General features: G+C 35.6%; 4 protein-coding genes and 2 pseudogenes across 7 annotated transcripts; 2 read left to right on the top strand and 4 right to left on the bottom strand.

Moving 5' to 3' along the window:
* The first annotated feature begins 45,403 nt into the window (after positions 1-45,403).
* Irag2 (inositol 1,4,5-triphosphate receptor associated 2) lies at positions 45,404-157,045 on the top strand. Its single transcript, XM_026392360.2, has 39 exons — positions 45,404-45,974; positions 46,944-47,054; positions 75,956-76,136; positions 78,399-78,472; positions 78,572-78,650; positions 79,748-79,906; positions 83,385-83,502; positions 85,495-85,545; positions 88,369-88,446; positions 90,723-90,779; positions 91,376-91,435; positions 91,527-91,591; positions 92,583-92,682; positions 95,096-95,230; positions 96,179-96,280; positions 97,352-97,515; positions 107,241-107,355; positions 107,785-107,947; positions 114,904-114,965; positions 116,078-116,158; positions 116,714-116,810; positions 118,994-119,141; positions 120,201-120,276; positions 129,613-129,659; positions 129,766-129,830; positions 129,983-130,090; positions 132,299-132,369; positions 135,153-135,210; positions 136,630-136,693; positions 136,778-136,805; positions 137,073-137,213; positions 141,513-141,647; positions 150,732-150,879; positions 151,739-151,782; positions 153,610-153,672; positions 153,767-153,816; positions 154,105-154,206; positions 155,857-155,964; positions 156,751-157,045. The coding sequence occupies exons 1-39, from the start codon at positions 45,404-45,406 to the stop codon at positions 156,992-156,994; spliced, it is 4,323 nt and encodes a 1,440-aa protein (XP_026248145.2). The 3' UTR covers positions 156,995-157,045.
* On the bottom strand, positions 56,027-56,480 carry LOC113185279 (mediator of RNA polymerase II transcription subunit 21 pseudogene; annotated as a pseudogene).
* On the bottom strand, positions 59,307-72,944 carry LOC113185278 (BRCA2 and CDKN1A-interacting protein pseudogene; annotated as a pseudogene).
* Positions 157,046-157,479: 434 nt separating the features above from the next.
* Dnai7 (dynein axonemal intermediate chain 7) lies at positions 157,480-230,970 on the bottom strand. Its single transcript, XM_026392375.2, has 16 exons — positions 230,890-230,970; positions 228,044-228,061; positions 218,932-219,019; positions 217,486-217,577; positions 214,932-215,033; positions 210,097-210,234; positions 204,604-204,750; positions 201,532-201,635; positions 199,530-199,899; positions 172,115-172,190; positions 169,390-169,550; positions 166,943-167,099; positions 162,493-162,707; positions 160,496-160,663; positions 158,883-158,996; positions 157,480-157,755 (listed from the first exon to the last, which is right to left on the bottom strand). The coding sequence occupies exons 1-16, from the start codon at positions 230,890-230,892 to the stop codon at positions 157,480-157,482; spliced, it is 2,229 nt and encodes a 742-aa protein (XP_026248160.2). The 5' UTR covers positions 230,893-230,970.
* Positions 230,971-231,047: 77 nt separating this feature from the next.
* Etfrf1 (electron transfer flavoprotein regulatory factor 1) lies at positions 231,048-240,016 on the top strand. Its single transcript, XM_026392376.2, has 3 exons — positions 231,048-231,236; positions 239,016-239,104; positions 239,186-240,016. Exons 2-3 carry the CDS (start codon positions 239,060-239,062, stop codon positions 239,405-239,407), a joined length of 267 nt encoding a protein of 88 aa, XP_026248161.1. The 5' UTR covers positions 231,048-231,236; positions 239,016-239,059; the 3' UTR covers positions 239,408-240,016.
* Positions 240,017-240,044: 28 nt separating this feature from the next.
* Kras (KRAS proto-oncogene, GTPase) lies at positions 240,045-278,666 on the bottom strand. 4 transcript variants are annotated; one of them, XM_026392342.2, is made up of 6 exons: positions 278,518-278,666; positions 274,706-274,827; positions 258,233-258,411; positions 256,388-256,547; positions 244,372-244,484; positions 240,045-240,345 (listed from the first exon to the last, which is right to left on the bottom strand). In XM_026392342.2, the coding sequence occupies exons 2-6, from the start codon at positions 274,814-274,816 to the stop codon at positions 240,291-240,293; spliced, it is 618 nt and encodes a 205-aa protein (XP_026248127.2). In that variant the 5' UTR covers positions 274,817-274,827; positions 278,518-278,666; the 3' UTR covers positions 240,045-240,290. The 4 variants fall into 4 exon arrangements, with proteins under 4 accessions (XP_026248127.2, XP_026248128.2, XP_077654434.1 ...); XM_026392343.2 differs by lacking the exon at positions 278,518-278,666 and adding an exon at positions 277,967-278,055; XM_077798308.1 differs by having other exon boundaries at positions 240,046-240,345; positions 278,531-278,616.
* Positions 278,667-288,358: the final 9,692 nt, after the last annotated feature.

The raw sequence follows: 288,358 nt of genomic DNA, 5'->3' as shown, positions 1-288,358 counted from the left end.
TGGTGGAAAATACTGTAAGTGTTACTATATGAGAAAATATCACTATATAAGAGAAAATCGTCATGATTTTAGCTAATATTGCTGTGGTCCTTATTTTGGACCACACATTCTTCTAAGTTTATTTGATCCTCACACTATCTATGTGAGGTAGGTACTATTATTACCACCCTTTCTTCAATCAGAAAACTAAGCCACAGTTAAATGACTGGCTAGGTCACTCCCGAGCAGTCGGATTCACATGCCTGACTCTGGCCTGCTAACTTCCGTGTCACCTGGTCTTTCTCTGCCACTTCTATGGGAGCAGCAATTTGTCTACTCTTCACTCTCCTGGCCTCAAGAGCTTGAGCAAGCCCAAAGCTTATTAAAGGGAACTCTTCACATTTCTTCAATAAATGGATTACAGTATTCTGAGATAATCAATCATCTGGAGGCAAAACAAAAGCAAAGGGCACATATTTTTTTCCTTCATGAACCACATCTCAGTTTTGTGTACCTTTTGGCTCTAGCTGTTCTGGTTCTCTGAGTTTCAAAACAAAAAAAAATTATTTTAATTTTTATTTATTTATTTATTTATTTATTGCATTGGGAATTGAATCCAGGCACCACATCCCCAGCCCTTTTCTAAATTTTTTTTTTTTTTAATTTTGAGACAGAGTCTCACTAAGTTGCTCAGAGCCTCACCAAATTGCTGAGGGTGGCTTTGAACTTTCGATCCTGCTGCCTCTGCCTCCCTAGCTGCTGGAATTACAAGCATGTACTACTGTGCCCAGCTAGTTTTCAGATCTCTTGATCCAGGTATTTCTGTATTTTCTTTAGGCTTCAGGGTACATTCTTTCCCTCTGTAAGCATCCTGCCCCTGCTCCTGTGTTACAGCTGTATGGGCTCTTGTGTACTACCCAGTGTTTGGAGGATATGAGGGTCCAACCTTTGGTCTGTGCCCGAGGTCAAGTGGGTATGGTGGCTATTGTTCTATGGACCAAGTGGATCCAGCGTGTCTGCTGCCTACAAACTTCCAGGGACTTCCAGAAGATTCTGTAACAGAGTAGTGTAGGGTTAGAGACTACTCCTTGCTGGATGTTATAGTCTAGGGAGGAGTCCAGAGTTCACACATGCAGAAAAAGATCAATTGTTCCCAAATAGACAAGAAAACAGAGCATTCCAGAGAGGGTTTATTTTAGATGGTCAGCTAGCTTAGACAGCCTGAAAAGACAGCTCTGCAAGACCCAAATAAAGGCCCCGCAAAATCAACACATTCCTCAATATTTTTCTATATCTCTGTGATGCTACTCATTTAGGTCACCATCATCTCCCTCCTACCTCTCACCACAAGGAGCTCCATCCTCTCCAGAGTATACTTTATTGACAGTAAATCTCTTAATTTTAGCATCTCTTATAATCTGGGTAATCTGAGAACTTCCCATATCATCAAGTCCCAGTTCTTCTTCCCTCAATTTATCTCTTTCCTTTCATTTTGACATGATCAGCAACAAGATGCAAGACTGGTTGGGGATGTAGCTCAGTGATAGAGTGCTTGCCTAGCAAGTGCAAGGCCCTGGGTTCAATTCCTCAGACCCAAAAATCTCAGCTGAATAACTAACTTCATCACCAGCAAGTTCTGCTTTCCATACAAATGCAATACAATTCTACTGAGGATCCTTTTTCCCTCAGTTTCCCTGAACCTGCTCCTCATTTCTTCCTCAGCCCTCATGGAAGTTTTGTTTGTTTGTTTGTTTGTTTGGTACCAGGAATTGAACTTAGGGGCACTTAACCACTGAGCCGCATCCCTAGACCTTTTTGTATTTTATTCAGAGACAGAGTCTCACTGAGTTCTTTAGGGCCCTGCTAAGTTCCTGAGTCTGGCTTTGAACTCACAATTCTCCTGCTTCAGCCTTCTGAGTCATTAGGATTACAGGTATGGGCTACCTATCATACCCAGCCAAATGCCCTTATTTCTACCAGCGTCTTTTTAAGACCAGCCAAGTTTTTCCTATCAAGCTTCTCAAAATTTTTCCATCCCCTATTTAATGCCCGAATCCAGTTACTTCTATACTTTTAGGTCTTTGTTACAGCAGATCCCCATTTCCAAATCTATATTCCTTTCCTACTACCATTGTAAAAAACCACCACATACTTTGTGACTTAAACATATCACACGTTATTTCTGGATGTCAGAGTCTAAGTCAATGTGTTAGCAGGGCTGCATTCCTCCCAGACAGAATCTCCCCTGCCTTTTCCAGCTTCTAGATGCCACCTGCTTTTCTTGGTTCATGGCCTCTTCCTCCATCTTCAAAGAAGCAGTGTAGCACTTTAAATCTTAACCCCTCCCTCTCCACACACATATCCCTCCAATGTCACATCTTTCGGATTCTGACCTTCCTGCTTCCCTCTTGCAAAAACCCTTGTGGTTACATTGAGCACACCTAAATAATCAATGACAATCTCCCCATCTCAAGACCCATGGCTTACTCACATCTACAAAATCCCTCATGCATAGTAGTCCCATGGATTAGGCTCTGCACATCTTTGTGGGGGATTATTTAGCCAACTACACTTGACAACTACCTACCATGGGCCATGCATTGGATTACATATGGTTGCACAGTGGTTAAAAACTGGATATGCATCCTGCCCTCAAAAACATATGGTCTCTGGGGCTGGGGATGTGGCTCAAGCGGTAGCGCGCTTGCCTGGCATGCATGCGGCCTGGGTTCGATCCTCAGCACCACATACCAACAAAGATGTTGTGTCTGCCGAAAACTAAAAAATAAATTTTAAAATTCTCTCTCTCTCTCTCTCTCTCTCTCTTTCTCTCTGTCTCTCTCGTTAAAAAAAAAAAAAAAAAAACCATATGTTCTAGTGAGAGAGTCAGACATCAACCCCAAATTCACACAATTAAGGACAACCAGTGAATAATTGAAATCTGAGGTAAGTACTCTGAAGAACTAGGAATGATAGGGGCCAAAGGATCTCTGAGAAAGCATCCAATCTGAGGTTGGCAGAGTCACTAAATGAGGATTGGAAGAAGGCCTTCCAAGCAGAAGCATCAGGAGTACAAAGACCCTGAAGAAAATGATCTGGGGGCAAAAGGGATGTAGAACAATGGCATGAAGACGAGCCTGCAAAGATGAGAAGGACCAGATTCCTCAGGTACTTCTAGAACGTGTCAGGGACTTGGAGTTTTAATCAAAAAAAAAAAAAAAAATACAAACCACAGAAAGGGGTTGAGGACTTTTTAGTCTGTGGAAAACAGATAGGGGCTGGGGATGAGGGTGAGCAAATGTGGCTACACAAAAACCCAGCAAAAAGAAGACGGTTGCCTGAACTGCCGTTAAAATAGAACTGAGGAGATGTAAAACATATCTTGAATCAAAAGTAATCCACAGGTTTGTGGTGCCTTGTTGTGACTTAGGTCTGGGGTATGGCCCCAGGTGTAGAATGTATATGGGGAATGTAGGGAGTTAAAAGAAATAATAAGTTAAAGGAAGTGAGATGCCAAGAAGGAGAATGGGTCACCTTGAGATACAGAAAAGGGGACTTGGGATGGAAGAGAGATTCAGGAGACAAATGCTGAAGGAGTCTTGGGTGGAGGAAGGCTGAGCGACCAGGATGTCAATGGTGGTCATAAGGCAAAAAGAGCATGCACTGTGGCAGGAGTAGCAGTGAGGGCCAGGGCGCTTCTCAGGAGGAATGCAAGGTGGACACAGCACTGGCCAGGGCGACGGGAGGGCCAGAGAGAACCGGCAACCTCCACCGTGGAGGGAAAAGCAGGGACACTTAGGGAAGGCGGAGGGGAGTCTGTTAATATTGCGTTGCAAAGAGCATCACAGACAAATTTGAGTGGAAAGTTCTAGAGAAGAAAACTAGAGCAGTAACAGAAATTGAAGGTGATGGGGGAGTGTGAGGATAGCAAGGGATGGTGAATTTAATTGGTTGCTGGGCTGCCTGTGTCGAGTCTCGACCATGCATTTTGTAGACTGGAACCCTGACCTCTCTGTGTTGACCACTGGGCTGGGAGGCTCTCCAGTTTTTCCTCCTGTCTTTTATGGTAAGTGAAGGAGTAGTTGAGTCTGGATCCAGGCATCTCAAGGAGGATGCAAGCACACTGGCTCTTACTTCCCTGTTCATCTGTTCTTTCACGGTTCTGCTCGAACATCCTGTTCCTATAAAGGCTTTCCTAACTTCTCTGACTAATCTTTTTCACACATAACTGTACCTTCCAGAGATTTCCATTCCAGCACCTATTATATTTTACTATGTTTGTTTTTCATATATTTTTCTTCCTGAATAAAGTGTTTCTCAAGAGTAAGAATGATCTTAAATTATTTCTGTTTCCTAACTACTTAGTACAAAATCTGGTAGCTTTAGAGCCACATAAGGGTTTAATTAAACAAAACTTAAGAATGGTTTGCAGGTTATTATTGAATCATGAACAGTAGAATTAAAGGAATTTATATACAACACAATAATTTACTATAAAGTTTGCTATACACATGAATTTAATTTACTTTCTTAATGATTTTCAGTTAGTTGTAATTAAATACATGGTAAGTACTGTCAAGTAATATGTCCTTGGTATATGTCATTTACCCAGTATTTCATATATTAGGTATTAAACTCAGGGGCACTCTACCACTGAGCTACATCCCCAGTACTTCCTATTTTTTATTTTGAGATGGGGTCTCAATAGTTGCTTAGAGCCTAAGTTGTTGAGGCTGACTTTGAATTTGTGATCCTCCTGTCTCAGCCTCCTGAGCCACCGGGATTACAGATGTGTGCCAATCCTACCCAGCTTCGGATATTCTTAATAATAGTTCTTACTTCCACTACAAAGTATTTTCAAGTTTTAAAAATTTTAATGTTGAATATAATAAACTCACATGTATCCAAAATTAAACAGAAACATCCAACACAAAGGCTCATGGTGATTCTCCACTTTTCTATACATGACAAGTTCACTTGTTTTTCCCCCCACCTCCTCTCACATACACTCTTTTCTACACCTGATGATTGTGGTGGTGACTGACCGATCTTTTGTTATTACAATCAAAGCTGCAATAAATACTCTTGTTCATACATCACTTCACACATATGCAAGTAAATGCAGTGTGTTTCTAATTAAGCTACGCTTTAAAAATGATGCTGAATCATTAAATCTACCTCAAACTATGCAGTTCTGCTCATGTAATTGCAAGTAATCCCTCAGTCCCAACTGTGAAGCGTTGTCCTTCAGAGTCAAGATAGACTGATGTGCTACTGCACATACTGTTAAGAGGAAGGAAGGTACCAGTTAGCCAGCAGATGTATTAATGTGCGAGAGGCCTACATTGAATGATTAAGAAACATAAACCTTGCTGACATCCTGTATGTATATACTTACTGAAATACTACATCACTAGTAAAATATTTGCTCTAGAATTATTGAATTTTAAAGTGCCAGTTTAATTAATAATATCATGCTTTATAACCAACTAATGAAAGCATACGTAGTATTAGATATTTTAAAAATAAGCCTAAAGACTCATGGCCAAGCATAAATGGTTGATCCATATAACAAAAAGACAAAGGAAATAAGTTAATTATCAGGAGGCTTTAGAAAATGAATATAGCAGGTAATAGAATAGTTCACAGGGAATCTGAGAAGTCTTGTTTCTTGAGGTATTTACTTGGAATCAAACTAAAAGCTAGAAAAATAAACTCGAAAGAACAAACCCTTCTTTGGTAAAAGTAAAGGCCCCAAATGACCTCTTAGATATTTCTTTGGAAATTCTAGGATTCAATGAACACTGTTTCTAAGTGCCTCTTTTGTTGAATTTGTTTGTCAGTGTCTGCATTCATTAGTTTGTTTAAAAAACGCATTGTTTGCAACAAAGAAAAACATGTTAAACAGTATTGGAATTGATTAACACATGACTTTGTTGTATATTCTAAATCCATTCCAGGGTGTTTCCCTTTATAGATCGTCTAAATCCCAAAACAGCAGTGATTGACTTGATTGGCATCACTGATGTTCATGGGTTCAATTCATACTGTTATGCAGCACCTGGTTTGAATGACTTTTCCCAGAATCATTTACCATCTTGTACACTTAATATCTATTCACCACCTATATGCAGTATCCACACTGACAGGCTGTAAAAAACCCAACCAGAAAATAGTGGCTGTATGAGTCTGTCAATAAGCGCTAAGACATGTAAATACTGTTCTCTGTCTTTATAACCCTCTGTCAATGCTTGACTCCAGAGAAATCCAGATGTGAAAAAGTATGTGCTGTTCAAAGGCAAAGAATTATAAAACGGAATCAAGCTGGATCTTGGGAATCTAAAAATAAGTATGTGATTTAATGCATATATTTAATATACCTTTGAAGTACCAAGTGTGGTGCTAGGTTCATACTCAAGTGGACAGATTGAAGTGTACAATCAGTATCTTTTCTGACTTCAAAACATAACTTTACTCTTACCTTTTCACCTTCCACCCACATTCATTCTACCGTAAAAGCCTGGTCATTGTCTGTGAGGAGTGAGGGGCATTGTGAGCCATGGAAGTGATGGGAAGACAGGTGGAGGGAATTAGAGACCAGTAAATGGCAACAAGAAAGCTCACTTCAAAGACCAACTCCTCAGTGATGCTGAGAGAAATACATGTAACGGAGAGTTGTGGAAGTAAACATCAGAAAGAGTCTCATGCGCAAAACTAAATTCAGTAGACAATAGGGAAGTCAAACATATTGGGCTGGTCAGTGACATTAGCAAAACAGTACTTTAGGAAAATTAAGCTTGAGATCAGTTTACAGAACAATTCAAGTAAAAAGTCATCACAGGCCACATGGTGGTACATGCCTGTAATCTCAGCAGCTTGGGAGGCTGAGACAGGAGGATCCAGAGTTCAAAGCCAGCCTCAGCAATGGTGAGGCGCTAAGCCACTTAGTGACACCTCTCTCTAGTAAAATACAAAATTGGGCTGGGGATGTGGCTCAGTGGTTGAGTGTTCCTGAGTTCAAACCCTGGTATAGATCCCCCTCCCCCCACAAAAATAGTCATCTCAACATAAACCAGTACACTGGCAATAAGAAAGATCCAGAGAAGGTAGATACAGAGAAGGTAGGCACCACAGCCTAATGACTATGAGAGATAAGAGAATAAGGAAGAAGTAAAAGATGGCTGAACTTACTATTGCTACACTCAGGTGTGGCTGAGGGGTGATCACCTGGTAACATTATGGCCATCTATGTCTGCCCCTTTGACGTGCACTACAGGTAAGGGGAGTTATCTAAACAGGAAGGCTAGGAACCCCAAACTACTACACTCCAGTAAGAAATTGCTTCTTAACTCTAATAAAACACATAAACTCACTTCAAAACTAGATTAAGGTCAAAGAAATGTGGGTACAGATTCTGAGAATCCAGTTTTACACTATAATTATGGACCTTCCATCTTTATGAAAAAAAAACATGAAGCTGATGACTCGTGTGCTGTAAAAACCAAACTACGGTTGCCTTCTCTTTAGAATAGAGGATTTCGTCCAATGCTTTGACTTTTTCAACTTTCAGCAGCAGTGTAGAGTTCTTGTTTATGAATTGTTGTATCTCTCCTAATTGCAGAGGCCAGAACTGGTAGCTCTCCACAACTGTGAATAATTAGATCAGTTCAATATTTTCCATAACTCTTCCATGCTTGATGGACTCGAGTTTCCTGGTTTTAATAACAGATGATTTAGGTATAAAATTTTGTACTTATATGTGTTTGCTCATTTTGCTGGAAAGATTGACCATACTCTCAAAAGATTTGCCAAGTGGTATGAAACCCAAGAAAGGCTAGAACACAGAAGGGTAGACAGCACCCTGCAGAGCACATCAGAAGTAAATAGAAGTAACCCAAGAAAGGCTAACCCAAGGATATTCAGGGCACCCTGGACATTCAGACATGGCTCGGAGTATCTAGTTTCCCATCATGCTCTGCCATTTGTGCTCTTAAGTAATTGTGGTAACCTTCCTGATCTTTAATTTCCTCATCTGGAAAACCAGGTTAATAATCTCTGCAATGATTGCCTCCTATGAATGTTTTGAGGTTAGAATTCCATGTTAAGTAGTTTGATGGTATTTAAGAAATTATAAAGCATTGCTTTCTTTGTTAAGCAAAGGAGTCCTTCCTCAAGCCTGAGTGACCTTCCTCTATAAGCATCAGCACAAAACCTTGTAAGGAGAAAACATTCACTAACACTAAAAACCAGGGGATCCTTGAGTAATATATTGTGCCTCCTTAAGCGAAAATTGCAGGTCCATTTTTACTCTGCCTTCTAGCTTTAAAGTTCACAGATACATTTATTATGATTTCAAATTCCTGAACTAACATCCAGTACTAAAATCAAAACACTATAACATTGTATCTCAATCAGTTAAAAATGAGATGAAATGCACTTAGCAAAGTCACCCTTCTATGGAGTGGTGGAATGTTAAAACTTCCCTGTGTTCCTCCTGTGCAAAGCTACCCTTGGCCTCATTCCAAGTGCATCTCAGCCCTATCTCTTTGTCAGTCAAGCATAAGACAGCTGTGACATGCTTGGTCTAGAACATCGCAACAGGTGTTCTCCTTCCGTCTAGACTTATAAGGAGTTAGAATCTGAACTCTAACCCTATGCCTGAAACTTCTTAATACTTTCTGAGTAGATAACCATCTATAGTCAAAATAGCAAAAGCATATCTTTACATGATAGACTATAAATGCAACTGATAAAATATTTAGATCTACACTTCAAAATGAAGAACTAACAAATCTAGCTCATTTCAGATAGATTATAGGACAATTTTTAATGACACTACGCTGAGTTTTACAAGAATTTCACAATTCTTCAATTTCAAAGCACCATATGGCTTTTTTAGTTCAAATTATTGCTATCAAAATGTCATTTCCTCTTCTTCTTCTTTTTTTTTAACTTGTCTTCTTTTCTTTCATTCTTCTTGACCATTCTGTATTTTTGGAATCTTTTTTCTTTAAGATTTTTTTCTTTCCTATTAATTGGTGAATAAAAAAAAAAAATGCTTTGGAAAAAAAAATGTAGTGGCCTATATGGTAATAGAAAAATGTTTGTGTGATATGCTTTGCTGTTATTAATAAGGTGATCTAATTTCTAAGTAACTTTAAGGATAGAGTATGCAATTTCTAGAGATAATATAATTTAGCTTTGTGGATTTAAGAGAACTAATTATATGCCGTAGATAAAATTAGTACTTGCACCTTGGTGTTATAGAAGACTGCTTCTGCTTTGATTTTACATTCACCATTGACATTGTGAATCACTGACCAGGTGTTACAATGAAAATGACTGAAAACATTTGCTAAGTTATGTTTCTGATCCAAAGTATCCCAAGTGCTTAATCCAAAGTATCCCAAGCGCTGCATTTTGAAACATTTTAAAATCTGAACTACACCTCACATGTATGACTCAGTTGATTTACAGAGAATGAATTTCAGTGGCTGTGGTTGAATGGACACTGGCATGCTTTACCAAATGGCTACAGAGGGTCAGTAAAGCTCAGCAGCAGGAACATTTGTTAAGTGAAATGGTTAGAGCATTTGGACAGCTGTTCAGGGTATAAGTTACACACAAAGGGGGCACATATTTACAACTGTCAAATGAACAGATCAGCTACAATTTCCTCCCATGCTCAAAAAGAATAAGAGAATTATATAGAAAGTAGAAGACTGCTGAACAATGATGTCTACCACAGAAGGTCTCAGATTCTCACCCCCTTCAGCATAGGCTGAACATTCCAATGGATTCCCTGGGGTCGTATCTGTTATTGAAAACAACTGTAGTTACCAAACCTAAAGAGAAACAGAGAAAGATCTGCATCTTTCTATACCAATTAAGAAAAGTGCATTTAAAGAAGCCCACAACCTGAAATCCCCAAATAGATAACCAACCTAAACAACTTCAGATGATTACAGTTTAGAATTAAATATTCATTTATGTACTGAAATAATTTACTTATAAGCTCAACTCTCTGGGGCTAATAATACTACCATTAGCTTTCCAGCCACTCGCTTCCCTACTTTTATTTATAGATGTGACAAATGAGAAACAAAATCTGTAATTATGGAAAACTGGGAGAGTCGTGGCGCTGTAGAAAACCATCACTTAGTTCTTAGCACACACATCTTTTAGGGTCAAATGAAGTTTTCAAATTCCTTTAAAAAGATTTTCAAACCATTTCAAATAATTAGACCTTCTCAGGTCTAATGAACTGATGAGCATGATAATTTCTTGCATTCACATGAAAAATCTTTAAAATTTGCCTTTGTTTCTACAGTTCTAAAATCAGATGAAGTTACTCATTATTAAAACTTACCAGATGAAATGTTGGCTGAGATTACATTTTTGTCTGCTCCCCCAAACCCACTCTCACAATTTTCCTATCCTCCCCAGATTCCATCCTTTTGTTAGGCCTGCTTAACTAGCTTTGCAGCTCTGAGCCCTGCCTCAGGGGCCACATGGAAATGTAAAGATCTCTGCCCAGCAGGCCTCCAACCAACCCCCCCAACACACAGAGACAGCTTGGCATCAAGATTAAGATTCCCCCTTCTCTCTGTTAACCATACATCACTCACCCCTACCCCAACACGTGACTTCCCTGTCTCCATCCATTTCAGATATGGGTATCTCTTACATCTCCACTTTCATTCCTTAAATCATAAAATTTTTATACACATTATTCAACTTATATGCTATGTTTCTTATTCAGTTGCTTATTCTGTATGTGCTCCTCTTCTTAAAATACAAGCTCCCAAACTTCATGGCTGGAGAATTTGCAAAGGTCAATCAATCATAGTGCTGTACGCAAACATTTTTTTTACGCAAACATTTTTTAAAAACACAGACTATTATAGCCATGTATAAGTAAGAAATAACTAGAAAAGTTCTTAAAAATATTTTTATTAACACATATTAATGGGCTCATGAGAGTTCCATGCATGCATACAGTATGCACTGATTGAACCCAACTTCTCTTTTCTACCTCCTCCCTGCCACCTTTCCCAACCTCTAGTAATCAATAGTAAGTAGAAAGATCTTGAAGTAATAAAACAAAGGAACCTCATATATTCCTTAGATCATACTAGAATAAAACTAGTTCTTTCCTAATCTTAGCAAGCATCAGGAAACAGATGAGACTATTTGAAGATACCTTCTAGTTTCCCATGTTACAAAAGTGCCTGGTAAAAGGGATAAGGGCTTTTAGATCATGTTAAAGGACCCAGAAACTTAAAAAATACATAACCAACTACAGCTTCACACAGAACAGGGAAATGCTGGAAAAGCAAGACTGAATCTCATAAACTTCTCCTTTTATCACTAAAGCCATACTGAATCTGAGTTGTTTTTTCTGCTAAACTTAAGCAGGCATGAGCAAGCCACAAACAGCATATGTATAGGAAAATAAGAATGCTAGACTTTTCACTGAGGTTCATTTCCATAATCTTTTTAATACAACACTTAGTAGAGTTTCCACTTGTTTACTGCTCAGCTGTGGTGGGGATTGTTATCTGATGAAAAAAGCACCATTTGTCTATGACTTCTTCTGAATGAAATGCACTTCATCTCCCTGCTTCAAAAATGAAACGTGGCTTATTTCTTCCAAGAATTCTGGTTGCATTAAAGAAATTTCTTAATTTTAAGATGCTAGATGGCAGCACTACTTGCCCCGACTTCGTTTTCCTTTGAAAAACCAGCTGCTTTTTTTGGTGTTCACCTTATTGCAGCTTTTCCAGTGTGTGAGACCAGGAAACAGAACATTTAGCTGTGTACATCTCTACACTGAAAACTTCAGAAGTAATTAAGGCTAGGCTAATTATCTTAGATTAGCATAAGAATACAAGCCATTAGGGTGCTCAATCCTTTAATAAATGTACCTTAGGCTTATATGATTTGAAACTCATAGAAGCTTCCACAGGAAACATTTTTAAAACAGTCTTCTGCATTTAGCACCTAAGCGAGAGGGTTTTTCCTCCCACAAACTTTCTCTTTCATTACACACACCCAACAGAAAAGCCCGTTTGCAGCCAGGGACACCCCCTCTAAACACCCTCTTCAAATCCCCCATCCCCAGCACATCTTAAAAATTTAAGAACAGTTTCCTCTTTCTTTCCAAACTTCGAAACAAGCAGAAGAGGGAGCTGCGAGAAGAAAGAGCTCTGAGCCGCCTGGTATCCCGGTTCACAAATGCAGCTTTGAGAAAGCCCCCAAGAAGGCACGTCTTGCAAGCGGAGGTTAAAAAGTCTAAGCAGAATGGAAGGTCCCAACAAACTGTGACTGACAAAAAAAGATAACACAAAGTCCTTCTTTCCTCCCTCTTCTGTCAACAGTGTCCTTTGAAAAATCGATGGATGGTTCGATTCTTAGGACACATTTTTGTCAAATACAGACAAAATCATGAGTCGTTACCTTCATTGTTCTGTTGGCTGTGAGCGGAGCTCGAGTTGGGCGGAGGGCGAATCCCACGTGTCCCAGCCCCTGGCTGCGTGGTCCAGGTGGGCGACTGCACCGAGCGGTCCGGCTGCTGCGCGACTAGGGGAGCGTTTGGGGCGGCGGCGGTCACACGTGGCGGGCGGGATGGCAGACTGGCCTGACGGCAGCGGAGATGGAGCCCTCCAGCCCTCTCTGCGCTGATTGCATCAGCAGGAAGACTGTTTCCCCCAGACCGCCCCCAGATGGTGGAGTCTCTCCCAGCACCAAGGTCCTAGCCGGAGCCCTGCCCAGAACCAGCTCAAGGCTCACTCTCTCACCAGGATCCCATCACTCAGAAGTGAGGCTCGTGAGTGTGTATGCCAGTGTGGAGATGGGCACCTCAGAAAGAAAGAGGAGAGAAACCGATCAGAGATCGAATTTAATTGCCATTCCCTCCATCCCCCTCCCCCTTAGAGCCTCTAAACCTCTGCCCACCTACTTTCTTACTTTCCCCCAAAGAAACTGTCCTGCATGTTGATAGGGTCACAGCACCCCCCTGCTCAAAATTACACAGTGATAAGCCGCTGTGTAAAGCAAAAAGTTTTAAATGTATTCTGAATAGTAAAGAACATGTGCCTTGTTTAAGTTTGCCAATGTCTTTCCCCCACCTCCTACTCCAGTCCCCCACTCTACCCTCAGATAAAACTATTTTTGCCAGTTCCTTCTGTACCTAGGAAGCAATTTTTAAATCCTGTTATTTATACACAGTTTTTTTTTGTTGTTGTTGTTGTTTTCTGATATGAAAGTGCCTGCCAGTCCAGGCCATTCCCCTAAGTTCTTGCCCAACCTGGACTCCCCAAATGCTGCTTTTCTGTGTCCCCGCCTGTGGCCAGGCTCCCTGATTTTTGCTTAAGGGCCCTTTGCAGTTGCCTCCAACTTCCTCTCTGTCAATTGGCAAGTTCCCACTTTTACAAATCTGAACTGAAGTCTTTGAAGCTGTTGCTAACTCCCTCAAACAGAATTGGGCTCTTTGTATATGCACTACATTTTGTTCCATTTTTTCTTTCTTTCATTCTTTGTTTTGCAATGCTGGAGATGAAACCCAGAGAATTGTGCTGGTGAGGCAAGAGTTCTACCACTGACCTAGAGAATTGTGCCCGTGAGGCAAGAGTTCTACCACTGGCCTACATCCTCAGCCCCAAACCCATGTTCTTCATACTGCTTCAATTATTTGTTTGCAGAGATGTTATTTCAGTAGATCATGAGGGTTTTTTTTTCTTTTCTTTTCTTTTTTTTTTGTATTAGGAGTTGAACCCAGAGACATTTAATCACTGAGCCATGTCCCCAGCCCTTTTTATATTTTATTTTTAGACAGAGTCTCACTAAGTTACTTAGGGCCTCCTTAAGTTGCTGAGGCTGGCTTTGAACTCATGATCCTCCTCCCTCGGCCTCCTGAGTTGCTGTGATTATAGGCATGTGCCACTGCACCCAACTAATCATGAAATTCTTAAGAGCAGGTCCTGTGTCGTGGTCATCTTCCACGCCTTAGAAACACATGAATGTTGAATACAAATGTATGGGTGCATAACAGCTGCTGGTTACATAAACGAATGATTGCATTATGTATTTGAAAAATATATTAAGTTATTTCTATGTGCCAGACACTATGCAATCTGTTAGGGACAGAGTGGTATACAACAACAACAACAAAAATTCTTACCCTCAAGGAACTTATAGCATGGGAAATAGAAAATAAACTTTAAATCAGGTAGCAAAATGTACATCAACTAATGAGTAGATTTTTTAAAAGTGTGGTATATGTTATTATTTAGATATGAGGTATCCCCCAAAGCTCCTATGTGAGACAATGCAATAAAGTTTAGAAGTGAGTCAGGTATGGTGACGCAGGCCTATAATCCCAGTGACTATAGGGAGGATTGCAAGTTCAAAAGCAGCCTGAGGCAGGAGGATTGCAAGTTCAAAAGCAGCCTCAGCAATTTAGGGAGGCCCTAAGCAACTTGGCAAGACCCTGTCTCAAAATAAAAAATAAAATGGGCTGGGGATGTGGCTCAGTGGCTAAATGCACGTTGTGTACCAATTCCTGGAAGAAGAAGAAGGAGGAGGAGGAGGAGGAGGAGGAAGAGGAGGAAGAGGAGGAGGAGGAGGAGACCACCACTTAGAGGTGAAATGATTGGGCTATAAGAGCCTTAACCTAATCAGTGCTTTAATCCACTTAAATATATTAACTTGGTGGTAACTGCAGGCAGGCAGGTAGGGTGTGGCCAAATCGGGTATGTCTCAGGGGGCATGCTGTTGGGATTTATATTTTTGTCCCTAGTGAGCTAAATTCTCTCTCTGCCTCCTGGTGACCATGTCCTGAGCTGCTTTCCTCTACCTCACTCTTCCACTGTAATGTTCTCCTTTACCTAGGGTCATCTATGGACTGAGACCTCTGCAACTATGAGCCCCAAATAAACTTTTCTTCCTCTATGTTGTATTTATCTGAACTTTGATCACAAAAGACAGAAAAGCTGGCCAAAACAGTGTACTTCACATGATGGAATATTATGTCACAATAAAGAGAAATGAAGGAGGCAGAGTGGTACTCACCTGTAATCTTGTATACTCAGAAGGCTGAGGTGGAAGGATCATTTGAGTTCAGGAGTTTGAGGCCAGCTGGGATCATAATGAGACTCTATCCCATAAAAATGAAGCAAAACAACAACAACAAAACCACATGTGTTTTATTCCTGTAAGAGAATCACAAGTTCATAGGTTCAAGGTTCAAAGCTAGCCTCAGCAATTTAGCAAGGCTCTCTCAAAAATAAAATTAAAAAAGGACTAGAGGCTGGGCACAGTGGCGCAGGCCTGTGATCCCAGAGGCTCCGGATGCTGAGGCAGGAAGATCACTAGTTGAAAAACAGCCTCAGCAAAAGCCAGGCACTAATAAGAAATACAGTTAGGGATGTCGCTTAGTGGTCTAGTGCCCCTGAATTCAATCCCTTTTACCACCACCACCCCCGCCCCCCAAAAAAAGGATTAGAGATGTAGCTCAGAGGTAGAGCACTTGCCTAGCATGCATAAGACCCTGGGTTCAATCTCCAGTACTACAGGTGGGGAAAAAAGTATTTATGTGTGTTATAATATGGTTAAACCTTGAACACTTTACATAAATTGAAAGAATAAGAAAGCGTAAGGAATCATATACTGAGTTACTCCATTTATCTGAAATGATGGAAACAGAGACAAAATAGATGGTATGGCCCATCTGATGAAAGGTGGAGTAAGGAGTTTATGTTCATGGGTACGGAATTTCCTTGGGGGGGGGTGGGCGGCGCGTGATTAAAGTGTTCTAAGCTGGTGACTCAAGTGGTAGAGTACATGTCTTGTATCCTCAAGGCCATAAGTTTGAGCCCTGGCACTGCAAAAAAAAAAAAAAAAAAAAAAAAAAAAAAAATGGTGGAGGGGGCACATAGATAAAATGTTCTAAAATTAGGTTGTGGCAAATTATATAGTATATGGATTATGTCTCAATATAGATGTTGTTTTAAAATCAGGTAACACATAGTAAATGTTATTTTATTTATTTATTTTATTTATTTATTTTACAGTGCTGGAGCTCAAACTCAGGGCCTCATGCATGTTGGGCAAATTCTCTACCACTGAGCCACATCCCTAGCCCAGCACACAGTAAATTTTATGAGGAGAGATAGAACATGGCCATGGGATAAAGAGCAATAGGGTTATAAACCTAAATGGAGCAATGATTATGCCTGGCAATGACTTCCAGATCCAATGACCTTGTTGTGCAAGGGTTCACTGATGTTAGCAAAGAAGAGAAAAAGTGATGTCAAAACAAAGAGCTCGAGGATAAGTAAAGTGCAACATGTAATGTGGGGAGTTCACATCTACAGAAGAATGAGACAATCTGGCTCAATAGGGTCCTCCCTTCCCCCTAATGCTTATAAGAGTTCCCACAGGTCTCCCCAGTGGTCACATGTGAGCTCCCAGAGCTGCTCTCTCAGATAACAAAAACCATTCTTCCCAAGTTTTAAGATTCCTCCTCATTCACCATGTGGTGTCTCTGTCACAGGTGGTTAGATGTGACTTGCTTGAAATGTGGTTTGTGAAGCAAGAGACTTTAGGCAAGTCACAGCTGAAAAACATTTAAGGAAGTAGAGGCATCCAAACTTGATTATGCCACAGCTGAATGATATTTAAGGAAGTAGAATTCTCCAGACTTGATTATTATGCCATAGTGTTTGTTATCTGTCAGCAGTGGTGTGTGTGTGTGTGTGTGTGTGTGTGTGTGTACCCGCATGCACGCTAGGGAGTACACCCAGGGGCACTTCACCACTAAGCCACATTCCCCTATTCTTTTTATTTTTTATTTTGAAATAGGGTCTTGCAAAGTTGCTGAGGCTGGCCTGGAATATGGGATCTTCCTGTCTCATATTTCAGAGTATTGAGATTATAGGTGTGTGCCACTGTGCCTGCAGCACTGTTTTTTACTGAACTTGAAGAAAAGACAGAATTTTTACTAACTTTGAGATGACTTCAAAGTCACACATAGCCTAGTTCCATTAAATCGACACTGTTACCACGAAGTCCTTTATTGTAATCATTATGAAAAAAAAATATATGCAGAATCTCTTTCCTGTCACTTGGTATATTTTCTCTAGGGGAAGGAAATTCACAAACCTCCTTGAGCTATGATCATCCCCTGGGCCTCAGGTAGGAGAATTTGCAGAAAGCAATGATATGCTCTTACATAAAGAGCAAAATGTGCTATAAAATTCAACTATACAAGCCTCAGAAAAAAAGTTACTTTTTTTTCAATTTTTCACAATCAAAAATACTACCAAATTTTATCTTTTTTTGTATCTCCTATAATTGCACACATTACCCATTACAGATACGTGTACACACACCAAGTTCAGTTCTCAAATATCATTTATGCTATATGGAAATTTTAAGACATTTTCCAGGACAATTTAGACTTACTGGATTTATTCTTAGCCTTGCTTTTCATATTCTAGTACCTAATCTCCATGAAAAATGGGACTCATATCAGAGAGGTTGGCCACCCATCAAAATTGGGGGAACACCAAGTTGGATGATCTCTCAAGCCCAAGGCTGGTGACATCCAAAGAGGGGAAGGGAAGCTACCCAAGAACTTCCCATTGAATAAGGGAAGTTCCCATTGTAATCTTTACATCCAATTCTTCCTATATAACTTGATAAGCTTTGGGTAAACTATCTCTGGATAAGGTGGGGAAAGATTAGGGTTTTTGCCATACTTAGCACTCTCAGTTTGATTCTTAACTCCTTTGAAGAACACACTTGAGTCTAATCCTATTGAGTCTAATCCTTGGTCTATAAACTAAGACCAAGGGGGCTGTTTAATAAATGATCATCAAGTAAAGGGGAGGCATGGAGTTAGGGAAAACATTAGCTTTCGGGTCAGACCAGAATTTGTATACCCAGTTTCACTATTTTGTAAGTATGACCTTTCACAAGTTATTTAATAGCTCTGAAACTCAGTTTGATTTTTTCTTTATCACTGAGATAAGGAAGGGGGTACCTGATTTGGAGGTATGTTACAGGAGACAAACAAGGCAATATATGTATGCTGAGGGCCATTACCAAGTAGGTATGACGCATCAAAATCTCCTTGCCAGCGTACCCCATGCTGCTTAGAGGACATTCGATGGGACATTGCATGTATGCTTTAGTAAAATGACCCTGCTCAAGGTGATCGAGGGTGGATCCAGGTTTGAGGAAGTATCCTGCAGGTTTGAGGAAGTATCCCCGGTCCTTGGGTTTAGGGTGTTCCCGGTTTAAGGCGTTTCCTGGTTTAAGAATATGGGTTTTAGGGAAGTTGAGGTTGAAGATTATGGCTGCTGGGATTAGGGTGTTCCTGCTGCTTGTTCCCGTTGAGTTCTCCTGAGATTCAAATGGGATTTGGAAATAGCCTTGTGGAGTAGGTGAATTGTGAGGGCAGACTGAGACTGCCCCTGAACCTGTGTGGAGGCGGCGTGAGATCAGGAATAAAGAATTGCTGTTTGACCCTACAAAGCTGTGTGGTGGCTCGTGATTCTGTGCCAAGCTGAGACATTGGCATTCGGCATATGTACAGTGCCTCGCACTAGAGGTCCACTCTATATGCCCCACCTAGGTTACCTGTGTGTCCTCTCAACAATGACCAAGTGAAGGGCATGGACTGAAGCTTCATCAAAAGCAATTTTAGAATATTACAGGCACTCCACTTATTAATTAAGACTTCTGGAGTGGGATACAGACTCTTCTGTACTCTCTCACCGTACAATTAATTCCCATCCATCTTGAAAAGATGTTGTAAATCTTTCCACCGGTTCTCTGTAACTTCTCAGGGTACTTCCTACACTGATCCATAGAATTGATCATCTTTCTTGAAACCCCTGCCTTCCACCTCTATTCTGGACCTTCTCTGGTCTCTCCAGAAGGTTCTTTTTCCTTACTTATGATCATCTCTTTCTTTTCCTGCTCTGTTGAGAGCCACAGCCAAGTCGGAATTGGCCCCTGGCATTTTGCCAGAAGTAATGGTTGAGAGGCGAGCCATTAAGATGATGATAATTAAGTTAAGCTGTGTCAATAGGGCGGCCCCTGCTGCCTTGGGCGCCTGCTACTTTGGAGCTCTGGCGGGGATTCCTGGAAAGTTCGAGTTGGTTGGTGAAGTTCCCGGGGAGTTCTGGTTGGTGTGGTGTTGGAGAGAGGAGCCGTGTGGATGGCGTTCAGGAGAGTTCCTGGGGAGTGTGCGTGGAGTGCTGGTGGAGTTCAGGCAATAAAATTTCCTGTTTGAAGATACAAGTGCTTTGTGGCAGCTTGGTGATTTGTGCCCAGCCAGACTGCGGCAATGCTCTCTAAATGCAGGCTAGATTTTCATTTCACCAGTGTTTGATCTTGGATTTCCTGTTGTGCATTCTGCCCCTACGTGTCTCAACTATGACCTAAGTCTGATAATTTCCCGAAACTATACTAGATATCTGGTTCATCAATATCATTTCAATTTAATTATTTAAAATCCAAAGCCTAAAAATCTTTCTCTTAAGCCTGCTTGTCCTTCTGACTTCCTTCTCTCTGCTGATATCATCAACAGCCTCCAGGTTGTCCAAACTCCTAACTTTAAAAAAGCTCATATCTTTAGAGATAGTGTTTAAACCCGGAGGGAAAGAACTAGTCTTCCTCTTATCACCAGGCTTTCCCAGTTCTATCTCCATAAGATCTCTCATAGTTATCTGCCTTCTGTTCCTATACCCACTGCCCTAGTTTAGTCAGTCCTTATACCTCCCCCCCTCCCCCATTATTGCTATTCCTGCCTTTAATCTCTCCTTGCTCCAATCCACCCAACCGGATGGCAAGTAATCTTCCTAGACTTCTGTTCTGATTAGATTGTTTTTCCTGCTCAAACACATGTAAATGGTGCTCATAAGCTCTTGTGTAAGCCAGACATGAATACACACTATGTACCTAACCACAACCAAATCTTCCATCATGCCTTCTGAATGATATGACTTGGAACTTCTTTCGCTCCAAACTTGCCACCTACATGATGTCCAGTTGACAAGATCCACTGTAATTACCACTGCCCCTTTGCAGATTTTCCTGAAGCCTATCCTTGCTACAGATCAGACAGGTAGGGAACTGTTATCTTTGCATTGAGCGCTGCTGCACTCACTAACCACACTTCAGACTGTGCCTGTTCCACTCCTCCCTCCTCCACTCCTCTTCATCATTTAATCTCTTCATATATTCTGCTCCTTCAGGGCTTCATCCTCTGCCTTGATTTTTTTCCTCATTCATTTTGGATAATCTTCATAGGAGAATTCATCTGCTTTTTGGCTGATGCGGGTACTTTTCTATTAAAGGGCATTTGCTTCCTTGCTTCCTGCTTTTTTCTTCTAATGGAGCCATGACTATTTTTTTCCCCCTGAGGAACAGATGTAGAATATTCCTAGTTCTGAGGAGGAATAATTAATCTAAGGCAATAATGACAATTTCATTTTATTTTACAGTCTACATATCCTCCCATACTCTCTTGGACTAGGAAGGACCCAATGGATCAAGTTCCGGTCAATGAGAGTGAGAGACTCTGATCAAGGGTTTTATGTTCTGATTAGTGCAATAGTAAGTCAGGCAAAGAGTCCTTGCTGGTGCTCCACCATCTTCTCCCCACTCCCCTTTCTCTTCTCTCCTTCCCTCCTTTTAATTTTATTCTGGTAAGAACATTTGACGTGAAACCTACCCTATTAACAGATTTTTAAAATGTCCAATACATGGTTATTATCTCCAGGCACAATATTGATAGCAGATCTCCAGAATGTATTCATCTTGCATAACTGAAATTTTATACCTGTTGATCAGTACCTCCCCATGTCCCCTCACCTCAGCTCCGGGATATCACCATGGAATCCCTTGCTTTTCACCCTATCTCTTCTTATTTTTAAATATATATATATAGAAACCTGTTTCAGGGGGCTGCCTGCAGCCATCCTACAACCATGAATGGCAGGCCCAAGATCAAAGACCAATATATTGAGAAGGACAAAGTAGAAAGAGAAAAAGGGTATGGGCTGCTGATAACATCACCAAGCCACCTTGTTGAACCTGGAATTGCCCACCTTCAAAATTCTGTTACATGATTTAACTAAGTACCTTTATTGTGTTGCCACTCTTGGTAGAGTTTTTAAATTACTACCATCAAAAGCATTTCCTGGCTACAATGACTTGCATACTCCCCTGCCACCTGCTTCAAGGGGTCTTACTCCTAATTCCTACTGATGTCTGTTTCCACATTTTGGACCCAAAGCCATGCAACTCAGTCGAATATATTTACTGTTTGCATGATAACTTATGTTTACTCTCAAATCCTTCTCTCTCTCTCTCTCTCTCTCTCTCTCTCTCTCTCTCTCTCTTCATCTTATATACACGCCTCATACACATCCTACTATGTGCTACAGCCTTGATAGAATTTTTCAAAATTTTCTTTCTTATTAATTGCTAACTCAAATAATAGTCAACTTCAGATCCTATCATTTCTGCTTTCTCTTTCAGTCTCATCATTTCCGAGTTCTATAAACTTTTCTCTTTATTACTTCTCAAATCTGTCTTTTGCTCTTTGAAATAATTAGGATATCTTATTTTAAACTCTCAGTATGTCTTAGTTGGACAATAACCTTTAAACTATTATCTGTGTGACATTTTGATATATTAATCTGTCTTCATCTTTTTTTTAACCTGTAATATAAGGACAATAAATCATGTGGTTTCTAAGAGGATTAAAAGACTAAATATCCATAAAGTAACTAGAATAGTGCTTAGCACATAGTAAATGGTCAATGAATATTAGCTGTAATTATTGTCATTGGTACTAATTTAATTTTTAAAAGTTGTTCTGTGAGGGGCTGGGGTTGTGGCTCAGTAGTACAGCATTTGCCTAGCATGTGTGAGGCACTGGGTTTGATCCTCAGCACCACATAAAAATAAATAAGTAAAATTAAAGTCCATCAACAACTAAAAAAAATTAAAAAAAAATCATTCTGTGAGTTAATTTTCTATACCATACAACACTTTCTGTCAAATCACCACTGCCCAAATACTTTCTATTTTGGTCTAACTAATTGACTGGAAGTTCTGAAGATCATGCTTAGAGAATAATATGTTATGTTCAAGCCATTCTCTCCTATGCCTTCAGAACACTATCACTTATCACCTATGTAGCCCTTTCATTTAAAAAAAAAATTGAAAGTTTCCTTATTTGGTTCACAAGTTTCTTTCCCATATAAAACCTGGCCATGATCTTATATCTCCAAATGAGGACTAACACTTAAAGACTACATAATCTTTATTTCTACTCTTTGTAGGCCATTTGCTTCCAAAGTTGTACTCTTGACTTCCCCTAAAGCTTCTCACTCCCAGGGCCCATCCTTGAGCTACAGAATCATAACCACGGGGCAGGAAAGTATATGGGTAAGACTCAAATATCTGTATTTTAACTACCTCCTGAGACACTGAGATATTATGTATACTGAAGTTTAACACAATTAATCTAGGCCTGATATAGTTTGGATCTGAAATATCCTCCAAAGGCTCAAGCATTAAAAGCTGGTCACCAATTTATGGTGCTATAGGGAGGTAGGAAAACATTGGGAGGTGTGGCCTAGTGAGAGGAAGTTAGATCATTGGAGGCGTGCCCCTGAAGGACATATTGACACCCCTGGCCCCTTCCTGTTATTCTTTTGCTTCCTGGCCACCATAGTGAGCAGTTTCTTTGGCCTCATACTCCTCACTATGATGTACTGTGCTGCCAAGACCCAAAGCAGTAGGGCCAAGTGAACCTGGACTGAAACCTCTGAACCATAAGTCCATTTATCTCAACTCTTTGTTACAGCAACAGAAAGCTGACTAACACAGGACCTGTCTCAGAACTGCTATGTCTCTAAACTTTTTATTAAAACATTATCCTCCAAGCAAAACCTCCTATTCTTCCAAGTTTCTGGTTTATAGTTAATACTGTATCTTTAACCTCATCCATCCCTTTAGCTCCCTGATGTCTCTGCTAAAAGAATGACTAAGCTAAAAGAATGACTAATGTTTAGTACATCCTCAATAAATATTTGTTAATAAATACTTTATTCTGACCTATGGTTTCTTCCTTGTCTTTGTGTCTTTCCAAATCTAGGTTTTTATACTTTAATTCATCATTTGAATATTCTTCTTTATCCAATAAGATCATCTCTGCTCTTTAATTGAGGTAATAGAATATTTGCCTATTGTAAATATTGAGATGGTATATTTACATTGATCATCTTGCTACTTATTTTCTATTTATCACATCTATTATTTGTTTATTTTTTCCTAATTTTGTGTTTTTGGGGAGATTAAACTCATATTTACAGTGATTCCATTTCATACTCCATGTTAGCTTATTATATAACATATTTGTTATTTTTGTTGGTTGGTTTTGTGTTTATGTCATACACCTTTAATCACAGTCTATATGTCATATAAGAATCTTACCAAAGTATGCTATAATTTCCAATTTCTTGGCCTTTGTACTATATATATTTTTCTTATTATTATTATTTTTACTTCAATCAATTCTCTTAATGTGATTTTTAAAATAAGAAAACAAAACATATACTTACCAATCTATTCACAGTTCTGGTGGTATTCATTTCTCTGTGTGTTCTTTTCTTTCTGCCTGAAGAGTTTTTTATTTTTTAATATTTTTAAAAATACCTTTTTGGTTGTTGATAGACCTTTAATTATTTATATGTGGTGCTGAGAATTGAACCCAGTGCCTCATACATGCCAGGCAAGCTCACTACCGCTGAGGCCCAGCCCCAGCCCCAGCCCCAGTCCCAGCCCCTGAAGATTTTTTTTAATATTATTTATTATGGAGGTCTGCTGGTGGTGGATTCTTTTTATATGTCTGAAACAACATTTTTCTTTTGCTTTTGAAAGATAGTTTCACTGGTATAGAATTCTACATTTTGGTTTTCTTTTCATACCTTATAATAGACTTTGTTCTACTGTCTGACTTGCATTATTCCCAGCGAGAATCTGCGGTCAATCTTATCTTGGCCCTCTGTTCATAATATGTCTTTTTTCCTCTTGTTGCTTTTAACATTTCCTCCTTGTCACTTATTTTAAGAAACTTATGAGGTGCCTTGTTGTTGGGAGCAATGACTGAATAATGGTTTTTGAGCTGTCCTGTGACAGAGGCAATGCCTTTTCTGGGAACTCTCGGTGTGAAGGTGTCAATTAAGATTTCCCAGTTGCTATGATGATGCCCTGTTCAAAAGAAGCTTCCATGCCAGCCATGGGACTATCAGTTTTTGACCTTGAATTTCAGATACAACCTGTCCTGGGGTTAGAAAATTGTGGGCATAAGCCAATAATCATAATTAGTCTGTTCATACCTATAACCTTGGTTCTGCTTGTTTTGAAGAAACTTACAATAATCCTTTTGATGTTAAAACTTGTGTAATAAGCATCCTGAGCTGTCTCTGGGTCACTCTCTCCCTACCAGAGTTTAGTGATTCATTGAGCCTCACCTTTTTCTTTATTTGTGTGTCTGTTTGTCTTTTCATCATCCCTTCATTGTCCCTCTGGTTTCCTAAATTAACAACTGTTCAGGTAGCAGCATCTTGTATTAGTTTTCTTATTTTAAAATTTTTTGTTTTGTTTTGTTTGGGATTCAGTGAGCCTCTTAGGTTAATAGGTTTATAGTTTCCATCAGATTTGGAAAGGTTTTTGTTTGTTTTGTACCATGGATTGAACCCAAGAATACTTAAACACCAAGTCACATCCCCAGACTTTAAAAAAATTTTCATTTAGAGACAGGGCCTCACTAAGTTGCTGAGGCTGAATTTAAACTTGCAATCCTCCTGCCTCAGCCTCCTAAGTTGCTGGGATTACAGTCGTGCACCTCTAAGCCTGACCAGATTTGGAAAGTTTTGAACAATCATTTCTTCAAACTTATTTTCCTGTTCCTTCTCTCTCTTCTCTCTTGAATCCTTCAAAGGCTGTAATTATATATATATATATATATATATATATATATATATATATATATATATATATAATGTATATATAATTATATATCATATATATCACTTAAAGTTGTTTCATGGGTGATTAGTACTCTATTTTCCAGTTTTTTTCTTTGTCACATTTTCAGTACTTTCTATGTCTCTAAGTTTACTAGTCTGTTTGCTTTTATCTGTGAGACATTTTGATGTATTAATCTGTCTTCACCTTTTTTCCTTACCTGCAATATGAGGATAATAAATCATGTGGTTTCTAAGAGGATTAAAAAACTGAATGAATATCTATAAAGTAACTAGAGTAGACAGTAGTGTCTAGCACGTAAATGGCCAATGAATATTAGCTGCAATCACTGTCATCAATACTAATTTATTTAAAAATAATATTTTGTGAGATTATTTTCTAGACCATACTGCACTTTCCACCAAATCACCACTGCCCAGATACTTTCTACTTTAGTCTAACTAATTGACTGGAAGTTCTGAAGATCATGCTTAGAGAATAATATGTTATGTTCAAGCCATTCTCTCCTATGCCTTCAGAACACTATCATTTATCACCTACTTAGACCCTTCATTTAAAAAAAGAAATTGAAGGTCTCTAACTTTATGTTAATGCAATCTAAATTTCACTTAGGATATTATACTTTTAATTTCTTATCTTTTGCTTTTTTATACATTCCATATTTGGACATGCTATTAAATGTAATTTATAATATATATGTAACTTAATTCATATATATGTCCCTATATTTTCATAAACATATACATAATATGTAATGAATGTTTTAATATATTTGGCTATAAACTTTACCTTCTGTCTTATTTCTGGCTAGGTGAGCACTCTACCGCTAGTTTCAATTACTGACAATTTTCCTCATTATGGGTCATATCCAGGCTTATTTTCATCACTGGTAATATTTACAGGATGCCAGACAGTATGAGTTTTGTCTTGTGAATGACACGTATTCTTTTACTGTTTTTGTTTCAATATCCTTGTGCCTTATTCTGGGGCACAGTTGTTAGTTGGAACCAGTTTTCTCTCTCTGGGTGTTGCTTTAAAACTTTGTTAGATGGGACCAAGGCAGTCATTAGTCAAAGGTGATTTTGTTCCATATCTGAGAATGAGCATACTCTCTGAGTACTATGCCCATTACCCAATGTATTGCAAAGAATTCCAGCGTTGGTTGGTGAGAACATCAACACTTCCAACTCTTCTGTGTAGGGTCCTAGGTTTGTTCCTGCTTCTCATTTCAGGTGTTTCTTCCCCAGCCTTGTTAGCTTCCTCACACATATGCATGGACCAGTACATGCCTGGAGTGGGGACCCACTGCAAAGCCACAGAGCTCTTTGTCTTAAAAATCATATGATCAATGCAACTAAAGAATTTTTAATATTCTTTAATATTGTATGAGGATGTAATGTTAACTTATCTCTTCTATCTTTTTTTTGCAGTACTGAGGATCAAATCCATACCTCTTTTATAAGGACCCCAATCCCAACTGAAGGGAGGAGCCTTCATGACCTAGCACCTCCCAGATGCTATCATACTCTCATTGCTATTGTACTAATCACCAAATTTCAATAGTTGAATTTTGGAGAGGACATATTTGAACTAGCTATCTATTTATCTACACACACACACACACATTTTTAAAATCAAAATCTCAAAATCTAAAATTGTGTATATGAAACTATAGTGTTTCTTGAAAACACCCATGCCCTGGGTGGAGACAGTGAACTAAACTAACCAACAGCTCTGTGGGGATGGCCTCTTAATGTGGTAGTGTTCACTTACAAGTAAGTGAATATCTCCAAAGATAAACAGCATACTTGGAATGGTTGATCTGAGAACCAGCAAAGCCAGCAGACCTTCAAACCTAATATACACTTTTTGTTGCAAATATTAGACAGTGCCCCCTTAGCAATACCACCAGATAAGATGATCTTCCTACATGCAAATTTCAAACATGAATATTATAAGGGAAAGCCAAGCTGAGTGCAGTGGCACCCATCTATAATCCCCACAGATTGGAAGCCTGAGGCAGGAGGATTGCAAGTTCAAAGCCAGCCTCAACAATTTAGCAAGGTCCTAAGCAACTAAGCGAGATCCTACCTCTAAATAAAATATAAAAAGGGCTGGCGATGTTAGTGTTTAAGCACCTCTGGGTTCAATCCCTGGTACCAATAAGAAAGAAAGAAAGAAAGAGAGAAAGAGAGAAAGAGAGAGAGAGAGAGAGAGAGAGAGAGAGAGAGAGAGAGAGAGAGAGAGAAAACTAATTTGTAATAAAAGAATTTTATTTAATTATGTAAATGCATCAAGGTAACTCTCCAAAAAGGCACAAATGGAGCTAAATATTGTTATCTACATGTGGAATTAGCATAAATGAGAAAGCCTCAAATACAGACTGATGCTGGTCAGTGTGTAGTCCAACTTCTTAGTTTTCTAGAATGGATTTTAATTTGACACTGGCAGTCTAATATGGAAAAATCCTTTGTAAAGCTTGTGTATACACACACACACACACACACACACACACACACACATATGCATGCACGCACATACATACACCACAAATGCTTTGTTTCAGAAATATTGAAAAAGGAAAAAAAGTTAAGTGCCATCGACAATTTCACTACTTAGAACTCCCATCATTAATAATTTGGATATTACTTTTCTAGCTTTTTTTTTTTTTTTTTACTATTCCCTCTCTATATTTGAGAACATAGTGTATGTAGTTTTCTTTTCTTTTTTTTTTTTTTTGTTTCCCCCACTACAAATCGCCATCTTTAGAGATTATTTCTGTATCATCCGCATTTTGCCATTTCTGGCTGCCTCCCTTTCTTTTGGTTTTATTTGAGTGCTGACAGAAGATCCAGTGCCCCAAATCCTGTGAAGCAGAAATGCCACCACAATCTTTTGAGCGGCCAGAGAGCTTTATTAAGTCAACAAAATCCCTTCTCAGTTTGGAGCTACCATGCAGTGGGATTCAACACAGACATTCCATTTGTCTGGATTTTCCATTCTGAGATCCATGTAAGTTAGAAAAATAAAAATGTAAGTTTCATCATATTCTTTTTTAATTATTTATTTTATTTATTCTTTTATTTGTAGCCATATATTTTCAAAACGAGGGCAGGTTTTCACAGAGTTGGTAGGGTTTGTAAAAAGTCTTAGAGCAAAACATTATGAAGTCTGAAATTTTAAAACTATAGTGTGGTCAGCATCATTTTATGTACATGCCAGTTCCTTTAGGCAGTAACTCTTGGGACAGCAGGTGACCTGCCCTTAGGCATGTGTTACAGGATGGTCTTATACCATGTCATAGGTTCTCTGCCTCTTAGCTCCTCTGCCAACCCAGCCTGGGCTAATCAAGCTTATGGGATGTCAAAAATGGGTTCTTACTGGCAAAACTAGTGTCTCTATAATTATTAGGAGGGCAAAAGTTAGAAATATGTGGTTGTTAGTAGAAATAATATTTTCTACATCTGTGTAGACCCAATAATTTAGGGAGACTCCCCAAATCAGGCCACAGTCTATGGAAAGGCGGTCTGCCCAGATGATGCTTGCCTTTGTGGAATCTCTTCTTCTAAGTATGGGCTGGATTCAGGGACTTGATTGTAATGAATACAACAGGGCAGAAGTGATAGGATGGTACTTTCAAACGTTTAAAAAGACTTGCTCTTCTTTCTCTTTTCTCCTCTCTCTCTCTCTTTCTTTCTGTCTCTTTCTCTTGGTTTGCTCATGCTGCAGGAATCCAACTGCCAAATTTTGAGGCAGTCCCACAGAGAGGCCCATGAGGAGCGGGATTGAGGCCTGCCAGCAATCATGTGAATGATCTCGGAAGCAGAGCCATCTAACTCAGCAGTGCCAGATTCCTAACCCACAGAAACTGGGAGAAAGTAAATGTTTATTGATCTAGCCTACTAAACTCTGGAGTGATTTGCTTCAGAGTCCTAAATAACTAATCAAGAGAGATAAGACATGGAGAAGCTGGGAGAAATGACTCAGGGCCTGACATATTTTTGACAGTAACAGAGCTAACACTTCAGAGTACCCGGGATGCATTAGGCTGTGTTCCATGTATTTTACATTTAGCAGTTCATTCAGTCTTCACATTGACACTATCGTTATCCCCATTTTACAGAAAAGGAAACTGCTATAGAGAGGTGGAGTCACTTGTCCAAAGGGAGAGTTTGGAGGGAGGAAGACTGATAAATCCGGAGTGTAATCCATGCTGTCAGTGAAAGTAAATCTTGTTCTGTTAGATGGCCAACTTGCAGGCAGAGATGGTAGGGTGCAGGAGCAGAACAGTGACCTGAAAAGCTTACTCAAGACTAACTTTGAGATCCAGCAGTGGCCCTTGCCTATTAATTCCAGTGGAGCCTGACACACAAGTATCATGAGTTCAAAGCCAGCCTCAATAACTTTAGTGAGGCCTTAAACAACTCAGTGTAGACCCTGTCTCTAAATAAAATTAAAAAAAAAAAAAAAAAAGGACTGGGGATGTGGTTTAGTGGGTAAGCCTCTATCAGTTCAATCCCTGGTAGAAAAAAAAAGAGACTAACTTTAATTTTATTCAGCATGACCTATACAAATTAAATTGCCCATATAATTATGATTATGAGGAAATTTGCCTATTTTGGCAGGGAGGGGCATTTTCCAAAGGAGGCAGAAAGCTCAGAGGTGGATACAATAAACATGACCATGAGTGCTCTTGTGTGGTGCTATCTTTTTAACATTTCCATCTCAATGAATTTACTCAGAAATAAATTCATTAACAGTTTGATCCATTTAGTCTTCCTCCAAGACAAAATAAAATATATTATTGCAATTTTTCACAAGCAAATAATGAAAGTCATAGGCTATTTTGTTCTCTTTGTTTTCTCCATAGTGACCTCCATGTACTTCTTCTGGAATTTAGAATTTCTCAAAGGGAGCAGGTGCCCAGGGATTTCAGCGGAGCCTGAAATACTTCACTTTGGTTTTGTCCTTGCAGATGACATCAAACTCTTCTCTATGTCATTACTCAGAGCACTGTCTGACCTGATTGGTAAAAAAACAGAAATCATCAGCAACTTTTGTTTGTTGGTAATAAAAATGCCTGTTAGATATCAGGAAGTTAAGTCCAGGTTTATTGTCCCAATAATATTACTAGACAATAAGAATATAGTTGACAGGGGATAAGCAAACTTGAAGGAAGCATATTAGTGAAGTTCTAAGAACTAATAACTTATTAGGCTCATTCCATCGTATACCATCTTATTATAACCTTGTAACTTGGCATCTGATTCCAAATCCCGACATCAGGACTAGAACTTCTCTAAGAAACTTCCTCTCCCATCACAAGGATAAAACCAAGTCTGTTGATTTTGATTTTACCCAGGGTGGTTGATTTATTATTTAATTGTGTGTGAGAGTTAGGGTTGTGATATGGGGGAAAAGTCATGGTGAAGAAGTGATTGTATTTTGTATATCATAAAAACAAGAAAGTGAATGCAATATTTGTGTAACATTAATTCTTACCTGCCTGGCAGAAAAAAAATATGTGTGTCTTGCAAACTAAATAAAGGTTCACTTTAAATATTTACATATTTAAAATGAAGATCTCTTTCATTTAAAAAAATCCTGGCATATATTTGGTTTGGTATTCTAGGGTATGATACAGAAATGAGATCCACTCAAGGGATTATTATCAAAAGTACAACCAAGACACATTCATAAACACTGTATCTAATTCAAATAGTTCAGTTGCTACATGCCATGAGGCTATCTTTTGGGAAGAACATACACTGCAGACTTATATACTTATTAAAGCATACTTGCAAAGCCACTCCATGGCTATAGCCTTGATCTTATCACTATCAATAGCTGCAGCCCTGTTGTATCTCAAATTCTGTATTTCACTCTTTGGTTGCCACCTTCTAACTTCTGGATCTTGCCTCATCTTCTTCAGCAAGTACAGGGTAACCATACCCTGAGCCCAGAGAGCTTCATGCCAGCTGCTGTGTATTCTTCAAGCCACTCGGCTCCCCTAACAATCCACAACCCTGTAAAATACCTGCATCCTCTATTTCCTTTTCCCTTATAAAGAAGTGATTGTACCTTTCTGAATCTCTTTGGGTTCTTGGGTTCTCACCTTCCCGTGATGCCCCCATGCATCTAAGTACATTTATATGCATTTTCTGCGACCGATCTATCTGTTCCAGTTTATTTCAGTAGAGAAGACCCCTCAGAAGGTCGAGGGAGAAATTTGCACATCCCTACAGCAAGATCTTCTAGCCACGGATCCTGTTACAATTGCACTGTCCCTCACTCTCATGATTCTGTCTGTATTTTCTCCCTTCCTAGCTTAAATGGCTATCAGTAGGGTCACTACTTTGCATATACTCTCAACTCTACCAATTCCTTATTTTCACATTATATTTGCATGGACAAATCACAAGCCTGGTGAACTTCAATCCTCCAACTTTGCTGTGCCTATACTCACGTAGCCAAAAAACACATTTATTAAAGCTATTCCATAGCCACCATGCTAGCTGGTTAAATGTGGAACCATGAATTTTCATGCTGCCTTTGATGCTGACCCCAAATCATACTGAGTTTCCCTAATTCATTCTCTCTTGCATTCTCTCCTAGATTATTTTATACTTTCTCTTCTCCCTTCAATGCCTAACACTTCTTCTCTGTGGCTTTGCCAATGTTATTGAAACAATGAGAATATATCATTTACGGCTCTCTAACCCACCTCTCTGTGTGTTCCCCACTCTGTCCCCTGTGCTGCTGGCTGAACCTGAGTTCTTCCTGTGCAACTGGCATCAGGCTATTATTTCTTCCAACTAAAAGAAACAAGCAAAACTTCCTTAATTACATTTCTTTCTCTCTGAGTGTCGATTTCTTTCCCCCCTTTCACAGCACACTCTTAAAAAGCTTTCTCTATGTTCACAGATTCTCCTCCCATTCACTTTTTTAATGAAAATTTAAAAAAAATTTATGTATGACAGCAGAATGCATTACAATTCTTATTACACATATAGAGCACAATTTTTCATATCTCTGGTTGTATATACAGTATATTCACACCAATTCATGTCTTTATACATGTACTTTGGATAGTAATGATCATTACATTCCATCATCATTAATTACCCCATACCCCCTCCCTTCCCCTCCAACCCCTCTGCCCTATCTAGAGTTCAACTATTCCTCCCATGCTCCCACTCCCTATCCCACTATGAATCAGCCTCCTTATATCAAAGAAAACATTTGGCATTTGTTTTTTGGGGGGATTGGCTAACTTCACTTAGCATTATCTTCTCTAACTCCATCCATTTACCTGAAAATGCCATGATTTTATTATCTTTTATTGCTGAGTAATATTCCATTGTGTATATATGCCACCTTTTGTTTTTATCCATTCATCTATTGAAGGGCATCTAGGTTGGTTCCACAGTTTAGCTATTGTGAATTGTGCTGCTATAAACATTGATGTGGCTGTGTCCCTGAAGAATGCTGTTTTTAAGTCCTTTGGGTATAGACCGAGGAAAATTGGTATAGCCAATATGGAAAGCAGTATGGAGGTTTTTTGGAAAATTGGGAATGGAACCACCATTTGATCCATCTGTCCCATTTACTTTTGAACACATCATAAAGAACTTGCTCTCATCAAGATTATCTGCTCTCTCATGGCTAATCCAGGGCCATTTCCTAATCCTCATTTCCTTGTCCTATCAGTGGTTGATCACTTTTTCCTCCTGAAAGCCTTCTCCACTTGGCTCCAGGACACTGTGCTCACCTGATTTTCCACATACCTCTCTGCTGTTCCTTTTCAGTCTCTCTTGTTGGTTCTTCCCAGGCTGGTTTATGTAGAGGCTTCTTTTCTACCTGCCTCCATTCGGTGAGGGGGTGGGGGTGGGAGTGGGGGTCTCAGTGACTCCACAGTCTTACAAGTCACCTTCATGCTGAGGATGCCCAGAGTTCCACCTCTAACTTGAACCCCTGCGTTCAATCTAGACCATATATTCAACTATCTGATACCTCTTCCTCCAAACTCAACTCTTCATATTTTCTTTCTTTAGTATTTATTTATACTACACTTTTGGTCAATTATTTTAATTTTTTTGTTTTTTTCTCTAGGAAAACAAAAAAACTCTGTGAGTACAGGAAGTTGCCCATTTTGTTTTCTATGTACCCTGAATATGCCTGAAAACACACCAAATAGTCAGTATTTGCTAAATGAATGAATCACAATGGTGGTGAAAACGATGACTACATACAGACTGACAAGGCACACATATACAAAGGTGCTGACTTTTATACAAATTTTAAAGATAACTATTGTTTAAAAAAGTTATGATTTTATCTTCAGTGTTCCCGAATTATCAAAAGTAGAGTTATGCATGCAGTTAAAACATTAGAATGATGGACTGTTATCAAAATATGTGAATTTTATAATTTTAGAAAATTACCACAGTGGCATTTTAAAATTATGATATAAACTCTTATCATTCTTACAGTACAGTATTTGAGCACATGATAGTAATCACAAAATAGAGCCAAAGATTTATTGACTGTGGGATCATTGAATTTCAGCCATCTACCAGCAGAGGGTGTTACTGATCCACATTTTCTTTTCACAGTGTATGTGTATTTCCTGAACTAAAGGACAGGTTTCAATACTTTAAATGACATTACCTTACAAATCTATGTTATAGAAGGTTCTCATTGTCGTTGATTTATTCTGCATTTATGTGTATGTCCATTTGTTTTGTGTTTTCATGTTTGTTTAAATCAGAAATGATACAGCACTGTTCTTCAACTCAAGGTTAAACACATAACTTTGGAATTCAAAATTGGGTCCTACAGAATCTCTCTCTCTCTCTCTCTCTTTTTTAACAGCTACATTGTATCTGGAAGTGTAAATGAATTGTGCTTTTTTATGTAACCATCCCCCTCTTAAAAGATGCTAAGTTTGTTTTCAATATTTTGCCATTCAAAATTCTATTACAATAAATGTATTTTTACACTTATCTCTATAAATGTGTGCATGTCTCCCTGTGGCATAGTTTCCTAGAGAAAATTTGGCAGCCATCTGAAAAGGAAGGTGGAACCCCATCTCGCTATATGCCCAAATACCTTCCAAATGTACCGAATCATAAATGTACCAGAAAAAAACATGGGCGAATATTTTCAGAATTTAGAGTCAGGAAGATCTTTTTAAGACCAACAAACTCAGAAACCCCATGAAAGATTGAACTGTAACTATATTTTAAGAAAATCTGGGCTGGAGAGGTAGCTTAGTGATAGAGTGCTTGCTTAGCATTGCAAAGTCCTGGATTTGATCCCTAGTACCTCAAAAAAAAAAAAAAAAAAGCGAATCCCTGCCTCCTCCTGCTCTGGTAACTACTGTTCTATCTTCAACACCTATGAGATCAATTTTTTTAGATACTATATATGAATGAGATCATGCAGTTTTTCTTTTCCTGTGTCTGGTTTATTTTACTTAATAATAAAAAAAAAACTGTGACAAAAAAAATCTTAAACAAAAATATAAATGACACAATGTGAAATGTATTTATAACATATGCTATGCAGAACTAAATCCCATAATAAATAGCTTTTGTAAGCTGATAAAGTCTAGCTTGCATGGAAAAAATGTTTGAAGAATACAAGCAAATAGGACATAGAAATGGAAACACAAATGGCTTTAAATACATGGAAGCATATTCATAATGGAAGAAATGTAAATTAAAATGATGACATGCCATATTTCACTTATCAGATTGGCAAAGCTCAAACCATTGTGTTCATGAGGGCGTGGGGTCCTAGGTAGGATCACAGATTGTTGGTGAGACTATGTTGGTACAACCTCTATGGAAACCGATTTGGCAACTGCCATTAAAAATTGAAAATGAAAGTGTGTAATTAAGTTCTGCTTTTTTTAAAAGTCAAATCTCCTTATTTGAATTAGCTGTATGTACTTACCCAGAGGAAAGGCTACACACAGTTTATAAATAAAGCAAGATACAAAAATTTAAGAGAGGTGTTTATCCTTTGTGTAGTGTGAGTGACAACTATATTGAACAATGGAAATTAATGTGACAATAAAAGAAGCCTGAGTGTATTAGCTGAGTCCTGGGGAGAACCTTCCTGAAGACACAGGCAGGGTTAAGGGAAATAACAAGGGAAGCCCAGTGGTTCTAGCTTATGACTTTAGGAAGTAATGCCATCCCTAGCAAGGGACCAGGGAAGAAACAGTTAAAGCCTGCAAGGAACTGTCACCTTAGGGGAGGGCTGCCTAACAGGAACTATGGAGAGGTATGCACCACTGTTAGGCCTAGCAAGCGTGGAGCCAGAAAAAAATGTCCAGGTAACTCCTCCTCCTGCCCAAGTATCTTCTGCTGGTGGCTCTGACTGGACAAATGCAATGGTGGATCAGAGGACAAGAAGCCAGACATGTCCCAGTTTCTGGGATGGGACCAAGGAGGAGTAGATCTTGCTTTGTATTCACAAATACAGATCTGGAAGGCCAAGGGTTGATTTTCATTCAGTAAAAAATATATTTGGCTAGAGGATAGGAAAGGTAGCAGAATACAACAGTCACTAGTATGGCAATATGTAAAAACGTGGATGTGTAACAGATGTGATTCTGCAATCTGTATACGCGGTAAAAATGGGAGTTCATAACCCACTTGAATCTAATGTATGAAATGTGATATGTCAAGAGCTTTGTAATGTTTTGAACAACCAATAAAAAAATAAAATAAAATGATAATGATAATCCAATATATATATATATATATATATATATATGTTGGATTTGGTTATATATATATATATATTTGGTAATATATTCAGGGCCTTACTTTGTTTCTACCTTCCTCCCCCCAAAATTGCCATTTTTTTTTTCAAATTTGTGTGTGTGTGTGTGTGTGTGTTTCTCCTTTTCAGAATGGAACCCATAGATCAGATCACTAAGATTCCTAATTCTTTTCTTTCTGGGGCAGTATCTTTACAAAGATTTTCTTTATGAAGACATTGCATTTTCTAATTAGAGCTTCATTAAAAGCAAAGTTAAAAGCGAATGACAGTATAATATAAGCACATTGAAGAATAAATTATAAAAAATAGTGCATTTTATATGGAGTGGGTTTTGACAAAAAGCGCATTATGTTAAGTCACATGTATATTGGAGGAGGAGGATTCTAGAATGTTTTTGTTTTTGTTTTTCCTTGTTCTTTCTTCCTTCTAATACCACCTCGTTTAACATATACTCCCTTCCCCCATCTGTATTTGGCTAAACAGAATGGATCAATCATATATTAATCCTGGAGATTCCACATATAGTTAAAGTCACTGTCTTGATAGAAAACATTGAAGACTGCAAAATGGAGAAGGGAATATATGTTACTTATGTATAGGACACCTATAAAAACCTATATAGAACTCTATATAGAGTGCATGTAAATCTCTATATAAATCTATATAGGTTTTTATATGAGATGAGGCATAATAGGTTAAATAGTTTTTTTGTTTTGTTTTTTACTTATTTATAAGACAAGACTTGATTTCTTTAAAACGCCATTTTGAAGACTGGGATTGGCAACCATTAGAGATTCTCTCATTTTAACTCCTCAGTTGCTTTCAGGTCTGGTAATATCAGGGATCCTGACAGGTCCAGGCATCCAAAGGGGGAAATGACTTGGCAAGAAAGTGTGTTTTATCAACTCTACTTACGCTATTTCCAAAACACGAACCACCATCTTGTTTTTTTTTTCAACATTTGACCCCTTTGCACTTTTTCCTGTGGAACCAAGCATACATGCAGGATGGGGAAAGCCGTTTTGGTTGACATGTACGTTTTTGGTTGCCTTTGGGAGTGGGTTCAGGAGTGACCAAAATGATGTCCAGGATATGTCCTCTCCCTTGACCTAGTGTTGTGGGTGTTCTACTAGGACTCACCATGAAGTAAGTATTAAATAAATAATGAAATCACCTCTTCATTCAATTCATTGCAGATCCACGGGGATGTATTGTTCAGGTTTTCCCTTTCACTGTTCTGACAAACATCAGCTACGATACACTCATTTGAAGTGGGAAGTCAGAGTTCAATTTCTCAGACAGGTGATGTGGTCTAGTGGATTTGGAATTTGAATATTATTTCTGGCTCCACCACTGGCTTCCTTTATGACTAGGAGAGAATCTCTCTGGGTGTTGCTGGTTTCGGTATCTGTGGATTGATAAGCAGTTCAAAAGTGTGGATGTTATGCTGGTTCATTTCATGGGAAGTTAAACAGAGCAAGTTCCGAGAGGAAGAGCCAACTGGTCATTTCTTTCTAGGCATTGTATGGTGCTTTCAGAAGACATCCAATATCTTAACATATTAAAGGAGTTCAGTGGCTAGGGTTGTGGCTCAGAGGTAAAGTGCTTGCCTAGCATGCATGAGGCACTGGGTTTGATCCTCAGCACCACATGAAAATAAAACAAAGATATTGTGTCCACCTATAACTAAAAAAAAAAATAAATAAATAAATAAAAATAAAAAATAAAAACTCCTTTTCTTTCTTTTTTAAGACGAGTTCAGAAAGATCATCTCTCTCTCTTTTTGTACTTGGGGTTGAACACAGGGGTGCTGTACCACTGAGGTATACCCCCAGCTCTTTTTATCTTTTTTTAAATTTTGAGACAGTGTCTCCCTAAGTTGTTGAGGCTAGTCTCAACTTACAGTCTTCCTGCCTTAGCCTCCCACATCACTGGGATCACAGGCATACACCACTGTTCTCAGAAAGATCATCTTAACACCAAACATTACTGTGTGCACACAATGTGCAGTACATTTCTGAGGGCTTCACATACATGATCTCATTCAATCCCTGCAGTAAACCCAGGACCTCATTGTATGATATTGACACAGTTTTACAGATGAAGAAACAGGTACAGAAACAAAATTTGTCTTTGATCACAAAGCTAATAAGAGGCTGAGTTGGGATTTGAACTCAGGTTATTTGAACCCAGAGCCTCAACTTGTAACTACTATACACCCTTCCCTCTTATCTGGAGATCAAAATGCTGACCACAGAATGAGACCATATATACAAATCTAGATATTTGAAAAAGGGATTTTCAGAGAGCCCCAGGTGGAGAAAGGGAGGGAAAGAATAGGGGAAGAAGTGAGAAATCACTAGTGTTAAAATCTATGAGACATATGAATAAATACCCTAAGGGATTTGGCTAGAGCAGCCCCCAGGGTATTATGCAAAACTGCCAGTTTGAGAACAAAATGTTCCAAGTACTTCAGTCTGTGTGCTTAGAACTCTGATTTTGGTTTGCTTTTTATTTGCTTTATGTTAGGTTTAGTTTTGTGTCTTTTGTAGGATCTCTGTTCCAGCTGAACATTATTTCCTCTGATGGGAAATGACATTGGTTCTGAATCTGGCTGAACTCTACCTATTCAATCTCACTTTTTTTTTTTTCTTCACTGCTCCACACCACACACCTGTCTCACTGTTCCTTCAGACTGCTTGCCCAGAATGCCCAAACTTAGTCTCCCCACCACACAGCTTTTGCCCTAGTCCCCATCTATGCAAAATCATTAGTTATTTAAAGAGAAACTTGTCTTACCTTCTCTACAAATCTTCTGAACCCTCATTGAATTACCCTATCCTGATCTTCCAAGGAGCTTAATTTATGCACCACTCTATACTTCTTTGCTTAGCTACTGTATTTTGCAAAATTTAAACACTGCATCTCCTAAACCTGTTTTGGATGGGTAAAATGTAGAGACAACGCCATTAATTTTTTTTTTTAATTTTCATTTTTTTTTTTTTTTGCTGTACAGGGGATTGAACCCAGGGTTGCTCTACCACTCAGCTACATTCCCAGCCCTTGTAAAACAAAACTTTTATTTTGAGACAGGGTCTCACCAAGTCTCCAAGGCTGGCCCTAGAACTTGAAATCCTCCTGCAAGTTTTCCAGTCCTCAGCTTCCCAAATCGCTTGGAGTGCAGGTGGCTGCCACTACACCTGGCAATGTCATTTCAGTGCTTCAAAAACCAGATAGAGTTTGGTTCAAGAGAAACTGATGAATTTAACTTAAAAATGACTTTTATGTCATCCTGATGAGACACTAAAATCCAGGTGATTTTCATCGTGTGGTTTTGCTTGAGGAGTAGAGCGCACCAATATGGCACCTGCTGCCCACCACCTCATGTTCACCCTTCCTACTCGCCCAGCTTCACCCTCCTGCTTGCACCCTCTGCTAGAACCCAGGCAGGTGCAGCTGATCAGTGGCCTCCTGCTCCTACAGCTTGTGCCTTTCACTTCACCCCACGCTGCCTGCCTCTATAAATTAGCTCCACCCACACATCTGATCTGTTGGTTTCCCTCCTGCCTTCCGGGTTCTCAGAAGGTGGTTCTTGGTGCACTGGCAAAGTCAAGTGAAAATCAGTTGGTGAGTTTTCCTTAGGTAACTAGCTGAATTTCAGGCCCTGCTTGTACTTAGTTATCTGAGGTCAAGAAAGTGCTTCCCCTAAATGGGGAAGAGCAGGCCCAGATATAAAGTGCCTGGTGCCTCCTCACCCCAAACTCAACCTCAAACGATTGTGAACAAAGACCAACTTCCAGTACCAGACTATAGCAGAGGTTCTACAGAATAAGGGGAAAATGTGATATGAGTCTAGAAAGGAAAGACACTGAAAAAATAGGGAGGGGGGATAATTAGACAAGCCTGATAAAGTGAGGCTCCTTAGGAACCTTGACTTCTCCACATTCTCTAGGTGAATACTAGATTTGTTTTCCAATTGGCTTTCAGAGAGATCCACAATTGTCTTCAATGGCCATTTCCATGCTGGTCATTTGGAATGTGTTTTAGTTGAGTGTGAGAAGAACATGGGAGGGGAACGCTTGAATTGTTGGAATTAGAAGAGAATTTTTCTTCTCTGAAAAGAAAATCAGACTTCACAAAACAAGAAGTGAAACAGACCAGCGCAGGCAGTTTTCAGAAGCATATGTGTGACTGCTATTTCAGGAATTGTTCCAAAAAGATAGTTATAATAAGGTCTGTGTGACCCAATCTAGAAGCTTAATGTAACAAGGTTAAGTGAATGGTGGGTGGGTTCTGGTCTATTCCAGTTTGCATTCATTACTAATCAGAAAAGTTTACAGATGACAGGTATGCTGAGTGTTTACTAAATCTGGGACTTGTGGTTTGCAAGTCCTTGTGATTAACAGCTGCTATCATCTATCCTAGAAAAGGCAGGTAAAAGTTACTATTTTATCACATAAGATACTAGTCACACTGAAACTGAAAATAGCTTAATCAGACAAATATAAAAATCATAGGTTAAGTAGAAAAGCAGGCTCTGCCTACCCACTGGGTTCACTAAAGATGGGTTTGCTGGGGCATCTCGGTGAACAGGTGTTTCTTAATGTTTTTTTGTTTTGTTTTGTTTTGCTTTAGTTGTAAGTGGACATAATACCTTTATTTTTATTATATGTGGTTCTGAGGATCGAACCCAGTGCCCCACACGTGCTAAGTGATCACTCCACTGCTGAGCCGTAACCCCAGTCCTTTTGAAGAGTTCAGTGGCATTTAATCATTAGTGAAGGTCTGTTGTGGCAAAAGGAATCCTTTGTTTATCATTGATCTACACACACATATTCAATATTTTTGCATTCATCCATTATGTGTTTTGTTTTTAATTAAACCACTAAGTGGATTTCGCTTAGGTGAGTCATGAAAGATTTGCCTGGATTTCATAATCAAGTATTGAATGATTTTTAAAATAAGCCTATCTGATCTAAAGTTTGAAAGTTCAATGTTTAAGAAGTAACCTTTGTAAAGGAAGAAAAATATTAGGTGGTTGATAAAGGAAAAATAATTGTCTACATAATCTTTCTCTGAGTTAGATGCAGAGGCTTTCTAAAGAGCTTTTTTTTTAAAAGAGAATTTTTTTTAATATTTATTTTTCAGTTTTCAGTGGACACACATTTTTTATTTTATTTTTTTTAATGTGGTGCTGAGGATCGAACCCAGTGCCCCCCGCTTGCCAGGTGAGCATGTTATCACTTTAGCCACATCCCCAGCCCCTCTGAAGAGCTTTTTGAATCATTGTGACATCTGCCAGCTTTTTTCAATGATTCTACTTTCTAAACATTATGACTTTTTTTTGGTAATGAAATTCAACTGTTTCTTAGTAATTGAAGAAAATGAATATTGATGAACACAAAATATGTCTTTTCGAATATTAATGTGTGATATTGCCTTTATTGTACATCGTGGTAGATTTTACTCAGCCTGTGGAGAACTCGTTTATGAAGTTGGAACAAATATTCATTTCTGTAAGTCTCAAAGAGCACAAATGTCTTAGAGATTAATGTTGAACTCTGCAGTTACTCATTGGTGAAAAGTGGATATCCTATAACAAATAGCCTAACATTAAGTAAGAAACAAATCAGATTTATTTTATAGATGTGGCTGGGCATCACAGACTTTATTGCTTGACAATTTTAGATCAGGCTGATAGTTGAAAATTGAAGATTCAAGAATTTGTACTATATATCAGACAATTCAGTCATTAAGAATAGAAGTCTATTATGCAAGCAAGAACAATGAAACAGTTCAATCAGTAGAAAGAATAAAATAACATTAGTAAAATCAGAGGTTTAATTTAAAACATTATTTTACATTACATTTAGCTCACATGAATCCAACGATGAATTCCTATAGCACATTTATAGTTCCACTTTTAAATTCTCTGTTCTAACCCTGGATTTAACAAACAATATATAGCAATATGCTCCATATATTACACAATAGATGTCCTTAATTGTTTCCCTGTTCTTCCCAAGCAAGAATAAACACATATTATATGCTCTCATAGACCATAGCTATGTAATTTATCTGTAGTCTTTAATTGCTATATTTAGCTAGTAACAAAAAATACCTAGTGACGTTTGAATTTCAAATCAATTTTTAATTAATTTTTTTTTTGGTACCAAGAGTTGAACCCAGGGGCACTTAACCACTGAGCCACATTTCCAGCCCTTTTTATGTTTTATTTTGAAACAGAATCTTGCTGAGTTGCTTAGGGCCTTGCTAAGTTGCCAAGGCAGGCTTTGAACTTCTGTTCCTCTTGCCTCAGCCTCCTGAGTCATGGGGATTACAGGCGTGTGCTCCCACACCCAGCTTATTTTAATTTTTTTTCCCATTGTATCTTTTAAATATTTTTGTTTTTTATTTTTAAATACATTTAAAATTTTTCAGTGTACATATGACCCATGCAGTGTTTGGGATATACTAAACATTGTCATTGTTTTTCTAAAATTAAAATTGGATTGTGCATCTTAGATTTAATCTGGCAGGTTTTGTAGTTTACTCTTCATACCTGTATCTTCCACAGTTTTAGTAGAGCAGATTTCTGTTTTGCTCATGCTTATATCTCCAGTGTTTACACAGGGCTTAGCCCTTAGTAGGTATTTAATACTGATTGTCTTCCTAAAAGGAAGGTTATTAAAATATTTTAATTATAAATGTATAGAATGCAGGTGAAGTTCAGAAAAGCAGTTCTTGTCATTGGAACTTTTCCAAGTGTACCATCCTTTCATGGCAAATTTAAGTCAGCTAAAGCAGATAAATAAAGGGGGGAAATTTATTTTTTGAGATGGGGTCTCACTGGCCTCCAACATTCCAATCCTTTTATCTCAGCTTCTAGAATAGCTGGGATTATAGGTGAGTGCCACTGTGCCTGGCTCAGAGAAAAATCCTTTTTAAAGAGAGATTCTGAGCAACTACTTCTAGTTAAATTTACTTTCAAGCTTTTAATTCTCAGTTAATGTTTTTTGTTTTTTTTTTTCCAAAGGCAATTATCGTACAAAGCAAGTTAGTCTTGTATTTGCATTATGGAAGACTGCAGCTAATCTTTTCTACTGGGATCTAAAACTAAAAATGTCTGGACAGAAAAGGCAGGAGATATTTCCAAGCCATATATGGTGACAGTGGCACAAACCTGGAAATCTTTATCATCCCATCTTATTGAACTTCCACAAATATTCTGCTGTATATTAGAAAGAGCAAAACAAGTTAATCTTGGGAAGCTTTGTCAGGAGTCAGTGTCTTAAGTGTACTCATTGTAACATTTGGCAAATCAACTGCCAAGCAGGGCTCACATAAGTGAGTTGTGGAAGTTTAGAAAACAGGGGGAAAAATGGCTTGAAAAATAAAATCAACCTGTGTGTTTTATATGCTGAGGATGTTAATCTGGGTCAGTTACCAGTACCTGCAAAGCAGGGCCTCTCATCTTGGCTTGGACAGCACCCCACAGCAGTGTTTTATGGTGTGAGTAGACAAGGCTCGGTAGTCCAAGGTTTCAGTCTAGGGTCTATTGTGACAATCTGCACCTCAACACTCTGGCTCTAAAAGGGAGAAATGGTCAATACACACTGAGAGCATTGATAAATAAGTAGCCAATCTTTAAGGCTCTTTGCTTGACATGGGGAAGTCGAATGCCTTCCTGTGAAGTCACCATCGTAGCACAGATGAATTGTGCTGGGTTCACAGGTGAATTCTCCTCTGTCGTTACCACTGCTTCACGTCCACCCTCCCAGGTGAACAGTTCCTGTTGGGATAAGAGGGAGTCCTCCAGGAGAGGAGGTAGCTGGAAGCAGTTGGGAGCTAACTATCATAGCAGCTAGGGAAAAAGGGTTCAAGCCTCATAATTACATGTATTATATATAATTGGAGGTTATCAATTGTGCCACTAATAATGTATGAAGAATCACATCATGACTTGATTTCAAGATTTAGAAATATTTTTTTTAGAAAACAGCATGCAGATTCATTTGAAACGATCCAGTAATAGAAGACAAAATTTAATTACATGACAGAATTTATGATACAATTTTAAATTTTGGGAGACTTCAGAGAGTGTTAAGTCCAGTGAGAATTCAGAATTTCAGGGGAAGAATGTGTTTTGGTTTGGTATTGAAAGATAAGCCTTGAATACATAGTATAGTCAGATCACAAAATAAGACTTTGGAGGTGGTCATTACCCTAAATGGTGAATTCTGTTGATAGAAACTTCATTGGCTGGAGCTCATAGCCATTATTTTAAAATAAGATAAAGCCAGAATGGGAGTGCTTTAAGTATCTTCTTTCCAAACACCCTTTCCAATTACAACTGTTTCAGTTTTTTTTCTTTGCTGCTCATATGTTCTCTATTAAATTTTTATAAAGATCCATAAATGTAAATTTTTGTTTGATTTTTTTTTAAACCATAATTTTCAAACTCTACATAACTATTCAACTATTTGTACTAATTAGGTAAACTTTTGGATTTCTTTCCAAATTCCCTAATTATTCTAAGAGTCAACTCATGCTTGTTATTTAAGTCCATATATCCTGCCAAAAAACAAAACTGGGGGTGTAGCATGCTCAGCATGACTGAGGCCCTGGATCCAATCCCTGGCCCCAAACCAAACCTATGCGGGAGGCAGAGATACTTCAGCTCACATCTTGGAGATATGACCATTTGCAAGTTACTTCACTTCTTTGTGTCTTATCTGAAAGAGAGCATGTCCATCATGGAATGATGGGGCATGCCTGGAATCCCAGCAACTTGGGAGGCTGAAGCAGGAGGATTGCAAGTTCAAGATCAACCTCAGCGGCTTAGACTCTTTCTCAAAATAAAAAGTTAAAAGGGATAGGGATGTGGCCGGGTGGCAAAGTATCCCTGGGTTAAATCCCCAGTCTCCTCTCCCCAAAAGGCATGTCCATATATTTGACAGGGTTTCTGTGATATTTATACACAATACTTGTAAAATGCAGTAAGTTCTCAATAAATAAGTGAGAACAGGACAGAGCCAATGGTTGGCATTCAAATGAGAGTTGTTAGCATCATTGACATATTTGACATAGCATAAGTGAAAAGCAATACAGTTAAGAGTTCAATTTCTGAAATTGTACTTCCTGTGTTCAAATCTGGGCTCTGGCACTTATCTCAGTGATTTTGAATGTGTACCTTATTCTCTTCTTGCACAAAAATGGAGATAGTTTTAATGTTCACCTCAGCATTGTTTTAAGGACAAGTTGATAAGTATAAAGAGCTTACTGCCGTGCCTGCATGTGGTAAGTACTTTATAGACATTATCTGTTGTTTTCTGGACAATTGAGCCTCAAAGTTAAATGCACAGGAAGTTATTTAGAACAGTGTACCATTTTGTCATGATGTCCTCCCAAGTCCACTTGAGAATAAGTAGCCTATTGCTGAATAATAGTTAAGACAATGCTAACTTTTATGTGTTAGCATTGTCTTAACTAATGTGTCTACTTTTGCCCATACTTTAGGCACTCCTATCCAATTGCTAGAGAGCCAAGGATGACTTCTGCAAAGAAGGTAACCGAGAAGCGGCATAACCCAGTAGAAAGCATTTGCAGAAAAATCAGAGCCATTCAAAAAGGAGACGCAATTTCAAATCCGATTCGACAAATTATCAAATACCAGTCTAGCAGTTTTGATAGTCCACAAACTAATGCCAAGAAAAACTTTGAGGAGGTGCTGAGGAAGATGACTGCTGCTCACATTCCTGTGCGGGACTCTCCTTTTTCAAGTTCTGAGAAAGTGGCTGCCTTCATTTCATCCCCTGAAATAGCATCTGCAAGAACCCCATCCATCTCTCACCTGTACTCTCCCAAGAATGCCACATACACTGTTGGTCTCACTAGTTCTGAAAACATTGCAAGGCTGAGATCACAGAACAACCAGTGTGATACATCCTTGATACCACAGATCCTAGCAGGGGATTTCTTCTCTACCAAGGATTGGAATAACTACTGTAGTGGAAATAACAATTGTACCTTAATGCTTGACCATGATTCTGCCTCTGCTCAAAGCTCTCAGTTTTTTACTAAGGATTCAGTGGTGAGAAAATTATCTCTGAATGATGATGGTAAATAATCATTTTTTAGTGTGTGTTTTTCCAGTGAAACAAAAACTACTTCTGCTTTTAGAATATCTGAACTTAAAACCAATATACATTATTAAAGTTTAAATGGATGCATCTATCTTTTTCTAAGTATGTTTGTGTCTATCCCCCACCTTAAAAGAAAGTCTTATGTGTGAAATCTATTTTACATGCTTCTGATTAAAATCTGAATAGAAATTCTGGATTGCATTTATAATCATATCATTTGGTATTTCTCTACTGACCTGGAAATCAACTTGAATGCCAAATTAGAATGTCATGAATATACAGATATATTGGACTTAAAATTCATATAATCCCTAGATATCTTGCTGAAAGAACTCTTCACATTTGTTTGCATAACAGTAAAACAACTATGTAAGAATATGTGGGTTCTATTTCAGGAGCAAAGGAGGTAGGCCAGGGAAGATGTTAATTTTTTTCAGGCCAATGGAGATTTAGAAAACTACTTAAGAGATTGTTTAAAACAGTTTCTTATATAATAAGATCTGAAAAACAAAATGTAAAATTGTACGTAATCTGTATAGTTTCTTCTTTCCCTTTATTTTTCTTATAAATCTATGTCCTACTAGTTGCTTTTTATAAGGTACTTTCATTGTAAAGCAAAAGAACTCCATTTCCCTCTCCATATCTCTTATTCCTCCTTTTAAAAATTTATAAATAAAAAGATAAAAATAGAGGGAGACCTTTGAAGACCACTTTATTGACTTACTTATGATGCTGTCTTGGAACTTGGGGAGTTGTGCATCTTGGGCTACATCCCCAGCCCTCAAGACCACTTTTTTGATGGGTTCATTCAAGATAAGTAATCAGTATTATGGGCTTCTGTTTATTAAAATAAGCTTTCTTTTGCTAAAATTAAACACCCCAAATGAGAAATGAATAACTTGTAGCACAGATAAGCACCTGTATTTGTACTTTTTCTTCTGATAGGATGGAAACCAGGAGCTGATGATGGCCAAGATGTAATGCACAGCACCACTAGGGACTGGGAGGAACAGTTGCTCACTGGAATCTTCCATGCATGTGACACCAAATGCAGAGGTAAGTTGAAAACTATCTGCTTAAATGTTCAGGAGTACTCGTCGTCATGTCACCTGTGCTTTATTTCGTAAGAGAAAGGGAAATGGTTTGCCTGGGGGGTGGGGGCTCTGTCTCCATGTCCACACACATGGTGGATGCTGCCTAACTTGGGAGTAAGATTGGTTGTTCAGGTCTTGATTATTTCTTTATAATTTCTTTAGTACCTCTTTTGCTTATTTTTTAAAAATAGATCTTTATTTTATTTATGTGGTGCTGAGGATCCGACCCAGTGCCTCACACATGCCAAGGCAAAAAGCTCTACTGCTGAGCCATGACCCCAGCCCCTCTTTCGCATATTTTAACAGTGACTTAGATAATTTTATTGAGTTTACCAGCTGAATTATCAACTCTAAGCATTGCTTGGAACTATTTACATGTCATAGGAATTGCCTCACAAGAAATCCTGTACTTCAGTATGTAAAACCACTATGTAAGTTTAGTTCAAAACTTAGCTTTATATTTTTGTTTCATTTTGAGATGTGTTCTTTTAAAAATTCTGCAACTGATTTTTTAGCATGTAAATATTCATGAGCATTGTAATGAAATTAAATTGATATTGTATTGATAAATAAATAGGGGGAAGTAATCAGTAATCACTTTCCCCTGAGTAACCATTTAATGATTTTTTTATACGTCTTTCCACAATTTCCTCTGTTGAAGACTTCGAATTAATTTTTAAAAATTATGGAACACTTCAAATATATATAGGAGTGAAGAGAATAGTCTAAAGACTGTTTATATATGTGTCTACCAGTTATGTTTCATTCCTAATCCCACCTGTTTTCTTCTCTTCTGGATTATTTTGAGGCAAATATCAGACATTACATTATTTTATTTGCAAATATTAAAGTAACTAAAATGTAACTGATTCTAAATAGAACTACAATGCCATTATTATGATTAACATAACTTTCTTATCAAATATTTTGTCAGTATTCAAAACTTCTCATTTGTGTGAAATGTATCTTTTTAAACAAAAGTTTTATTGTTCAATATCAAGAAAGGTCTCTTTTTTGTCTGCCTTATATGGGCATTCCCTCTTTTTGCTTTTTAAGTTATTAAACAAAATGACTATTCTGTTTGGTAGAGTTTTCTACAACCTAAAATTTGGTGATCGTATATCTATAGGAACACTTAATTTATTTCTTCCATCCTATAGTTAGAGGTTTGAGCAGATAAAAGTTCAAGGTTTTTCGTTTTGATTTTTTGGGAGGCAACAACTGAAGACAAAGACCTAGATCGATTTTTTCATTAGGTGTTGCAAATGGTGATGCTCTTTCATTCCATCCTAATTTATCAGGTGCAATGCATTTATAATGAGAAACTCTGCCCTGTTTCATCAACTTTTTAGCCAGCCTCATCTGTGTCCTGAAGAAGCAGGATAAACCTACCAGTTTTCAAAATGCAAATGGTGACTGCTAAAGGTCACTCATAATGTTGTTGTTGTTGTTTAATTCATCATTTCAGCATATTTGATGTTTTATCCATTGTAAGTTTTGTTACTGATGCTCATTTCATGACTGAAGAGTGTATTTTGACATATTAAAACATGGAGTCTATCTTATTCTCATTGGGATCCCAGTCTTGTGGTTGTACATGATGTGGAGATTCATTGAGTTATATTCATATATGTACATAGGAAAGTTGTATCATATTCATTTCACTGCCTTTACTTTTCCTATCCCTCTAATCTTCTTATTAATGTCCATCATTGGACAATAGAAATCTCCTCATGTTGATTACAGTGTCATTTGTGGGGGTAACTTTTCATTTTGATATAATTTCAAACTACAGAAAAGAATGAATAATTTGCACATGCTCTCTATCCAGATTCACCAATCATTTTCATTTTGTCTCATTTGCCTTATTACTGTATTTCTATTTTCTGAACCCTTTGGGTGCAATTTGCAGATATGTATATTTTTTACCCCCGTACATCAATATGTGTTTTCTATAGATGAGGGCATTTGCTTAGATGACCACAGTAAAATTATCAAAGTCAGGATGTATATTTAACAGTACTATTAGCTAATTCACAATTCTATATTCAAATGCCATCAGTTGTCTCAATAGAATAAGCCATAGTCCTGGGTCCAATCCAGAATCACACCTTGTATTTAGTTATCCTGTCTCTTTAGTGTCCTTTAATCTGGGATAGTTCCTTAGATTGTCTTTTATGACCTTAAAATGAAGAGTGTGGGCCAGTGACTGTAGAATGTCTGGTATTGGTATGTTTTCTTTAATCAAGAATTTGAGTCAAGTTATTCATTTTGTCAGGAATTCTAGAAGTGATGTTGTGTTCTTCTCAGTACAATATATCAGGATTTTGAAAACTTTGATTTCTTAGTTATTGCGTTGTCTGTCTCGTTTCTCTGTTGTATAAAGTTATTTGTCCTTTGTACTTAATAAGTATTATATTGGAAGATACACTGAGTCTTTATAAATATTCTGTTCCTCATCAAACTTATACTCAGTAATTTTAACACTGATATTTCTTGCCTGAATCAATTATTATTATGATGGTTACAAAACAAATTTTTCTTTCTCCATAATTTTTTGTTTATTATTTCTCAATCTACCACAAGAGTTTTACCTTCTCACTAATTAATTGGTATCATTAGGAATTCCTGGATTCTTATATGGAGTTATTTGTAAAGCTACTGTCATTATGTGTCTTGATGCTCAAATTGTCCCAGAGTGGGCCAGCAAAATACTCTTCAAGCTGGCTCCTGTGTCTGACAGGTCCCCATCTTTTTAAGAGAATCTTTTTAGCTGTCCCAGGTAGAAATACTTTGACATGTGCCCTTCCTCATTTTTCTTGGCCTTATAAAATTCTCAGGCTTATCTTGTACATTTCCTGCTCCAGCCTTGGAATCAATTATTTCTTCAAGGATCATGACACCTTTTCATGGGAAATGTTCTGTATAGACCACACTCTAGGGAAAAGGTATAGTGGTTGTTTCTAGGCCTTCACAATGATTAGAAGTAGGATGCATTTAAATTTTTAAAAGATGATATATGTTGCATTCATGGTCTTTCTTCCAATGCAAATTCAGGATAACAGAATTTTACTCATCTCTTCTATCTCTGTATCTCCTTTCTTAGAGGGGAATCTTGATTCTCAATGTCACTAATGAAACTCAATGTAAATGTTCATTTGCTTTATTTAATCACATGCATATTCCTTACCATATTCTATGCAGTAGTTTCAAAATAATACCCCAAACAATACCCAAACTATTATAATTCTCATAACTGACTATTGTACTAGTTCTTCAGAGCCGACTTTCCACGGAATGATGCAATTCATTTCTTCACAGCTTCTGTGGCTCACTCTAGGCACAGCCTAACTGACTCCTTTGTGACAGAGCTCCCAGGGCAATCAGGTGCTGCTTGGGGCACTTATCTCATCTGTGCCTTACTTTGGGAAGACTGGGGGCTTCCGTTACTTGCTGCTGTCAGCTGGAAGCCTCCCTCAGTTCCTGGCCACTTCTGTCTTTCAACATACTGGACCATAATATGGCAAGGGAGTGAGTGACTCCAGCCAGACAGTCACTGCAGTCTTGGAACATAATCATGCAATTCCATGCTTGTATGTTCTATCACCCTTGCCATATTCTATGGATTAGAAGCAATCCACAGGCCACTCCCACACTCCAAAGAGGAATTGAACAGTCACAAACATCAGAAGGTGGGATCATGAGGGTGCTCCAGAATTTTTTCATCTTACTACCACAGTTGAAAATTATCTAAGATTTTTTTTCTTTTTAATTAAGATATACTATGGGGTCGGGGTGTGGCTAGTAGAGTAGTAGAGGTTGTGCTTAGCATGCTTGAAGGCCTGAGTTCAATCTCCAGGCCTCTCTCAAAAAGAAACAGACTACCACATTGCCTAAGTATGTTTGGGAATGTCTCCAGACTTGTTTGATAATCTGATATTTCTCACTTAACATTTTTGAGTGCTTGCTGGCATCAACAGTTTCTTCTTTTTCCATATAGTATAAGATATCTGGGTAAATAACTGAATTTTATTGATGTTTTATTAAAGTATAGTAATTATGCACATTGGTAGGGTTTGGTGTGGTGTTTCCATTCATGCATACAACATGCACTGATCAAATCCAACTCTTTTTCTACCCCCCAATCACTCTTCCCAAACCAAATAATCACTATTTTCAGGTCAACTCTTTTTAGTTTCCACCTGTAAGACAAAACATGTTCTACTTGTCTTTCTATGTCTGGCTTATTTGACTTAACATAGTCTACTCCAGTTCTATTCAACTTGCTATAAAAGTCAGGATTTTGTTGCTCTTTATAACAATAATACTCCATTATGTATATATACCACATTTTCTTTATTCATGCATCTGTTGATGCGCATCTAGACTGATTCCTTACTTTGGCTATTGTGAATAGTGCTACACTAAACACGAGCTTCAGGTAGTCTTTGGTAGGCTAATTTATAGCTGGCTCATATGGTAGATCTATGTTTAGGCTTTTGAGGAACTTTCATACTGTTTTCTAAAATGATTATACTAGTTTACCTTACCACCAACAGTGTATGAGTTCCTTTTTGTTTACATCCTTGCCAGCAATTTTCTTCTTCATGATAGGCATTTTAACTGGGGTGAGATAATATCTCATTGTAGTTTTGATTTGCATCTCTCTCATAGCTAATCTTTGGAGCATATTTTCTTGGCCATATGTATTTCTTCTTTTGAGAAGTGTCTGTTCAGATTATTTGCACATTTTTTTAAAACTTGGATTACTTGTTGAAGCTTTTTGAGTTCCTTATATATTCTGAATGTTAACCCTGTGTCAGATGAATAATTGGCAAGTATTTTCACCCATTTTATAGGTCATCTCTTCATTGGATTGATTGGTTGCTGGGCAGGAACTTTTTAGTTTGAAGTAATCTCATTTGTCAATTTTTGCTTTTGTTTCCTATGCTTTTGGGGTCGTATCCAGAAATCATTGCATGTACCAATGTCTTGGAAGTATTTCCCCTTTGTATTCTTCCAGTAGTTTCCAAGTTTCAGGTCTTACTTTTATTAGGTCTTTGATTCAGTTTGAGTTGGTATGGCTTAGAGTGAGAGATAGAAGTCAAGTTCCAGTCTTTTGCATGTGGAGATCCAGTTTTCCCAGCATCATTTGAAGAGGCTGTACTTCTTCTGTGTATGTTTGTGCTAGTCACTGTGACGGAAAGACCTGATGAGCAACTTAGAGGAGGGAAAGTTTATTTTTGGCTCCGTTTCAGAGATTTAGGCCAATGTGGGCTGACTGCGTTGTTCTGGGCCTGAGGTGAGGCAGCACATCATAGTGGAAGGTCAAGGTGGAGGGAAGCTACTCAGGACATTGGCAGAAAGAAGAGAGAGGGAAGAGGAACCCTCCCAGGACACACTGCCAGTGACCCACCTCCTCCAGCCATGCTCCACTTGCCCTCACTTACTACCCAGTCTGTCTATTCACACTAGGGTGGACTGATTAGATTGCAGCACTCATAAACTAATCATTTTAATTCTGAATATTCCCATGAGAACACAGGGACACCATACATCCAAATTATATCAGTGTTTTTGGGAGACTTTCTGTAGAATAAGTTATCTCTGGAATCTCTATTCAATTTCATCGTTCTATGTGTCTGTATTTTATGTCAATAGCATGGTGTTTTGGTTATATTGACTCTGTTCTCTGTTGTATCATACTTTGTGTGTGTGTGTGTGTGTGTGTGTGTGTGTGTGTGTGTGTGCTGGGGATTGAACCCTGGGCCTTGTGCATGCAAGGCAAGCATTCTACCAACCAAGCTATACCCCCAGCCCTCTGTCATGTATGTCTTGAAATTAGGTATTGCAATGCCTCTAGCTTTGTTTTATTTTATTTTATTTTTTTTCACCTAATATTGCTTTGGCTATGATCTTTGTGCTTCCACGTGAATATTAGGATTGCTTTTCCTAGTCTGTGAAGAATATTATTGAATGTGTAGATTACTTTGGGTAATTACTTGAAAAATATTACTTTGGGTAATTACTTGAAAAATATCCTTCTAATCCATGAAGATAGAAAGTCTTCCCATCTTTTTCAATTTATTTCAGGAATATTTTTGTAATTTTCATTACAGAGATCTTTCCTTAGTGTACTCCCAGATATTTTTGTAGCTATTGTGAAGAGGATTGCTGTCATATTTCTATCTTAGCAAATTCATTATGGGTGCATAGAAACTCTAATGATTTTTGTATATTAATTTGGCACTCTGGTACTTAACTGAATTTGTTTCAGTTTTTTTCTTTTTTTTTTTTTTTTTAAAGAGAGAGTGAGAGAGAGAGAATTTTTATTATTTATTTTTTAGTTCTCGGCGGACACAACATCTTTGTTGGTATGTGGTGCTGAGGATCGAACCCGGGCCGCACGCATGCCAGGCGAGCGCGCTACCGCTTGAGCCACATCCCCAGCCCTTGTTTCAGTTTTAATAATTTAGTTTTTTGGAATCTTTAGGTTTTTCTATACATAGAATCATATCATTCACAAATATGGATAGTTTTAATCATCTCCTATTTGAATGTATTTCACTTATCTTGCTTAACTGTTCTATCTACAGCTTGTAGTATTATGTTGATTAAGAGTGGTGAGTGACATCCTTACCCTGTTCCTGATTTTAAAAGAAATGCTTTCAGGGGCTGGGGATGTGGCTCAAGCAGGTAGCGCGCTCGCCTGGTATGCGTGCGGCCCGGGTTCGATCCTCCAGCACCACATACAAACAAGGATGTTGTGTCCGCCAATAACTAATAAATAAATAAATATTTAAAAAAAAAAAAAAAAGAAATGCTTTCAGTTTTTTAGTATTCAGTATGGTGTTGGCTGTGGCTTTATTATATATAGCCTTTAGTATGTTGAGGTATAATCCTTTTCTACCTATTTTTTCAGGATTTGAAGAGATGTTGAATTTTATAGAATGCTTTTTTCCCCCCATCTGTTGATTTTTTAAAAAGCTTTTTTTATTCTATTGAATTGACGTACTGTTCTTATTGATTTGTGTTGAACTATCCCTGTTATATCTGGGATGAAACAAACTTGATTGTGACATGAGCTTTTTGTTACAGGTACAGGGTAATGCTACACTTATAGAATAAGTTTAGAAGAGTTCCCTTACTTTCAATTTTATGGAATAATTTGAGAAAAATTGATGTTAGCTTTTGCTTAAAAGTTTGGGAAAATTCAGTAGTGAAGACATCCAGGGGTAGAGTTTTTGTTTTTCATTTTTATTTTTTTTTTTTTGGTTGGGAGACGTTTATTGCTGATTAAATCTTATTACTGCTTGATTCAAGTTACTTTTGTCCTCATGGTTCAGTCTTGATTTTCTTTTAAGCTTTTCAACTGTAACCACATTAGTTTTCATAATAAACCCTAATGATTCTTAGTATTTCTATGGTGTCAGTTGTAATGTCCATTTTTATGTCCAACTTTATTTGGGTTGTCTCTTTGTTTCTTTTGGTTAGTCTAGCTAAAATTTTATTAATTTTGTCCTTTCAGTGAACCAACACTTGGTTTCATCAATCATTTTTTAATTTCTTTTATTTTTTGAATACATGATAGCAGAATGCATCACAATTCTTATTACACATATAGAACACAATTTTTCATATCTCTGGTTTATGTAAAGTATGTCCACACCAATTCATGTCTTCATACATGTACTTTGGATAATGATGTCCATCACATTCCACCATCCTTGCTAACTCCCTGCCTGCTCTCCCCTTCCACCCCTCCACCCCATATAGAATTCATCTATTTCTCTCATGCTCCCTCTCCTTACTCCACTATGAGTCAGTCACCTTATATGAGAGAAAACATTCAGCATTTGTTTTTTGGGATTGGCTAACTTCACTTAGCATTATCTTCTCTAATACCATCCATTTACCTGCAAATGCCATGATTTTATTCTCTTTTATTGCTGAGTAATATTCCATTTGCATATATGCCACATTTTTAAATCCATTCATCAATCATTTGAATTGTTGTTTGGTGTCTATTTACTTTATCTGCTCTGATTTTTTTTGTTTCTTCTGATTTTGGGTTTGGTTGGTTTGTACTTTTCCAAGTGTTAGAGATACTGCTATGTCATACTTGAAATATTTCTAATTTTTTTAGTTAGACACTTGTTACCAAAAATTTCTTCCTGGGTACCCCTTCGCTGTAGCCCACAGGTTTTGGTATATTGTACTTCATTAGTCTTGATATTTTAAAAAATTTCTCACTTCCTCAAAAATCCACTGTTTTTTTTTTAAAACTGTCGTTCAGTCTTCATGCATTTGTATATTTCTATTTTGTTGACTTCTAGTTTTATCCTATTGTGATTTAAAAAAATACAGCATATAATTTCAATGTTTTGGGGCTTCATTTAAGACTTGTTTGGGGGCCTCATATGTGCATATTCTAGAGAAGTTTCATGTGCATATGAAAAGAATGTATATTCTGCAGCCTTTTGATAAAAATGTTCTGTAAATTCTGTGACATCCATTTAATCTGTAGCTTGGTTTAACTCTGTATCTTTGTTGATCTTTTGTCTGGATGATCTGTCAACTGATAAAAGTGGGGTGGTGAACTTCCCACTATTATTATATTAAGCCTCTCTCTTAGGTGTTTTTTTTTAAATTTTTTTTTAACTTGTAGCATGTGTTTAATTGTATTATGAGCATCAATTCAATATGATTTAATAATTTCATTCAAATAAATGATGCATAATGATGGTTTAACATTGGTTCAATCATAAATTTATAAGTGTATTTACCAAGAGCAAAAACAGAAGAAGACTACTAAAAATACCTACAAAGGTAAAACCTCCCAAAGTTTTTCTGTAACTGTTGGAAAAGCTTATATCTAAATCTGATGCAGAATTCTTAGTGTCATTTGAGAGTTCTTTTCTTAGCCACATGGTGCTATGAGTCTAGAAGAGACTAGTTGTGGGTACCACTTCTTGTCTTTAGTTGTGATTGAGGGATGTCAGCAAGTATACTTTGTATCTTTTCCCAAAGCATGTCCCTTCGATAAACAACATCCTCCAGACATGAAGCCGACTCATGATTTTCTTCTAACTAGCAGCCTGTAAAGCAGCTGTAGGTTCTTCACTGGGTAAGGAATCTATCAAAACATCAATGTCTTTTGCTGTTCATGCAATCAGTGCTGCAAAAAGCTGGGTATATTCTTCTGTAAGATTAGCTAGTTGTCTTTGTTAATTACTGTCTGTATATTATTAAGAAAGGCAGGAGGACCACATTTTTGCAACACTCCAGTGGCATTACAAAACTGATCTGCAAGCAAGTTCAGAGTCTTGCATCTGCATAAACTGATCCACCTCCCTTTAGTTTTAAGTGTTTTAAAAATTGGGTGCATATAGATTTCTAACCAATATATTGATTTATTGAATTGATCCTCTGATCATTATATACTGATCTTTTTTGTTACTTCTCACTGTTTTTGTATTAAAGTCTGTTTTGTCAGATATTAGTATAGCTATTCGTCCTTGCCTTAGTTTTCCATTTACTTACAATATCATTTTCTGTCTTTCACTTTCAGTCTGTATGTGTCTTTACTGGTGACATGAGTTTCTTATTGACAGCATATTATTGGGTCTTATATTTTTTATATTCAATCAGAGAGTCTGCATTTACTAATTAGAAAGTGTAGCCCTTGTGAGACAAGGACTTATTCTTGTTGTCTTGTAGATTTTCTTAGAGTTTTTAATATTCTTTGTTTCTTGTTCATATTTCTGTTTTGATATTGACAGAATTGATTCTTTTATATTTCTCTTATGTATTTATTCTTATAGTGGGATTTATATTTTCACATGATATTATGATAGTAGTTATCTATCTTCTGGATGTAGGACTCTTCGAAGCATGTTTTGTGAGGCGCCTGGTGGTCATGGGCTCTCTCAGTTTTTGCTTGTCTTGGAGATTCTTCATATTTCTTTCATTTCTAAAGGATCAACTTGCATAGTATAGTTGTCTTGGTCAGCTGTTATTTTCTTTCAGGACTTAGAATCTATCCTTCTATTTCTTCCTGGCTTGTAGAGTTTCTGTTTGAGAAATATTCTGTTAGTCTGATGGGGACATCTTTAAGTGTTTCTATGTATATTAAAGTTCTTTCTTGCCGCAGTCTTGGCTGGGCACAGAATCACGAGCCACTCACACCTTGTAGATTCAAACAGCAATTCTTTATTCCCGAACTCACACCGGCCCTGTACAAACACTTTCTGGGGAAATCCAAGTTCTGCCCACAAATTCACGTACTCCACCAGGCTTAGAATCCCAAATACCTTCTCAATCCCACGAGAACTCAACGGGAACTCAGGCCGCAGGATACGCCCTATTCCCAGCAGGGATAACCTTCAACCTGGAACCGCCTTAAACCCAGATTGTCTTAAACCGGGAACGCCCTAAAGCCAAATTGTCTTAAACCGGGATACTTCCTAAAACCTGCAGGATACACCCTAAACCTGGATCCACCCTCGTCCTTGAGCAGGGTCACCTTTCTCAAACACACATGCAATGTCACAGCGAATTTCCAAGGCAAGTCCATTTAACATGGGGTACGCTGGCAAGGAAATTTCGATGCGGCATTCCTACTTGGCAATGGCCCTCAGCACTTTCTGTCTTAGACAGTTTGACTATAGTACACTGTGTGGGGAAGATTTTTTTCTGGTCATGTCTATAAGCCTCGTGGACATGGATATCCATGTCTTTCCAATGATTAGGGAAGTTTTCTGCTATTATTTCATTGACTAGGTTTCTTATGCTTGTAACTTCTTTCTCTTTACCATCATGTAATCTGCAAATGCAAATGTTTATTCATTTAATGGTGTTGCAAAGATCTTAATGCTTTCTTCTTATTTTTTCTTCTTTTGTCTGAATGGAATATTTCAAAAGGCCTATATTCAAGTTCAGATATTCTTTCTTTCCCCCTGTTCTATTTTGTTGCTGGAATTTTCAACTGTACTTTCTCTTCATTTTCTAAGTTTTTTGTTTCCAAGATTTCTGTTTGGTTCTTTTTCAAATCTCTATCCCTTTGAATTTCTCATTCATATCTTGTAGTGTTTTCCTAATTTTACCTGATTATCTATATTCTCATGAGTCTCACTGAATTTTTTAATAATCATTTAAAGTTTTCTTTGAAGATATTATTTTATTATGTTTAAATAGAGAAGCACTATATGAATATTCTACCCACAAAATAAAAATACATAATGCAAATTTAATGATTTTTGCTCCAGCATCTCCTTTACTTCCTTCTCCTGAAGTTACACCTTTCACCCTGTTTTGTTTATAGAAACATACATATACATATATTAAAAAAAAATGGTTGGTACTGTGTTTTTATTTTGCTTTGCCTTTTTCTATATAGAATAATGGGTTTCATTGTGGTATAGTCATACATACATATAACATAATTTGATCAGTTTTACTCCCAAACTTCTCTTAATCCTCTGTTTCTCCACCCACCACAATCCCTTTTTTTCTACCCTGATGACTTCCATTCTGCTTTCATGACATCCTTTTTTTCTTGTTCTTTTTTTCCCCCTCTGGCTTCTACAATGAGCAAGAACATTTGGTACTTGTCTTTCTGAGACTGGTTTCTTTTTCTTAACATGAAACACTCTGGATCCGTTGATTTCCGCCACCCCCCCACCCCGAGCAAATGATGTAATTTCATTGTTCTTTTTGACTGAACAAAACTTCTTTATGGGGGCTGGAGATGTTACTCAGTGATAGAACACTTTACTAGACTGTGAGACCCTCAGTTCAATTCCCAATACTGTATACACACACACACACACACCCAAAGCAAAACAAAAACCTCCATTGTGTAGATTCTATAACTTGGGAATTGTGAATTGTGTTGGATAAACATGGGATGGGTATGCATGTATCTCTAAAATATGCTGATTTTTAATTCTTTTGAATAAATATTGAGGAGTGTTCTAGATGGGTCCTGTGGTAGGTCTATTTTTAGTTGTTGTTTTTTTAAATAAAAAAATAGGAGTTTTATTGAATTCCTCAAATTACTACTCCATGTTTTTCTTCTTCGTGGAAGTTTTTAATTAACCATTCACAATTTGACCCCCCCCTCAAAAGATATTTTGTGAATGTGTCATAGACACATGGAAAAGAACCCTACTTTTTGTAGAGGACTTAAATTCTGAATAAAGTCATAAGTTTTTCAGTAAATCTCCACTGGGTTTTCTGGTAATTTTACAAAAATAAGCCCATCAATGTCCATGACAAATGGGCTAGATAGATGATGTTTCAGTTTATCCATAATTTCACTCCTCTTGCTGTCTGGAGTTAACATCACAGTTTGAAAGGGCTTCATTGGTATATCATCAAAAGACCACCTGCCTCCCAGGCAAGTTGCTCTCCTCTTGCACTGAGTAGTTGAACTTTAGGACTGCCTTCTCATAGAAAAACTCTTCCTCTGCATTTATAAACATTAATTCATCCTTCTGGTTGCTCCACCTCTTTTTAGAATTGGATTTTCCTGCTTCCACAAATGTCTTACTAATCAGAAGGTAGAAGGAGCACTTCCCACCTGGCTTATTAGTTTTGTGTGTCTCTGCTAGTTCTTTCTGAAGCTGCTGGTGCATGGGCAGAGCAATTTGAGGAGGGACATTAGTGAATCTTTCATTTAGGAGAAAGCCCACAGGCTTGCTGAGATCCTTTAAAAGCTTGTCCGCTGTTCAACCACACTCTTTTCACAGTTCTTCTCACAGAAGCTTAGAACCAACTCTTTAATTTGTTCAGAACACTGGGTACCCTTTCTTTCAAGTCAAATTTAAAAGGCTTATGAAACCAAAAATTTCATCTTCATCCACATCATCATCATTGCTGTCTTCTGAAACGTTTGTTTGCTTAATCACACTTCCAATATGCTTCTGTTGAATTAAGAGATCTGTTAGTTCTGCAGCGTTCACAGGAGCCTTTAGGAAAAGCTGCTGCAGTCATTTCTTAATTCAGTCATAATCATGATCTGTGATGGAATAAGCTTCAAATTCAACATTCACCTCCTGGTCAAGGACCTCCTCATCTTCGTCCTCTTCTTTGTCACTATCCTCATCTTCTTCATCTTCATCCTCGACTTCATCCTCCTTGAGCCAGATGGGGTCTCAGGCAGACCGCTGAGCTCCATTCCCCATGGCCTGTCGTTTGGGCCTCCGGATGCCACGCTGCCATCCACACTGCGCCTGCGCAGTTTCTATTTTTAGTTTTTCTAGAAACCTCCATACTGATCTTCATAGTTATTGTACTAATTTATATTCCTACCAACAGTGTAAAAGAGTTTGTTTTTCCCACATTCCTGCTAATATTTCATCTTATTTGTATTCTTGATGGTTGCCATTCAGACTGCAATTAGTTGGAACCTCAATGAAGTTTTGATTTGCATTCCCTGATAGCTAAAGACATTGAACATTTTTTCATATAATTTTTGGCCTTGTATACTTCTAGTGTCTGTTAACTCATTTGCCCACTTATTGAATATTTTGTGTTTTGGGGTTTTAAGTTTTAAAAAGTCCTTTATATATTCTAGATATAAATCCTCCATTGTAAGAGTAGGTGGCAAAAATTTCTTTCCATTCTGTAGACTCTGTATTCATTTGCACTGCTAATTGCTGTGCAAAAGCTTTTTAATTGGATACCATCCTATTTATTGACTCTTGATTTCCTGAGCTTTAGAAGTCTTATTTAGGAATTTGTTGCCTATGCTTATTTGTTGGAGTGTTTCCTATATATTTCCTTCTAGCACTTGCAAAGTCTCAAGTCTTATACCTAGGTTTTTGACCTATTTTGACTTTACTTTTTGTATAGGATGAGAGATAGGGATCTAATTCTATTCTTCCAGTGTGGTGTTACGTTTACATATGAGGTGTTGCCCCCCAAAACTCATGTGTTATTGCAGGAATGTTCAGAGGTAAAATAACTAGTAACCTAATCAATAGATTAACCCACTTGATGGGTTAATAATTTGAAAGGGCTACTGAACTGGATGATAGCTCTTGGCATGTTTCCTAGCCACCATATCCTGAGCATCTTTCCTTTACCATACCTTTCTGCCATGATGTGTTGCTTTCTCTAAGGCCAGAGCAGTGGAGATGACTAACCATGGACTGAACCTCTGAAACTAAGCCCAAAATAAACTCTTCCTCCTCTAAGTAGTCCTTTATTTTGGTCACAGTGACAAAAAGTGAACTAATATACTTGGATATCTAGTTTTCCCAGCATATTTGTTAAAGAGGCTGTCTTTTCTCCAGTGTATATTTTTGGCACTTTTGTCAAGAACCAGATGTCTGTAGTTATGTGGGTTTGTGTCTGTATCTTCTGTTCCATTGGTGTACATGTCTGTTTCTATGCCATTACCATTTGTTTTTGTTACTATGACTCTGTAGCATAATTTGAAATTGGGTACTGTGTTTCCCCCAACATTGTTCTTTTTACTCAGGATTGTTTCAGCTAACATGGGTTTTTCTTCCATATGAATTTCAGGATTTTTTCCTAGTTCTGTGAAGAATGCCATTGGTAGTTTGATGGGGATTGCATTGAATGTACAGAATGCTATTGGTGACATGGTTATTTTAACAATGTCAATTCTGCCTATCTATGAACACAGGAGATCTTTCCATTTTCTAGTGTCATTTAAAATTTTTTTTTTCCAGCATTCTGTAATTTTCCTTATAGAGGTCCTCAGCTCCTTGGTTAGACTACTCTTAGGTATTTTTTTTTTAACTATTATCAATGGAATTGTTTTTCTTATTTCCTTTTTGATGGGTTTAGTATTAGTGTATAGAAAACTTAATTGATTTTTTTTGTGTGTGTGTGTTGATTTGTGTATTCTACTTTGCTGAATTTGTTTTTCAGATGTAGAAGTCTTTTAGTGTAGCCTTTATGGTCTTCTTCTAATTATAGAATTGTATCATTTGCAAACCATGAAATTTGACTTTTCTGTTTGTGTCCCCTTTATTTTCTTCTCTTACTAATTGCTCTAAAATTTCAAGTGTTATAGTAAATAGGAGTGGTGAAAGTGGGCATACCTGCTGTGTTCCTAATTTTAAAGAAAATTCATTCAGTTTTTCCTCATTCACTATGATGTTGGCTTTTGGTTAGTCATAAGGTAGCCTTTATAATGTTGAGGTGAGTTCCTTCTGTCCCTAGTTTCTTTAGGGTTTTTTAAATTATTATTTTTATGAACAGGTGTTGAAGTTTGTTTAAGGCTTTTTCTATATCTGTTGAGATGATAATGTGGTTTCTGTCACTGATTCCATTTATGTGGTAAATTACATTTGCTAATTTGCATATATTGCACCATCCTTGCATTCCTGGAATGAAATAAACTTAATTGTAATGTATAATCTTTGTCATATGTTGTTGAATATGCTTTACATGTTTTTTGTTTGTTTGTTTGTTTTTTTGGTCTGGGGATTGAACCTGAGGAATGCTTAACCACTGAGCAACATCCCCAACCCTTTTTTATATTTAGAGACAGGGTCTTGCTGAGTTGCTTAGATCTTGCCAACTTGTTGAGCCTGGCTTTGAACTTTCCTCAGCCTCCTGAGCCACTGGGTTTACAGGTGTGCACCACTGAGCCCAGCACTTTACATGTATTTTATTGAGGATTTTTACATCTATATTCATCAAGCATATTGGTCTGTAGTGTTCTTTCCTTGACATCTATTTATCTGATTTTGGAATCAGATTGATACTGGCTTTGTACTATTTTTTTTATTTTTTTTAAATTTTTATCATTGGTTGTTCAAAACATTACATAGCTCTTGACATATCATATTTCATACATTTGATTCAAGTGGGTTATGAACTCCCATTTTTACCCTGAATACAGATTGCAGAATCACATCGGTTGCACATCCACTGTTTTATATATTGCCATACTAGTGTCTGATGTATTCTGTTGCCTTTGCTATCCGCTAGGGATGTGGCTCAAGCGGTAGCGTGCTCGCCTGGCATGCGTGCGGTCCGGGTCCCATCCTCAGCACCACATACAAACAAAAATGTTGTGTCTGCTTTGTAGTATTTTTGAAAGCATGGTCCTTGTCCCCAGTGCCAATTCAACACTGAGGACAAGGTTTTTAGAAAAGGAAAAAGTTTTATTTGCTAGCAAAAGAGAAACACAGGGGACTTCTGTCCCAGAAATCATGATTCTAACTGTCAGGGGGAGTAGAGAACTTTTAAAGAGGTAATTCAAAGGCTACATTTCAGCTGTACCTTGCCAGGGGCCTTATTTCACTGGTAGCTTTGAGAGACAGACCTTTCTTGGGTCTTGTGATCTTAAAGTCTGAATTTACTTAATTCCTGTAGTGTGTGTACTTAATGACAAACATCTCATCCTGGGAAGGAAAGAAAGGTAATCATTGTCAAAGATAAGATGACCATATCTATGTGAACTTCTCTGTATCTTCTATTCCTTTGATTTTCATATTTTTTAAGTGATTACCATGTGCTTTTGTTACTGTAGTTCTGTTGTATAATTTGAAGCTGGGCATTATATTTCTAGCCTTGTTCTTATTATTTAGGGTTGCATCAGCTATTTTGGGCATTTTAATAGGTGTTACATTGAATCTTGTATATCGCTTCTGGTAATATAGCCATTTTAACAATGTTCTGTCTATTTCAGAATATGGGAGGTTTTTTTTCATTTTTAAGATTTCTTTAATGTTCTATAAATTTTATTGCACTGATCTCTCATGTCCTTAGATTTATTCCCAAGTTTTTTTTTTTTTTGAGGTTATTTTGAATGGAATTGTTTTCTTGATTTTTTTTTCAGATTTATTATCAGAACATAAGAAAGCTATTTTTGTATGTCAGTCATATATGCTGATACTTTGCTTAATTTATCAGTTCTAGAAGTCCTCTAGTGGAGATTTTTAGGTCTTCTAAGTATAGATCATGTCATCAGGAAACAGATAATTTGATTTCTTTTTTTTCCTGTTTATATCAGTTTCTTTTACTTTTCTTGCCTAATTGCTTTACATAGAGTTTCAAAAACTATTGACTAGGATTGGTGAGAGTGGACATCCTTGTTTTGTTTCTGATTTTAGAAGAATTGCTTTTAGTTTTTTTCAGTATGATTTTGGCTTTGGGTTTGTTGTATGTATCCTCAATGATGTTGAGTTAAATTCTTTCTATCCCTAACTGTTCCAAAGCTTTTAGCATGAATGGATGTTAAATTTTGTTGAAGGCTCTTTCTGCATCTATTGAGAGGAACATGTTATTTTTGTCCTTAAAAATATTTATGTGATAAATAACATTTATTGATCTGCATATCTTTAATCACTCTTGCATCTCTGGGATGACAAAACTTGACATAGTATACAATCTTCTCAATGTGTTTTTTAATGTGGATTGCTTATTTGTAAAGGATTTTGGCATCTGTGTTCATCAAGAATATTAGTCTATACTTTTCCTTCCTTGATATGTTTATCTGGTTTTGTTATCAGTATAATACTAGCTTCATAAGATAAATTTGGAAGTGTTCCCTCCCTTTCTGTTCCATGAAATAATTTTGTGGAGGATTGGCATTAGTTCTTCTTTAAAGGTTTGGTGGAACTCCCCTGAGAATACAGCATGTCTTAGATTTTTCTTTATTTGAAGGGTTTTAAAAATAACTACATTAATCTATTGTTTGATATTTGATTGTTTAGATTTTCTAATTTCCTTTTCTTGATTCAATCTGAGTAAAACATATATATCTAGAAATTTGAACATATCTTCTAGATTTTTTTCCATTCAAAATACTCCCTAATGAGCCTCTGGATTTCTGAAATGGTGATATCTCCCCTCTCATCTCTAATTTTATAAATTTGGTTCTCTTGCTCTTGCTTGCTCTCTGTTAGTTTGGCTAAGGGTTTATTGATCATCTTTATTGTTTCAAAGTACTAACTCTTTGTTGCATTGGCCCTTTGAATATTTTCTTATCTATTTCATTAATTTCTGGTCTGATCTTAATTATCTCCTATCTTCTGATTTTGAAATTACTTTGCTCCTCCTCATGTAGGGCTTTGAGATGTAGTATTACGTTGTTTGGAATCTATTTTTTTAAAAAGTATTTTATTTATGTGGGCACTAAATACTATAACTTTCAAACTACCTTCATAGTATCATTTATTTTGTATTTGATGACTTTCTTTATGACATAAATTATGGTCTATTTTGGAAAAGGTTGATGAGCTGCTGAGAAGAAAGTGAATTCATCTGTTGGATGAAATATTCTATAGATGTCCATTAGGTCCATTGGATTTATTATTTATATCAGAAATTTCTTTATTGATATTTTATGTCTGATCTGTGTATTAGAGGTGTGTGCTGAAATCATCCAGTATTATTGCATTGGGGTTTATTGGAGACTTAAGAGGAATTTGTTTTATATAATTAGGTGTACTGACATTTGGGGCATAAATATCATATACTATTGTTATATATATTTATATTTTTGTGTGTGTGATTGCTCCCTTTACCAGTATGTACTGACCCTGCTTGTCTCTTCTGATTAGTTTTTGCTTGAAATCTATTTTGTTGGATATAAGAATAGCTACTCCTATTGTTTTTGGACTTCATTTTCATGAAATAAATATATATGTATAAATAAAATAATCTATCCTTATTACTGTCACCTTGTGGATATCTTTGCCTATAAGGCGAGTCTCATGCAAATAGCATTTACCTGGGTCCTACTTTTTAATTGACTCTGCCAGTCTGTCTTGTAATGAAGAAGTTGAGACCTTTTACATTCAGAGTTATTATGCAAAAATATTTACTTTTTCCTGCCATTTTGGTTCATTTCATATATTTAATTGTCTTAATTTAAATTTGCTTAACTGCTCTGCTAGTGTGCTTTATTCATTCAAGAACTTTGGCTTTTTTAAAATCTTTTTTTAAATATATTTATTTTTTAAATATTTTTTTAGTTATAAATTGATACAATATCTTTATTTTTATGTGGTACTGAGGATTGAACCCAGTGCCTTACACATGCAAAGCAGGTGCTGTACCTCTGAGCTACAGCCCCAACCCTAAATTCTTTTGTATTTACTATTTCCTTACGTATTTTCTGGATTTTAGATAAGTCAGAAGTTGAAAAATCACAAGTTACTGGTTTATCTTTAAATGTGACCCATGTTTTTCTCTTCATGCTTGGTACAGTCTACCCATATTCTCTGTTAGTCATTTTGATTGTGATGTGTCTTATATAGGTTCTTTTTTTATCTTGTCCATTTGGAGTTCTATATGTGTCCAATAAGTGGATGTCCATATCATTCTTAAGTTTTGGAAATTTTTCTGCTGTTATTTCACTGAAAATTTTCTTGATGCCTTTCAACTGTTTCCATGCTTCCTTCAATACCAATGAATCTTAAATTTGATTTCTAAATGTTGTCTCAGAGTTCTTGTATATTCTGACTATGGGCTTTTATTTATTTATTTTTTTACTGCTTGCTGAGAATTCAAGCTCATGTACTCTGTTTCGGAGGCCTGAAATTCTGTTTTCTACATAATCTAATCTGTTGGTAAAACTTTCAACTGAATTTTTATTTGATTTATTGTTTTATTTCTAGGAGTTCTGATTGGTTTCTTTTCAGAATTTCCTACAATTTTCTTTCATCTCTTGCATTTACTTTCTTAACTAAATCCTTAGATATTCTTTTAGCTCCTTAGTCATTTTAATAATCAATTTTTATTTTCTTTCTCTGAAATTTCATTCCCTTCGTTAACTGTGGGTTATTTCATTGGAGGATTGTAAATTTGGGGATACTTATTTTCCTGTTTCCTTTTGTTTTCAGAGTTCTTAGACTTGTGTATCAACCAGACCTTTGGGGAGTAGTTATCTCTTTTGTAATAAGTCTTGTGTTGTTGGCATATCTTAGCTTCACCACATAGGCTCAGCATAATGCAAGTGTTAATTTGCTCTCCAATATCTCTGTTTATCATTTCTTTAGTGCTGATTTAATTCACTCTTAGAGAGCCGCTACAACATTGTGCATTGTTCTGAGTCATTGTCTTAGAACCTCTGTTTTTGCTCTAGGAGCAGATGTCTATGATTGGAAATAGAGGGACCCCCCATCCCAGCCATTCCTGCTTGAGGTCTGGTTGTTGTTTGAGATTTTTCTCTCCCCTACTGTGTTAAAGTATTGATGAAGCTTGAGCAGAGTTAGTTTGTGTTGGTTGTGTTGTGGATGTAGCTCAGCATCAGATTTTCTACCTTGTGAGTTTGTAGTGACCCAGTCACTTCCCAGTACCCCTCAGAAAAGGAGGAAATAAACAATAGCAACAACAGCAGCAAACAATAATATAGCATTAAAATAAGTGCTCAGTGCCTACTATGATATCTGCAACACTAATTACCACAGAAGGAATGGTGGGGTCAGCAATTAATAATTGCAGCAACAATAAGTAGCCACAAACTAGATCCAGCAAGAAAGTAGACATCAGCTGTCAACTACACCATCATCAGTACTAATAACTGCAACAATATAAATGGTAGGGACAGGGATTACATAAACTACTTACAGTTTATTAAGAGAAAAGGAAGTGGGGAGGGAGGCAAAAGAAAGTTTAAAATATTCAAAAAGTAGAACAGGGCAAGTAGAAGAGAGATAACAAATAACTATAAACATAGAGTAAAAACAAATAAGATAAACCAAATAGAGAACAAGAAAATTTGGCTATTATAGAGGGAAGAAAGAAAGTAACAAGAGACTCAAAAAGAGAAAACAAAACCAACTAATCAATCAAACCCAAAATAACAACAACAACAACAAAAAAAACCTAACCCTAAAAGATAAAGTAAAATAAAAAATGAGTGAAAAAAATTTTTTAAAAAAATTACCTATGAACCAGTCATCCCAGTAATCACTCACATAAATACACACCCAGTGGAAAAAGAGAAAAAGGAAAAAAAAGTCCTAAATAAAGGGCTTGTCTCTGCAGAGGTGGTCAGAACTGTTGACAAGGGTGGATGTTCACAGCCTTTACCAGACTGCCCTTTTCATTTCTTCTTGGGCTGTATACTCATCAGAAAAAAAGGGGCTGAGGGTTGTTCTGTCCTCCCTCTTTTTGTTCACAAAGCTGCCAGCTAAAGTAGCCTGGAACTAAATCTGGTTGTAAAGACTCTCAGCCTCTCTTCTCACCAGTAGAAAGTAGGACAGATGGGAAATATTGTCAATTGGACTTTGTCCAGACAGACTAGATTAATGCAGTCCTAGGGTTGGGCTGATGCAGGGTTCTACATGGGAAGTTCTAGCAACTGAGATTTATCTCTGATCAGACCTTTGGAACTTTTTCAGATAATATGTGCTCCAGATAAATCAACACACCCTAGGGCCATGCAGATAACCAATCTCTGCTGGGCATCCAGATTTCAGGGGCCTCCTGAGAACTTCACTCATAGGGTGGGGTAACCAACCCTCCCCAGATCATGTACACTCCACTGCTCATGAATGTTGTCTTTCCAGGATCAGACCCCCCAAGTGTATTTGTGCGTGCCTATCTATCATCGGGACCTTCCTTGGCTGGTGCTGTGAGTCACCAGACCCAGAAGGAAAGTGAGCTAGCTGCACTTCCTTCCCTATTCCCAGCCTGAATCCTCCTGGGTACAGTCCTCTCTGTTTTCATTTCAATCAGGCCGTGCCAGGCACATTCTAGACCCATATGGCAGCTGCTTTCCAGGACTGTGTGGCAATGCTTGCTCTGATCTGCCAGGCTCCCACAGCAGCAAGCCACAGCCTGGCCACTTTGAGATGATCTCCTGTCTCGGCTAGCTCTGCTGTCACCAGCTGGGAAATGGTACCTTTTAAACACCAGCTTCCTGTGCAACCTCCAGTTCAGTGCAGTCTACACTTCTGTATGCCACAGGTTTTTCCATGCCAAATTTTTTCACTGTGTTTCTTCTTCTTCCTGTCTGTGTCACCCTTCCTTCTGTGGTGAACTGTTACCATCAGCCTTGCCCCAGAGAGTTTGTTCTTGTTCTCTATTTGAAGCTCTCAAATTTGTCTCTATGATCCTCTGACTGTCTAATACTGAATTTCAATGAACTCCCTCCTTCAAAGCAGTACTCCTGCTCCTGGAATCCCAAGCCACAGAGCAACTAGAAAGTGCACTCTTCCTCTAATCTATGTTTGAGCTCCCTATGTCTTATGACATATTTGTTTTTTAAATAAATCTGCCAGTCTCTGTCTAAAATGCAGAATTAAGACCATTTGTATCCAGTGTTATTTTAGAGAGGTGTGTATCATTTCCTCTCATTTTGTTTATTTCTAATGTTTGATTCATTGCTTGTCTTTATTTGCTTATCTACTCTTTTTATTTTTATTTTTTAGGTGCTGGGGATTTAACTCAGGGCCTTGTGCATGCAAGGCAAGCACTCTATCAAGTGAACTATATCCCCAGCCTGCTTATTTACTCTTAATAAAATTTATTCTTTGCCAAGCTCTTAGTTATTTTTTATCTTCTTGTGTGTGTACTACTCCTTTAAGTATCTTCTGCAGTGCTGGCTTAGTGGTCATGAATCGCTCTAAGTTCTATTTTTCTTGAAAGGGTTTTATTTCTCCTTTGATTCTGAGGTACATCTTTGCCAGATATAATAATCTAGATTTGCTAGGTATTTTCTTTCAAGATTTGGAGTAGCATACCTTCCTGGGCTGTAGAATTTCTGCTGAGAAATCTGTTTCTGATGGGTTTCCCTTTGTAAGTGACTTGACTTATTATTATGTCATGGAGGGGTTCTTTTCTGATGGTTTCTATTTGGAGTTCTGAAAGTCTCCTGTAGTACTTTCTCATTACCATGGGAAATTTTCTGCTGTTGTCTCACGAATAAGTTTTATTTGTCAATAGCCTGAATCTCTTTTCCCTCAATATTTGAATCTTAAATTTGGTCTTTTAATGTTGTCCCAGAGCAATTGTATGTTATGTTCATAATTGCTTATTTTTTTCCTTACATTGTCTGGAAGTTGTAGTTTATCCACTTTGTCTTTGAGCCCTGATAATCTTTCCTTCTGCTTGATCGAGTCAAGACTATTGGCAAGACTCTTGACTGACTTAATTTGACTTATTCAGTTTTTCATTTCCAGATTCTGTTTGGTTCTTTTTCAGAATACCTATCTCCTTATCAAAATTCTCGTTCATATCTTGTATTGTTTCCCTTTGATCTTTCTTTATTCTTTTGATTCTCTGATCATCTTAACAATCAACATTTAAGATCATTTGGCATTTTTCCCACTTTAGCATGTATGGATTTGGTTATTAGGGAGTTATAAATTTTTAGAGGTGTCTTATTACCTCATCGTCTCATGTTTCCTATATTTCTATATTGATGATGCATCTCTGTTGGTATGGGTGTCTCTTTCACTGTCATGTGGAGGTCTTTCTAATGAGTTGCTTTCTCTTTACTGTGTGTCCCAGGCTGGGGATATCTCCCATGTTAAAGCACATGGCATGCTCAAGTTGTTATGTTCAATCTCCAGAACCACTTTTAGAGGCGAAAAATCATGACTAGTAACAGTTACAGCTTGAAAGCAAACAATATCCTAACACATAATAACAACTTATTTAAAATGTTCTCTATAATTCTAGTAACTAAAGAAGAAAGAACAGAATAAGCTGAAAATTTGGCAATAAGGAATATTAAATTAATCTGAACTACATAGAACATATAAATAAATGGGAAGGAAGGAAAAGCCAAAGAAGAGAAAGGCAGGAGAGAGAGAAGGATAACAAATGAGACAAAATACAAAGAGTATATAGATAACAAAGAATTTTTAAAAACCCAATTAACACATTTAAGAAAAGGGGAGAGATAAGTAAAAATGAGGAGAGGAAGAAAGACAAAAGAGGGAATATAAAATGGGAAAGAAGAAAAAGGAAGAGCAAATGCAACTAATGAATTAATTTATAAAGAAATTTTATGAGCATAAAATTTCATAAAAGAATATAATAACAAAAAGAATCAGAACAACTCAATGCAGACAAGATTAAAAAAATGGGTAAGAAATACTAAAATTCCTCTATGTCAAGGTTTTTAAGGTGGAAGGATTTATTTCAGGGACTTGCAGATTCAAAATGTGCCAGGTGTTGGGAGTGCTGCGTGTTTACTCTTTCCCCCATCTAGATCAGCATCCTGGTCACAAAACCACATGCAACTCCGGCTCCAGAGTTTATCTTGGTTTCCAACCTGCTATGTTAGTGCTGATTTCTATCCCAGCTCATTATGTTCTCTGGTGGCACAGGGGAAATATACCCTCTCTAGCATGTATGGCTGTTTGGGGGGGGGGTTGTCAGCCACGTCCAGGAGGCTATTACCACAGTCCAACTCCACCCTTCTCTCATGCTGCTCATGTGACTTTGTGAGCTCCTCCAGGAGCCCAGGCAACTTGGGGCCTCCTGCTTGAACAGAGGTGACAGTGTTGGAGAGTTCTTGGCCTGGCGATTGGAGGCCTCCCTGGTGGGGGTGACAGGTATGTGTGTGTGTGTGTGTGTGTGTGTGTGTATGCTCACATCTCGGGAGATCTTGGTGTGCAGGGAAGAGAGTCCTGTTCCAGGCACCTGAAGGCATCTTGCCCTACTTCCATCTCCAGTTGGGAATAGATTCCCCACTTCCTTCAAAGGCAGTCTCCATGGCAAAATGTGCTGCTATCTCCAAAGAAGAACATGGGGGAATTTTCTTCTCAATTCTGTAACTTTCACAAAAATGGCTTTCTACCACAGCTCTCCATTCACTAGCTAAGAGGGACAGGTATCTCACTTTTTAGCTTTCTATGCAGTGTCTGTATCAGCTAAGTTTAGCGTAATTTTCTCTTACTCTGAAGCAATTTTCCCCCCCAACTTTGCTTCTCTTTCTCTCCTTTTGTGTCCCCTCTCTCCTGGCTCTGAGGGGTGAGGTTCAGAGTGATGCCATCCCTCTTGCTCTCTGTTCCAGTGATCAGAATCTCTCCGAGTCTCTGTTTAATATGAAACCTTAATGTAGTCCCTTATTTCTCCCCCTTGCCACATAGCTGTTCCCAGCTATTTCCAATTCTGAACTGTAGAGGGTTTTTTTTGAACTTTCAGACTGTTTCTACTCTGCCATCTTGATCTCCCCTGTCATTAACTCTTCACAAATAGTTGTGTGTGGGGTGCTGCACCTGTAGTTCCAGCTCCTCAGGGGAATCACTTGAACCCAGGGAGTTCAAAAGCCAGCCTGGGCAATATTAGTGAGACTCTGTTTAAAATGTCTTCAAAATTCCTTTAAACTTATTAAGAGAGATTTAATCCATTTCAATTTCTTTGGGCTTTGTTGTTAGAGAGTTGTTATGTTCTTTTGGAGGCATCATATTACCTTATATTTTTTTTCTTTTCATATCTATTGGGCTCCTTTGTTGAGATTTGTACATAATCTACCACTTGAGCTGGCCTTCTTAGTGGCTTTTTCCTGAAAATGTATCTTGGGGTATTAGTTTGGTAGGCAGTATTGGTTTTTATTCTACCTGGGCACTTTAGTGTAGTCTTTTTGTAGCTGCTTTGGCTGTGATTAGTGACTTTGAGTGCAGTGCATACTGGGGCAGAGTTGAAACCCACTCTGTGGGCCATGTCCAAGTGGGGACATACTAGTGTTGAGGCAGGTATGGTGTAGTCAGCAGAATGTGTGCGGTGTTCCTTCCAAGCTTGATCCTACAATGGGAATAGTGACCCCTGTTGAATGACAGGGTTTCCTTGGGTACTGTTGATGCATTATGCTGCTAGCAAGGGCCTCTGGCACTGGCAGCACCAGCAGTGTTGTGGGGCTTGAAGCTCTTGTCTTCTGATCAACAGTGGTGTGGGCCCCCATGCCACATGGGGAGAGGTGGTGGTGGGAACAACAGCACCTCCTCTGTGGGGCTCACATGGAGTCCTGACAGAACTGTGTGATCAGAAAGGATGCGGGGTGGGGGTGGCAGCAGGAATCATGGTGGTGTTCTCTGCTGCTTTGGAGGTAATACCTGCCTGGGAGCAGGACCTTGGATGGTGCTGGTTACAGTTGCTCTCTGTGCTTCCTTTGGCTGTGCATGCTTGGACCCTGGGAGTTGCTCAAAGCCCCCTCAGCACACCCTTGAGTTAGCCAGCAGCAGGAACCATGGTGTTCCATCCTTGCCTGTCAGTCATAGGCACCTGGGAGGACAAACACCCTGATATCCCCTCCATTCCTTTCCATGTCTCAACACCCATTCCTTATGGTGCAGGGCACCCAACAGACTTGGGACAGAGTCACTCTGCTGGGCCCATTTGGTACATGAGGCAGCTATCTGATGAGCCAGTGCAGTGGAATGTTTGTGGGAGTCCCAGAGATGGGAATATGGAGAGGTTTCTGACCCCTAATGCTGTTCAAATTCAGACAATAGGTCCTTTCTCATATGGCTCCTGCCTATAGCACCCTGAGGGTTCTCTGGGATTTGATAAAAAATCCTTTTCCAAAGCAAGGCTACTCTGCAGATTTCAGATTACTTATCTAAGTGGGTTGCAAGTCTATGGGTGTTGTGAAACTTTCAAGCAGCTTAGATTGCCAGCATCCATACTGTCAGACTTGCTAGAACTCTTTTTGACTCTTACCCCTGCAGAGAGGAAATTTCCCTCTCTTCCTACCACAGACCTGAGATGATCTGTGGAGCTAGTATGGTATTTTTGTTCTTCTTTCTATGCTGTTGTCCCAGGTTTCTGAATTTTGCAAGATTCCAGTTTCTTCTGGTTTCCAGCACTCTTGCATGGTTACCTCCTCTCAAAATGCAGCTATGCCCCTGTTAATTTGTAGGAGAGGTGAATGCTGGGCACCTCTGTTTGTCCATCTGATTCTCCTAATCACGAATGTCTTGTACTTTTACAACGCATTTAACCAATCCACTTTAATTGGATATTATTTTTTTCTCTTCTATAAACATACCACATGAACATTTCTTGCAGCAAATAATTTGCATGTATACTTAATTATAGTGGGGTTTATATGTACCCAGAAAGCCTCTCTGCTTGGATATATGTTTAAGGAATTATTTCTCTGAAGAAAATAAGGAATCATCTCTACTTATTAGGAATTGAGTCATGCAGTTATGGAGACTGGCAAGACCCCAAATCTGAAGGGTGAATCACAAATCTGAGGAGTCAAGAGAGACAGTTTAGTTCATAATAGCTAGGTTCAAGTTTGAAGGCCTGAGAAGTAGGAGAGCTGAGGGTATAGCTCTAATCTAACAGTTGGCAGGTTTAAGAGGAAGGAAGAGCCAGTATTTTAGATTGAGCCCAAATGCAGAAAAAAGAAACCAGTTTGTTTCCCAATTTGAAGGCATTTTCTCCTACTGTGGGGAGAGTCAAGTCTTTTGTTTTATGAAGGCCCTCGAGGGATTGGATAGAACCGGCCTTCATTAGGGAGAACTATCTGTTTCCCTTAGTCTATAGGTTTAAATGTTAACCTTGTCTAAAAAATCCTCACATAAATGCCAACATTTGACTAAATGTTTAACACCTTTTCAGCTTTGACAGTATGTGATAGAAGGTTTAGAGTTTTAGTGAAGAAAAGGATGAAAAGGTATTTTTGTTGGCCTTTCGGGTTTTTACCCCCCAATTCTACTACAAATAAGGAATCGGATCATCTCTCTAATTTGCATAAACAGTTGTTAGTCAATATGACTAACAAGAAAAACTAGAGGAGAAAACGTTTACTTGGGCTCATGGTTTTAGAGACTCGGTCTGTGACCAGCCGACTCCACTGCCCTGGGCAGAAGAAAGCTGCTCAGCTCATGGCAGTTTGGAAGCAGAGGGGTGGGGAGCCACAAATAGGATATAACCCCCAAGAGCATACCAATGACCTACTTCCTCTAGCCTACAGTTGCCACCCAGAAGTCCCTTCAAATTCAAGTTGATTAATCCGATGATTAGGTTACAGCTTCCATAGCATAATTGGAATTCCATCATCTCATCTGTGAACATTGCTGTATTTGGAGTCATGTTTCCAACACATGAGCTTATTAGGACAGGTCATATTCCAAGTGACAGCAATTTTATTTCAGTTTCAAATCTTCCTGTCATATCTAAATAACCTATTGCATTAAATTAATATTTTCATTAAATGTATTCAGTTTCCTTTAAAATTTTCTCCTCCTCCTAATTATAAGACATTTTTTCTGTAGGCCACCATTTATACTTCCTCAAGGGAAGAATCTTCAATCCTGCAGCTCTCATCAACCTTCTACTTATTTTTCCCCTTCTTGCCAACATCCAGCCAAAGGCAAGCCTTAGGTTGGAATAAAAGAGAAGTCTTATGTTTAAAGAAGATTGGTGTATCGATTAATAACAATTGGATGACTTCAATCTCTAATGTGATGGTAGGATTCATTTAAGAATAATTCGACCCCACCAAAGTCAAAGTTTTTACTTTAAACTGAAATCTCAGGCAGAGGAAATTTTCCTTCACTAAATGCTTTCTCGGGAAAAACAAACAAAACAAAAAACAAACAAGAGAATTAGCATTTTTCTCACTTCCATAATTGTTAACTACATATATTATCAATATTTAAACCTCACAATAACTCTATGATCAGTGTCTTCATCCTAATTTCATAGGTGACTGAGGCCCTGAGAGAGAGGGAATTTTTCAGAGTCACATGGCTAGTAATCTATGGAACCAAGATTTGACTCCAGGTCCATTACACTCCAACTGAAGGCCAGTGGTCTTTCCACTGTGCTGTGCCTGCTTGACAGAAGTCCAGGGTTATATGTTGTATTTCTAAGGTCCAAAGGGCCTAACAAAGTTTAGCATCCAATTCATTAAAATGTGTCTTTTTCCATCTTTCAAAATTTGCCTTTGTTCTTCCTAAGGCTCAGTAGAAGTGAGCAAAATAATAGATTACCTGCGACAAACAGCTAGCCAAGATTCTGAAGACACTAGCCTTGAAGAGTTGTGGAACATGCTTGATCCTGAAAGGAGAGACCCACATGTGGATCTGGAAACCTTCCAAACCATCGTGAAAGAATGGATGGCTTTCAGTGCAAACAAATGGTAATCAGAGTCCCAGCAGAGTGTGTTTAAAGATTCTGTTTTAACAATCCATTATAATTGGTGGCTAATCATTGTTTTATGTGTCAATGGAAATACTATAATCCAATGCTGAAAGACTTTATTTAAGCTGATGGTTTGGTCCCATCACCAGGATTCAGTACATTTGTGCCAAAGTCTGATGATTTGTGTTCTAGCAAATTTCCAGGTAAAATTGCTGCTGCTTCTGGGATGGGCAGCCTTTGAGGACCATTGTCCTAATATGCTAATTCTGATAATGTTCCTTTTTGTGATTGATGGGAAGCACATAATACATTCTCACTAAGAATTGAGCTGGCATGGAAGCCAAGTGAATTATTGATATCATCAAATCTCCAGGACATGCAAGAGTGAATTCTTTTAGGGCAGTAGGGCTATAGATGCAGGAAGGCTAAAGGGAAAAGGAAAGGACTGTGGGTAGGAGAAAAAGATGAACAAAAGAGAATGGTGTCCATGACTAAGATGCGTTGGCAGATACTAGAGAAGTGCATTTCCTTTTTCAGGAAGCCAAGCTGCTGTGCCTGCTAGCCACCAATCTCCAGCTGATACATATGAGGGATGTGCTTTAACCAAAACAAACGAAAGAACCCTTCAAAACCAAAAAGTAGCAATACTTGCTAGATTTCTGGCACAGAAATCTAAGGATAGATAACTTAACGGAATCATCTAAGGATAGATGACTTAGGTCATCTTTCCTTAAGATGGATGATTTCCTTAAGAAAATATAGCTAGAATGTTGTATGCCATACATAGATTAATAATAACCAATATAAGTATACAAAAATATATAATTTTGCCCATCAATTTAACAGATTTAAAAGAATGACTTTGTTTCATGGTGTGGGTAGGTAGAATAAACCCTCTCATACATTATTGGGAGAAGTGCAAGTTGGAACAGTTTTTTAAAAAGCATTTGAAAAGTTGTATATCAAACTTTTAAAGTATGCAATCTCTGTGAGTTGGTAATGAAATGTGATGAAATATATAACCAAATGCTGTAATACATGTTTACAAGTTGTTTATGATAATGATAAATAGAATCAACCTAAATATTTAAAAATTGAGTAGTAGATAAATATATTAAAGTTCCATACACTGAAATCCTAAATAATTATTCAAAATTATAGTTTGATTAATATTTGTCAAGAGAAATAGCCATATGGATCTATTTCAAATAATAGGATATAGATCTGTATATGTAGTATAATTGCATTTTTCTTAAATAAAAATATTCACAGAAAATGATGGGGAGAATATTAAGAAATGATTATTTCTGCATTAACTTTAAGTTTTTCTTAAGAATTTTTTAATGTTTCTAAAATACGTAGGTTTGATTATATGATGAAAATATCAGTAACTTTGTATAAAACAGATGATGGAAAAGTAAAAACTCTTATAACCAATTTTAAAAGAAAGAAAACCATGGAGGGTATTAATACAAAATATAGGAGTGGAAATTCATAAATGATGATGGCTGTGCACATGGGAATAGTTAGCTATGTTTTGCTTATTATTCTATCAGACATCTCACCTGAAAAATAAGGAAATGTAAGTACAAATTTAGAAAATGTTGTGGCTTCTTCAGAGATAGAGGTGAAAGATCTGGTGCTTAGAAAGATTTAGTAATAAACCATAAGGCTTCTTTGAAAGGAAATGTTTGAAAATTTGATGTTTATTGGGATGGGGGTTAGAGCTAGAGCTTATGTACTAGACAGAGGGCTTGGGTAGAGGGTTCCCCAGTTTTCAAGAACAATGTTTGAAATACTCTAAGTGTAGGGTCTACCTGATTCTGTGATAAAGAGTCTAAATGACAGCACCAAAGTACTACTTGTCCATGCTTTTCCTGCTGAATCTATTAAGGCCCATGAGCTTGCTGTCCCCACCAGTCTCCATTTATCACTTCAGGCTTTGCCAACATCCTCCTTCATCAACACCCTCATTCCCGAACCATATGCTGCTGCTGTCACCTGCCTATGTCTGTGTGCATGGTGTTTTTTATTTTTCCACATCTGATTAAAAGTTTATGGATGTTGGAGGCAATGCCTTCTGCTTCTTTTCTATCACCCTGACACAATATTGGGCACTAAGTAATTGAATGAATAGATGATTTTAAAACATAGGAAAAAATAGCTGCTTAGGAAGGTACGGAGCACATCCTTAAAAAAAAAAACAAAACTTTGGTCTGACAAAGGATCCTAGCTCACTGGTTTTGTGTTTTGGATACAGGGGAGAAGTGAAAAGCAGATTGAGTAGCATCATGGATGACTCTGTTTTTGAACAACAGGGCAGCACAAAATCAGGTGAGCGAGTAGTATGGGTGTGTTTCTTCAGGATCATTCTGCTACTTTCTTGTGGTTTGGAGAAAATGGACTTTTTGTTAACCCTCTTGTATGTTTCAGTTAAGACGACCAGTGATACAATAGATTCCACACCTGGAAGCTTTGAGGCTCTGGGTGGAGACTTGTCTAATGGAGTTTTGTAAGTGTTCTTATGATGCCTTTTCAAGTGCCTCAACTTTACTTATTTTCTTGTTAATTTATAGATCCACATTCTTACTTAAAGTCACTCAACTCTTATTTTTTTCAGTAGAGCTAACATAATTGACTTAAAAAATTTTAAACTATGCTATACCATCTTCTTTAGAACCAATTTCACTAGGAACATGAATTCTTGTAAGATTAGTAATCTAGAGTTACCATTTGCCCACTCACGAAACCCTACTCCATTAACTTCATATGTTTGCCATAAAAAACAAGTCCCATTTCAAGCATGGTAATGATATTAACCTCAAGATCTTTGGGGGATTATTTTTAAGCATTTCTTTAATAGAACATTTTAGACATGAGTGGGCAATTTTCTTTTCCACTGAATATGTGAAACACCACTTTATACATTGAAGAGGTGTTTCTGTCTCTCCCTTATTTTATCCAGCAACAATGTGGAGTAGGAACCATTTGTCCAACCTAAGAACTGAGAAAAGATGATAGCAAAGAGAAAGAGGAGGCCTGACATTCCATGAAACATGCAGTCCAGAGTTTCTAGGTTTAGGAGCTGATGTTGGGGGCAAGAGTCAAACATATATTAATGAGCTATACGAAATAATAGGAAAGACAAGTACTACGTTGTGGTTACAGGCCACATGTAAGATCTAGGAGTTGTTTCCTAGTTAAAGGCCTGCTGAAACCTGCTGAGATCCTTCAAATGAATATGCATTATATTTTAAAAGTTCAGGATTTTCCATATCCCATGTGGAAACAGAAAACACTTTGATGTAGAAAGAGGCAAATGCTGGCAGGGAGGTGGAAAGAAAGAAATCAAGCTGTGGAAAGTTGATTTCACAAATGGCAAATACTGAATGCCTGATAATTGTGGAAAAATCTTTGCTATTGGAGTATAGATGTTTGAGTAAATACTTATTGTATGAGTAACTACTTTTGTGATGACGGTGATGAGGGTAAAGTAGAATACTTCATAAGCACATTGAAGCCTGTTTGGGCTTAACTGTATGCCTTTTTTTCTGATTGGAAAAGAGCAGAGATGTTGAAGATTATTCTCATTAATTCTTTCACCTGCAGAGAGATGTCTGATTTCATCACCTACGTAGCAGACCTACATTTCAACAAACAGAAATTGGAAGAGGAAAATCACAGGGTTAAGTTGGCATTAGAAACCTTGGAAGAAGCTAACAACCAGTTAGCAGATGATTGCTCTGAATTGCGCCTTCAGATAAAAAGGTGGGCCACAGCGGGGCGTTGCACACTGGTGGCTTTTAGTTTTATTTTTCAAACTTTTATTGATATAAAAGTCAAGGTCCTAAAATTCATCTATTAAAAGTGTGAAATTCTGTGTTTTCAGCATATTCAGAAGATTGTGCAGTCATTACTATTATCTAATTCAAGACTATTTTCAACATTCAGAAAAGAAACCAAATGTTCATTAACAGTCACTCCTATTTACTTGCTCCTGGCCACTTCTAATCTACTTTGTGTTTTTGTCCTATTCTGGACATTTCACATAAATGGAACCTTCATTTTTGGCTTCCTTGACTTGGCATGTGCTTTCCAGATTCATTCTTCTGGTGGTGGTATCACTGTTTCATGGCTTTTCTTGGCAGAGTGTTCTTCTATATAGATATACCACATTTTTTTCCATTCTTCAGATGATGGACTTATTTATACTTTTTGGTTATTTTGACTAAGATAGCCTTGAACATCTGTGTACAGATTTTTGTGTATACGTATGTTTTCCGTTCTCTTTGGTATATGTGTAGGAGTGGAACTGCTGTGGCATGTAGTCACCTATGTTTAGCATTTCGAGAAAACACCAAACTATTTTGCATAAAAAGTATTCCATTTTACATTCCCACCAGAGATATTTGTCAGTTCATTTCTAGCAATGATGTTCTATTATTGATATCATCAGATACAGAAGACTTATGGACCAAGGATGCATTTGTCCAAACCATTCTATGGGTCAGTTATCATCTTATTCTATGCAAAGTCCCATGCTATATACCATCAGAGATTCATGGGTGATCCAGATTTAAAATGTGCCCTTGAGGTTCCTACAGCCTATAAGGATGATAAGACATGAAAACTTGTGGCTTAACTTAAGATAAAAAGGGACAAAGTACATAAGAGACATACCAGGAAAAAGTGTTCAACACTGTGACATGGGTTGGGGGTGATGCTTGATGGTCAAGAAAAAAGCAACAGATCTTATAAAGACTGTTTACAGTTTTAAGTGCTAAAGTCTTGAACAGTGAACTTCTAGGTTAACTTGGAATGACAATAAAGTACTGTAGCCATAGTTATTCTCACCCTCAAAAACTTTGGCTGGACTAGACTAGATCAGGTCAAAAGTTTTGAGGATGAGAATACCAATGTATGTGTTATGCATGTATACATGTGTACATACTCTGTGTATGTATGGACATACTTGTTTTCTCCACAATTAGCTTACTTATTATTTATTAACATATAATTCAAATTTGTTTTTTGAAAGGAAAAACCTATGCCTTGAAGGAGTGTGCCAGTCAGAGTTTTGGTTGCAAGCACTAGAAACTGTCTGCATTTAACTTGCATAGTCGAGAAACATGTTAGGAAAAGATTTGAATAACTCAGAATGAACAGGAAGACCAGAGAATCTGGTGGCAGTCAGTCATTGTTAAATTGAGCCAGGCATCACCCCTTTTCTCCTACCTCTAATCCTTTACAAACAGCTTGGTTCCTTTGGGCTTTCACTGCTTAATTTTGATATTGTGCATTGCTTATAACCAGAAATCATTCTTTAATTTTTTTCCTCCCTCATTCTTCCTTTTTACATCAATAACAAACTCGATTAATTTTATCAACTTTGTATCTAAATGATAAATACAATGCCTTTTTTAAATTTTATTTTTATTTGTTCTAATTAGTTATACATGACAGTAGAATGTATCTCTTCAATAGATTGACTTCTGCCTACTTTTGCATCTGCCATGTAATTCAAGCCAGCATTGTCTTTCACCTGGGTCACCACAACAGTCTTCTGGCTAGGTTTCCTGTTTTCTCAAAGACATGTGCCATGCTGGCAGGAATTCTCTTTGCAGATGCCAGTTTAACCACATCATGCCTCTGCTTTAAACACTTGGACGGATCCATGTTGCAATTAGGATAAAGATCTAAATTCCTTTGCCAGTTTACAAAGCCTTTCGTGATGGGGCTCTGCTACCTAGCCTCTGCTTCCCATTTTCTACCTTATACTGTAACAATATCTAACTGCCTGTAGACCCTTGATGAATTTTTACTTGTGCAAAACATACACTCTTTCACTGCCTAAGTTATCTGCCTTTTATGCGGTGCTCACAGAAATTGGATCTACCCTAGCCTTGGTTCTTATTGCATTGTATGGTAACTATAACTGTTTACCATAGTAGACTATAAACTCAGTGAATGGTACATTCACACAACGGAGTATAATTTTTCCTTCTTTAGTGTCCGTGCAACATCTGGCACAGATTTAGAGCTCAAAAATTTGCTAAATGATCAATGCAATTCCTTTTTTTAAATTTTAATTTTTATTTGTTCTAATTAGTTATACTATGACAGTAGAATGCATTTTGACACATCATAAGTAAATGCAGTGTAACTTCTCATTTGTCTGGTTGTATATGATGTGGAGTTACACGGGTCATGTAATCATATATGCACATACAGTAATAATGTCTGACTCATTCTACTATCATTCCTACCCCCATACTCCCTCCCCTCCCTTCATTCCCCTCTGTGTAATCCAAAGTACCTCTATTCTCCCCCACCCTGCTCTTATGAATTAGCATCCACATATCAGTGAAAACATTTGGCTTTGGTTCTTTGGGAATGGCTTATTTCACTTAGCATGATATTCTCCAGTTCCATCCATTTACCAGCAAATTCAATAATTTTACTCTTCTTTAAAGCTGAGTAATATTCCATTGAGTATATATACCACATTTTCTTTATCCATTCATCTGTTGAAGGTCATCTAGGTTGGTTCCATAGTTTAGCTATCAATGCAATTCCTTAGTAAGAAAAATATACCTCCCTCAGAGACAGTTTATAATCAAATGAGAGATGCAAATAGGTGATTCCATGGCATGGATTACCAACATTCCTTTAAATCTGTTTCCTGGTGGTGGTCATCTAGGTTGTTTCCAATTTTTTCTATTATGACAAATACTGCAATAGATTTCCCTGTGGAATATAGTGTGTAGAGACTTGTGGCGATTATTTGTTTGGCTGTTCACCTCCACCACAGTATGTAAGGTCTCTAAGGACAAAGACCACATATCTCTTGTCTTCCATTATAGCCCTCATACAGGGTACAACACCTGGAATGTAGTAGTATTCAGTAAATACTTGCAAAATTTGCATTAACTAATATTACATCTATTTAGGAGGAGGAAAGAACCATGTTGTTTAGCCAATGATGGGTTTCAAAGGAATTTTCTAAATCTTTAGTTTTAGGAATATATTTGTATTTCTTTTATTCCCCCTCTCCCATTATACTCTTGTTAATTTTGTTGCTTTTCCAAGGACTGAACAATCAGAAGGTGTATTTTTATTATTATTGGTATCTGATTTAAGTCTTTAGTGGTTTTTAGCTTGGGTCCAAAATTAGTTCTTGACTTTCCTTTGTGTCTTTGACAGTTATATTTGAGGTTTTGCTCTTGTCTTTCCCCCACCCCCACAGTGCCCACCAAGCTATTATGAGAACAAGTCGGTTAAAAGAAGAACTGGAGGAACTGAAAATTAGTATGAATGCTTCAGAAGAGGAGAAGGCCTTAATTTTAGCCCAGAAAAAACAATTAGTAAGTCATCAAGTACTGTGAGATTGGTACATAGTTTACATAACTAAAGTTTAAGAGGGTTTGTTTTGGGGCAAAAAAAAAAGACAATAATTTGATAAATGAATTGGTGAAAACTTAGAAAAGTTATAGGCAAGTAGGATTAAAAATTACTTTTCAATCAAGATTAAATTTTATAAGTGTTTATTATATTCATATGGGTTATAAAGATCCAGATAATCTCTAGAATGTCTCCCAAGGCTGATGGGGAGTTCATAAAACAAAATGAAGTGATGCAAAAACAAAACAAAACAAAAAACAGTTGAATTAAAAAAAAATTCTGCCAAACTTTCAGCTTTTTCTTAGTTCTCTCAGGACTTCCAGGCTAATGAGAAACTTCGTAGGTCCTTCCTTCCACTAAATAAGCACAGTCCTGAAATTTCAGAGCAAGAAATCATTCCAACCAAGCTTTAGCTCAGATACCAGAGAAATGATCATTTTTACTGAGGATTTTAGCATTGGTAATAATCTTCAAAATCCTGATAAATTCTAGCATTACTGATGATGGTGAAGGCAGCTGAAAGTCACTCACACTAATTGGTTCTTTAGATATTTGTCAAAAAGCAGTTTTTAGAGTCTGTAAGTCTTTGGGAGGCTTGGTTTCCAGCCTGGGTCAACACTTTGACCTCTCACAACATGCACTGCTTCATTTAGCTTAGCTCTGGTCCTGGTAGGAAGATGTGAGGACCAGACTCACTGGGTATTATTTCCTTTGTGACTGAGAGTCTGAGTGCCTTATAGGGAAGACTCAGTATGGGACCACTGGGGGTCTCCAAACTAGAGGCAACAAGGGGAAATGATTAAGAGCGCCCTGGGGAGTGAGACTGCCTGTGTTCAAGCCCCAACTCCGTGTGACTCTAGACAAGCCATTGAACTACTCTAAGCCTCAGGGTCCCCCTAGATACACAGAGATGACTGTCCTACCTACACTAGGACTAGGAGGGATAGATAAGCTTAACACATGTATCATAATATCCTTTTCTTCTTAGGTCTCATTAACGTTAACTACTATTGGTAAAAGTGCAGAGTCCTAGATATATAATCCTAATTCTTTGCATTCTGTAGTGTTTTGTAATTTTGACAGGAGTTTTACTATTTTACCTCATTGGTAATCATAGAAATTCTGTGGGATAGAAAAAGAAGTTGCTATATCTTCATATCTTTTAAAAATGAACTAAATTGATAAAGTCCAGGTATGTCTCGATGCCTCAGTTAATTGTGTAATAAATGGTATAAAATTGAACTCCAGTCTTCTGATGCCAAGAACATGGTGTGTGTGCTTGTGTGTTCCTATATTCTTTTATCAGTGAAATTCTAGCCTGAGATGTTTTTCTCTTGTTATAAAAGCAATTCTTGTTCATTTTATTTTTATAAACAAAGAAATGCATATTAACAAGGAATAAAATTCCACAAAGTCCTTACCTTAACCCACCCACAAGATTTACTGTTAACATTTTATAAATATCCCATCCTGGAATAGTCTTTCTTCTGATACTTCTGAATTTGAGACTGTTAATTATAGAAGTTTCTGATGTTCACATGTTGTGGTAACATTGAATCTGGGAATATCTATAGCTTCAGAGAGAAAGCTGAAACTCGTTGTGGTTTCAAGGAACAGTTTAACTAGTTGTGTTGGCAGCTATCTATCATAAAAGAATGGTGCTAATGTAGAAAGGAAAGAAGCCAGGTTGTTCCTTTTTTAGTTTTTTTATCTTTTTCTCCTTAACTACTATTCCTGTGAATTAGGGAGAAGACTAACTACTTTCAGTTCCTCAAGAAACTGCAAGCCAAGGCTTGACCCCCATATTGAAAATATTTTTAGACTGTACTCAATTGTGACATATGAATGCCACATTTAAATTTAAAGTTGATAAAGGAAAAGAGTGTTAATGCCCTTAGAGGTAAATATGTGGAACTTTCATAAAATTCTTAAATAATTCTAATTTTTCTTTTCAGGAGACAGAAAACCAGGCTCTGATTCTTAAGATTAAGATTCTACAGGAAGAGGTGTGTTGAAATCATTAAACACAGGCTTAGGTAAACATATGGAAATCATATGATCATGGGTTAACACCATGAGTTAAATAAAGAATCATGTGGCTTCAGGTCCCTCTGGGCCCAAAAGTAGGTGATGTGTCATGTTATAAGTCGAGAAAAGTAGAAGGATTTTCATGTCAGGGCAGAGGTGTCTTATTACATTTGCAAATGTCCATGGAAAAGTGGGATTTAAGAAATTCAGATTTAAGGTAGAATTAAATGAGCTCATCTTAAAAACCCAAATCAAGAAGGAAAGCATGAAGTTTTCTGAAAATATTCTATTACCTTGAATGAGGTAGAAAGATTCTTGAGTCTTACATCAAGATCTTAAATTCATTGAAAACACCACCTTGGGAAAACTGGTTTTTTTTCCTGGACTAAAAATATTTATTCCACAGTGTTGTTTTGGAGATTAAGATAATTGATATGAAGCAATTTTTTTAATCATGCATATTATATAATCTCTGGAAAAAAGTATAATTCTTTGTATTTTTAAGTAAAGAGTTAAAGCATTGAAAGAACAAAACACTAGTGAATTTCTATTTTAGAGGGAAAAGTTCCCTGTATATATCTTTTGAATATCAAGTATTATGTAAAATTTTGTTTGTTTCAGTTTTATATGAGGTTATCAAGCATTTATTAAGCCATGATGACTGGCCTAGAGAGTGAAAATACAAGTCATGCGGATATTAAACAAATTCATAATAGATTATAAAAGAATAATTAAACTGTAAAGAATCCTACATCACACTCAGAATTGTTACACCTGTGAGACCAGACATTTCTGAAACTAGTCCTTTCCAATTAACTCCTAATGTAAGAGTTTTATCTTCTTGTACCTAAATGAGTGACAACATTGAAGAATTGTTCGAAACTAGTTTAGAATTGAGGTGGAAGATTTAAACCTCTTCATCATGAGGTAGTCTTGCAAATGTTGATGTATAGTAGCATAGTCATACAAATAACCCTGCCAATCAAGATTCCTTTAGGAGGCAAAAATTTGTGACCATGTGAAGTATAATGGCAAAAATGGTTTGAATAGTGGCCCAGATTCTTTCACCATATATGTTGGGAGTCTTCTATGTGTAGGTTTCATTCAAAATGCTGAGTATGCAGACTTAGCAAAAAAGCTCATGTAGAACTTGTGTCTTTAATGGCAATGATTGCTATGGAGAAAAGAAAGGCAAACAGAATTGAGAGAAAGGGGAGTACAATTTAAATTACGTGTTCCAGAAAAGCAGCATTGCAAAATTAAGGCTTTGGTTAAAAACTGGAAAGGAGGCTTACCTGTGAAAGCATTCCAGGCAGAGGAAGCAGCACACTTTCCAGGTTCTGCAGCTGCAGCCTGCCTGCTGTTTTGGAGGGCATCAAGGTCAGTGTGTTTGGAGCAGAGTGAACGAGTGGCAAGAGATGTGGGCCGAGAGCTGCAGGTAGCCAGATGCACAGGGCCTTACGCAGGTACTGTAAGGACTCTGGTGTTTAATTTTATTACATTTTTTAAAACACAGAGATGGCAGCTATTGGAGGGTTTTGAGTAAATGAATAATATAATCTAGTTTGTTTTTAAGAAGATAATTCTCATTGCTGGGTCTATAACCTACTGTAGTGGAGCCAATAAAAAAGCCAGCAAACTAATTAGAAGCTTGAAGTGATCCAGTCAAGACTAGTGGGGGCTTTGATTGAAGCAGTAATAGTGGTGTGGGACACAATTGTTCAAATCAGGAAATGCTATATAATGCAGCCAAATATATTTATTGTATGTTCAGGAAATATGGAAACTGTCTCCTGATTATTTATAATGTCTCAGTGAAATACAAAACAAAATCATTCCCTGAGAGGAAGGTTGCTGGGGGAGGTATTGGAAGTTTTAGGAAAGGGAAGGGATAAAATAGCCTGGGGGTTGGATTTTTTTTTTTTTAATAGAGGACCATATAGTAATATCTTTAGGTTTTGCCATCTTTGGGCCTTTATGCAAATCTTACCTCTGCCTGTGTACTGTGAAAGCAGCTATAGTGAATGTGTGAACAAATGGGGATAGTTGGGCTCAAATTTACAGAGAAGTGATCATCCAGGTTTGGCCTTTGGACCATGAGAGGTGGCCATCATTTGCCAACCCTTGATTTTGGCAATGGCAGTGTGAATATACCAGGATTATATGATTTTATCACAGAAGACATGGAGGCTAAAGGTCATGAACTTGTGACCAGCCTATTGACTCATTCTTTCACCATAGTTACTGGAAAGCAGTTGACCTGGGGTGAATGGCAAGCTCTTTTAATGCTGAGACCCAAGGGGTGGGCAAGGGAACTGAGCATGTGGAAAGTAGGGATTATAATGATTGAGTGTAAAAGAATTTAAATTGGGTAAAGAGGTTCTAAGTTCATGGAAAGTTTTAAGGATAATGAAAAGGCCGTAAGATCCATGGATAGCAAGTTCCATGGGGAAGGTTTGTTAGTGCTGGAGGAGGTAATCTGGAAAGCCAAGAGGTGGTGATTGAAAAGTGAGATGCTTGCAGTCAAACATCACAAGGTCATGGTTAACTGGCAATAACAAATTTGAAGCTATGACTGTGAGAGCAAGTGGCTGAGGTAGAGTGGGGGATAGAAATGCATATATCCACGATGGTTGTGTTCAAAGGATCATGCTGTCTCTAGAGCATATCAACTTTTGTGTCTCAGTTTAAGATGGATTACAATGCTAATGGTGAAAATACCACTTGCTAAAAGTCACTGACTGTGAGATTTTTATTTTCCTTGGTGCCAAATCTAAGAATACCCTCTTCTTTTATATTAGAATATTAAGAACATGATAGATATGGATAAACTGGAAAAGAAGATTGAGGAATTATCTAAAATTGAGACAGAGCATCAAGTAAGCACTTCTCAAATACTGGTAAAAATTTTCTTCTGTCAAATCAATATTATTCTATGCCAGTGTATTTGACTCAATGACACAATAACCTGTGGTTATAATTCTGAAATTTGCACTCCTTGGAATGTCTGAATTATTTATATAAAAGGCGGTTTCTTTTTCTCATTTTTTGGTAACAGCTGTTACATAATTCATCTGCCACAAAAGTCATCCACTTGAAGTATACATATCAGTGGTTTTTAGTATATTCAGAATTGTATAACCATAAGCAAAATTAAGCTTAAAGCATTTCATCACCCCAAAATAAACCTTTTTTTTTACAGTTATTTCGGTCCTAGGCAACCACTAAATCTATTTTCTGTCTCTCTAGATTTGTCTGCTCTGGACATTTCATATATAAATGGAATCATACAATGTATGTTCTATTATGATTGGCTTCTTTCACTTAGTATAATGTTTTCAGAGTTCATCCATGTTATCAGTATTCCATATGTCAAGTACTCTATTTTTATTGTTGAATAATACTTTATTGTATGGATATACCATATTTTGTTTGTATGTTCATCAGTTGATGGACATTTGAGCCATTTCTATTTTGGTACTATTATGAAAATTTGTGTATATATTTATTGACCTATATTTTCACTTCTCTTTATTATTTACCTGGGAGTGGAATTAATGGATCATGTGGTGATTCTTTAACTTTTTTTTTTTTTTTTGTACTGGGGATTGAACTCGGGGGCATTCAACCACTGAGCAACTTCCCCAGCCTTATTTTATATTTTATTTAGAGCCAGGGTCTCACTGAGTTGCTTTAACATCTCACTTTTGCTAAGGCTGGCTTTGAATTCAACATCCTCCTGCCTCAGCCTCCTGAGCTGCTGAGATTAAGGTGTGCACCACCACAACCAGCTATGTTTAGCCTTTGTAGTAGCTGCCAGACCATTTTCCAAAGTGTCTTCACCATTATACATTTCACCAGCAGTGTATAAGGATGCACACTTCTCTGCCTTCTTGCCAACACTTGCTATTTATCTTTTTAAGTATAGTGCAATTTCTAATTTAATAGCTTCTGATTTTTAAAATCCTTAAGTCAGGGAAAATTTCAGATATTATATATTCTTAACGCAGAAAATGAGAAATAGGAAAAATTGCTCCCTGATTAAGAAACTGTACCTTACAAAAATATCTTATGTCTGTAAAGTCTGTTTAGTACATACTTTTGTTATCTACCATATATTCTTATCAGGAAATGGAAGGAACCTGTCAACAAATTCATTAATATATGTCATCATCATCTCAGTGGTTTATTTGAACATTATTTTTCATTGTTTGAAATGATATACTTATTTCTTATCTATGTGTCATTTTCAAGTTTTCTCTGTGTGTGTACATGCAGAGGCATATATTATAGCTGTTATAATTTAGACATTAAAATTAATTCTACACTAGGAACGGCTACTTTGAAATTGCAACTGTGATAAACAGTAGAAAGAGCCAAAGACATGGGTTCAGATCCTGTCTTTTCTACTTAAAAGCTTTATAATGTTAAGCAAATCGTTGACTTCCTTGTCTTAAGTTGTCACCTGTTAAATGGATATGAAATCTCTACTTATTTTACAAGTTTTGTTTTTGTTTTAATTTGGAGGATTTTGTGAAAATACTGTTAGAACTATAGCGAGAAATCCAACGTGTATAATTAGGATGGTGATGCTGCTTCTGGCTTTGCCAGTTATTTTTCCAGGCTCTTAATTTAGTTTATATGTATTTGTCAATTCCATTATATTTAGAAGTGTATGCTGGCAAGTTTGCTTTTGGTTTTAAGAAATTGATGTATTCTTGATATTCACTTTGCTAAAAGGAATCTTGGAACATTTTAAAATTGTTTTTAAAAGAAGACTTTTCTATATGTTCTCATGAAATCTGTTCTGTTCTAGATTTTCATTTTCACAAAAAAAGTCAAAACTTTTTACATCCTCTCGTGTGGAACAGAGGGAAGGGCACGTCTCTGAAGCTTGAACTCACATTCTAGGCTCAGCTCTGCCACTGATGGTGGCCTTGGGCGAGTCTGAATAGTGCTGAACTTTGGCTTCCTCACTGTTGAAGTGAGGACAGTGACCTCTGCCTTTAGGGTTATAAGGCTGGATATGAAACTTTGTTATAAAGTGAAAAATACATGCTTCAGAAACATGTCTGCCTTACTGTAATGATTTTATGGCACGGTCCTTTCACAAAACAATGTCCCAATGACCTTCCTTAAATTTGTTTCTTTTCAGATGCAATTGCACACATACGAAAATATGTTGCTTAATAAAGATGCAACTATGCAGAAGGTTGGTATTATCCCTTCCTTTTGAGAATCCTGTGCGATTGACTAGCTTTCTCCAAATTGTGAGGAAAATGGTCATTTTTGTAACTTCACCCCTAGGAAAAATCTGATTTTGTTATTATGGTCCTAAGATTTTTCTGAAGATACTTCACAAAAATGTGTTTGTGAGGGAGGAATGCTGGCTTTTTATCTTGCAATATCAGTGATGTTAATTGAGGTATTATTTGAACTGGAGCAAGTTGGATGACTTAGTAATTCATTGGTCACTTTCACATAAAGATTTTCTTTTCTTTAATGGCATCATCATCATTACAGTTAAGAATCAACTTTTGAGATTTGATTTCACTGAACCAGACAAACAGAACATAATGACACTTATTAGATAAAGTTGCCTTATTGTCCCTCCACTTATATGTTTTTTAATCCCAAACATTGATTGGTTCTGTTTTCAAATAGCAAGATTGATAGAAAATATCATGATGATTGGGTCTTTACTATTTTTTGGCTTGCATTGATGATGCAAGTGGACTGGTGGACTCACTGCCCCACTCCCACGCTTTTTTTTTTTGTTTTGCTATTAATTCACTTTCTATTTCTCAGAAGAATTTAAGCATAGAAGAGCTGAAGTTGACCATCACAGAGTATAGAAGTGTGATAGAGGTATGCCATAATTACACAACTTGCAAAGCAGAGCTGTTAAATATAAGTTCCCACTAGAGCAACATAAACAGCCTAACATTTCTGCTTCCAGAATTTACAAGGTGATAAAAATAAACTGGCTCAAGAGTTAGAGCACTTGCAGCAAGAACTTGTCCTGTAAGTAGGATCCACCCTCGCCAGCCTTCTATCTTGTGCCATGGTCCCCTGACCTGCATGCAGTGCTTTGTGACGCCCCACTTTGTTCTTTGGCACCTGTGTATGCTCTCTCTTTCCCTTTCTCCAGGGGAGCTTCTTCACCAGTTTTCTGTGACCCTTCCTGACTTCAGTCAATTTGGATTGCTATAAGAAAACACCACGGACTGGGTGTCTTCAGCAGCAAACACTCATTTCTCATGGTTCTGGAGGCTGGAAGTCGAAGATTAGGGTGCCATCAGGGTTGGTTCTAGTGAGGGCTTTTCATTCTTCTATCTTCATGTGGAGAAAAGAGAGCTAACTAATTCTCTGGCATCTTACAAGGGCACTGATCCCATTCATAAATACTTTACCCCTACGATGCTAGTACCTCCCAAAGGCTCCACCTCCAAATACCAGGGGGCAAGCACGGCAAATTGTTCTTACCTCTTTCCTGACACACATTATTCCCTGTGATAACCATTGTTTCTGAAGTGTGTAATATGCTGCTCCAGAATGCACAGGCACTCAGATTACAAACACCAGTAAAGCCAGTGGGTGAGTGCACACGCCTATGGTATGTGAATGGCAGTGAGAAAGGGGCATTGCCAACACAAAAGGCAAAGGCAGCAACTCTGCCTAGCTCCAGCTAATTGTTTTATCAAGGCTCTATGAACCCTGTGTGCCCACATCTTCCGATTGTGGAAGGAAAGCCAGAAATCTAGATGTTTTAGTGACATTTTATGTTTTAAGTGCTGGTTTCAGTACTTAACTGTGGCCCACTTGTTTGGGACCTCTTGGAGTCACTAGCCTTCAGTTCCTGGAGTATAGATCTCTCTTCTCTCTCCACCTTGAGCCCCTTGTACAGTCCTTGACTACCATGGGCACTTATTGGTGATAAATGAGCCCTGTTTTGATGACTGCAAACATAATGTTGGAGGCACCTGACTGGACCACTTGTTTTTTTTTTTCTAAGAAATGGGATCCAGCTGAATGTCAGTGGAGAGCACAATGAGGTGGTCTCTGAAGGACAAAAATCTTTACATTATGAGCTCATTCTAGCTCAGTCTGCAGAGGTAAGTCATTCTAATCAGAGGGAGATTATGTAAGCTATGTAGCTACTATTAAGTGACTGTCCAAGAATATTTGGAACATATCTGCTGAGAGTTTATAGAATTCAAGTCTAAAACCTTTTAGCCTGGGGGGGGGGAAACCATTTCTAAGTAATGGCCTAAGTCTAGCAAGGCTAGCCCAGGTTTTTGGATGTGTGTGTTCAGTGAAATCTTTATATTCTCAGTCTTTTCAAGATCATCTACCTGCCCTGATCTCTAGCCTAGGATCATAAATGTAGCAGTAGAATCCATGAAGTAATCTTTTTTTTTCACATTTTCTAAAGCCCTTAAAGTATGTGTATATACCAAACACTAAGATGTCCAGAAGTGATACCAATTTCTTTGCTTTAATTGAACCAATCACTTTTTTTTAAATTAAAGCTTTATAGTTGTACATGGTAGTTAGGTTTGTTTTGACAAAATCCTACAGTCATAGAATTTGATTTTAATCACTATCCCTACCACTCCCTCTCCCATTCTCCTCCTCCTCCTCCTCCTCCTCCTGATCTTCCTTTAGCTCATTTATTTATATTGGATAGGTACTTTCTACATATACCACAGGGAATTTTTCCTTTATATATATTTATAAATGCACATAGCATGATTTTGTTAATTTTATTTCATATTTTTTCCTCTTTCCTGTCTCCTCTTCTCCCCCTCAGTATCCTATTCCACTGGTCTTCCCTCTATCCTTAATGATAACTTATCCACCCCCAACACCGCCTCATACATACACTTTTCCCTTACTTTGCTCTAGCTTCCACACATGAGAGAAGATGTTTAACCCTTGATTTTTCTGAGTCTATGGCTTATTTCATTTAGTTGGATATATTCTCCATTTCCATCCATTTACTGGCAAATGCCATACATACACCACATTTTCTTAATCCATTCATCTATTGACAGGCATCTGGTATGATTGTATAACTTGGTTATGGAGAATTGAGCTGCTATAAACATTGATGTAGCTATATCACTGTAGTGCTGATCATAGTTCTTTTGGATAAATACCAAGGATTGGGATAGGTGGGTCATATGGTGGTTCCAATCCTAGGTTTTTGAGGAAGCTCTATGATGCTTTCCAGAGTATACCAGCTCAATTTTATGGTATCAGTTATTACATTATGAACAGGAACTAAAATTTTTATGTGTTCTAGTTAATTTAAAATGGCAAAATGAATTATTTAAAAAAAATTCTTTGTTAGACCCAGTTCTTTACAACATGGGAAGAAAACACTCAAAAGCCTTCTTGGATCTGAAAGTAGTGTTGCTCTCCTAGATGTTTAGTCCTTTTATTTTCCAATTCTGTGCTTGTTATGTTAGGAAATGCTTTATTTAGCCAATTGCTTTCTTTTCTCTGCTTTAGTCTCTCCCCGTCTGGATAATGGCTGTGTCAGAATGTCCTTCTGTTGACAGCTGTGATATGACCTTGAAAGCAGAGGGAGAATGTCTTTGGGGCAAATGCTGTTTGAATTGTTCCTGCCAAGGATGCAAGGGCAACATATGCTGCCTTCATCCAAAGCCGTCTCAACAGCCCTGCAGGTTCTGCTGAGAGCTGTGTTTTTGTGACATTCTGTTTCAAATACTCATCATTCCACTGTACTTTTGAAACCAAGCCAAACTGCCAGACTGAATGAAACTGTGGCAAATCTGCCATGGCTGTGTGTTTCTTATCCCTAGTCCTCTGAGATAATAATGATGTCAAGATGCCAGCCCATAAAGTTCTATACTTCCCAACAGGAGGTTGTCAGCTGGCAAAATCCTGGCTGAGGTTTACTCCCTGATGAGTTAGGAAGCTTGCCTTCTTACTGGAATCTGGAAATTAGAGTCCTTGACACTTTCCAACAGACAGCAAAAAGAAAGCTAAATATGTTGTTGTCATATATCTTAAATGTGGCTGAGATGGGCTTTGGGAGCATGGGGAACATGCGTGCTTTGTGAAACACCATCTGAGCATGCCTGCTATGAATGGGGGGGAGACAAAAGGAACAAACCTAATTTTAAACGGGTTAATTGCACATTCTTCCCGCTTTGACCCTATAAATTATTTACCTTTCTCTATTTCTGTATTAAAATCGGTGCCATAAGTTTCAACCACCAACATGTAAATGTTATAAGAACACAGCTCTCAGCAGAACATCTAGGCTGTTTTCCTTTCAAAAAATAAATTGCTTTCCTTTCAAAAAACTAAATATTCAGGTACAGGTATTTTAGAAAGAAGATGTCCACATTCTTTTTTAGGATGCAGGAGGATCCCATAAGACTGTTTAGAACTAATTTATGACAATTACATTGACCTTTAAGTATCATTTTCATAAAATAAAAATAATATTTTTTATTAGGATAACAGTTGTGGGTATTTTGCTAATTGTTTCAGAATAATGACACTGAGTGGCAGTGCAGTGTGCCCAGCTTGTCGGCTCTGGACACAGTGATAGACCAAGGAATGCTGCTGGTCCTAACAGAGGCTGAACAAAAGGGAGTGGAGTTCACAGCTGCACTTCAGAAGCTGGTATTTGTGACATACATGTGTCATGACGTTTCCCTCTGGCTAGGAATATCTGCAGATTAGTGACCTATAGTGCATTTGCTGGATCCACATGTACAGTTGTTTCAGAACAATCGTGTGCTGTTGAGACCCAGCTTAACCCTATGATGAGAAGATACTCAAACTATTCTGAAGTTGATCTTTTAATTCTGGGTCAGTCAAGACTAACAAAGTGATCTTGGGTATGATGTCATGAGCTTGTTTTTCCTGCGGGTTCATTTTTAACACTGAAGGGCTGAAGACAAGGCACCTATTGGACAGTTTCCTTCTCTTCATTTCCTTTTCATTAATGGCCCATATATCTCCAATTTGATCCCCCCTCTCCCTGCTGGGAATTCTAAATGATTGGAAAAATCAAATAACATCTTTATCTTTGTATTTCTAGTCCTTTTCAACAAAGCCTGCCTATTAGAGGTAGTGTATAGTTTGATGGAGGATAAAAATCAACAAAAATGATTGACTCTGTTTGAAAGGAGAAAGAAAATGAACAGGATTTGTTCTGGAAAATGATCTGCTCGTACTTACTCAGTATATACAGTGCACCAAAAGAGTTAGTATGTACCCATAGCCACCTCTTCAGAAAAAGGGAACTCACTGGGGAATGTTCCCTAAGAAGGTTACTTTAACTAGTGTCTTCCTGAATTACCTATATGGTAGAACTTTGGTCTAAATTAATTCTTTTTGTTAGTATTTTTTTTTTTTTTTTAGTAATTTTAGATGGACACAATACCTTTATTTATTTATTTTGGTGTGGTGCTGAGGAACAAACCCAGTGCCTCATACTTACGAGGCAAGGGCTCTGCCACTGAGCCACGATCGCAGCCCTAAATTAATTCTTACTATGTGATAGACGTACGTGCCTTTGACCTTAATTTCTAGTTGAAGATGTGGAATTCTTTTTCTGCCCCCAAGCAAGAAGAAGTCTCTGACATTGGAACCTTCCTTCACAGCTCCCTGCTGTGGGTAACTAATCCAGAAATTACTGCAAAAGAAAAGTGGGCAAAGCAGCTTGCTGTAAGTGTTCTGTGATTTTTTTTTCCTGGTTTTTCTTCCACTATGGAAATTCAGGTAATACTTATGTACAGTAACAACAGTACTATTTTCTAAGACTCTATTGTGGACTTCTGCCATCTTAGTTTAATGAGTGTGAATATGTGGTTGAGCGGGAGGGTTAAGGTGAATGTGTGAGCAGGAGTGTAAGGAAAGAGAAGGAATAAATAAGACAACTTAATGAAAAAAAATGTTTTATTTGTTTCTTCCAGAGAACTGGTTAGTCTAAGCCTGGCTTTTACCTTGGCCTATGAAAATTCTCTAGCTTTGGTAGAATGATTATTGTATAAAAAGAATCTTCTTCCTGATTCTCCAACTACTTTATTTTCTCAGGAAGTAGCAGAATAGTTGAAAAATGGGAACATCTTAGTTAGCTATTCCCAGCTTTATTAGAAAGGAAGCACATAAGAAATCTCTGTATCTCCACTTCTTTCTTTATTTATTTAGTTGTAGATGAACACAATACCTTTATTTTGTTTATTAATTTGTTTATGTGTGCTGGGGATCAAACCCTGTGCCTCACACATGCTAGGCAAGCGCTCTTTCACTGAGTTACAACCCCAGCCCCTGTAGCTCTACTTCTTGATACCAGACTACTTCCTAGCATTCATCAACCCCCTACTAAGTTACGTTTAAAAAAGTAAACTCTGGAATATTATTTTCAAATCCTTTTCCAATCTAACCTTTTTAAAAAGTTGCTTCTGAATATAATAATCAGCAAATATTGATTTTTTTATTGCATTACTTTATCCAACTATGTTCTAGAACAATCATGATGATTGGTGGAATGGTCAAAAAAATCTACTTAAGAAAAATAAAGTAAAACTTGGGTTTTAACCACCGGACAGGCACTTTATACATATTGTTAAATCAAGATAATCAACTAATAAATCACCTCTGAGCAATTGAGAATTGAGTTGTACTTTTGGGGTCCAATAGCTGTGAATGGCATAGAGATGGGAATGTCCATAGAATTTTATATTTCATTTGTTTAATAGTAGAATATTGGAGTTTGTTTTGTGACTTTTCTTATAGGAATTCAAACACATTATGGAAGAGAAGCTAAATCTTTGCATATTTATGCTGAAAAGCTTGAGAAATCACAAAGAATATCTTGATAAAGTATTTGTCAAATTAATAGAGACTTTGAAGAAATTCAGGCTGGACTATTTTTATTTCAGAAAAGAATTTCTTTCCAGGTGATGATCATTTTTATATAAGAAACCCATGCTTTATGTACATGACATGATGATGATTTGGATTTAGCCCTTTGCAAAGTTGTATTCCTTGATTTCAAACAACACTTTTTCAGACATTCTGTTTGATCTTGAGTTGGGAAGTAGTATGAAATTGACCAGTAGTTTTCAATTGCAAATGATAAACTTGAAATCTATAGAAAACCAGTATGATAAATTATTTTTCTGTAGAGAAAGAATTTGGAATTATGGAGTATAGAAATTTGTTAACTAGAAGGAGTCATGGACAGCCTTTAATAATCTTATTTTTACAGAAGACTGGGGCATAAAGAGGTAAGGTGAACTGATCAAATCCTGGGTTACTAACAGAAAGTTAGAACTTGAAGGCAGCCTGTGGACTCCTTCCTTATTGGGCTGCGTTCCACTCTGGTTTACAATGCGTTGCATTGGGTACTACTCAACAAAATTTCAGTTACATGAAGTCATAGGGAATAGAGAATAATAAATGAAAATAACTTGCTTTCTTATCCTTCCTCTAATCTCAACAGTTATGATTATGGGGGAAATTCTTGACATTTTACACCCTGTAAACCACATACGAAACAAAGACAGTGATTATATCTTTTGTTGACCACGATACAGTTGCTAAGACCTAGCACACTTAGCATTCACTTGACAAATGTTTTCTGAAAGTACAAAAGGACATGGGTTTATGTTGCACTTGAGCAAAGTAAAAAGCGTAGGTAGAGGTTAAAATAAGCTTAAAGAAAATAATGCCAGAAAGTGGCAAACAGAGGAAAGTAGATACCAGAGAGGTTACTAGCAGGAGGAACTCTTGTGAAAAAGATCTGCTTTTCCCCAAAGAGCAGGGAGCCCAGACTTCCCCATGGTGGTAAGAGGTGTGGGTTAAGTGGACAAGCAGCTTCCTTCCCAGATGCCATCTCCATTAAAAAGAGGAGCATTAAAATTCCACTTGGCAACAAAGAGCTATTTGGAAAGAGGCCTGTACTGTGGTCTTCTCTGAGTGAGTGCATCTCTATGCCATCCTCTATACACATAACAGTCTGGTTTCATCATGGTAGATTCATCTGTCTAGACATGACTGGACTGGACATAGTGCTAAAATTTGACAGCTATTTATCTCTAGAGATTATTAACTTGCCCCAAGTCACTCAGCTGGGATTTAAGCAAGGGCTGGCATTCAGACCTGAGTATCTGACTTCAAAACCTATGTTCTTTCAACTGTTAATCCTCTACTGTTGCCTTCTTAAAATCTGCTACAATATTCATTAAACATATTCTGGGAATTTAGCAGTTCAGAGAATACTCCCTACCTGCACAAAGGTAGTTGCAGCCCATCCCATGCCTTCTGGACACAATTGTAAACAGAACTGCATAGAGCCCTACTTGAAATAATTTGGCTGAATTTTAATTATGGATAAGAAACATGAAGTACTTTGTGGGGATGAGAGAGAAGTCTTTTTAAATGAGCGAGGGAATATTGATTAAAGGTTGATTTCCACCCCCCACCCCACCAAGGGCTATTGAGAAAGAGAAAACTTCCATTTTGCTGTGAGACACATAGGTTCCAATGTTGAGGGATGGAGGGAATTGAGTGAATCCTGAGAGGCAGTGGGAGGAAAACCTGCTCTCAGAGGGCTTGGTGAGGAAAGCAAGTTGTAATCCGTACAGCAGCCATCTGAATGTGTGCTGGAAGCCTGCCCTTTGCTAGGCTGCTGCTTCTGCCCCCACTCTCCTCCCCTAGGTGCCAGAAAAATGTAGGAAATAAGACAGAAATTTCTGCCTCCATGAAACTAACATGTAGTAGGGGAACACAAATAATAAACATATAATTATAATAATGCCAGAAAGCAGCAAATGATGTGAAGACAATTAAAGCAAGATAAGACAGAATGTTGGGGCAGGAAGACCTATCTTTAGAAGGAATGGCTGGTAATGTTCTGTCAGAGAGCTGAGTGATATGCGCACGAGAGCTGTGGGACGATCCAGTAGTGTCCTCAGCCTGGAGACAGCTGGTGCAGAGACCCTAAGGCTGGAAGAGCTTGGTGTGCTTGAGCAGCAGCCAGAAGTTTGCACTGCAAGGTAGTGGCAGGAGATGGGCTCAGAGATTTAATCAGGGGTCAGGGCACACGCAGAATTGTAGTTCATGTTTATGAATCGGGAATTTATTCTGAATGTGGTAGGAAGCCATTTATGAGTGGACAAGACAACTGTTTTCTGAAAGATCTGCCAGGTGGAGAATTGTCTTTAGAGTACAGAGGGAGAGCAGGAAGAAGTTGTTTTGTTTTTCAATAAAACATCACCATTTAGAGATCCTGAAAAATCAGTATGCTTGATTGTGACCCATTTTTTTCTCTTTGTGGTTAAAAAAAAATGTAAAGTTTCAGAATGCATTGCATCCAGTAAGAGAAAGTAGAGTTGAATAAAATTCTTATTTCAGCAATGTATGTATATGTGTTGAAAGGTAAGATACTTACTGAGTCATGATCAAAAACAGCCACAGAGTTAGAAAAGAAAAAAGCCACAGAATGAACCATAGAGTCATTGTAATAGCCCAGATGAGGTGTGTAGTGTGGGCCAGGGCAATATTGTGAAGGTAGTAAGAGATCACTGGATGAAAACTATATCTGAGGGCAGGTCAGATCTAATGTACTGGTAGAATAGATGTGAGGGAATAAAAGAAATAGCAGAGTCATCCTGGACTTAGATGTTTGGGGTCTGAAAACTGCATACATGGTATGCTATTTAGATGGCAAAGTCTGGGATGAACAGAATTGGCAGAGGTTGGTATAGAAATCAAGATTTAGCTTAGTACATGTTATTAAGGAGAGATGTTAGATTTAAAAACATGCTCAAAGCTAATATACATACCTCTTAACACGATAATGAAAATTTCTTTGGGAGAAAAAAATTTCAAAGATTCGACATCTGTTGAATATCTTTAACAGATGGTACCATCTAATTTTTTTTGAAAAGCTATTTCAAATACTGTTATGGTTCATAAAACCCATTATGTCATTGTCTTATAGGTTGAAATATTAGAGATTGAAAATATTAATATTATTAAATATGCATTTCTGATGGTTCATAAAGTCCTTCTGCTTTATCTTGCAACATGAAGGACTTTAGGCTATTCCTGGAAAAGAAAAAAGTACATAAAACTGACATCTTAAACAAACCAACCCAGAGAGGTGATGAAATCAGCAAGATGATGAAATAGGAAGCCATAGACCCTCCTCTTCCTCAAGGACATACTGATTCATAACCATAATACATGGACAAATTCCCTTTCTAAGAAACCCAGAAATGAATGAGAGTCTCCGGCACCCTGGGCTAGAATGAAACCAGCCACATCAAAACCGGTAGGAAAGTTCTAGACAGCCTCACCATAATACCATTGCCACACAGAATCATGATTGGAAGGAAACCTCCAAGCTCTCGGCTTCTCTCGGGGGAAGGAGAGAGTAAGACCACATGTTCAATACTCCACTATCCAGGGCTTCTGTCTCACCTGTCTCAGAGTACTGATGGGACCTGGAATACTTGAGATGCCTGGGGAATGGGGCACTGAAATTAAATAGGCTGTTAAAACTAGCCTTGTGGGTACTTTCCAGAGTCCCTTGTCCCCAGCTCAATGCAGAGCAATCAGGCAAAATGTCCCCAGATCCCAAATACTCCCTGAAAGTAGAAGGATGAGAGAGTCGGACCACCCATCCAGTATTTTGGGGTTTGGGGAAGCTAGAACAGAAGACTGTCTTTTGTCTTGTCTGCCTCAGAGTACTGAAGGAATCCATTATATTCTAAATGTCTGGGGACTGCCAAGAACTGAAACAGTGGTCTGGACTAGTTATGAATGTTTAAGATGCCCCAGGACCTTTACCTGCACCGACTAAGAGTTTTCTCTTGTAGAGAGCTGGTTATTCTAAGCTATAGATAGATAAAAACATGATTTATCAGACAGAATATAATGAAGATGCTAAATGAGGACAGGAGAATAAGGCATGAACAAAGTGAGAATTATAATGAAAGATAGAGAATATAAAAAAGTACAGAGATCTTAGCATTAAAAAATACAATAAGTGAGCTGAAAAAAATTGCTAGAGGTTTTCAACAGCATACTAGATCAAGTCAAAAGATTGGTAAACTAGAATACAGGTTATTGAAAATTATACAGTCAGAGGAGTAAAAAGTAAAAAGAATACAGAGTGAACAAAGCTTATGGAATGCCAGCAAACGGAATGATATGTGCATTTTGGAATCCCAGAGGAAATGAGAGAAACACTCCCTTGTTTTTTATCTATACCTTAGAGTGTAGGCCTCATATAAGATAAAGCAAAGATTATTCAAAGAAATAATATCCAGAACACTTCCTAGACATGAGGAAGGAAGTGGACATCCAGATCCAAGGGGCCTTATGGACAGCCAATAAGATAAACCCAAATAAGTCCATATCCATACACATGATCAGATTGCTAAAAGTCAAAGATAGAATGTTAAAAACATCAAGATAAAAAAGGACTCATCACATAAGCCTATTAGATTTTGCAGCAGAAATCCTGCCAGAAAGGTCTAGGATGATATATTCAGAGTGCTGAAAGTGCAAGAAAACTATACCCAGCAAATCTGTCCTTAAAAATGAAGAAGAGGCAGACTTTCCCAGGCAGACAAAAGCTGAGGCTGAGGCAGGAGTATCACAGGATTGAGATCAGCCTTGGCAACTTAGTGAGACCCTGTCTCAAAAGGAAGGGGCGTGCTGGGATATGGTCAGTGGTTAAGCAATCCTCAGTATCAAAAAAAAAAAAAAGTATAAGTAACTTAACTATAAAATATTAATGAATACATAATATAAAAAGATATAACTTGTGATCAGTTATGAAAATGTGTAGAGAAGTAAAAGTCTAGTGAATGTGATTGAAAATACTGTGTAGCGGTAAGATTTTATGTAAGACTCATAACAACAAAAAATACTTATAGAAGATATTCACAAAAAAAGGAGAAAGCAATCTAACAGAATTCAAAGGAAGACAATAAGAGGAAGAGAGGGTCAAAAGAATTGTAAGACATGTTGAAAATAAATAACAAAGTGGTGACATGGTAATAAGTCCTTTCCTATCAATAATTAAATGCAAGTGAATATCCACAAAAAATGTGACAGAATTTTTTAAAAATGTGACTTGGATGTTATCTTATCAGACTCAATTTAGATTTAAGGGCACCCATAGGCTGAGAGTGCAAGGGTAAAAAATATTGCATGCAAATGGTAAAAGAACAGGGATGATTCTATTTACATTAGGCAAAATAGATTAAGTAAAAAATTGTCATTGGAGACAAGGATGTTATATAATGATAAAAGGTCAATTCATCAGGAAGGTATAATCATAAATGTCTATGCACCCAACATCAGAGCACCTAAAAATAAAGCAATCACTGGCAGAACTGCCGGGAGAAATCAAATAGACAGCAATACAATAACAGTAGGAGACTTCAGTCCTCCACTTTCAATAATAAGTAGAACACTCACAGAAACAATCAGGAAATGTCACACTTGAACAATGCTACAGATCAAATGGACCTAACAGAGAAAATTCCACTCAATTGCCACAGAATATCCTTTCTTCTCATGTGCACATTGAATGTTCTCCACGATGGATCATGCAGTAGACTACTAAACAAGTACTAGCAAATTTAAGAAGTTTTGAAATTGTACTATTTCTTTTTCAAAAATAGAATGAGATTAGAAATCTAAAGCAGAAGGAGACCTAGAATATTCACAAACGTGGAAATTTAACAACATAGTCCTGAACAACCAATGGGTGAATGAAGAAATCAAAAGAGAAGTTAGAAAACATCTTCAGACAAATGAAAACAAAGAGTATGCAAAAACCTTCGGGTTGCAGCTAAAGCAATGTTAAGGGAAATTTATAGAAATAAGCACATGAAAAAAGGTCTCAAGTAACCTAAATTTATACCTCAGTAAATTAGAAAAAGATCAACTTAAGTGCAAAGTTAGAAGTAAGGGATTAATAAAGATTATAGCAGAAATAAGAAAGCAACAAAACCAAGAATTGGATTTTTGAAAAGAGAAAAAAGCCTGTCAAATCTTAGTAAGAAAAAAAATTCAGGTGCAGAAATAGGAGAGATATAACTTAAGCCATGGGAATACAAAGAATCATTAAAAAATTCTATGCCAACACACTGGATAAGTTAAAAGAAAACTAATAAATTCATAAAACATGCCATCTACTGAGACAGAATTAGATAAGTGTGAATAGACCTATAACTAGTAAGAAGAATGAACTGGAGATACAGCTCAGTGGCAGAGCACTGCCTTTAGCCATCACGCCCTGGGCTCAATCTCCAGTACCATTAAAAAAAAAAAAAAAAAAAAAAAGTTCAGTAATCAAACACCTCAAGAGAGAAAAGCCCAGGTAGAGATTTTACCAAACATTAATGATTGAATGCTAGTGTTTCTGAAACTCTTAACAAATGTTGCCTTTAAGAAAAAAAAAAAAGAAGCAGCAGCAGCATTTTATGAGGCCAGCATTACCCTGATACCAAAGCCAAACACACACATGTTAAGATCACCCCTGACCAATATTCCTTTTTTTTTTTAAGTTGTTGATGGATCTTTATTTTATTAAATGTGGTGCTGAGAATCGAACCCAATGCCTCACACATGCTAGGCAAGCACTCTACCACTAAACAACAACCCCAGCCCTCAGTCCAATATTCTTGATGAATTATGAGCAAACCAAATTCAACACTATCAAGCGGGCTTTATTCCTGGGGTGTAAGGATGGTTCAACACATACAAATCAATCCATGTGGCATACTGTGTTGACCAATGAAACATGTTGCACAATCATCTCTATAGGTGCAGAAAAAGCATTTAACAAAATTGTCTTTCATGCAAACACAGCAAATTAGGAATTGAAGGAAACTAACCCAACATAAAAGTCAGGTATACAAAACCCACAGCTAAGATTTAACAGTGAAAAACATTTTCTCTAATATCAGAAACAAGGCAATGATGCCCACTTTCATCACTTCTATTCAGCATTGTACTAGAAGTTTGAGAACATTTAAAACAAAAGGCATCAAAATCAAAAAGGAAGACTGAGATTATCTGTAGTTGACCTGATCTTATATGTAGAAAACTCTAATGATTCCACAAAAAATCCTGCTAGAGTAAAATCAATAAAATTTCAGGATATAAAGTCAACATACAAAAATCAAATTCTATATGTTAATAGTGACTATCTGAAAGAAAACTAAACTTACAATTACATCAGAAAGAATAAAATACTTAGGAATAAATTTAAATAAGGAGGTGGAAGACTTTCGTATGGAAAACCGAAAACATTGACGAAAGAAATTAAAGACAAATCAATGGAAATATGTTTATGGATTGGAAGACTTCACATTTCTAAAATTCCAAATAGCCAAAGAAATTTATAGACTTAGTGCAATTACCAGCAAAAATCCCAATAATACTTTTTATAGAAATGGAAAAAAACAATTCTAAAATTCATATGGAACTGCAAAGGACCCTGAATTGCCTAAAAAATCTTGAGAAGAGGAACAAAGATAGAAGCATGATCCTTCCCCATTTCAAAATCGATTTCAAAGTTACAGTGGTTAGACTAGTATGGTACTGGCATGAAGATGCAGAGACCAGAGAATAAAACGGCCTAGAAATAAATCCAGATATATTTGAGTGCAAAGAATACACAACAGGGAAAGGATATTTTCTTCAACAAATAACGTTGGGAATATTGTATATCTGCAGGAAGAATGAAATCAGACAGTCAATTTAGACCTGTGATCTGGAGCTGAAAGATTCTATGAGAAAATGGGGTGGGGGGGAAGCTTCATAAATCATTGATCATGACAAAATTTCTTGGATAGGACACCAGAAGCCTAGGCAACAACAGACAAAATGAACATGTGGGATTTCAGCAGATGGAAACTTTTCTGTAAAGAGACAGTCTACAGTTAACAAACTGTATATCTCATGAGGGCTTAATATCCAAAATATATAAGAAACTCAACTATATAGCAAAAATAATTTTTAAAACATTGATTTTTTAAAAAATGAGCTTGAGTAGACATTTCTCCAAAGAAGACATACAAACAGCCAACAGGTATGTGAAGAGATAGTCAACGTTACTAATCATTCAAGAAATGCAAATAAAATCCACAATTGGATATCATCTCACACCCATAGATGGCTATTATAAACAAAAAAGTTGCCTTTTGAAGATGTAGAGAAACCCTTGTACTCTCTTGTGAATGTAAAATGACATAGGCACTATGAAAAAAGTGCCTCAAAATATTAAAAACAGAACCAGCATATGATCCAACAGCCCCACTCCTTGATATTTACCCAAAAGAACTAAAGTAAGGATGTTGGAGAGAGATTTGCATTTGCATGCTCATTGCAGCCCTACTTATGACAACCTAGGCGTCTTTTAGTGGATGAATGCATGAAGAATATACCAAGGAATATTATCCAACCTTGTCAAAGAAGAGAATTATGCCACATCTGTCAATAACTGTGAACCTGGAAAACTTTTGCTAAGTGAAATAAATTACTCACAGGACAAACATTGCACTATTCCACTTACACCAGCTATCAGAAATAGTTAAACCTGTAGAAACAGAGAAGAATGGTAGTTGCCAGAGCTTGGAGGGAGGGAATAGGGGAGTTGCTATTCAACAAGTATAAAATTTCAGCTATGCAAAATGAATATGGTTTAGAGACCTGTACAACATTAGGCCTACTTAATGATATTGTGTATTTGCTGTGTATTTATTGAGTGTTCTTACTACAAAACCACCACTGCCTATAAGCTATTGGAGAATGCTTAGTAGAAAGTGTGTGGCAATTTAAATCATTTTAGTTGTTGTTGTTTAGGTGTTTGTGTGCCATAATGGCAAATGATTTTGTGAGACCTTTCTTGTCTTTGGTGTGGTCCTTCTTGTAACCACGGCTGGGTTCTTACCAATGTAGAATGGGAATAAGGTCCTTATTCAAGTCACTTTGTTTCCAGATAAGCATCAATGTGTTGCCATGTGGTACAGATTAAACAATCACTAATAGAGAACAGATGCATTAGTATATATTTTGGGGATTAGTATTGGATCCAAATGAGGGGTGAGAATAATCCCAAGATTTGTAATAGGGTAGAAGTGGCGAAGGGCTACAGAAGGGATAACTGCAGCAGAAATGTTCACAGCCAGCTTCATCCCCATTTGGGGTGGACTTCCTGTGCCAGTGGCACCTGTGTATACCACGATTGTCAGCCCTTAAGGAGAAAGCATAGTGTCATGAGACAAAGCTCTCTTTGGTTTCCTTTCCCTCCCTCACTTCTTTCTTCCCTTTTCTGTAAAGGCTAAAGTCTAACTGTGAAGTATAAGTATTGCACCTGTCACCCTGACCTCATTGTAGAGCCATCTTCTCAGCAGGCCACAAAGGCTAAGTGCTCTGAACATTGTCCTCAGCTGTAAAGTCAAGGCTAGGTGATCAATACACTAGGCTTGAACTTCTGTATTTGTGAAGGACTGCTATGTATGTAAAAACCGTCATTTTTTCCTCTGATCTCTGAGGAGTTATGAGTTTGAATTTGTTGGTTTCCCAGAGTGACTCTCAGTTGAAATGTCACTGACAGCTTGTGGTTTGGACTTTTTTTTTCTTTAAACTCCAGTCAGAAACAACTAGGAGCCATCAAACAGCTGCAAGAAGATGCTGTCAACCAGGAAGTCATCCTCAGGCAGAAGCTCCTGGAAGCTAGCCAACGTCTGGAGGATGCAGAGGAGCAGGTAGGGTGGACCTGACTACATTAGATTCAGGGGGTGAGTCTCCTCAGATGTCCTTAAGACCATGAAGTAAAAATGAAGGCGGAACAAAGAAAAAAAAAATAAAGAGGAACTGTGAAGTTAAGTCCCTAGTGACTGGCAGCAAGCGGAGGAAGTAAGGGGGGAGTTGTAAAAGAGGCGGTGTCAACAGCCTGATGATGAAAGAGGGGACTTTGCAGAAGGAGGCAACCTGACATATCAGGACTTCTACCACTGTAGAAATAGCTCGGGCACACCAAGCCCAGGCAAACAGCAACAGCAGAAGTGGAGAGGACGCTTATCACTTCCCTGAGAAGAAAAGCACATTTTCAGTTTCATGCATGTGAGTGAGCGCTCAATTGCTGTCTTCCCTGGCTACCCTGCTAAAACCCAGTGTTCACTGTGCATATCCAGGTTAAGGCTCGCGATCAGGCCGCCTCTTCTGCCAGTGAAAAAACTAAGTCTTTACTGCATAAATTAGAGGAAGCAATTTCAGAACAACGGAACCTCCAAACTATAAATAGTGAGTTATCGAACACTTGCCAGAAGCTTCAGGAGAAGACAAGAAAACTGAAAAGTAAGTAGCAAATATTCATTTATGTCCCCAGTGTATTTCACCCTAAGGCAGGGGCAAAGGGACTACAGCCATTGATCTAGATTACAGTCGCTGTGTTATTGCTGACTCTATGCCTGGGGAAGGGTTGGTGGGGGGCAGGATTGTGGGGCTCTTAGAGAAGTCTGCCTAGTGGTTAGGTACAGGGATTTAACGTTAGCTTTCCGTTTGGGTTATTTGTTGTGAGTTAGATTTGTTCATGATGGTTTCTTTTTTTTTTTTCCTTTTAAAATTAAACTTTCAAATCTTTGAAAGTAAACAAGAAGTCTTATGTGTATTGAAATATTTGAACTTGAAAATTGTTTGCAAATTCTACCATGAATTTATTAATCAGGTTTTGTCCATCATATGGTAGAAATGGCTCTACTCCTTCATTTTATTCTAAGTAGGAGATTGGGCAAAGTAATTATGAATTCATTATGTACCCAAATATTAAGTTTGTGTGAAAATATTTAAAAATGTTAATGGTAGTTTACATACATACTTTACATTTTAAAACTTGGAATATTTGTCATTTCTTTCTGTGTTATCTACTAGTGCATAAGCATTTACTAAGAATATATGTGAGAAGACAATTGTCAAATTACAAATGTCAAGTTATTTATAAACCTGTTTTATTCTAGAAACAAGTACAGTAAACATAAATCTTATTTAGCCATTTATCAGCCAACTGCTTCTTGTTCTAGCAGTGTGAGTGTTCTTTTTATAGAAAGTTACTTGGTTTGAGTAATAAACAACTAAATATAAGCTTAAGGTTAGCTAGAAATGAAAAATTTCAGGCTTGTGTTTGTTTTGGATTTATTGGACCCTTTCTACTGTTATCTAAGAGAACTGCCTAAGAATTGAAGAAATTATCTACTTTTGAAATAGCAGTGGCTATTCAGCATTTTATTATTATTTTTAAACCTTTATGAACTTGCTAGCTTTCAATAATTTTAGGTGTGGGTTTATTTTGATTCACTTGTCAGCAATATGAGGCATGCTTTCAGTCAGTATTATTTTATTATTGCTCAGAGGGCACTGGAGAAGGTTCCCTGGTGATTAGAACTGTTCATGTTGCATTAAAAATAAGGCATTTCAAATTTGGTTTAAGGCATGTCTGCTTTAGATACTAGGAGGACTAGTCTTGTGGCCCAGTTATATTTATCTTTTGATTAAATATTATACTCCATAATTTTATAGGTTGCTAAGAATGTGTCCCCTCACTCTATGATTTCCTTGTAGCACTTTCTTGGGAGAGTCAAATTTTGTAACTTATCCCAAAGTGAATCCTCTTGTTTTTCCAGTTTGTCCTCAGGGGGATAATTAGATCAAATATTAAAAGCAACATATGAAGGTTGTCCTGGGTTGAATGCATGATTTTTTTTCTGCCTGGATTAAGAAGGGTGGACACTTCCTTTCTAGCTCAAGTTGATCATAAACTGCCTGGATTTTTGAAATCCCTTACTTGTTTGGATTTTTTCCTGTCCAAAGAAGGCATACACATCAGGAGTTTGCTCCTAAGATCATTTCCTTACATGAAGTTTTTTTCTAATCCCTTAAAAGTCATCCTTTGGGAGAAGAGGGAAATTTAGATAGCACATGCTTTCAAACTGCTCTGTATGGCACATATTCTCAATAGACTAGGGACAGCAGAGGTGGGACAGTTATCACAAATGCATCCAAGTGCAGTTCACCACAACCACTGCCACCCCATGCTACTTCAGTTCTGAATCAGACATTTTAATTCTGAGTCAGAAAAGAAAAATATTTCAACCTACTTAGCTTTTCTGAAACTCTCTGGCTAGTTTTAAAAAACAAAGTGTTTATAACCATTGCTTTCTGATCCATGAATCTTCTTCAGCAAATTGTGGATCAAGTTCATTTGTCCAAATGTTCAGGCCAATCACAAGGTGTACAAACTAGAAGTGAGATGGTGTTTATGACATTGGATTAAAAATTCTGAACTGAGGGTTGACTAAATAGTACTGTATAAGTTTTTCACTGTCACGAGGACTGATCTGAGTTTTGAAGTGGTCAGCGTGCTTGCTCACCTCCATGAAGTGTGTGTGTGCCATTCGAATGATTAAATGTCTTGAGTGGTTACTTTTATGTTTTCTTTCTTCATACCTAAGTTATCTTGTTAATGTAGGCTATACTGGATTATAATGGCAGGTTTCCTTTAAAAAGGGAATCTAAAAAGTTTCTCGATCTAGGGTATGCATACAACACATTGAGGCACTTCTTATCTACAGGAAACAGACTAGTTGATCTAATCCAAGCCATCATCCCTTTACTATTTGCCATCTCTTGTTGTATCTAACATGAAGTCTTCATTGAGTCACTCATTTAATAGAAGATGAGGGAATTACCTTTAGGAACCATAAATATTTCCTTGTGGAGAGATCCCAAGATGCTTATATGTTTCATAATTTTTCATTTGAACATATGATTTGCACATGAACTTTACTGTTTAGAGGATAGATGCAAGATGACAGTCATGTGTCCTGAGCAAACAAAGAAGAGGGAATTGAGACAAAGGGGGACCTGGGTGACTGACACAGTTAAAGACAGCAGGTGTCAGGATAAGTCTGAGGAGGACACCAGAGCCAATTATAGCTGTTTCAACTGCTTTGATGAGATAGGGGCCCAAATTTTCCCAATGAAAAAGGTAGGTATGCATGAAATAATCCAGGAAGTGTGGTGTAATAGTTTAAGAGCCTGGGATTTGAAGTTAAACCAACCTTTGTCCTGACTCAAACTCTACATAGAGCGTTGCCAGGTGAAGTTGGGCCAGTCACTTTACCTCTCTGTGTCTCAGCGTCCTTTTCCACCAATGTAGTTGAGAACTGCAAGTTCAGTATGGTGGCTAGCACTTGCCCAGAGTTGGTATACGCTATGCAGAGCATTACCTCTTCTGTGATTATTGGTTAATGCTGAATATCATGTTAGTGTAAGAGGGGATTTCTATTGTTTCATTCACTGTCTTCTTGGAAATAGGATCTGGGTTGGAAGGCACAGAATGATCAATCACCTCTGCAAGAAAGGAAAATACCCCTTAGCTTGGCTGCCAAATGGGCACCAGGAGCACTTTCAGCTTTATTTTGTGAAAATTCAAAACAAGTGTTTGCACCTGGGCCTCCCCCACCCCCTAGAGAGGCTCAACCCCAGCCTTGCAGAGCTCTGTGCATGGCAGATGGCTTGTTCTCCTTGTTCTCCCTGCTGTGTGAGAGTTCCACTTCCACCTGCGGTTTTCTTAGCACCCAACCAGCGTTGTGCCATTTAAAGGTTCCTGCTCTGTTGTATTTGTGCATTTCTAATCTCTGTGAGGCCTTCTGAGATGCATGTCTGGGTGATCCATGTACTCTTCCTGGGTACTAATAATTTAATGATTGTATTTACTAGACTCTGGTGACAATGTTGCTTATGTTTTTTAGTGGTTTCTTCCTAACCCTGTTTACCTTATAAACCCTGTTATTTTTGTTGTAATTTTCAAGTGTTTTCAGACGTTAAGTTCACTGTCCCACCAGCCTCAGGAAAGCACATCAAAACACAGAACTTCTGTCAGAAATCTCCCTTGAGCTACTTCCCAGTTGAATGCTCCTCCCCCACCTCCACCACAAGGAGCAGCCACTGATATGGTTAGGGTTGTTGGCATGTTCTAGAATTGAGTTATACCATATGTACTCTTTGGTGTCTCTTCCTCAGCATAATATTTTGAGATTCACTTGTTTTATTTCCCAGTAATTTTTTTATTGAGGTAATTTTTTTATTGAGATAAAAGGTAATTTGATTCTTTTCTCCTATTACTGGACCTCTGAAGTATCTCCCATTTTAAGTTATAATGGATAAAGCTGCCTTGAACATCTGTGCACAGATCTGTGTGTGGACATAAGTTCCTATTTCATCTAGAATAAATACCGAGGAACAGAATTGTTACGTCATAGCACGGTTGTGGCTCTAAATTTCAAAGACACTACCACTTTTCCATGGTGTTGGGCATTCTACACTCCCCCAGCACCGAATGGAAGTTCCACATCTTCAGTATTTGATAGTGTCAATTTTTATTTTGGCGACTCTGCTGACATCTCATTGTAATTTTAATCTTTTAGAGGACTAATGATGTCGAGCACATTTTTGTGTACTGAATGGCCATTATGTATCTTCTTTGTGAAGTGCCTATGTTTTTTGCCCGTTTTAAAATCAGGTTCATTGTCCTTGTAGTTTCTCATAGTCTGTGGTTAATGAATCCTGACATTTTTAATGCACAATTTTACAGAACATGAGGTTTTTTTTCAGTAAGCTATATACTGTGTTATAGAAGTCCATATTCCATAAATGTGAAGCATCATTGATAACTAACATTATTATAGCTCTAACAATGTTACAGCTTTAATTTTCAACAGTCAATTAATTGTAGGGCCTTTGCCTAAAAGCTCCATTGCATAGTCATTTAGAAAGTTGCTTTATCTCAGCTTCCTTCAGAAGCAACTCACCAGGACACCTGGTCCCATCTTATAATCACAGGTGGCAGCTGCAGGGGATGCAGTGGTCATTGCTTTATTTGTTCTTATGTGCAGCCTAAATGTCCTAGAGACATGGCGAGTCGCACTTCAAACAGAGGAATGCAAAGGTGAATGCAAATTGGGGTCATAAACCAGCTTGTTTTGCCATATGGAAAATATGGAAATAGTTGCTACTTATTGCACAAAACATCTGTTGAAAAAAGGTTTTTAATTTGAATGCTTTGAGATAGACTCTTTCTAAAACCCAAGATTGCCTGGTGGGAAAGCAGATGGGTAATTTAGACAGTGCTGTACTAACTCATTATTTCTTCTGAAGCACAAACTTAGTTTGATAATTCTAAGACAGAATTCTGAATTTGTGTTTTAGTGATACACAACCCTCAAAAACATGATGGCCACTTCTGCAAGCTTTGTTGCTCTTTTGAATATAGGTCAGGAGGAACACAGGGTCTTATTTCTTAGACATTGATTTTTTTAAAAAAAAATAACTCATGAGTTCTAAGTATTAAAGAGAAAAAATTTTAATCCTTTTATAAGTTTGAAATAGTTTTAATTTTATTCTTTTGAGTACTGGTGATCAAACTCAGGGACACTCAATCCCTGAGTCACATCTCCAGCTATATTTTTGTATTTTATTTAGAGACAGCTTCTCACTGAGTTGCTTAGTGCCTCATCATTGCTGAGGCTGGCTTTGAACTTATGATCTTCCTGTCTCAGCCTCCCAAGCCTCTGGGATTATAGGTATGTGCCACTGCGCTTGGCTTGAAATTAAAAAAAAAAAAAATGGTATTGTGGGCTGGGGTTGTGGCTCAGTGGTAGAGTGCTGTCCTAGCACATGTGAGGCCCTGGGTTCAATCCTCAGCAACATATAAAAATAAATAAAATAAAGGTATTGTGTCCAACTACAATTAAAAAAAAATAAATATTAAAAATCTTACTGGCCGAGGAGATACTTGGTACTATGCAGTTTAGTTGAAAAATAAACTATTTTTACAAAAAAGTTTGCATAAAATATATTTTTTACATAGGTAATATTCTATATAATTGAAGATTTTATATAGAATTTTTATACATATTACTAATATTTTCATTGCTCAGAATTTTTTCAGGTTTTTGAGATATAAAACTGTGGGTCTATAAAACAAGCAGTACCAGATTGCTGTGTGTTTTGGACACCAGAAGATTTGCTGTTAATAATTTTCCTGACTCTTAGGGATTTTTTAAAAAAATAGTGGTAGCTATTAATATGCTTCCATCTAGCAGAGCTCCATCCCCTTGTTTAATTTTTGCTTTGAATCTTCTGTGGGCTGAGAAAGCAGCCGAGCTTGTGAGAATAATGTATAAATTCAGAGCCCAGTGTTGGTGATGTGTGAGATTTTCCACGTGAGTAAAGGGCATGAATATCAGTGTCTATTTTGGTTGTTGAAAGATGTGGTCTATTTTCTCATTCTTAGCTATATTTTAGAGTATGGATTGTCAAATAAGTATGTTACTATTTTTTTTTTAAAGAGAGAGTGAGAGGAGAGAGAGAGAGAAAGAGAGAGAGAGAGAATTTTTAATATTTATTTTTTAGTTCTCGGCGGACACAACATCTTTGTTGGTATGTGGTGCTGAGGATCGAACCCGGGCCGCACGCATGCCAGGCGAGCGCGCTACCGCTTGAGCCACATCCCCAGCCCAGTATGTTACTATTAACTTAAATAGCTATATCCACCACCACCCACCCCCATTTCCATGATTTGAGAGATAAGACTTTGAAAACTTACTGGGCAGCAGATTTTAGTTAAAGCACATGTTTCTAACGTCATGGGATAGCACACTGAATCCACTGTTGTCCTGTGGATCTGAACTTGGGTCCATTGCTTGTCACTCATCTCAATCCTCTGGATGTCAGTGTTCTCGTGCTCTCAGTTTAATTTATAAAATTCTGAGGTTGTAGGGCCCTAATTCTAGGGTTCAAACAGAGGCTTTAATGGACACCAGATTCCTGTATGGTGGGAGGTTGGCCTGAATGACTCACTAAGGTGTTTTTCTTGTTTTGTGGTGTTGGGGACTGAATCCAGGGCCTGGCACCTGCTAGTCAAGAGCTCTACCACTGACCTGACCTACATCCCCAGCCCTTGTATTCTTGTTTTAAGATTGAATAAATTCTGTGACTCACTTCAAGGAGGCAGATCACTTGTGTCTATCAAGGTTAGTTTTAAATACCTAAGGGGGAGAATGGTGGAGCTGCCACAGCCTATTTCTCTGTCCCTAAGTCTTAAGGGGCCAATGCCATTCTCAGAAGTCAGTTGTCGTCTTCTTTCCTTCAGATTCCAAATGCAAAGCCATTACAATTTTATAAAGCGATGAAATAAATGATGGGAAGGGGATTTAAAATGGTCATATTGAACTGGTTGTAAATTCTCTTCATAGCAACTATTGAGGTACTTCGAAAGCAGTTAACTGAAGGACAACACCATGGCTTTCTGTTTCAGGTAAAAATCAAACAAACAAACAAACAAAACCTGTGTGATATGTGGGGAAGATTTATAACTTGTATTAGGTTTTGAAATTAATGTAGAATATGGAGTGGTTTTAACCATTAAATTAAATAACCAACTTAAAAGAAAAGACTTTGGTAGACTTTGTTCTCTTGTTCACAGAAAGTGTTTAGGAAAACGAGGGGAGAACTCACATCAGTGAGTGGCTCCTGATAGCATCTCCCAAAGAGGAAGCATTTCAGAATTTGCCCAGCCACTGCATCTGTTAGCAGAGAGCCAGTTTTGTAGGCACCTCCTATCTGATAGGAAGGGTGTATTTTTCAATTTAAAACCATATGCTAAAAGTTTTGAGTACCAAAACTTATAATATTATAAGTATTAAGTACCAAAGTATTGAGTACCAAAACTTATAATATTATAAGTATTAAGCTTTCAATACCTTTCTGTCTGGATATCTCAAGAAATCCATGGTAGAGCTGAATATATTTATTTCCCTTATGATGCTTGGTGAATCTCCTTTTTGGTTCATAAATGAAGAACATAAGGGAACAGAGAGATTGGCACTGGAGCAAGGAGATGAAAGAGGGAAGAAGAGTGATATTTGCTGGTATCTCTTTCCAGGGCATAATGTAGACAACATCTGTTTAAGCAGAAAAAAAAAAAAATTCACATAGAAAGTCTAGGCAGAGTGCCTGAAAAGCCCCTGTTTAGCAGGAAAAAAAAAATCTCCATATCTAAAGAATTCTTAATCATCTCAAGAACACCAATAAAATTGTCTATTGTAATGTCACTCCCATAAATATGCATCTGCCTCTTGGATTAAGACCACAATTTTATTACTATAAAATTTTCCTAACACCATTTTACTACTCCAAGTTATGTCTAAAAAGCTTCCTTGGCTTCTGCCTAATTTCAGTGACAAAGCCATTCAATTCCTGGTTTCTGATCTTTGAGTTTTACTCCTAGATCAATGAATGGGTAAAATACCCATTTGCAGTGACAAATAGGTTCCCTGAAGTAGAGGGCACCCACCTCTGCTGGGCTTTGCATCTTGGACCCTTTCTACATTTCATCTTTCAATACACTTTGCCATTTTCTGATTACAGAGGTTTTTAGATGAGGAATTTTCTCACGATGATCCCCCGTCCTGCCCAGAGAAAATTCAACCATCTCTTCAAGAAAAATTGGTAAGCGTAAGCTTTCTGAAATTATTTAGGTAGCAAACATGGATCAGTTGCTATGGTAAAATAAAAAGTTGAGTTCAGTATATATGCATAGCCCAAGGATTCCAAACACAATACTTTTCTTTAAAATATATTTTTTTTCCCCCTCTCATACACATAGTATCTTTTGGTTGGTCCAAGAAGTACTAATATTTTAAATTTTTTGACTGTGGTATTACAAGGAGTTACTTTGGCTTGTCCCTCATGCTTAACTCTTCCCTCAGAGGCTTTATTTATATCAAAGTGTAAACTATTTATTTGGAGTTGCTGATGCAAGTATTATGTTAGATTACTGAACTGTGATTTTTGAATGAGTGTTCTAATTTACTCATAATGTATATCTTTTGATCAAAAAGCATAAAAGCTTTTCACTTGACATCATTCATTTTCTTTCTGACTTCTCTCACAGGACCATTTGAGACCAGTGATATTCTTTCTGCTTTGGAAGATAAAGTATATTAGAAAATGTTTTATGTTATATTCCGTTAGACAGCTAATAATACTTGGTTTTCCATTCAGAAGCAGTGTTACCACAAACCACACAGTAGTCAAGAGGCAAGAATTCATCACATACCCCTGACCTTGAAAAACACATGCTGGTATACGCCTCTTCTGGGTGAGCTTGGGTTGCCCCTCCTCCAGTACCAGCTGAGATATGCTTGGGTGGGGGGAGGGATTGTATTGAGAGAGGAATTCTTTTTCAAAGGGCAAATAATTCATTACAATTTTATTTGTATAGGAAGAATTGTTGAACATTTGGGTATTTATTTCTGGGTTCAGTCAGTCAATCAGTATGTATTTGAGTACCTATTCTGTGCAAGGCAACATATTATGTATAATAAAGAATAAGTGCTGGGTTTGGTGTTTCATGCCTATAAACCCAGCAGCTTGGGAGGCTGAGGCAGGAGGATCACAAATTCAAATTCAAACTCAGCAACTTAGCAAGGCCTAAGCAACTCCATGAGACCCTGTCTCTAACAAAATACAAAAGGGGAATGGGGATGTGGCTCAGTAGTTAAGTGCCCCTGAGTTCCATTCCCAGTCCTCAAATAGCCTACAGATTAGTGGGAGACAAGACCTAGACTCAGAGATGAGAAGTAAGAGAGTATCCCACAGAAGAGGGGAGTGTTGAACCAGGCTTTGAGGGATGGGTTGGGTTTGGTGAAAAGTGTGAAAAAAAGTATTTTGATGGATGAGAATGACATGGACAGATGAAACAGAATAAAAAGAGAAGAACACAAAAGCCTTGTGTTTGAAGAAGAGGCAAAGCTCATTGTGGAAACAAGAGGGTTTTGGTGGAGATGCAGAAGGAAGTTTGAAGCAAAAGCAAGTTGAGGATCCAGTTGTGAACTGTTACTGAATGCCAGGACGAGGAGAAAGAGCCCTAACCTCGGAGATGCTCCACAAAACCCAGATGCAGTCAAAAGCAGAAGTTCATGCTGGTTCTGGAATGATAATAAAAATGGGATGCTCATCAAATAAATTTAAGAAAGATGGTGGTTTGTGGATCATTGAACTACAAAAGGAGAAACTGCTACCACCACGGATGGAATTTTCATTTTCAAAATTTTACAAAATTTTCATTTTCAAAATTTACAAAATTTTCATTTTGTGTCAGGCACTAGAATTTTATAGATTATTTCATTCTTGATAACTCAGAGATAACCACACCCAACAATAAGTCAGCACTTAAAGAATACTTGCTGTGGGTAACATATCTGTAAACTCATTTAGTCCTCACCACAGCCTAAGAGTGCAGATGCTAATGTGATTCCCATTTTGTTTTATTTATTTTTGCTGTGCTGGGGAGGAATCCAGGTCCTGGTGCATACTAGGCCAGCACTCTACTACTGTACCCACCCCTCTGTAACTCCCAATTTTAAAGACCAGGAAACAGATACCCAAGGCCAAGTATCATTCTATAGAAACATAAACTAAGCCTCAGAGTGACAGAGATATTTACCCAAGGTGACACAACTGGCATTTAGCAGATCCAAAATCAGAACTAAAAAATTGTGCTTGACTCCATAGCCTTTGTGTTTTCCTTTAAACTGCTGCATCCTATACCCACCTAAAAAGATGGTTTCCCCAAAAGACTGGTGTGTCATTCTTTGAGGGATGTTTTGATGAAATCTAATCACAATGTTTGATATTTTTCTGCAAAGTTGTTCAGGAAAGGGTCAGATAGTAAATATTTTAGGACTTTCAGGCCGTACAATTTTTGTTACAACTATTCAACTTTATTCTTGTAGCACACAAGCAGTCATGGAGATGTATGTGGATAGGTGTGGCTATATTCTAGTAAAACTTTATTTACAAAAACAGGCAGCTGGGGCTAGGGGGGTGGCTCAGTGGTAGAGTACCTCCTAGCATGTGAAGGCACTGGGTTCATTTCTCAGCACCACATATAAATAAATAAAATAAAGGTCCATTAACAACTAAATATATATATTATATTTATATAAATAAATATATATAATATATATATAAAACAGGCAGCTGGCTGGATTTTGCCTGCTGGCTGAAGAATATTGGCCCTCTAGTTGTTTAGGAGACCAAGATTATCTGTCTTCCACGCCTCACCTTTTTTTTTTCTCTTTTTAAATAAACATTTGGTATTTCCACCCCCATGTAACCCAGCATCTTGGGCATTTGTTAAAGTGCTAATAGAATTGGGTTGGCTTTTGCTTTCACATAAATAGTTCTGCCAATCAAGTCTTTAGGGAGGATAGTTTATTCTTTAATGTGGTATGAACCAGAAGTTAATCTCTATTTTTATTCCTTTCTGTTCTACTACAGATGCCTTGTCTCTGGATAGTCTTACAGTGATTCCAAGGCCACAGTTGACATCTTCCTTATGTGTAGCCAACCCAACTGAGGCTTCAAGTGAAAGATCCAAATATGGAGAAATAAAGGATGGTGCTTTGGATGTGACGAGACAACACAAGTAAGTTAAAAGAGGACAATTTACTTTGTTATGAAAAAATAAGGAAAATTATGGCAATGGAAAGAGAGAGGCAGCAATAGGAGATTCAGAAGAGCAAGGTTTATTCAGCACTGATGTGGGCTCAGCAGTCTTCTCCAAAGGCTGAGCACAGCCCTTTGTTCTCAGTATCAACACAGACCTCCAGGTTTCAAGACTTCTCATATAAGTAGCCTGGGTCCCTTTTTCTCTCTCCAGGCAGATTTGATTCCTGCCACAGCTGCTGAGCAAGCATGACTGCAGAAGCAGAAACTAGTAGGTTGCAGCTACTAACAGGAAAAAGGAAAAAGAAACATCTCAGGAAGGACTTGCTGCTTCAATTAGCCTACTCTTTATGGGTAGCCTATTCCCACTGCCTAACATTTTAATTGGTTAGATTTTCATACCCTGAGATTATAACATCTTTATTGTGGAACTCTCTAACTTTCTGAAAATTTACAGTTGTAAAATAAAGACACTGCTTTTGAATTTTATGATAGTCATTCTAAAATCTTAAGAGACCAATTCAGTTACCCTAGTTTGGGGGCATATACTAAGTACATACTACTAGGTTAATTTAGATGAGTTTGGATTTTAATTCTATTCCTTTCACACTTAAGGTTAACAAGCCTTTGGAAACCTGTCTCTGCTCGCCCCTCCCCCCATTCTCTTTTGATGCTTATTTATGCTCATCTATCTTTTTAAGTATGCAAACTGATCTTCTTTAGGAAAAATGCAGACATGTTAGTGGAGTTTGTGAGGACTCTCTACCCTGGTGAAATTTCCTTTCTGTATTAAGGGTAAGGAAGCCAGACTTTGAATTGCAAATTCTTTATTTTCATTTTTGGCTGGCTTTTCTGTTGTCTGTAACTTCTCTCTGATGAAGGTGGAAGCTATCTTTCATTATGTCTTAATGAAGCCAGGAATTTAATTAGAAATTTGATAGACTGGGTGTGGGGTCGTGGGAACTGTGTCATAATTGGGTATCTGCTAAAATTTTCAGTTTTTCTACTTGTAGTAAATGGCTCTACTTTCCACTGCCAGGTATCCTGTAGGTGGTCCAGACCCAGGAGCAGATCTTTCGGGTTACATCGAGATGAATGACAACCTAAGTATGGAAGTGAGTGCTGTGGCAGTTTACAATTTCATCTTCAGTATTGTCATATGCTGGTCCTGTTCTTTGAGTATTCTTTCTTCTTTCCTTTTAAAAATGTCATGGCTCCTAGTACAGCAAGTATGAATCTGATAATACAGACCTCAGATGAATTAGAAATATCAACTTCTGAAGTGATAAAATTAAAGCTCAGGGACTGGGGCTGTAGCTCAGTGGTAGAGTGCCTGCCTTACACGCGTGAGGACTGGGTTTGATCCTCAGCACCACATGAAAATAAATAAATAAAGATATTGTGTCCATCAACAACCAAAAAATATTTTAAAAAAATAAAGCTCAGTATTTGTGGACTTTCTACTCCCCATGTAGTATGAAATTTGGGTTATATAACCAGAGGGAGATTTTGACAAAGTACAATGAAATTTGTGTTTAGGAGGCAGGCTGGTTTGGGACTTAAACTCACTATTGACTGTAAGTATTATCAGATCACATTGATTCTCTAAGAACTGAAATCAAAGCTAGGCAATCTTTGAGGAATTGGCTCTTTATTAAAGACCACAGAGTAAGGCCATGATCTTAGCATATTCACAACCAATGTCAGGCAGTAATGCTGCTTTTTTACCCAAGAAGAGGATAACGTGAAACAACTTGAGAAGGACTATGGAGGTGGTTAGAGTTCCTTCCTAGTCTGTAGCCTGAGCGTGGGCCCAGTGAGTTCAGTCAAATGGAGCAGACAGTTCATCTTTAGGATCTGGCCATTCATCGCGCGCACACACACACACACACACACACACTTTATGTGTGTGTATATATATATATATATAATTTTATATATATAAATATATAATTATATATATACATATAAAATTCATACATCATATAATTCATTAATTTAAATTGTTCAATTAACTGGCTTTAACTATCACCATCACCTATTTTAAAACATTGGAATCACCTCCAAGAGAAACCCCAATACCCTTTTGCAATTTCCCCTTCCTCTAAACACTCAGCTCTAGGCATTAATCTACATTCTGCATAGATTTGCCTATTCTGGATATCTTATCTTAAGTTGAATAAAACCATATATATACCCTCCTGTGCCTGTCTTCTTTCAATTATCGTTAAGGTTTTCAAGGTTCATCCATATTGTAGTATGTATTTTATTAGTAGTACTTCCATTTATGGTGGAATAATATTGTGTTGGATATCCCATTTTGTTTATCTAACAGTTTATGGGCATTTGAGTTTTTTGACTGGCTGCTGCAAACAATGTCACAATGAACATTAGTGTATAAGTTTTAGTGTAAATGTAGGTTTTTAATTATTTTGGTATATTTCTATCAGTAGAAATTACTGCCTCAGATGGTCACTCTGTTTAATATTTTGAGGGACTAACGGATGGGTTTCTACAGTGGTGGCACCATTTTATATTCCCACAGTGATATCTGGCAGATTCTAATTTCTCTGCACTTCACCAAAACTCCCTTTTTGTTTACAGCCATCACTGAATGCAAAGAGGTATCTCAATGGATTTGGTTTGTATTTTTCTAGTGATTAATGATGTTGAGCATGTTTGCATATGTTTGTTGGTCATTTGTATAATTTGGAGATACTTCCATTCCGATCCCGTGCCCATTTAAAAGATTTTTACCACTAAGTTGTGCGAGTCATTCTTACTCCTTAGAAGTGTATGCATCTGACATTTTTCCCCTGATCATTAGTACCTGCCTTATTGAGCAACTAAGAAGAAAACAAATCTATTTTGCTATTACTTGGTAGTTCTTATGAAGCTTTAATAACGGAAGTTGAGTTTAGGAGCTTACAGGATGTTCAGTTATTAGTAATTTCCCTTTTATCTGGCACCAATTTCACTAAGAAGGGAGAAGAAACAAATATCAGTTGTGTACCAGGCACTTTGTAGGAAAGCATTTCTGTGTGCCATATTATTAATGTTCCTCACAACCTTGAGTGGCAGGTATTCTCTGTTTTTTTTACAAAGGAGACACCTGACTTTGAGGGAGTTATCTAACTTGCCCAACATCACTTGACTAATAAGCAGCAAACCTAGATTTCAAGTTCAGGTTTGTCTAGCTTCAAAAGGACTTGTCCTTTTCACAACCCCTCTGAATTTAGACATTTGAGACATAATAATCACTGTAGTTACCTTGAAAGTGGGTTTTTTGTTTATTTGTTTTGGTTTTTTGGCTAAGAAATGTGCTGCCTTATGAATCTAAAAGGACCTCCTAATCCACTCATTGGGAGAGGTGATGAAGTTGTTTTGTGTATGGTCTTGACACCCATTAAGAATTAGGAAAGATCTGGATCACAAAGAAACTCCTGTCAAATGCACTCAGGGTGATAAATAGATTCCCTGAAAGTTCTTGCTTTCCTGTGATCTTTCTATAGTCTCAAGAATGAGTCTGTTGGTTTTACTTTGTGGCTGAAACCACTGATTCTCCATAGTCCCATTCCAGGTTTCTGCCCCCTGCAGGATCTGTGCAGCCTCATGACTGTGCTCTCCAACCCTCACTGGTCTCCTTCAGCCCCCACCCCATCTCTAAACAAATAATAAGCTTTGTTTCTAAGCATTTTTAATAGAATGTAGAGGGAATTAGAATAATATAAAACATCAAAATACCATAAACCATGCTCATTCCAGCATATACAAACTGATGGCTTGTTGTTGTTGTTGTTGTTTTAAACACCTTGGCTTTAAATGATGATCTTTGCCAGTCCCTACATCCTCATGACAGCAGCTTGACCTTGTGTTCAAATCCTTCTTTGGCCTGGTCACAGCCTAGCTTTCTGCCTTCATTTCCATGGCACTGTCCTGCTATTGTCCCTATTTCAGCCAAACAGGTAGTATCTACTGTCAGAATAAATCACTCCAAACCTGCTTGGGGTGTTTTCTTTGCTCAGAACGTTGTACACTTCTCCATTTGTCAAAATTTTATTTAACTATCAAGGTCCATTTCAAAAATCTACTGTTTCATAAATCCTTTTATGGTAGTATAAAATGTTGGCAGTCAAGTATCTCCAGTTCTTTTTTTTTTAATATATTTTTTTTAGTTGTCAATGGACTTTTATTTTATTTATATGTGGTACTCAGAATCAAACCCAGTGTCTTCCAGTTCTTTTTGAGGTGAAAATCATAATAGATTGGAGTTTGAGAAATCAGGTTTCCCCCCCAATCAGCTTGTATGTGGTTCTGGAAATATCATGTTTTGATGCTTCAGCTTCCTCATTCCTTAACTATTTAACTTCCTTCTTTGAGACCCCAGGAACTCTCTGCCTTCCCTTTTTGCTACCTGTCTCCTGGTTGCATTGTGGGTATTCATTTTTTACATCCTACCCTGTGTTAGCTGATAAGCCTGGTGGAGAATGCCCTTACCTGATCACTAGCCAAAATGTTTCTAGTACTCTGCATGGATGGGTGCACAGTAGCCGCCCATTAATATTTGTTGAATTCTTATTTGTTTTGCAGTCACTTCAGGTTCTACTTAGAACACTGAGGATGATACTCAGAAGCTTCTTTCTTTGGACTGGTGTTCCTAAGGGCTTGAGATTTATTTTCTGCCCCCCCCCATTCATTTTCTCCATGAATTGGGGGGGGGGCAGAAAATAAATATAGCATCTTTCTCACAGGGAATGTAAGAAAAAGTGAACATTGATTGGTATTTATGAGAGGGTCTTTGAGCAAAGGACTCTATCAAGATTAATGTCTCAAAAAAATATCTCATAGGAAAATAATTTGGAGACCTGTTTGGAATGTTCTTAAGAAGAATGAATCTTCTTTATTGACCCAGTAAATTATTTTATTGGTGGCATGTTGGTGTACCTAGGAGAGAAGGAAATAAATTACTTACTGTCTTCATCTTTTAGGATTCATACTTAAATACTTTCAGATGACATGTGATGATATCTAGGATTGCTTCTAAAAACATAGGTTTAGAGGGTAAAAGAATGGATGAAACAACATCCATTCCAGGTGATCATTGTTGAAGCCACATCCCAAGCATATAAAAGTTAGTTCTACTGTCTACTTTTGTATTTATTTGAAACTTATTTTAGTAATGCCTTGCAAATTTTGTCCCCATAGTATAGGCTTTGGAATCAGGCAGGCCATATTTAAGATGGGCTGCAATACTTACTATGTGAACTTAGATAAGTGGCCTAACCTGTCTAAAATTGCTGTGACCCCTGTGGAACAGAGAGATTACTTTGCTTTTGAGTAGTTCAGTACACATGGATATAACACACATACACACATAAACACATGCTATATATACATCAACACATATGCATTTTCACAGCCAAGTTTTAGCCTAATCAGTTGGAAACAAACCAAGTAGGTCATGTTTACAGGAAGATAGTGCCTTTTAATGACCTATTTTCCCACTTGCTGATAAATAGAAAAGCCTTTCCTTTTTCACTGGGTGCCTTCCCAGCATTCAAACATTTCTAAGAATCACCAGAGATGTATTCTAGTATATATTCATGTTCTTTAGGCCTCATCCACTAGTGGGTTCCAGGTGGATGTTTAGCTTCTCGAGAAGTTGTGGGGCAGTGAAGTTGGTCTCATCATCTTGGTGTCTGCTGCCCTTTTTGTTCTCTGCCCAGAGCCCTGCCTGCAACACCGTAGACCTCCATGGAGCTCTGCATCTGGACCTCTGGTGATCCCACCTTCTTTCCTTGGTCAGTGCAGAGGCAACTCTGCCTTCTTGTTCCAGTGCTTTCAGAGAGGGCTCCCAGGGTGGTGTGGTGTTGGTAGGATCCTATTGGGGTAGTTGTGAAAACTATCCTCTACATTTCAAGACACAGTCTAGCAGGGCTGGGAGACAGGGTGGCCAGTACCACAGTTTCCTACTGAGTCTAGTGTTACTGCTTCTTTCAGTAGCTAGATACACTTCCTTGATTCTTCCCCACTCTGGGTCATTTCCCTCTAGGTCCTTAGCCTGTCTACCTTCTCTTAGTGGTTGCTCTTATCTTTACATCTGAAGAGCTACCAAAGGCTTTCTGGCCCTTTGCAAAACAGGTAGTTACCTACTTGTATGTTTCCCTAAATACTCTAAGAATTAAGTTCTACAAAAATTCTATGGCATCAAAACTGATTCTTCTGTCTGATCTGCCTCCACCAAAATATTTTGTGAAATCCTGCTTCATAGTACATACTCAAAATAGTAACGGTAGTATTACCTAGAGTGAGAATTATCAGCAGTGTGGAACTGCTGATAATCAGAGGATGCCTTATAACAGGTCAGGGATCTCGAGATGAATTTCTCTATGTTTCCTTGTGGCTGTTCAAACTTTAAAAAAAAGATCACATATTAAGTGTCTTCCCTCCTTTTAAGGTTCTTCTTCATGTCATTGCATGTTTTTGTGTAAGATACACTATCACTGGGAGAAGATGATTTATTGAGTCAAACCTCAGGATCAATTTAAAAATAACCTCTGAAGACTTTCTGGCCATTGTCCTGTTCTTTCAAGCTATGTGTAGGTGCTGCATTAATAACCTTGGAGAATAAATACCATTGCCAGTTGCAAAATTGGGACGGGAGATATTGACTGATAACTGATTATAAATGAGCCTCACCATGGTAGGTGTGTCCTGTAGATCTTAGGGTGTGGTGTTCTTTTACTTAGAAATTGCGAGGAAAAAAAAACTATGAGGAAATTTAGTTTTGTTTATGTTCCAGGGTTTCTAATAATTTATTTTTATTTTTATTATTTTTTAAACATTTTTAGTTGTTGATGGACCTTTATTTATTTATTAATTTATATGTGGTGCTGAGAATCGAACCCAGTGCCTCACACATGCTGGGCAAGCACTCTAGCACTGAGCCACAACCTCAGCCTCAGGGGTTCTAATCTTTTAAAGTTCTATTTAACATTCTTCCTCTTTTCAGAACATTTAAATGTACATAAGTACAGTTTGGAGTAAGTCTAAATAGATTCTTGTTTCATTTTTTGTTGTTGTTGTTCCCATGTTAATCTATTTGACCAGCATCAACTGTCCAAAGAGACCCAATAGTAAAAATTATATGGGTAACATAAATTTTTATTAGCACAAAGATTTCTGATCATAAAATCTATAAAGCAGCATTTAATGTAGTAGTCCTGGAAGATTATCTAGGCTTATTAATTGTTATTACAAATCTCTTATTTCTTAGTATTTCTTTGTATTTTTCTATTAAAGTAATCGTGTGTGTGTGTGTGTGTGTGTGTGTGTATGCAAATGTGTGTGTATGAATGAAAGAGGCTTGTGTTTGCTGACCCAGCCCATGGGAGAATCTATCTCACTTTGTTCCATGAGTGCTTGGCTACTCCACCCTATATTAAGCTCTTGTTGTCAAGAGCAGATGGGCTGGACTGTGAGTTTCCATGTAAATGTTATTCAGGTTAATATTTGAATGGCTTGGATGGGAAGGGCATTCTTCCTGCTGTGCTGTCAGCATGTGTTAGATTCATTGACTTGAGCCAACCTTCCACATGTAAGTCTCTCATCTGAGCTGTCTTCATCAATTTCTTGGATTTCTGTGGGTTTTACAGACTATCTCTTTCAATCTCTGCAGGTCTCAAAGTTGGTGTGTGTGAATAGATGCTTCAGCAGGCTTGGTTGGGATGCTGGTTTGAAGAGGGTAACTTTTGATGCTAGAAGAAGAGATCCCACTGTGGAAAGTTTTTGTTGATTAGCCTACCCCCAACCCCATGCAAGAAACTTTGAGTATTATATCTACAACTTTCACTAACTAGATCCTAAGTTTGAAACAAAATTTGAAACTTCCTTTTCGCTAGTTATTCTTGAAAGAAGAAAATAGTGTTGTTAGAACGAATTTATGAAGTTAGAATTAAGATATGTTGTCTGTGGGGTTGTTTTCTGATCACTAAGACTTACAAAGTTTCATGAATTGGGAGTAATATCCACCTGCTTACCTTGTAACTACTCCAGGGAAATGAAGAGATATATGTATGAGGTGTCTTCAGAATCATATTATTATTTGTTTAGTCAGTAAATATTTCACATTTATCAAACCTCTTCTCCATAAAATGCTTCATTGTAAGATATAGAAAAAAGAGGCCATAAGAATGGCATGATGGCAAATGAGACTCACTTGTAACATAATGGAGGCCCACTAGGTTTTTGCTATGGTTATTGTTTTGACCTTAAATAGGATAATATTAAGCTCATTTTATAAAAGTTTTACAAAAAATTATGTTTCATTTTCCTCTATTTTGGAAACCAGCTTAGTGAAATGACAATGATAACTGAATTCTCTTTCCCACTTCTTAAGTTCAAATATGACTATCCATGAACCTGGTAAGTACAAGATGAAATCTTTTCTGATAGCTTTTAGTTATAGTGTAATAATAGTATTTCAGTCCATGCATAGTAACCATGTTTTATATTTTGTGGAATGTTCAATGGACTTGATTTTTTATTAAGAAATGCAATTGATTTTTTATGAAGTTCAATACCCAATGAAACTTAAAGATATTTAATTTTATCCAGTTTTTATAGCTTTATTTCAGATATATTGAAGTTTAGGTAAATAAGCATATAATAATTACTACTATAATGTATTTTAAAAATATAAAGACAAGGCAGTTTCCTACCTACAGGTAATAAGATACAATTTCTCTTCAAAATTTAATTCCAATATCACTCCACTTTATGAATTCTGTTCTTTGCATATGGCCTTCCTCTGTGAAGTACTGCTTATCAGTTATAAGGTATTTGTTTTATAGATTCATCTCCTTGACTGACCTATGAGCCCCTTCAGGAAAAGGCCTATATTTCCATGTGTCTCTGCTCCTGGTACACACTGGATATCTTTTTTAAAAAATTAATTAATTAATTAATTATTTCTTACATATATCACAACATACTGGATTTTTGATGAAAGTTCATGAAATTAAATTAAACTGATGTCATAGGGGCTTTGGTAATATATGATCTGAACCAAAGGGTTGACAAATATGCTAATCAGCCTGATTTAATTATTCCACAATGTATACCTGTATCAAAGCATCACATTGTGCATCTTAAACATATTTATGAATAAAATTTTTTAAAGTTAAAAAATGGTAATGGAACTAAATAAAACAAAAGATTGAATGTCATTAAGATATAAATTCTTGTTTTAAGTTTGTAAATTTTTCTAAGCATTTAAGGTGAACACTTTAAAAGTTTAAATTTAAATCATTTACAAGTCTAAGACAATAGTTGGAAATTGTTAGGTTAGTGTATGCTTGGAGTGGTTTATTTACAATGGAGAGAACACTGCATTTAGTTCCATCTGAGTTTGATGATTGGCTCTACCATTCTGATATTCTTGGGAAATTGCTTTAACCACTGGTATTGATTTCCTTACATGCAAAAACTTGTTGCATATAGTTTTGGGGAGAATTAGATAAGATGATATAAAAAGGGGACTTTTGTAAACTTTAATGTGCTCAACAGGTGTAGGCTGCTGTTTATTATACTGGGAAATTACAAATTCAGCAAGCTCTTTCTAAATCTTTACCTTTCTGTGGTTATGGTAAATATGTTCATGAATAGATTCTAAATACCGCATATGATATGCAGCATATCTCTCTAGAAATCTGCTGTTGGTTGTGGTAGTTAATGAGTTCTGTGATTGATTATGAAATGGATGTGTATCTTCATTTTTCCATCACCTGTACAAGTTTCTGATATGCCTAAATTATATCAGTTTTAATTTATTATAAGCTTTCCAAATACATAAAAATGAAAATAAACTTAAATTACCTCACTATTAAAAAGAAAGCCATGTTACCACCATATATCTTTTTGAAACAGAACAAATATACTAACAAACCCTAATGTCCTAAAATGCCCTCCAATTTGGGAATTCTTGATAGAATTTAGAGGTTCAAATGAGACTTGCAAATATTTGCTATGGCAGCATAGGACCACAGTTCTGTGAAGCTCTTTTAAAATACCAGGTAACTGGTGTTGTCTAAGATATAATCCCTCAGATCTTTGAGATATGATTAAATTTAAAATGTATGGTTTATCTAGCTGGAAACATTAGAACTATTCCTATCACCTGGCCAAGAATTTTAGCTTGAGTAATAGTCCCATAAATAGAAATGTTTTATATGCTCATGTAGAATGTTCTGTTTAAAGAAAATTTAAGTTCATTAAATAAACTCTATCTACTTTTGAATTTAAAGTTTGTTTGCCCCCAGATTTGTTTAGATTTTCCTAAATATCAGATGCATAAATATAGTTTAAGTTAGGGGGAAAAAATTTAGTATTATACTTTTTGAAATGGCAACTGTTGAATCATTGAACTGTGTCTCTGTGTTTTCTCCCTCCAGGAGAATGGTGTTGAACACTTGGGTTCTGAGGACCTGCCACAGTCCAGGTTTGCTTTTGGTGTTGGGTGTGTGAATTTATGTGCGTATTCTGCTCATTTAAAAGAGAATTCTTTGAATCTGATGTACTGAAATATTTTTCTACCCTTTTATTAGGGAATATCTCACACTACCATCGCCTGGACACACTTCCTCCTCAGAGAGTACTGTAACTTCAAGTGGTGAGTGGATTTGGAAGAGACACTGAAACAAACAAAAAAAAAGGATTATAATTTTATGTTCTGAAACCTGCTGAGATGTGAGCAAATGAGAAGAGCCTAGGCAAATTCTCCTTTGCATAGGAGTCACACTGTTAGTTTCTTCCTATTGGTAGATTCTGGATCAGACGTTTTGAATATGGCTTCTGGTGGCCTTGACTGTAAATCACTCTGTGAGAAAGAGGAGGCAACAAGACCAGTGTCTTCCATGACAGAGATCCAAGGTAAGCTGGGTTCAATTGTAGCTTCATTCTAGGCTCAGTGGTGCAGTGCTCGCCTAGCATGTGTGGGGCACTGGGTTCAATCCTCAGCACCACAAAATAAAAAATAAACAAAACAAAGGCATTGTGTTCATCTACAAGTAAAAAATATATTTTAAAAAAAGAGTAGCTTCATTCTAATAGTCAAGGCAAACCTGTAAGCTAGTGAAGTCACTGTCCTTAATAGCTCGGCAATATTATATTAATTCTTACAAAATAATTCCTATAAAGGAATTTTGAAGACATTTTTTCACTCAATTTTGTAGATAGAACAAAACCAATATATTGTGTTGGGGCTTGAATATTTCCTTCTGATAGACTGACTGGACACTGCTGGGTTTCAAATATGACACAGATGTGACATCACTTAGACTAATTCAAATTCTAAAAATTTCCTATCAGCTCAGAAGGATGGACCAATTTGTAGTGGTAAACTCAGGAGGTAAACTCATCAAGAGCTAGATGATTTTAGATCCTTCCTGCTTCTATACTCTGAAAACAAATAGTTCTTAATCATTTTCAGAGAGACATCACTACAGTTGAGCCCCAAGGGAGATGTAGGTTCCCATTTCTACTATAAAAAGGAAAAAGTCAAGGAAAATCCATTCTGTTCTTTGAACTCAACATTTAAATTTGAGGTGCAAGTCCTAAGTTAGAGTAGTTATAAAATTTCAGAAATGGAATCTGATCCGTGTGTTAAGAATATAACTTATACTTAGTAAGGAAATGTTTTAATCAAAACTGCACCAAGATACCATTCTTTACCTGTCAAATAGACAAAGATGCAAAAAATTGATTATATTCTGTTGGTAAGGTTGTAAAAGGAAAAAGGAATTCCTATATAGTGCTGTAGGAAATGTAAACTTTTGTAACAAAAATGGCTACAGTATCTATCAAAATGCAACACTGATGCAACAATTCAGTTTCTGGGAATTTAGCCTATAAATACATTCACGCACATACAAAATGACATATGTAAGCTTCTTTGATACAACATTGTTCCTAATAAAATTTTGGCAACAAGTTAACTATTAACAGAAGTCTATATTATGGCATATCTATGTAATGGAATTTTAATATGCATACATAAAACATGTATGATGAGAATTTTTCATGTAATACTATGAGAGGACTACTGTTCCTTGAGAAAAGTATAGAAAATATGTATCATATGTAAAATTTGAAAAAAAACACCAGTTTTTATGTCTGCAAAAGTATTTCTGGAAGGCTAGACAAAAATTAATATCATGTTCTACAGGCAAGAACATCAGGTTTCTGGCAGGTATTGATGAAATTTTTTACTGTAAAACATTGTTTTTACTTATGGGCCATAAGAACTTACTCTCTGTCTTAAAATATAAGGAAAACTAAAACAAAACATCTCTGGGGAGAAATGTGCATCTCTAAGGAATCTGGTGATCATTTTGTTTTCATTTGCATATAAAATTTTAAAATACAACACCTGCTTTAAATATATTTTTCTTAAAAAGAAAGAAAGGAAACTGTGTCTCGCTGCTCACTTCTGTGTCTGCATTAAACTAATTGCAGGACAAAGGATCCTGTGAAGAGGAGAAAATCACCCACAGTAATGATAGTATAGACGTCCACAAAAAATGTGGAAGTTACAAAAAGGCATGATACAAATTTAAAGTGTACCTTTTCTTTTGATGTCATATTCAGAAAGGTTCATGTTAGTAGGATATCACATGGTTATCAGCTTTGCATATGTAAATTTTAAAAAACTGTTTGCCATACTATTAAAAAGCTTAGTTATGGGCTGGGGCTGAGGCTCGGGCTCAGTGGTAAAACACTTGCCTAACGTGTGGAGCACTGGGTTCTATTCTGGGCACATGTAAATAAATGAATAAGATAGAGGTCCATCAACAACCAAAAAAAAAAAAAAAGATTAAAGAAAAACCAGCCTACTTTGAAAGGGCGTTCATGGAGATGTTCCTTTGATTGGGCAGTTTTATGTGGTTCAACTTCCCCATGGGCCTCCTCCATCCCTGACTCTGAGTCATGCGCCTCGTGCATTTTGCAGTACCTACGTTTGTCTCACATGCTAAGGTTCTTGTCTTCCCTGGTCTGTCCACATTGCTACCCTCACAATTTCTTCCTCTTTTACTTGTTACTGCACCCCCAACGGTTGACTGTATTTCCTTTTTCTCATAGGCACCAGTCCAGATCCTGAGAACATTGTATGTCAAGACACTATGAGTAAGGATAAAGCCATACCAAATCTGGTAAGGAAGTACGCACATGTGAACAATAAAATGGATGTTACTGTGGTAGAGCTGCCTCTTTAATTTGCAAAGGACTCTTAGAAGTATTCCCCATTTATTCTTTGAAAATTATGAGGTTAATCGAATTAGCCATCTTGAATATAGTCACTCTCTAAGCTCTCTAAGACATAAGGATAGCTATAAATGTTTATAGAAAAAAAATGTTAGTTCCTTTTGTGAAGGATGTCTTATTTCTACTTATATGAATTAATAATTGAAGGGTAACTTGTAGGCTATGGATCCAACTTCATGATTCTTCAGGGGTCTTACTTATGTATTAGTCCCACTGTTGGATGTGTGGAGTTCGTGTGTGTGTGTGTGTGTGTGTGTGTGTGTTTTGTTGCAGTCTTCCTCTCAGTATATAAGCATTGTTGCATTTAGATCCATTTGTTTGCAAGAAACAGATTCATGCAAACTAATCAAGTGAAGAGGAGTCTCTGATATGGGTGCATATGGGTGATAAATAAGGTAGAATAAAATGTTATGGCCTCCCAGTCTACAGGAAATGGGACGGTGAGGTATGTGATCCGAAACTATCCTTTGACTGGTGTGAAGTATACATAGGGTGTAGCGCTGGCTATCTCATATGCTGAAAATCATTCCCCCTGTAACTTCTTTAGTTATCCATAGTAGAGTGTTCTGAGGAAAAAAAAAATCCTTCCCATCTCAAAAAAAAAAATTACACTTTAAGACATAATCTATTAGGAAAATGTAGTAATTGTGGTAGTAGGACTGATTATAATGCAGTTGTAATAAATCAGATAAGAGATGGAGGTAGTTTAAACTTGGTGAAGATGGAGAAAAGGAGATGAATTTGAGATTTATTTAGAGGTGGAAATTCTCAGCAGTAGTGACTTCCATCAGGGATGTAGGAAAAGAGGTACCCAGGTTTTATGGATTAACCTACAAGAATGAATAGAATAACGTGAGAGGATGGGAAAAGGAAGAACTGAATTTGTGAGATTAAATAAGATCATTTTGAAGTAAGTTTTGGATTGATATGAGACATCTGTAGTCTCTAAGGAGATTTTATACATAACTATGCACCTATGTTCATAATCTCACTCATGTGACTCTTTTAGAAACAGAAACATGTTCATGAGTTATCAGCAAAGAACTCTGCAAATATGTGGATGAGATTTTCCAATGACTCGGGCCAGCAGGAAGGGAGCACTCAGGGTAATGATAGTATTTAGGAGAGAAGGCAACAGCCAAGAGACTGGGAAGGGAGGGAGACCCTCAGGAGAGGGAAAATCATCTTCAAGAAGATTTTGTTTGTTTGTTTTATATGCTAAATGAGTTCAAGTGAGATTAAGAGTGAGGATGGTCATTGGATATGGCACTAAGGAGGTCATTGATGAGAGCAGTTTCCCTGGAGTGTTGGGCATAAGCTAGAGAAGTGCTGTATGTATACACGTGGCCGTATAACCAATGTGATTCCGCAACCTGTACACTTGGAAAAATGAGAAATTATACACCATTTGATTCAAATGTATGATATTTCAAGATCATTGTATTGTCATGAACAACTAATAATAAAAAAAAAGAAGTGCATTTGATCATGAGTGGAAGATAGACTGGATTCAGCCATGGTCAGGCCCTCCTGGAGCAAGGCTGAGGAGGACCGCAGGAGCGCTGTGACTGGGAGAGGTCATGGGATTGAAAAAGATTCAAAAAACTCAAAAGTGTTCACCTGTTGATGACAGTGAGCCAGCACTTTACCTGTATTATTACATTTGTTGTAGTCTATTGAAACCTTCATTTCATGGCATGGTATCAATGGCTCTACCAAGGAAATTTGTTTTCTTAGACTTATTTTTTTGATGGGGAACTTTGGTTTTCTAAATTTCTCCATTCTTTTGAAAATGTCTAATAATACCATAAAAATAATTGCATACTTAAATTCTCCCATGAGATTTTCCCAGACAGTACAGTACAATCCTGTTGTTATGGTAACCCTTGTATACAAGTGCATTTATTATGTATAGAACAGTTGGTCAGTGACCTAAAAATATATTATGTGAAATTAAAACCTCACACAACACAATCTTTTTTTTTTTTTTTTTTTTTTTTTTTTGGTACTGGGGATTGAACTCAGGGGCACTCAACCACTGAGCCACATCCCCAGCCCTATTTTGTGTTTCATTTAGAGACAGTGTCTCACTGAGTTGCTTAGCACCTCGCTTTTGCTGAGGCTGGCTTTGGACTTGTGATCCTCCTGTTTCAGCCTCCCAAGCTGCTGGGATTACAGTTGTGCACCTCCACACCTGGCACAATCTTAACAGCTATCTTTGCCACAATTTCTCTCAAAAACCAACATAGGAAGCCACATTATATGGCTCTAGATCACCTCTACTTTATCTCTCATCCATCCATCCATCCATCCCAGTTCTACCTCTCCTGTTGCTGCTGTCACACTCCTGGCCTGCAGATGTCCTATTCGGCTCTGCCTCCTTCCCATTCAGAACACTGACTTACCTAAGCCTCATTTACTTGGCAATTAATCCAAGTTTGCTTTGTGATAAATTGTGTCATGTTCACAGCTTTTCATGTTTATGTTCTGTTTGCCTCAACTAGATTGAGAAGGCCCTTACAAGTAGACTTGTTTTTGTTTTTCCTTAACCCTTATTACAATTCCCTGAGCACTGTAGAGTTGGGTTAGTAGAGAACAGGAAGTGAAGAAACGCTTGGTTATGAAGAACTTCCACTCTATGTACAACAATAAAATTTCCTTATGATTTTAGGAAGCCAAAGAGGAACCCAAAACAATAGAAGAGCATAGAAAAGAATGTGCTTCAGGAGGTAAGAAATGTGTTCTTTCAACCTCATATGTACTTTTGTCCCTGTGGCTATTTTTGTAGCTGTAGTCTGAGTAAAGATAGGCCACCTACAAATTCTGCATCCCTGGATAAGGTCAGCCAATAGAACCCAGTCCTGATTCCATTTGTATCATTGTCAAAAAGCCACATTGACATTTCATTGACTGTTCAATGCCAGAGGACTTGTAATAATTAGTGCTCTATTGTTAACTAAGAAGCAAGCCCGTGCATGTTGGTAGTAATTCTCTGCTCTACTTAGTTTTTTCAGCATCACATCTAAAAGTAAAAAAAAACCCAATGTTTTAAAAATGAGACCTAATATGCTTCCCTCCCTTCACTAGGATGGAACAGTGGCCAGAGTTCAGGCTGTCAGGTCACTCAGGCTCCAGTTTGGGTCCAGCTCTGACCATTATGTGGTATTAGATAGTTATTCAATGTTGAGTCTCAGTTTCTCATCTGCAAAATGGTAATTATGTATTTAAAAAGTAAGTATAGTTTATAGAAAGTTGACAATATACTAAGTCCTAGGCTAAATTCCTTATGTGCATAGTTTTAGTCAATCCTGCAAATATGAGGTAAGGTAAGGTTCATTTTCCTAGCCTGTGAAAAGCAGAAAACAGTGTCTGCCACAGAAAACTTGCTGTGAGGATTGATTGATTGATTTAATATGTATGAAGCACACAGAAAAGGGCCTGGCACAGCAGTTCTCATAAAAGTTATCTATTATATCAAAATAATATTCTTATTTTGTAGATGATTTAATAAGGTTGTTTTATTCATGATCACATATCTGTAAGAGCCAAAGCTTAGCTTTAAATCAAGTGTTATCAGTTTCAAATCTAATGCTCTTTATTAGATATATTGTCCTTTGCAAAGTTGTCATAAAGAAAATCCTAATAAATGTAAAGAGCTTTGTTCTGGGACTGGCATATTGTAAACCTGAGTTTGATGCTATGTTTATTGTTACTGTTACTACCAGGATTATTATTATTTATTGTTACTGCTACTACTGTTAGTATAACTATTATTCCTGCCAGTGCTGCTTTTAAAGTTTTAATCCAAGGAAGAACCAGAATACCAGAGGAAGGTATGCATGTAGCATGAGATCTAGTAAAACAAATATTCAAATGCAAAGAGGACAGATGGGCCCATCTCTTGACTCTGTTACATCTTCCGGTTTCAAAGACTGCTTGAGATGTGAATCCGTGATCTTAATGCTCTGATCCCAATGGCTTCGCAAACATTATCTTACAATTTAAGCGCACACATTAGCTGGCTATCATCTCAGATGTATTTAAATGAAATGCCTTCATTTAGTAAATATGGGACATAACAGTATTTAATGAAAATGCACTTTTAGGTGTTGAGCCATCTTAACCAAATATTTATTCTCTTTTGATAGAATCTGGGATTTCCCCTATTCCAGTAACTACCGCGAAATCGGTTAACTTCAGACAAAGTGAAAAGTAAGTTCTTCTTTATATTTTAATTTCACTTTTTATTTTTCTGTTGGATTATATTCTGAGCAAGTCCTTTGTCTTATCCTACAGCACGTCTGCTAATGAGAAGGAAGTGGAGGTGAGTTTAAACCCATTTTTTTCCTTTTTTTAAAAAAAAATTTCAGACTCACCTGCTTCATTGGCTTTATGCTTAGCATAACACACACACTCAGGTATGTCTGGTGTCTGTTTGGCCTAAAAGTGACAAAGCACAGGTCCAGCCCATGCATGACAGTGTTCTACTGCTGGGATGAGAAAAAAATGTCTCAGGATAATACTGTGTAAAGTTGAAATGTTCGACCACATTAAACTTTCTCTCTTTACCCTCGTGTTATTTTGACAACAGGCGGAATTTCTCAGATTATCTTTGGGATTTAAATGTGACTGGTTTACATTAGAGAAAAGAGTGAAGCTTGAAGAGAGATCCCGGGACTTGGCAGAAGACAATTTGAAGAAAGAAATCACTAACTGTTTAAAGCTCTTGGAGGTATGAACCAGATTATTCGGAAGCTATACATTTGGTTGTATTTTAATGATGTTCATAATTGCATTTGAGTTTACTTGGATGACTAAAACCAACACTATATGCTAAACCCTGCCAAACAAAATGTGGATAAATAGAATTAAAGATCAGGCCAAAATAAAAGATTCACTAATGGGAGAATATTGGGAATAATATTTAAAAAATACCTTTTTAAATAATATTTAAAAAAATACCTCTTAAAGTAGATTGTACAACTCATCTGCCTTCTCAGGATTTTCAGACAGAAAATAAAATGGGAGATAATATTTTAAGCTTCATAATGGGAAAATCTATTTCCATTTATGATTAACTGAAGAAAAAGTGTCACTTGAGTCTTGTCAGTCAAGTTGCTGTAAAGTACTGAGAGAAGAACGAGGGTATGAGGAAGGATACAATTGTTATCCTTCCATCTCATGAAATTTCCACTAATTTAGAGACAGTTCAGAAATTGAGGAGTTTCATTTTGGGTGAAGAAACTAAAAATTGGGTAATCATAGTAAAAAATTTTTTGTGATAAAAAGTATAAAACATGAAATTTACCATCTTAATTTTAACAGTATATATGTTCAGTAGTGTTGAGTATATTTAAATTGTTACAAAATGGATTGCCAGAAGTTTTTCAGCTTTCAAAACTGAAACCCTACATCCACTGATTCCCATTTTTCTCCTTAACCCACCTCCTTGAAACCACATTTCTACTGTGTCTATGAATTTGACTGTTAGACACCTCATGTAAGTGGACTCATACAATATAAGTATCTGTTAAACTGGTTTATTTTACTTAGCATGATGTCTTGAAGGTTTATCTGTGTTATAACATATGACAGTGTTTCCTTCCTTTAGAAAGCTGAATAATATTCCATTTTATGTATATAACACATTTTGTTTATCCATCCATTCGTGGACATTTGGGTTGCTTCTACCTCTTGCCTATTGCAAAGAGTGCTGTTAGAAACATGGGTGTTCAAATATCTCTTCAATTCTTTCGAGTAATCATCCAAAAGTGGAATTTGCTGGATCATATAGTAATTCTATTTTAACCTTTTGAAACCCCCCCCATACTGTTTGCATAGTGGCTGCTGGTTTTTATATTGTCACCAACTGTATTTTGTCCAAGTCTTCACCAACACTTGTCATTTTCTGATTTTATAATAGGCATCCTCATGGGTGCAAGGTGGTAAATTGTGGGTTTGATTTGCATTTCACTGATGACTAATTATATTGGGCATCTTTTCATATAGCTTGTTGGACATTTGAAAATACTCTGTCCATTTTTAAATCAAGTTATTTAAAGTTATATGAATTCCTTTACAGTTATATCCCTTTAAGTTGCATTCTTAAAATGCCTTTTTACTCTATTAATCTGGTCCTTTTATGCACAAAAGCTTTTAACATAGTTCCATTTGTTTCTCTCTCTTATATATATATATATATATATATATATATATATATATATATATATATATATATATATATACCTTTATTGTCTGTTCTTTTGTTATCCTATCCAAAAAATTGTAGCTCAATTCTATGCTATGAAGCTTTTCCTCTGTGTTTTTTTCCAGAAGTTTTCTAAATTGGATTCTTACTTTTAAGTCTTTTATCAATTTTGAGTTAATTTTTCTATATGGTACAGAGGATGGGTCCAATTTCATACTTTTGCATATGAACAGCCACTTTTCTCAACACTGTTTGTTGAACAGATTTTTTCCCCTTGTGCATTCTTGGTACTTTCTCAAAGACCAATTGACCATATACACAAGAGTTTATTTTCCAGGCTCTCCTGTTTCATTAGTCTTGTATCTGCTCTTTTGGTGATGTACTGAGTCAAGGGTCTCATAAATGTTAGGCATAAGCTCTACCACTGAGATATAAGATATAAGATACTATCAGGCCCACATGTTCCTATTTCTGTGGAAAAAAATGGGATTTTTACTAGAGAAGGTCTTGAATCTGTAGATTGCTCTGGGTAGTATGGATACTTCAAATTAGATCTACTTATCTATGAACACAGGATATCTTTTCATTTATTTGTGTATTTAACTTTTTCAGCCATGTTCTATAGTTTTCAATATACAAGACAAGACTTCTCTCTCCTTGGTTAGGTTTATTCCAAAGTATTATTCCTTTATCATGCTATTGTAAATGGAATTCTTTTTCTTTCTTTTTTTTTTTTTAGTTGTAGATGGACACAATACCTTTATTTTGTGTGGTGCTGAGGATCAAATCCTATAATTTTGCTGAATTTGTTTATTCTAACAGTTTTTTTTGTGTGTGGAATCATTAGTGTTTTCTACACAAAAGATCATGCCATCTTTGAACAGATATTTTTGCTTTTTCCTTCCTTATTCGGATTTTTTAAAATTTCTTTTTCTTTTTTCTTTCTTTCTTTCTTCCCCCTAGTTGTTCTGGTTATAGCACTGATGTTCTAATATGTTGAATAGAAGTGGTAAGGGTGGGAATCCTTGCCTTATTCCTGATCTGAGAGGAATAGTTTTGTCTTTCTCCACTGAGAATGATGTTCATTGTGGGTTTTTCATGTATGACTTATATTATGTTGAGGTAATTTCCTGTTCCTAGTTTTTTCAATGTGTTTTCTTTAAATCATGAAAGTGTTGAGTCTTATCAAATGCCTTTTCTACATCAATTGAACAAAGCATGATTTTTGTGTTCCTTTCTGTTAGCATGTGGTATGCTATGATTGATGTTCATATGTCGTTCATGTTTGCATTCCAAAACTAAATCCCACTGGAGCAGGCTGTATAATATCTTCTATATGCTCTTGAATTCAGATTGCTGGCATTTTTAAATGATTTTTTTGCATCAATATTTGTCAGGTTTATTTATCTAGTTTCCTTTCTTGTCCAGCTTTGGTATTAAGATAATGGGGTCCTCAAAGAGTAAGTGTGGTAGTATTCCCCATTGTTGGAATTTTAAAAGTGTTTTTAAGTAATTGGCATTATTTCTTCTTTTAACGTTTGTTAGAATTCTCCAGTAAAGCTATTTGGTCCTGGACCTTTATTTGTTGGGATGTTTTTGATTATTGACTCATTCTCCTAATTGTTGGTTTGTTTAGATTCTTTATTTCTTCGTGATTCAATCTAGGTTAACCATATCTGTTCTGTTTACAACTAATATCTGTCCTTCCCTTCCCAACTGGAGGTAGTTAATCATTTATTTTTATAATTCCTTTTTTGTGGTACTAGGGATTGAACTCAGAGCCTCACACGTGATAGGCAAGTGCTCTATCACTAAGCCACATTTCCAGCTCCTGGAGATTGTCATTTTAACAACTATAGGGAATTACATGTCTGATAGAGTCATTCTAGATGTTTAACAACTCTCTGGTTACAACTTAGATCTAACCATCTGTTTCAGAAGTGGCTGCAATTCATTGAGCACCTACTGTGTGAAAAGCATTTGGCATCCATTACTTTTCATATTGCTATATTCTTGGAAAGGAGATGTCTGATATCATCGGACTGATAGGGAAATAGGAAATAAAAACAACTGACATCTTAACATCTTCAGAGTTATGTAATTTATAATTAATGGTGCCTCAGTTTTATTGGCAACACTTTTACTTAATGATATACAAAATAATGGCACCTGTATAATTCATAGTGTTTTTGATTTGGTCATGTTTTAGAAATTTGATGATAATTGTAGGCTAAATATGCTCTTCTCTAAAGTTTGTCTTTACCCTAGTGAAAAGGATGGTCCTTCATCAGGGAGGACATCGTCTTAGATAAAGTTCACAGGTTTTTAGGGAAATATATTCATGAGGTAATAAAGACATACCCACCTAGCTAGCCCAATATCATGTGATCATCAACAGAAGAGCAGGCATAGTAGTCAGAGCCAGTTCTAATTCCACTGTTATGCTGCTTTTCTCAAAATTCTATCCTTTGCTGTTCATATGATACATTCAGCTCATTTCTAAGCAAACTCTCTTTACTATTGCCAATTAATGATATCCCATCCTATTAACCATAGAAGAAAATATGAATGTTCAGGAAGAAATAGCACATTTGGGAATTATAAAAAGAATAGCTTACGGAGACATCTAAAAGATTTTGTGAACATTTGCATATGCCTACCTGTTAGCCAGCAAAGATAAAATATTTTGATATCATTCATTATTGGTCATTGCTGTTTCTTTTCAACTTTCCACCAAGATAATTGAGATTAGACTTAGTGTAAGACTCTCTTGTTTAATGCTTATGTTCTGTATCTTTTAATTAAACATTACTTTCTATGCAGTCTTTAACACCTCTGTGTGAAGAGGACAACCAGGCCCAGGAAGTCATTAAGAAGCTGGAGAAGAGTATAACGTTCTTCAGCCAATGTGCAACTCGAGTAGCCAGTAGGGCCGAGATGTTGGGAGCCATTAATCAGGTAACTTTTGTCTATTCCTTTAGTTCAGCAAAAAATTAAAGGACTTATTTTCTCTGAGGCTATGGATTATACTTTCTTGGAAAAAGCTTTTAAAATACTTTGTTATATTAAGATAAGCATTTTTAATATATAAGAAATAGGAATACACAAATAAAAATGTAAAGAAATATTTATGCTAATATTAGGGGCAGTGACCATCATTATAAAAATTTTGTGATATATTCTTCTAGACACTCCCTTCATACTAGCTTATAATCTACCTCCATACAGTGTTATAATTTGTTTCCTTTTCATTCAACATATAGCACAGATAACTTTCCATGTGATATAAATATATACACACCTCTCCCCATTTTATGGTATTCTGTTGGTTAAATAGTTATGACTCATTTAACCAATTCCTTATATTTAATCATTTCTGGATGTTCTCAATATTTTGTTGTTACAAACAATGCTATAACAAATGTCCTTATACATGCATTTTTGTATACTTGCACATAGAGAAGTAGAATTTCAAAATTTTTTTGTGGGAAAATCTGAGAAGACTAAAATATATATACTAAACAGACTTGTTAAATATATTTTCTTAAGGCACTATTTAATTTTGGTGGTAGTTTTAGTTTGATCATTTGCTTTCCATTTGTATGTGTTAATTCCTTTTAACCCCTCACTGAGGATAATATTTTGTCTTATTTTTATTGAGGTTATGCATGCACATAGTTTTAAAAAAATGAAGTAGCTCTCTAAATCTTATCCAATTTTCCATACCTTAGTGCAACAACTTTAAACTCCTTGGGTCTATTTTATATTTCTAAATAACATGTTTATGCTGCAATTTCAGGATTTCTTTCTTTCTTTTTTCTTTTTTTTTGTCTGTTTGTTTGTTTTGTATTTGATTTGGATTTTTTGTTTTTGGTATTGGGGATTGAATCCAGGGTGCTCCACCACTGAGCTACAACCCTGCCCTTTGTATTTCTTATTTTGAGACAAGGCGTTACTAAATTGCAGAGGCTGGCCTGTAATTTGTAATCTTCCTGCCTCAGCCTCCCAACTCACTGGGATTATAGGTGTGCACCACCTCATCTGGCTAGTGATCTAGTTTCAGTTTTAGGTATTATCTGTTGCTTTCCTACTGTGAAGATGAATATGTAGTTCCTTTGTGAATCTCTGCCTCCTCACATACATCTTTTGCTGTGCCTCAGTCTATCATCAACCCCTCTTCTTTTGTGACCAACTTAAAACTCCATGGTCAAACACAGTTTTCACTACCTTACATGAACCTTCAACACTTTTCCCTTTCTTGTTTTGTTTTTCTTGTTTACAAACCCAACCTGTTTAAGTCCACTTCTTCATCTGCTCAGGGCAACATGGCTGGGAAATAGCACAAGCCCTGTGCTGACCAAGCCCTTGAATTTCATCATCACAAGCATCAATTGGGTCCTAGGGCTTCTCATCCTCACCCTCCCTCTCTCTTAAGTACTATCAATTTTCCACTGTCTCCTCTAACCCCCATTATGTCCTCCCCCATCATCTCTGTCAAATGATGATTTTGCATCCTACCTCACTGAGAAAACAGACAATAGAAAAAATTGCCACATACCCCAAACCACTAGTGTCTGAACCCATATATGCTGCTTTCTTTCCTGTTTCGAAGACACCAAGTTGTCTCCCATCTTATATATACAGGATCCCATCTCCTCTAATTAGGGGTACATAGGTCTCAGTTCTCCCAACTTGCTTCTGTTGTAGGAATCAGACTGGTCAAGAAGCAGCAAATGATGGGCCCAGAGGAGATCAGACTCCAAATTCTGAGCCCCGCCCCTCCAGTTTTTTACATTCATAAGCTATCTGGTGCCATAGCATTCCTAGTCTACAAGATAATGGTCCTGCATAGGGTTTCTAAAGGGAAACCGAGTGTGATAAGGGGAAAAACTGGCCCCTCTCACAAGGCCTTTGATACATCTCTAGCCTTGGGCCAGAAGCCTCCACAGGGAGGCTTACACTTCAAAGGGGAATAATGAGATTCTTAGAGGTAGTTATTTACAATCCAAAGGTAGGGGCCTAAGGTGTTAATTAGGTTTCCTGAAAAAGGGCTGAATGAAAGGGGAGGGAACTCTCCCTTTCCCAGGCCCTAGCTTTCAGGACAGTGTTCTAATAGTTTATTTTACATCCAGGCCTGGTTTTGTCAGCCATCCTCCCTCCATCTGCAGTTTTTCCCTTTTTATGGAATCATTCTCCTCAGCACACATGTGTGTTGTTGTTAAGATGGAGAGGTGCTAGGGTTTATCTGTGGTGGAGTGCTTGCTTAGCATAGGGGAGGTTCTGGGTTCCACTCCCAGGACCCCCAAAATAAATAAGTAAATAAAATTGTTTTAAAAAATAGAGAAGATACAAACTAAATATAAACAGAAAGACCTTTTTGGTCCTTTCTCCTTTGACTACCACCCCGTTTCTCTGTTCCCATTTATAGCAAATCTCTTCCATGGAACAATACTCATTGTGCCAGGTCTCTTTCCTCCCATTCTCTTCTAAATCTCTAATCAACTTTATGCCTCCATCAAATGGTATTACCAAGGTCACCAAAGACCTGCAGGTTAATAAATTCAGTTTCTTAGCCCTCAGCTTCCTGAACCTATCAATACTCTTCTTTCTGTGGACACGCTCTTCTCATTTAGCTTTCAGATACTACATTATTCTGGCTTTTCTCTTTGTATCATGGGCTGCTTTATTCTGGGCTGGTTTGTGGGTCCACACCTTCTCACAGGCATCTTGATGCTGAAGAACTGCACAACTCCATTCTTGCTGCTGACCTCCACCTATACTGTAGCCTCTTATGGTCCCAGGCAGCCAACTCATGACTCCCAGATTCCTGTTTGCCTAAACCTTTTTCCTGAGTTCCAGATCAGAATACACTATTATGACTCAATACTTCCACTTGGACATTAGATAAACAGCTCACACTTAACATATCCAAAACTAAGATCCAAACTCTGCCCCGCCCATCATATCCTGGCCTCAGACATGAGCACAGGACTAAACTCCCCTTGGGGGTAATTCTAGACACCTTTCTTGCTTTATTCTACATTCAATTTGATAGAACTTTGACTCTACCATCAGAACATACGTAGAATTCAAGCACTTATTTCCCTCTCATGACAACCACCTGGTTCTAAGCCACTGTTCTCTTCCTTCCAGAAGGACACAGTAACTTCCAAAATGGTCGTCTTAGTTTTCGCAAATCCCAGTACTTCCTCCCAACAGTCTATTTTTTAAAAATATTTTTTATTTGTTCTAATTGGTTATACATGACAGTAGAATGCATTTTGACACATCATATATAAATGGAGTATAACTTTTCATTTATCTGGTTGTACATGATGTAGAGTTACACAGGTCATGTAATCATATATGCACATAGGATAATATTGTTCAATCCATTCTACTCTCATTCCTACCCCCAGACTCCCTTCACCTCCCTGCATTCCCCTCTGTCTAATCCAAAGTACCTCTATTTTCCTCCCCACCTTATTGCAAATTAGCATCCAAAAATCAGAGATAACATTTGGCCTTTGGGTTTGGGGATAGGCTTATTTTGCTTAGCATAATATTCTTCAGTTCCATCCATTTACCAGCAACTGCCATAGTTTCATTCTTCTTTAAGTAACATTCCACTGTGTATATATACCACAGTTTCTTTATCCATTAATCTGTTGAAGGGCACCTAGATTGGTTCTATAGTTTAGCTATTGGAAATTGAGCTCCTATAAACATTGATGTGGCTGCATCATTATGGTATACTGATTTTAAATCCTTTGGATTTATGCCAAGGAGTGAGATAACTGGGTCAAATTTTCTGAGGAATCTCCATACTGCTTTCCAGAGTGGTGACTGATTTGCAGTCCCACAATGAATGTATGAGTGTATCTTTTCCCCCACATCCTCACCAACATTTATTGTTACTTGTATTCTTGATAATTGCCATCCTGACTGGAGTGAGATAAAATCTCAGTGTAGTTTTGGTTTTCATTTCCTTAATTGCTAGAGTTGTTAAACATTTTTACATGTATTTGTTGATCAGTTGTATTTCTTCTTCTGTGAAGTGTCTGTTCAGATCCTTAGCCCATTTATTGATTGGGTTATTTGTATTTTTGCTGTTAAGTTTTTTTGAGTTCTTTATATATCCTGGAGATTAATGCTCTATCTGAAGTGCAGCTAGCAAAGATTTTTCTCCCATTCTCTAGGCTCTCTCATCACATTCTTGATTTTTTTCCTTTGCTATGAAGAAGCTTTTTAGTTTGATACTATCCTGTTTATTGATTCATTTTACTTCTTGCGCTTTAGGAGTCTTGTTGAGGAATTTGGTTCCTAAGCTGACAAAAATGGAGATATGAGCCTACTTTTTCTTCTAGTAGGTGAAGGGTCTCTGGTCTAATGCCAAGGTCCTTGATCCACTTTGAGTTGAGTTTTGTGCAGGATGAGAGTTAGTTTCATTTTGCTACATTGGGATTTCCAGTTTTCCTAGCACCATTTTCTCTAATGTATGTTTTTGGTGACTTTGTCTATTATGAGATAACTGTATTTATGTGGGTTTGTCTCTGTCTATTCTGAACCAGTGGTCTTTATGTCTGTTTTGTTGCAATACCATGTCAGTTTTGTTACTCTAGCTCTGTAGTATAATTTAAGGTCTGGTATTGTGAAGCCTCCTACTTTACTTTTCTTGCTAAAGATTGCTTTTCCTATTCTGGGACTCTTAGATTTCCAAATGAATTTCATGACTACTTTTTCTATTTCTATGAAGAGCATCATTGAAATTTTAATAGAAATTGTCTTAAATATATATAGCACTTAAGGTAATATGTACATTTTGACAATATTAATGCTGCCTATCCAAGAACATGGGAAATCTTTCCATCTTCTAAGGTCTTCTTCAATTTTTCCTTTAGTGATTTTTAGTTTTTATTGTAAAAGTCTTTCACCTCTCTTGTTAGATTTTTTTCCAAGGATTTATTAATTTTTTGAGGCTATTGTAAATGGGATAATTTTTCTAATTTCTCTTTCAGTTGATTCATCACTGATGTATAGGAATGCAATTGATTTATGGATGTTAATTTCTATTCTCTATTTTGCTGAATTCAATATGAGTTATAGAAGTTTTCTGGTGGAGATTTTGGGTCTCTAAGTATAGAATAATGTCATCTGCAAATAGGGATAGTTTGAGCTCTTCTTTTCCTATTCACATCCCTTTACTTTCTTTCTTTTGTCTAATTGCTCTGGCTAGAGTTTCAAGGACTATGTTGAATAAAAGTGGTAAAAGAGGGCATCCCTGTCTTGTTTCAGTTTTTAGAGGGAATTCTTTCAATTTTTCTCCATTTAAAATGATGTTGGCCTTGGGCTTAACATAGATAACTTTTATAACCTTTAGGTAAATTCCTACTATTCCTAGTTTTTCTGATGTTTTGAACATAAATGAACTATAGCACTATACTTTATCAAATGCCTTTTCTGATTTTGTTGAGAAAATCATGTGATTCTTGTCTTTAAGCCTATTGTTGTGATGAATTATGTTTATTGATTTCCACACGTTGAACCAACCTTGCATCCCTGGGATGAACTATACTTAATCATGGTACACTGTCTTTTTAATATGTTTTGTATGCAATTTGCCAGAATCAAGAATTGAGAATGAGAATTTTTGCTTCTGTGTTCGTCAGGGATATTGATCTGAAGTTTTCTTTCCTTGATGTATCTTTATCTGATTTGGGTATCAAGGTGATGCTAGCTTCAGAGAATGAGTTTGGAAGGGTTCCCTCCTTTTCTGTTTCATAGAATAATTTGAAGAAGATTGGTGATAGTTCTTCTTTGAAAGTTTAGCAGAACTTAGCTGACAATCTGTCTGGTCCTGAGCTTTTCTTTGTTGGTAGGCTTTTGATGGCATCTTCAATTTCATTGCTTAAATTGATGTGTTTGAATTTTTACTACGTCCTCCTGATTCAATTTGTATAGGTCATATGTCTCTAGAAATTTTTCAATGTCAAGATTTTCTATTTTATTAGACTATAAATTTTCAAAATAGTTTCTGGTTATTTTGATTATTTTAGTAGTGTTCATTTTGACACCTCATTTTTTATCACAAATTTTATTAATTTGAGTTTTCTCTATTTCTCTTCATTAGCTTGACTAAGGGTTTATCAATTTTATTGATTTTTTTTCAAAGAACTGACTTTTTGTTTTGTCTTTTTTTGGATTTTTTGTTTCAATTTCATTGATTTTGGTTCTGATTTTATTTGGTGTTGATTTGTTCTTCTTTTTCTAGGGCTTTGGGATGCAATGTTGGTTATTTATTTGGTGACTTTCTAGTCTTCTAATTAGTGAGCTCAATGCAGTGAACTTTCCTCTTAGCACTTACTTCATAGCTTCCCAGAGATTTTGGTAAGCTGTATCTCTATTTTCATTTACCTCTAAGTATTTTTTATTTCATCACTGATTTATTCTGTTATCAAGGTCATTCAATTGCATATTGTTTAGTCTTCATGTGATAGTGTAGCTTCTACTTTTTATTTTATCATTGATTTCTAATTCCATTCCATTATGACATAATCCAAAGCAAAGTATTCTTTTTCTTTGTATTTGCTAAGAGTTGCTTTGTGGCCTATGATATGATCTATTTTAAAGAAAGATCCATGTGCTTCTGAGAAGAAAGTGTATTCAGTCCTATATGGTTCAAACATTATATGTCTAAATAATATTTTTTAGTTCTATAATGTCTTTGTTAACTTTTGTTTGGAGGATCAATACAGGGTGAGAGAGGTTTGTTGAAGTCACCCATCATTATTGTGTTGTAGTCTATTTGATTCCTGAAATTGAGAAGGGATTGTTTTGGTGTACATCAATGCTGCATTTGGGGGGCATAAATATTTATGATTGCTATGTCTTGTTGATATATAATTCTCTTAAGCAGCATTAAATGTACTTCTTTGTCCCTTCAAGTCCACTTTAAGTGGCTTCAAGTCCACTTTATCTGATATGAAGATAGAGACTCCTACTGGTTTAGAGTTCCTTATGAATGATATGGGTTTTTTCCCTCATTCTTTTAACCTTAAGTATATTTTTGCCTATGAAGTGAGTCTTTCAGAGACAGCATATTGTTGGGTCTTATTTTTTCAATCCAATCTGCTAGTCTATGTCTTTTGATGGATGAGTTTAGGCCATTTGTATTCAATGTTATTATTGAGAAATTTTTATTCCCTGTCATTTTGATTTCTTTCTGGTTTTTAATTTGAATTAGCTTCTGCTTTGATTGCCTGTTCTTCTAGTGTAGTTCTTCTCTCTGCTGGTTTTCACATTTATTTTTCATTTCTTCTTCATGACATATTTTATTGAGTATGCTTTGTAGTATATGTTTTCTAGTTGTGGATTCTTTTAACTTTTGTTTATCATGGAAGATTTTTATTTCATAATCCATTCTGAAGCTTAATTTTGCTGGACATAGTATTCTTGGGTGGCATCCATTTTCTTTCAGAGCTTGATATATATTATTCCAAGCACTCCTAGCTTTGAGGGTCTGGGTTGAGAAATCATCTGAGATCGAGATTGGTTTACCTCAAAATGTTACTTGTCATTTTTCTCTGGCAGATTTTAAAATTATATCCTTATTCTGTATGTTAGGCATTTTCCTAATAATGTGCTTTGGTGTGGGTCTGTTGCAATTTTTTTTTAAATATTTGGAGTCCTGCAAGCCTCTGTATTTGAATTTCCATTTCATTCTTTAGGTTTAGGAAATTTTGTGATATTATTTTATTGAAAATATTGTGTATTCCTTTGGTTTGTATCTCTGAGACTTCAACTATCCCTGTAAATCTTAAATGCTTTTTTGGTTTCATGCCACTGAGCTACCAGGAAAACAACCTTCTTTATCCTGCCATCTGGAAACCTCCCTCAGAAATTTTTTCTAATTGACTTTTCTACATTGTTGAATTTTCCCCCCATACTCTTAATTCTTCCCTGTTCTTTGTTGGATCTCCTGAACTGGTCCTCTCTAAGCTAACTCAGTCTTTTTTCTCTAGTTTTAGAGAGACTTCAACTTTATCTTGAAACATTTTTTTTTACGTATTTTTAATTTCCAGAAACACTAATGTCCCAAATGTTCCTTTTAAATATCTTGTTCTTATTCTGTGGATGCAACAATTATTCTTAACTCTTTGAAGATATTGATGGTTTCCTTGATGCTTTAGTTTCTTGCAGAAGAAGAAACTAAACAACATCCTCTGTTGTGTGTTTTGGCCCATATCTTGTGCTCCACTGTGGAGCTAATTGGAAGCTCTATGTTGAATGGGGCAAAATTCTTGATTTTGAGCTTTACAGAAACTAGAATGCTTCATTGGGGTACCAATGTCTGTACTTAAGAACTTTCATGTTGGGAAGTTGGGTTCTCCAGAAAAAAATCTACCAGCTCCCTGCCTGAGGGTAGAACCCTGGGTGCCAGTGTTAGGAACTAGTAAGAGGAATAAGGTTGAGAGAACTCAGAACCTACATGTACCCAGACTTTTGTGTATATCCATGTGATAGTCTTCACCAACTCTCTGTATAATCCCAATTCACAGAACCTTTGTTTACCTCTCTCTAGATATTCAACCTGATTATCTTTCACCACAGTGGTTATAGGGAAGGTGCTCTGCTGGCCAGAGGGGATTGAATCTATGGCTCTGTCATGTTTTCAGATTCCAACTATCTTCATGCTCACATGTCTATCTTCAGCTCTACTTCTAGAGGCACCAGTCTTAAGCCTTTGAGACTTTGTGGCACAACCTAGGTTGCTTCTAGCTCCTTTTTATATCCTGTTTCAGGGTCCAGCTTTCTCAGGTCTTAGTCATTTAGCATGAATCCTTTTACTTTCCTGCTTTCAAAATGTTGCTATTATAACCTCTTCTGTTTGCCCTTGTAGACTCATCTCTTCTTAAAAAATACCTTTGACATTTTAGTTGGATTTAGAGATGGAGTGAAGGTAAATGCATGTGTTTAATCCCCATCTTTTAATTGAGTGTTAAGAAAAGTATTTTCAATGTAAATTTGCTCTTTTCCTACTAGGAAAGCCGGGTTAGTAAAGCAGTTGAAGTGATGATTCAGCATGTAGAAAACTTGAAGAGAATGTATGCCAAAGAGCATGCTGAATTAGAAGAACTGAAACAGGTTCTCTTGCAGAATGAAAGGTCTTTTAACCCTCTTGAAGATGAAGGTAATAAAACTTGAAGATCACAGTGTTAGTTACATTTTTCTATCATTCTCTTCTTTCATACTCTTACTGTATTGTGTGTTTAGAGTAAGATCCTTAGGTAAGACTATATTGGAAAAATAACTTACTCCTATTATTTATATAGACAAAAGTAAAGTGTCAGAAAATAGATTAGAAGCCACAAAGGATTTCATTGATAATGACACAAAAAATTTACTAAATCAATTTAGATTGCTGAGATGAGAGAATATATTTAATCTACTATATTGACAGTAGTTGTCTTTTCAGGATATGTAAGAATTGGCTCTTTTTCCACACATAAGTAAGATACAATAGCTTAAATGAGCCACTCTCATCAATAATGATTTTGAATTCCTCAGAGGAGGAAAGATCTTGGTTTTCAAAAAGCCAACTGATTGGAAAATGGACAGATGAGGCCATGGGAAATATTTTAACATATAGTTTTTATAAATCTTATAATGATTTTTTCATTAAACAGTGTGAACATTTCTAAGTAGAATTCTTATTTTACTGATGTTCCTTCTGGAAATGTAATCATATTTGATGCTCTTCTAATCTGCACTCATGGATTCCTTTATTCAGCAGACAGTCCTTTTGTGGCTGCCATGTGCTTGTAGGCTTTGTGAACATGTACAGTGACATGGAAGACTGTTTTCCATTGGTGAAGATGGCAATTGTTGTGAATCGCCAAATAAATGATAAACGGTTTTTATATTGCTCAATAGTCTCTAGAGTCTTAAATATTTTCTGACCTTTGCTTTACTTGTAAAAAATGAAAACAACTGTTTTAACATTAATCGCATGTGTGATTTCTAACATGTGCAAATATTTTTCCTTGTAGATGACTGCCAGATTAAAAAACGTTCAGCTTCTCTGAACTCCAAGGTAATCACTAATTCACTTGATAAATCATTTAATGAATATATTATAACCAAAATGGCTTTAAAATATTCTTTGAAGTTATGTGCCTTTAAGTGTAAACCACAAATCAGTGATTATATTCATATGCATGTTTTATGTGTGACTTTATTTAGATATAGTTTAGAAAGTATGTTTTTATACTTCCTGCTTTATTTGGATATCAATCAAGTTTGTCTGGCAATATGAGAAAAGCCAGTTTTGCAATATTTTCTGTCATATGAACCAAATTTGGAAATAGGCAATGTGATAGTAGTAAGGCATACTGACAAAATCCTCCTTTCTTGCTGCTTTGCTACCTTCAGCCCTTGGCTTCATCCTCATGTAAATTTGCTACTTTAGATCCAGTCACCAACGCCTCACCATTATGTCGAGTCATTGCAAGGAAATAAAAGAATCAAAGACCAGCATTTCCTCTACCTGAAAAGACCCTTTTTAAAGTCCACCATGGCATTTCTCTTTCCATCCATGGTGAAAAAGTAAACTAGAAAATATGGTTTTTCCTCTGGAAGTTATATGCCTTGTTAAAAAATCAGTCTTATAATAAGGAGAGGAGAATAGGATATTGAAGATCAGTTAGTGGTTTTTACCACAGCTTCAATATTTTGAGCAAGTGACTTTAAATTTTTCCATTTAAATATTTTTCAGAGAAACACAGAAAGTGATGAGAAACCAGATTGCTCAAACTGGAATTTGATAATCTTGGGGTGCTCAACTAACCAGTGAAATTCAATTACAGATGACAGTTTAAGAACTCACAAGAAACCTCTTAGTTTATTTACTGCATTTAAAATATTTTTACATCTTTTAAGTTGCATTTAATTAAACCACATAATACTAAATATTATTTCCAGCACAAGTCTCAAGGCAGATATATAAACACATCTATTCTTTAAAATATCATGAAAACTTACTCTTGTAGAATCAAAAAAACTGTGATCTCACAAAAGTTGAAAGTGGAATGTGGTTACCAGAGACTGTGGAGAATGGGTGAGGGGTGTTGATCAATAGGCACTAAGCTACAGTTAGATAGGAGCAAGAAGTTCCAGTGTGTGGTTGCACAGTAGGGAGACTATAGCTAACAGAAAAGTACAGTGCATTTCAAAAACTAAAGGATTTTTGAAAATTTTCACCATCAAGGAAGGATGTTTAAGGAGACAGTTTAACCTGATTTAAAAATTACATAATACGTACAAGCATCAAAACATTGCTTTTTCTTGTGTATATGTATAATCTTTATGTAACAGTTAAATTTAATTAAAAAATCATGAAATCCTAAGTATATTTTAAAAAATGAAATTAAAGAAACCATAACTGTAGATGCCTATTTATCTCCTCTTGAATTAGGAAACTATTTTTAAGCATAAAAACAAAGATAACAAAACAGAAGAATGCATTTGGCTGGACTAACAATGAAAACATTTTCTTCCATAGAAATAAAACATGAGCAAAGGTCACAGGCATAAACAAGCCATTCTCAGAACAAATATGTACTTCCAACATAGGAAAACAACACTCCATGTTACTAGGAGCCAAATAAATGAAAACTCAAGAAGTTTTATATCCCTTGTCTTATTGGCAAGGATTATAATCAGTATTGGAGAAAGTAGAATATAAATTGGCAAAATATTTCTGAAATGCAATTTGCCCATAAAAAATCTTTTAGAATGTCTCCTGTTCAACTCAGTAGTGGTTAAGGGTATAGATGTGTATATTACATGCATATGTATCAGTGTTGTATGTAGGAACAAATATTGAGAATTTTCTAAATGTACACTTATCCCCTTTGGGTAGCCATCTTCTCTACGAAGAGTGACTATTGCTTCTTTACCCAGAAATATTGGAAATGCAGCAATGGTAAGTGTTCTTAATCAAAAGCACATTCATTTTTATGTAACAAAATATAACTTCACTAAATACATATTATTGTTTAACATCTGAAATTCTAAAGGTTGCTGGGATGGAAAATAATGACAGATTCAGCAGGAGGTCCAGCAGTTGGTGAGTGTGATTTTTGTGGTTTCACTTTTGGAACCTCACTGTTTTATAATGGGGTAAAGTAAATAAGCACTTGAAATAGTAGTGCAACTTCTAATTTGTCCAGAGCATAAATAAATATAAAAAAACTGGCATATGTTGATTTTTATTAAGAAATAAAAGAGTTTTGTGAATGTGCCAAGGAAAAAATTAGAAAATGTAATTTTTGTTTTGATTTAAACTGTAGGAAATAATTTACAATGGCTACAGATATGTTTATTTTGATATGTGGCTATTGTCTTCTTTGTTTAGGCGTATTTTGGGGTCAAAGCAGAGTGAACACCGTCCCTCATTACATCGATTTATTAGCACCTATTCCTGGGCAGATGCTGAAGATGAAAAATGTGAACTGAAGTAAGTCCATTTACTAACATGACATAAGCTGGGGCATAACAATGGGGACCATAGTAGTTCCATGGAAATGAGATTGATGCTGCCTCAAAAATATAGTTAATTGTGGAAGATTTTTATCACCCCTAAAGCACTCTATGAAAATTATCTGTGAATACATTCACTCTTTTAGCATCACAATGGGAAGGCTTGTGGTTAGAAAAATCCTTAAAATTTGTCCAATTGGCAAAGATCATTTTTTTTTCCTGTTTAGGTGTTTGTCCTTGGGGAAAAGTCAATAAAGAGCCACAGAAGTAAAATCTTCATCTAATTAGATTTTTAAAAAATTATACTGTATGCTGTTTAAATACATAAAATGAATCCCACTATCCTGCATAATTACAATGTACCAATTAAATTTTTAGAACATGAAGTGTGTGTGTGTGTGTGTGTGTGTGTGTGTATGTTCATGAAAGATAGGAATATATGTGCCTCCATCCATTTATATAAATGAAGAGGAGGGAAATTAAACTATACTATTGTCTCTATATCCAGCAAATTAAACAAAATATACTGTTTACTTCTATAGTGAAGGTAGAGGACAAGGAGGAGGAAAGTGAAGAAATGCTGCCTCTGTCCTTGGAAGGCAGCAAACTGCTTAAGATTACTTGTTCTTAGTTTTCTCATTTATTAGTTGAGAGATCTTAATGAAATATTTTATGGTCATTTTGAAATACCTCCCATGGGATTATCCTCAATCCTAAACAATATAAAGACAATCTGACATTGTTGCCTACCCTCAGATTCTTTTTATTTTTCTAACTCCTGGGAGCCTGTTACAAACAGGGTGGGGAAAAAAGAGGTTCCTTCAAAAGATTGAAAACTAAGTCTTTATAAACAAAATATTGGTTCATGGAGAAAATTATAATTGATTTTGCCTTTGGGGCCTTGTTTCCTTTATATTTCCTGTAGATGTGTGACTGGAAAAAAATTTTTAAAAATTAAAACAGTTTCCTTTGGCAATTGTGAGGGCATAACATATTTAGGATTTAAAAGTTCAAATCCAGCTAGGAACCTTTAGTGAACATTATAATCATAAAACAATTAGGTTTCATTCAGGTGCAGGAAATATAATCAAGTCATATGCTATTCTCCAGTACATTGAATATTAGTTTAATTAGCTTAGCATTGAAAATGTTTTCATGAACATTTTAAGATTTTCAGATAAGGAGAAGAAATGACACTTCATTTTACTCCAAGCAATGAGAAATTTTTTCACCATATTTCAAATGAAAAAAATTATAGGTCATTTATCCTCTTTGTAAAGTATGATTAAAGATAATATCTATATCTATATATCTATCTACATATATATGATGTAAGTTAAGAAAGAAATTGCAGTGATAACATTAGTTAATTATATGTTTTTGTCTATTTCTTTGTTTTGTGTGCCTTGGTTATTATCTCTGCTTTTTATATGAGCATTTACTATTTTTTTATATAGAAGTTATTTTATCACCAAATTTATAGAAATTTAATTTTTGGATATCAAATCTTCATTAAGCAAGACAAATATTCATGCACCCCTTGAGTTACACAGCAAATCAGCAATATTTTATAGGTTATAGCATATTATAATTAGTTTCAATATTTAAAAACAATATTTATTCACAGAACTAAAGATGACTCAGAACCTCCTGAAGAAGAAATAGTAGAAAGAACAAGGAAGACAAGCCTTTCTGAAAAGAAAACTAATCCATCAAAGTGGGACATCTCTTCCATGTAAGTTGCCTGCTTGCTAAATGATACCACATGAGGGGGAAAGGGAAAGGCAGGATCAATAGTCCTAATCCAATTCCTTTACTAAAAGACATGCCAAATTGTTCAATATAAGATGAATAACAAACTTAACAAACTTTATATGATCTACTACAATAGTTATCCCTGAACATATTTTACAAGAGGCAGAAGAGTTGACAATGTTAGGAACTTAATTCTGAAACCAGATAGCCTAGGCTCAAATTTCAGCTCTCTCACTAGCTGTTTGACCTGGGCAAGTACATCCATTTGTAAGCACTGATGTCTTCATTTGGGAAATTGAGATGACAGCAGTACCTATGTCACTGTGTTGTCCTAATTAAATGAACTGTCACCTCTAAGATGCTTAGTTTCTTGTATTTCTAAAAAATAATTTTAGTGAGAAATGAGATGTATATATACACATATATAAGACCATAAACATACAACCTGTTCTACCAAGTAAATATTTTGGTTCTACTGCAGGAGTAAAAGTTGCTTTACCTGATTGAAAGAATAAGTTGAATATGTGTATGTACTTTTTAGGAGTTAATACCTAAACCACATAATTTCCAGGTTCTCAGCAGAGCATGTGTAATTCTAAGGGGCAATGGGGGGGGCACATTGTGCCCCAAACCAAGAGGATACATCATAGGGCAGCATTGTAGTGTGGAGGTCAGATCAATGACTTAATTAGTGCTGTTAGCAAAACGAGTGTTTCTAATAACAAATAATTATGCTTACCCATGTCTTTTTGTGTTTTCCTCATAGTTATGACACAATAGCTTCCTGGGCAACAAATCTCAAGACTTCCATCAGGAAGGCTAACAAGGCCTTCTGGATTTCTGTGGTGTTCATTGTACTGTTTGCAGCTCTGATGAGCTTCCTCACAGGCCGATTTTTCCAAAAATCTGTGGATGCTGCCCCCACACAGGAAGGGGACTCCTGGCTATCTCTAGAACATATCTTGTGGCCATTTACCAGCCTCTGCCACAATGGGCCACCACCAGTGTGACCAGTGATCCAGTGACCAGTGAATCACCAGTGTGATGTAGTGCATCCTGATATCTTGATTTTTAATGTTTCAGTATCTGAACTTAATAAATTAGTAACTTTTAGTTGGGAAAGTATAGTACAAAACCAGAGGTTCTTAGAACAACTGTAAAATGTTTTACATTCCCATTTTTTGCAATCACCCTCCCAACTAAACTAAAGGGAGGAGAATTTGCCTATATTTTAATGAGCTCTTTGAGAAAGAAATATATATTGTTTTGCTAAAACTTATCTAAATAAAGATCCATTTAAATCTTCATACAGTGAAAGCTGAAATTCTCAATAGCCCAAAGAAAAAAGCCTACTTTGTTTAAAATAAAATTTGAATATAAAATACTATTCAATAATTTTAATAGCCTATTTTAAAATTATTCACTTTGAAAAATACCTGATTGTTTTCCCCAAACTTGTTTGATTCTTCACATTGAATAGTTTGCAAGTAGAGATTTAAGAATAACTGAGAAATCTAATAGAGAGTAGCATATGACAAACAGAGTCAATAAACAGGCAGTTGGAATTATTGATTTTCTCCATTGCTTCCCTGGAAGCAACATCCTTCAACATGTGATATAGAGTGGAATGAAACTCAGTTCCTTCTTTAAGTGCTTCTGAGTATGAATCACTGTTTTCATCCATCTTGAGTCTTTGTGCTCTGTCACCACTAAACATTAAAAGGACCCACTTAGGATTCTCAATAAGCTCTTCAGTTGGTTGTTCCCTTGCCTAAAGAAAATTAGCAAAATCTGTTAGCAGTTCTTCTATATTTATGGAGCTTATTCACATTAATTGAGGCAAAAATATTGAGTGCCTATCATGTTCCAGGTACTGTTCTAGGTGGTGGGGATGTAACAGTGAAATGCAGGGGGGAGATAACCTACATATATTAATAACTGGAGCAACAAAACTCTGCCCTCAAGGAGCTTATATTTGAGTGAAGGAAATAAGAATAATAATTTGTGCTAAAATATTCATCAGGGACTGGGAGTGTAGCTCAATGGTAGAATTTACTTGCCTAGTATGCATGAGGCCCTGAATTTGATCCCCAGGACTTTTAACTTTTAGGATTTGATATACTGTATCTGTCAGACAATAGTAAATGTGTCAGTAGAAAGTTAAATTGGAAGCTTAATCCTCTCGGGAGCCTGTGAAATATATATATAATTTATTTCCCCAGATTCGTTTTTAGCTAAATTCTTCACTTTCAAGCTTTATTTATGTCTGACCTCCTGAGTCCTCCTTCCCAGCACCCTCCTCGATACTATACACTGCCCAACCCCACTATTCCTGTTTTTTTCTTTTTACATAACACTTTTCACCTTTTGAATGTGTGTGTGTGTGTGTGTGTATACACACACACACACACACATATATATATTATATATATATAATGTTATATATATATTATATATAATATATATAATATATATATATATATATTATATATATAATGTTAAAGGCTTTCATTTGTTTTTAAATCAATGTAAAGAGCACTCGCTTAGCACACTCGAGGCCCTGGGTTCGATCCTCAGCACTGCATAAAAACAAATAAACAAAATAAACATATTGTGTACAACTAAAAAATAAATATATGAAGTCATAATAAGTATATGAAGTCATGAACATTTGATACCATAATGGACCACAAAGTCATTACCTTTAAATAGGTAGGTCTTATATTTTTGAAGGTTGATTTTATTAACCTTTGTAAGAGGAGAAGTGCTAAAATATTCATCAGGGACTGGGAGTGTAGCTCAATGGTAGAATTTACTTGCCTAGTATGAGTACCTAGTTACCTAGTTTTTGAGTACCTATTTTGGAAAACAAAGTTTTATGGGCTTTGCATACTATACCTTAAATATAACTTTTGTAGTATTACATACTATATTCCACTTGCTCCAACCAAATGCAAAAGCAGAACTTAGCAGGGCCATTTGTCGATAAGCTCTCATTTCTACTGATGGATTCTGTAAATACAAACAGAACTGACCTTGGAGCCTCCCAACAAATCTCCCTTCCATCCTTAACACATAAGGATTCATTTAAAGATTTAAGTCAGATTATATGACTTCTCTATTAAAATTTAACAGTGGATTTCTTCCCTTTCTGAGTAGAATCCAAAGTTGTTGATGTCTACACAGGTCCTCTGTGATCTGCCTCTACCACTACATATACCCCCCCCATCAGCTATCTGGCCTTATCTCCTCCTCTTCCTTTGCTCTCTCAGTTCCAGGCTCCTTGCTGCTGGTCCAGTCCTGGCTATTCCTTCAGGGTTATTGCTCCAGCTGTTCTCTCTGCCTGGAAGCTGTTTCCCCAGATCCATTTTTAGCTAAATTCCACACCGTCAAGCTTTACTCATGTCTGACCTCCTGAGTCTTCCTTCCCAGCACCCTCCTTGATACTGTACACTGCCCAACCCTACTATTCCTTATCTGTTTTTTTTTTCCTTTTTACATAACACTTTTCACCTTTTTAATTTACATGACCATCCTATTTTCCTTTCCCTCTAAAGAATATAAGCTTTAAAGGGGCAGGGGGCTTTGGTTTACTCATTTTTCCTAATATTTAAATCAATGCCCCTACCATATAAGTGTTCAGGAAAAAAAATTGACTATTCTGAAAACAAATAGGATACCACATTTGTCATAGTAGTTACTACAGGTAATTTGAGTTAACATTTTTTTCTATGCATACAGTTAGATACCTTTTGCTAGATGAGTATTGCCAAATGTTATATAAATGGCTACATATTTTGTTTACTATTTTCTAGGGTATTCATAAACACATTCTGAAGCATGTAACTCTTCTGCCTACAAAGACATTTATTACAAAGACAATTTATTAGAAGCACTTGTGTCTTCATATATTACAACTGTTTACTAAGCATTTTATTCTAGGAATATGCTAGGTGCTAGAAGAACCAAAATTATTAAAAAAACAAAACAAAACAAAAAAACAGCTGCTGTCCTCGTGGCTGTCCCAGGTTAGTGTGGAGGGATCTTATTTAAACCCTGTGAATAACAGAAAGGAGCACATAGACATGGAGGCTCTTCCAAGAAACCAAGGAAAGTGGCTTGGTATATTAAAGGGCTTTTTATATGTTTAATTTTGTCTGTGTTTGAGACAGTGCAGAGTTACTCTCTTAAGAAATCTTAATAGTCATGGAAAAAGAAAGAAAATATGCGAAATGAGAAGTAGCCTGGACAGTTTTTGCACTAAACTGACAGGCCATGATGTGCTATACTTGCCAATATGAAGATCATGCTATAGATTTAATTCTTGGGGGAGATTATTACATACTTGAGAAGACTCTGGACGTCTCATTTCTTCACTTATTCTTTCTAAATTTAATCCTGTGTAGCTGAATCTATAAAACTCACATTGTACCTTAGGACTTATATTAAATTAAATATTTGCCAACATTCTAAATTTACGCTACATTAAATTTGGAAAGATTCCTTCATACCTTATTGTTTGTAACAACATAAAAATGAGAGTGTCCCGATGGGAAGATATTCAATCCAGCTTCTTTCAGAGCAAAAATGAAAGATATAGGACTCATCCATTTTCCTTCCAAATTAGAAACATGTTCTTTGTCTTTTATTTTGATTGAAATTAACATGCAGAGGTTTTCCTGATTTAAAATAAGAAAAAGAAAAACTTTGATAGAAAGTGAAAGAAATTACTCCAGTACCATTCCAGGTCCAGTCCTTATGTTCATTCTGTAGATTTTTTTTAAACCTACCAGTATATTAAAAAGACTGCAGGGCAGGTATGTTTTAGATCTAATCTGAAATGGTACCACAAAGTCCCCATGTTACCTTAAATCAATTTACTCTCTATAGGCTTCATTTGAATAATCAATTGGACTACAATTGACTCAAATCCTCTCCTATTTTATGTTATCATATGAAAATATAAAGTATGTTCACATTGAAATTAAAACAGCTACAAAAGCCAGGCAGGTGCATGCCTATAATCCCAGCTGCTCAGGAAGCTGAGACAAGAGGATTGTGAGTTCAAAGCCAACCTGAGGAACACAGAGGCACTAAGCAACTCAGTGAGAACATGTTTCTAAATGAAACACAAAATAGGGCTGGGGATGTGGCTCAGTGGTTGAGTGTCCCCAAGCTCAATCCCCAGTACCAAAAACAAACAAACAAAAAAGCAAAAAACTATGAAACCACGATTGTAATCTTAGAGATTAATCTTAATTATTTAACATGTGAAAATTAAGGATATAAATCCACCAGTTTTAAGGTTTGGCAAACTGGAAATTTGAAGATTAAGTATAGAGTTCACATCTCAAAAGTTTTTTCCTAAAGTTTATTATATCCTATTTAGCCCAATATGTCTAAAATATTTCAATACATAATCAGTATAAAACTATTGAGACAATTTGCATTTTTATACTAAGTATTCAAAATCTGATATGTATTTTACAACTATAGCACATGTTAATTTGGACTAATCACATTTCAGGAGCTCAATAGAATAACTAGTCCATTATATAGTACAGATGTTCCTTTAAAATCTGACTTGAAAATGCACTCTACAACCCTTGGCATTTCAGCCTTCATATTAAAAAATGGACACTGAAAGTGTTCATAATTTTCCATCAGCCTAGAGTAAGAGTATGCTCAGGAATCTTCAGTGCTGCTGGGATGGCATAAGCACAGTAGCACCAGATGGGTTGGAAGCCCTGACAGGAAGCCCCCATTATAACCCTCTATGCAATCTTAGGAAGGTCACTTAACCTCCTGATGCCTTGGGCCTCAGTTTACCCCCATATAAAATGTGATGATGTATCAAATATTTTAAGGGCCATTACAGCATTGACAGTCCAGAGTGCTCTCTCATCCCATCTTGTTTTAAAAGCAAAGCTTGATAATATTTTGATTTTTCTACAACACTCATAAGGAAGTCTAAAGAATCTTAAAATAACTTCATTGAAATATATTTTACATATCACAAAATCCACTCATTTCACATATAGAATCCAATTATTTTTAGTAGTAAAACTATCACATAAATCAGTTTTAGAACATTTTCATCCCACCTAATAAAATCCCTTACACTAATTTTTAATTAATCTTCATTCTCAGCCCCAGGCAGCCACTAATCCACTTGTGGCTTTATAAATTTCAGGCTGTGTAATTTCTGACTGATAAGCAATAAGTCTCATTCAGAGGGAGACCTAATCCAAGGGGATTACATATGGTTGGATGATACCACAAGTCATACCACAACCAGACTTGTTGGTCCATTAATTGTTCTAACTCTAGGAACTTTAGGATACATATTTGAGCCTCACTACTTACATGTCATTGCATGTTTATTCAATCAATATCTTATTTAGAAACAATGACTCAGAACAAAGTCTGGATGTAATCACAAAAGACAATATATAAACCAGTGGTGATTTTTTGACATATACACAGACTTGTTATAATAGTAACTCACCTTAATTTGTATCTGAATTTCAGTAAAAAGTGTAGTCACAATTAAAAGTACATTATTAATTTCAAGTGGTTTTAATTCCCATGACAGGAATGGCATGTTAACATGAGAGTCTTGAATCAAGGTAACAGGACCAAAAGTTTCCAGGCTGAATGATATAAGTCTTGCTTCTGCATCGTAAGATACATTACTGATGCCATCAGTTCTCCAACGTTTACCTTTATAGTGAAGGAAGAAAGTGATAATTTCATGATAAGATGAATTATTATAATTTCCTATGATAAGATGAATGAAACTATCTAAATAACCACAGTGTGTATAAATTGATCTTTACTTTAAGAACAGAAGCTCAAAATTAAGCTAAATTTTCTGGGAGTTTCTGTGCTGCTAGGATCAAGTCCAAACTCTGTTAAGACCTTCAGAGTGGACCTTTGACACTGACTTTGTCCCTTGATATTTCTCACACCTGTTTTCAGCCCCACTTTTCATTCTCTCCTGATGTTTACTCCTGTGTCTTTGCACATGTAGTTCGTTCTTCCTAGAATACTCCTCCTCAACATTTTAGAGAAACTCTCTTCACCTTTGTTTTAAAAAAACTTTAAAATTCACCTGATTTTAGTAAATTGATATTAAATTTAACCAGTTGTATAACCATTATATAATCCAGTTATAGAACATTTTTATTTTTATCTCCCCCATATTAAGATCCCTATGTCTATTTTTTTTTTTTTTTTTGGTACTGGGGATGAAATCCAGGGGCACTTAACCACTGAGACACATCCCCAGCCCTTTTTTATATTTAATTTAGAGACAGGGTCTTGCTGAGTTGCTTAGAGCCTTGCTAAATTGCTGAAGTTGGCTTTGAACTCACAATTCTCCTGCCTTAGCCTCCAGAGTTGCTGGGATTACAGGCCTGTGTCACTGCACCTGGCCAAGATCCCTATGTCTATTTACAATTCATTCCCAACCTTCTGTCCCAGGCAGCTATTAATATACTTCTTGTCTCCAAAGATTTACCCTTTTGGGACTTTTCATATAAATGCAATCATACAATATGTGGTCTTCTGTTTCTCTTACAACTCAGTAAAAGCCAGTTTAAGATGGGAAAATGATTTGAATAAACATTTTGCCAAAGAAGATATATGTAAGACTAATAAGCATGTTTTACACTATTAGTCATTAGGGAAATACAAATTAAAACTGCAATGAGAGTCTACTTAATGTCTACCAGAAAGATGACAGATAATAAATGTTGGTCAGGACATGGAGAAATGAAACCATACATTGCTAGTAGACATGGAAAATGGTACAGCACTTTGAAAAACAGTTTGGCAGTTTGTTAAAAAGCTACATGTAAAATTACTCCTCAATCCCACTCTTAGGTATACACCCAAGAGGACAGAAAATGCTTCCATGCACATATTTTCTTTGTGTCTAAAGCCCTGTTCCACGACCATCCTATGAGAAAGTCCCCCAAGGTCCCTGTTGTGTTCTGTGGCACTTCATGTCTATTCTAGCACCTACCACATGGCATGGAAATGTTTTCCCTGTGCGCCTTTCCTACAAGTCTGAAAACCTCAAGAGGAAGGAACTACTCTCATTTATCTCCATATATCTTATGGTTTAGCATATTTATAGGATGGATGAATAAACCATTCTCTTCCCAGATGTTATCTTCATTTCCAGTTAGTTCTTTCATCTTCTCACATGGAAGCTTCTATTGACTAGTTTTTGTTCTTAAAATCAAATAATAAATACAATTACACTGACAAATACTGCTACACTAGCAAAAATAATTTGTAAAGATAAAAATTATTGCCTATAAGTCTCCAAATTTTGAAGCACAAAAAGCTTCCCCAGAGTTTAAAATTTTCAGGGGTTGGAAGTTGTTGCTAATTAATGCCATTACATAAATTCTACATAGTTCATATTTCCATAAATTGAGTTAGATAACTTGTCATTCTAATTTAGTGTGTATAATTTAAATGCAATTTTTAGGAGCATTTCTATGAATGTGACATCTTTAAAGCAACAAGAAAGAAGAAATTACATAATTGTTCAGTTTGATGTATTTTGTAGTTTAGTCTGTTAGAAATATACTTTTCCATGTAATAAACAACTTCTAGAACATAAATGTATGTGGCTCTGTCTACACAAGCAGAAATGTATGCACTGGAGTATTCATAAGAAAAATTTAAACCACAAAATATTAACATTTACCTCTTTTGATATGAGTTATTAAGTTCTCTGCCCCTGTAACAAAAATGGAATAAGAGCTCTTTGCCTTAATGATCTTGTCTGTTCCCAAGTATATAAATCCTTTCAAAATAAATGGATATAAAACAACCCTAAAAATAAAGCTCCACAGTTTTCATCTTGGTTTTTTATACTGTACCCACAAATTTACCAGATGGAGATTTCCCAAAATTCAGCTAGCTTACCTCCAAAGAAGTATTTGGTAATGATTATCTAATCATTAGCTTCTATTTTTGTTGGTACATCTGATTTTATAGCTCTGTATTTTAATAGTGTGACTAAGCAACAATTTGCCTTGGATCAAGAATCAAAAATTGTAAAATAGTATACAGTGACTAGTTTTCCAATACTTGTTTGCAATTTATACATGATTAACATTAAAATAAAAGATTAATCACCTCAATCTGATTTTTATGAGACAGTGGAAGTTATTTTATGAAGCATTTGAGATACTTTCATCCATTTTTAAACATAATGATATAACCATAAAGTAATTATTCATAGATTATGTCAAACTAACAATTTAGGAACTAACAAAATTCAATAAACTTTAAAATTCCAACTCTATCCATTTGTATCAAGAGCAAACAACAAAGACCCTATACCTGACATTATGAAAAGAGAAAATCAGTTTATAGACTATGTTTTCTGTTCAATTTGAGGATTTATATTATTGTCTCTCTTTTTATTACATACTTACAAAAGCTAGCTAAGCAAGGCAATTTTAAGCCAAAAAGCATTGCTGTAGACATCACAATACCTGACTTCAAATTATACTGCAGAGATATAGTAACAAAAACTGCATGGTGCTTGCATAAAAACACACAGACCAATGGTACAGAATTAGAAGACAGCGACAAACACACTCAGATATAGTCATCTGATCCTTAACAAAGATACCAAAAACATACATGGGAGAAAAGACAGCCTTTTAAACAAATGATGAGGAGACAACTGGTTATCCATACGTAGAAGAATGAAATTAGACCCTTACCTCTCACTCTGTACAAAAATCAATTCAAAATAGATCAAAGACCTAGGAATTAGAAACTATGCAACTCCTAAATAAAACATAGAGGAGTTTTCAGCACAGGCAACAACTTTCTCAGTAGGACCCTGAGAGTTAAGGAAATAATACTGAAAATTAACAAATGGGACAGCATCAAATTAAAAAGCTTCTGCACAGCAAAAGAAACAATTAGGAATATGAATAGAGAACCCACAGAATGAGAGAACATCTTTATTAGTTATTATTCTGTCAGAGGATTAATATCTTGAATACATAGAGAGCTCAAAAAAAAACCTTTACACCAAAAAATTAAACAACCCAATTAATAAATAGGCAAAAGAATTAAATAGACACTTCTCAAAAGAATAAATATAAATGGCTAACAAATATATGAAAAAATGTTTGACATCATTAGCAATTAGGGAAATGCAAATCAACTCCACTGAGACTTCATCTCACATCAGTCAGAATGGCACTCATCAAGAATACAAACAAAAATAAAGGCTGGAGGGGATGTAGAGAAAAGGGAGCACTTTTACGCTGTTGGTGGGACTATAAATTGGTACATCTTCTAAGGAAATCAGTGTAGAGGTTCTTCAAAAGACTAGGCATGGAATCACCACATGACTCAGCTATACCACTCCTTGGAATTTATCCTAAAGAATTAAAGTCATCTTATTTACAGTGATACATGCATACCCATGTTCCTAGCAGCACAATTCACAATAGACAAACTATGGAACCAGCCTAGGTATCCATCAATGGGTGAATGGATAAAGAAAATGTGGTATATATGTACAATGAAGTCTTATTCCTTCAGAAAGAAAAATGAAATTATGTCATTTGCAGATATGGATGGAACCAGAGACTATCACATTAGGTGAAATAAGTCAGGCTCGGAGAGTTAAGGATCATATGTTTTCTTGAATATATGGAAGTTAGAGAGAAAAAAGGAAAAGAAAGCTGGGGGTCAATCTCCTAAAATCAAAGGGAGATCAATAGAGGAAATGGGCCAAGGGGTGGGAAGTGGGGAGGGGGCGCGCAAGTGCTGGGGAATGATATTAGCCAAATTATATTGTTATGTCATGTGCATGTATGGATATGTAACAACAAATTCCATCAACATGTACAATTATAATGCACCAATAAAAATGTGGAAAAAAGAAGCTGGCTAAGGCATTGTTGTACCTTCAGCATCCCACCTTACAACCTTAGGATCTTCGAAAAAGATCACATTCTCATGAACCTTGAGCGTGACCTCTATAGGCGGAAAAGCATTTTCTGTATCAAAGTCTTCCACGGTTTCTGGAGGATATGTGAATTTCTGTAATCCTTCTTGGAGTATCTTTTAAAAATGACCAAAACACCACCATGTTAGAAAGTGACTAGTAACAGTTAAAGATGTAACTATTACTAAGTAAAATATATGATTTAATAAGCACTGAAGTTTGGTCCCATTTAGCTGAAGCCTGACTAGTAAATGTCACAACAAAATTGAAAGATAAATGATTGAGGGAAAAATATCACTATAATTACAGAACTTCCTATGGGCCAGGTTCTAGAGCTTCTCCAACATTTTATTCCTCAGATAAATCCTACAAATGTCAATATTTAACAGAGAAGGTAATTAAGACTTAGAGAAATCAAGCCATTTTCCAAAGTTTATGAGATGACTGCAAGGAAGTACCAGATCTATAGGACTCCAAATCACACACTAAAACCTCAGGAAGGACACATAGGTAAAAAGAAGTGTAGATAACCTTTCAAGAAGTACAGAAATGAGAGGGTGAAAGTAAAGCCAACAGCAGATTTTTCTAGGATAAGGGAGATTTGTGTATTTTAAGAATGTAGCAGAGAAGCATCTAGGAAACGGGGAAATTTAAAATATCATAAAACAGAGAAACACTGGTTGAGGCATGATTCTAGAGGAAGTAAGAAGTTGTTGAAAAAAATCTTGGGAAAAAAGGAAGAAGTCCTCTTTGTTGCAAGAGAAAGAAAAATGAGTGTGAAGGAGGATGTTTTGGGTTCCAACCAGAGCATGAAGTGAAGGTGGATGAGGACATTCTCATAAAATTCAAGAACATAAAATTTTTGATGGATAAATAGCTTTGAAGGCCTCCCTTTAACTACCCTACTCTTTGGGTGGTTCCTCAAGTATGGAGAGAAGATTCAAATACATCCTTTGAAGAAATTACATGCCAGATGCTCTCTCCCAGGCTTGCTCTATTAAATGAACTCTTATTTGTGGGGAGAAAGGGGAAAGAATGGCAATATCAAAATTGGTTGAGTGGGGTGGGCCAAAAATAATCTCTCAAATACATAGCCCAAATATATATATATATATATATCACACAAACAGATACATGGTGTATCTGTGGTTTAAAATTTTGTTGGGGGGTGACAAGGAAAAAAAGTGTCTTCTACAAAGGCTCCAAACTACAAAAAAAAAAAAAAAAAAAAAAACCACTAAGAAACACTTATTTAAACAATGCACCAAAGTCCTTAACGGATGGGATTGTGTGTGCGAAGTAACTGGTAGTCTGTGTATATACTGAGTTACTAGAGAGAGGGAGAAAGAGAGAGAAGGGAAAGGTGGGGGGAGAGAAGAAAAATAGGAGTGGACTCTGACAGCATAACTTGGAATATATGGCAGTATGCTCTGGATGCAGCCACCATGAGGTTAAAAGAAACCAAGTCAATACCGGTGAAAATGTTATTACTTATAAAACAGGAGTATGAAACTCCTTGAAAGATGATATAGCAACTGCTGTCATCAGTATTCTTACCACTCCAAGCATGTTCTGTGAATGGCAGCACCAGTGTCACCTGAATCAGTGCTTCTTAAATGTTTATGTGCATGTGAATCATCTCTCAAATCCCTCTTGTCAAAATGAAGATTCAATAGATCTGAGATCACTCAAAATATGCATTTCTTAGATATCCCCTTGTGATGCCACCACAGCTGGTTCAGTGCTACTGGATCACATTTTATATAATTAAGATTCATACCAGTGATTCTCAAACTTCAGGGTGTGTTTTGTTAAAACATAGATTGCTGAGCCTCACCATTGGGGTTTCTGATTCAGTAACTTTGAGGTTCATGAATTCACATTTCTAGCAAATTCCCAGATGATGTCAGTGGTTTCTCATGTTTCTGTTCAACCACAGATCTAGATGAGTCTACAAACTGTGGCCCCTGAGAAATCCCTCCCGCCACTGCTTTTTGTAAATATAATTGAAGTAGAACGCAAACATGTGCATTTGTTTACACACAGTCATTTTAGCACTATAAGAGCAGTGTTGAGTGCTTTCAACAGAGCTAGTGTGGCCCACAAAGCTGAATACATTTACCATCTGGTCTTTTACAGAAAAAGTCTCCCAACCTCTGGTCTCATCTATCATTATTAAGGCCAATTCAGTACTTTCAAACGTGAGTGATGTAGGTTTTTACAATTAAGTTAACATGTGAATTCTAATTTAAAAAATCATATTGTTTTAGAATCTGTTAATGTCCTTTAGTATTTGTTCTTTGTGATTAATAGTGTTCACAGTTTATTAGATGTTCAGATCATTCAATATGAAGTAAAGGCATAAGCAACTATTTTACTTATGTTTATATTAAAGAATTTACTTACTTGTACAATCATCCAGCCCTTTACTGGTTTATACTGTGGGGGAAGCTCCAAAATATCCAAGTGGTACACTCCACCTAGAGTTGTGAATTGGCATAAATCCACCTCATTGTCTTCATATATAAATGGCTTTTCAGTAGTATTCTCTATCAGGTATAACTGTGCTAGAGGTAAACAGATTGATACCATTTCTAAATAGGTCACAATATTTTTGTATTTTCTTAGGAGTGAAAAGAAAAAAATCTAATATTGATGAAGGAAGTTTTTATGTAAGTAGCTACTAAGACTTTGCAAAAAGTGCATAACTCAGAACTGTTCACAGAGCTAATCATAGAGATGGGAATACACATGTGTAATGCTCGGGTGCAGGCTCCATTTATATTTATATTTTCATACCATCATTTTAGGAATATGCATATGATAACCATGTGTTATTATTTTAAAAAATCTTATATAAAAGATAAAAATGGTTTGACACAAAATTTGATAATTATCAAACTATTTTTTAAAATGTTGAACAAGTACTTATTGAGTTACTTCTTGCTGCTAGCCACTGGCTGGGGTTACAGCACAGAACTAAATAAGCAAAAAATTATGATCTTCATATTAGCTTTCCTAGGGGAGAGATAAATGAGTAAAATATCTATTATTTGTAAAACTGCTATGGAGAAAAATGAAAAACAAAGTCCTTTCATGAAGTGTTTCACTTTTTAATAGGGTCCAAACTAATTTCTTAAAATTAAAAATAATGGGGCTAAAACTCCAAAAGAAAAAAAAAGGTAAATGATGAAAAAGTAAATTTTGGTCCATGTATGAAATAAAAGTGAAATTTTTTCAATAAAAATAGGCCCAGCTCATAGATAAATAGGGATGGAGGTTTGAAAAATGAAGAAACCAGATTGTATAATATCTGTTTTTCCAAAATTCTATGGGAAATTCTATTATTTCCCTTATCCAGTACACAATCAGAGGCAATATTGGAAGTTACATATCATAGGGACTATTCCCACCCTTCACCAAAATGCTTCTAGAAGAAAAGTCAGACCACTTAGACATTTCACATTTAATTAGCTATGTGATCTTATTCAAGACATGCTAAGTAACATCTTATGTGAGTTTTTTCAACTATGAAATGGATATAATAGTAGCAGCTAATAGAATTTGGCAGAAGAATGAGTTAATATACATAAAGAGTTGGTGCTAGACACATAGAGAAAGTACAGGAACTGCTAGTATTATTTATTATCACAGTTTTCCTTTCCCATAAAAGAAAGCACACTAAGATGGCAGTGAATTTAATCCGTGGAAAGCATGTACTGAAAATTAATGGAAATAACCAAAAAATTTTTGAACTAAGTAACTTCCCATTTTTCTCTTGTGTACATTCATTGAATACATTGCAGTCTTCAATTTTTAAATGTATTCAATTAAAAATTTATTCACCTAAAAGGAAAACAAGAAATAATCCTGTGGTTACATTTAGATCATTATGATATATATTATTTGGGCATCACTACATAGAAAGCCATAGTATTATTGATAGAAGTTTAATAATTGACTGTAATATCCTATTTCTAGTAGGAGGATTACCCAGTTAGGGTTATAGAAAATATAAATATATAAGCCCAGGTGATTGCTAAATCAAAGGTGTGTTAGAAAAAGTAAAAAAGTGGACAAGAGGCTCATCATGAAAAACATGCTTAGAAATATATAGAAAATAGGTTCTTTAAAGGTTATCGGGGAAGAAGAATACTGATACAAGTCATGGAAAAGATAGCTATAAATATCAAACTGAGGGATTGGGGGTTGTAACTCAGTGGTAGAATGCTCACCTAGCATGTGTGAAGTGCTGGGTTCGATCCTCAGCACCCACATAAAAAATAAAATAAAATACAAGTATTGTATCCAACTATAGCTAACAAAATATTTTAAAAATATCAAACTGAAATATTGACAAATTAGCTGGGTTCATGCCTGTAATCCCAGTGACTTGAGAGGCTGAGGCAGGAGGATTACAAATTCAAAGCCAGCCTCAGCAATTTAATGACCCCCTAAGCAACTTAGCAAGACTCTATCTCAAAAATAACAAATAAAAAGGGCTGGGGATGTGCTCTGTGATAGAATGTCTCGGGGTTCAATTCCCAGTAATAAAAAAAAAATAACTATTTTTTAAAAAAGATCATTTTCACATATCCAATTGCTATTTGACAGGACAAGATTAAATACAAAAACTTATAGTCCCTCAAAAGTGTAGAGAAATTCCTGATGTGTATGTGTGCTTGTGAAAACTCACTGCATCACTGTGTATAAATAAAAAGTAGAAATAACTTTAATGCTATCAATAGGGATTTGAATAATGTTCTATTATTTGATTGGAATTATACAGCTACTAGAAAAAAGTGAAGTTATCATTTGTTCTTACTTTTAAGTAAGTAATGTTAATTATTTATTTACAATGTATATTGTATTCTATGTATATCACATAATGTTAAGTGGAAAAAATAATTTTCAACCAAAATATTTGTATGATAGGATTCCATGATCTTATTAAAATCCAAAGAGACAGTAAATTAATCTATTAATACTGGTTTACTCAGGGGAGAAACTAAGGAAAACTTTTACTTTAATATATTTCTACAATGTCTGCAATGTCTGAAATGACCTTGTATTATTTTTGTAAGAAGAGAATCTCAATAAAGTCAAATTATGAAAATGTAACTTAGAATACCTGCTGAAATCGATTCACTTAATAATCTCATCTCCAGTTCACCTTTTTCAGCTTCAGAATCTTTCTTGTCAGAAGTCTAATAAATAAATAAATAAACAAACAAACAAACAAACAAACACACAAGGACAGAGGGACATGACTGTTAGTGTCCTCTTGAGTTCAGAGTCATTTTCTTTCTGTTCCAATCCCCACTTCAGATGTCTGCTACCTTAATGCTAAGGCCCAAACATACACACTCTAGCATAACACTGGAACAATTATAGTATTTTTAAAAGCAATTAAAATGAGAGCACAACTCCACTGAACTTCACAAGAGCTCTCAACTAGAGTTCTTCTGCTTAGATCGTACTGTAAAAACAAGCACAAAATATAGAAACTAGGAAGCAAAGCAAGCTCTAAAATATATTATTTAGGATTCCAAGATGGCTAGATGGAAGTGCTGAGCACTCACTTCCTCCTTCACAAAGAAGAATCAAAGTAGGAGGTGAACAGCCACATTCTGAAGTGAGTGATCCTGGTAGAAAGAGAGACAGCAATCCTATAAGATTCATAGACCTGGGACAACAGATAGTAAGAGAAACAAAATATCCTTGGCATCTGCCACACTGACTTCAAAGCTGGGGGAGGGCATATATCCCCTTTACTGGGGTAAAGGTGAAAGAGAGTCTTAACAAACTTTCAGTGTGGATGCTGACAATCCTAGCTACTCCAAAGTTCCAAAATCCTTACAGGTTTGTAGTCCATTTAGATATGTAACCTGAAGTCTACACAGCAGATTTTTTAAAATTATATTTATTTCTGTAAATAAATAAATTCTTCTCTGGCTCCTTGAGACGAAGGAGTTAATAAGTAAATTAATGGACGAAGGAAAGAATGAAATAAGGAAAATAACAAAAACATTAAGAGTATAGAAAGACAAAAATACAAATTTAAGATGAAAGAGAAAATTCTGGCATTCTCATCTATAAGTTGAGATACCGAAGTTACTTCCCAGAGTTATTTTAAGTTGATACTAAGACATGTGAAAACATAGCATAGCATAGGCTCTTAATAAATGTAAGTCCCACCCCTTCTCACCCCAGACAGTTTCCTTTCTTCTAAAATTAATACTGTAACAGCCCCTCCTCCAGCTTTGAAGGCAGTGTGGCAGATGCCAAGGATATTTTGTTTCTCTTACTATCTGTTGTCCCAGGTCTATGAATCTTATAAGGTTGCAGGCTCTCTTTTGCTGTTTCCCTGTGTTCTACCATGATCACTCACTTCAAAATGTGACTAACAATATGCATGATTCATAATAATAATAACAACAATAATAATAATGGTGATCGCTGCTCCACCTTTATGGAGCCCTATTATGAGTCTCTATGGGAAGCAGTATGGAGATTCCTTGGAAAACTGAGAATGGAACCACCATTTGACCCAGCTATCCCTCTCCTCAGTCTATACTCAAAGGACTTAAAAACAGGGACACAGCCACATCAATGTTTATAGCAGCATAATTCACAATAGCTAAACTGTGGAACCAACCTAGGTGCCCTTCACTAGATGAATGGATGAAAAAAATGTGGCATATATACACAATGGAATATTACTCAGCAACAAAAGAGAATAAAATTACGGCATTTGCATGTAAATGGATGGAGTTGGAGAAGATAATGCTAAGTAAGTTAGCTAATCACCCCAAAAAACAAATGCTGAATGTTTTCTCTGATATAAGGTGACTGACTCATAGTGGGGTAGGGAGGGGGAGCAGGGAAGGAATAGACAAACTCTAGATAGGGCAGAGGGGTGGGAGGGGAAGGTGGTTAACAATGATGGTGGAATGTGATGGACATCATTATCCAAAGTACATGTAAGAAGACACAAATTGGTGTGAACATACTTTATATACAACCAGAGGTATGAAAAATTGTGCTCTACATGTGTAATATGAATTGTAATGCATTCCATTGTCATTTATTTTAAAAAATCAATAAAAATAAATATATTACACTGAATGTTTTAGATAAATTATTTCTAGGACTAAAGGATATAACAACTAAAAGCACTTAGTACAATCAGTAAATATTTTTCTTTCAAGAGTTTTATTATTTGTCTTTTAAAATTCCTCTTATCTCTCTCTGGCCATTTTTTAAACCTTATTTATTATTTGCTCTAATTAGACATTATGGTATAATACACTTTGATACGTTGTACATAAGTGGAGTATAATTTCTAATTCTTTTGGTTGCACATTATGTAGAATCATACCAGTTGTGTAGTCGTATGTACTATAATGTAATAATGTCTGATTCATTTTACTCTCCTTCCTACTTCTAGACGCCCCCTTCACTTCCCTCTACCTAATCCAAGTAACCCTATTCTTCCCTAGCCCTCCCTATCTTATTGTGAATTAGCATCTGCATATCTGAGAAAACATTCAGCCTTTGGTTTTTTGGGGATTGGCTTATTTTACTTAGCATGATTTTCTCCAGCTCCATCCATTTACGTGCAAATGTCATAATTTCATTTTTATTTAAGGGTCAGTAATATTCCATTGTGTACATATTTTCCAGACATTTTCTTTATCTATTCATCTCTTGAAGGGCATCTAGGTTGGTTACATAGTTTGGCTATTGTGAGTTGAGCTGCTATAAACATTGATGTGGCTGTATCACTATAGTGTGCTGATTTTGAGCACTTTAAGTATAAACTGAGGAGTGGGCTAACTGGGTCAAATGGTGGTTCTGTGTCATGTATTTTTAGATCTACATAGATCTTCTTTATCAAGTTGAGAAATTTATCATCTTGTTTTTCCGAGAGCTTTTATTGTCAATGGGTACTGAATATGGACAAATGATTTTAATGCACCAATTAATATGATCATTTGTTTTTTCTTCAAATATAGCATCCATTCATGTTCAAAACATTTATTAAGAAAGCCAGTGCTGGGTGCACACACTTGTAATCCCAGCAGCTCAGGAGGCTGAGGCAGCAGAATCATGAGTTCAAAGCCAGCCTTAGCAACTTAGCAAGTCAATTAATAACTCAGAGGTACCTTGTCTCTAAATAAAATACAAAATAGGGCTGGGGATGTGGCTCCCTGGGTATGCAAATAAATATAAATATAGAAACACAAGAAATATTTTAGAAAACAAAGTAATATAATCCTTCCAAAAGATCAGAACTCTTAGAAACAGATTCCAAAGAAATCAAAATGGATGGAACAACTGATAAAGAATGAAAAAGAATTATAAAAAATCTTAAGATCCAAGATAATACTAATAAACCCTAAATGAAACTAGACAGATAATGCAGGATATGAATGAGAAATTCAGTAAAGAGAGAGATTTTGAAAACTAACTAAGCAAATCTTTGAAATGAACAGCTCAATAAGTCAAATAATGAATATTTAGCTGAAAGCTGCAATGACACTTGATAAAGTAGAAGAAAGAATATCTGAATTTGAAGACAGGTCTTTTGAAACGTCTCAGTCAACTGAAATATCCCAATCAGACAAAAGAGGAAAGGGTTGAGGAGAAGGAAAAGGAAAACATTCAAGAACTCTGGGAAACCATTAAATGAAAAAAACAACTGCATCTTTGTAATACCCATACATGAGGATATAAAAGTTAAGGACATAGAAAATATTTTCAATGGAATTATAGCACAGAACTTTCCTAACCTTGGGAAAAACATAAACATCCACATACAGGGAGCTAATAGTTCCTCACACAAGCCAGAAGTAGTGGTTTATGCTTATAAGATTCCATCTTAAAACAAACAAGCAAACAAACAAACAAAAAGCAAGACCACAAAATATTTTCACCATGGCATAGTAAACTCAAATTATCAAAACTACAGAACAGCTGGGCATTGTTGTGAATGCATATAATTCCAGGGACTCCAGAGTTTGAGGCAGGAGGATCACAAGTATGAGGTCAGTCTCAGCAACTTAGCAAGTCCTTGTCTAAAAAAAAAAAAAAAAAAAAAAAAGGATTGAATGTGGCTCAGTGGTAAGTGTCCTTAGGTTCCATTCCTACGGAAAAAAAAAAAAAAAGAAAAAAAAAACAAGGTACAGGATAAAGAAAGAATTTTAAAATCACCAAATCATATTTAATGACAGTCCAATTAGTTTAACAGCAGATTTCTTTGCAGAAGGAATGGAATAGAACGATATATTCCAACTCCTCCTCCTAAGAAAATTACAACTGACCTAATTAGTATATCCAGCAAGGCTACCCTTCACAAATGAAGAAGAAATAAAGATCTTCTAAAATAAGCAAAAACAAGGAATCACAACCATCAGAACCAGTCTAAAAAAAAAATGCTTAAGGTAGTCCTGCATCCAGAAGTTTAAGAAGGATAACTACCCACTATAATAGCATGTGAAAGTGTAACTCCCACTTGAAGAGTGGATACACAAAGGAGAAAAGAACTAAACATTATCGATACAATAAACCATCAAACCAAAAAGATGATCAAGAAAAAAGGTAAAAAATATTCAAAATATCTAGAAGAAAATCAACAAACCAACCTAAAATTAGAAGGAAAGAAATAAAAAAGATCAGCATAGAAATAAAAAAAAATAGAGACAAAAAATAAAAAGGATCAATGGAACAAAAAATTGGTTCTTAGAAAAATCATAATTGACAAACCTTTAGACTAGCCAATAAAAATAAAGTAATAATGAAAACAAATTTAAAAAATTAGAGATGAAAAAGGAAACATTAAAACTGATACCATAAAAATATAAATTATATTTTAGGGATTATTTTTTTAAAAAAACTATATGCTAACAAGTTGAAAATGGACAACATCCCTTCTTAAGGAGAATGGACAAATTTTTGGACATCTATGACCCACCAAAATTGAATAAAGAGATATAAAAAGTCCAAGCAGACTGACAACAGTAAGGAGATTAAATCAGTAATTAAAAGTCTCCCAGTGAAAAAAAAGCTTAGGACTGGGTGGTTTTAATGCTGCATTTTACAAAAATTTAAAAGAATAAAACAATTTCTTCTCAGATTATTCTACAGACTTGAAATAGAGAGAACCCTTCCAAACTCATTGTAGGAGGCCAGCATTGCCCTGTTACCTAAACCTAACAAGGACACAACAACAAAAAAAAAAAGAAAGAAAGAAAGAAAGAAAACTATAGGCCCAAATCCCTGATGAATATAGATGTAAAAACAGTCCACAAAATACTAGCAAATAAAATTCAAGAGCATATCAAAAGGATAATACACCATGATCAAGTTGGTTTTACTCTAGAATTGCAAAAAATGATTAAATGTAGTAGACAATAAATATATATTTCACATCAACAGGATGAAGTACAAAAATTACAATCTCAACAGATGCAGGAAAAGCATTTGATAAAATTCAACATCCCTTCATGATAAAATCCCTGAACAAATTAAGTATGGAAAGATCATACGTCAACATAATAACAGCTATTTACAGCAAATACATAGCCAACATCATAGTGAATGAGGAAAACTGAAAGCATTTACTCAAAGATCAGGAACAAGACAAGGAAGTCCCCTATCACCAATGTTATTCAATATAGTACTAAAAGTTTCAGCCAGAGCAATTAGGCTCTGAAAAAAATTAAAAATATACAAATAGTAAGGGAAAATTCAAATTATCCCTGTTTGCAGATGATGTGATTCTATGTGTAGAAAAATATAAAAAACTGCACCAAGACTATTAAACAAATTCAGTAAGGTGGAATACAAAATCAACAAAGAATAGCTTTTCTATATTCCAATAACAAATTTTCTGAGAAAGAAATATGAAAGCAATTCCATTCATAATAGCTATTAAAGAAAACTCTTAGGAATAAATTTAACTAAGGATGTTAAAAATCTCTACATTTTGAAAACTACAAAATACCAATGAAAGTGAAGAAGACCCTAAAATGGGAAATACCTCCCATGTTCATGGACTGAACAAATTAATGTTAAAATGTATATACTACTCAAAGTAACCTACAGATACAATGCAATCCCCATCAAAATATAAATGATATTCTTCACAAAATGAAAAGAAAAAACATCCTAAAATTCATATGGAAGCACAAAAGACCCTGAATAGCCGAGGCAATGTTGAGCAAAATGAACAAAGCTGGAGGTATCATAATATCTGATTTCAAGACATACTGCAGAATCACAGTAAACAAAACATCATGGTATTGACATTCAAACAAACACACAGTTCAATAGGACAGAATAGAAAGCCCAGAAGTCTACATATCCACAGCCAACAAGTCCTTAACAAAGGTGGCAAAAACACACAGGATAAAAGATAACCTCTTTAATAAATGAATCCGGGGAAAACTGGACATCCATATTCAAAAGACTGAAACTTGACTCTGTTTCTCACCTTGTTAGAAACTCAAAATAGATTAAAGATCTAAATGTAAGACCTAAAACTCTGAAACTACTAGAAGAAAACATAGTTGAAACACTGTAAAATATTGGTACATGAAATAATTTTCTGGATGTGACCTCAAAAATGCAGGAAAGAAAAACAAAAATTGACAAATGGAATCACATCAAATTAAAATGCTTCTGTATAGCAAAGGAAACAATGAACAGAGTAAAGAGATGACCTACAGAATGGGAGAAAATATTTGCAGGTTGCTAATCATCTAATAGAAGGTTATTATCCAGAATATTAAACACTCAAAAAATTCACTGTAAGAAACAAATAAACCAATTAAATATGGCATATAATCTGAATAGATACTTCTTAAAATACTAATGGACAATAAATATATTAAACAATGTTCAATCATTAGCCATTAGGGAAATGCAAGTCAAAACTACAACGCAGTATGGTTTTACCCCACTTAGAATGGCTATTATCAGAAAAACAAAATAAGTGCTGGAAAGGATGTGGAGAAAATGAACTCTTACACACTGTTGGTGGGAATATAAATTAGCACCAATACTATGGAGCTTCCTCAAAAAATATAATATACTATATGATTCAGCTAATCCACTCATAGATGAATTGCAAAAAGGAATGAAATCAACATAAAAGAGATCCTACATGCCCATGGTTTTTGGGATACTATTCATAACAACTAAGATACAAAATAAATCATTCTATATGCCTATCCGTAAATGAATAAAAATATATAAATACTAAATGGTGGTATTATTCAACCATTAAAAATGAAATACTGTCATTTAAAAAATGTATGGAACTGGAAAACACATTAAGTGAAATAATCAAGACAAAGAAAGATAAGTACCACATATTCTTTCTCACATGTGGAAACTAAAAGAAATTGAACTGAAAGCAGAATAGTTACTACTAGAGATAAGAAAGAGTATGGGTCAAAGGAGGGTAGAAAGAAGGTAGCTGGATATGATTCATGCATATTGCATGCATGTGTGAATATATTCCATTTAACTTCATTAATAATGTTTAATTAATACGTTAATAAAATGTAACATTCTTTATTTTTTGGTACTGGGGATAGAACCCAGAAGTTCTTTACCACTAAGCCACACGCCAGCCCTTTTTAACTTTTTATTTTTTAATTTGAGTCAGGTTCTCGCTAAGTTGCTTAGGGCCTCACTAAGTTACTGAGGCTGGCCTTGAACTTGTGATCCTCCTGCCTCAGCCACCAAAGCCACTGGGAATAACAGGTGAACTACTATGCCTGGCAAAAATGTAAAATGTTTTAAATTTGCATTTGTTTAAATTTGATAATCAGCTCTCTTACAGAGTAAGTCCAAAGCCTGATTTGGGATAAATCTTTCAAGACAATAAAAGAGGCTGAATATCAAGCAATGTATTATCTCATTATACTCAAGTGTAGTAAAAAGAATACCATACTCCATACCTTACCATTAAAAACTCAAAAAATGTACAATAAGAAACAAATAATCCAGGAGAGGTTTTCAAGCTGGCAGAACAGAGGAGGTCACTTTCCTGGCTGCTCCATGGCATGAAACCAAGAAAGCAGACAGACAGCTTCTCAGAAAGGTGGGGGAAGAAAAAAAAAAGTGTAGGGGAGACTTTACTGGAATTTAATACTGGACAGTAAAAGCAGATCAGGGACTCAGGAAGTTGGACAGAATAAAATAAGGAAGAAATTCCCAGTGCCACAGCCACTGCCACAGCCAGAGGCACCATCCAGAGCTGACCCTCCATGAGCAAAGTGGAGGGATAAAGAAATTAAATGAACCTGCATTTTTAGGAGGAATGAGGCATGTCTGGGTATGGAGAGTTTAGAGATCAAAGACACTGCCTGACTAGACTGAAAGGTCCGCTGCACAATATCTTTGTATGGGAAAGAAACCACATCCTGCCTGGATGTGTGCGGAGGACAGAGGAAGAAACAATTTTGCAATTGCTGCATGGGGCCAGCAGCTGAGGGAGCTGATTCCTAGCAAACCTAACTTTGGCCCAAAATACAGGTCTGGCAAAACCATACTGCATGACATAGAGTGTCCATAAGTGACCAGGAGAAAATCAAACATGGAGAAATGTTTACACAGGAGACAAGAGACCATGAAAACTCATCCAGCTCTCTCCTTTTGCCTCCAATCTGGCTACTTGTGAGACCTGCTGGAAGAAATTTGGAAGGGTAGTGGCAGAGGAGATTGAATTTGGAGACTGAATCTCAAGACCAGGAAACCTGGGGTCCACAGATGACAGAGTGGACTAAGAATTGGCTGTTCTACTACATAAGTGGAACCCAGGGGAGACTCATAGAAGGCAGTCTCCCACCATGGACTGACAATTGCTGGGCTCTGGAGGTGTACCAATTTAAAATCACTAGACTAATTGGCATTCAGTGAAGAACCTGGAGCCTACCAAAGCCTAAACCCCACCTCCTAGAGTCCTGCATATGGGATTAACTCCCTTATTCTAGCAATCCCACACTGAGGGTGGAGCAAGCATCATACTCCAGATAACCCCATTTAGCACTGTTGAGAAAGGAAGTTGATAATCCTTTGAACTGCAAAGGAAACAATTCTTTAACTTTTCACAATATTTTTCTCTTTTTCCTTTTTCTTTTTTTCTGTTTAAGTGTGACTTTAATTGTTCATGGATATTAATACATGTTCATATTTTTTCTCATTTCTAGCATTTTGAAGCCAGTTATTTTTCATGAATAAGGTTTTTGAGGACTATGATATATTTGACTATTATATTTCAGTTTCATTTTGTATTCTTTTATGTTTATTTTTAATTATTTAAATGTCGACTTTGTCTATATTTTTCCTCTTCTTTATCTGGTTCCCCTCATTCTCTTTATCTCTTTTCTTCCACTAACAGCCAGTCTCTATTGTTCTCTTTCATTCTACCTTTAATTTTCTACTTCTTTTTTCTTCCTCCCTCATAATCATCACATCCAACATCAATTCTGTTCTCTCCCAGGCACCATTGAAATTGTAAACTCTTTTGCAAGCTTACTGTTTTATTGTACACAATAACTGATCATATAATTTGTTTATTGTCACAGTTATCATTGTAGACATTATAGCAAGAACTATATAGTTTAATGCTGTATATTGTTGCATTGGTTGTTTGTCTCCTCATAAAGAGTGAGATACTGGAAAAATTCAGAGACATAAAAGGCTACAGGGTTGAAACTCTATTGCCTCAGATCCATGCTGTTAGATGAGTAGACACACAAACATCATGAAAAAGCAAGGGAACAAATTGCCCCCAAACAAACCAAGATACTCCAATAATAAATAGAATCCATGGACACCACACTGGAAAAAATGTCAGAGGAGGAGTTTAGATTGTACTTAGTTAAACTGATCTGTGAGGTGAAGGACAACATAAGGAGTGAAATCAGAGAGAAAGTACAGGAAGTGAAAGATGACTTCAATAAAGAGAGAGGTTCTGAAAAGAAACCAGACAGATATCTTCAAAATTAAGGAATCAATAAACCAAATTAAAAATTCAATGGAAAGCATCACTAACAGACTAGATAACTCAGAAGATGAAGTTTTAGGTAATGAAAACAAAATATATAATTTGAAAACAAAGTTGACTGTGGAGAAAATATGTTAAAAGACCATGAACAGAACTTCAAAGAAATATGGAATAACCTCAAAGGCCAAATTTAAGATTTACTGGGATAGATGAAGTCTCAGAGATACAAACCAAAGGAATACACAATATTTCAATAAAATAATATCACAAAATTTCCCAAACCTAAAGAATGAAATGGAAATTCAAATACAGGAGGCTTGCAGGACCCCAAATAAAAAAAAAATTGCAACAGACCCACACCAAAGCACATTATTATGAAAATGCCTAACAAACAGAATAAGAATGGAACTTTAAAAGCTGCCAGAGAAAAATGACAAGTAACATTTTGAGGTAAACCAATCCTGTTCCCAGATCCTCAAAGCTAGGAGTGCTTGGAATAATATATATCAAGCTCTGAAAGAAAATGGATGCCACCCAAGAATACTATATCCAGCAAAATTAAGTTTCAGAATGGAAGATTAAATAAAAACCTTCCAGGATAAACAAAAGTTAAAAGAATTCACAACTAGAAAACCTATACTACACAAAGCATACTCAATAAAATGTCATGAAGAAGAAATGAAAAATAAATGTGAAAACCAGCAGAGAGAAGAACTACACTAGAAGAACAGACAATCAGAAACTAATTCAAGAGGCAATTTAAAAGTGTCTTCACTTATGACTAGCAGTCTATGAGTTGTTCTTTTGCTCACTTCAAAACATACTTTAAATAAGACCAACATAGCAAACTCTTTAAACATATGATAAGCAGTCATTTTGATAAATACCTAAATCATATAATTAGGTAAATATGTAAACATGTTTTTATGTATTACAAATGTATATGTTCGTATGTAATTCTAAAAGAAGCAAACAAGGGCTTGTTGGCTTAATCAATTTCCCTGTCACTTTTCATTGTCTAGATTTCAGTATATATACCATAGAGTTACATGATTAGTTTTCAACCATAAAGCTAAAATTGATAAATGTTTTATTTCCATAGCAATTTTCATGTTCTCTTTTACTAGTTGAACTTATATGTATTTTTTACTGATTTATATTTCCCTCTTCAATTTTTTAAATAAAATTTACAAAAAATTATCTGAATTTTAACAAATCTAATAAATCAATTAGCATAAAATATACTATCTAAAAAAAAGAAACTAATTCAAATTAAAAACCAGAAAGAAATCAAAATGACAGGGAATAAAAATTTCTCAATAATAACATTGAATGTAAATGGCCTAAACTCATCTATCAAAAGACACAGACTAGCAGATTTGATTGAAAAAACAAGACCCAACAATATGCTTTCTCCAAGAGACTCACCTCATAGGCAAAATATCCATAGACTTAAGGTTAAAAGGATGAGAAAAAAAAATATCTTCAAAGGAACTCTAAACCAGTAGGGGTCTCTATCTTCATATCAGATAAAGTGGACTTGAAGCCAAAGTTAATCAAAAGGGACAAAGAAGTACATTTAATGCTGCTTAAGAGAATTATACATCAACAAGACACAAAAAGCATAAATATTTATACCCCAAACAATTGAGCATCTATGTACATCAAACCAACCCTTCTCAATTTCAAGAATCAAATAGACCACAACACAATATACTGGGTGAATTTAACAAATCTCTCTCACCCTGGATAGGTCCTCCAAACAAAAACTAAATAAAGACACTATAGAATTTTAAAAAATACAATTAATAATTTAGACATATATAGAATATTTCATCCATCAAGGACTGAATACACTATCTTCTCAGTACCACATGACCTGAATCCTTCTCTAAAATAGACCATATCTTAGCCCACTAAAGCAATTCTTAGCAAATACAAAAGAGAGAGAGAGTGAGTGAGTGAGATAATACTTTACATTCAGTGATATCATAATGAAATGAAACTAGAAATCAATGATAAAATAGAAAATAGAAGCTACTCTAACACCTAGAAATTAAATAATACACTATTTGATGACCAATGGATAGCAAGAAAAAATCAGCAATGAAATAAAAAGTACTTAAAAGTAAGTGAGAAGAGTGAAGCAACATATCAAAATCTCTGGAACCCTATGAAAGCAGTGCTAAGAAGAAAGTTCATTGCATTGAGCTAATTAATTAAAAAAATAGAAAATCACCAAATAAATAACCTAATATTTACATCTCAAAGCCTTAGAAAAAGAATTAATCAACACCAAAAGCAACAGAATAATAGGAAATAATTAAAGTCAGAGCCAAAATCAATTAAATTGAAACAAAAAAATAAAATCCAAAAAAAGACAAAACAAAAATTTTTTTCTTTCAAAAAATTCAATAAATTGTTAAACCCTTAGCCAAGCTAACAAAGGGAGAGAAAACTGAAATTACTAAAATTCATGATAAAAAAATAAAAAAATAAATAAAATAAAATAAAATTCATGATAAACAAGGAATATCACAACAGACACTACTGAAATAGATGATAATTAGAAACAATTTTGAAAATTAATACTCTAATAAAATAGAAAATCTTGAAGACTTCAACAAATTTCTAGAGACATATTATCAACTCAGATTGAATCAGGAGGACACAGAAAATTTAAACATGTCAATTTCAAGCAATGAAACTGAAATGCCATCAAAAGCCTACCAACAAAGAAAAGCCCAGGACCAGACAGATTCTCAGCTGAATTCTACTAAATGCTCAAAGAAGAATTAACAATCCTCCTCAAATTATTTCATGAAATAGAAAAAAGGAAGGAACCCTTCCAAACTCATTCTCTGAAGCCAGCACCACCCTGATACCAGAATCAGACAAAGATACATTGAGGAAAGAAAACTTCAGATCAATACTCCCGATAAACATACATGGAAAAATTCTTAATACTGGCAAATTTCATGCAAAAAACTATTAAAAAGATATTACACCATGATCAAATGGGGTTCAATCCAGGGATGCAAGGTTGGTTCAACATGCCGAAATCACTGCAATTAATCACATCAATAGACTTAAAGACAAGAATCACATGATCATCTCAACAGACACAAAAAAAGCATTTGATAAAATATAGCATCCATTTATGTTCAAAATGCTAAGAAAAAGTAGGGATGGTAGCAACATACCTCAACATTGCAAAAGCTATATATGTTAAACCCAAGGTCAACATCATTCTAAATGGAGAAAAATTGAAAGCATTCCCTCTAAAAAATGGAACAAGACAAGGATGCCCTCTTTTATCACTTCTATTAAAACATAGTCCTGGAAACTCTAGCCAGAGCAATTAGACAAAAGAAAGAAATTAAAGGGCTATGAATAGAAATAGGAAAAAAAGAACTAAAAGTATCCCTATTTGCTGATGACATGATTCTGCACTTAGAAGGCTCCCAAAATTCCACCAGATAGATTCTGGAACTCATAAACGAATTCAGCAAAGTAGTAGGATATAATATTAATACCAAAACATCAATTGCATTCCTATACATCAGTGATGAATCAACTGAAAGAGAAGTTAGAAAAATTATACCATTCATGAAAGCCTCAAAGAAAACTAAATATTTTGGAATCAATCTAACAAAAGAGGTAAAAGTCCTCTGCAATGAAAACTATAGAACACTAAAGAAAGAAATTGAAGAAGTACTTAGAAGATGGAAAGATATCCCATGTTCTTGGTTAGGCAGAATTAATATTATCAAAATGGACATAATACCAAAAATGCTATACAGATTTAATGTAATTCCTATTAAAATTCCAATTATGTTCTTTCATAGAAATAGAAAAAGTAATCATAAAATTTATTTGGAAATCTGAGTCCCAGAATAGCCAAAGCAATCTTTAGTGAGAAAAGTAAAGCAGGAGACATCACAAACCAGACCTTAAATTATACTACAGAGTTATAGTAACAAAAATGGCATGGTATTAGCACCAAAATAGATATGGAGACCACTGGTACAGAATAGAAGACACAGAGACAAACCACATTAATATAATTATCTCATACTAGACAAAAGCACAACAATACATTGGAGAAAACAATAGCCTCTTAAACAAATGGTGCTGGGAAAACTGGAAATCCATATGTAGCAAAATGAAATTAAACCCCTATCTCTTGCCATGCATAAAACTTAACTCAAGTTGGATCAAGAACCTAGGCATTAGACCAGAGACCCTGCACCTACTAGAAGGAAAAGCAGGCCCAATCTCCATCATGTCAGCTTAGGAACTGAATTCCTCAACAAGACTTCTAAAGCACAAGAAACAAAATCAAGAATTAATAAATTGGATAGTATCAATTTAAAAAGCTTCACAGGAGAGAAAACAATCAAGAATGTGAAGAGAGATCTTACAGAATGGCAGAAAATCTTTTCTGCCTGCCCTTCAGATAGTGCATTAATGTCCAGGATATATAAAGAACTCAAAAACTTAACACCAACCCCCCCCCCGCAAGTAACACAATCAATAAATGGGCAAAGGAACTGAATAGGCACTTCACAGAGGAGATACAGTCAGTCAATAAATATATGAAAAAAATATTCAACATCTCTAGCAATTAGAGAAATGCAAATTAAAACTGCACTGAGGCCGAGTGGCACATGCCTGTGATCCCAGCTGCTTGGGAGGCTGAGGCAGGAGAATTGGGAGTTCAAAGCCAGCCTCAGCAACTTAGCAAGGCACTTAGCAACTCAGCAAGACCCTGTCTCTAAATAAAATAAAAAAGGGCTGGGGATGTGGCTCAGTGGTTGAGCACCCCTAGGTTCAATTCTCAGTACCAAAAACCAAGCAAACAAAAAACAACTACACTGAGATTTCACCTCACTCTAGTCAGAATGGTAATTATCAAGAATACAAGTAAAAATAAATGTTGGCTAGGATGTGAGGGAAAAGGTACACTTATACATTGCTGGTGTGACTGCAAATAGGTGCAAGCACTTTGGAAAGCACTGTAGTAATTCCTCAGAAAACTTGGAATGAAACCATCATTTGATCCAGTTATCCTCCTCCTCAGTATATATCCCAAAGGATTTAAAATCAGCATACCTATACTGATGTGACACATCAATATTTACAGCAGCTCAATTCACAATAGCTAAACTATCGAACCAACATAGGCGCCCTTTAACAGAAGTGTGGATAAAAAAAATATGGCATATATACACAATAGAATATTATAAAGTTATAAAGAACAATAAAATTATGGTATTTGCCAGTAAATAATGAATCTGTAGACTAACATGCTAAGTGAAATAAACCAGTCCCAATAAATCAAAGGCCAAATGTTTTCTCTGATGTGAATGCTAACACACAAAAAAGGGTGGATGGAGGAATTACTTTGGGTTAGACAAAGGGAGATGAAGATAAGGGATGGGGAGAAGGGAATAGGAAAGACAGTAGAATGAATCAGACATTACTTTCCTATGTTTATGTATGAATACATAACCAGTGTAACTCTATATCATGTGCAATGAAAAAAATAGGAAGTTATACTCCATGTATAAGTAATATGTCAAAATACATTCTACTGTCATGTACAAATAAAAAGGATAAAAAATTTTTAAAAGAAATAATCCAATTAAATATGGGCAAATAATCTGAATTTTTGTCTAAATCTGCCAGTACTTATTTCTGTGACCTTGAACAAGTCATTTAAAATGATGAGCCTCAAATCCTGAGCTGTCAACAAGATATTTGGTACTTAACTATGTACCAGACATGTAATATATCTTGTAAACAACTCTTCTAGTTAAGGAAATGGAAGCTTAGGGACATAACTGTTTAAAGGGATGAATAAAATAATGGAAGTAAAAGAATTCAGTGTATGGTAAAGCACAATATGACTGTAATGTTGCTATAGAAATTGGGTATATGTGTGCTGATACTTGCAAACTGGTTGGTATCCAGAAAACTCCATTTGACCTCAGATACTATTAGTACTTCTGCAGCACTAGAAGGACCTTATGCCAGAAGTCTAACCAGAAACTCAAAGCCTGTTAATTGCAGAGTGAGTCTCCATCCTCAATCACCATACACAAAATCACCCTTCATAGTTATCTTTTCCCTTACTCTCAGCAGCGTAATGCCCTATGTGTCTTTGTGAATTTTTTTTTTCAGGGGCGGAGGGTGATGGAGTAACTGAGGATTGAATCCAGGGTGCTTAACCACTGAGCCACATCCCCAGCCCTTTTTTATATTTTATTTAGCGATAGGATCCTGAGGAGTTGCTAAGTGCCTTGCTAAATTGCTGAAGCTAGCTTTGAACTGGTGATCCTCCTGCCTCAACCTCCCAAGCTGCTGGGATTATAGGCATGAGCCACTGTGCCTAGCTATGTGTCTTCCTCTTGACCAGTGTTAACAATCTTTTATTTTCTGCAACCCTTTCCATGGTGCCTCTGAAACTTCTCACTTATTCAAAGAATGTTTATAGATCTCTAAATTGCACCATATTACCTAGACATTAGGAATTAAAAAGAAAAAAAACTGACAAGAACACTAGGAATTAAAAAGAAAAAAACTGACTTAAGGATTTTCCAGTTTACTGAGGAAACAAATAAAGAAATAGGTATAATATAATTTTGTAGATGCTACAGTGGAAGGTAAGGGATCCACAATTTCCCAATTCTCTGAGAAAACAGGTAGGTAATGACAACAAGCACTATCTAAAGGTGGTAAAGTTTGAACTAAATATTGAAAGACAATTAGGGCTTCACCAAAAATGGTGAGAGGGAATTCCAAGCATGAGCAAAACAGAGGGTGCCAAGCACCCCATTTAGTCCGGTATGAATAGAAGGAGGCATGTCAGGAGGGTATAAAAAATAGGAGACCGGAAAGATGCAGGGGTTACTTTATGAAAAAATTTGGATGCCCTCTGAAGATCAGGATTTCTCCTGTGGGTGAAGGAGAGACCACAAAAGGCCTTCAATAGGAAACTAACATGAAGAAACTTTGGAAAGAGTATGCCAATGGTCAGCTGATGAATGGAATGCTCAGTAAGGATTACAAATTCAGGGTGGAGAGATCAGGGCCACTAGAAGGAGCACATGTGAGAGATGATGTGTTGGTAAAATCAGCATAACTGCCTGATTGAATATAGATATCAGGTGAGGAAGAGAATAAGGTCAGATCTCAGGTGTTGGCTTAGGTAATTAGTGGAGAATGATAACAGAAGGAGAGACAGATTTAGTGGGGGAAATCATGTCAATAATTTTAGACATGTTGAATTTGGGGTGCCTGTGAGTCATCTAGGTGTCCAAGTTGTATTTCTTTCTTATAGGAAGAATTATCATCATTAAAACACCAAGTATCAGACCAACAAGTACGTCAGGCTAATTCCTGTCTTCAAAACTTTGAGAATTCTTCAAACTGGCTTCTTACCTTGAAGAACATTAAGAATTATTCAGACTCTTTCAACAGAATTTTTCCACCGTATGGCAGCATGCAACAAGAAAATATCAACTTCTATGTTATCACACAATAAAGAGAATAATCCTGAATTCAACCTATGGTGTTACATAGTTTAAAAAAGTTTTTAATTTTTATATTACTCAAGCTCAATTGACTTTTTGATTTTGACTAACTTTTGAAGTTAGACTTCTTGATGAAGGAAGCAGTGGGCCAATTTATAGATTTGTGTAAGTTCTTGCATCTTGGTAGTCACTCTAGAATGTTTTTCTGTGATTGCAGTGTAGGAGCTGCTATAATATAGATGTTGAAGTCTCTCAAAAGTTCATGTGTTTATTTGAAGGCTTGGTCCTCAGAGTAGGGCTATTGGAAGCTGCTGTGGACCTTTAGAAGGAGGATAATTTTAGATGGTTCTTAAGTCCTAGGGGTGTGCCCCCAAAGGGGATTGTGGGGCCCTAACCCCTTTCTCTCTGATTCCTGACCATGAGGACAGCAGTTTGCTTTGTTATACTCTCCTTGCCATTGTCAACTGGCACCCACATGACAGGCCTAAAAGCAACTGAGTTCACCCTTTGTGAACTGGAACCTTTAAACCAGAGCCAAAATAAACTTTTCTCTTTATAAATTAACTATCTCAGGTAATTTGTTATAGTGACAGAAAGCTGCAGTAACAAGTCTCAAGAAATGATAACTAAAGGCTCAATGTTTCAGTATACTAAAAACTAAAAGAAAGTGAAAGAGGCCCAAGGAGCTCTCTCAAAAACGAAAGTCCCCCTGACCTTCCCTTGACATCCACCTATCCCAAGTTCAGGGAGAGGCTTTTCTCTGAAGTTCCCGTATCTACCTAACAGCCAGATCTGCCAAACAGGAACATAATTGCCTTCAGTCCTCTTACCAAATTTTCATTAACCAAGGAAGAGTAAAGCTATATCACAGAGGCAAAGGCTGAAAATCAAACACCTTATCCAGAGCCCAAAGAACTTTGTTCCAGGCCATTGTCTGCCGCCTTGGTCCCAATTCATTCATTTCCCTAAAAAATCATTTCCAAACTTCTAAATGCCCTGCCTCCCTCATTTTCCTCTTCCTGTGAAGCAAATGTTTAAGCTTCCAGCATCTTGGACCTTCTTTGAGTTTCAGATTTTGTTCGGCTCCTGTGCACATTTAATGTGTATGATTTTTCTCCTGTTAATCTGTCCACAGTTGATTTCAGCAGACTCAAGTATTGAATCTTCAGAGGGAAAGTTTACAGCTGTGTCATCAGAACACACTCTTGTACAAAACTTGAACTTCAGACCTCATCTGTTGACAATATAATCCTTCATGGTTTTATACATTATAAAACTCCTGTGTTTGTTGGAATGAAGCTGAAAAAGTACTCCTTTATTCACACTTTTATCATGATTTATATCTTGTAATGGAAGCCTCTATCATAATTCTTTTACAAAACTAGTTATTTTCCATGTATTTTTTTTCTTCTAGATAAACTTTAATAGTGTTTTTTTAAGACTTGAATTTTTAAGACTTGCCAACTGGATTTTTTATGTGAACTGCACTAAGTTTACAGGTTTATAATAAGTTTATAGTAAATAACATTTTCAAAAAATATGTTTGCTTGGAAAGGTTAATAAAATATAAGGCAGAGAAAGTAGTTAAAGTATAACGTTTCAAAGGCACTTTGGGGCTCAATATATATATAAAAATTGGCTTATAACATGGAAGAACTTTGTGGAACACCAGAAAAGTGTTTTTCATTGTAAATTTATGAATGTACTCATGTTGTGTCATGTAAATTCTTTTAATATGTGTGCAATCTGAATTTTTTATTGATTTTATTATTTTTAAATACATAACAACAATGGAATGCATTCTTATTATACATATAGAGCACAATTTTTTGTATCCCTGTATATAAAGTATGTTCACGCCAACTTATGCCATTATACATGTACTTTGTATTTTGTTGTTGTTGTTGTTATTTGGAGGTTTTTTTTTTTTTTGCATTACAATCTGAATTTTTATAAACACAATCTGACTCATAATTGGATGGGTTAGTGAAAACCATAGAGATTCCAAAAACAGGTCTTAGAATCCACTTGGAAATTTGCCATATGGCATTTCAGGTCAACAGAAGGTTTATATGGTTAATGTATTAAGACAGCTGGCTAAGATTCACAATAAAATAAATTAAGATACATTCTTCCCATTTTAAAATAAATTCAAAATAGAGAAAAGATTTAAATATACAAACATAACTAAACCAACCAAAACCCACAAAAATCATAAAAGTATCCATAGAGAATACGGGAGACTGCTGACAACAACTATTAAAGAAGTAGTGATGCTGATACTGCACATCCGCAAAATGTCAGCACTGAACACTTTACAGATAGAATGTCTCAAACCTTTTTGTCATTCAAAGATCTACATAAAAACATTAATTGATCTGAAATCTACTTAAAGATAACCATGACTTCAGAATAATTTCTTGACAGAAGTAGAAGATGAATTTTGAAAATATAGCATTATTTGCTTCATTTTGGATAAAAGTAATGATTATCCTGAATCTGCTAAAGTCTCATTCACTCCTGTGGCTTTAATAAAGTACTGTCTAAAGGCCAATGGTTCCCAAATAGCAGCTACTAATAATGCCTTTCAAGCCACACGTAGTGTGCATTGGTTGATTCTAGAAGTGCAATGAACAACCAGCACAAGAACATGTCCATGGTACTTGTGTCTGACAATCCTTTGAACTCCAGAGGAAATGTGTACTAGGCATTCCCATTTGTATGCCCCAAAGTTACCATGACCCAAACAAAACTTATTTCAATGCCATCATCTCCCATTCTTGTCCTTCTCAGTAAATTGTACCACCATCTACCTAGTTGACAAGATGTGTTTATTTTACCTCCAAGACATATCCCAAATATATCCATTTTCCCAGGACTCTTATTGTCACCTTTGTCCAAGCCACAATGACTTGGACTATGTTCTACCAGTACTATTAAACTAGATACTGTATTTTTTATTCTGGCTTCTCCCAATTTGTTCTCTACACAGCAGCCAGAATAATCTTTCAAAGTCTTACATCAGATCATGTTCCTCTCCTACTTAGTCTTTTAATGGCTTCCTGTTGCATTTACAATAAAAGCCCAACTTCTCATGCAGGCCTGCAAGGCCCTGCTTTATCTGGCCCTGCCTCTCTCTCTGACTTCATCACACTATCTTTTTTCTTCCTGGTCCTCACTTCTGCCTTACAACCTTTGCAATAATTATAATTGTGTCCTAAGACTATTTTCACCTCAGTCATTAACTAATTTTTCTTGTGATTTGGATCTTAGCTTAAAAATTACCTCAGTGGGGGCAGGCCTTTCTAAAGACCTAATCTAATATTACCACCATTTTAATCCTGTTCATGGCATTTATTATCATCTGGTATTGTCCATTTTTTCTTATTTATTGTTGGGTTCTCCTGAATCGTATATGAATTTTAAGAGCAGGAACCTTACTTGTCCTTTCCCCACTGTCTCCTAAGGGCTGGGAACATAGAGACAGGCATTCAACAAATATTTGTTGAGTAAAGAAAAAAGAACAAGGTCCAAGTTATGATCATGGAAATGTACTTGCAAAGTCAATTTGTGGAAAGTTGAAGGTTGCTGAATGTTAAGGAACTTTGATATTAGGTTTTTTTTTTTACATGGGCTATGTTCATGGATTTTAATTTATCCATGATGATGCCTAGAAATTCCCAAATCCATAAAGCTATTTCATATATCCATACTTTTCACATACTGACCAGAATATCTTCCTTCCCTTCTTATCTAAATTCCTCTAGTAAAAAAATAAATAAATTCCTCCAAAATGCATCCCTTAAAAAAGTTCAAAGACCTATTTCTATCAAGTACAACTCTTAAATCATTATTTCTGAGGGAAATTATTATTTCTAAAATTTTCATAAATATGTACTCTTAATTTAGGCCTTTCTAAATTTTTTTAATGATCTATTAATTTGGAGGACAATACCTACTATACTTTTAGTAGTACCCATTTTAAGTTAACTAAGATATGGTATTAAGAGCCCTCTAGTGGTCAAGTTCTTAATAGGCTCCTCAAAAAGAAACAATGACTACAATCTGTAAAGAATTAATTTTTTAAGCTAACCAAGTATTAAATATTGATTATTTTGATTACCTCACATATAAATCATAATTCAGGTCTCTGAAGTCACAAGTTCTTGTATTATTAAACCATATTTGCATTATAATCAGTTTTCAAAGACAAAGATTTGAGACATATTTATTAAAATATGCCAATCTAAAATTATGGAGGTAAACAAAAAATGTAAAAATAGAGAATCTTCTTCCTCTAAAAATAAAACATAGAACTGGGTGCTGTAATCCCAGCAAATCAAGAGGCTGAGATAGGAGGGTTGCAAATTCTAGGCCAGCTTAGACAACCGAGCCAAGCCCTGTCTCAAAATAAAAAGTAAAATTGGGAGTTCATAACCCACTTGAATCAAACTGTGAAATATGATGTATTAAGAACTATGTAATGTTTTGAACGACCAACAATAAAAAAAAGGAAAAAAATAAAATAAACATAAGCATGTGAGATGAAAAAAATAATAATAAAATAAAATAAAATAAAATGGTCTGGGGATGTAGCTCAGTGGTAGAGTGCCTCTGGGTTCAGGTTCCAATGCAGAAGAACAAAACAAACATAAAATAAAGAAAACAAAGAAAAACAAAAAAGTAAATCTGTCTATTCATTTTATGGGTAATCTTTAATTTACATGGAATGCATTTTACTACCCAAAAATATAGTGTTATGGATGACATTTAGGGTTGTGAGCATTCCCATGTGCCTATCATTTTAAAGAAATACAAACTCAAACATCATACCTAAATATGACTGCAAACTCAAGAGCCCCAAATGTGAGGAGCAACCCGGGGCTGCCACTGTGGTGGGAAGAGTCTTCCCATCACCACGTTCTATGTTGGGTCGCTACAAGAAGAAGGTCCCTAGTGACAAGGTTGTAGAATCCTGAAAGGTAGCAGAAATGATCTCCAGCACACCCAGCTCCAATGGAAAGGGTCTTAAGTTTCCCTAAAACACAGAATAATTGGATGTGAGCATAAGGAGCTAAATCTTTATGACATGGTGGCTGGCCTTACTGTAAGTTGCTTACAAGAAACCGGGATCTGCTTTTCATCACTTAACCATCCATTCACTTTTTCTTCCCTTCATTCAATAAATAGTCACAGAGCCCTTACCCTTTAACAGGCCCTGTGCTATGTAAATATGAAGTTGATCAATAAATTCTTATCTTCAAGGTCATCCTTTAGTGTTTAAGAATTCTAATACCATTAAAACAGAATGATCAGAGAACAGGGGAGGGACATCTCATTTAATCTGAGGAAAGTTGCAGAGGTGAATTTTAAGCAAGGCTTGAAAGATCAGAGGAAGTTAGGTAAAGTGGATGGATGAGGGTGATGGGAGGAAGGAATTTCACAATGATGGGAGCAAAAGCACAAGTGCAGCTGCACAGGCAAATTGTGAACTTTCCCCCTTTAAAAGCAAAACAGGAAGTATAGTGTTTCATTTCCTGTGAGGAAAGTGCCTGCTCAGTCCTTAGTTACTCAAAACAAAAAATACGGAAGTGTATACAGAGGAAAAATCACTGATAACATCCTCTTACCTTACTCAGGCCTCTCCCCACCCTCAAAACAGTTTGATAAAAAGGTTCTCAGGTTCTTTTCTACACAGTCACAAATAATATTCTCCCTCCTCCCAAAAACTAATTCATATTTCAATTAGAGCCCATTACTTAAAAAAATATCTTAACAATACATGCTATGCATTTCTCCATATAAAAGCATGTAAGACCTATTGTCATTTTAAACAGTTATTTGTATTTGGATATTTTATAATCATTTTCTTCCACAGACTTTTGCTACTATAAAAAATAAGTCAATGAATATCTTGACATGTTTATTTATTTGTACCATTATTTCCTAATAATGAACTCTTAAAAGTTAAATCTCTAATCACAGGCACATTTACATATTGCCAAAATAAGGACTGAACAAATTCACACTGCTAACAACTATACATGAAAACATCTGTGTGTCTCATACTCATTTTGATAAGAAATTATATAGAGAGAAAGATAGATAGGGGTCTATTTTTATTCCTTATTTGAATATGTTTTCATATTTTTATTAACTAGCTATACTCCCCTACCCACTGTCTGCTCACATCTTTTGTTTAATTTTATGTTGGAAAATTTTCTTCTGATTTGTACAAATTCTTTATATTAACATATTAACCATTTGTCATATATTTTGAAATATTTTGCTTAGTCTATAGTCTTCCAATTGGTTTACAGTAAGGTTTATTTGGCTACAAAATGTTGAAATCTAATTAATCAATCTTTCATTCATGGTTTTGAATGATGCACTGATTAAAAAAAACCTTCATAGTAAAAATTTTAAAAATTTACTACATTCCCTTCAAATACTTTTATTATGTTCTTGAGTTTTAATTTTTTTATTAAACTTTTAATCTGATTTTAAACTTTATAAAGAATCAATATTTATTTCATTTTAAATCTAAGCCAGTTGCAAGTGCCAATTATTACATCAAACTCATCCTTTCTATTCTCAAATTATGGTACTTCATTTGTTATAGATATTGAACCTCCTGCTTTTATCCACCAGTTTTTCATCTCCCACCTCTCTGATTCCATATAATTATCTTGTCCTCCTCTTTTGAACTGCTGTCTTTATAAATGTAGTGATTTTTGCTCTGCATCTACTCAGAACTACAAAAGGTAGTTCTCATTGCTCAACATCTGTGGCAGATTTAGGTCCAGCTAATGAATGTTGAAGTCTGCCCTCTCTCCTTGCATAATGTGTACCTTGGAGGTGGAGGACTGCTTTTTCTGGCTATCACCTCCACCTCCTCCTCAGGAGATGGCTCTATCCTCCTGCCTTGGAATAATGTACTTTACCACTACTACTGGATTTTCTCATTTCAATGGAAAACTCAGACTCCAGTCTTATTTTTTTTTAATATTTATTTTTTTAGTTCTCTGCGGACAGAACATCTTTGTTGGTATGCGGTGCTGAGGATCGAACCCGGGCCGCACGCATGCCAGGCGAGCGCGCTACCGCTTGAGCCACATCCCCAGCCCTCCAGTCTTATTTATATTAGCTTTTTAAGAATGCTACAGGAGTTTTGGAAGAACAGATCACATACATATAAGCATAAACTTACACACATACCTGTCTGGGAGCATTGAAAGGATATGCCCTAGAAATGGTGTTATTCTCATCTGATATTCAATCACTATGCTTTTTAAAAATCAATCCTCTGATGACATCAAGTCCCTCCATTCAGTTTTTGACCAAGCTTTCCAAGCTCTGGAAAGCTATCATATCACATGTTTATCATAAAATAAACAATTTCTGCTATACCATTAATTGCATGATGTAAAGTTTCCTGGACTATTTGAGTATTCTGTAAAATGTGCATTTAACTATCCAGCATAATGCTTTTCCTTGATGCACTCTTGCAGCACTTTCAGTATTAGCATTTGGGTACCTTCATCATCATTATAAGCTGAAATTGTTCAATGTAACATTAAGTGATAACAAAATTAGGGCAAAGATGAATACTTTGGTAAGGGCCATTCAAAACTGGTGGTTTTGAATTCACTGAGAGTGAATCAAATGTTTGATTCCAATTATTGTTTCACAATTTTTAAATTAATATAATTCTTATATAAAATGCTTATAAATTTTATAAAACATGAATTATGACAACAAAACTTGGTTCAGTAGGGGAGAATTGTCTAATGTTTTGACAGATCAAGAATAAATATTTCTAGGGCTGAGGTTGTAGCTTAGTGGTAGAGCGCTTGTGTGAGGCATGTGTGAGGCAATGGGTTTGATCCTCAGCACCACACAAAAATAAATAAATAAAACTAAAGCTGTTGTGTCCACCTACAATTAAAAAAAATTAAAAATTAAAAAAGAAGAAATATTTCTAGATACTCTCATGCTCATAACAATTTTTATACCTTGTATTCTTCATTTTCATGAATTTAAAATCACAAATCTTGCCACATTTTAACTTAGTAGGGTTTCATTTTGGCTCCTTACTGCACATTGAAATAATTTTAGGTCTAGTTCTATTTATCCATTCTACCCATATCCCCTTAGTCATCAATTTGTAATGTCCACTCATGCTTTATTAGTTAAAGTGAGTCACATATCATGCCTAACTTCAAGGGGGAGCAGAGATTATATTATTTCATATGTCTAGGAAAGTGAAGAGAACTAAAAATAATGTTAAACTCTATTAAAGTTATGCTACCTGGAATTTAAAATAAAGATTTTAAAAAATAATCTTATTACTCAAAGAACATCTTAAAAAAGTAGCAAATTTTAAAAAAAATATTTTTTAGTTGTTGATGGCCCTTTATTTTATTCATTTATGTATATGTGGTGCTGAGAATCAAACCCAGTGCCTCACACATGTGAGGCAGGCAATCTATCACTGGGCCACAAACCGAGCCTCCTAGCAAATTTTTAAAGAGAATAAACCACTCATTTCCTACCTCTCTATCAGCTGAGAACAGATTTCTGGGTTCTTCTCCCTTTAAGCCTTAAATTTTATTTAGTTATATTCATACTGAAAATACTATTCTTTGTATTTAGCATTATGTCATATCCATTTCCTATACTGCTTTAGAGTTTTTATAATTTTTGATGCTAGTATATTTCAAATGGTATTTTTCAATATGTATGTTCTTAGAATATTAAAATTTTCATTTCATATTTTCAATCTAATCCTCAATTCTTTCTAATCTAATCCTCAATTCTTTCCAATGTTTAAAGAAAATAAATCAATAAAGCAATGTATTTTACATCTTTAAGCATTTGTAGGAAAACCTGACATTTTTGTTTCTTCTTAAAATACAAATGTGCTATGGGTAAACAAATAAGCTTCTTAGCTTTGAAAAAGTATTACTTAATTTTCAAAAGACAACTTTTTTCACATATTAATTAAGTAAATGGCTTGAAAATCTTGACAATAGAAGCCAAACTAAGAAACTCACAGGTCCAATGTTTTCTCTCATATGTAGAAGCTAGAGTAAAATAAAGGAAAGGGGAAAGAAAGAATAAGATAATATAAAGATAAAGGAAAGATAAGTAATGTAGAAGAAAGAGATGGAAGGGTAGAGTGGAGGGATGGGAACTGGGAGACAATGCAAAATAAATTCTTTAAAAAATCATGTTATGTGCATATATAAAAATACCACAAGGAATTTCACTATTTTGTATAAGTAAAAAGAACCAATCAAATATAAATAAGAAAGTCTAGTAGAGTAGAGGAAGGAGAACAGAGGAGGGGAGGGAGGACAGGAGGGAAATCATAAACTGAAATCCAATTACATGCATGTATGAGTTTGTTCGGATGAACCCAACTACTATATATAACTATAAAGCTCTAATTTAAAAAAAAGAAGAAAAAAATGATTATTAAATTTATCTAATACTACACACACACACACACACACACACACCAAGTTTTGAGAGGAATGTAATGTTTTAAGAAAATCAACTTTTACTCTACAAAATGCTTTTTCAGAAAACAAAATACTGAGAAAGTAACAGAGTAATGTAAGATAATCCTTCAGGTTTATAAAAGTGTTTACTATAAGTTTGTAGTCAATGGAAAGTTCCTTTGGGTGAGTTTAAACTATATAAAAAATATACTAAAATTACATGGCTTCAAAGCATTCCAGGAGTGTACCTAATATAAAAATGAGCCATCCTGTACAGAACTTTTAGACTGTTGAAACCAGTAGCTCAACTATGAATAGGGACTCTTAACAGAAGGCAAGAAAACATGCATTACAAATTGAGGCACTGGCAAGAAAGTGACTTTAAAGATAATTTCTAGTTGTTTAGGAAAAATCTTGCAACAAAGGGGAATTAACATTTATTTGAACAAAGAAAAGAATATGAATTTAGATGTGTCCTACCCTTTGTGCTTCAGTAACATCTTGATCTTCAACTTTTATTTCATCCTCGGAATTTATGAGAGAGCCACTTTCTTGTGGTTTACACTCCTCCTGGTCCTCTTGGCTGACTGGTTCTTCTATAGTCTTGACTTCTATAGTCGTGACTTCTGTAGTCGTGACTTCTGTAGTCTTGACTTCTGTAGTCTTGGTTCCTTCATCTGTGACAGTCTCAGTCATTAGAAAATTGTTTTCTTGTTCTGTTCGAACAAGCTTCAGTGGAGAAACATGATCATAGTGAGTATGTAGGAGTCGGAGAGCAATGTCACTTGTTGCCAATATCTTTGGAATTTCAAATCCAATTTGTGTTCCAGCGAATTTGATACTTTTGTACCTGTCAAAACAAAAATCTTGAGATCCTAGGAAATTTTAGGTGTATTTCAAATTTATACCTAAGCAGTACTTCTTTCAATTTCCATTTTGCTCCTGTTTTGCATCCCATTCAGACCTGTTTTGTTGGCAGCATTTGGACCCAGTTGCTGATGCTATTTTTCTCAAACATCCTCTTGGGATCCATAACCCCATACCTGACTCCTTCATTTCTAGCAGCACCTTTAGTCTCCTGTGTGTTTCCTTAAAATGTTGACATTACTCCATGCTCCATTGTCCTAGGTTCTCTTCTCTTCTTCCTCTATATACACTCTGGATAGTGTCATTTCTGTGGCCTCAATTTCTGTTTATATTATAAGGAGTATCTAACATGAGTTTTACTTTTCCTGGCATAGGCATCCCTAAATGGACTTTAATAGGTCAAAAACTGCTATTCTATGTGTGTGAATGTATATAATTATTTGATGTTAAGAAAAACCTATGACATCCAAAAAAATTAAGAACCACAGGTTCATTATTGATGACTTCTCCAAACATACCCCACCTTGGATTTCTCTCTGTTTCTTTTTTCAGAAAACAAAATGCTTTCAGCCAGTTTCACTTTGATTTCTCATAGTACTTTAGATTTAAAAAGTCCAGCACCAAATTTGTCCGGTTTATATTATCACCTCACCATCATCAAAATAAAACCAAACTTGTTTTCCCTCCACTATTCCTTATTATACTAAAAGATACCAACTTAATTCTCTTCTTAAACTTGGGTAGTGAATACAGAATTATTTGTTTTATTTTTATTCCTACAAAACTATACAGATTAATTTCCTTCACTCTTCTACTATCTGACATATTTTCCAAAAACAGGTTACATATTGTCTGTGATTAGTTTTAAACCACAGTATTTTGTAGTGAGTGGAATTTGGGAATATTTTGTTCCTTTCTTTTACTAAATAGCAAAAATAAAGTTTATATTCAAATAATTAGTCTTTTCAGCTAGAACCAGAATCCAAGGCTTCTAACTTTTATTCTGGTATTCTGAAATTCACAGCCATACTAATTCAATTAAATCAGAATGTTTAATACCAAACAGCAATCAAGTGATCAGAAATTTGTCATTATCAACTTCATTCCTCAGAAAGATGTCTCTTTGTTGAAAGTAGTTGGGAAAACATTAAAAAATATCTAGGAAATAATCAGTGTGAAAATATATTACATTTAACATTTCAAAAAGATAAGTATATGTTTTTAAAAAGTTTCAGATTGCTGTGTAGAAAGTATCCACCACAGGTACTCTTTTGGGATGCCAAGGCTTAGGTAGAAGAAGAAGAGGGAAAACCCAACATTTATTGATAGTTTATTTACACTAAATACTATGCTATAACTTTTACATGCATTGGTGCTTAATCTTCAAACAAATCAAGTAATAGAGGCATTATTTTACTGATGATGAACTGAAGCTCAACAGGCTAAGTAACTTTCCTAGGGTAAAAGGCAGGTTACTTAGCCATATACAGCTCCAGTTGACTGACTTCCTAATATGGGTTTTTCCACATATACCATGCTATTATGCAACAGGCCTGCCAGTGATGATGTGACTCTAATGTCACATGTATACAGAAAATATTCCCCTTCCGGGTACCTTGGATTCTTCTTCAGGTTTGCCCACACATACAGAGTAACATTTTCATCTCGAATTACTTTTTCCATATTCCCACTGTCCAAATCTGCTAAAGTACTAGCTTGCTGTAAAAGAAAAAATAAAGACTAGATGGAGGAGAAGAAATAAAACATTATATAGGTCCAGAGTCCTACTAAATTATACAACTTAAACAAGTTGTTTCATTCCTTACGTATTAGATTCCTTTCACTAATTAACTAAAAGAATAACTTTAGTACAAAGAAATTTCGATCAAAATGACAAAGGACTGCTAAAAACTTTCTCCTAAGGATGCAAACATTTATATAATTAAATATACCTTTCCTTTTTCTACTCAGTTTCTCTTAAGGTATCTAATGATTAAAGTGGTTCCTAAAGGACTGGAGTTGTAGCTCAGTGAGAGAGGCTCTGAGTTTGATCCAAAACAAAATCCAAAACACAGTGATCCTTTATTCCCAGGTAGAATCTAGGATGATTATTGTGTTATCCTTTTTAATTTTAACATCAGAATCTTGACTTTTCATTTCAACTTTATGCATGCTTCTTTCTCTGTAACTTATTAAATAGTAAATTGAGGTCAGCCTATCAAAGACACACAAGTCTAGAAAGCACAATATCCAGTTCATGAAATCCAAATGAATCATGTGTTTTGCTACTCCAGTGATTACCATCTACCATTAAACACTTAAGGATGATCTCAAGAATTTTACAGACTAATAGTTTGATGTCTGTTGCTCAAGAAATAAGCTCTCAGAAAGGGATTAAATAAATCAATACGTATTTGATGGCTATAGTACAAAAAGTTTTGCAAACTGTACTTGTTGCTGATTTATTTTTAAAAGTGATTATTCTTCCATACTTGTTTTCTGTAACATTAACTTTTTGGAGTATCTAGAATAGATTCTTAGAACTGTTCTAAACTGTAGATTTACATGATTATTTCCTCATGGTATTGTTTATCTTGGTCCTCTATCCCATTTACTTTTCTCTGCATTGGAAAGACTAGGGGTTAAATTAAATTTAGATCAAATATTTTCAGGGCATCATATCTCAATATTGTGATACATCCACAACACTAGGATCTTAGAATAAGACATATTCTATGCTTCTATAAACGTATCAAAATATTCTAAAAAGAGCAAATTTTTAAAAGGCACCATAAATAAAGTTATATCATGTTCTTCATATTGCATCTGGAGGCATCTGATGTCTAACTATTAATGATAAAAACTTGGGCACTTGGTTAATATCACTTCTCACTGCAAGGTACATTTTCTGTTGTTTTTTGTTGTTGTTGCTGTGGTTGTTGTTGTTGTTGCTTTTCTAATTGCTTAGTAATCTGAGGTCAAATGCTTTGGAACTAAGAGAATAATGTATTCCTTAACAGCTTTTCATATCATCATTTAGGTAGCTCTTAAGGATCCTTATCTGAATCAATTATAATATTGGAGATTGGACAATAGTCATTTTCTAACTTATCTTTCCATCTTTACTTGGATGGTCTTCTTCTACAAACAATTGTTTTTCCCCCATCCCATTTCCCCTTTTTGAAGGATCACCATAGATTCTTAGATTTTTATTTATTTAATGTGTTATAATTAATTATAGTTATTATTCTTTCTGCTATTCAAATTATTCCATTTTTAGCCAATAAGACTCTTTTTAAGCTGATCCCTGTCCCTTTGATATGACCCCCTTAATCTTTTAAGTGTTTGCTTGCTATCTAACACAATAAGGTAAGATAATTTTACTTTTCCTTTTCCAGATCTGGAATTAGCTATTTACTATAATTAGTCTTGGTTCTTTTTTTTAAGTGCATGTGCTAGGGATTAAATCCAGGGCCTCCTGCCTTCTAGGCAAATGTTCTGCCACTGAGCTACACCTCCAGTTCTCTTAGTTTTTACTTTTTTTTTTTTTTAGTTGTTGATAGACCTTTATTTTATTTATTTTTATGTGGTGCTGAGAATTGAATCCAGTGCCTCACACATGCCAGCCAAGTGCACTACTGTAAGCCACAGTCCTAGCCCCTTAGTTACTTGTTATGCAATAAAATTTTCTTCATATTGATATTTCTATTTCAAATTTGATATTATGTAAAAGATTATAAAAAATACTGTACCTCTTTTAAGATAAAAATCTCGATTACTAGTAATTAGAATACACATTTACTTACCTCTTTTGTCCAACTACACATGTAACAGGTGCAAAATTATAATAGGAATAATAATGCTAACAATAAGCTTAGTAAAAGATATTTAGTGGAAGGTTTCTTTGCAGTATTTTTTTTAATTACAAAATATTCTACCAAACTGATACAAAGGAAAAATAATAAAAGAGAGAAGGCTACAAAATGGCCTAAACCAATGTCTGCCTGTAGATTATTCTCATTTTAAAAAACAAGCTAAAACAAAATAGTTATAAAAGCCATTCATGGGAAATTACAGGATGTTGAATATGAGAATTATGAAATTATTACTTTTTGTTAGGTATAATAATTTATGGTTATAGTGTTATTTGGGGATAAAATGTAATAACAACAACTTTCAAATGGTAAAGAAAATATAGAGATAAAGAATACTATCAGACATTTAAATATTATTGATTTTAATACATATCAATTATAGCTCAGTAAAGATAAAAAATGAATTAGATCTACATAGCGAGTATTTGGGGATTCATGGTACTATTCTTCAAATTTCACATTCAAATATAGTACTTTTAAAATAAAAAGTTAGAGAAAAATAGAATATCAATACTTGTAATCTTGTGCCAATTGATTTACTCAAAGTGAATTTCTAATACTGTTTTGTAAACTTATTTTCATAGTGAACTTAGTGAACCTTGGCATGTATCAGAAAATTGACTTCAGTTATATTGATGATATTTCTTTAAAAATGTTAACAGTTACTAAATCTGCATTAAGTATGTGTGCTTTAAGTTATCCTAATTTTTCCACACCCTTTTAATATTTTAAGAAAATTGAGTTATTTTATTGTATAGTACAAAATTTTAATGTTTTTAAAAGTTAGTATTATTTGGAAAGTTCACACATACTCTGAGAAGTATTTCTGTGGCTTTGTTAAACTTAAGATGAAGGAGCTCCTGAAGTTGTAGAATTGATCCTTGGTATTGTATTACATTTTGTTCTTGCAAATCAAATGGTGGAGTTTCCATTAAAATCAATTTCAATTTTTCAATTAGCTGTAATATAAAGAATATTTACATTAATCCACTGACAAATAGTCAAATTAAAAGTAAAAGGGGGATGTTATATCACTTTTGGATTGAGAAACTTTTTATCCTCAGTGAAACATGTAAAAATCCTTTCTGTATTCATTCTGTAATTTAAGATTATAAAAATATTTCCTCCCAAACTCCCTTTTAAATATTCTCCACTAAGCATAATAGAGCTTTCATTAGCAAAATGACAAATAATGACAAATTTTGACTTCTTTAAGACTCTGAAACAATAGGAATATGTTAGTGTAGTTTGTATTGCTAAAGCAGAATACCTGAGGCTGGGTACTTTTTAAAAGAGAAGTAGTTTATTTAGCTCACATAGGTTCAGGAACATGGCACCAGCATCTGCTCTATTTTAATAATGGCCTCACAATGGTGGAAATATGTATAAGAATGGCACATTCAAAGAAGGGAGTCAGAGGTGGTGCCATGATCACTTATAACAAATCATTCTCAAGAGGACTAATCCAGTCCCATGAGACCAGACCAACTCCTTCAAGAACACATTAATCCTTTTAAGATGATGGAGCTCTCCTGACCTAATTATCTTCTACTATACCTCACCTCTTAAAAAGCTTACCACCTTCAACAAATGGTGCTAGGGAAACTGGAAATCCAAATGTAGTAGAATAAAATTTAACCCCTATCTGCACAAAACTCAACTCAAAATGGATCAAAGACCTAGGTATTATACCAGCAACCTAGAAACTTACTAGAAGGTAGGCCCAACACTTCAACATGTCAGCTTGAGAACTGACTTCCTCAACAAGATTCCTAAAGTGCAAAAGGTAAAATAAAAAACCAGTAAATGGGATGGTGTCAAACTAAAAAGTTTCACAGCAAAGTAAACAATCAAGACCATGAGAGAGCCTACCGAATGGGAGAAAATCTTTGTCACCTGCACCTCAGATAAGATGTTAATTTCCAGGATATTAAAAAAAAACAAATAACCCAATCAATAAATGGGCAAAGAAACTAAACAGACATTTCTCAAAAGAAAAAATAGTAACAAATATGTGAAAAAATATACAACATCATCTGTAGCACTTAGAGCTATGCAAATAAAACTGCACTGAGACTTGACCTTACTCTAGTCAGAATGGCAATTTTCAAGAATTAACAATGTTAGCAAGGATGTGAGGAAAAAGGGTAAACTCTTACATTGCTGATGAGCCTGAAAATTGGTGCAACTACTCTGGAAAGCAGTATGGAGGAATGGAATGGAATCACCATTTGACACAGTTATATCACTCTTCAGCATATACCCAAAGGACTTAAACTCAGCATAGTATAGTGATGTGGCCACATCAATGTTTAAAGCAGCTCAATTCACAATAGCTAAACTATGGAACCAACCTGGGTGCCCTTCAACAGATGAATAGATTAAAAATTGTTTTGATACATATACACATGGAATATTACTCAGTCATAAATAAGAATGACTTTATGATATTTGCTAATAAATAGATGGATCTAGAGACTATCATACTAAGTGAAATAAACCAATCCCCAAAAACCAAAGGCTGAATGTTCTCCTGATATGTGGATGCTAACTCACAACAAGGTAGGGAGGGGAAGAATAGAAGTTAAATGGATTAGACAGAGGAGAAAGAAGGGAAGGGAAGGGGGAATAGGAATAGGAAATGAATCTGACATAATTCACCACCTCCAGATAATTGCCAAGATCCAGATTCATGAATTGGCATCATGTCTGTTCTAATTAGAATAAGATATATTCCATGTTTGTATAAGTATATCAAAAAAGAGTCTACTGGGCTGGGGATGTGGCTCAAGCGGTAGCGCGCTTGCCTGGCATGCGTGCGGCCCAGGTTCGATCCTCAGCACCACATACCAACAAAGATGCTGTGTCCGCCGATAACTAAAAACTAAATATTAAAAAATTCTCTCTCTCTTTCTCTCTCTCTCTCTCTCTCTCTCTCTCTCTCTCTTTTAAAAAAAGAGTCTACTGTCATGTATAACTAGGAATAATTAAAAAGAAAAAAACTCACAGTAGCACAACACTAGGCACCAAGCTTCCAGTACATTAAACTTTGGGGACAGACCACATCTAAACCATGTTAATAATTAATAAATAACAAAAGTATGACAATAACAAGGGGGCAAAGGAGAAGAGGAGGAAAACTACCAATACTGAATACTATGTACTAGAAATTGTTCTAAATGCCATGTAGCTTTAATTTATTCTTTATCATAATTATATGAAGTAGGTATTATTGTGTCTATTTTATAGTTGAGGATACCAAGGCCTTAGATGATCAAGGAATTAGTAAGTAGCAGAACTTAATTTTGAGCACTGACAGAGATACATACAGAAAATTTCTGAATTAAGAGATGCAACAGGGGCTGGGACTGTAGATCAGTGATAGAGCGCCTACCACATGTGAGGCACTAGGTTTGATCCTCAGCACCACATTAAAAATAAAGGTATAAATAAAAGTATTGTGTCTATCTACAACTAAATTTAAAAAAAAATAAATAAATGCAACACAGTAGTCTAATCCTAACCACCTCTTACTAGTAATAAGTAGTAAGACAAATTATTTAACATCTCTGTGCTTTAGCTTCATTGTTTGTAAAATGTTGCTAATAGTTCCAACTTCATGGTACAGATTACGCCATGTATGAAAATTTGTTAAATAAACATGATTTGGAAATTGGCATTTACCATGAGGTGCTTCTGGTATAGCTATTCAACTCTTTTCAAGCTACCTCTGGTAGCTTCCTGCTTTATTTCCTGAAGCTGTGAAGACTCTCTTCTTCTGTCTCTTGTTCTACTTACCCTTTTTCCATCTTTCCTACCATTTGTTACTTGTACTTCCATAGACCTCATTCTGTCACAGGAAGATGTCCCTCCACCCAGCTTATCACTGGTAGAGTCTAACATTCCTTCTTACCATCTCCCTGCTAATTTCCAAGAACCAGATTCCTGAACCAGGATCATGCCTGGCGACCTCCCTGATAGAGAAGGTGTACAGTGGTGAGAACACTGTGTGATGAATCCATTAGCATTCAAATAACTCAGGGGAGGGACCTTAGGGATGTTGGAGCTCAGAATACCATACCGCAAAGTATAATCTTTGGCATGCTGAGCACATTTGAGTTCAAAGGAATTGGAAGACCTTAGAAATTGCCTCAGAATCAAGGACTTTCTAGACTTTTCTTGTTCATCCTCCACCCTTGGTTCCTGGCATACAGCTTCTAAATCCCTGACTGACAGAAAAGGTCTAGAGGAATTGCTTTTGTTTTTCATAGTAAGTTCTCTTCAACTATACCTGAGTTTATGCTAGTGTGGTGACTCTTGGAGGATGGGGGCTGGTTGTCAAAGGAAACAAGGTCACTTTAAGGTTAGAAATTTTAGCTCCACTCCTTAACCTCAAGGGAAGAGAGAGGAACTGGAGATTGACTTAATCACCAATGGTCAGTGACTTAATCAATCATGCCATGAAATGAGGCCTCCATAAAAACCGTAAACAATGGGGTTCTGAGAGCTCTGGGGTTGGCATATATGCCTAAAGAGGTTATGGAATGTCCACAACCCTTCCCACATACCTTGCCTTATGTATTTATTTATACAACTCTTTAATCCATATCCTAATATCCTCCATAATAAGCAAGTAAGCAAAAGTAAACATTTGCCTATATTTTGAGAACCACTATAGTAAGTTACCACACCTGAGAAAGAGGTATGGGGAGGTATGGGAACCCTACTTATAGCTGGTTTCTGAAAGTACAGGTGGCCACCTAGGACTTATGATAGAAGAGGGGTACAGACTTGTGGGACAGAGTAGGACTCCTGTGCCAACTCTGGGTAGTGTCAGCATTGAATTGTAGGATGCCTGATTGGTGCTCAAAGAGCAGAAGATATAAGTTGGTATGAGAAACCTCACACACAGAGTACTGGTGTCAGAGTATTGGATGTATTTAAAAAAAAAAGTTTCTCGTCTTTCTTGGGATTTAAGGAATCATATCACTCAGTTCAAGAAAATTGTCAGCCATTGTCTCATTGAATATTGCCTATCTACCAGTCTTTATTGCCTTCTTGTACTCCTCCCTGTTTTTAGTCTGTTTTACTCCATTATACATGTCTGTTAACTATTTTTTTTTCTTTTTTTAATTTTTATTGGTTGTTCACAACATTACAAAGCTCTTGACATATCATATTTCATACATTAGATTGAAGTGGGTTATGAACTCCCAATTTTACCCCAAATGCAGATTGCAGAATCACGTCGGTTACACATCCACAATTTTTCATAATGCCCAATTAGTAATTGTGTTAACTACTCTTTCATATTTTCTCCTTCCTTGATTTTCTTCTGGTAAATTCTTCCAAATTCATTTTTAAAATATTGTTTCACAGTATTTTTAAGTGCATTGTAAAGTATTAGTTTCTCAGGCTAACCTATCTATTCTATTAGCAAAAGAAGAAGTTAGGATACTGTTATTCATCTTCATACCCCCAGCACCTGAGAGCAGAGACCTGGCTTCTAGTAAACATTAAAGATTATGGGTACTGAATTACTGAATAGTAGATGTGTTAATCAGGTTTATATTATAATAAATATATATAAATATTATTATAAATAAATATTTATTATAAATAAATATTATTATATAAATATATATATATTATAAATCAATTTATAAGGATAAAAGATTTATTTTGGCTCATGATTTCAGAGGTTTCTTGAAATTCACAGTCCCTTGGTCCCATTCCTTTTGAGTCTATAGTAGAATATTATGGCAGGGAACAATTTGTAGAACAAAGGTGCTCACCTCATTGTAGCTGGGACCCAGAGCAAGAGAGCAAGGGGCCAGGGTCTCTATATCCCCTTCAATAGTACACCCTCAGTGACCTAACTTCCTTCTATTAGACCTCACTTCCTAAAGGTTCCAACACCTCTCAATAGTGCCGTAGTGACCACCCAAGCCTTTAGCATATAGGCTTTCAGGAGACATTAAGATACAAACCATAACAGTATATGATACTAGCTGGGGACAAAAGTCACCCATCTATACCCAAGTTATCTACATAAATGCACTTGATTTTTTTTTCTGGCTCAGAAAATTGTTTCTCGTTTATGTTGTCTTTATATAAAGAAGCAAGTGAATGTTAAGAGTTGTAAAAAGAAAGTGAAAAGCTTACCAAATCTCTCTCTATACCCGAGGGTTTAGAAGTAATAGTGTTACTAACTGGCAAATAATATAGTAATTTTTTATTTTTGGAGTTAACATCAGAATTCTTGTAACTTAATTTATATTATAGGACAATTCTTAAATACTTACACGTAGAACTAATTTACTTTTCTCAACCACCTCCATAAAAGTCTGATTTGTTTCCTCTTTCCACAAGCTAATGAAAGTATTTATTTCTTGGGCTATTGAAGGATCAGGACTCCCATCACACTGAATATAGTGTTTCCACTGTGGAATAAAAATGTTTAAAGGTTCATTTTTAAGAGAATTCAACCAAAGTTTAAATTACTTCTTTTTAAATGTCTGAGTACTCACAACCCAGTTTTTCCAATTTAGACAAAGAAAAATTTGATGACTTTAATGAGTAACTTGATATAAACCAAATATTAACCAATAAACAAAGTAAAATAGCCAGATTATTTTTCAATGCAAATAATTTCCAATCTTCAAAATTCATATTAATAGAAGTTCTATTTACTTTCATATTTTCATTTTTCAAACACTTGAGCTGGCCACAGAAGGGCACACCTGTAATTCTAGTTACTCCAGAGGCTGGGGCAGGAGGAGGATCACAAGTTCAGGCAGGGCTCAGCAACTTAGACCCTTCTCAAAAAAAATAAGAAGGGTTAGGGGCATAACAGGTCAGTGGTAGATTACCCCTGGGTTCAATCCCCAACACTACAAAAAAATCAACAAATAAAAAAATCCTATTTGAGTTATTCATTACCACTGGCATTTTAAGAATCCCTCTATTACTTTTACATCCTATGCAAATTTAACATTTGGAATAATATTGAATTCACAATTTTTACTTAAAAATTGTACCATAATCATTTGCCTTATTATAAGAAAGTTTTATTCAACCCCCCTCACCCTCTTTTGGTCAAACTCTTGCTGAGTGAGAGTTACCAAAATTTAGGGCATTAGTGCTACTCTCGGTCATGATCATCCTGGATTTTCAATCATAACATGTTATTTATCAGTGGCCTCATACTCATGATCATGCATTTCTTTTCATTACAGCTTAAGAGACCCTTCAGCACTCAGCAGATGTATACAGTTAAGTCTCAGAAAATACAGCACACCAGGGAGACTACAATGGTGACCATCAGAAGGATAATAACGAAAATTAGAAGAATGCTCCTTACCTAGATTCTCCATAAGCCAAATTAAATGATCAGAGAATGAGCCAGATGAAGAGTCTATTCATTTTAACCAAACAGCCCCTTTGTTAATTTTTCTCAATGTATTTATCCATGTACAACAAAAGTATCACACTGCATAAATTTCTCTCTGTTTGACTGGCACATAATCCAGCACTTCATAGCCAAATTAAATTAAAATAAGGAACTAGAATAAGAGTTTAGAATAGTATAAAACTATAGTTACAATATCAACCCACCAAGCAAAAATGGTAGTCATAAGCAAGGAAAAATTAAAAGGTATAATATTCTCATTCCAATGAGGACTGACTCTCACCATCTTGTATACCCACAAGACATTAATTAAAAAAAAAAACTGAATAGCAGAAAGATTGGTAGAGTAGTGAGAAGGGAACAAGGGGGAGAAAAGATAAAAGGGCCTGGAGAAGTATTAAGGACTAAATTAGAACAAATTATATTCTATGCTTTTTAAAATTATGTCAAAATGAATTCTAAAGTTATGCATAACTAAAATGAACTGATTAAAAGTAAAAAAATGTAGAAAATGGTATTATCTTTGGCCATAGCAATCCAACTGACCTTGTCAATTTCTATTTTTAAAAATGTTATTGATCCTTTCACCTTTTCCAGAAATTGAGGATTATAGGGCCAATGCTAATGCCACTGTATTTGTAACCTTGTTTGCTTCATAATTTACCCATAATTTACCTTCTGTCACCACAGATTTCTTCAGGAATGCTCCATAAAGAAAACATTTCTGAATAACATTTTAACTACTGTTATAACATTGGCCTTCCTGCATGGAAAGCTTCTGTACAATCACAGAACACAGCCTATTAAGAACATATTCATATCCCACTGAAGGTAGCCATTGAGTGGAATTTCCTTGTAAATATGCAAATGGCCCATCAGATAGCAGAGATATATTACTTGAAGTATTGTCTTCCCAGGATTATGGGCTTGACAAGCCAAAGACTGGCAATGAACCACAGCAACTTCTTCAGAACAGTCATCATATCAACACTTTCCCATAATTTGTATAATTTTGTCTACTTCAAGATAAGTTATAGAATGCAGAATAATCAAATTTCAAGCCCAATTATCATCATCTGCCAGAAAGAGAAGCATAAGCAGGAAGCCTAGTTAAGACAAAATGATCAAAAATGAGGTCTGTTACTTGTGAAGACCCAAATATTTTTTGCCTTTTCTTTTGTAAACCTCTCTAATGACTTAGGCCTTCTTTTCTTGTTTTTTTGGAGAGGGAGACACTCTCATAAATGGAGACTTTCTCCATAGATACACATTTCCCTCTCTAAAGGTTGATCTCACAGTAACTAAAAATAGGCAGCTTCCCAGCACAACCTATGTTTGTTTTTGTTTTTAACTGTTACTAAATTCAGGGTGGGACCTACATTTCCATTCCTGACTTAGACACTTTACATTCTTTTTCTGAGCTTAAGTTTTGAACCAAAGCATAAAGGTGATTTTTTTAAAAAAGGCTCACTCTGCTTATTTCAACTTGTATAAAATAACTCATTTTTCTTTTTCATTTAGTTATTTAAAGCCTCTGTGTATTAAGTTTTAAAAATATCTCATTTTTGTGGAGTTTTGATTTTGCAATTTACACCACAAGAAAGTAATTTTGTACAAATTAAAACTTCCTTGTGGTGGCCATCGCATTCCCAATTTATTTCTGGTAAGATTTATCCATTTCTCAAACATAAATGTAAATTCTTATATATAAAACTGGGTGGAGTAACAAAGTTCTAGACCCAGGGCCCTTTTGTTTCTGACTGACCCAAACAGACACCACGAATCCCAAGAACTTCATATGCCCTCTTGGCACAAGCTGACCCTTCTTATTTTCCCAGTTATGTTCTCTCTCACAGAATAAACTATCCCTGGAGGAGGTTCAGAAAATGGAGTTCTAGACTCCATGGATCCAGATGAACCCACGATTCTGATTTTTTGTAACCTTGCTTATCCACTGAACTCTGTTCAATTTTTTCTTGTCTGACCCAGACAGACACCTGAGGCTTCTCTAGAGAACCCACTTTCATTCCTACTGAACCAGCTCATTTTCTGGCTTACCCAGCCAGACATCCGAGACTTCCCTACAGTACCTAGTCTGAATCAAAACATTTGCTCAAACTTAGTCCAAATCCCAAATTTGAGAAGCTTCAGAATCTAAGCAATAACTTACCCACAATCCACAGATGGAGCAAAAAAAAAAAAAAAAAAACAATGAGCACAGTGGGCTTGGGGAGAACCCATTCCTGGTTACTTGATGCTTCTAGGGGTCATGGGAGCTCGGCTTCAGAGCCAGCTGATTATGCCAAAACCACTAAAAGCGACAATTCCTTAGACCAATTATGTCAAGCAGAATTAATTTGAGCAAAGAAAAACAAACAAATCATGATTCATGAATTAGACTACTTCCAGAACAAGAGCAGGACCTAAGAACTCAAGCCAAAAACGTTATCACACAGTATTTATAGGGAAATGGAAGTGAGGCATAGAAAACAACTTAATTGGCTGAAGGTTAGTCAATCAACCAATCATCGGCTTATAACTTGTTAGCTAATCAGCTACAGAACCTCCTGAAACCAACCAAAGCTCAGTTACTGTGATTAAACTCTGTACTAGTTTGGTTTGTGGGGTTCCATGTGGGTGCCCAGTCTGAATCCTTGGCTTCCCACACATTTTATTTAACACACTTTTATGTTAGGAAGACATAAACCTCATGGACTGGGCTCTGCTAATTTCAAACTTTTCTTCTGCAGCCTCCATACCTCTGTTAGCCTTTATAGAATTGAAGAGTTAAGGGTTTTGCTCCAGATCAGGCTTTGGCAGAGAATGTTGTGGCTAGTTTGATCTTCCATCCAGACCTTTAAAACTTTTTCTATGTCAGCAACAAGAATATTTTGCTTTGTATCATTTGTGCTTTCACTGAAGTAGCACTTTTAATTTCCTTCAAGAGCTCTCCCTTTGCATTTGCAACTTGGCTATATGATACATGAGGCCTAGTTTCTGGCCTACTTCAGCTTACTCACTAAGCTGAATCATTCCTAGCATTTGATTTGGAGTGAAGAATGTATACCTATTTCCTTTCATTGGAACACTTAGGGGTCTTTACTGAGTTATTAATTGGCCTAATTTTAGTACTATTGTGTCTTAGAAAATAAGGAGCCTAAGGAGAGGGGAAAAAGACAGAGAATGGCTGTCAGGGAGCAGAGTATACACACATGCATCCATTAAGTTCGCCATCTACTACATGCGCAATTTGTGGCACTCCTGAACCCTTAGAATAGTAACATCAAATATTATAGATTACAGATAATAATAATAGATGTAATATAAAGTTTGGAATACTGTGCAATTTAAAAGATGAAACACAGGCACAAAGTAAGCACATGTTGTCAGAAAAACTGCTTGACATGATTTCCACAAACCTTCAATTTGTAAAAACTGCAATGTACAATAAAGTGATGAACAATAAAATGAGCTATGTCTGTATGGATTCCCAACAACTGAGTCAGAGACAAGGTATAAACATTTCAAGTATATTATTTCTGACAAACAGCTTTCTACAAAGTTATATCAGTTAATTTTGTAATGAGCAATAGATTTGTCAGATTGTATTTCATACATAAGTTTAAAGTTTCCTAGAGTCAAAATGAATGTCAGATTATATATACCTCCCTCTTCTGATCACAAAATCTCAATTAAAAAAAAAAACTTCATAAAAAGAATCAGTCTTACGTGAGCAAGTGATCTAGTATCTCGTTTCAACTTCTCTGCTTCCAGAAAACACCCCTCTAATAAATTCAGTTCTGCAAGTTCTTCAGTTCTCCTTTGTAGATCCTGTTGCATAGGGATAGATACAATGATGTGTTCTTTTATTTCAGCTTTATGTTTCAAAAGTAGCATCTAAAATTTATTTGGCTAAGTATATGGTTTTAAAATGAATACTTAAATTAGTTTGACCACAACATCTGACATTTCAAGAAACATGAGGTATTTCATCTGAAGCTGGTTTTCAAAGTCTCATTTGCAGAACTCTTGGTGGGGAAAGTTTTTGGGGAAAACTCCTTTGGGATCTATGAAATCATTTTCATAGCTGTATTTTCACAAAACTCGAAGACATTATATATCTTTCACAGTATACATTTTGTACTGATGGTGCAAGATGGTATAAAATTTCTGTTGCCTTAACAAAACAGAGCAGTTGAACTCCAAATTGTACTAGATTGGGGGCTGGGAGGCAGGGCAGACCAGTCAGAAAGAGAAGCCAGTTGCAAATAGGAATGACTTGACAGAAGGGTAAAAATTATAAATTTTACTAAATCTCAACGCTAAACACAAGAATTTTTAATATTCTGTGTTTTACAATGGGAACTATGCATAAAGCACTCCTGCTGCATGTCAAAGAACAATACTATCTTAAGAAGTAACACTTGTTGGGGCCATGGTGGTGGCTCAGTGGTAGAGCACTTGTCTAGAATGTGTGAGGCACTGGGTTCAATCCCTGGCACCACATAAAAATAGAAACAAACAAAATAAAGGTATTGTGTCCATCTAGACCAAAAAAAAAAAATCCATAAAAAAATAACACTTGTGTAGTTATTGAACATTTTGGCAGACATTCTCTCAAAATTCAATAAACAGAATATCATTCCAAGGACAATTCAAAATATTTTTTAATGATAAAATTGAAACTTTTATAAAAAATTCAGATTTTTTAAAAACTTGTTATCTATGACTGAGTTTGACAGTTTCTAAATCCTTAAAAACTTCTGATTTGATTGGAGATATTAATATATGTGATTTTTTATAATTAATGATAAAATACATCACCATTTGGAGGTAAACAATTCAGTGAAACAAAATTTTCCAAGCAAGCAATGTATGATATTGCAAAATCATGCATAGAATGAGATCTATTCAGAGTATAACAGAGGAATGTTTTAATGTAACACAGTATGAACAGTTATTTGATATGGTTTCAGATTCCACACTTAGGAAATTACCCTTTCTTAAGCAGGTTTGATAGCTCCTACTTCTGGAGGCAGAGGTAGGAGAACCACTTGAGGTCAGGAGTTTGAGGACAGCCTGGGCAACCCCAGTGACACCCCATTTAAAAAAAACAGGAAGAGGAAAGGGAAGAGGTAGAAGAAAATGGAGAAGGCAACCCCAGTGACACCCCATTTTAAAAAAAAAACAGGAAGAGGAAAGGGAAGAGGTAGAAGAAAAGAAGGAGAAAATGAGGAAGAAAAGGAACTACCACTTGTTGACTTCTGGTAATAAATCAAAGAATATTCACAATTATATTCCTTCTTTTCCCAACTGAGGCAAGATTTTCTTCATGGTATTTCGACTGAAATACCACATTAGAACAGATGAAATACTGAAGTTGACATGAGAATCCAGTTGTCTTCAGTTAAGTCATTTAGTAAAGAGATTCAAGAAATCTAAACAATGCCATTCATTTCCCTAATTAAAAAATATAATTTTATTTTAAAACTATAAATTATTTTCTATAAAATGTTAATGTGTTTACTTGTATTAGTTACAATTTATTTTATTAATGTTTATGCCTATTAATATTTTTAAATGTAAAATTTAATTGCTACTATTATAAATATTGGTAGATGTAATTCTTTTTTTTTTTTAAAGAGAGAGTGAGAGGGGGGAGAGAGAGAGAGAGAATTTTTAATATTTATTTATTTATTTTCTCCGCGGACACACAACATCTTTGTTGGTATGTGGTGCTGAGGATCGAACCCAGGCCGCACACATGCCAGGCAAGCGTGCTACCGCTTGAGCCACATCCCCAGCCCGGTAGATGTAATTCTTAAAAACAAAAGATCCTTGGGGTGCTTCAGATTTTTAATACATTAATTGAGTTTTGCCTTGAGACTAAATGTTTCAGAACTACAGGTCTAAAAGATTTTAGTGAAAAAGAGAAGAGAGAATTTGAATATTTTGAATTATTTTTTTGGTCCCTGTTACATTTGAATATAAAAGACTTATGCATTCTGAAGAGTTAGAAGCATAAGCTCTGAAGCAAAATCGCTTAGGTCTGTCTGTCCTAGTTTTGCAACTTATTAGTTGTTTATTTTCTTTTCAATTTCCTTATCTTTGAAATGTGGGTGACAGTTTCACTCGTTTTATGGTAGGAGTAAATGAGTTAAATCAGTTCATGTAGGACTAAATGCTACTGGTAGCTATGGGCTGAAAAGGACATTGGATGGCAACAGATCTGATACCCACAGAATTTAAGACTTCAGTAAGAATATTACTAATGTTCATTTACTTTTTCTTCAAGTTGATGCCATTTTTCATTCTCAATTCGCTGCTTTTCAAGCTTTTCTTGTTCTTCTTTTTCACGTTTCAAACGAGCTTCCTCTAAAGAACCAAAAAAGTAAATAAATGATCTTAGTGATTAGCTCACCTTTTTCTAAGGCTCTTAAAATTACTCTAATAATCTTCAAAAATACTGTAATATTTTATAGAAGATACATCCTTTACTTTGTGGTAGAAATAAAAATATTAGCTTTCTTCCTTCAAAAAAGTAAAATGACTCTCAAACTTTTTCACCAAAAAAAAATGTGTTCATGATGATATTTCTCTTCTCGAAAGCTTTTATAGCAATCCAGTAATTATTTTAAGCAATAAAATACACAGATGTATCATGGGTAATTAGGGGAGTAAAATCTTCAGAAGACATCCATATCTACATCATTAGAAGTAATTACTTTAACCTTTTCTTCTTACAATGAAAACAAATATAAAATATATATTGAAGAATATGACTTTAACCCAATGTAATAAAATTTTCCCAAAATAAAGATCCTGATACTGAACTCTTATCATGAGTCATCTAAAAAAGGATTTATGACATTAAAAAATCAAATGGAACCTGAGTCTTTTTAAAAAATCTGAATATGAGTCTGATGATGTTCTTAATGCTAAAAGCTACAGCCACTAGCAATATCCAGAATTTTAAAATCACTTTTTTGGTATTTTAATTAGTCAACACTTTTATTAATGTTTAATTGAAAATAAAATTTGCATTTGGCAAATAAATATTGTTAAACTGCACAAACTTAAGCTGTTGTATTTCTTGCTAGTATATAGTTCCAATCTTTAGTGAACTGAGTTTAAGAATTCTTGTTGCACAATCAGCACCAATGCCCCAAATCTCATCAGTAAATATAAACACTTCAAGACAAGGTTGCTAAAATTAGCAAATAAAAATGTGGAATGATCACCTGAATATGAATTTCAGATAAACAACTTTTTAAAAAGTTTATGCCCATATATTGCACCAGGCAAAGTATGCCTAAGTTAGTCAATTTTCATCTGAAATTCAAATGGACTCCTGAATTTTATCTGAAAACACAACTAAGAGATTTAACTGAATATAATTTGTTTGTACTAAGTAGTAGGCACCCTTATAAAATAGGTATAAATTATTTTTTTAAAGAGAGAGAGAGACAGAAGAGATTTTTTTAAATATTTATTTTTCAGTTTTCGGTGGACACAACATCTTTATTTTATTTTTATGTGGTGCTGAGGATCGAACTCAGTGCCCCACGCATGCCAGGAGAGCGCATTACCGCTTGAGCCACATCCCCAGCCCAATAGGTATAAATTATAAAAATTAAAGAATTATGAGAAACGTTGACTAAATTGCAAAACACTAACCTATTGTTAGTATTACCCTATATAGGAAAAAGCACCATTGTTTATTTTGTACCTTCCTCTTTTAGTCGTTTCTTCTCCTCCTCCTCTTGTAGCTGCTTCAGTCGCTCAGCTTTGGAGATTTTTTTTTTCTTATGGCCAGACTTAACAAAGATCACAACATAAAAAAGGCTATTAGCATGCACCAAATTTGCTTAAAAACATATACCTCCTCAAATAGTAATTATGAAAAACATTTTTGTTTTTAACCAATCTTTCATTTATTCACTCAACAGATTTGGTTGCTTATTAGTGTATAGCCTCAATTCAGTGCATTGAAGGACTAAATCTGGAAACAAATAAGAAAAATAAGCATTAAATTATTTAAAAGAAGAAATGAGTAGCTATTTTCATATCTGACAAAGCAAATTTCAAGCAAAAATTAATCAGAGGGACAAAGAAGGTCACTAAAGACTGGAAAAAGGAACAATCCAACAAGAAGATATAATAAATATATAAAATATATAATAATAGTAATAATAATAATAATAAATAGTATATAAAATATATGCCCCCCAAAGAACTAAAACTACAGTCATACAGTCACATCAATGTTTATAGCATTACAATTCACAATAGCCAAATTATGGAATCAGATGCCTGTCACTAGATGAATGGATCAAGAAAATGTGATAGACATACAAAATGGAGTTTTACTCAGTCATACAGAAGAATGAAATTATGGCATTTGCTGGTAAATGAATGGAAATGGAGAATATCATGCTAACTGAAATAGGCTAGACTAAGAAAATCAAGAGTCAAATGTTCTCTCTCATATGTGGAAAGTAGAGTAAAATAAGGAAAAATGGAGAGAGGGGGTCAGATATCATAAATATATAGAAAAGATCATTGGAATAAAACACAATCATCAAGGAAGGAAGGAAGGAGAGTTGGGAAAGGTGAAATAAATGTAACAAAATCCCTTTATGTGCATACATAAATACACCACTGCGAATTTCACCTATAGGTGTGTGTGAGAAAAGAACCAGTCAAGGGTGGACAAATATATGAGAGCAAGTAGAGGATAAGTGGAGTAGAGGAATGGGGTAAGGATAAGCAGAGGATAAAACAGGGACTCAAATGGAGTGGGTCAGAGTCCATGCATGTATGATTTTGTCCAGTTAAATCCAGACAGTATGTATAACTATAATGCTGTAATTAAAAAAGAGAAGGAATGAGAGTGACAATAATTCTCATACTCAGTCTCCGTATCTTTAAGTGGTACAAAAGAAAACCTCGTATTGTTATGAAGAATAAAGAAAAATATACGTAAAAATCATTTGAAATATGTACATCCATAAAAGTGGAAGGTATTTTTATGACTGATAGGTATACTGAGTGTTATTTTGGAAGTTAAGAGGAAGGAGAGATTATTTTCAATTATGAAGCTCAAGGTAAATGTTTATAGAGTAAGGGGTATTTAAATTTGTACTCAAAAGATGTTAATATTCAGGGTAAGACATCCTAAGAAGAGGAAAATATATGTGCAAGATACAGAGTTGGAAGAACACTGGATAGGCCAAAAAATTCAGTTGGTTCTGGGAAGACTCAAAGACGAGGTGACAAAGGGAATAAGCATGGAAATGAAGGTTAAAGCCTATGATAAAGTGTTTGGCCATTATTCTAAGAGAAATGGAAACCTTCTAAGACTTTGAGAAGGAGTGTGGCTCCTAAGAATATAATTTTGAAAACTAATCTTATTGAGCAAAACAGTTTTAAAGAGGATACTATTTTGTCACCTACTACCAAAGGCACAAAAAGACAAAATTGCATACTCTACTTTATATGTGGAAACTAAAGAAGTTCATTTCCTGCATGTAGAGAGTAAAATAGTTACCAGAGGCTGGGAATTGTGGTGGGGAGGAAGGGACAGAGAGAGGTTGACTGGTAGGAGAAATAAGCTCTAGTGTTCCAAAGCACAGTAGGGTGACTATAATTAACAATAACTCATTGACTATTTCAATATACCTAGAAAAGAGGACTTTGAATGTTCCTAACACAAAGAAATGATAAATGAGGTGATTCTTGTATTAGTTATCCTTATTTGATCTTTTCACATTGTATACATTTATGAAAATATCACACTGTACCCTATAAATATGTACAATCATGTATGATTTTTAAAAATTATAACTAAAATAATTGTGATAATTTTTCTTTATAGTTTTCTTGTGTATCCCTAAGTAATTTCTTTTTTCTTTCTTTCTCTCTTTTTTTTTTTAGTTGTCAATGGACCTTTATTTTATTTATTTATATGCAGTCCTGAGAATCAAACCCAGGGCCTCACATATGCTAGGCAAGCACTCTATCACTGAGCCACAACCCCAGCCCACTAAGTAATTTCTTTTTAGTTTTAATTTTTACATACATTTAACTGTGCTTTATGTATACTATTGAGATTTACTTCTTTTTATTGTGGTAAAGCACATATAGCATAAGATGTACCATTTTAACCATTTTGAAGTTTATAATTCAGTGGTTTTAGGTATGTTAACCAGCACCAGTTTTCAGCACTTTTCTAGCATTCCAAAATGAAATTTTGTACACATTAAACATACTTTTTTGTACACATTGAACATGCTTTGGAAGAATTGATGTAAATATTAAACTACTTATTTATCTTGAACAAAGAATTAGCTAACAAAGACTTATGGGCTCAGAATTTTCTTTCTGGGAAGATGAACCTCTGATTTAATTTCTTAAATTATAGACCTATTCAGGTTTTATACTTCTTCATTAAAATATTCTAAGTTATTTTTCCTGGGTGTTGGTCTAATTCATCTAGGTTTCCTACTTTTTTGGCACATAAAGTTGTTTAAATAGTGAAATTTATTGTTTAAATCATGCCTCCCTTTTTTGTTTTTGATATTCATTATTTATGCTTTTTATTGATATGCTTACTAGAAAATTGTGAATTTTGTCAGTTTTCCCAAAGAAATTTTTGGTATAATTTTAATGTGTTAAAATGCATCCTTGTGGTAATCCCAGTGGCTCAGGAAGCTGAGGCAGGAGGATCACAAGTTCAAAGCCAGCAACTCGTCGAGGTACTAATCAACTCAGTGAGCCCTTGTTTCTAAATTAAAAAAAAAAAAAAAGAAAAAAAGAAAAAAGGGGGACTGGAGATGTGCCTCAGTGGTTAAGTGCCCCTGAGTTCAATCCCCAGTACCAAAAAAAAAAAAAATGCACCCTTGTGGCATCCTATTTCATAACTGATTATGTGTCAGGTATAAGTTGATTTCTTATGCATTGTTTTTTAAAAATGTAAATAAAGGGCTAAGTATGTAGGTCAGTGGTAGAGTGGAGCCTAGCATGTACAAGGCCCCCAGATTACATACCCAGCACCTCAAAAAGTAAACTAAGAATTTAAAACTGAGTTTCAGTGTCCTGAACCTGACATATTTATATTCTAGCACTGACACTGAATAGTCCATGAAAATCAGGATTCAACATTTTGGCAACCCAGACCTGATGAAAATAGGCTTTAAAATACAGATATAAATAGGAAGGCCTTCCTTTTCCCTATTCATCATAATTCTATACCTGGAAGGACTTAGGCAACACTTTCAATCAACTCAAATAAAATCAATTCAAACAAAAGTGTCCCGAGTTTTATAAAATTTCATCACAATCATATTTATAAACATAAATTTAAATATCAAAATTTCATTACTAATGCCATTTTCTTGCCAGGCATGGTGGCACAGGCCTGTGATCCCAGTGGCTTGGGAGGCTGGGCAGTAGGACAGCAAGTTAAAAGCCAGCCTCAACAAAAGTAAGACACTATGCAACTACCCTGTCTCTAAATAAAATACAAAAAAGGGCTAAGGATGTGGCTCAGTAGTTCAGTGACCCTGAGCTCAATCTCCAGTACCCAAAATGAAAAAAAAAAAAAAAAAGCTATTTTCTTCACTGGAATTTACAAATTATAAACTAAGAATAAGGAGAATCATCTATGCATTCATTAATCAGTAAGTTCGGTTCTTCCCATGATCTGATCAGTGTCTTCCACTATTTCATTTATTCTATGAAGTACAAAGTAATGTTTTTGAAAAACATTATTAGAAGTGCAGTGATGTATCTTTAAATAGTGCACCAGGTTTTGTAATTTTTTTCTAATTTTCTAGCCTTTGCAATGCACAATACTCATTTAAATTACATGAAATTTCAAAAGGCAACTTTAAAAAAAATACCTTCATTTTTTCTTATTTTTATTTGGTGCTGGGCATTGAACCCAGTGCCTCATGCATGCTAGGCAAGCGCTCTACCACTGAGCCACAACCCTGGTCCCATCAAAAGGCAACTTTAAGGTTTATTTTAATTTACTACACTAATTTACAATTTTACTGATACTTTAATCTACATTTAAAAATTAATAGTATTACTTTTTTGTAGTCCAGATGTTTTATCAATAAAGTATGTTCTGAGAGACCTCTCTGTACTATTAATTGATCATAATCTCATGGACAATACCATTGAGCAAAAATTATCATCACTCCCATCATTCCATCCTATAATAAATATGAATTCAGAAAATCTCAATATTTCTCTTGACACATTTCACCACTAACACAGAGAAAGACAATAACAAGAAGTCTTTGATACTTTTATTAGAGAAAGCTTTGCCAACACCAACCAATGTTTTTAGTTTTCCATTGGTTTGAAACCACAGACCCTAGGCAATGAACCAAAATAAGATTTGCTGGGGATAAGAGACAAGCTTTTATCTTATAAAATACAAGGATGATTATAAAAGGGAAAGATGCAATGATAAGAAGGTAGGACTTTACCTCAAGGTATTTTCTCAGGAAAGGGTAAATATTGAAGTTGACTATCTAAAAATTGATTTCCAAAAAACTGTGTCTTTGGATCCTTAGAAAAGTTTGTATAGTTCTGGGAGTATCTTTTACTTCCAGGAGTAAATTCATAGGTTTACTTCAGCTTGAAATCTTCATATACAGACTGTTATTGCAACAACTATTGCAGCACCCTAATGGGTCTTCCAACTTTCATTCTTATTTCCCTTCAGTGAATTTTCCACAAGGCAGTCACAATGACCCTTTAAAAATGTAAATCAGATCATGCTGTTCTGCTTAAGGCTTTCCCAGGCTACCCAACACACCCAGAATGAAATCCAAATACATCAAGGCCTACTTGGCCATGAACCACAAACTGGCTCTGCTTAACAACTTTCACTTTCTACCTTGTTCATTCTATTTTAAATACACTGGCACCCTCACCAAGGTCACTTCTAACCATGGATCTTTGCAATAGCTGTAGAATGTTTGTCCCTTGGCAAGCTATTGACTTATTCCCTTGCTTTATCCATATTACTTTTCAAATTTTACTTGGTTAATAACCCTATATTAAATAGAATCACCACCATACTATATCCCACATTTTTCATTGACCTCTTACTTGGTTTCTGACTATCTAAAGGTACCTAAAATTATATTATTTATTTCTACAACCCAAAATAGAATATATAAACTTGATGAGTTCAAGAAATTGGTCTTGAAATTATTCACTAGATACCTTGAACATTGCTAAACTGATAAAATAAATATTCTTCCATGTTTTTAAGGACTTACATACAAGGATTTTATAAGGTGGTGGCAAAAAAGAGGAATATAAAAATAATAGTACATATTTTCAATTGAAAATAATGTAGCTATTAAATGGTATGAGGTAATTTCAATATGCCAGAACAAAATGGTTCCCATGATACACTTGTTCTATTAAGACTATGATGTCATCAGATGTAAGATGCACTTTAATTTATTACTACCAAATAAAGGAAATAATGCCTAAGATAGTAATTTAAAAGTAAACAGATACACATGAGAAGACAAAAGAGCCCACAACACAGAAAGGTATAAGTGAGGAAACCTGCATTTCAACCCAGACACTGGGTAGAAGGAAGAAAAAAAAATCCCTTAGAATTTAAACCACAAACCAGTTCATGTGGATTTTCAGTCTGATGCAAAACATTAGTTTGGTCCAAAACCCCTTGAGAACTAAATTTAAAGTAGTAACAGGTTGGTAGTGAGCCCAAATGACTGACAGAAGAAAACATCCTCTATACAAGAAATGGATATCACGGCAGGACTACAAGGAGAGGAACATGCTATCTATTATAAAACACATCTCAATGTCAGTATGTTAAATGGTAAAAAGATGAGTATACTTGAATAAAATATATTGATAAGTGAAAGCTAAAAGAAGAAAAGATGTGTGTGTGTGTGTGTGTGTGTGTGTCTGCATCTGTATGTACTCCTTAATGTTTAGAAAACTTCTGAAAAGATAAGCAGTGATTATTCTAGGAAGGCAGACTGGGTATCTTGGGAAAGAAGAAAATTTCCATTCTATTACTATTTTAATTTTATACCATCTTTATTATTGTTTCTCTTAAAATACTTTGAATAATCAGAAAAAGTAAAAATATATACTTTAATGTTTTCTTTACTGAAAATACAAGGGTATAGACTTATCCCAAAACCACACTCTTCAAAAACAGAATAATTCAAAACTATGTGATATATTTCTTGGGTTTGGTTTCAAATTTCATGGGAAGAATATCACCATCTCTAAGGAAAACATTACTATACACAAAAATCCAAAAGCATTTATTTAGTATCCATGTATACATTATGCTAGTGTTTAATTATATTTGTTCTTCTAAAACTCATGTTAAAATTTAACCTGCTGAGTATTAAGAGGTGAGACGTTTAAGGAGTGAGCAGGGCTTTGACATCATCAGTGGATTAACCCATTCATATAATTAATGGGATAACAGATTAAGGAGTTCATGTGTTATCTCAAGAGTGGGTCTGGTATAAAAGCTCCTTGTTTCTCACCATGTGATTCTCTGCACCTCACTGAGGCTCAATATTGGATCAAGCCATAAGCCAAAGTCTTGGCTCTTTTCATTATAACATACCCATTCTGTGGTATTGTGTTATTAGCAAGATAACACACACTAAGACATACGATTTAGCACCAAAGTAAACAATGAGTTTTCAGATTAAAATAATTCCTCTAAGATTTAAGAATTTGGATCAGGAAAAAAAAAGGTCCACATAAACCAATGTATAGCACCCTCCAGAAGCCTCCCTATTAAGAACTTTTATGAGTGCTTCATTAATTTTGTTCAGTTATATTTACAACCTCTAAGAGTATCAGGTTGGTAGTGGGTCCAAATAACTGACAAATGCAGAGACAGAAGGAATGCAACAATATTTCTTAAAGAAATGTTTAATTATATCAATAGCAACTGCACATTTATGCAAGTGTTTCTTCCAAGTAGTCAAGGACTCTAATGTTTTTAAGTATTGGCAGAGTAAATGGAGTTTCACATATTTATTTAACAAACATTGACTGAATTTCTACACGTGCCAGGCACTGTACTAAATGTTATGGACATAAAAATAGGTGACATGTACCTTAACTTTAACAGCTCACAGACATAAATACATAATTCCTTAAAATGTTATAAATTATAATTTAGGTATGTACAAATGCATGTACTACAAGTGTCCTTTGAGATAGGTTGGAGATTGGTTCTAGGCCTCTATGGATTTCAAAGTGTGCACATGCTCACATCCCTTATATAAAATAGCATAGTATTTCCACATAACTTAAGCACATCCTCTCATATACTTTAAACCATCTCAAGATTACTTGTTAATACCTAATAGAATGTTAATATTATATAAATGGTTGTTATACTGTATTGTTTAGGGAATAATGACAGAAAAAAGCTTGTACATATTCTGTACCAATGCAATTTTTTAAAAACGTATCATTTACAGTGAAATACTCAACGCTCAACGTTATTTCTTCTAGCTTTTAGGATATAATTGTTATATTCTAAAGTCACAATTGTTTAGAAATGGATTTCTTTTTTAAAATTTTGTTTAAATTGTTGATGGACCTTTATTTTATTCATTTATTCATATGTGGTGCTAAGAATCAAACCCAGTGCCTCACACATGCTAGGCCAGTGCTCTACCACCGAGCCTCAACCTCAGCCCTAAAAATGGATTTCTAAGCCATGGTTGGTTGATTCCATGGATGTAGAATCTATGAATAGAGAAGCCCACTGTAATTGAGTCTGCAAGAGAAATGATGGGAAAATCTATAAAGAAATGAACCTTGAGAAATGTCTTAAAGCAGGCATTTTAAACCTAAATAAATCCCTGTTGAGACCAGGTAGGTAAATAAAGTAAGGGATGTGGCCATGGTGAGAACTATGGCAAACTGAAGACTTTCTGCACTCCTAAAAGGGTTAGCTGCCATTGAGAAAAGTCAACTGTTGCCTCATATGACTGTAGGCCCAATGTTATCAGAATTCCAATATTTCATTAAAAGATGGAAATCGCATTTTTGTGAAAAACAACTGATTTTTTAAAAGGAAAATTAAAAAACAACCTTTAAGGGCAAAGAAAATATGTTTGGAGGCTAAATCTGGCCTTCCAGTTAAGAGATTATAATCTCTGCCTAAAAAGTATAAATCCAAAAAGTGAAGAAGAGAAAAAAGGGCATTCTAAACACACAGAACAGTACATCTTTTATTGAACTATATTTCTACCCAGTACTAAAAAGAAAAACAACAACAAAAAAAAATAAAATAAAAAATAAAAAAACACACAAGTATGTGTTAATCCATTTAAACTCATATTAATTTGGGGTTCATTTTTAAGTCATAGCAGGTTTTACAAATAAATTTTTGTGTTTTTCTGGGAAAAAGAAAAAGGAGTTCTTCCGAGATCAGATGAGATCGGGAGCGTTCAGGGTGGTGTGGCCATAGACAAGAAAAGGAGTTCTTAAAAGAAAATTTTCTTTAGCAGAAGTAACAAAGAGCCTCAAATCTAAACACAGGTAAAAATAAAGGCAATTTTTAGTTGTATTTATGAAATTAGAAATATCTTTTTTATATCAAATTAAAAATGTTTATAATTGTTAAGGATTATTCCATGATTTAAATAGAATTAATATGTAAACAAGTAAGCATAGTAAATTCTATACATTATAATAAAACTAGAAAATTAGCTTAAAATTTCATAAGAATTCTGTAAAACAATGTGTTCATAAAATAAACTATTTTGAGAAAAATTATAATTTCTACATACCTTTTTTTCTTTGGGACCCTAAAAGTTGGAAAACAAATGATAAATTTTAAAAATAATTCAGATATTTTCAACAAAAATATTATGATTATGTAAGATGTTAAAATTAGGAGAACCTTGGTAAAGAGCATAAAGGAACTCTCTGTACCATCTTTGCAACTTTTCTGTAAATCTAAAGTTATCCTAAATTAAAAAGCTGTTTAAAAAATGATTTAGGTTAAACATAAAACCACACACACAATTCAGACAAAACTATAAGTATGTACTACAGGAAAAACTAAGATAGTTCACCCATGAGGGCATCTTTTGTACATAGTTTCCAACAATATTTCTTATGACAATCAAGGATCTATTATTTAATAAAATACTCTATCACTAAACTGAGTGCCGGTCAAGAAAGTACTGGTTTAAAGGGTTCCAAAAGTAATAAATTGGTGACTAATTATTGGCAGTAACATCAAATGTGCAAGTGTGAAAATGATCTCATTTTATAAAGAAATAATCTTTCTGTATAATAAGATGGGAAGGTTTTATTGAAAGGGATTTGGTTATATAAAGAAGGCAAAGCTATGAAGATTTAAGGTTCTTTCCAGCAGATCTATTCTTTTCTCGAAGTTATTTTGGAAAGTAAAATATTTCAATAAAGATTTATAATCATGAGTATTTTCAATAACATTACTTGTTATTGATAAAGCCAATATATCCATCAGATTTCTTGTAAGGAATTTGTAGTAGATCATGTGATTATATGATTACATATATTTGAAAAGCTATACAAGGAAAATACTGGTTCAAGTCACAAGATTATCACTATATAACACATTAGATTTCATCTTCTTGAAAAGTATATATATTTTACTGATTCAGCAGATATTTACTAATGCTTTATGCGTAAGGCAGTCTGAGGTGCTGTAGACAAAGTACAGAGGAATAATAGATATTTTGATCTCATATGGTTTTTACAAATGGGTTATATTTTTGTTATAATATTAACTATCAATTAATAGAAACGTGTTCAACCAGAAATAAATACTATACAGCAGAATATGTAAATAACATTGTTCTTGTTCTTGAGTAGCCCTATTTTAAGATGGGCAAACTGTTATCTCTCGTGAGTGCTTCTAATATGAAACAGGTTAGGGGTAAGTACATATCCTCATTCCTCCTGAAAATCATAAGAGCTATTATGCAGTAAAATAGTTCTCAAAGTTCAGAAGGCATAAAAATCATCTGATAATCTTTCATAGAAATCCATGTTCCTGAACTCACTTCCCTTCCCATGTTATGATTCAGCAGATGTGACGAGTTGAATTGTGTTCTTTCTAAATTCACATGAAGAAGTCCTAAACCCTTGTATCTAAGAATTTGACCTACTTGGAAATAGGATACTGCTGACTTAATTAGTTAAATTAAGACGAGGACATAATGGAATAGGGTTGGTGTTATAAAAAGGGGAACCTTGGACTTAAGACACTCTTGTGGGGAGAATATCTTGTGAAGAATGAAGTTATGTTGACACAAACCAAGGAACTATTAGAAGCTAGAAGGTAGGTCTGAATAAGTCCCTCCTTAGGGTCTTTAGAGGAAGCATAGCCCTGCTGATGCCTTGATCTCTGTAACTGTGAGACACAAATTTCTATAGTTTAAGCTACTTAGTTTGTAGTATTTCATGGCAGCCAGTTCAATGTTTGGAGTTGAGTGGGTTTTTGGAATCTGCGTTTTTAACAAGTACTCCAGTGAGTTAGCGATAAAAGCTCCAGGGGCTACAATTGAGAAATATTGCTATAAGAATCTAAGAAGAAGAAACTTCAACTCACATTCAAAAGGAACAAATAGGTACTTTTTGTTTTCCCAATTTACCAATAGTTTTAAATTGGCTTACCCGTTTGTATTCTGACAGAAGTGCTCTCTACTACCTATTTCTTCCCACCACTTGTAGAAAACTCACATTTATATTTTAAAACAGGTTGAAAAACCCAACTCTTTCCTGTCTCCCCTTTCCCCCAATTTAATCATTTCCAACTTTGAGTTACCCCCTTTTAGATTCTTCAATTGTTAGTTATAAAACTGTATTGAAGTTAATTTGTTTCATCTGCCTCCCATAGAAGGGTTGTCACATTGGTTTTCATATCTAGCTTCCACCCCAGCGCCAAAAACAAAGAATGCACTCCATATTTTCCTTTAATTAATGCATTAAATAATTAACCAAGTAATTACATTCTCCACTTCCTCTGGTTTTAATCATAGAAGATCTCTTGGTGGAAATCACATTTAAGAAAATGGGAAAAGAGATCAGCTCATAATTATGTGTTGGTTTGTCTCCTTGGGGAAGACTTGACAGCTGGGTACACAAAAACAAAATGTGAAGCTTTATCATATTTAATGCAGATTGACTACACTGAATGATAAAACAATTCATACTCCTAAGAAATACCACACAAGATAACCTTTCAGAGTACAATAAATTTATCAGCTTTTAATTAACTACAGAAGAGATGTAAATACATATTTGCCAAATTTGAATAAGAAAGCAAATTAGTGGAAACGTCTATCATTGGGAATTACTAGGTTGGGACTGTTTTCAGTTTAGCAACAAGTAAGATTAGGACATCATGTTACCATTATGGCTATCTGTTTGCAGAAATTGGTTTGGGACTCCCATCTGTCTGCTGGACTCAGGACCCCAAGGCTACCAGTCTGGAGAAAACGGACCCGCCCCGGGCTAAGGGTTCTTTCCTCAACTGAGCCGCTCCTTTCTAAAATATGACGGGCTCTTGTTACGTCACTCAACACTGGTGAAGCTGAATTAATGCTCGCCTCTTGAACTACCTCTCGTTTTCCCCTCTCACCATGAGGAAGCAAGAACGACCTTCCCCGTCAGCAAAGTCAGAGCTCAGTTGTGAACAAACGCTGCCCAGGTGGTCAAGACAACAAGCACCGCCCACTTGCGCAACATAGGCGGAGCTCAGACCCGCCCATACCGGCGTGCGTCGCCGCACAGAGAAACTTCCGGTTGTCGTCCCGCCCCCACCGCTGACAGGTTGCCTCAGCTTCACCCCGTCTGGCTGGGCTGTGGAGGAGCCGTGAAGTCGCCTGGGTCAGAGGCTCTTAAGGCTGTAGCGTACCGGAAAGCGCCAGAGTGCAGCCACCGGGGCGCTTTGTTGTTTTCCGGATTCTGGGGTCTGGAGTTGGTGAAGTATGTCTGGGCGAGAGCCACTGGGTGTGGGAAGGGGTTTCTGAGCGTCTTCCGACGCTGACAGTCTCTCTCCTCTTCTTGCCTAAAGTGTGTCGGGGCGAATCTTTCTGGGAGGGTTTCCAGAAGAAAGGGAGCGACCCGCGTTTGGTTCAAGCGACAGACATCCTAGTGCGCTACCTGGGCCACCAGAGTTAGGCCAGCCAGGGGACAGGATCATTTGCAAATTTGGATAGGAACAAATTGACTCCTAGAGGGTTGGTTACTTTTAGATTAACATAGTCCAGAATCTTCTCTCTGCTCGTGGATCTGTTTACTTTCTGTGAAAAGTACGTTTCCCCTATCCTAAGGACAGCCATAAACAATAATTGAAAATGACTTGAAGTAATTAGTGGGCAAAATATTCCTAACAGTTGAAGACTGCTGAGTGCTGAGGCCCAGCAAGACTTATGTGCCCAAGGTCACACACTTAAGTGTACTAACAAATAGCACAACTTTCATCATTTCTGTCCCTTCCGCACATGAATAAACACCGGCACCCCACACCAAGAGGAAAATGAGAAGAAATTAAGTGACTGTTATTTTTCCAAAGCCCCAATTTTTCTCTGTGATTTTAGGACCTGTGTAAACCCTGTTTTTTCATGACAAGGCCGGAAGTATTGGCCCTGTTTCTCATCTCTGAATTCTAATAATGCTCTATCCCTTCCAACACCGTTGATGAAATGTATTATTGATTTTTTAAAAAGTAGTACCGACAGAACTAGCCTTTGTGGGTAAAACATTATAAGCCCCACTTAACATAAGTCTTAGTGTGTAATAGTTATTACATCCCACCTACCTCCACATGCTGGAAGCTAGATAAAAACATCTGTTGTTTTTACTTTTGGCTTCATTGGAAGCCCTTTTACAGCTCACTGTAGCTATTTGGTATAGAAGTGTGCTTTTGTTTTGAATTAAACAAAACTACTAATATTTAATACAAAACCTTAGTCATCTCTTAATTAGGATCGATGGGGCAAAGGATAATGGTAAACCCAAACTACCTTAAAATGGTAGACCTCCAGGGGAAAGAATCTACTCAAGCTCTCTGTTAACCTCCTTCCCTGGGAGGAGGAATTGCATAGATGTGTTGGATTCCAAAATGCTGATCTCTGTTAGTCACTGTGGCATAAGGAATTATACTCATGAGCTTTACTGTCTACTAGTATCCTTGTACAGGCCTGCTCCCTGGTATCTCTTTACCTTCAGACAGTTGTAGCACCTACCTGCCCCTTCTAAACATACCTATCCACAACTCACTTTGTATAGTCTGCTTTCCAGGCCTAGATGAATGTGTATGCTGGCCTTTAAGGGTAAAATCTCTTGTCACCTGTCTCTGGATTACTTATCTGCTGATGGCAAGTGTGTTGGTACAATTTTTGTGTATAAAGCTTTCTAGGATTATCTAGTTTGGGGAAATTGTGCTTCACCTGTTTAAGTCGACTAGAACCAATTACAAATAACGTTATACTGCCTCTCTTTTGTGTTTTCCTTCAGCTTATGTTGTTATCTGAACTTTATGGGAAAGGGTAATTAACAATTTGGGCACCATAACTCCTAGTAAATTGACAATTCACTGTTAACCTAGGAGTGGAGCTGATTGTTAGTTAACTCCTAATCTGCATCAATGAAAAAAATCAATGGGGATTGCACCTCTTTCTCACCCATCACATACCCAAGTTCTTAGAATAATGGGGAGTTTCTCTTAAACCCTAATTTTTTTGGCTTCCATAACTTCCATGACTTCATGAAGAGTTAAGCAGCAGCCCATGTCCCTGCTGGACTTAAAATAGTTTCCTAAATTGGAAACCCAAGAAGACCTGTTTCTCCCAATAGCTGAAATAAACTCAAATGCCTGAAAGTCAGCAATATAACAATAAACTGACTTCATTCACATAACATCAAAGAATTGGACAATTTTTACCTTAGCCACACTAGCTACATTTTTTGCGGCAAATCTTTTATTAATAATTTGTTTAAAAAAAAGCCAGCAACATAAATCAGGTTCTCAAAAAGCTTTCATATATTACAAATTGTTAATTAAATGAAGCCAGGTTCTTTGCCAGACATTAAACAGTCTATTGCAATTTAAAATTATATCTATGCATTTAATTTTGAATTTTTTGAGAACCACATGGTTCTTTAACATTCTTAAGAATAGCTCACTCTGATAATGGCCCTTCCCCCAAAAATATTTTAATGAAATACCTTAGTTGTTGTTTGGTAGGTTCAATATACCCTGATTTTACCCCCTTCCAGAATTCTACTGTCTCTTTCTGAAGGGATATAAAAATGGAGATTTGGAGAGGTTTTGACAGCAATAAAACTTTAGAAGCTGGAAGACAATGAATAAAGGTGACCTAGAAAAACCCAGTTTTTACCACAGTATTCTTAAAAGACATTGGAACAGCGGGCCCTGGAATTGGAGGTGAAGAATGAAAATTAAAGAGAACTAAATGAAAGCATTTGATAGACTCCTTTAAGTAACTATACCCCTCATTCCCACAGATGACTGGAGGTTTATTTCTAGACAAAGTAATACTAGGGCATCTTCAAGCATACTATAATACATGAGAAGCGATAGAATTTAGGTATTCATAATGCTGAATGCAAGACCCTCATTCCTCTTTCTTTTTAAGGTTTAATAGGCAAACCCTCAGAGATTGGTAGACTGCTCAGGGAACTGAGCAGCCCAAGAGGTACAATCCAAGATACATCAGAAGGTAAAGGACCCACCTAGGATACCTGAAGTGAAGTTCAAAGGCTATAAGCTTCAACCAAAGATGCAGATCTAGAAGGCTTTTTTGTCCCTAAAAGAATGGACAGAAAAAGAACACCAGATTTTGGAAGAAAGCTCAGAAGTGATAGAGATAAAAAAACAGGGGGTGGGGGGAGAGCAATTGGGAATAAAATAGAAAGTTTCAACAAAGCTAACAGTGAACTCAGAAGGGGAGAAAAAAAAGGGTTGACTCCATTATGTGTTTATTACGTGAGTTAGCTTATAAACTACAAGAGAATTTTCTAAGTATTAGTGTGGAAATAATTTTGATTCCTATGTTGGTCTTTCCCCCTAAAGAGAGGCCAGAAAAAAAGATATGAGTCAGCAAGAAAAGGTCTTTGCTTAGCTGCTATACTGGCAGGAGGTACCTTTTATATATACTATTTTACATTGTAAAATAAGAGCTTATATCCAGTACTTCCTCCCCAGGGAGGCATACCGCAAATTATGTGTAGCTGCTGACTGGGGGCAGGTTGAACACCTACCCCTACTCACTAACTGGCAGCCTGATCATTTGGATAGATCTCTGCTTACATATGTATCTTAATGTCTTATCAGAATTCCTATTCTATTTTTAGTAGTTTTACTAAGGCATAATTATATATAATAAAGTATAATTTGATAAGTTTGATATCTATTATACAACTATGAGACCTTTACCATGAAAAATAAACATATCCATCATCCCCAGTGATTGCTTCATTCATGTTTGATTCTCACCCAAGTCTCCAGCCCCCTACTCCCATCCTCAGACTACTCTATTATTTTTAACCTCTCTGTGGTCTCTTCCTATTCTGAGAGAAGTCTAAATGTTTCAGATTAACTGTCCAAGTACCATTTCTGGTTTTGAATACTGCTCTGATTTCAGCTGTATAGAATTTTTTTTTTTAAAGAGAGAGTGAGAGACAGAGATAGAGAGAATTTTTTTTAATCTTTATTTTTTAGTTTTCGGCGGGCACAACATCTTTGTATGTGGTGCTGAGGATCGAACCCGGGCCACACACATGCCAGGCAAACTCGCTACCACTTGAGCCACATCCCCAGCCCCAGCTGTATAGAATCTGAGGTATCTGATCAAACATATCTCCCATAGCCTCTCTTATTATTTTTAATGTTTTTGCAAAATCAAAGTTTTTCAGAGATACATATATTATGTAATTACAAAAACATCTGTGTTCTTAAAGCAAGAACAGGATACTGAAAAAAAATTAATAATAAGAGTTCTTAAAGATTATAGCAAAAAGGAAAAAAATTGATAGAACACTTGGAAGATTATGAGAAAATATCCCAGAAAATTGAAAAAAGAAAAAAAAGAAAGAGGGCATATCTAGAATTTCACACACTCAAATAATAGGAGTTCCTAGAAGGGAAAAAAGAGAAAATTGGGGAGAGGGACACGAAACTAGGAACAGAATTAATTTCTTTCCCAGACTTCAGAGTTTCCAGATTGCAAAAGCTAAGTGTATCACAGAGAAAGAAAATAAACCCTTGCATTGTAAAGTTTCAAAATCTTCAAAGAAGTCTCAAATTTCTGAGGAGATGAAAAAAATACATCACATATAAATAAAAGATCATTTATCCAGGCTGCTTTGAACTTCTTAATAGCAGTGCTGGAAGTAAAATTACAGATGAGCAATTGCTTCAAAATGTTGAAAGAAAATTGTTTCCAGTTTAAAATTCTATACCCAACCAAACTATCAATCAAATATAAAGTGGCCAGCCATTTTTAGACATTCAAAGTCTTATTTACTCCTATATGCCCTTTGTATTAAAGGATGTGCTGTACCAAAACAATAAAATCAGAAAAAGGGACACTTTGGAAAATGAGAAGTAGGATAGTCAATACAGAAGACAAAGGAATTTCTAGGATGGACAAATGACATCCCAACACAATAGTTGATATGGAACAACCAATCCAGAATCAAACTCACATTGAGAGCTATCTATCAAGATTCCTGTTACCATTGGACCCTCTTTTTATGAGGACATTAAACCAAGGCAGGTCTGGCAGATTCTAATCAGTACCTGCCTTGTCTGGACCACATGGAAATGAAATACCTGCTCTTTTCTGTGCTGTGTTCACTGATTGAATCAATTTAAGGACACTCATTTTGACCTTTTGCTTCAACCTGTTCCCAGAAGCTGATGTTGGGCTTTGGTGAGCTTAAAGTAAATAATAGTCTTTTCTTCCCTATTCTGTGTAATAGCCAGAAATCAAGTGTCAATATTTATACCTGATTTCCACAGGCTTCATTTGTGGAGAGCTGAAGATTCACGACATTACTAAATACTCCTGAAGGGAACTTTAAATCCTGGGGAAGGTAAAGCCAGATTAGGACTTTTGGGCTTTCATTTAGTAACAGGATTATTTCCTCTGTCCTTACTTAGACTCATGCTTGCTGTTGAAATTGTCAAAACTAAATATATTATTTAAGAAAGTGTTCATAGTTGGGAAAACTACAAAGCAAGAGTAATTTGCAAGTCATTAGTGGTCATCTTGGTAGAGATGGGAAGGAGATGACTGGAAAGACGCATATGAAGGCTTCAAAGATTTAATTATTTCATAACCTGAATGACTTTAAATTTCCACATTTTTATGCACTTTTTTCTTAAGCATAAGATATAAACACATAAGACAATATGCATGAAAACACTGACACCCTACCTTTCAAATTATGAAAGATGTAAATTTTGTCAAAATGCCTAAATGAGGCAAGGGGACTGCCGCAGTCTTGGCTGAGCACAAAATCATGAGCCACTCACCTTGTAGATTCAAACAGCAATTCTTTATTCCCAAACTCACACCGGCCCTGTACAAACACGTTCTCGGGAAATCCAAGTTCTGCCGCCCAATTCACGTCCCAAATACTTTCTTAATTCCACGAGAACTCAACGGGAACTCAGGCAGCAGGATACGCCCTATTCCCAGCAGCAATAACCTTCAACCTGGAACTTCCTTAAACGCAGATTGTCTTAAACCGGGAACGCCTTAAACCCAAGGAGCGGGATACTTCCTAAAACCTGCAGGATACACCCTAAATCTGGATCCACCCTGGTCCTTGAGCAGGGTCACCTTTCTCAAACACACATGCAATGTCACAGCGAACTTCCAAGGCAAGTCCATTTAACATGGGGTACGCTGGTAAGGAAATTTCGATGCGTCATTCCTACTTGGCAATGGCCCTCAGCAGGGGATAGGTGAGGTCTTAATGATGAGTCTATATTATTGTACTTTAGGACTGAACCAAAAGAAAAGTAATGGGAGGACTTAGCACAATTATTTCTAACTGAACATGGTGCTATAATTTTAATTTATACTTTCTGCTAGTTAACTATAAAATAACCCTTAAAACTTATGTACAAAAAAATCTTCAGTTCAAAGGTCATTAAGTGGGTGGGCATCTAGAGAAAGGAAGAGAGATGAAGGGATTGTAAGGTAATATCCCAGCAAATGGTATTGGAGCTCAAATGAATGAGAATGGTCTTTGGGGGTTAGGAGGGGTTTGTTTATAAGAGCCTACCATGAAGTGAGGAGAACATTTCTTTGGATAGAGAAGGTGGTGGCACAGGTTGTTGCAGCTGGAACAAGTGAAACTTATCTAGGAAGGGGGTAGTGGCACAGCATAATTGTTGAGCCTCCAAGAGGGAGATGAGAAGAAAGGAATGGGAAGAAGAAAATGTGGGATGGTGGAACTAGGTGGCAGAGCTCAGAGTAGTGTGTGTTGAGTGGTGACAGTGACAGGAATTTGGTTGCCTTGTGGGTGGAGGAGTGATGATCCAAAAAGCAAATTTATGGAGGATAATGAGAACCAGATTTCTTATTGGTGGACAAGAGTGCTAAAACTATGGAAAGGAAAAACTAAAATGAAAACAAACTTGTAATGTTGGAATCGAATGTTATCAGGTTATATAGAAATTTGTATAAAAATAATTGTGTATGTATACACATATCACACTTAATCTACATGTATATACATTTGTTTGCAAGTTTGCCCACTGAAGAGGTCCTTGGAATAGTGACAAACCCACTGTTTTAAGCACTTCTAGCTCCCATATCTTGGTTTCTAAAATATTCCATGAGGTGGTAGTTTCTAAATACCATTGTCCACTGAAAGACAAACAAAAAGTAGGTACTTTGGAGAAATAACTTGAATAACACCACTTTAATCCAGTGATCAAAATTGGAACCATAAAGGAATATCTTGGAATTGTGTCCATCTGATAGGATGCAGTGTGAGGGATTTTGATTTAATTCTGATAGTTATAACTAGTAGGAATTATTTTGTGTTTAGGCTGTAATGGTGCCTTTAAAGAGCTTTCTCTCCTTATTGTAGCATTAACAAAGATATAGAGAGAAGCATTTTGCATGCCACTGGATGTTGCCTCTTCTTCAATGGACACCCTTGTACATAAATAAGTAGATAGATGGTTTATCTATCATATTGTTTATCTACTAATCACTGCCAACCTGTTTTATTCACATACTCAGTTTTAGTTTTTAACCTTCCTCTGGAGACTACCCTTCTAGATTTGATCAGGACTCTTAATATCCCCCAAACAGACCTGGCCTTGCCTTGAGAACAGGGTAAAAAGAATTTTCCCTTAAAGAAAGCGAAGCTCAAAAGTTAAGTAACCTGTAGAACACATTTTGCAGGTGGGAGTAAAATCTAGTTCTCATTCCACTGTGTAGTAAAAGGAGACAGTGCTTTGTACTTAAGATAATCTGTTTTCTCATAATCTTCTCTCCTTCATAGAACTTGTCACCATTCATAATTATCTTGTTTATTAAGACTCCATTAGAAGTAGTTTTGTACATGTTCATAGCTATATCTCAGTACCTCAAACATCAATAAAAGGGCTACTTACCAAAAGGTTAAAAAAAGGTACCATTTCCCAGTGTATAAGATCTGCATTATTTTAAGAATACAGTGGAGTTATTTACAAAAAATTTTCCTTTTCTTTAGGTATGTTATGTATAAAAGTGGATTAATTTAAATGTTAAACGAAAATGGCCAATTCTTTAAGAGGAGAAGTACTGAATCTTTATAAAAATGTGAGTAATTATGTTGCCAGTTTTACAAATGTTGTCATATAACCCTGATTATTTAGAAATATATAATCTTTCTTTTTCAAGCTGCTGTACCTTGGACGGGACTATCCAAAAGGAGCAGACTATTTTAAAAGGCGTTTGAAGAATGTTTTCCTTAAAAACAAAGATGTGAAGGATCCAGAGAAGATCAAAGAACTTATTGAACGAGGCGAATTTGTCATGAAAGAGCTGGAAGCCTTATACTTCCTTAGGAAATACAGAGCTATGAAACAACGCTATTATTCAGACATCAACGAAACTAAGTGATCATTACTACTATAAATCAGCTGAAAACTCAGTACCATCTGTTTTGTGTATACCAAATATTCTAAACTAGAATGGCAAGATATACATGTGTAAAAAAATACCTGAACTGTCCTGCTGAACCAAAACTAGTATGTTTCAACCAGATAACTAAGAGATACATCCACAATCCTTTATGCTCAATTTTTATTAAAATAACAATTTAACTTATACTACCAATTATAAATTAATAAGAACCCAGTAAGAAATTGTTTTCTAACTTTAGTCTATTACTTTTAGCCAATTTCTCCCTTGTACTGACAAGAAAATGCCATTTAATAAGCAAAATAATTTCTTAGCACATTTATTCTCTTATTTTTGACCCAATTTGGTACATTAAAGCACATATTAAAGGATGATTAAAAAAAATAACACCTAGTAATGATTTAAATGCAGTTCTAGAAATAACAGATATGAAGGAAGATTACTTCTGACCTTGAAATAGCCTCCCAGTGATTGGCATTACATAACTATTATTTCCATTATTAACTTTGCTGTTGACTCCCTTGGGCCTTAAATCATTTGTTGTGAATCAATTACTTTCTTTCAAAATAAAATAATAACCTTATTCTATTTTTTGTCATAAAAGCAGATTTGTTTTGCATCTACTTCTGCGTGAATTAACATGGTGGTGGGCCTAACCTTATATGAATTTAGTTCAAACATTACACAATGTTCTTAGCAACTTCCATAAACAAAGAACATTTCTAAATTGTAAAAGCTATAAAAAGGATCTACTAGTATACTTTAGTGTATACATCTTATAAAATGTTCAATATCAATTGGGGAGCAAATGTTTTGAGAATTTCCATTAAGAAATACACATTGTCAGGGCTTGGGATATAGCTCAGTGGTAAAGCACTTGCCTAACACATGTGAGTCCCTGGGTTTGATCCTCAGTACTGCAAAAAGAGAGAAAGAAGGGGAAAGAAGATTATAAAGAAATAAGAAAGACACACTACCACAGTCACCATAACTATTTTTTATTACATTACAATTAGGAGCAGTACAGTTCATGACAAAAATATTACAAATTTCAGATCACTTCACAGCACATACTCCTATAAACATTTAAAAGTTAATTTTAATTAAAAGAGTGGTCATTCTTAAATTTAACATTTGATATGACCAACATTCCTAGGTCAGCGCAACCAAATGATGGAAAACAACTGGATCACACTGCATATGTCCCACAAAAAAAAGCACAATGTACAAAATGTGCATGTTTCAGTTTACACTATACAAAAATAGTTAAAATACATTCCAGGTAAACATGTTACATTAAGAAATAGTACTAGTAAGAAATTGGCACTCAAAGGAAAAATGCAAAAGTATTTTCAACATGAAAACACAAAAGACAGTGGAACTGGAAACTTCCAGATAAAACATATAACCCATTTAGCTCTACTGGGGTGGAGGCGGGAAGTGGACCCTCTGAAATTGACGTTTCTGCAGTAATAACTTTGTTTTTCCTAATTCATCTAAAATGCCTATCATCATCCCAAACAGGCACTTTAAACTATGAAGCTAAAACACAAATTTTAATCTAGCTATGACTATTCTTCAAGAACTAATATATGTCTTTAGAAAGAAATAATTTTCATTGACAGAATTTCACAGCTACCAGCTTTAAGTTAATCACTTTCTCAATGTAGAATTCATGCTACTCAATATAACAGAAGTTATTAATAAGTCCAGCTTTAAAGTAACTGCTAAGTTTTAAAAAACATTACTTTTTTCAAGAAATTACTACTTTTTCACAAATGGGAAATTATTTCAGATAATTTTTACTGCCTACAAAATAAATCTCTATATGTGTATTGGGGGGAAAGGTGGTTAGAAGAAAAAAAATCACTAGAATAAAAATGAGATGAAGTTGTGCAAACTGTAACTTAACATGCCTCACAATGTTTATAAGGACAAAATTGTGCAATGGTGGCAAAGATTTCTGATAACCTATAAAAGTTAGGTTCTAAATTCCTATGCAGTGTGACTCAGTTAATAGAGCCTAGAATTCCTAATTGAGAACATTCACTCAAATTATACTACATATGTCTGCTATATTCTTCCCACAAACGTTATTTGTCTAAGACTATGTAATTTAGCACTATTTTCCAACTTCAAGAATTTTTATCTTTAAGGCTGTAGTAATTAGATAACATTTATGTTTATTTCTAGAATTCTCTCCCTTTTTAATATCTCTACAAAACAGTGTTAAACCATTCAAACATAAGAGGATAATTACCACTACCTTAAAAATTTGCCCAGCTACACCAAAAAATTCAAGAGTCCTAAGTATCCTGAATACTGCAATTCCTGAATTGTCCATTTCCTTCTCTGTGTAGCAACAAAAAGTACTGCATAAGTCTTAACAACCTACCCAGTATTCCACAAATCTGTAGTTTAATAAAGCATTTCAGAAATTATATTGATTTTTACACAGAAATTTCCTTTACTGTGAATTAGCTCAGGCACCTGTTTTATTTGTACCCCAATAAAACTATTTTAGAAGTCAATATTTAATTTTAAAAGTCTATTTTAATTATACAAAGAGAAAACTAGAATATTACATATTTGGGAATTTTTACTCCTTTAAAACAATGAAGTAAAGTGATTTATATAAAGTTGCTTGATTAAACAGTTACACTGGAATTACAGAAAAACGCCTATTGTAGAATTGAAGAAATCTGACAGACCAAACCCCCTTTTTGCAAAACAAAAGTGTGCATTATATTACCACCTCTGGATCATGTGCCAAAAGCTTTACTAAGGTATTATAGACCACTCTAGCACTCCTTAAGGATAAGAAATTATGTCCCTTTGGGGATACCACATCCCCAGTGCCTTATGTGGTAGCTGGCATATGACAGGCACTGAATAAACATTTGTTAAATAGATCAATTGTGTTAAAAAGTAAGCTTTATGATTAAATTTCAAAGTTTTCACTGTAAGAAGGTTTTAGTTATTAAAACCATGGAATGTATCATTGTTACCAGGATACTCCTAGATGTAGATTTAAGTACTACCTTTATTAAATTCTTCTTCCACTGGATAGGGTTCTGTCTATTCATACTAAGTCTGAAAATTGCTACTTAGTCACCAGTGGACCAGGCAGCAAAGACATCATGTTCAAAGGATCAAGATTAAATTGCTACTGCAATTATCTGAAAATTAGCTGTTATGTCCAATCCCATTATGGTATCTGTCAGATTATTTTGAGCCCTGGGGAAGAGAGACAATTTGATGTACCTTAATGGGCAGAGTTCATGGAGACATCCATAGCAGCAATAAAATTTGAGGTGAGGGGAATTAAAAAAATTTAAAAAAAATTCTCTCAACTCATGGTTCATGTGGAAGGGTAGGCAGGCAAAATGCCATTAATATGGGAGTGGAGTACTGAAACTGGAGAATGTATTTTCAAATATAAACTTCACCTCTTGCACAATTTTGCCCAAGACTGGCACTGAATACAGGTAAAAAGTTACAGATTGTGCTGAGCTTGAAAAATAGGTATATCTTTATGTAAACAATGTAAATTACATAATGTAAAGCCTTTGAGATAATTTTTTAACATGCACAATGACCTGCCCCAAATCTGAGTTCTAAAAGACATCTAGAATCTAACTCATTTTCCTCCTAGTCCAGTGATATTTTCATCTCGCCACACCATCTTGCTTCAAATATTTTAAGGTAACACTTCAAATGCACTGTAAGAATTGGACTTTATTATTTAAGTATTTTCAAAGCATTGGGTATTCTTAAGTATGGATCAGACTTGAAAAGCATTTATGAAATGTTACTTTAGCCAGGGTTAAAAGAACTATAAAAGTGGAGAGTTTGAAATTACTCTCTCCTGGTCCCCATTTTGACCAACCAATGCATGACAATGCTGGATGACCATGGGGATACAGTCCATGCTATGAAACTCTCAATGAAGCTTGGTCTCTTCAATACCTACTAAGCTAAAACTGGCTCAAATAATCTTTAACATCACTACCAGAACTAAAACTATTTTCAAAGATTGAGGTTCCAGAAAGATTTAAAGTTATGCTAAGAATAAATAATCTGACACAGGGAGACTATATTTAATTCCTATGAGAATTTTTATACATGTTAAAATTGTTTCAATTATTATAAAAATTTAGTTGCATGTAAATATAGCCCCCAAATGGTGGCTATAATCCCCATTTCATACTGGATTTGCCTTAACAGGAAAAGCTAGGAGTCTTACAGTAATTTATCTAATGTGGAATGTCAATGGCCTTTTAATATTTTCCATTACCTTACTTTTTTTTCTCTTTTTTTCCTTTTTATAGAAAAAATATAATATTTTTAGGATAATGACCATTACGAATAGCAGTGGAAAGGGGGAGAAAGCCTTTGTGAACAATGTCTGTTTACATTCATGAAGGATGACGAACTATAGGACATGATGTCTTGAAGAGAAATTGAAAGAAAGCCCATAAACGTGTGATCCTTCTATGTTTTAGTAAAACCAATCATAAAATTGCAACTGAAGTTATAATTACTAATTAATTCATTTATGTAACTAGATAAAGTACAAAATAGGGATGATTCAAAAGCTTCATTAATCTGTTTCACACCAACATTCACAATTGGTAAGAAAAATAGGAAGTAATCAACTTGCATGCACCAAAAACCCCAAGATGGAAATCTCAGGTATTCAGTTTCTTTTTCACAGGCATTGCTAATTCAAAAACCAAAATTCAGGGAATACTGGCACTTAGAGGGGAATAAAAGTTTCCACTGTCATTTTAAAATAAGCATTTAAGATAAAAGCTAAGTTTGCATGGAACAGAAAAAAAAATTAAGTAATGCTAAACAAATGCTAATAATTTAGTGTAATGTACAAAAATTACCACTTTTACTTAAGTATGCCTTAAGAAAAAAGTACAAATTGTATTTACATAATTATACACTTTGTCTTTGACTTCTTTTTCTTCTTTTTACCATCTTTGCTCATCTTTTCTTTATGTTTTCGAATTTCTCGAACTAATGTATAGAAGGCATCATCAACACCCTGAAATACAGAAAAAGTATTAAAATGTGAATATATATACATGGTGGTTTGAGGTAAAAAGATGACGGACTTCCATTATTAATGTAAATATTAACACTGATAAAGAATAAATACACTTTCCAATTTTCTTCCAGCAATTAAATATATCAGACTTTGAGAATTCTTTGGCAAAGAGAACCTCTGATTTTTACAAAAGGCAGAGATAATCAGTGGCATTGATCATATGCAAGCTTAACAAATGACTTTTTCCCCAAGGAGAACTTAATTTGCTACTAATTTTACATATTGAAAACCTTAATTGTCAAAGTCCCAATGTGTATATGCATGCATGTATGCATGAATATGTGTGTACATTTATCTGTCCCTGAGATTCTGGACTTTGGATATAAGATATATAGATTCATAAATTCTCATGGCAATAATATTTTACCTCTGGTTCTGTACTTACATAAAATCATTTGGATTTAAATAATTTCACCAAGAAGTAAACAGTATCTAGACATATTTTCTCAGTTTTCAAATAATGTGTTCAAGTAGTAGTTTCAATTTATATACTGAAAGTGACCCCCAACAGGTTAATACCACTTTAACACTTTGAAAAGTATAATACTTCTGATATGTGGAGAAATTAGCTAAATCATCTGAATTGTGTTGGAGTTTAACAACATCAAGGATATTCTCTTAATTATTGATTTAGTTTGTTTAGCATATTAGATAGTCAAAGTTTGCCATATAAATGCTTGTCTTCAAAGAATTTTTACCATTGGTCAGAGTCCTAAATCTGTCTGTGATCAAGGCAAGGTATGTCAACCAGTTTTGGCTACCATGACTTTAAGTCAGAAAATTTTTAATCCATTAATACATAATGTGCAAATTAGTATTCTGAAAGTGGTAACAGAACTGATTTTAATCCTTTAATATTTAATTATGCAAGATCCATGTCAATTTTTGCCATATTGCCACTAAAAATAAGGAAAAAAAAGACCCATTCTTTATTTAAAAATCTGTTCAACCTACTATTAACCATAAAAAGAAATTTTGTTAGCTTCCAAACCTAGACACTAGAGGGAGTCTTAGGAACAATTACCCAACAAATTAAGTCACATAAATCAAGCCACTTAAGAACAATGAACAACTATATTTTTACTCATTGTAATTATCTGTTGAATATTACAAATTGCATAAATATAATATTACCTTGAAAATAATTTAAAAATTTAATATAATCTTTACCATATTACTGAGACCTTCAACAACATATTACTTCAGAATAATAAGAAAAATTAATTAGGGCATTTTCTTTAAAGTTATATTTAATTTATTTTTACGGATCTATAATTCAGAAAAATATGACCAATATTTTAAGAGGTACACAGTGGCCATGAGAAGTTTGCCACAGTAAAATGAACAGCAGATAGTTTTGATAAAACCCAGTATCATTGGTTTGAACACTAGTGAGTACTACAGTACTCAATAAAGTACTCAAACTGCACTTATTGACATTTTCCACTTTCTAAAAATCATTACTGATACAATCAAACATTTGCTTTTGTTTCTCCCAAAGAAAGGAGAATAAAGAGTTAATTACATGTATATCTCCCTTCTTACTATTCTTTTCAACATGTATAGAGGGAAAATTTTCCAATAACATAATAAAGATCACAACTAACTTGACAATTTAGAATCATAAACCCTTAGAATGAAGTGGATCTTAAAAAAAATGATCTAATCTCAATGGAGTAGAAGATGACTGAGAAGAGAAAAAAGAAGGTAAAGGAGAGGAAATAAGGAATGAATTTGACAAAATCATGCTATATGCATGTGGAAATATATAGTGATTCCATATATATATATATATAACACCATTAAAAATAAATGAGTAAAAGAAAAACCAGTAGAGTTCAAGAATGGGAATGGTGTGTAGGGGGAAGGTTGGGAGGAAGGGGGGGTGGCCCAGGGACCGAAACGGAGTAAATCAAATTTCATGCATGTATATTTATGTCAAAATGAACCCAACTATTATGTATAACTCTAATGCAACAACTAAGGGGGAAAAAAGGATTTAACACTCTTCATGAATTAATTCCCTTTGAACAATCCTGAGTAGTCTATTTCAACAACCTTTATAATTAAGAAAAATGGCAATGCTCTTAAAATGGTGAAGCAGAAAAAATGAAAAATCATGAGATGGATTAGAGAGAAGACACATTCTAAGGTAAAAATAATATCCACGTAGTTAAGAAACAATGGTTTCTGAATTTGTAACATTAAAATACTTTGAAAGGCTCATGTGCATTAAACTCTACATTAGATAGGGCAATGTCATAATTGACCTAAATAGAGCAGTGATTTCATTTTTTCTATGGGAACTAATCTATTCACATACATGTAAAAGGCAAGTAGTATCCTAGTAATTACTTGGTTTAAACTCATCTTTTTAATACTTAGTAAAACTGACTTGCATATACATATCATTATCAAATTTTTCTAAAAGCATTTTTACCTAATTTTAAAAGTTTTATATATTAGCAAATACATTTTTTATATAAGTGCTATCCATATCCACTAAAGAAAAATCATTACATTCACTGTGAAAACACTGCACAAACTAGAAATTTTAGAATAGTATATGCTTCTGCCTTTGTTTTCATATAAATTAAACCTGAAACTTATTTTTAAATTTTATTCTATAGTTCTATTTCAAAAAATCTGAGAGAAAATAAAAACTTAAAAAACACTTAAATCTGTTCATTGCTTCAAAAGTCCAACTTCAAACTGCATTGTTAGTATTAAACTTTACAACTTCTAAAATTAAAGTACTGCCTTACACAATACTGCATTCATAAATCTCAATTAAAAATTAGTGCCAGTAATGCTTTATTTCTTCTGAGTTTCATAGATTAGTGTACTACATAATATTGAGATCAAATCTACTACTCATATGTATATTTAACTTTTAGAATATGTATTAATTGTTTCAGACTTAAGATTCATATTGTCAACTTTTAGTATAATTAGTACAATAAAGATATCCTAGTAGTTTGGAAAATTATAATTTTATTTCACATCCTCAAAGAACATTATATATTATAAACAATATGCAATAAAATTTAAACTTTGGCATTAACTTATGTCATCTATTTAATGAAGTACTTGCTAAGCAAGACAGAATTTAATGTGTTTGTTTAGAAATAAAAGTGAGATTCCACTCAATAATTATCTTTGCCAGGCAGTTACAATATGCCAAGAATATCACAAGACAATGGGTATACAAAGATTAAAAATACATAGTTCTGGCTCCCCTAAGTTCTACTAATAAAGGAATAAAACACCAAAAGTTATTTAGATATAACATGGGAAGCATGTTAACAGTTAAAAACAACAAACTTTTTGAAATGCGCACAAGGGCAATGTGCTCAGTCTAAGGATCTGAAGGAATTCTTACAAAATGGGAGACTGGGAAATTGTCAATGAGTTAAGCATTAGTTAATTACATGAGTAGGGATAAGAATATTGGCATTCCAAACAACAAACAAAAGCCAAGATGCAAGGGAAGATATGAAATAACTTGGTGTTTGTTTATGTAAAAACAAAAATTCGGGCAAGATGATAGTGGTTTTAGATAAAAGGCCAAAAGAAGCTGGGAAGAGAAGTGGGAAGGTGTAAAGGATCATATATGACATGCTGTAGAACTTGAGATTTTATTCCATAGGTGAGTCAGTAACTAGATATAAAGGTAAGAGAATGTCATATCTCCATCTGCACAGTGAATGATGGAGACAACAAGTTGAACAGTCCCAGCAAGAAATTAGACAGGCCTGCATTAATGATGTAACAAAGAAAAAGTAGTAACATCACAGGAATTTATGACTTCTTGCAAATGGGTATGAAAAACAGGGAGGCAGGAGTCATCCTACATACAACTCCAAGGTTTCTCACATGAGTAAAGTACTGTTGTTGCCATTGAATTACAGAATACAGGTAGAAGAGTAGTTATTTGCTTGTGCAATGTTCAAAAAAGAAAAAATACAGGAGAGGCCCTTTCCCCTCTCTGGGCCATTCAATTTTATTATTCTATACAAGGTTCTGATATTTTCCCTCCCTCTCTGACAAACAAAAGTTGCTTATATTCTCAAAACATGAGCCTGATTTTCCTTAAAAATTCAGTTATTGGTTCCAATATGCTTAACTTACTTAAGACTAATTAAATCATTAGACCTTATGGCAAATATAGTATTCCATAGCCATCAAAACAACCCCAATTATAATTATCACTCATTATTCAAAATAAAAGTACTAATTATGGAAACAAACAAGTTTCTTATCTTTTAATACTTCAAATTAGAATACCACACCTAAATAGTTCCAAGTGGTTGCTACTTTGTTACCTGTGAAAGATACCTGCTTTCTGCTAAAATTAATATGCTGAACTTACCAGATTACATTAAAATGCATTTTTTAATTTTCACACAGCCAGGAGTCTTTTCTTCTTTGCTGATTTTTTTCAATCTGTATTGTCGGATCTCTCTCACCAATGTATAAAAAGCATCCTCCACTCTCTGCATTGTAAAACACAACTTCTTAAAGTCTGTTTCATTGGTAATAGTAATTTATTGGGACAGCCATGTGCAAGTAGTTTGAAACTATGAGCTTTACTTGAGAATTTTCTTTAGCATACATCAGATTGAATAAAATTGAGGATGCAGTTTTAAAATATGGGCTGGAACCTGGTTTGTTCTTAAAAGTCATTTTTGTTTTCTAATGGAATTAGAATTTTAAAATAAATTTTAAGTGGGAAATTAATGTATTTCTTATCTGTTTATCAACTGATACAATCATTTTATAGTCTGCAAATTGTGTAATTTAAGCCTAAACTGAAGTTGGATTGAAATTATTCCTTTGACTTAGTGAAAACAGGTGATTTATATACCACTGATTCTCACCTCCCTACCAGAAGTGGGGAGAAAAACACTATAATAGGGATGTATAGCTGTTGTTAAAACAAAAACACTTCAAAAAGCACCTTGCAAAAAAGGTTAAGTCAAGGGACTGGAATTTCAAGTTTTATCTTCAATTCTTTCTATTCAAACTTCTAAGTTTACAAGTGGAATTGATTATAGGACCTTTGTGGATGGAAAATTACATTATTTATATTAAACATTAAGTAAGGGCTGTTTGCCAAAATAACTGAAATGTCATGAACTGTTAAAAAATATGCACACAAAACAGGAGCAGTGCATTTTGTATTCTTGTTGTAGAAAGCTACAACTCTTCTAAAAAAGATTGCAGAACATGTCCAAATAAACTGATTTTGTACCTTTTAATTTAACTATTTTAAAGGGATTTTTTCTGGCTGAAGGTCATGGTAAAAAAAAAAAAAAACATAATGACTATTACAATTATTTATAGCCATCATGGAGATAGTTTTTCATCTTTCTCAGCCTAGAAAAGTAGGCAGTAGCCATGGAGGACCAAGTGTTTAGCTAACTGTACTTACAATGTAGCTTATCTCTAAAAAATAAATGCAGAGAATTATCAATTATGTAAACTTACTTGAAAGATATAATATTTGTGTTCATTCTTCTAATAGATATGTTTAGAAAAGCTGGTGTATTTCACTGCAAATTTAATTTAAAGCTCTTCATTTCATTTTCAGAATGATTACTTATCTTTGGGGATTAGAATAGTTTTAACTGGTAACATGTTTCTATTGAACCAAATGTGACAAAATGGATCCAACACTTAAAAAGTTAACATGTGAAAAAACGCTAATATATACCAAAAGTATGACTTGTAGTTTTAAATTCAAAAGGCACAGAGATTCAGCCCTAGGTATTTAATAAACCAACAACCAGGGTTTAATTTTTGTGTGCGTAAGTCTTCTGTATGCCTGCTTCTACAGCAACTAAGAAAAAGACACTTCACTTCTTTCAGGAATATTAATTTTTACAAATCTCAAGAGTATATTAAGAACTGCTTCAGGAGTGTTCAACAATTTACCTATAAAACTTTAAAATTTATAAAATTAAATTTCAGTTAAGAAGCAGGCATACTTTAAAATATTTCATATTAAAATAATATATATCAAGCTTCTAACATATATTATCCAGTCTATTCAATGACCTAGTAACAAAAATTATAGCCCAACAAAAATCTTATTTTTAAGAGAATTAATCAACTAGCTAGCAAAGCCAATTAGAAATGAAAATTTCCAAGTATTTTTTGAAATTGTTAATATGTTGGCATTTTAATTTAAATTTCCACTTGTATGTGCCTATAAGTTTTTATACTTATCATTAATTCTCAAAAGATTTTTATTCATTTGTCCTTGAAAAAATTATATTAGAAATTTTCATTAAACAAAATAAATAATTTAAGACATTAAATGACTTTTAAAGCATGCAAAACAAAGTATGAGTTCTGTCATTTGATATTTTCACAAATCATTCTTTCATTGTGAAAAATCAATGCAGAAATCAAATATGTTTATAGATATATAATATAGATAAAGAGAGGTGTACACAAACCAGGTAAAAGCTCATATTTTCTTAAAATTTTTAAGGATGTAAACTTTTATTTATTCCTGTTTACAAAATGAAAGTTACAAGGTCAATGTAGAAGTACTAACAAACAGGGTAATGGTCTTCTACTGATTAGCAGAAGCAAATTTTGATTTTAACACTTCTAAAATCAGTTTGAATGTGCCTGTTTTTTCAGTGTGAGCATCCCCATCACCAATACCAGAATATATGATTTTTGTTTCCAGCAATGCAGAGAGAGAATTGGAAGCCAATAATTAAAAAGAGAATGTACCCACCACCAAGAACTCAGTGTTGGGACCTCAGTGGCTGAGGTAATTAACATTACTGAGAAGTAGTTATTCCAGAATGACTTTTTCTGAGTTTTATTAGTATGAAATTTAAATTAGATTTTTAAAAAAATCATTATTTACCATATTTTTTCAGACTTAGTTTTATAATATGCTTCAAAGCCTACTGACATCCAAAAAACATGAGATTATTATTATTTATCCTTGCCTTACCAATGGCACTGGCTCTTATTTTTAAAAACTGTATATAATATACAACTGTAGGACAGAACACTGGTTTCTTATTCCAAAATTTGTAGATTAATTTTTAAGATTAAAGTGTAACTGAAACATACATAATGCCCACTGTAACTAGTTGCTAAGCTCTTAACTGGCAATTAGTGATTTAGCTAGGGGAGATAGCTTATTGCCACAAATATTTTCAAATGTCACTTATTAAAGTCTAAGAACAAATGAAAATATTCATGTACGAACAAAAGTATACAAGTTTAAATATGTGACTTTTTAAAATCAAGAGATTTAACAATATTGTCAACTGTTATCTGTAAACAGACCTATGAAAACACGGGCATAGAACACTCCATAGTGAAGAAAGAATTGTTAACAAAGAGTATATCATCCCGTATTCTGCAGCCTATGCTTTTAATAAGAGATTTTATTTCATTGAGAATTTGTTCCTGTAGAGTCTGTAAAAATTCTTGCAAAATTATTTCAAGAAAAGAACATATCAAATACTCTAAATACAGATATAAGAGTGTAAGCCTTCATGGGGGAAGGGAAGGGAGGAACAAAATGTATTCTAAAAACCAACTTTGTGCCAAAGTATAAACCATCTCAGCTTTACTGAAATAAAATAGCAGTACCTGGAAGGCTACACATGGTATACAGTTGGTGCTCAATAATTGTTTTTGTTGGTTTTATAAAAGCTAAAATTCACAATATTTATGATATGTACATAAAATCAACTATTAAATATAGATTAAAGCACAAGAAGTTTTTTTTGTTTAGCTTTTTTAAAATAACCTAATGGTAAACTTTAATGGAAGTCTTCTATCAACTATTTTATATAGCTAAAAATTAACTAGGAAATTAATCAGTCAACATTTTTAAGTAAGGAAAACTAATGTTTACATTATGTTCAAATTGAGGCTACCAGAATGCAAAAAAGCTTAATCAGTAGCAGCACATACTCTGGGAACTCTGCTTCTGTCATGAATTTTAAAGAATCCTCTCCACTTTTGATTTTAGCTGACTGGAAAACTCACAGCTATTCCCAGGGTGTCAAGGTTTCAGTTTCAATAACCTTTGCCAATACTGCCATGCACTGCCCAAAGGGAACAGAAAAATCTGACAATTACTAACTGCCTAGATAATGTGAAAGTATTAGTCTTTACATACTAGGAACATTGAAACCACATATAGTATATTACCTTAGAATAACTTCTTTTTGCTTTCAGGTGAACACTAAAAAGACAAGTCTGACCAGGTAATGGGCATTTAAAAATTACAAAGTTGGTAAAAATATATATTCTACAACTCTTATCTTGAAAAGCACTACAGTAAATTTTCTATTTTCCTTTCATAAAATACATGATTTACTTTAAAATTACTAAGGTTAGCCTGTATAATTTAAGTTGAAAGTCTGGCCAAACTTCTATTATTTTAAAGTTTTCCAGAGAGTCAGGAATTATTGTACCACAACCCTCAGGCCAAACACAATCACAGCCTGTTTTTGTATTATACACAAGCTAATAATGATTTTTACATTTTTAATGGGTTACAGGAAAAAAAAAGAAATATGCAATAGATACCCCTTGTGGCCCTTGATGTCCCAAATATTTGCTGATGGGCCCATTGACGGCTGTTGGCCCTTAATGATCTATAAGAACCTCTAAACAGATGTTCTGTTCCTACTGACCTAAATATTCTTTTTGGTGTTTGTATTTTATGCTCATCAACAAGATAAAAAAATAGGGTATAAGGGACTGGGGATGTGGCTCAAGCAGTAGCGCGCTTGCCTGGCATGCGTGCAGCCCGGGTTCGATCCTCAGCACCACATACAAACAAAAGATGTTGTGTCCGCCGAAAACTAAAAAATAAACATTAAAAAAATTTCTCTCTCTCTCTCTTTAAAAAAAAAATTAGGGTATAAAATAAGTTGCTGATAAAACACAGTAAGGATAAACATTTATTTTATCCAAATAACAAGTGGAATAACAAATGAGTAACAAACTACTCTGCAAAAGGTAGGGCTTCAAATTTTCACAAAAACTGGAGATGTACAATTAATTAAAATATGCATATTTAATATAATCTCTAAAATTATTAGTTTTCCCAAAGCCTGCACATAACAAGTTAATATAAAGAAAGGAAGATGAATAAACTCTTCAAAGCAAATTAATTTCTAAGCAAATCATTAAGTCCACTTAATAAAAAGAAATAAAGGAATATAAATTAAAGATCTAAGTTATAGTTTAGCAACACACATAAAGACATGAATAAAATGGGATATAAATACAGGAAAGGCTGTGTACTATGTTATCTCTATTATATAGATGACCCACAAATTTCTACAAAGCAAGTTTGAAGGAATCTATTTCTATATCATACACCTTCAAAGAGCATTTTATTTTTTTAAAAAGGCCACAAAACAATATAAAAACTAAAAACGTATTTTAAGAGGAAGCCACAGCCAGGCACATTGGCAGGTGCCTATAATTGCAGCTATTGGGAGGCTGAGGCAGGAGGAGCGCAAATCCAAGGCCTTTTAGCACATTACACAACATAGCAAGATCCTAGCTCAAAAAATAAAAAAGGTTGGAGTTCCAATCCCCAGTACCACAAATAAATTAAGGAAGCCACATAGTTTTCTTATCAATTATAAATGCTGTAGTACATTAAAGCATTAATGTCAAACACCAAGAATAAATTAGTACTTCTGAGGTAATAATCATACAAGGAAAGGAGACACAGCTGTTTTATTAGGCTCTTATCAAATGAGAAAGAGAGAGCAACATTGTGTGATAATCAGAAGTCTCTTTTTAATGTCCTCTATTGCTTTTCTACTCAAAGTATGGTGCTACTCTAAGTGTGATGTGTGAAACAAACTTATCATCATTTGGAAGTTTGTTAGAAATGCAAAATATCAGGTCTCAATCCACTGAATTAGAATCTGGATTTTAATGAGTCCAGTTGATTTGTATATATATTGAAGTATGACAAGATCTTCTCTATTGCAACCCGTTATATTATGCAAGTCTCATGTTTTTTCTTTTCTTTCCTTTTTCTTCTTCTTCTTCTTCTTCTTTTTTTTTTTTTAATGAAATGTCCACCACAATGTTCATCAGTTTAAAATGCATCTTTTAAAAGTTATAAGTAGAGCTGGGTGCAGCGGGGCATGCCTGTAAGTGATCCCAGTGGCTCAGGAGGCTAAGGCAGAAGGATCATGAGCTCAAAGCCAACCTCAGCAAAAACAAGACACTAAACAACTCAGTGAAATTCCTGTCTCTAAATAAAATACAAAACAGGACTAGGGACATGACTTGGTCGTTGAGTGAGTGCCCCTGAGTTCAATCCCCAATAGGGGTGCTGGGTGGTGGAGGGGTAGGGGAATAAGTAATGTAAGTATAATAATAAATATTACAGTAGAATCCAGGTAGTAGGTACGCAAATGTTTTCAATACAATTCTTTCAACTATACATCTGAATTTTTTCATACGCAAATATTAGGAGAAAAAGTTATAAATATTATAATCATTTTTTTAATACCTTCTCTCCTGAGGAAAAACACTGAGAATGATTAAAGAAGATCGGTAAAAAGAAGATAAAAACCACATCTCATCCCAGTCTTTGGAACCTGGGAATGCATTTTTCAATGAATCTGAGTTCCTCTAAAGTGAAGTGATGTGATGTATACCAAATCCTTCTTTAAATTATAAATCAGGTGTTAGTAAAACTGCCACAGAAGAGATATTTGTAAGGTGGCCAACCTACAGAAATTCAGTTTTTAATCTCCAAATAAAGACTTCTTTCACTGTATACGAAATGTGTACAACCAGGAAGAGGTACATATGGTCTACTGCTAAAGAAATAAAGATATATATACACACCAGCTGAACAATTTACATTTAAATCTTACCCACTTATAGTAAAAATTCTAGAATGCCTATTTTTATATATTTAACCATGCAATGGGTTTTTCATATATATATATTTTATAAAACTCTCGGCCTTCAAAGTTTTAATTTTGTTTTAGGCTCTAAGATATCCTAACCAGAAAAGACCCAAAACAAATTTATGAAATATAAATCAATTACTCGGTATGCTAAAGTTATATTCCCTACTTTCCCAGGATTTTTTTTTGACTTTGTTAAAATCATATAAATAGGTTAATACCAACAGAAATTACCTAGAAAAAAGTTATTTTATAAATGAGGATTATTTTCCAAACAAAATTCAGGTTTCATTTGGCATCTATTTTTGTCAGAATAATGCACCAAGTAAGTAACTGAGAATTTCTGTTTACTTTCCAAAAATTCCCCTTGCTTTAATGAAAACTTTCTCCAAAAATATATCCTCAAAAAAAATCTGTGAAAGCAAAAATTTTCAAATATAACAAAGAACTTTATGACATAATAATCTTTAAAGTGCTTCTCAAATAGGAAACTCAAATTTTGTTTTCCTGTTCTTTGTTTTTACCTATAACTGAAAATATTTCTACATTTCTTGAATGCTAAAATGTGTTCAGAATTGAAGAAAAGTTTTCTGTGTGAAAAGAAATGGAAGTCAAAAATAGTATCATAGGATTAAGAAGTACTGTATTCTCAAGAGGACATTACCAAAAAAAATCAAATAAATATTGTTTATTTCCTATTTAAGTATAACAAGAAAAAAACTTGATAAATCATTTTAAAAGATTTAACATATAATACCAGTTAACTGTCAGATATATTAATGTTCTTGCCCTCCTGCCTCAAAAATGATGCAAATTAGATTATGTATTAGTAAATTATGATTAATGATAAAATTGCTTGATATATTTTGCAGAAAACAGATGTATTCCAATAACACTTACCTGTCTTGTCTTTGCTGATGTTTCAATAAAAGGAATTCCATAACTTCTTGCTAAGTCCTGAGCCTGCTTTGTGTCTACTGTTCTAGAAGGCAAATCACATTTATTTCCTACTAGGACCATAGGTACATCTTCAGAGTCTTTAACTCTTTTAATTTGCTCTCTGGGGAAGAAAAAGAGAGGCATCAGTAAACCAAAAATCCTACAAAAACTATCCACAACTTTTGCCTTATAAAAGTTGGCCAAATGAAAACTTTTCATATGATTTCTAATTTTCACCACACCAAATTTTCCTTGCTTCTTTTTCTAGTTATTTCCTTCCCTCTTGAAAGATCAAAAAACTACAGAAGTAGAGTTAAAACTATAAAATAGGTTCATATGCAGATAAATCATAATAAAAAGAAAAATACTGTAAAGTGATATGCCTAATTTAAAAACTATACTCTTAGCAACATGTATGTGGCTAATTGTATATGTATACAATTAAAAATATTTTTACCCAAACATGAAGTAATAGCATTAAAACTTTCACATTTGTTTCTTCCTCCTTATGTGTAGATATACATTCCAATACCCTCAGTGGATGCTCAGAACTATAGATAGTACTAAAGTCATATATACTGTCTTTTCTAATACATACATATTGATATAAGTTTAAAATTTATAAATTAGACACAGTAAGATAACAATAACTAATAAAGCAACAATCTACTACAAAAAAAATGATTTAAATTTTTTGAAATGTTTAGTTCTGGAATTTTCCATTTAATAGTTTCAGACTACAGTTGAGCATAAGTGAAATCTTGGAATGTGAAACTGTGAATAAGGGGGGAGTACTGTACTTTCTCAAAAAAAAAAAAAGATAATTGGGAAGACTTTGATTTTCATACGTACAACACTAAAGTTACTATACTCTTTATTTTGTTAAAAGCCCTTCTACATGTTAATTTAAATTTGTAGTAAAATTATATTGTTTCACAATTTTATGTGAATTTCAAAGATGCAACACGGAAGAGACACATTAAACAGAGTTAGAAATGGATCAAATTCCCAGTTCCTCTACTCATAAACTGAGTAAAACTTGAATAAATTAAGAAATGTCATCTATTTACTACTCTTAAAGAGATACTACTCTTAAAAAAATGCAAAAATACAACCACCCAAATTTTCTTATTACTAGGCTACACAGTAAACATACTGAAATAAATGTTCTTAAATAAAATGTTAAACCTCTTAACTGGGCTAACTCATAATAACAGGACATAGCCAGTAAGTGGAATATTTGCTTTACTATGCAGTTTTATGAAAACTTAAGCTCAAGGAAACAGAATATAAAATACATTTAATACAATAGTCAGTTTTATGCAGATTTGTCAGATTCATAAATTTTTACAACATCTAAGTTGTATTTAAATATAAATGTGCATAGCCATTCTTTGTTCAATCCTACACTAAACATACATAATTATTTAAAAAAATCATTCGTGTGGCACTACTTCAAATCACCTTTTCATATTTTTGTTTATGATTTTCATTTTCATGATATATCTGAAAAGTTCAAAGGCTTATTTCTCTAATGTAGAGTAGTTAAGGGTACAGAAAGTTCTTGAGTCAAAACAAGCGTAGATTTCAATCCTAGCAATAGTACTACCTAAACAATCTGGAACAAGTTACTCAACTACTCTAATTGTCAAAAACTTCATTTGTAAAATGGAATGATTACCTACCTCTAAAAAATTATTTTAAAATTTTTTAAGTTAGATAATATAGGCATGGCAAATAGCAAAAAATAAATGAAAGCTATAATTACTTCTCAATGCCAATTTATTATACTTGACTTAAACCCACCTATAATGGTGAATATCTTCAAATGATTTAGTATTATTTATGGCAAATACGCAAAGAAAGCCCTCCCCAGTCCTCATGTACTGGTCCCTCATCGCACTGTACTCCTCTTGACCTGCTGTGTCGAGAATATCCAAGAGACAGGTTTCTCCATCAATTACTACTTGTTTCCTGTAGGAATCCTGAGAAGGGAGAAACAGTCTAGATTATTTTAGTGCACCTTTTAAAAAGGTGTTATATACAACAACAAAAAAAGACAAATAACCCCATTCAAAATGGGCAAAGGACTTGAATAGATATTTCTCTAAGGAGGAACAAATGGCCAAATAGAGCACATGAAAAGATGATCAACATCATTAGTCATTAGGGAAATGCAAATCAAAACCGTAGGACATCACCTACCACTTATTAGAATGACTATTACTAAAAAAAAAAAAAAAAAAAAAAAAAAAACCACCCAAAATAACACATGTGAGTGAGGATATGATGGAGTCACTAGATATGTACTGTGTTGGTGACAATGTAAAGTGGTATAGCCATTGTGGAGAACAATTTAGCTACTCCTTGACAGCTAAATGGTAGAATTACAACATGAACCCATTTCCATATATAAGTGTGTGTGTGTGTGTGTGTGTATATATATATATATATATATATATATATATATATGAAAGCAGAGTTCCAAACCAATACTTACTTGTACACCAATATTTACAGCAGCATTATTTACTATAGTCAAAATGTAGAAACAACTTAAGTATGCATTAATAGGTAAATGGATGGCTAATGATTCAGCTTAAGAAGAAATAAAATCTGATACAAATTACAACACATATTAACCTTAAAAATATTATTCTAAGTAATATAAGTCAGACATAAAAGGACAAATATTTCATGATTCCATATATATGAAACACCTAGAAGAGAATTCATACATACAAACAGAAATAGGAATTACCAGGGGTGAGGAAAGGAAAATTAGGTAGGGAGTTACTGTTGAAGGGGTACAGTGTATAATGATGAAAAAGTTCTGAAAGTAGATAAGTGGACAGTGCTAATGGTTATACAACACTGTGATGGTTGCACTGTGTATGTACTTAATGTCACTGAATTAAACACTTAAAAATGGCTATTGTGATAAATTTTATGTATATTACCACAAAAATATTTAAAGGTATTACCTGGAGATTCAACAATGCAAATGTATATATTAGTAACAAACCTATCTATAAAAAATAATTATTAGCAAAATAGGATAGCTGAACCAGCTCTATTATTCAGGATGACTGAGATGACCCCCCCACACACACACAATCAATCAACATGCAAATAATTGTCATGCATTGAACTTTATTTACAGTCAAAGACATATATAAGCAAATAAACAAGATTCTAATGCCCTTGTTCACCTCCAGATGGTAAATGATAGTATTACTATGTTAATACTATAGTTTTAAAGCTTGAGAACAATACCTAACTGCCAGATAGCATTTTGATATAGTATTTCTGTGGTAATGACTATAGTTTTAAAGGATAACTATTTCATTTGCCAATTGAGGAGTCTCTATTAAAAAGAGACAGAGATCTTAAAACTATTCAATTGTAAAAATGAAGGCCTATGTGGTAGAGGACTTGCTTAGCAGGCCAAGGACCTGGGTTTGATCCTTATCATTGGAAATAAAAAAAGGAATGGGGTTGGTTACAGAATCTTGAAATGAAAATCTGATATTCCTCTGACATTTGAGTGATATTTCTACTGAAAATTTCACACACTCTACCAAAACAGGCCTCAAAAAGTAAGCAAAGGGGATGGTATTATGTAAAACTGTGGAATAAGAGCAGTGCTGACAACAAGTAAAATGTATAAAGATATTATTTTTTATTGTTCCACGCATGGGTAACAGTACTTAAGTGTCCTTAGTTCATGAATTACTTTATCAACCATTCTATCATTTGAGAGATCAAGGGAGAGGGGGAGTATCATTAAAAAATCATGCTTGGAGCTGGGGATGTGGCTCAAGCGGTAGCGCGCTCGCCTGGCATGCGTGTGGCCCGGGTTCAATTCTCAGCACCACATACAAAGATGTTGTGTCCGCCAATAACTAAAAAATAAAAATATTAAAATTCTCTCTCTCTTTCTCTCTCTCCCTCTCTCTTTAAAAAAAATCATGCTTTTTGTAAAATGTTAAATTTTAGACAGTATACAGCATGATCCCAATAAAGTGTGGGTACACTGTTTTATAAATGTATCTCTACACATATTAAGGAACTTGAGATAAATACATCAAAACACTTTAAAAGGCTGTTTTTGATGGAGAAGATAATTTAAGAGAGATTTATTTCTTGTTTATCTCTCTTTGGTGCTACATGATACACTGAATGTGTTTCTTTGTTTAGAATTTATATTTATGTAGATACTGGGGATTGAACTCAGAGCCTCACACATACTAACCATGTGCTCTACCACTGAGCTTCACTCATAGGCCCTTTAGATTAATTTTAAAAAGTATGAAAGATTACCATATTAGACTATGATTTATTGCTTAACTTTTAAAAGTATACTGTATTTTCTAAATTGAATGTAATAATAATCTTACCAATCAGAAAAAAAGGATAGATACTGATTTTCTAAACAAGAAGTTCTTGATTAATGTTTTGAATATTTGGTTGACAATTTTATTTTAGCCTATCCACTTAATTACCATTTGAAATAACTCCTATAGGTATTAAATTGAGAACCAATGGGTTTTTGTTTTGTTTTGTTGTACTGGGGATTGAAAACACACACACACACACACACACACACACACACACACACACACACACACTAGGCAGGTGCTCTACCACTGAGCTATACCTCAGTATTTAGCCATACCCTAAATCCAGTATTTGAGGAATAATGAAAGAGCGTGTCTTAGTCAATATTTTACCTAGGTGTGGCTCAAGAGTATGTAAAACTAACCAAAAACTTTTCCTTACCTATTGCTGTTAACTCACATTCTTTGCTTACCAAAACTAAGTTAGCCTAATCGGTGGTAGCTCTCTTAGTCTTCAAATCTAAAATATTTCACAACAAAAAAGTCAAGCACATAGATTCTGGAGCCACCCAAACCTACTTCATACAGAAGGTGTGGCTATGGGATTTCTCACCATCTTCCCACATATCATGCCTCCAAGAAGTACCTCAGTAAAGTCCTACTCAGCAAAATTTCAAATACTGTTTAAAAACTATATAATGTGGTGGGAAATTTAGCAGCTTCTGCACACATTACATAAGATGTTTCCTTGATGAACATTCCACCAGAGGGACCAAGAAACTGGGAAAGCAGTCTCATTCCTATTATCTTATCCCTTTCAGAGCCTAAAAATATTGACACAAAAACCCCAGAGATTATGTAATAAAGACCCATGGGGCTTTTTACAGAAAAAAAATTGCCAGCCCTTGTAGAAAGCTATTAACTTTTCACAAATCTGAAGCATGCTTATTAACACATATTATTTATTCCCTACATACTTAAAAAAATCACTTTATACAACTACCAAAGCCTAACAAATTTAAAAATTTACAGAGTCTACAATGAAACTAGTTTATGATAGAGCAGAGAAAAGGATCCAAATTTTACATTTTAAATTAGTGCTATCTCTAGACTTGCAAATAAAGTAAACTTTTAGATCAGGCACATAGGTTATGGATAGCCTTAGGAAACTAGGATAAAATAAAACCATTTAAATTCACTCAACATAATGAAATAAAGAAAGTTTTTTTGATGTATACCCCTTGCTCCCAAAGTGCCATCTTTTCATCTACTGAAGCACTATAAACTTTCTAAATGAAATATACTAAGCTGGTAAGGGTATACTGTAGATGAAATTAAGACAATTCTGGTGATACAATTAAACAGCACAATCTCTTTGGAAAGCCATAAGAGTATTTATCTAGAGCAATCATAGGCTTTGACATAATAATATCATTTACAGTAAATGATGCTAAGGAAATATTCTTTAAAAACGATAGAGATGCATTTAACATGGCATCCTGAAATGTCTTAAAAAGAAAAAGTGCAGAGACACTGAATACTGACCCATAGTCTTACACCATTTATCTATTTTCAAAATTTACCCTAAATCAAAGCATCTACCACTATCATCATCCCTTAGTTATCCCCCAGTCCCTGTTATCTACTTTGTCTCAGGCAATCTGTTTCAGCAATTGCTTCCTGGCAGAGATCCCTAGGATATATATGGCACACAGCAGCAAATGATTTGTATTTAATGTAGATCATGTCACTTGTTCAAAGTTTTTCAAAACCATCCCCATTCAGTCTTAAAAATAAAATCTAAAGGACTCTTCCTTCGCCAGCATCTCTGTTTCCTTCATAGCATGTATTAGAATTTGTAATTAGATCTTTTATTCTTTAATTGTTTAAGTCTATCCTCCCACCCCCCAACTAAGGTTTGAACTCCTAAATGGTAGGACTCATATCTGTTTTCCTTACCACTACTCAGATGTGCCTAAGTCCTGAACACTGTAGGTAATCAAACCTGTCTGCAGAATACAATGCAAATACATACATACACTAAAAATATAAATTTCTATTAAATTTAATAGAAATGTAATCATAATTTAAAAAAATTTTTAATTGTAACAACCCTTCTGAAATATCTAAAGTTATTGTACTATTTGAAATGAATCCACAACAAACTTTCCTGTTTACAATGTATTAAGTTTGCAAAGGTAGATTTTTAAATCTCTCAATAATTCATCTTTAACACTTTTCCATGTTTTCTTATAAGTCTTATAAAAATTTATGAGTTTAAAACATTGTAATTTTTAAATTACAAAATACTACTAATAATAAATTTTGTCTTTGATCAAGTTCTATATAATATGAAAACTTTTATGTAAAAATACAATAAAACAATAGAGATTTCCAAACACTTAGGAAAGGGAAAAGAATAAGACTGGGGGAAAGTACACTGGGGTCTTCAATTGTACCATTTTGTATCTTGAAAAAGAAAGAAGTGCTAAACCAAACATGACAAAATATTAAGATATGACAAAGCTAATTAATACATACATGATTATTCATTATATTAATTTTCCACACAGCAGTACATGTATACCTGTTCATCACTACTCACTATCCAGGATTCTGTATTTTTATTTTCCTTTAAATTTCTGTTGGTGTGATAGGCTAAAAATTCTTATTGTTTCAATATCTCTTTCTTTAAGGAGTAATAATGTTATTTGATTTTTTTCATATATTCAGATTTATGTCATCACTTAGATCATCTGCATTTGAAATTTTCACATTGTTACTGGAGACCTATTAAGGGGAATTTCAAAGCTAATGCTAAATCATTCAATCTTCTATAAGACTTTTGAATTCATTATAGAACAACGTGTCCCATACTATTATTAAGTCATCAAAGGTTGCAGTAGGCAGATCTCAAAGTAAGCTAGAAACATGCAGTAGCCTGCTATGTTAGAATAATAATGGGGAAAATCTAAGTGCCACTCCTAGGGCTAAGCATTATAAGTTGAACATCCCTAATCTGAAAATCCAAAATTAGAAGTGCAATGATACTTTTGGTTCCAAGTATTTCAGATCAAAGATACTCATCCAGTATATAGTTCCTCATGGAACTAAATCTAATGGAAGAGAAATGAATGTAAATAACTGAAAGAAATGTTAATTAACATCATAAGCAGGACAGAATATAATGGTAGCACATAGGAAGATAGATCGACTTTGTATGAATTAAGAAAGACAAGAAGGCAGAGCCATGCCATGCAGGAAGGAAAAAAGAAAATGCATGAAAAACATCAAACTGCATGATGAGTATATGGAATCAAGACCTTCACTATAATTCAGCTTACAGAAATATAGATAGGGAGCAAGAAATAAAATTGGGATACTCAAGCAGTGGCCAGCTTATATAGGATCTTTTATGCCAGAATTAAGGAATTCTTAAATTTGTCCTATGCTATTATCATTGAAAGGACTTTAAGTAGAAAGAATCAGATTTACCATGCTTACTATTAGCATTATTGTGACAAAATTATGGCCCTCCTAGACAATGCCTCAGTACATCCATTTTAGAAGCATCAATTAAGTAGCAGGAGGCACTAATACCAGTGGTGACGCAGTACCTCCACAGAAGGTTAAGACTTAGCAACTTGGCCCCTCACCTGAGGCTGTTAATTCTAATAACCCCCAAACCTTTCCTGCATTCCTAGAACCCTAAGGGTAATGGACACTTCTTGATAATACTGTATTACATTAGTGTTCTCCCTTTGCTTTTCAGTCTTCTGACACCTAATTAATCCTCCACTTAGGTTCTTCATGCTGAAATATCTAATGTAGTTTGTTTTCCAGACTGTACTTCTGACTTCTTAAATGTTAAAAACAGAAAAGGAGTAGGAAAGAAGGGGAAGGAAGACTGGGAGATAAGTTAGGATATTATTACTAGAAATGACTGAACTTGAACTATGGCAGCAATTGCAGCATGGATGGAGAGACTGAGCAGATCAGAGAAATACTTAATGGATAAAACTGACAGAACTACTTTCATAAATTGCCAATAGTCAATGGTGCAACCTCTGGAAAATAAGTTGGCAGATCCTCAAAAAGTTCCATACAGAGTTACCAGCAATTCTATCTCTAGACATGTACCCAAGAGAATTGAAAGTATATATGGTCACACAAAAAGTTATACACGAATGTTTATATCATTATTCAAAAAAGCAAAAAGGGGGAGCAAACAATTCAAATGCCCACCAACTGATGAATGAATAAACAAAATATGGTATATCTATACAAGAGTTTTTATTTTTTCTTTAAAGGAATGAAGTACTGATATATGCAAAGCTTGAATCGTGAACATTATCCTACATAAAATCTAGACACAAAAGGCCACATACTGTATGATTTGAATTATACAAAATATTCAGAAAATAGAATGGATAGAGATACAAAGTAGGTTAGTGGATTTCAGGGGCTGGTAAAAGAAGGGTTTGGAGAGTGACTGCTAGTGGGTATGAGGCTTCATTTTGGGATGCTGAAAATGTTCTAGAATTAGAACATTTATAGGTTGAGCATCCCTAATCACTAGAGTTGTAATGGCTACACAATCTTAGAAATACACTAATCAATGCTAAATTTCCCACTTTTTAAAAGGGTGAGTTTTGAGTTTTGTACATTAAATCTCAATTTTTAAGATGAGAACAGAGGGAAAAGGTGAAGAAAAGAAGAGTATAATTTGAGACGTTGAATTTCCTATGTTTGTGAGTTGTCCTGGTGGGTATGACTTAATAGGCAGCTTGCCATACACATCTGGTGCTCAGATCAGAAGTCTCGGTTACTGAAAAACCTGTGAGTTTTCAATCTATGGGGTGCTGTAGAACTCTACTTACTTATGATAGACTTGGGTAAACTACTTAATCTCTAATCTACTCTAAGCCATTGTTCTTTCAGTTATACAAGTGGTAAATAAACACATGCAGAACTATGTGCCCAAGTTAGAATTAAAGAGTATGAAAAGGTCCTTTATAAAATGAAAAATGCTATAGAAATTGTATTATTTTATATACCAAACATACAAATAAGTAGGGAGCAGGCCACTGCTACTAAAACTGTAGAAAAATAATAACCTATGTTTAGAAAATCACTAGACATCTATTGTTGGGATAATTTTTGAAAAAGTGATCACCATATTTCAAAATAATAAAACAGCTAGACAAGTTCTAGAGATGGAATGCCAAAAATGAAAGATTATGAAGAATTTCTGTTTAGCGAACGAAGATATTAAAAAGCTTGTTTTCTTAACAATTGAATATTAGTTTAGGGATAAAGAGAGTAAAATATCTAAAGACATAAAACTATTATTACTTTTAAAGTATGAAAAGAATAATCTGCATAACAGATTTTGAAAATAAGTATGTTATGAACATGTATTTGTAACTTGTTGAAATCACATGAATTCTCCCACAAATTATTGTTTGATATCAAGTAAAACTATAAGACTGGAATGATCATGTATCTAATCTTAATAATTACAGATGCCAGTATAATTTTCATGTTTTATATACCTCTCAGTTACTCTTTACTTGGCCTTGATGTCAATTTCCTTAATGCAAGAGTATATATGCATTATCCAATTTATTGAGGCTTTAGAAAGAGGGAAGTATGCAGTAGAATTAATCTGATATAACTTTCTTATATAGCAGAGAATCTCAAAAAAAGAGGAAAGTATGAAACAATCTAATAGTACTTAATACTTTAGTACTCTTTGTTCTCTCCAAAATGAGTATTTCTTTCTCCCCAACTCCAATAGTATATGCTTATTTTTTTAAAACTGAAACACCACAAAAAGAGTGGTATTCAACACAATGTGCTGTAATGGGCATTTTTCAATGTTAGTACACAATACATTTACCTAATTGTTTTCAATAATTGCATAATAGAATTATATGTGCATGTCATGATTAACTTCACTCATTTTCTATTGGTAGGCATGTATATTATTTCCATTTAAAAAAAATCACAAACAGCAGTGCGATGAACATTCCTATATAAACATTTTACATAGTTAGCCAATTAAATTCTTAGGATAACTTCTAAGAAATGGAATTACCTACTCATGCAGTTTAAATTTTGATAAATATTTCCAAACTGACCCCCAGAAAATTTTAAGAGCTTACTATGACTAGATCATAAAGAAGGCACATTTTGCTAAGCCTGGTGATGCATACCTGTAATCCCAGCAACTAGGGAGGTTGAGCCAGGAGGATCCCAATTTCAAGGGTAATCTCCACAACTTAGGAAGACACTGTCTTAAAAAAATAAAAATAGGGGATGTAGCACATTGGTAAACTGCCCTACGTTTAACCCGCAGTACCAAAAAAAAAAAAGGTGCATATTTCTTCATATCCTTTTTAGGATAATTAGGCATTCTAATCTTAACCAATGTAAAAGCATAACATGTTAGTTATTGTTTGAACTTTATTAATGAATTGTCTTTTTATATGTTTATGTCATTTGTTTTTATTTTTGTTCACAGGTTGACTATGCTTAGCTCATTTTTCTTCTATCTGTATGTTCGCTTCTAATTTATACATAAATTGGCTTCCTATTATATAAGGCAAATAGTTTTCATTTATCTTGTGTTTTTGTTTAAGACATTTAAATTCTTAGGCACTCAGATACCTCAGTCTTTTCCTAAATGTTTTAGGGATCCCCTAAAAATGAGAAAGGATTACTACTTTTCTCAAGGAAGAATAATATTTAACCTTAATTCTACAAATAAAGAAAACTAACCTCATATCAATTCACTCAATATGAATTTATGACTGACATCATTTTTATTTCACAGTTATATACAGTTTGACATTAAAATGTACATATCACAGAATCAAGGTTCTCAACATGAGAAAAAGGGAGGAAAGTGAGGAAGAATAATGAACTCATAATTTTTTAGAACATTTACTTATTAGCTTGATAGGTTTAGAAGCAGTGCCACTCCAGCAGCAATAAACACCTAACATCCAGATCTTGATTCTTGAATGTCATTCCTCACTAAAGGAACTGGGGCTACTTGACAGGGAAAGTGAACAAGTAAACCCAGAATATATCGGGCCAAAAAGTTCAGAAGAGGTGAAAAACTGATGGGGACATATCAAAAGGATAAAGAGGCCAGCTTGAATAGGATTTCACTGGCCGAAGAAACAAATCTGAATATTGAAATCAGTAATTACAGTAACAGACTTCCACAGACTAAATTTTTAAAAATCCAAGAGTTTCTGTTGATAGAAATAAAACTAACCTAACAAAGAAATAAGGAAAGAAAAGAGAAATCCCTTATTTATGACAGGTGCCAATTAATTAATGTAGAAGTAATGACAGTTATAAAATTACCATTTTGCAACCACTACAGTAGCAATTAATTCAGGCAAAAATTATCAGTGAATACTGAATCCAACTGAGTGCAAATATACTATAGAACAGGTTACTTACAGTCTCAAAGTATCTCCTCTCAGAGTCTTTATTAGTTATAAAAGAATCAAATCTTTACAGAGAGAAATCTGACAAATATCACCTTAACCAAAAATAAATTTTATATATGTATACACACACACACACACACACACACACACACATCAATGTTATCATTAATAATGGGACAAACCAGCATCATGTACCTCCTGATGTGATGTAATGAGGAGGACATAACATTCCTCACTTAGCATCCCTGCCAAACTGTTGAATCTGAACAAATTTAAGAGGACATTCTATAAAACATCTGGCGTGAAACTCCTTGAAAATGCCACTGTCATAAAAGACGAAAAAGAACTAAGAAGCTGTTCTAGAGTGAAAGACATCGAGGCATGATAACAAATTTTTCATCCTGAGTCAGAAAACAAATGCTAAAAGGACCTTCTTAGAATAACTAACAAAATGTGGATATGAACTATTAGGTAAATCAATGTTGAATTTCCTCAATTTCATTATTGTGTTGTGGTTGTACAAGAAAATATTCTTGTTATGATAGGGTTGGAAAACTTTTTCTGTAGGGGGCCAGAGTGTAAATACTTTAGAGCTTTGGTCTCTTGTCATAACTACTCAATTCTGTTGCTGTAATGCAAAAGCAGCCTTTGACCAGATACAAACACACAAGTGTGGTTATGCTCCAATAAAACTTTACTGACACAGACAGTAGGCAGGATATAGATCTGTCTTAGAAGGTAGAAGTTCAACATGTGTAACATTCTCAAAGAGCTCAGCAAGAATATAGAATATGTTGTCATATACGAGTGTGTATGTGTATCTCTCTCTCTATATAGGTACATACACAAATAGAGATACATATCTATACACATATATGAATATCTATATCTATCTAAATAGATACAGATACACATATAAATCTAGAGAAAACAGGGCAAAACATTTACTAGGGAATCTAGTTTAAGGGCAACAGTTATTCATTGTAACTTTTTGCCTCTTTTCTATTCATTTGAAAAATTTCAAAATAGAGTGTTGAAAAAATTATCTAAGGTACTTGCTATATGTCCCTTCTTAGTCTACTCAAATATTCTCATTTTACTACTAATACTATTAATTTTATTATATTAAGATCACAATAATATAACTATTCCATAATCCTACACACTGTGAGAAACTAAGGATAAAAGACACAAGAAATTGCATGCTATCCTAAAATACAGAACCTTGGATCACTAACTTAAAATACTGCTAAGACTAATAAGCTTCATGAGGACAGGGATATGGTCCATTTCTCAATGTGTATCCAATCCTCTGGAAGTCTGCACAGTACAAAAATGGACACTGAATAACATTTTCTGAATTAAGAAATTAGTTGCATTGTTAAAAACCAGAATTTTAAGAGATGCCAAACCAATAAAACATCTTTTCCTTTCATTTATTTCCATTACAAACTTCCATTTGTATGATTTCAAAGCTCTGTATACATAAAAACCTAACACAGAATAATACATGTCCAGTGCATTTTTAAATTTGATAAATACTCTAAATACTTAATTTGACCTAAATTCGGTGCCTAAAAATCAGCTGCTCCACAACTAAACTATAAGACTTAAAAATCTACACAACTGAACCTTCATAGTTTGCTGTATTAGAATAGACCCTTCCTTTTTAGAGACAGGGTGTCACTGAGTTGCTTAGCACTTTGCTTTTGCTGGGGCTGGCTTTGAACTCATGATCCTCCTGCCTCAGCCTCCCAAGCCACTGGGATTACAAATGAGGGCCCAGCTGATCAGGCTCTTCCAAACACCCTGTTACAATACAAGGCTTTAAACAGTAGAGTAGCTCCAGAGTGCATGAAAAGAAATTTAGAGAGCACACTGCAGCTTTTGGTGCCTCCTGACAAAGTAGGCTCACTTAGTGTTACCAAAAGAATCACCCTATATTCTCCTTTCTTAAATATACTCATCTACTTATTTAATTAGTTAGGCTAATGAGTCCACATGGTAATCTTTATTAAACTGATATTTTAAACTTAAAAAATCAATTATATAAAATAGGACTTTTAAATAAAATTGATATGCTTACAAATTGATATAAACAAAACTACAACCAAAAGTTAAAATAAAAATATATGTATTCACATTTAGGGTTTCATTGTTATTTATTATAAATGTGAATAAGTTACCAGTAGAGGGCACTCACAAAAGGGGGGAAAAGCTCGCCACAGCCTTGAAAAGAAATACACTTAGAATTGCTGTCAATATTTTAATTTAAAAACACAATGCTTTAATATAATGGTAGAATAACCAACCTAATGTATAGTTTACAAAAGATAAAATTTAAATCTACATTTTGTTTGAAAAATAACATACAGTTTACCTTAGGGGCATGAATTTGACAATTAAAGAGATGCCTATATTTAGCACATACTGGAGTTTCAACCTCAGAACTATTAATATATGAAGTCAGGTAATTCTTTGTTGTAGAGGCTATATTGTGTACTACAGCAAATTAAACAGCACCCTTGGCCTTTATCCTATCGGTGCCAGCAGCAGCCCTCCCTTCCCAAGTTGTGATAACCAAAAATGTCTTCCAGATGATGACATATATGTATAAAATCAGAAAAATAACAGCTTATACTTTTATATAAGGTTTTTATTATACCACTTTTCTATATTGGCTTAATATTTTTGCAGTATAAATATGTATTCTACAAAAAAATGAATTCTTAGTAAACATTAAAAAGCCAAATAAATAGAAAAATTGGTAAACCTTGGTAAATAAACACCCCACAGCTAAAGCACTAAAGATGGAACAAATTGATCAAGTTATGAATCCACTTTTTCTTACTGAATAGGAAACTGTTTCATCAAAGGGCATAATACTTGGACTAAATTAACAAAAGTAAACAATATCAAAGAATTATAGCCTGAGAAAAAGTACTTGCTATATTTAGTTTTACTAGCACAATATATAGAATAGAAACTCAATATACATTTGCTAACTGATCAACTGATCTTTGTATTGATAATTTCCTATAGTTTTAAAAGATTCTATTTTCTTCCACCAAATTTTTACCCAGGGAAAAAACATTTCAGGGAACATGTTTTGGCAACAAATGACTTCTATACTATAAAAACATGTATTTCTAGACACATGTTGTGTTAGGAGACTTCTTAAAGTTTTCAATAATCTTGCTTCACTAACAAGGTATTTTGTTATTTTCTGACACTTCTTGGTAGACATAATAAAAGATAAAAATAAAATCTTTCAGAATAGGGTTGGTGCTATAGCTTAATGGTAGAGCACTTGCCTAGCACATGTGAGACACTGGGTTCCATCCTCAGCACCACATAAAAATAAATAAATAAATAAATAAGATACTGTGTCCATCTACAACTAAAAAAACTATTTAAAAAAATCTTTCAGAATAGAAGATGATTATATGCACATACCCTCAAATATAAATACACTCCATGTGTCATGCCTAATTCTACATTATATCTCAGTCATTAAGTTAGTATTAGTAGGCTAAGATCAAATTTTGATATATTAATAAATCTGAATTGGGCTACATTATTAAATATTTTCTTTGAAAGACTATTTTTCACGTTCACAGAGTTATACAAGGTATAGTGAAGATTTCATTTGTTTTCAGAAAATCCAAATTCAAATCCTACCAATTATGAACCGAGTCTTCTAGGCAATTACGAATATCTCAGAGACTATTTTTATCTATACAATGATATAAACATTGATTACCCTCCTTACCCACTTTCTAAAGAAGTTCTTTGCAAATTCTAAATCACTAAAAAAAAAAAAAAATGATAGTAATTTAAATTTTTTAAAAATTCCCTCCCCCCCTTTTTTGTTTCAGGATTGAACTCAGGGGCACTCAACCACTGAGCTACATCCCCATTCCTATTTTGTATTTTATTTAAACACGGGGTCTCACTGAGTTGCTTAGCACCTCGCTTTTGCTGAGGCTGGCTTTGAACTCATGATCCTCCTGCCTCAGCCTCCCAAACTGCTGGTTACAGATGTGCACCATTGTGCCCAGCTTCCTTTTGTTTTAATGTAGAAAAATTTGAGTGAATTCCAAATGGGCAAAGTGTAGGCCCTTTCTAATTTTCTCTATAACCACATTATTTACTAATCAAAACCTAATTGCAGCAGAGAAATCTTCTATTCTCCTTTTTAACTTTTTACAGTAACATGGAACAGCATTTTTATTCAATCAACTCTCCATTAAATTACTGAGTTTTCTTGTCTTTCTTATAGTTGTACTAACTACACCAAGAACTTAGTGTGTTATTTCCTCTGAAACTCACTGTAACCTGGGAGATAAAGTGATCATCTCAGATACCTTTCCCCAGGTGGCTCAGCTAGGTGAGGGAATGTCAGTTTCAAAGTTCACAGGTAATCAATGCTTCCCAGAATCAAGTGTTCTGGCCTGGCAGAAATCATAATCAAAGTTAAATTTATAAACTGTTTCTATCTTACATACAACACATTAACTGTTAGCTCTATTTCTTTAAGATTAATATTGCATTTTAACTTTTTTTGGGAGGGTGGGTATTAGGAATTGAATCCAAAGGTGCTTAACCACTGAGTACATCCCCAGCCTCCTTATATTTTATTTTGAGACAGGGTCTCAGTAAGTTGCTTTACACCTCACTAAATTGCTGAGGCTGGCTTTGAACTTGAGATCTGCCTCAGCTTCCCAAACTGCTGGCATTACAGGTATGTGCCACTATGCCCAAGTGCATTTTAACAATTTTGACAAAAAATTTCTTAGCCTATTTTATCTCATTCATTCATTATGATCTCTTACATTCATACAGGAGAAAGAGTGTAATGTACTTTCTCAGATTTTCAGGGATAATGGAAAGCAGCTCTGCTAAAATCATATTTAGTATCCTGGAAAACTTCTATGCTTAACCTTCACTCTCTTAAAACTTCCTTTTACTTCTGATTTAAATAGTATCTTAAATGGTAGATACGCCAATTGACCTTGGATTTGGAACAGATTTAAATTAGTAACCTATTCCATCTTCTTCTTCAAAAAAACCCCAAAACTATAGTAGCATTGAACTGACTTATCAAAATACTTAGAGACTATTACATAGGAAGTCCACTTTAATTAGACTGTTACCCTTTACTAATGGAAATTCTTAAACATAAAAGCCAAATAAAAGTTGCTTCTGTTTAAAAGCAAATTTTTGCAAACAAGCATAATTTCTCCTTTTTATGAACTACCAAAAATATTTGGCATTTCATTATGAACAGTATCTAATTAATCTTGAAAGTTCTAAACTGAATAAACATTCTCCCAAGACCATCAATGCCCTTAGAATCCATCTCAGTGCAGTGTTTCTTCAAGACATTACATAGCACAGACTTTATTAAGGCATTTTGACCTGTTCTTGATCTACAATCTGGAACTTGGAAAAAGATCTAGAAAATACTTCAGAACCATTTTTTTTTTAATTAGAACAAGAAAAAAAGTTGAGATTAGGATTGTTTAACCTAGGGTAAAGATGTCTAAGAAATAATCTAATGATAGTAGGCTATTTAAAAGACAAGGTGATGTCTTTTAAATAGCCTACTATAGAAACTTTAGATTAAGATTATATCCAAAATATGCTAACAGTTATCTTCTGAAAATGAGTTAACAAAGACAATCATGGAATATCCCCTCCTGCATGTCTCTAGGATTAAATAAATCCTTATCTGCTTAGGATAATTTAACTCTAGTGTTGCCAGAAGGCAGGAAAATAAAACCTGATTTCTCAGGGTATTTTCCCACCAAGTCTTTATTCTTTCATTTTGCTGTTGGTAAATTTTCAAAAAAACTAAAAATCTCTGAAAATAATCCTAAAAAGTTTGCTAAATGAACTGTATTTTAAAATAGTCTAATATTTCCTTGAGTTAATTTAAAAAGTACTGCAAAGTAAAGGTAAGGATTGGTAGTGGTACCTTTATATAATACCACCTCAGGCAAAGAATGAGTTTTTTAAAAAGCACCAGGTAGCACTAATTAAGTTAAAAAGTATCAACCGTCAAATAATCACATTTTACAAGTAAAATTCAATCTAACTTCTACATAACTTTGAAACAAGAAACCTATAAAAATAAAAGTTATATTTAAAAAATGACTTTAAGGTACACATAGAATGTAAATTCACATCTTCACCTTCTCACGAAACTCTCAAACACAATTCCAATAAACATGTACATTAGCTGTCAGAGTGAATATCATGGACCTTAATATTCTCCACCATAGACTCCCAAGAGGAGCAGGTTATATATAACCCAAGGACATAGGAAATCCAAGGATGTTTCAGGTAATAAATTTCACTATAATTACCCTGTAATAACTACTTACAAAAATGATCACAGAAACTTCTTTTGGTACCAAAGGATGGTCCTACACAAGTAATTTGTATAATATTAAAACAAGGTTTACCTCTATTGTAGGATCATATTCATCCACAAAGTGATTCTGAATTAGCTGTATCGTCAAGGCACTCTTGCCTACGCCACCAGCTCCAACTACCACAAGTTTATATTCAGTCATTTTCAGCAGGCCTTATAATAAAAATAATGAAAATTGACTAAATTAGAATGTGAAGATGCATGGAGGTTAATACTCTGTCAATACCTTTTAATACAAACTCACCTTTATACAGAAACTATTCGGAAATTCAATGATGAAAACTTAAGTTGACTACAGATATGCATTCTAAGGAATTATACTTCATTCACAAACTACCTCATCAACACTTAAGAAAAATGCACACAGAATACATGGCCAGTTTTTAATTTTATATTCAGAAGGATATTCTGTCTAAACAACTAGATTCCTATTCTGTAGCAACTAATGGTTTCAAAGGAACACATCCCAACTTTCCTAAGCACAAGTATTTCACATGGTGCTCTATATCCCACTGACACACCCACACAAACTTGCTGACAGCTGTCCCCACTTCTATACTAGCTGTATTCCTAGTTGACTGGCCTCTAAGTTAGAAGTAGATGAGCCAAGATTATCTTTGTTGGAGGCAACAGCTATAGAAAACTTTTTAATAGCTTCATCTGAATAGTTCTTCTGGATAAGTACCAAAATTACATGAAGTCTAGTGTCAAAGTTAGACTGTGTCATACGGACATAAAAATTTGGACACTGAAGCAATATTTGATGACATTTTAATCTTTAAAATATCTGCAGGGAAGAACAAATGTAAAAACCAGGAGAATTTTGGATTAACTATTCAGTGCACGTGATCTGATCATCAATCATAATATAAAATCTTCAATGTTAGTGCTGAAAAATAGCACTTTTGAATGAAAAATGACTGAATAAAATTCAGAGATTAAACACTGCTTTCAATAAGAAAAAAACCTATGAAGATGTAAGGGAATATTTCTCAGTATCAACCTGACTTTTACTCTGCTTTTGGTATATCCTCCCTCAACAGGTTCCATAAACTTGACAATCTGTAGAGTTAACAATCACAAGATGAAGATTTTTTTAGTCACATAGTTTAAACTTTTTGAAAATAACAAATTTTAATCCTCTTTCTCTAATATAACATAGTATTATAAATAAGAAGTGAAATGCAGAAAGAATGGCAGTAAATGCACAATTATTATAAAATAAGTTCCAGATCAATGAATTGTATATAAACACTAAATGATGCAGCATGATATTTAAGAAATACAAAGAATTATCCAAATAGGCATCATGGAAAAAGAAATGTTTTTTCAAGGCACTAATCTCCTCACCTTACTCCTAATCCCCCTCAGAAAGAGCACCACAGGCTCAAAACTATTCTATCACAGACTTAGTGTACAGTTCCTTTTTCTACTCTGCCCCACCTATCCTTACATGCTGATTTTCTGCATCCACGATGACAGCTAGTACAAATGCATCTTACCCTGTTTGCCCCATGTTTCATTCCAAATGTTGGCCATGGCAAATTGGAGAAATGAGGAGAATCAAATCAAAATGTGGCCTCTAGTTCCCTGCCAACTTCACCTCCCAAAACTGTTTGGACAGCCTACAACAGGAACCTCTGGGTTTCCTACAACTTTGGGGAAGAGGGTCCTAGAAATCAAAACTGTTTTTCACTATCATTCTTTCACAAGTGTCTGGTAGAGTTTTCCAGGCTGTGTGATCACAATAGATTGAATGCAGATGCAGATATGAAAATACAGATGTCTCCCATTAAGGCACATAATTAAACAGATTTGCTAACGTGTGAAACAATGCCACTCTTCTCACTAATTTTGGTTTTGCTTTGGAAAATTTACTTTTCATAAAAATTTTATTCATGCTACCAAGTAATGGGCTTATTATTTATACTTCTAAATAAATTAAAACAAATTTTATAATTGTTTATTAATATGGTAAATATTGGTAAACAAATCAAATATTTTTGAGAACCTCAATTTTAAAGAATGTAAAGAGGTTAAGATCAAAAGTTTGCTAGTTTAGGATATGCTGAGGATAGATACTGAATTAGAAATTAGCTGTATATGCCCGTGTAAGCAAAGTGACACAAGCCTTCTAGTCTACTTGTTTATGTAGTTGGGGGATGGGGGCTTGATTCAGGTTTTTAAAACCAAGTAATATTTAAATCCACTAGAAGGAGCTGGGTTTCAAAGTAGTCTTACTGAAGAAAGATCTTAGACCAGAAAGGGTCTCCTTATCCCAAGTTTAGAAAAATAGCTAGAGGTGTAACTGGGACTGGAACCCAACAATTTTGTTTAAAAAAAAAAAAAAAAACTTTTGTTATAAAACTAAACTACCATCAACCTATCATCTCTTACTACTAAGAAGCTATGGATGGCTTGTGGCATTAAGTTTATTTGATGTCTACAATCTATCATGTGTAGGAGTCAGCATTTTGGATCTTAGTCACTAAGAGTAACACTAATCATAAGGTTAATTTTGAGATAAACATTATGAACATACTTTTTCCTTTTATAATTTCTTTTTAAATGTTTTTCCATTACAAATATAACATGTCACATTATAACAATTAGAAAATCATTATCATGAGTTTAACCCCTTGCTTTGATGGTTATCAAAATGTAACAATGGTGGCTTAGGAATTCAGCTGTAACATGCATTGGCCTTCCAGGATTTCTTTCAGATAGTTAGCTGGCCAAATGCTACAATTAATTCCTCTTTTAAGTTTTAAAAATCGTGTGAACACTATTTAGAAGTACTGTAACTCTTGGGATAGGGAGCAAATTTGTAAGAATGAAGGTAATGTAGAAGAGATGGAAGGAAAGTACAAGAAAAGGCAAATTAAACTTCAAGTATTCTTTTAGCTATTGCTGTGTGCAACTCAGCTATCAAGGAAAAAGCTGTTTCTGCTGTTTGGGGTTTTTTTCTTCATGCGCTTTAACTTGACAAAAGCAAAATAGACCTTCTGGGATTAACTTTTTCCTTTATACTGTGGGTCACAGGCTTTACACACAGGGTGTTGGCCACCTGTTCTTCCACCACCATCTCTACCTCCACCTCCTCCTTTGTGGCCACAGCAATGTCACAGCCCATAGGTGGGGGAGGGGAGCAGTCTGGAACTCGGCAGCAGATGCATTTTTTTTCCAAACACAATAACCTCAAACAGTGTTCTCTAAGCACTTTACTATGCTCTTCCCAAACAGACCTCCTCAACGACCCCAGACATCCCCCGACGTTGAAAAGGACCATTACCCGTCCAGTCTGCGCTCAAGGGAGAAGTTTATACCCCGTCGGAGAGATGCTAGATGCAGCAGAGAAGGCGGTACCGAGGCAGCCCAGCACTGGGCAGGGAGGAAGAGGTGCGGGAGCGGCTAGGGGGAGAGGGAACGACGATGAGGGGGAGGGGAGGCTGGAGCGCAGCGGGTAAGCTCCACCGCACCCGACTGCCCCAAGGGGCAGCCCTCCCGACCGCGAGTTTCTACCCCGCAGCCTCCAGCTGCGGCTCTCGGGGAGGAGGAAGGAAGGGGTTCCCCGTCCAGGAAGCAGCACGAGCGGCGGCTGCCTCTAGCCTCACCCTCCTCAGCCCCGCACCGCCCATTCCTCACTACCCGCGTCGCCGCGTCCCCGCGCCTCCCTCTGCAGACTGCCCCAGCCCTGCCTGCCCACCGGTGCCCAGTGCCCCACGCCGGCTGCCTGCCCCTCCCGGGACCCCTAATTCATTCACTCGTCGCCGGCCCCACCCGGCGCCGGCGAGGAGGGTCGGGACCCGGGTAGGGGCCCAGGAGGGGCGGTCCGCGCCCTACCTCTCTCCCGCACCTGAGAGCCGCCGAGCCTCTGGCCCCCGCCGCCGCCTTCAGTGCCCGCGCCGCTCTCGCTCCCAGTCCGAAATGGCGGGGGCCGGGAGTACTGGCCGAGCAGCCGCCGCCGCCGCCGCCGCCGCCGCCGCCGCCGCCGCCGCCGCCGCTGCCGCCACCACCACCACTGCTGCCTCCGCCGCCGCGGCCGCCGCCTAGGGAAATCGAGCCCCGAGCACACAGATGAGTTCGGGCCGGGCGGCCGCAGAGGGCAGAGCTATCGATGCGTTCCGCGCTCGACTCCTCTTCAGACGGGCGCACGGGAGGGAGCGGCTGAGGGCGGTGTGGGAAGAGCGAGAAGAGGCGGCTGAGAGCGCCGCTGGGGAGGAGAAGGGGGCCGGACCAGGCCTGGCGGGCGGAGGTGGAGCGGGGGCCGGCCAGCGGCGGAAGGAATGGCTGGGTGGCGGAGGGTGGGAGCCGGGGGGCCGGGAGCAAGCCTGGGCGGCGCCTCGGCGGAAGGAGGTGCTGTCAGGCCCACGCGGAGGCCCGCCCCCGGGCTGTCGCCGCGAGGCAGACCCCGCAGCCGTGCACTCCGACCCGCACGACCGCGCGCGCGACCCCACCGAGAGACCGTAGCCGGGTGGCTGCACTGCTGTTTCGTCTACACTGAGGAGCCACGAAAATCTCGCCACCCCCAGGGTCAGCCTGCACTTGTGCACATTCATTTACAATCATTTACTGCACGTAAATAAACATGCAGTCACCAAAGGTGGGAGGTGACTTCGCTGGCCAGGGGAGAGCTTAGGCGGACAATTCCCCAACCCGGGGCTTACTAAGGGCCGCCTGAGTATTATCAGCCACAGAGCTGAGAACCTAGCCCAGGCCCAAAACAAACGCGACAAATCCTTTCTTCGCTAATCTTGGGATGGGACGGGGGTCTTCTTAATTTTGTTGTTATTCTTCTGGGTATTTTGAAGCCATCACACGACCTCTAACCAGGGACCAGGGTGTGTACCCACACCCCCTGGGAGCACAAGCCGAAGGCAATTTTTTTTTTTTTTTTTTAAGTAGACATGCCCTTGATAGTATAGACCTGCGGAGAGTCATTCAGGCATTAATTAGAAGACAGATTAATAAGTTAACATTCAAGGAGTTAAGACATTAAACAGGGAGGGGGTGGCAATTAAACGTGTTCGTATTACCAGAGTTTGCATTAATAAACTACCTGGAAATTCATTTGGAAGAGTTTTAAAGATTGAGGCCTGGCAAACTAGCCCTATACCAAATATGACCACCCATCTCTGCCTCTACTTCCAATTCTATCACTCTAGCCCACATCATAAACCAACAATGAAACAGTTATTTTAAATTCCGGATATTAAGTTTGCTAACCAAGCCTTTACATCAACTGTCACCCTTTTTTTCTACCCTTGTATGGGCTGCAAGACTTCTTCAAGCCTCCCTCTCCTAGCACCAGATGGGAGGCAGAAGAGACAAGCTGAAGACAGGGAAGGGAAAAGAATGTGCCTACTCTATGTCAAGTATTTGCTAAATGTTTTGCACATATCATCTTATTTAATTATTACAATAACCTCATGACTTAGAATAATTTTCACTATTTTACAGATGAAGTAAGAAATTTAATTACCTTAAAAGTTGGACAAGTTCACAGTTATGGAGCCTTCATGTCAAATCATTTCCACTCTGCTCCCAACTCCCAAGTGCCTCCCATCCCACTTAACATAAAAGCAAAAGTCTTCTCAAAATACTGCATGGATTTTCTTGTTTATGTGATGTGCCCTACCCTCTTATTTTTTCTGAACTCTTAACCTAGTATTCTTCCTTCCTTACTACCATATTTATACACTAGTTCCTGGCCATTACCTGAAAATATCAGGCAGGTTTTTTTTCTCAGGGACTATGCATTTGCTGCCTCTCTGTCACTATATATACACAAAGCCTCCTGTCACCTACTTTAAGTCTTTTTCAAATGTGATTTTTTTCTTTGTTTTTAATCATTTGTCAGCTCTCTCTTTTTTTTTTTTTTTTACATTTGTTTTATTTATGTATTTTTGTGCGGTGCTGAGCATGGAATCCAGGGCCTCATAGGTGCTAGGCAACCACTGAGATACAACCCCAGCTGCGAATGAGATCTCTTTTTTAATGATCATCTTTGATACTGGAATGCCACACACACACACACACACACACACACACACCAAATACTGTCTCTCTTCCTGCTTTATTTTTCTCCACAGCACTCATCACTTTCTAAAATACTAATGTGTTTAGTTTGCTTTCTAATCGCTCTTACATTTCTCATACCAGAATGTAAACTCTGCAAGGGCAAGGATTTTTGTCTGTTTTATTTACTGCTAAATTTTCATTGCCTGTGACACTTCTCTAACACAAATATGGGACTTAATAAAAATTTATGGAATGTTGAATGAATCTATATACCTTCCTTCTGAACCGTGTGATTCAAAGTCTTTAGAGTGCTTTAAACCACTCAAGTCACTTTCTAATAAACCATACTCTTTGCAGACTAGAAAAGTATCTGATACATAATAGGTACAATGAATTTTTGTTGAAAGGAATGAATTTGTACCTACTTATAAGTAGGTTGCTTTGTAGCCATTCTTCAGCATAAATCACAGATATATATATATATATATATATTGTGTGTGTGTGTGTGTGTGTGTGTGTGTGTGTGTGTGTGACAGTGTTGGGATTGAACCCAGGGCCTTACTTCTATAATAGGCAAGACTCTACCAAGTGAGCTATATCCCAGCTCTATTTTGTGCAACTTTGAGTATATGGTAAGCGCTCATTTTTCTCTTAGAGCTGCAAATAATGATCTTGTAGTATGTGGTGTTTCATAAACCTTCAGAGGAGTACAACATAAGGGAAAAGCTGTATATAGCACTTTTATGCTGATTATAAAAGTTCTCACATTAGCAGAAATCTAATCCATCCACATATTCTCAGTTATCATTATGCTCATGATTCCTAAAGTGAGTCTGCATCCCACTGTTTGTGTTATGCACCCTACTGCCCAGCTTTGACCTCATGCTTTTTCTACTACCACAGACTGGTGAAAACACCAGTCCTGGGTGTTTTCTCAAAAGCAGCAGACTTCCCCTGCCCCATAACTTTCTCTTTCTTTTCTCAACACAGAACTTACAAACTGTGGGTCTCAGGGGAAGTGCTTCCTGAATCACCTGCCATGTTTACAAAAATGCAAGTTCCTAGGCTCCTCACCTAGATATTCCATTTGGTTGGTGTCAGGTGGATCAGAAATCATTTTCTTTCTTTCTTTCTTCCTTTCTTTCTTTCTTTCTTTCTTTCTTTCTTTCTTTCTTCCTTCCTTCCTTCCTTCCTTCCTTCCTTCCTTCCTTCCTTCCTTCCTTCCTTCCTTTCTTTCTTTCGGGGATTGAACCCAGGGCCACTCAACCACTGAGCCATATCACCATCCATTTTTTATTTAGAGACAGGGTCTTGCTAAGTTACTTAAAGCCTCACTAAGTTGCTGAGACTGGCTTTGAACTTGCAATCCTCCTGCTTTAGTCTCCTGAGCCACTGGTATCACAGGTGTGCACCATCATGCCTGGCAGAGATCTTCATTTTTAACAAATCATATGCTCCTAAACTGGCAATTAATCTGCATATCAACAAACTGTTATCTAGATACTAAAGATCTTGGTGGCTGCCTTTCTAGTGTCTTTTAGGGTTCTTCTTCCTCAAATCTAGAGGCTGCATTGAATGGTCTCTCTGGCTCTCCCCTTCTGTTCTCTCCTCAAGAACAAGCACATAGGCCTAAACTGTGATCACAATGGGAAAAAGAATAGGTAATAACAAGTATAAATGGAATTCTGGGTTTGCTATACAACAAAACTCTAGTTTCTAGCCTCTACTGTTAGACTTTTTTAGAAAGGCAGCTACAAACACACAAACACATGTGAACAACCCTTTCATCTGCTTTATGAAGACCACACTGGCTCTTTCCTTTATGGAATATCCTCTTCTACAATTAAATTAGAATTAAAGTCCAAACAACAGGAATATCCTTTTATGAGGTATGAAATGTCAGGCCAGACTCAGGATACTGCAAATGCTGAGGATTTGTTTTGAAAAATAAATGAGAATACCTTAGAAAATCTTATCATCAGCCAGAAAACTGATGTTTGGTCCAAGCAATTGTACATTTTGTGATCCAGCATTGAGCTCTGGTACTTCACTTCTCCCCTCTTTAGTAAGTATCTATTTCCTGTAACTCTAGTAATTCTGTTCATGAATCAGCATCTCTCTGCTGCTTTTTTCATATAGTATCTGCTTCTGCTACTATCTGTGCTTTGTGTCTACTTTCTGTAACCTACATACAGACTCTGTCTGTCATTCACTGTTGTATTAGCTTTCATGACTGTGACAAAATACCTGAGCAAAACAACTTAGATGTGGAAAATTTATTTTCGCTCATGGTTCCAGAGGTTTTAATCCAAGGTCAGCTGGCACCTTTCTTTGGGCCTGGGGTGAGACAGAACATTGTAGGGAAAGATACTGGAGGAGTAAAACTATTCATCTCACGGCAGCCAGAAGGCAGAGAAAGAGGATGGAGCCAAGGACAAGATAAAGTTCCCAAAGGCGTTTTCCCAAGGACCCACTCACTTCAACTGAGTTTTACCTCCCAAATAAGTAACATAATTATAAAATATAATTTTATAAATTGAATAAAATTATAACAAAACTTCAGGCCTATCTCTTCCCTATCTCTTCATAGTCACTTTATTCTCATTTAGTCAATTTCCTGGACCATTTTAAATGAATAGCCTGTAATTATTGCAAATGTCTGTCTACAACCAAATTCCTCATCTTACTCTTCTAAGCTAATTTCTTTTCTTAGTTCTTTCATCTCACCTAAGTGGCATCATGGTCCTTCAGAAACAATTACATTTGAACACTTAATTTTTAATTCACTCCCCATTCAGATTGGTTACAACTCTTTCAAGTACACTTTCAAAGTATTTTCTCATTTCTGCGTCTTCTACATTCTTTCTTTCAAGGATACATTTTTATCACCAACTACATTCATAGCTACCTTCCCTACCTCCTGCCTTTCTTCTTTTCAATTCAGACCATACGCTATTGCCAAATTAATCTTTCTCATGCATATCTTTCATCATTATCAAAATTTACTCTGCACTTACTCCATATAGGCTGCACATACACAGGATATAAATTTTAAAGGTACAAACATTTATAAGCTAAGTACCTAATAAATACCTAAAGATGATGAATACCTAGAAATTACAGGGAGAAATGATTGCTGGTCTCAGTTAAGCCTTCACTAAGACTTAATCTTGCTTACAAATCTTTTGTAACTTCTTATATCCAGCTGAATTAAGTCCAAATCCTTGGTATGCAACTTTTTGGAATAGCCATAGTCAGACACAATTCCAACCCTGTGACTTCCCAACTTCTCAAAGCAAATGCTCTCCTTCCCTCAAGTGAATCCCTTGAATCTGCCTTGAAAATAGAATATCATATGTTTCTGCTTTTTTTTTTAGCTAGCACCTTTTTGCCTCTCTCTTTGCCAAAATTCTCTTTCATTAAAGATCTAGTCCTACCTTCTCTATAAAGCCTCTGATAATTATGCTGACTCTTTTTTTCTCCATTATTGTATATGAGTTAATGACAACACCCTGAGTAAAATTTAGTAAAATTTTGCCTAGAGGCAAAGAGCTGTACCTCAGGTGTGTGAACCCTACCCACCCATACCAGCCTACTTCACTGCAATTACTCAATAACTACATGAATACACATAATGCTCTTATCAGCAAGGTAAACATGATGAAAGAAATGTTTGAGGAAGATTAGAATGGCAGCTACATGAGGAAAGGTCAGAAGGAAAAAAGACTTCAGGTAAGGTATTTTGTGAATAGCAATAGCAGTGCCTGGTAGCAGTGGAAATGGTTCACTGACTTAATTTAGTAGTCCTGTGAGCTAGAACAAATTCATCAGTGTCTGCAAGCTTCAAGTATAAGGATGGAGTAACAGTTGCTATTTATAAAACTCTTCCTATGAACCAGACAAACTTTCTATACTATTTTAAACAACTAAATCGATTCCATATCTGTCCACTTCTTGTCTTCTGCACTCCTACCACTTTAGTTCCCCAGGGGAACAGTCAGCTACTAACAGGTCTCCTTGCTTCTGTCCTTGTTCCTCCCCTTGAAGCAGCTGGACTGATTCTTATACAAATGCAAATGGTTACATGAACAGATCAAAATTTTCAATGGCTTCTCATTGAACTCAGAATAAAATTCAAACTCCTTCAAACCAATTCATCACTAAGTTTGTGCCTATTCTTTTTCATACCATGTAGGATCCTTGTGCTCACTAGGCTACAACAACACTGACCACCTTTTTCTTCCTAGTGTATACCAAGCTCACTCCCTCCTTTGCCCTGAACTGACAGTTTTATCAGTGAATTCTGCTCCTGCCAGAGAGCCTCTTTTAGTTTTTCTTATTTCAGTTGATCTACCACTATTTCACTGAGAGCTCCCCAACATGTGATATAAATCAGCACTCCCCACTCAATATATTCCCTAATTTCTACATTTCCACTAATCTTTCTTTAATAAGGAGGCTTCTTTTATTCTTTTACTGAATGCTTTTCATATCCGAATCTCACTGATCATTTATTTGTTTGTCTGTTTCCTCTTGTGGAATATAAATTTCATAAGCCAGGGACCACTGAATCCTCAAGGCCCAGAGAGAAAAATAGCATGTAGAAGTCACTTACTAAACATAAATTGCTATAAGGATAATAGGACTAAAAATTCACTCTAAATGTAGACCCTGCAAGTTACTGTCAATCTCTCACTTTTGTTCAATGTACATAATGCAATAGAACTTCATTTAGTATTTCTTTAATTTTTGAGAATATAAAAAATCAGAAGTATTTTAAAAAACCATTTCCTTCTCATTTCCCCCCAATTTTTAAAATTTATTATGTACTAGTTACAAGCCTGATTTTTCTAATTTTTGTTTCTTCTCCCTAATCACAGTTAAGGGAGTGAGGTGCTTCTATCCCATTCATGGTAATGCGTAAGTATAAGTTGTCATGTACTACATGACAACTTATTCAATTAACAATGGGCCAAATAGATGAAATATATAGATAGATAGCCTGGGCATGACGTAGGCTATTCCATCTGGGTTTGTGTAAACATGCTCTATGATGTTCTAACAAAGATGAAATCATAATGATGCATTTCTTAGAATGTATCCCCATCATCAAGCGAAACATGACTGTAGAGCTCTATTTGTGTGCATCAATTCAAAATTCTGGAGTCTAGGGATACTAACTCTTTGAAAACAGGTTTCTTATTTAGAATCTATATTCCCTCAGTTGAATGAAGCAAGTTACTGTTGGCTAAACTCATCTAAACTCTATGGAAGACTGTTCTGCTTTGTCAAATAACTTATTTTATCAGGGGTCTGTGAATGTAGAGACATTGTAAATGAAAATATAAATGGCTATTTTACTTTATTCTGAATTCTTTTCATGAATAAGTCTAATGTCTTCATAAAATAATTGGATCCTTAATGTATGCCCCAACTTCAGCAAACCTAAACTTTATGATTTGTCACAGGCCCTTAAGGAGGCCAATCAGTTAATCTGATATGTAACACTTTTCTTATTCATTCACTCTTCAATTAGTATTTGTTGAGTACTTCTTACTTGCCAGAAACTGTTTGGATACCTGAGGTGCTTTGATGCATAAAACAAAAATCTCTACTCTGTTGGATCTCTATTCTAAAGCAGTGGTCTTCAGACTTTTTGATTTCAGGATCCTCTTCCAAAATTAAACCACATGTTGACATATTATTATGGAAATAACTGCTTTTCTGAAAAATTGTGAGACTAGCATTGTCTTTTTTCCTTTTCTTTTCTTCTTCTTTTTTTTTTTTTTTTTTTTGCTAGTACTGGTAATCTAATCAAAGGGTGATTAACCACTACAATGAGCTACACCCCAGACCTTTTTTATTTTTCATTATGAGACAGGATTTTGCTGTTTCTCAGGCTGGGCTTTAACTTGGGATTCTCCTGCCTCAGCCTCCTGAGAAACTGGGATAATGGCATGTGACACTATGCCCAGCTGGCATTATCTTTTTAAAACAGCTTGAGATTCCATTCACATGACATATGATTCATCCACTTATGTTGCCCAGTCTGGTCTCAAATTCCTTGGCTCAAGTGATCTTCCTGCCTCAGCTTCTAGAGCAGCTGTAACAATAGAGTCCACAACACTGTGCCAGGCTAATTGACCCATTTAAAGTGCATGATCTATTGTTTTTTTTAGTATGTTCAAAGAATCATACAACTATCACGACAATCAATTTTAGAACAATTTATCATCCAAAAAAGAAACTATGTAACCTTGTCGGCAGTCATTCCCTCATTACCCACTCCTCTCATTTCCTCACCACTTATTCTCCCTGCCCAGCCTCCCGTACTCACTTATCTACTTTCTATTTGCTTCTTGTGGACACTTAAAAATATTCTTCCTATCTAACTGTAATTATATATCCTCTGATAAACACCTCCCTATTCCCCCTCCCCAAAGCATCCCAGACTTTAGGACCACCATTCTACTCTCTTCTTCTATGGGATCAGCTTTTTTAAATTCCATATATATGTGAGATCATGTGCTATTTGTCTTCTGTATCTAGCTAATTTAGCTTAATGCAATGTCCTCCAGGTTCATCCATGTTGTCATAAATGAGAGGGTTTCATTCCTTTCTATTAGTACTCCACTGTATATACACCACATTTTCTTTGTTCATACATCCATTGGTGATCACTTAGGCGGATCCCAATTCTTGGCGCTATATATATATATATATATTTTTTTTTTTTTGCTTGTACATCAGAGCCAGATGTAATAAATACCAATAAGAATTAGCTTTTCCAAAAAACTTTTTCAGAAAAGAGTAAACCCCTGTTAGAGAGCTTCTATTGATAATGGTCGTCAGGATAAAAATTGCTAAGATAACACAGATACCCAAATGCTATACTTGAAAACTTTTGGTTTTAGGTTAGTCTGTGTTCTGAAGATGGTGAAGTACTTACAATTACTAGTTAATTGAACTTTCCTGCTTCTTCCCTCCCTGGATTCCTTCTTGCCTTCCTTTCTGTCTTCTTCCTTTCTCTCTTTCCTTTCTTCCTTCATGAAAAACAACAACAACAACAACAACAAAAGCAACCAAACTATGAAACTGCTCAGACTTAATTTGATCACTAAGCCTTGGCCAGCTGCATGAAGCACCCAGCTCTCAGGACATTATCACCTAAGTCACCTCATACTCATTGTATTCCATCCACTCACATCCCGTTTTCGGTAGACACTACATCTTTGTTGAGGATCGAACCCAGGCCACGCGCATTCCAGGCGAGCGCGCCACCGCTTGAGCCACATCCCCAGGCCAAGAGCTTTTCATCTTATTCAAAGGTAAAGCTCTCAAATGATCTACAAGGGGTCCCTTTGCCTTCTAATTGCACACCTGCTCTTCTTCCCCTTGGGATCTTCTGTTGCCACATTGGCTTCTTGTTCTGTGAACATACCAGGCAGTTGCCCACCTCAGGGCCTTAGTGCATGTTATTCTCCCTACCTGGAGAGTTCTTTCCTCAGAGAACCACATGATTTTATTTCTCACCATTTTTAGTTCTTTGCCCAAATTCCATTTTCTCATTGAGGTCTTCCCTAACCATCTTATTTTTGAAAAAATAACTTTTATTCCAGAACTTTCTCTTCCCTTTATCTGCATCCCTTTTTCCATAGAACTT

The sequence above is a fragment of the Urocitellus parryii genome, chromosome 5, assembly GCF_045843805.1.
Source record: "Urocitellus parryii isolate mUroPar1 chromosome 5, mUroPar1.hap1, whole genome shotgun sequence".
Classification (NCBI taxonomy): domain Eukaryota; kingdom Metazoa; phylum Chordata; class Mammalia; order Rodentia; family Sciuridae; genus Urocitellus; species Urocitellus parryii.
The sequence above is the reverse complement of the archived record's forward strand: the minus strand, read 5'-3'. Positions and strand labels throughout refer to the sequence as shown.

Coding starts and splice junctions, on each gene's coding strand:
- Etfrf1 (XM_026392376.2), top strand. CDS start 239,060: ATGGCCAATTCTTTAAGAGGAGAAGTACTGAATCTTTATAAAAAT. Junction 239,105..239,185: donor TACTGAATCTTTATAAAAAT/GTGAGTAATTAT, acceptor TTCTTTTTCAAG/CTGCTGTACCTTGGACGGGA.
- Kras (XM_026392342.2), bottom strand. CDS start 274,816: ATGACTGAATATAAACTTGTGGTAGTTGGAGCTGGTGGCGTAGGCAAG. Junction 258,412..274,705: donor AATATGATCCTACAATAGAG/GTAAACCTTGTT, acceptor CTCCCTTCTCAG/GATTCCTACAGGAAACAAGT. Junction 256,548..258,232: donor GAAGATATTCACCATTATAG/GTGGGTTTAAGT, acceptor TTTCTTCCCCAG/AGAGCAAATTAAAAGAGTTA.
- Dnai7 (XM_026392375.2), bottom strand. Junction 172,191..199,529: donor ATGTTACTGAAGCACAAAGG/GTAGGACACATC, acceptor TTTATTTATTAG/ACTTCTGACAAGAAAGATTC. Junction 160,664..162,492: donor AAATTCAGATACAAATTAAG/GTGAGTTACTAT, acceptor ATTTTAAATCAG/GAAAACCTCTGCATGTTAAT.
- Irag2 (XM_026392360.2), top strand. CDS start 45,404: ATGACTTCTGCAAAGAAGGTAACCGAGAAGCGGCATAACCCAGTAGAA. Junction 92,683..95,095: donor TTCTAGCTCAGTCTGCAGAG/GTAAGTCATTCT, acceptor TAATTGTTTCAG/AATAATGACACTGAGTGGCA. Junction 116,811..118,993: donor CTGGTATACGCCTCTTCTGG/GTGAGCTTGGGT, acceptor GTTCTACTACAG/ATGCCTTGTCTCTGGATAGT.